Consider the following 287,698-nt stretch of genomic DNA (forward strand, 5'->3'; position numbering starts at 1 on the left):
CCCGTGGTCACGTTACGAAATGCTGCCCTTGGTCACGTTATGAAATGCTTCCCGTGGTCACGTTACGAAATGCTGCCCATGGTCACATTACGAAATGCTGCCCGTGGTCATGTTACAAAATGCTGCCCGTGGTCACATCACAAAATGCTCCCCGTGGCCATGTCATGAAATGCTTCCCGTGGTCACGTTACGAAATGCTATACGTGGTCACGTTACAAAATGCTGCCCGTGGCCATGTCAAGAAATGCATGCCTGTGGTCTCATCACAAAATGCTGCACGTGGTCACGTTACAAAATGCTGCCCTTGGTCATATCACGGAATGCATGCCTGTGGTCATGTCACGAAATGCTCCCCTTGGTCATGTCACGGAATGCATGCCTGTGGTCATGTCTCTGAATGCTGCTCGTGGTCATGTCATGGAATGCTGCCCGTGGCCATGTCACGAAATGCATTCCCGTTGCCAAGTTTAGAAATACTGCCCGTGGTCATGTTATGAAATGCTTCCCACGGTCATGTTACTAAATGCTGAACATGGTCATGTTACTAAATTCTGCCAATGGTCATGTTACAAAATGCTGCCCGTGGTCATGTTACAAAATGCTTCCCGTGGCCACGTTACGAAATTCTGCCCGTGGTCACATTACGAAATGCTAAACATTGTCACGTTACAAAACGCTGTTTGTGGCCATGTCAAGAAATGCATGCCTGTGGTCATGTCATGAAATGCATCCCTGTGGTCATGTCACGAAATGCATGCCCTTGGCCATGTCACGAAATGCTACCCGTGGTCAGTGACGAAATGCTGCCCGTGGTCATGTTACGAAAAGCTGCCCATGGTCATGTTACTAAATTCTGCCCATGGTCATGTTACAAAATGCTGCCCGTGGTCACATCACAAAATGCTCCCCGTGGCCATGTCATGAAATGCTTCCCGTGGTCATGTTACGAAATGCTATACGTGGTCACGTTACAAAATGCTGCCCGTGGCCATGTTAAGAAATGCATGCCCGTGTTCTCATCACGAAATGCTGCACGTGGTCACGTTACAAAATGCTCCCCTTGGTCATATCACGGAACGCATGCCTGTGGTCATGTCACGAAATGCTCCCCTTGGTCATGTCACAGAATGCATGCCTGTGGTCATCTCTCTGAATGCTGCTCGTGGTCATGTCATGGAATGCTGCCCTTGGCCATGTCACGAAATGCATTCCCGTTGCCAAGTTAAGAAATACTGCCCGTGGTCATTTTGTGAAATGCTTCCCACGGTCATGTTACTAAATGCTGAACATGGTCATGTTACTAAATTCTGCCAATGGTCATGTCACGAAATGCTGCCCGTGGCCATGTAACAAAATGCTGCCCGTGGTCACGTTATGAAATGCTGGCCCTGGTCATGTCACGAAATGCATGCCCATGCTCACATTACGAAATGCTGCCTGTGGTCATGTTACAAAATGCTGCCCATGGTCATGTTACGAAATGCTGCCTATGGTCACGTTACGAGATGCATGCACGTGGTCAAGTCATGAAATGCTGCCCGTGGTCAAGTTACAAAATGCTGCCCATGCTCACGTTACGAAATGCTGCCTGTGGTCATGTTACAAAATGCTACCCACGGTCATGTTACGAAATGCTCCCCATGGTCACGTCACGAGATGCATGCACATGGTCAAGTCATGAAATGCTGCCCTTGGTCACGTTACGAAATGCTGCCCGTGGTCAAGTTACGAAATGCTGACCGTGGTCACATTATGAAATGCTGCCCATGGTCATGTCATGTAATACATCCCTGTGGTCATGTCACGAAATGCATGCCCTTGGCCATGTCACGAAATGCTACCCGTGGTCAGTGACGAAATGCTGCCCGTGGTCATGTTACGATAAGCTGCACATGGTCATGTTACTAAATTCTGCCCATGGTCATGTTACAAAATGCTGCCCGTGGACACATCACAAAATGCTCCCCGTGGCCATGTCATGAAATGCTTCCCGTGGTCATGTTACGAAATGCTATACGTGGTCACGTTACAAAATGCTGCCCATGGCCATGTCAAGAAATGCATGCCTGTGGTCTCATCACAAAATGCTGCACGTGGTCACGTTACAAAATGCTCCCCTTGGTCATATCACGGAATGCATGCCTGTGGTCATGTCACGAAATGCTCCCCTTGGTCATGTCACGGAATGCATGCCTGTGGTCATGTCTCTGAATGCTGCTCGTGGTCATGTCATGGAATGCTGCCCGTGGCCATGTCACGAAATGCATTCCCGTTGCCAAGTTTAGAAATACTGCCCGTGGTCATGTTATGAAATGCTTCCCACGGTCATGTTACTAAATGCTGAACATGGTCATGTTACTAAATTCTGCCAATGGTCATGTCACGAAATGCTGCCCGTGGCCATGTAACAAAATGCTGCCCGTGGTCACGTTATGAAATGCTGGCCCTGGTCATGTCACGATATGCTGCCCGTGGTGAGTCACGAAATGCTGCTCATTGTCATGTTACGAAATGCTGCCTATGGTCATGTTACGAGATGCATGCACGTGGTCAAGTCATGAAATGCTGCCCGTGGTCACGTTACAAAATGCTGCCCATGCTCACGTTACGAAATGCTGCCTGTGGTCATGTTACAAAATGCTACCCACGGTCATGTTACGAAATGCTCCCCATGGTCACGTCACGAGATGCATGCACGTGGTCAAGTCATGAAATGCTGCCCTTGGTTACGTTATGAAATGCTGCCCGTGGTCAAGTTACGAAATGCTGCCCGTGGTCACATTATGAAATGCTGCCCATGGTCATGTCATGTAATACATCCCTGTGGTCATGTCACGAAATGCATGCCCTTGGCCATGTCACGAAATGCTGCCCATGGTCATGTTACGAAATGCTGCCCATGGTCACATCACAAAATTCATGCCCGTGGTCTCGTCACGAAATGCTGCCCATGGTCATGTTACGAAATGCATGCCTGTGTACATTTCACGAAATGCATGCCTGTGGTCATGTCACGAAATGCATGCCCGTGGCCATGTCACGAAATGCTGCCCGTGGTCATGTTACGAAATGCTGCCCGTGGTCATGTCACGGAATTCTACCCATGGTCATGTCACGAAATGCATGCCCGTGGTCATATCACGGAATGCATGCCCGTGGTCATGTATCTGAATGCTGCCCATGGTCATGTCACGTAATGGTGCACTTGGTCACGTTACGAAATGCTGCCCGTGGTCACGTTACAAAATGCTGCCCATGCTCACATTACGAAATGCTGCCCGTGGTCACGTTACAAAATGCTGCCCATGCTCACGTTACGAAATGCTGCCCGTGGTCACATTATGAAATGCTGCCCATGGTCATGTCATGTAATACATCCCTGTGGTCATGTCACGAAATGCATGCCCTTGGCCATGTCACGAAATGCTACCCGTGGTCAGTGACGAAATGCTGCCCGTGGTCATGTTACGAAAAGCTGCCCATGGTCATGTTACTAAATTCTGCCCATGGTCATGTTACAAAATGCTGCCCGTGGACACATCACAAAATGCTCCCCGTGGCCATGTCATGAAATGCTTCCCGTGGTCACGTTACGAAATGCTATACGTGGTCACGTTACAAAATGCTGCCCGTGGCCATGTCAAGAAATGCATGCCCGTGGTCTCATCACGAAATGCTGCACGTAGTCACGTTACAAAATGCTGCCCATGGCCATGTCACGAAATGCTGCCCGTGGTCATGTTACGAAATGCTGACTGTGGTCATGTCACGGAATTCTACCCATGGTCATGTCACGAAATGCATGCCCGTGGTCATGTCACGGAATGCATGCCCGTGGTCATGTCTCTGAATGCTGCCCGTGGTCATGTCACGTAATGGTGCACTTGGTCACGTTACGAAATGCTGCCTGTGGTCATGTTACAAAATGCTGCCCATGGTCATGTTACGAAATGCTGCCCATGGTCACGTTACGAAATGCTGCCTGTGGTCATGTTACAAAATGCTGCCCATGGTCATGTTATGAAATGCTGCCCATGGTCACTTCACGAGATGCATGCACGTGGTCAAGTCATGAAATGCTGCCCTTGGTCACGTTATGAAATGCTTCCCGTGGTCACGTTACGAAATGCTGCCCATGGTCACATTACGAAATGCTGCCCGTGGTCATGTTACGAAATGCATGCCCGTGGTCATGTTACGAAAAGCTGCCCATGGTAATGTTACTAAATTCTGCCCATGGTCATGTTACAAAATGCTGCCCGTGGTCACATCACAAAATGCTCCCCGTGGCCATGTCATGAAATGCTTCCCGTGGTCACGTTACGAAATGCTATACGTGGTCACGTTACAAAATGCTGCCCGTGGCCATGTCAAGAAATGCATGCCTGTGGTCTCATCACAAAATGCTGCACGTGGTCACGTTACAAAATGCTCCCCTTGGTCATATCACGGAATGCATGCCTGTGGTCATGTCACGAAATGCTCCCCTTGGTCATGTCACGGAATGCATGCCTGTGGTCATGTCTCTGAATGCTGCTCGTGGTCATGTCATGGAATGCTGCCCGTGGCCATGTCACGAAATGCATTCCCGTTGCCAAGTTTAGAAATACTGCCCGTGGTCATGTTATGAAATGCTTCCCACGGTCATGTTACTAAATGCTGAACATGGTCATGTTACTAAATTCTGCCAATGGTCATGTTACAAAATGCTGCCCGTGGTCATGTTACAAAATGCTTCCCGTGGCCACGTTACGAAATTCTGCCCGTGGTCACATTACGAAATGCTAAACATTGTCACGTTACAAAACGCTGTTTGTGGCCATGTCAAGAAATGCATGCCTGTGGTCATGTCATGAAATGCATCCCTGTGGTCATGTCACGAAATGCATGCCCTTGGCCATGTCACGAAATGCTACCCGTGGTCAGTGACGAAATGCTGCCCGTGGTCATGTTACGAAAAGCTGCCCATGGTCATGTTACTAAATTCTGCCCATGGTCATGTTACAAAATGCTGCCCGTGGTCACATCACAAAATGCTCCCCGTGGCCATGTCATGAAATGCTTCCCGTGGTCATGTTACGAAATGCTATACGTGGTCACGTTACAAAATGCTGCCCGTGGCCATGTTAAGAAATGCATGCCCGTGTTCTCATCACGAAATGCTGCACGTGGTCACGTTACAAAATGCTCCCCTTGGTCATATCACGGAACGCATGCCTGTGGTCATGTCACGAAATGCTCCCCTTGGTCATGTCACAGAATGCATGCCTGTGGTCATCTCTCTGAATGCTGCTCGTGGTCATGTCATGGAATGCTGCCCTTGGCCATGTCACGAAATGCATTCCCGTTGCCAAGTTAAGAAATACTGCCCGTGGTCATTTTGTGAAATGCTTCCCACGGTCATGTTACTAAATGCTGAACATGGTCATGTTACTAAATTCTGCCAATGGTCATGTCACGAAATGCTGCCCGTGGCCATGTAACAAAATGCTGCCCGTGGTCACGTTATGAAATGCTGGCCCTGGTCATGTCACGAAATGCATGCCCATGCTCACATTACGAAATGCTGCCTGTGGTCATGTTACAAAATGCTGCCCATGGTCATGTTACGAAATGCTGCCTATGGTCACGTTACGAGATGCATGCACGTGGTCAAGTCATGAAATGCTGCCCGTGGTCACGTTACAAAATGCTGCCCATGCTCACGTTACGAAATGCTGCCTGTGGTCATGTTACAAAATGCTACCCACGGTCATGTTACGAAATGCTCCCCATGGTCACGTCACGAGATGCATGCACATGGTCAAGTCATGAAATGCTGCCCTTGGTCACGTTACGAAATGCTGCCCGTGGTCAAGTTACGAAATGCTGACCGTGGTCACATTATGAAATGCTGCCCATGGTCATGTCATGTAATACATCCCTGTGGTCATGTCACGAAATGCATGCCCTTGGCCATGTCACGAAATGCTACCCGTGGTCAGTGACGAAATGCTGCCCGTGGTCATGTTACGATAAGCTGCCCATGGTCATGTTACTAAATTCTGCCCATGGTCATGTTACAAAATGCTGCCCGTGGACACATCACAAAATGCTCCCCGTGGCCATGTCATGAAATGCTTCCCGTGGTCATGTTACGAAATGCTATACGTGGTCACGTTACAAAATGCTGCCCGTGGCCATGTCAAGAAATGCATGCCTGTGGTCTCATCACAAAATGCTGCACGTGGTCACGTTACAAAATGCTCCCCTTGGTCATATCACGGAATGCATGCCTGTGGTCATGTCACGAAATGCTCCCCTTGGTCATGTCACGGAATGCATGCCTGTGGTCATGTCTCTGAATGCTGCTCGTGGTCATGTCATGGAATGCTGCCCGTGGCCATGTCACGAAATGCATTCCCGTTGCCAAGTTTAGAAATACTGCCCGTGGTCATGTTATGAAATGCTTCCCACGGTCATGTTACTAAATGCTGAACATGGTCATGTTACTAAATTCTGCCAATGGTCATGTCACGAAATGCTGCCCGTGGCCATGTAACAAAATGCTGCCCGTGGTCACGTTATGAAATGCTGGCCCTGGTCATGTCACGATATGCTGCCCGTGGTGAGTCACGAAATGCTGCTCATTGTCATGTTACGAAATGCTGCCCATGTTCATGTCACGAAATGCATGCCCGTGGTCATGTCACGGAATGCATGCCTATGGTCATTTCTCTGACTGCTGCCTGTAGTCATGACACAGAATGCTGCCCATGGCCATGTCACGAAATGCATGCTCGTGGCCAAGTTACGAAATGCTGCCCGTGGTCATGTTACGAAATGCTTCCCACAGTCATGTTACGAAATGCTGCCCACGGTCATGTTACGAAATGCAGCCCATGGTCAGTCACGAAATACTGCCGGTGGTCATGTTACAAAATACTGCCTGTGGCCACGTTACGAAATGCTGACGTGGTCACGTTACGAAATGCTAAACGTGGTCACGTTACAAAATGCTGCCCGTGGCCATGTCACGAAATACTGCCCGTGGACATTTCACGAAATGCATGCCCATGGTCATGTCTCAGAATGCTGCCAGTGGTCATGTCATGAAATACATCCCCGTGGTCATGTCACAAAATGCTACCCGTGGTCAGTGACGAAATGCTGCCCGTGGTCATGTTACGAAAAGCTGCCCATGGTCATGTTACTAAATTCTGCCCATGGTCATGTTACAAAATGCTGCCCGTGGTCACATCACAAAATGCTCCCCGTGGCCATGTCATGAAATGCTTCCCGTGGTCACGTTACGAAATGCTATACGTGGTCACGTTACAAAATGCTGCCCGTGGCCATGTCAAGAAATGCATGCCCGTGTTCTCATCACGAAATGCTGCACGTGGTCACGTTACAAAATGCTCCCCTTGGTCATATCAAGGAATGCATGCCTGTGGTCATGTCACGAAATGCTCCCCTTGGTCATGTCACGGAATGCATGCCTGTGGTCATGTCTCTGAATGCTGCTCGTGGTCATGTCATGGAATGCTGCCCTTGGCCATGTCACGAAATGCATTCCCGTTGCCAAGTTAAGAAATACTGCCCGTGGTCATTTTGTGAAATGCTTCCCACGGTCATGTTACTAAATGCTGAACATGGTCATGTTACTAAATTCTGCCAATGGTCATGTCACGAAATGCTGCCCGTGGCCATGTAACAAAATGCTGCCCGTGGTCACGTTATGAAATGCTGGCCCTGGTCATGTCACGAAATGCATGCCCATGGTCATGTCACGATATGCTGCCCGTGGTGAGTCACGAAATGCTGTTCGTTGTCATGTTAAGAAATGCTGCCCATGTTCATATCACGAAATGCATGCCCGTGGTCATGTCACGGAATGCATGCCCATGGTCATTTCTCTGACTGCTGCCTGTAGTCATGTCACGGAATGCTGCCCATGGCCATGTCACGAAATGCATGCTCGTGGCCAAGTTACGAAATGCTGCCCGTGGTCATGTTACGAAATGCTTCCCACAGTCATGTTACGAAATGCTGCCCACGGTCATGTTACGAAATGCAGCCCATGGTCAGTCACGAAATACTGCCGGTGGTCATGTTACAAAATACTGCCCGTGGCCACGTTACGAAACGCTGACCGTGGTCACGTTATGAAATGCTAAACGTGGTCATGTTACAAAATGCTGCCCGTGGCCATGTCACGAAATACATGCCCGTGGACATTTCACGAAATGCATGCCCGTGGTCATGTCTCAGAATGCTGCCAGTGGTCATGTCATGAAATACATCCCAGTGGTCATGTCACGAAATGCATGCCCTTGGCCATGTCACGAAATGCTGCCCGTGGTCAGTCACGAAATCCTGCCCGTGGTCATGTTACAAAATGCTGCCCGTGGTCATGTTACAAAATGCTTCCCGTGGCCACGTTACGAAATTCTGCCCGTGGTAACATTACGAAATGCTAAACATTGTCACGTTACAAAAAGCTGTTTGTGGCCATGTCAAGAAATGCATGCCTGTGGTAATGTCATGAAATGCACCCCTGTGGTAATGTCACGAAATGCATGCCCTTGGCCATGTCACGAAATGCTACCCGTGGTCAGTGACGAAATGCTGCCCGTGGTCATGTTACGAAAAGCTGCCCATGGTCATGTTACTAAATTCTGCCCATGGTCATGTTACAAAATGCTGCCCGTGGTCACATCACAAAATGCTCCCCGTGGCCATGTCATGAAATGCTTCCCGTGGTCACGTTACGAAATGCTATACGTGGTCACGTTACAAAATGCTGCCCGTGGCCATGTCAAGAAATGCATGCCCGTGTTCTCATCACGAAATGCTGCACGTGGTCACGTTACAAAATGCTCCCCTTGGTCATATCACGGAATGCATGCCTGTGGTCATGTCACGAAATGCTCCCCTTGGTCATGTCACGGAATGCATGCCTGTGGTCATCTCTCTGAATGCTGCTCGTGGTCATGTCATGGAATGCTGCCCTTGGCCATGTCACAAAATGCATTCCCGTTGCCAAGTTAAGAAATACTGCCCGTGGTCATTTTGTGAAATGCTTCCCACGGTCATGTTACTAAATGCTGAACATGGTCATGTTACTAAATTCTGCCAATGGTCATGTCACGAATTGCTGCCCGTGGCCATGTAACAAAATGCTGCCCGTGGTCACGTTATGAAATGCTGGCCCTGGTCATGTCACGAAATGCATGCCCATGCTCACATTACGAAATGCTGCCTGTGGTCATGTTACAAAATGCTGCCCATGGTCATGTTACGAAATGCTGCCTATGGTCACGTTACGAGATGCATGCACGTGGTCAAGTCATGAAATGCTGCCCGTGGTCACGTTACAAAATGCTGCCCATGCTCACGTTACGAAATGCTGCCTGTGGTCATCTTACAAAATGCTACCCACGGTCATGTTACGAAATGCTCCCCATGGTCACGTCACGAGATGCATGCACGTGGTCAAGTCATGAAATGCTGCCCTTGGTCACGTTACGAAATGCTGCCCGTGGTCAAGTTACGAAATGCTGGCCGTGGTCACATTATGAAATGCTGCCCATGGTCATGTCATGTAATACATCCCTGTGGTCATGTCACGAAATGCATGCCCTTGGCCATGTAACGAAATGCTACCCGTGGTCAGTGACGAAATGCTGCCCCTGGTCATGTTACGAAAAGCTGCCCATGGTCATGTTACTAAATTCTGCCCATGGTCATGTTACAAAATGCTGCCCGTGGACACATCACAAAATGCTCCCCGTGGCCATGTCATGAAATGCTTCCCGTGGTCACGTTACGAAATGCTATACGTGGTCACGTTACAAAATGCTGCCCGTGGCCATGTCAAGAAATGCATGCCCGTGGTCTCATCACGAAATGCTGCACGTGGTCACGTTACAAAATGCTGCCCATGGCCATGTCACGAAATGCTGCCCGTGGTCATGTTACGAAATGCTGACTGTGGTCATGTCACGGAATTCTACCCATGGTCATGTCACGAAATGCACGCCCGTGGTCATGTCACGGAATGCATGCCCGTGGTCATGTCTCTGAATGCTGCCCGTGGTCATGTCACGTAATGGTGCACTTGGTCACGTTACGAAATGCTGCCTGTGGTCATGTTACAAAATGCTGCCCATGGTCATGTTACGAAATGCTGCCCATGGTCACGTTACGAAATGCTGCCTGTGGTCATGTTACAAAATGCTGCCCATGGTCATGTTATGAAATGCTGCCCATGGTCACTTCACGAGATGCATGCACGTGGTCAAGTCATGAAATGCTGCCCTTGGTCACGTTACGAAATGCTTCCCGTGGTCACGTTACGAAATGCCGCCCATGGTCACATTACGAAATGCTGCCCGTGGTCATGTTACGAAATGCATGCCCGTGGTCATGTTACGAAATGCTGCCCATGGTCATGTTACTAAATTCTGCCCATGGTCATGTTACAAAATGCTGCCCGTGGACACATCACAAAATGCTCCCCGTGGCCATGTCATGAAATGCTTCCCGTGGTCACGTTACGAAATGCTATCCATGGTCACGTTACAAAATGCTGCCCGTGGCCATGTCAAGAAATGCATGCCTGTGGTCTCATCACAAAATGCTGCACGTGGTCACGTTACAAAATGCTCCCCTTGGTCATATCACGGAATGCATGCCTGTGGTCATGTCACGAAATGCTCCCCTTGGTCATGTCACAGAATGCATGCCTGTGGTCATGTCTCTGAATGCTGCTCGTGGTCATGTCATGGAATGCTGCCCGTGGCCATGTCACGGAATGCATTCCCGTTGCCAAGATTAGAAATACTACCCGTGGTCATGTTATGAAATGCTTCCCACGGTCATGTTACTAAATGCTGAACATGGTCATGTTACTAAATTCTTCCAATGGTCATGTCACGAAATGCTGCCCGTGGCCATGTAACAAAATGCTGCCCGTGGTCACGTTATGAAATGCTGGCCCTGGTCATGTCACGATATGCTGCCCGTGGTGAGTCACGAAATGCTGCTCATTGTCATGTTACGAAATGCTGCCCATGTTCATGTCACGAAATGCATGCCCGTGGTCATGTCACGGAATGCATGCCCATGGTCATTTCTCTGACTGCTGCCTGTAGTCATGTCACAGAATGCTGCCCATGGCCATGTCACGAAATGCATGCTCGTGGCCAAGTTACGAAATGCTGCCCGTGGTCATGTTACGAAATGCTTCCCACAGTCATGTTACGAAATGCTGCCCACGGTCATGTTACGAAATGCAGCCCATGGTCAGTCACGAAATACTGCCGGTGGTCATGTTACAAAATACTGCCTGTGACCACGTTACGAAATGCTGACCTGTGGTCACGTTACGAAATGCTAAACGTGGTCACGTTACAAAATGCTGCCCGTGGCCATGTCACGAAATACATGCCCGTGGACATTTCACGAAATGCATGCCCATGGTCATGTCTCAGAATCCTGCCAGTGGTCATGTCATGAAATACATCCCCGTGGTCATGTCACGAAATGCATGCCCTTGGCCATGTCACGAAATGCTGCCCGTGGTCAGTCACGAAATCCTGCCCGTGGTCATGTTACAAAATGCTGCCCGTGGTCATGTTACAAAATGCTTCCCGTGGCCACGTTACGAAATTCTGCCCGTGGTCACATTACGAAATGCTAAACATTGTCACGTTACAAAACGCTGTTTGTGGCCATGTCAAGAAATGCATGCCTGTGGTCATGTCATGAAATGCATCCCTGTGGTCATGTCACGAAATGCATGCCCTTGGCCATGTCACGAAATGCTACCCGTGGTCAGTGACGAAATGCTGCCCATGGTCATGTTACGAAAAGCTGCCCATGGTCATGTTACTAAATTCTGCCCATGGTCATGTTACAAAATGCTGCCCGTGGTCACATCACAAAATGCTCCCCGTGGCCATGTCATGAAATGCTTCCCGTGGTCACGTTACGAAATGCTATACGTGGTCACGTTACAAAATGCTGCCCGTGGCCATGTCAAGAAATGCATGCCCGTGTTCTCATCACGAAATGCTGCACGTGGTCACGTTACAAAATGCTCCCCTTGGTCATATCACGGAATGCATGCCTGTGGTCATGTCACGAAATGCTCCCCTTGGTCATGTCACGGAATGCATGCCTGTGGTCATCTCTCTGAATGCTGCTCGTGGTCATGTCATGGAATGCTGCCCTTGGCCATGTCACGAAATGCATTCCCGTTGCCAAGTTAAGAAATACTGCCCGTGGTCATTTTGTGAAATGCTTCCCACGGTCATGTTACTAAATGCTGAACATGGTCATGTTACTAAATTCTGCCAATGGTCATGTCACGAAATGCTGCCCGTGGCCATGTAACAAAATGCTGCCCGTGGTCACGTTATGAAATGCTGGCCCTGGTCATGTCACGATATGCTGCCCGTGGTCAGTGATGAAATGCTGCCCGTGGACATGTTACGAAAAGCTGCCCATGGTCATGTTACTAAATTCTGCCCATGGTCATGTTACAAAATGCTGCCCGTGGTCACATCACAAAATGCTCCTTGTGGCCATGTCATGAAATGCTTCCCGTGGTCACGTTACGAAATGCTATACGTGGTCACGTTACAAAATGCTGCCCATGGCCATGTCACGAAATGCTCCCCGTGGTCATGATACGAAATGCTGCCCGTGGTCAGGTTACGAAATGCTGCCCGTGGTCAGTCATGACATGCTGCCTGTGGTCATGTTACAAAATGCTTCCCGTGGCCACGTTACGAAATTCTGCCCGTGGTCACGTTACGAAATGCTAAACATTGTCACGTTACAAAACGCTGCTTGTGGCCATGTCAAGAAATGCATGCCCGTTGTCATGTCATGAAATGCATCCCTGTGGTCATGTCATGAAATGCATGCCCTTGGCCATGTCACGAAATGCTGCCAGTGGTCAATGACGAAATGCTGCCCGGGGTCACATCACAAAATGCTGCCCGTGGCCATGTCACGAAATGCTTCCCGTGGTCACGTTACGAAATGCTATACGTGGTCATGTTACAAAATGCTGCCCATGGCCATGTCAAGAAATGCATGCCCGTGGTCTCGTCACAAAATGCTGCACGTGGTCATGTCACAAAATGCATGCCCAAGGCAGTGTCACTAAATGCTGCCCATGGTCATGTTACAAAATGCTTCCCACGGTCATGTTACGAAATGCTGCCCATGGTCACATCACAAAATTCATGCCTGTGGTCTCTTCACAAAATGCTGCCCATGGTCATGTTATGAAATGCATGCCCGTAGACATTTCACGAAATGCATGCCTGTGGTCATGTCACGAAATGCATGCCCGTGGCCATGTCACGAAATGCTGCCCGTGGTCATGTTACGAAATGCTGCCCGTGGTCATGTCACGGAATTCTACCCATGGTCATGTCACGAAATACATGCCCGTGGTCATGTCACGGAATTCTACCCATGGTCATGTCACAAAATGCATGCCCGAGGCAGTGTCACGAAATGCTGCCCATGGTCATGTTACAAAATGCTGCCCATGGTCACATCACAAAATTCATGCCAGTGGTCTCGTCACGAAATGCTGCCCATGGTCATGTTACGAAATGCATGCCCGTGGACATTTCACGAAATGCATGCCTGTGGTCATGTCACGAAATGCATGCCCGTGGCCATGTCACGAAATGCTGCCCGTGGTCATGTTACGAAATGCTGCCCGTGGTCATGTCACGGAATTCTACCCATGATCATGTCACGAAATGCATGCCCGTGGTCATGTCACGGAATGCATGCCCATGGTCATGTCACGTAATGGTGCACTTGGTCACGTTACGAAATGCTGCCCGTGGTCACGTTACAAATTGCTGCCCATGCTCACGTTACGAAATGCTGCCTGTGGTCATGTTACAAAATGCTGCTCATGGTCATGTTACGAAATGCTGCCCATGGTCACGTTACGAAATGCTGCCTGTGGTCATGTTACAAAATGCTGCCCATGGTCATGTTACGAAATGCTGCCCATGGTCACTTCACAAGATGCATGCACGTGGTCAAGACATGAAATGCTGCCCTTGGTCACGTTACGAAATGCTGCCCATGGTCACGTTACGAAATGCTGCCCGTGGTCACATTACGAAATGCTGCCAGTGGTCATGTTACGAAATGCTGCCCGTGGTCATGTTACTAAATTCTGCCCATGGTCATGGTACGAAATGCATGCCCATGATCATGTCAAGAAATGTTGCCCGTGGTCATGTCACGAAATGCATGCCCATGGTTATGTCACGAAATGCTGCCCGTGGCTGTCACGAAAAACATGCCCGTGGCCATGTCACAAAATGCTGCCCGTGGTCATGTTACGAAATGCTCCCCATGGTCACGTCACGAGATGCATGCACGTGGTCAAGTCATGAAATGCTGCCCTTGGTCACGTTACGAAATGCTGCCCGTGGTCAAGTTACGAAATGCTGCCCGTGGTCACATTATGAAATGCTGCCCATGGTCATGTCATGTAATACATCCCTGTGGTCATGTCACGAAATGCATGCCCTTGGCCATGTCACAAAATGCTGCCCATGGTCATGTTACGAAATGCTGCCCATGGTCACATCACAAAATTCATGCCCGTGGTCTCGTCATGAAATGCTGCCCATGGTCATGTTACGAAATGCATGCCTGTGGACATTTCACGAAATGCATGCCTGTGGTCATGTCACGAAATGCATGCCCGTGGCCATGTCACGAAATGCTGCCCGTGGTCATGTTACGAAATGCTGCCCGTGGTCATGTCACGGAATTCTACCCATGGTCATGTCACGAAATGCATGCCCGTGGTCACATCACGGAATGCATGCCCGTGGTCATGTATCTGAATGCTGCCCATGGTCATGTCACGTAATGGTGCACTTGGTCATGTTACGAAATGCTGCCCGTGGTCACGTTACAAAATGCTGCCCATGCTCACGTTACGAAATGCTGCCTGTGGTCATGTTACAAAATGCTGCCCATGGTCATGTTACGAAATGCTGCCTATGGTCACGTTACGAGATGCATGCACGTGGTCAAGTCATGAAATGCTGCCCGTGGTCACGTTACAAAATGCTGCCCATGCTCACGTTACGAAATGCTGCCTGTGGTCATGTTACAAAATGCTACCCATGGTCACGTCACGAGATGCATGCACATGGTCAAGTCATGAAATGCTGCCCTTGGTCACGTTACGAAATGCTGCCCGTGGTCAAGTTACGAAATGCTGCCCGTGGTCACATTATGAAATGCTGCCCATGGTCATGTCATGTAATACATCCCTGTGGTCATGTCACGAAATGCATGCCCTTGGCCATGTCACGAAATGCTGCCCATGGTCATGTTACGAAATGCTGCCCATGGTCACATCACAAAATTCATGCCCGTGGTCTCGTCACGAAATGCTGCCCATGGTCATGTTATGAAATGCATGCCTGTGGACATTTCACGAAATGCATGCCTGTGGTCATGTCACGAAATGCATGCCCGTGGCCATGTCACGAAATGCTGCCCGTGGTCATGTTACGAAATGCTGCCCGTGGTCATGTCACGGAATTCTACCCATGGTCATGTCACGAAATGCATGCCCGTGGTCATATCAAGGAATGCATGCCCGTGGTCATGTATCTGAATGCTGCCCATGGTCATGTCACATAATGGTGCACTTGGTCACGTTACGAAATGCTGCCCGTGGTCACGTTACAAAATGCTGCCCATGCTCACATTACGAAATGCTGCCTGTGGTCATGTTACAAAATGCTGCCCATGGTCATGTTACGAAATGCTGCCTATGGTCACGTTACGAGATGCATGCACGTGGTCAAGTCATGAAATGCTGCCCGTGGTCACGTTACAAAATGCTGCCCATGCTCACGTTACGAAATGCTGCCTGTGGTCATGTTACAAAATGCTACCCACGGTCATGTTACGAAATGCTCCCCATGGTCACGTCACGAGATGCATGCACGTGGTCAAGTCATGAAATGCTGCCCTTGGTCACGTTACGAAATGCTGCCCGTGGTCAAGTTACGAAATGCTGCCCGTGGTCACATTATGAAATGCTGCCCATGGTCATGTCATGTAATACATCCCTGTGGTCATGTCACGAAATGCATGCCCTTGGCCATGTCACGAAATGCTACCCGTGGTCAGTGACGAAATGCTGCCCGTGGTCATGTTACGAAAAGCTGCCCATGGTCATGTTACTAAATTCTGCCCATGGTCATGTTACAAAATGCTGCCCGTGGACACATCACAAAATGCTCCCCGTGGCCATGTCATGAAATGCTTCCCGTGGTCACGTTACGAAATGCTATACGTGGTCACGTTACAAAATGCTGCCCGTGGCCATGTCAAGAAATGCATGCCCGTGGTCTCATCACGAAATGCTGCACGTGGTCACGTTACAAAATGCTGCCCATGGCCATGTCACGAAATGCTGCCCGTGGTCATGTTACGAAATGCTGACTGTGGTCATGTCACGGAATTCTACCCATGGTCATGTCACGAAATGCATGCCCGTGGTCATGTCACGGAATGCATGCCCGTGGTCATGTCTCTGAATGCTGCCCGTGGTCATGTCACGTAATGGTGCACTTGGTCACGTTACGAAATGCTGCCTGTGGTCATGTTACAAAATGCTGCCCATGGTCATGTTACGAAATGCTGCCCATGGTCACGTTACGAAATGCTGCCTGTGGTCATGTTACAAAATGCTGCCCATGGTCATGTTATGAAATGCTGCCCATGGTCACTTCACGAGATGCATGCACGTGGTCAAGTCATGAAATGCTGCCCTTGGTCACGTTACGAAATGCTTCCCGTGGTCACGTTACGAAATGCTGCCCATGGTCACATTACGAAATGCTGCCCGTGGTCATGTTACGAAATGCATGCCCGTGGTCATGTTACGAAAAGCTGCCCATGGTCATGTTACTAAATTCTGCCCATGGTCATGTTACAAAATGCTGCCCGTGGACACATCACAAAATGCTCCCCGTGGCCATGTCATGAAATGCTTCCCGTGGTCACGTTACGAAATGCTATCCATGGTCACGTTACAAAATGCTGCCCGTGGCCATGTCAAGAAATGCATGCCTGTGGTCTCATCACAAAATGCTGCACGTGGTCACGTTACAAAATGCTCCCCTTGGTCATATCACGGAATGCATGCCTGTGGTCATGTCACGAAATGCTCCCCTTGGTCATGTCACAGAATGCATGCCTGTGGTCATGTCTCTGAATGCTGCTCGTGGTCATGTCATGGAATGCTGCCCGTGGCCATGTCACGGAATGCATTCCCGTTGCCAAGATTAGAAATACTACCCGTGGTCATGTTATGAAATGCTTCCCACGGTCATGTTACTAAATGCTGAACATGGTCATGTTACTAAATTCTTCCAATGGTCATGTCACGAAATGCTGCCCGTGGCCATGTAACAAAATGCTGCCCGTGGTCACGTTATGAAATGCTGGCCCTGGTCATGTCACGATATGCTGCCCGTGGTGAGTCACGAAATGCTGCTCATTGTCATGTTACGAAATGCTGCCCATGTTCATGTCACGAAATGCATGCCCGTGGTCATGTCACGGAATGCATGCCCATGGTCATTTCTCTGACTGCTGCCTGTAGTCATGTCACAGAATGCTGCCCATGGCCATGTCACGAAATGCATGCTCGTGGCCAAGTTACGAAATGCTGCCCGTGGTCATGTTACGAAATGCTTCCCACAGTCATGTTACGAAATGCTGCCCACGGTCAGGTTACGAAATGCAGCCCATGGTCAGTCACGAAATACTGCCGGTGGTCATGTTACAAAATACTGCCTGTGACCACGTTACGAAATGCTGACCTGTGGTCACGTTACGAAATGCTAAACGTGGTCACGTTACAAAATGCTGCCCGTGGCCATGTCACGAAATACATGCCCGTGGACATTTCACGAAATGCATGCCCATGGTCATGTCTCAGAATCCTGCCAGTGGTCATGTCATGAAATACATCCCCGTGGTCATGTCACGAAATGCATGCCCTTGGCCATGTCACGAAATGCTGCCCGTGGTCAGTCACGAAATCCTGCCCGTGGTCATGTTACAAAATGCTGCCCGTGGTCATGTTACAAAATGCTTCCCGTGGCCACGTTACGAAATTCTGCCCGTGGTCACATTACGAAATGCTAAACATTGTCACGTTACAAAACGCTGTTTGTGGCCATGTCATGAAATGCATCCCTGTGGTCATGTCACGAAATGCATGCCCTTGGCCATGTCACGAAATGCTACCCGTGGTCAGTGACGAAATGCTGCCCATGGTCATGTTACGAAAAGCTGCCCATGGTCATGTTACTAAATTCTGCCCATGGTCATGTTACAAAATGCTGCCCGTGGTCACATCACAAAATGCTCCCCGTGGCCATGTCATGAAATGCTTCCCGTGGTCACGTTACGAAATGCTATACGTGGTCACGTTACAAAATGCTGCCCGTGGCCATGTCAAGAAATGCATGCCCGTGTTCTCATCACGAAATGCTGCACGTGGTCACGTTACAAAATGCTCCCCTTGGTCATATCACGGAATGCATGCCTGTGGTCATGTCACGAAATGCTCCCCTTGGTCATGTCACGGAATGCATGCCTGTGGTCATCTCTCTGAATGCTGCTCGTGGTCATGTCATGGAATGCTGCCCTTGGCCATGTCACGAAATGCAATCCCGTTGCCAAGTTAAGAAATACTGCCCGTGGTCATTTTGTGAAATGCTTCCCACGGTCATGTTACTAAATGCTGAACATGGTCATGTTACTAAATTCTGCCAATGGTCATGTCACGAAATGCTGCCCGTGGCCATGTAACAAAATGCTGCCCGTGGTCACGTTATGAAATGCTGGCCCTGGTCATGTCACGAAATGCATGCCCATGGTCATGTCACGATATGCTGCCCGTGGTGAGTCACGAAATGCTGTTCGTTGTCATGTTACGAAATGCTGCCCATGTTCATATCACGAAATGCATGCCCGTGGTCATGTCACGGAATGCATGCCCATGGTCATTTCTCTGACTGCTGCCTGTTGTCATGTCACGGAATGCTGCCCATGGCCATGTCACGAAATGCATGCTCGTGGCCAAGTTACGAAATGCTGCCCGTGGTCATGTTACGAAATGCTTCCCACAGTCATGTTACGAAATGCTGCCCACGGTCATGTTACGAAATGCAGCCCATGGTCAGTCACGAAATACTGCCGGTGGTCATGTTACAAAATACTGCCCGTGGCCACGTTACGAAACGCTGACCGTGGTCACGTTATGAAATGCTAAACGTGGTCATGTTACAAAATGCTGCCCGTGGCCATGTCACGAAATACATGCCCGTGGACATTTCACGAAATGCATGCCCGTGGTCATGTCTCAGAATGCTGCCAGTGGTCATGTCATGAAATACATCCCAGTGGTCATGTCACGAAATGCATGCCCTTGGCCATGTCACGAAATGCTGCCCGTGGTCAGTCACGAAATCCTGCCCGTGGTCATGTTACAAAATGCTGCCCGTGGTCATGTTACAAAATGCTTCCCGTGGCCACGTTACGAAATTCTGCCCGTGGTAACATTACGAAATGCTAAACATTGTCACGTTACAAAAAGCTGTTTGTGGCCATGTCAAGAAATGCATGCCTGTGGTAATGTCATGAAATGCACCCCTGTGGTAATGTCACGAAATGCATGCCCTTGGCCATGTCACGAAATGCTACCCGTGGTCAGTGACGAAATGCTGCCCGTGGTCATGTTACGAAAAGCTGCCCATGGTCATGTTACTAAATTCTGCCCATGGTCATGTTACAAAATGCTGCCCGTGGTCACATCACAAAATGCTCCCCGTGGCCATGTCATGAAATGCTTCCCGTGGTCACGTTACGAAATGCTATACGTGGTCACGTTACAAAATGCTGCCCGTGGCCATGTCAAGAAATGCATGCCCGTGTTCTCATCACGAAATGCTGCACGTGGTCACGTTACAAAATGCTCCCCTTGGTCATATCACGGAATGCATGCCTGTGGTCATGTCACGAAATGCTCCCCTTGGTCATGTCACGGAATGCATGCCTGTGGTCATCTCTCTGAATGCTGCTCGTGGTCATGTCATGGAATGCTGCCCTTGGCCATGTCACAAAATGCATTCCCGTTGCCAAGTTAAGAAATACTGCCCGTGGTCATTTTGTGAAATGCTTCCCACGGTCATGTTACTAAATGCTGAACATGGTCATGTTACTAAATTCTGCCAATGGTCATGTCACGAATTGCTGCCCGTGGCCATGTAACAAAATGCTGCCCGTGGTCACGTTATGAAATGCTGGCCCTGGTCATGTCACGAAATGCATGCCCATGCTCACATTACGAAATGCTGCCTGTGGTCATGTTACAAAATGCTGCCCATGGTCATGTTACGAAATGCTGCCAATGGTCACGTTACGAGATGCATGCACGTGGTCAAGTCATGAAATGCTGCCCGTGGTCACGTTACAAAATGCTGCCCATGCTCACGTTACGAAATGCTGCCTGTGGTCATCTTACAAAATGCTACCCACGGTCATGTTACGAAATGCTCCCCATGGTCACGTCACGAGATGCATGCACGTGGTCAAGTCATGAAATGCTGCCCTTGGTCACGTTACGAAATGCTGCCCGTGGTCAAGTTACGAAATGCTGGCCGTGGTCACATTATGAAATGCTGCCCATGGTCATGTCATGTAATACATCACTGTGGTCATGTCACGAAATGCATGCCCTTGGCCATGTAACGAAATGCTACCCGTGGTCAGTGACGAAATGCTGCCCCTGGTCATGTTACGAAAAGCTGCCCATGGTCATGTTACTAAATTCTGCCCATGGTCATGTTACAAAATGCTGCCCGTGGACACATCACAAAATGCTCCCCGTGGCCATGTCATGAAATGCTTCCCGTGGTCACGTTACGAAATGCTATACGTGGTCACGTTACAAAATGCTGCCCGTGGCCATGTCAAGAAATGCATGCCCGTGGTCTCATCACGAAATGCTGCACGTGGTCACGTTACAAAATGCTGCCCATGGCCATGTCACGAAATGCTGCCCGTGGTCATGTTACGAAATGCTGACTGTGGTCATGTCACGGAATTCTACCCATGGTCATGTCACGAAATGCACGCCCGTGGTCATGTCACGGAATGCATGCCCGTGGTCATGTCTCTGAATGCTGCCCGTGGTCATGTCACGTAATGGTGCACTTGGTCACGTTACGAAATGCTGCCTGTGGTCATGTTACAAAATGCTGCCCATGGTCATGTTACGAAATGCTGCCCATGGTCACGTTACGAAATGCTGCCTGTGGTCATGTTACAAAATGCTGCCCATGGTCATGTTATGAAATGCTGCCCATGGTCACTTCACGAGATGCATGCACGTGGTCAAGTCATGAAATGCTGCCCTTGGTCACGTTACGAAATGCTTCCCGTGGTCACGTTACGAAATGCTGCCCATGGTCACATTACGAAATGCTGCCCGTGGTCATGTTACGAAATGCATGCCCGTGGTCATGTTACGAAAAGCTGCCCATGGTCATGTTACTAAATTCTGCCCATGGTCATGTTACAAAATGCTGCCCGTGGACACATCACAAAATGCTCCCCGTGGCCATGTCATGAAATGCTTCCCGTGGTCACGTTACGAAATGCTATCCATGGTCACGTTACAAAATGCTGCCCGTGGCCATGTCAAGAAATGCATGCCTGTGGTCTCATCACAAAATGCTGCACGTGGTCACGTTACAAAATGCTCCCCTTGGTCATATCACGGAATGCATGCCTGTGGTCATGTCACGAAATGCTCCCCTTGGTCATGTCACAGAATGCATGCCTGTGGTCATGTCTCTGAATGCTGCTCGTGGTCATGTCATGGAATGCTGCCCGTGGCCATGTCACGGAATGCATTCCCGTTGCCAAGATTAGAAATACTACCCGTGGTCATGTTATGAAATGCTTCCCACGGTCATGTTACTAAATGCTGAACATGGTCATGTTACTAAATTCTTCCAATGGTCATGTCACGAAATGCTGCCCGTGGCCATGTAACAAAATGCTGCCCGTGGTCACGTTATGAAATGCTGGCCCTGGTCATGTCACGATATGCTGCCCGTGGTGAGTCACGAAATGCTGCTCATTGTCATGTTACGAAATGCTGCCCATGTTCATGTCACGAAATGCATGCCCGTGGTCATGTCACGGAATGCATGCCCATGGTCATTTCTCTGACTGCTGCCTGTAGTCATGTCACAGAATGCTGCCCATGGCCATGTCACGAAATGCATGCTCGTGGCCAAGTTACGAAATGCTGCCCGTGGTCATGTTACGAAATGCTTCCCACAGTCATGTTACGAAATGCTGCCCACGGTCATGTTACGAAATGCAGCCCATGGTCAGTCACGAAATACTGCCGGTGGTCATGTTACAAAATACTGCCTGTGACCACGTTACGAAATGCTGACCTGTGGTCACGTTACGAAATGCTAAACGTGGTCACGTTACAAAATGCTGCCCGTGGCCATGTCACGAAATACATGCCCGTGGACATTTCACGAAATGCATGCCCATGGTCATGTCTCAGAATCCTGCCAGTGGTCATGTCATGAAATACATCCCCGTGGTCATGTCACGAAATGCATGCCCTTGGCCATGTCACGAAATGCTGCCCGTGGTCAGTCACGAAATCCTGCCCGTGGTCATGTTACAAAATGCTGCCCGTGGTCATGTTACAAAATGCTTCCCGTGGCCACGTTACGAAATTCTGCCCGTGGTCACATTACGAAATGCTAAACATTGTCACGTTACAAAACGCTGTTTGTGGCCATGTCAAGAAATGCATGCCTGTGGTCATGTCATGAAATGCATCCCTGTGGTCATGTCACGAAATGCATGCCCTTGGCCATGTCACGAAATGCTACCCGTGGTCAGTGACGAAATGCTGCCCATGGTCATGTTACGAAAAGCTGCCCATGGTCATGTTACTAAATTCTGCCCATGGTCATGTTACAAAATGCTGCCCGTGGTCACATCACAAAATGCTCCCCGTGGCCATGTCATGAAATGCTTCCCGTGGTCACGTTACGAAATGCTATACGTGGTCACGTTACAAAATGCTGCCCGTGGCCATGTCAAGAAATGCATGCCCGTGTTCTCATCACGAAATGCTGCACGTGGTCACGTTACAAAATGCTCCCCTTGGTCATATCACGGAATGCATGCCTGTGGTCATGTCACGAAATGCTCCCCTTGGTCATGTCACGGAATGCATGCCTGTGGTCATCTCTCTGAATGCTGCTCGTGGTCATGTCATGGAATGCTGCCCTTGGCCATGTCACGAAATGCATTCCCGTTGCCAAGTTAAGAAATACTGCCCGTGGTCATTTTGTGAAATGCTTCCCACGGTCATGTTACTAAATGCTGAACATGGTCATGTTACTAAATTCTGCCAATGGTCATGTCACGAAATGCTGCCCGTGGCCATGTAACAAAATGCTGCCCGTGGTCACGTTATGAAATGCTGGCCCTGGTCATGTCACGATATGCTGCCCGTGGTCAGTGATGAAATGCTGCCCGTGGACATGTTACGAAAAGCTGCCCATGGTCATGTTACTAAATTCTGCCCATGGTCATGTTACAAAATGCTGCCCGTGGTCACATCACAAAATGCTCCTTGTGGCCATGTCATGAAATGCTTCCCGTGGTCACGTTACGAAATGCTATACGTGGTCACGTTACAAAATGCTGCCCATGGCCATGTCACGAAATGCTCCCCGTGGTCATGATACGAAATGCTGCCCGTGGTCAGGTTACGAAATGCTGCCCGTGGTCAGTCATGACATGCTGCCTGTGGTCATGTTACAAAATGCTTCCCGTGGCCACGTTACGAAATTCTGCCCGTGGTCACGTTACGAAATGCTAAACATTGTCACGTTACAAAACGCTGCTTGTGGCCATGTCAAGAAATGCATGCCCGTTGTCATGTCATGAAATGCATCCCTGTGGTCATGTCATGAAATGCATGCCCTTGGCCATGTCACGAAATGCTGCCAGTGGTCAATGACGAAATGCTGCCCGGGGTCACATCACAAAATGCTGCCCGTGGCCATGTCACGAAATGCTTCCCGTGGTCACGTTACGAAATGCTATACGTGGTCATGTTACAAAATGCTGCCCATGGCCATGTCAAGAAATGCATGCCCGTGGTCTCGTCACAAAATGCTGCACGTGGTCATGTCACAAAATGCATGCCCAAGGCAGTGTCACTAAATGCTGCCCATGGTCATGTTACAAAATGCTTCCCACGATCATGTTACGAAATGCTGCCCATGGTCACATCACAAAATTCATGCCTGTGGTCTCTTCACAAAATGCTGCCCATGGTCATGTTATGAAATGCATGCCCGTAGACATTTCACGAAATGCATGCCTGTGGTCATGTCACGAAATGCATGCCCGTGGCCATGTCACGAAATGCTGCCCGTGGTCATGTTACGAAATGCTGCCCGTGGTCATGTCACGGAATTCTACCCATGGTCATGTCACGAAATACATGCCCGTGGTCATGTCACGGAATTCTACCCATGGTCATGTCACAAAATGCATGCCCGAGGCAGTGTCACGAAATGCTGCCCATGGTCATGTTACAAAATGCTGCCCATGGTCACATCACAAAATTCATGCCAGTGGTCTCGTCACGAAATGCTGCCCATGGTCATGTTACGAAATGCATGCCCGTGGACATTTCACGAAATGCATGCCTGTGGTCATGTCACGAAATGCATGCCCGTGGCCATGTCACGAAATGCTGCCCGTGGTCATGTTACGAAATGCTGCCCGTGGTCATGTCACGGAATTCTACCCATGATCATGTCACGAAATGCATGCCCGTGGTCATGTCACGGAATGCATTCCCATGGTCATGTCACGTAATGGTGCACTTGGTCACGTTACGAAATGCTGCCCGTGGTCACGTTACAAATTGCTGCCCATGCTCACGTTACGAAATGCTGCCTGTGGTCATGTTACAAAATGCTGCTCATGGTCATGTTACGAAATGCTGCCCATGGTCACGTTACGAAATGCTGCCTGTGGTCATGTTACAAAATGCTGCCCATGGTCATGTTACGAAATGCTGCCCATGGTCACTTCACAAGATGCATGCACGTGGTCAAGACATGAAATGCTGCCCTTGGTCACGTTACGAAATGCTGCCCATGGTCAGGTTACGAAATGCTGCCCGTGGTCACATTACGAAATGCTGCCAGTGGTCATGTTACGAAATGCTGCCCGTGGTCATGTTACTAAATTCTGCCCATGGTCATGGTACGAAATGCATGCCCATGATCATGTCAAGAAATGTTGCCCGTGGTCATGTCACGAAATGCATGCCCATGGTTATGTCACGAAATGCTGCCCGTGGCTGTCACGAAAAACATGCCCGTGGCCATGTCACAAAATGCTGCCCGTGGTCATGTTACGAAATGCTCCCCATGGTCACGTCACGAGATGCATGCACGTGGTCAAGTCATGAAATGCTGCCCTTGGTCACGTTACGAAATGCTGCCCGTGGTCAAGTTACGAAATGCTGCCCGTGGTCACATTATGAAATGCTGCTCATGGTCATGTCATGTAATACATCCCTGTGGTCATGTCACGAAATGCATGCCCTTGGCCATGTCACAAAATGCTGCCCATGGTCATGTTACGAAATGCTGCCCATGGTCACATCACAAAATTCATGCCCGTGGTCTCGTCATGAAATGCTGCCCATGGTCATGTTACGAAATGCATGCCTGTGGACATTTCACGAAATGCATGCCTGTGGTCATGTCACGAAATGCATGCCCGTGGCCATGTCACGAAATGCTGCCCGTGGTCATGTTACGAAATGCTGCCCGTGGTCATGTCACGGAATTCTACCCATGGTCATGTCACGAAATGCATGCCCGTGGTCACATCACGGAATGCATGCCCGTGGTCATGTATCTGAATGCTGCCCATGGTCATGTCACGTAATGGTGCACTTGGTCATGTTACGAAATGCTGCCCGTGGTCACGTTACAAAATGCTGCCCATGCTCACGTTACGAAATGCTGCCTGTGGTCATGTTACAAAATGCTGCCCATGGTCATGTTACGAAATGCTGCCTATGGTCACGTTACGAGATGCATGCACGTGGTCAAGTCATGAAATGCTGCCCGTGGTCACGTTACAAAATGCTGCCCATGCTCACGTTACGAAATGCTGCCTGTGGTCATGTTACAAAATGCTACCCATGGTCACGTCACGAGATGCATGCACATGGTCAAGTCATGAAATGCTGCCCTTGGTCACGTTACGAAATGCTGCCCGTGGTCAAGTTATGAAATGCTGCCCGTGGTCACATTATGAAATGCTGCCCATGGTCATGTCATGTAATACATCCCTGTGGTCATGTCACGAAATGCATGCCCTTGGCCATGTCACGAAATGCTGCCCATGGTCATGTTACGAAATGCTGCCCATGGTCACATCACAAAATTCATGCCCGTGGTCTCGTCACGAAATGCTGCCCATGGTCATGTTATGAAATGCATGCCTGTGGACATTTCACGAAATGCATGCCTGTGGTCATGTCACGAAATGCATGCCCGTGGCCATGTCACGAAATGCTGCCCGTGGTCATGTTACGAAATGCTGCCCGTGGTCATGTCACGGAATTCTACCCATGGTCATGTCACGAAATGCATGCCCGTGGTCATATCAAGGAATGCATGCCCGTGGTCATGTATCTGAATGCTGCCCATGGTCATGTCACATAATGGTGCACTTGGTCACGTTACGAAATGCTGCCCGTGGTCACGTTACAAAATGCTGCCCATGGTCATGTTACGAAATGCTGCCTATGGTCACGTTACGAGATGCATGCACGTGGTCAAGTCATGAAATGCTGCCCGTGGTCACGTTACAAAATGCTGCCCATGCTCACGTTACGAAATGCTGCCTGTGGTCATGTTACAAAATGCTACCCACGGTCATGTTACGAAATGCTCCCCATGGTCACGTCACGAGATGCATGCACGTGGTCAAGTCATGAAATGCTGCCCTTGGTCACGTTACGAAATGCTGCCCGTGGTCAAGTTACGAAATGCTGCCCGTGGTCACATTATGAAATGCTGCCCATGGTCATGTCATGTAATACATCCCTGTGGTCATGTCACGAAATGCATGCCCTTGGCCATGTCACGAAATGCTACCCGTGGTCAGTGACGAAATGCTGCCCGTGGTCATGTTACGAAAAGCTGCCCATGGTCATGTTACTAAATTCTGCCCATGGTCATGTTACAAAATGCTGCCCGTGGACACATCACAAAATGCTCCCCGTGGCCATGTCATGAAATGCTTCCCGTGGTCACGTTACGAAATGCTATACGTGGTCACGTTACAAAATGCTGCCCGTGGCCATGTCAAGAAATGCATGCCCGTGGTCTCATCACGAAATGCTGCACGTGGTCACGTTACAAAATGCTGCCCATGGCCATGTCACGAAATGCTGCCCGTGGTCATGTTACGAAATGCTGACTGTGGTCATGTCACGGAATTCTACCCATGGTCATGTCACGAAATGCATGCCCGTGGTCATGTCACGGAATGCATGCCCGTGGTCATGTCTCTGAATGCTGCCCGTGGTCATGTCACGTAATGGTGCACTTGGTCACGTTACGAAATGCTGCCTGTGGTCATGTTACGAAATGCTGCCCATGGTCACGTTACGAAATGCTGCCTGTGGTCATGTTACAAAATGCTGCCCATGGTCATGTTATGAAATGCTGCCCATGGTCACTTCACGAGATGCATGCACGTGGTCAAGTCATGAAATGCTGCCCTTGGTCACGTTATGAAATGCTTCCCGTGGTCACGTTACGAAATGCTGCCCATGGTCACATTACGAAATGCTGCCCGTGGTCATGTTACGAAATGCATGCCCGTGGTCATATTACGAAAAGCTGCCCATGGTCATGTTACTAAATTCTGCCCATGGTCATGTTACAAAATGCTGCCCGTGGTCACATCACAAAATGCTCCCCGTGGCCATGTAATGAAATGCTTCCCGTGGTCACTTTACGAAATGCTATCCATGGTCACGTTACAAAATGCTGCCCGTGGCCATGTCAAGAAATGCATGCCTGTGGTCTCATCACAAAATGCTGCACGTGGTCACGTTACAAAATGCTCCCCTTGGTCATATCACGGAATGCATGCCTGTGGTCATGTCACGAAATGCTCCCCTTGGTCATGTCACGGAATGCATGCCTGTGGTCATGTCTCTGAATGCTGCTCGTGGTCATGTCATGGAATGCTGCCCGTGGCCATGTCACGAAATGCATTCCCTTTGCCAAGTTTAGAAATACTGCCCATGGTCATGTTATGAAATGCTTCCCACGGTCATGTTACTAAATGCTGAACATGGTCATGTTACTAAATTCTGCCAATGGTCATGTCACGAAATGCTGCCCGTGGCCATGTAACAAAATGCTGCCCGTGGTCACGTTATGAAATGCTGGCCCTGGTCATGTCACGATATGCTGCCCGTGGTGAGTCACGAAATGCTGCTCATTGTCATGTTACGAAATGCTGCCCATGTTCATGTCACGAAATGCATGCCCATGGTCATGTCACGGAATGCATGCCCATGGTCATTTCTCTGACTGCTGCCTGTAGTCATGTCACAGAATGCTGCCCATGGCCATGTCACGAAATGCATGCTCGTGGCCAAGTTACGAAATGCTGCCCGTGGTCATGTTACGAAATGCTTCCCACAGTCATGTTACGAAATGCTGCCCACGGTCATGTTACGAAATGCAGCCCATGGTCAGTCACGAAATACTGCCGGTGGTCATGTTACAAAATACTGCCTGTGGCCACGTTACGAAATGCTGACCGTGGTCACGTTACGAAATGCTAAACGTGGTCACGTTACAAAATGCTGCCCGTGGCCATGTCACGAAATACATGCCCGTGGACATTTCACGAAATGCATGCCCATGGTCATGTCTCAGAATGCTGCCAGTGGTCATGTCATGAAATATATCCCCGTGGTCATGTCACGAAATACATGCCCTTGGCCATGTCACGAAATGCTGCCCGTGGTCAGTCACGAAATCCTGCCCGTGGTCATGTTACAAAATGCTGCCCGTGGTCATGTTACAAAATGCTTCCCATGGCCACGTTACGAAATTCTGCCCGTGGTCACATTACGAAATGCTAAACATTGTCACGTTACAAAACGCTGTTTGTGGCCATGTCAAGAAATGCATGCCTGTGGTCATGTCATGAAATATATCCCCGTGGTCATGTCACGAAATACATGCCCTTGGCCATGTCACGAAATGCTGCCCGTGGTCAGTCACGAAATCCTGCCCGTGGTCATGTTACAAAATGCTGCCCGTGGTCATGTTACAAAATGCTTCCCGTGGCCACGTTACGAAATTCTGCCCGTGGTCACATTACGAAATGCTAAACATTGTCACGTTACAAAACGCTGTTTGTGGCCATGTCAAGAAATGCACCCCTGTGGTCATGTCACGAAATGCATGCCCTTGGCCATGTCACGAAATGCTACCCGTGGTCAGTGACGAAATGCTGCCCGTGGTCATGTTACGAAAAGCTGCCCATGGTCATGTTACTAAATTCTGCCCATGGTCATGTTACAAAATGCTGCCCGTGGTCACATCACAAAATGCTCCCCGTGGCCATGTCATGAAATGCTTCCCGTGGTCACGTTACGAAATGCTATACGTGGTCACGTTACAAAATGCTGCCCGTGGCCATGTCAAGAAATGCATGCCCGTGTTCTCATCACGAAATGCTGCACGTGGTCACGTTACAAAATGCTCCCCTTGGTCATATCACGGAATGCATGCCTGTGGTCATGTCACGAAATGCTCCCCTTGGTCATGTCACGGAATGCATGCCTGTGGTCATGTCTCTGAATGCTGCTCGTGGTCATGTCATGGAATGCTGCCCGTGGCCATGTCACGGAATGCATTCCCGTTGCCAAGTTTAGAAATACTGCCCGTGGTCATGTTGTGAAATGCTTCCCACGGTCATGTTACTAAATGCTGAACATGGTCATGTTACTAAATTCTGCCAATGGTCATGTCACGAATTGCTGCCCGTGGCCATGTAACAAAATGCTGCCCGTGGTCACGTTATGAAATGCTGGCCCTGGTCATGTCACGAAATGCATGCCCATGCTCACATTACGAAATGCTGCCTGTGGTCATGTTACAAAATGCTGCCCATGGTCATGTTACGAAATGCTGCCTATGGTCACGTTACGAGATGCATGCACGTGGTCAAGTCATGAAATGCTGCCCGTGGTCACGTTACAAAATGCTGCCCATGCTCACGTTACGAAATGCTGCCTGTGGTCATCTTACAAAATGCTACCCACGGTCATGTTACGAAATGCTCCCCATGGTCACGTCACGAGATGCATGCACGTGGTCAAGTCATGAAATGCTGCCCTTGGTCACGTTACGAAATGCTGCCCGTGGTCAAGTTACGAAATGCTGGCCGTGGTCACATTATGAAATGCTGCCCATGGTCATGTCATGTAATACATCCCTGTGGTCATGTCACGAAATGCATGCCCTTGGCCATGTCACGAAATGCTACCCGTGGTCAGTGACGAAATGCTGCCCATGGTCATGTTACGAAAAGCTGCCCATGGTCATGTTACTAAATTCTGCCCATGGTCATGTTACAAAATGCTGCCCGTGGACACATCACAAAATGCTCCCCGTGGCCATGTCATGAAATGCTTCCCGTGGTCACGTTACGAAATGCTATACGTGGTCACGTTACAAAATGCTGCCCGTGGCCATGTCAAGAAATGCATGCCCGTGGTCTCATCACGAAATGCTGCACGTGGTCACGTTACAAAATGCTCCCCTTGGTCATATCACGGAATGCATGCCTGTGGTCATGTCACGAAATGCTCCCCTTGGTCATGTCACGGAATGCATGCCTGTGGTCATGTCTCTGAATGCTGCTCGTGGTCATGTCATGGAATGCTGCCCGTGGCCATGTCACGGAATGCATTCCCGTTGCCAAGTTTAGAAATACTACCCGTGGTCATGTTATGAAATGCTTCCCACGGTCATGTTACTAAATGCTGAACATGGTCATGTTACTAAATTCTTCCAATGGTCATGTCACGAAATGCTGCCCGTGGCCATGTAACAAAATGCTGCCCGTGGTCACGTTATGAAATGCTGGCCCTGGTCATGTCACGATATGCTGCCCGTGGTGAGTCACGAAATGCTGCTCATTGTCATGTTACGAAATGCTGCCCATGTTCATGTCACGAAATGCATGCCCGTGGTCATGTCACGGAATGCATGCCCATGGTCATTTCTCTGACTGCTGCCTGTAGTCATGTCACAGAATGCTGCCCATGGCCATGTCACGAAATGCATGCTCGTGGCCAAGTTACGAAATGCTGCCCGTGGTCATGTTACGAAATGCTTCCCACAGTCATGTTACGAAATGCTGCCCACGGTCATGTTACGAAATGCAGCCCATGGTCAGTCACGAAATACTGCCGGTGGTCATGTTACAAAATACTGCCTGTGACCACGTTACGAAATGCTGACCTGTGGTCACGTTACGAAATGCTAAACGTGGTCACGTTACAAAATGCTGCCCGTGGCCATGTCACGAAATACATGCCCGTGGACATTTCACGAAATGCATGCCCATGGTCATGTCTCAGAATGCTGCCAGTGGTCATGTCATGAAATACATCCCCGTGGTCATGTCACGAAATGCATGCCCTTGGCCATGTCACGAAATGCTGCCCGTGGTCAGTCACGAAATCCTGCTTGTGGTCATGTTACAAAATGCTGCCCGTGGTCATGTTACAAAATGCTTCCCATGGCCACGTTACGAAATTCTGCCCGTGGTCACATTACGAAATGCTAAACATTGTCACGTTACAAAACGCTGTTTGTGGCCATGTCAAGAAATGCATGCCTGTGGTCATGTCATGAAATGCATCCCTGTGGTCATGTCACGAAATGCATGCCCTTGGCCATGTCACGAAATGCTACCCGTGGTCAGTGACGAAATGCTGCCCGTGGTCATGTTACGAAAAGCTGCCCATGGTCATGTTACTAAATTCTGCCCATGGTCATGTTACAAAATGCTGCCCGTGGTCACATCACAAAATGCTCCCCGTGGCCATGTCATGAAATGCTTCCCGTGGTCACGTTACGAAATGCTATACGTGGTCACGTTACAAAATGCTGCCCGTGGCCATGTCAAGAAATGCATGCCCGTGTTCTCATCACGAAATGCTGCACGTGGTCACGTTACAAAATGCTCCCCTTGGTCATATCACGGAATGCATGCCTGTGGTCATGTCACGAAATGCTCCCCTTGGTCATGTCACGGAATGCATGCCTGTGGTCATCTCTCTGAATGCTGCTCGTGGTCATGTCATGGAATGCTGCCATTGGCCATGTCACAAAATGCATTCCCGTTGCCAAGTTAAGAAATACTGCCCGTGGTCATTTTGTGAAATGCTTCCCACGGTCATGTTACTAAATGCTGAACATGGTCATGTTACTAAATTCTGCCAATGGTCATGTCACGAAATGCTGCCCGTGGCCATGTAACAAAATGCTGCCCGTGGTCACGTTATGAAATGCTGCCCGTGGTGAGTCACGAAATGCTGCTCGTTGTCATGTTACGAAATGCTGCCCATGTTCATATCACGAAATGCATGCCCGTGGTCATGTCACGGAATGCATGCCCATGGTCATTTCTCTGACTGCTGCCTGTAGTCATGTCACAGAATGCTGCCCATGGCCATGTCACGAAATGCATGCTCGTGGCCAAGTTACGAAATGCTGCCCGTGGTCATGTTACGAAATGCTTCCCACAGTCATGTTACGAAATGCTGCCCACGGTCATGTTACGAAATGCAGCCCATGGTCAGTCACGAAATACTGCCGGTGGTCATGTTACAAAATACTGCCCGTGGCCACGTTACGAAACGCTGACCGTGGTCACGTTACAAAATGCTAAACGTGGTCACGTTACAAAATGCTGCCCGTTGCCATGTCACGAAATATATGACCGTGGACATTTCACGAAATGCATGCCCGTGGTCATGTCTCAGAATGCTGCCAGTGGTCATGTCATGAAATACATCCCAGTGGTCATGTCACGAAATGCATGCCCTTGGCTATGTCACGAAATGCTGCCCGTGGTCAGTCACGAAATCCTGCCAGTGGTCATGTTACAAAATGCTGCCCGTGGTCACGTTACAAAATGCTTCCCGTGGCCACGTTACGAAATTCTGCCCGTGGTCACAATACAAAATGCTAAACATTGTCACGTTACAAAACGCTGTTTGTGGCCATGTGAAGAAATGCATGCCTGTGGTCATGTCATGTAATGCATCCCTGTGGTCATGTCACGAAATGCATGCCCTTGGCCATGTCACGAAATGCTACCCGTGGTCAGTGATGAAATGCTGCCCGTGGACATGTTACGAAAGGCTGCCCATGGTCATGTTACTAAATTCTGCCCATGGTCATGTTACAAAATGCTGCCAGTGGTCACATCACAAAATGCTCCCCGTGGCCATGTCATGAAATGCTTCCCGTGGTCACGTTACGAAATGCTATACGTGGTCAAGTTACAAAATGTTGCCCATGGCCATGTCACGAAATGCTCCCCGTGGTCATGATACGAAATGCTGCCCGTGGTCAAGTTACGAAATGCTGCCCGTGGTCAGTCACGAAATGCTGCCCGGGGTCACATCACAAAATGCTGCCCGTGGCCATGTCACGAAATGCTTCCCGTGGTCACGTTACGAAATGCTATACGTGGTCATGTTACAAAATGCATGCCCGTGGCCATGTCAAGAAATGCATGCCCGTGGTCTCATCACGAAATGCTGCACTTGGTCACGTTACAAAAAGCTCCCCTTGGTCATATCACGGAATGCATGCCTGTGGTCATGTCACGAAATGCCCCCCTTGGTCATGTCACGGAATGCATGCCTGTGGTCATTTCTCTGAATGCTGCTCATGGTCATGTCATGGAATGCTGCCCGTGGTCATGTCACGAAATGCATTCCCGTTGCCAAGTTTAGAAATACTGCCCGTGGTCATGTTATGAAATGCTTCCCACGGTCATGTTACTAAATGCTGAATATGGTCATGTTACTAAATTCTGCCAATGGTCATGTCACAAAATGCTGCCCATGGCCATGTAACAAAATGCTGCCCGTGGTCACGTTATGGAATGCTGCCAGTGGCAATGTCACGAAATGCATTCCCGTTGCCAAGTTTAGAAATACTGCACGTGGTCATGTTACGAAATGCTTCCCACGGTCATGTTACTAAATGCTGAACATGGTCATGTTACTAAATTCTGCCAATGGTCATGTAACAAAATGCTGCCCGTGGTCACGTTATGAAATGCTGGCCCTGGTCATGTCACGATATGCTGCCCGTGGTGAGTCACGAAATGCTGCTCATTGTCATGTTACGAAATGCTGCCCATGTTCATGTCACGAAATGCATGCCCGTGGTCATGTCACGGAATGCATGCCCATGGTCATTTCTCTGACTGCTGCCTGTAGTCATGTCACAGAATGCTGCCCATGGCCATGTCACGAAATGCATGCTCGTGGCCAAGTTACGAAATGCTGCCCGTGGTCATGTTATGAAATGCTTCAAACAGTCATGTTACGAAATGCTGCCCACGGTCATGTTACGAAATGCAGCCCATGGTCAGTCACGAAATACTGCCGGTGGTCATGTTACAAAATACTGCCCGTGGCCACGTTACGAAATGCTGACCTTGGTCACGTTATGAAATGCTAAACGTGGTCACGTTACAAAATGCTGCCCGTGGCCATGTCACGAAATACATGCCCGTGGACATTTCACGAAATGCATGCCCGTGGTCATGTCTCAGAATGCTGCCAGTGGTCATGTCATGAAATACATCCCCGTGGTCATGTCACAAAATGCATGCCTTGGCCATGTCACGAAATGCTGCCCGTGGTCAGTCACGAAATCCTGCCCGTGGTCATGTTACAAAATGCTGCCCGTGGTCATGTTACAAAATGCTTCCCGTGGCCACGTTACGAAATTCTGCCCGTGGTCACATTACGAAATGCTAAACATTGTCACGTTACAAAACGCTGTTTCTGGCCATGTCAAGAAATGCATCCCTGTGGTCATGTCACGAAATGCATGCCCTTGGCCATGTCACGAAATGCTACCCGTGGTCAGTGATGAAATGCTGCCCGTGGACATGTTACAAAAAGCTGCCCATGGTCATGTTACTAAATTCTGCCCATGGTCATGTTACAAAATGCTGCCCGTGGTCACATCACAAAATGCTCCCCGTGGCCATGTCATGAAATGCTTCCCGTGGTCACGTTACGAAATACTATACGTGGTCACGTTACAAAATGCTGCACATGGCCATGTCACGAAATGCTCCCCGTGGTCATGATACGAAATGCTGCCCGTGGTCAGGTTACGAAATGCTGCCCGTGGTCAGTCACGAAATGCTGCCTGTGGTCATGTTACGAAATGCTGCCCATGGTCATGTTACAAAATGCTTCCCGTGGCCACGTTACGAAATTCTGCCCGTGGTCACGTTACGAAATGCTAAACATTGTCACGTTACAAAACGCTGCTTGTGGCCATGTTAAGAAATGCATGCCCGTTGTCATGTCATGAAATGCATCCCTGTGGTCATGTCATGAAATGCATGCCCTTGGCCATGTCACGAAATGCTGCCAGTGGTCAATGACGAAATGCTGCCCGGGGTCACGTTACAAAATGCTGCCCATGCTCACATTACGAAATGCTGCCTGTGGTCATGTTACAAAATGCTGCCCATGGTCATGTTACGAAAAGCTGCCCATGGTCATGTTACTAAATTCTGCCCATGGTCATGTTACAAAATGCTGCCCGTGGACAATTCACAAAATGCTCCCCGTGGCCATGTCATGAAATGCTTCCCGTGGTCACGTTACGAAATGCTATACGTGGTCACGTTACAAAATGCTGCCCATGGCCATGTCACGAAATGCTCCCCGTGGTCATGATACGAAATGCTGCCCGTGGTCAGGTTACGAAATGCTGCCCGTGGTCAGTCACGAAATGCTGCCTGTGGTCATGTTACGAAATGCTGCCCATGGTCATGTTACAAAATGCTTCCCGTGGCCACGTTACGAAATTCTGCCCGTGGTCACGTTACGAAATGCTAAACATTGTCACGTTACAAAACGCTGCTTGTGGCCATGTCACGAAATGCATGCCCGTTGTCATGTCATGAAATGCATCCCTGTGGTCATGTCATGAAATGCATGCCCTTGGCCATGTCACGAAATGCTGCCAGTGGTCAATGACGAAATGCTGCCCGGGGTCACATCACAAAATGCTGCCCGTGGCCATGTCACGAAATGCTTCCCGTGGTCACGTTATGAAATGCTATACGTGGTCATGTTACAAAATGCTGCCCGTGGCCATGTCAAGAAATGCATGCCCGTGGTCTCATCACGAAATGCTGCACGTGATCACGTTACAAAATGCTCCCCTTGGTCATATCACGGAATGCATGCCTGTGGTCATGTCACGAAATGCTCCCCTTGGTCATGTCACGGAATGCATGCCTGTGGTCATGTCTCTGAATGCTGCTCGTGGTCATGTCATGGAATGCTGCCCTTGGCCATGTCACGAAATGCATTCCCGTTGCCAAGTTTAGAAATACTGCCCGTGGTCATGTTATGAAATGCTTCCCACGATCATGTTACTAAATGCTGAACATGGTCATGTTACTAAATTCTGCCAATGGTCATGTCACGAAATGCTGCCTGTGGCCATGTAACAAAATGCTGCCCGTGGTCACGTTATGAACTGCTGGCCCTGGTCATGTCACGATATGCTGCCCGTGTTGAGTCACGAAATGCTGCTCATTGTCATGTTACGAAATGCTGCCCATGTTCATGTCACGAAATGCATGCCCGTGGTCATGTCACGGAATGCATGCCCATGGTCATTTCTCTGACTGCTGCCTGTAGTCATGTCACAGAATGCTGCCCATGGCCATGTCACGAAATGCATGCTCGTGGCCAAGTTACGAAATGCTGCCCGTGGTCATGTTACGAAATGCTTCCCACAGTCATGTTATGAAATGCTGCCCACGGTCATGTTACGAAATGCAGCCCATGGTCAGTCACGAAATACTGCCGGTGGTCATGTTACAAAATACTGCCCGTGGCCACGTTACGAAATGCTGACCGTGGTCACGTTACGAAATGCTAAACGTGGTCACGTTACAAAATGCTGCCCGTGGCCATGTCACGAAATACATGCCCGTGGCCATTTCACGAAATGCATGCCCGTGGTCATGTCTCAGAATGCTGCCAGTGGTCATCTCATGAAATACATCCCCGTGGTCATGTCACAAAATGCATGCCTTGGCCATGTCACGAAATGCTGCCCGTGGTCAGTCACGAAATCCTGCCCGTGGTCATGTTACAAAATGCTAAACATTGTCACGTTAGAAAACGCTGTTTGTGGCCATGTCAAGAAATGCATGCCTGTGGTCATGTCATGAAATGCATCCCTGTGGTCATGTCACGAAATGCATGCCCTTGGCCATGTCATGAAATGCTACCCGTGGTCAGTGACGAAATGCTGCCCGTGGTCATGTTACGAAAAGCTGCCCATGGTCATGTTACTAAATTCTGCCCATGGTCATGTTACAAAATGCTGCCCGTGGTCACATCACAAAATGCTCCCCGTGGCCATGTCATGAAATGCTTCCCGTGGTCACGTTACGAAATGCTATACGTGGTCACGTTACAAAATGCTGCCCGTGGCCATGTCAAGAAATGCATGCCCGTGTTCTCATCACGAAATGCTGCACGTGGTCACGTTACAAAATGCTCCCCTTGGTCATATCACGGAATGCATGCCTGTGGTCATGTCACGAAATGCTCCCCTTGGTCATGTCACGGAATGCATGCCTGTGGTCATGTCTCTGAATGCTGCTCGTGGTCATGTCATGGAATGCTGCCCTTGGCCATGTCACGAAATGCATTCCCGTTGCCAAGTTAAGAAATACTGCCCGTGGTCATGTTGTGAAATGCTTCCCACGGTCATGTTACTAAATGCTGAACATGGTCATGTTACTAAATTCTGCCAATAGTCATGTCACGAAATGCTGCCCGTGGCCATGTAACAAAATGCTGCCAGTGGTCACGTTATGAAATGCTGGCCCTGGTCATGTCAGGAAATGCATGCCCATGGTCATGTCACGATATGCTGCCCGTGGTGAGTCACGAAATGCTGTTCGTTGTCATGTTACGAAATGCTGCCCATGTTCATATCGCGAAATGCATGCCCGTGGTCATGTCACGGAATGCATGCCCATGGTCATTTCTCTGACTGCTGCCTGTAGTCATGTCACAGAATGCTGCCCATGGCCATGTCACGAAATGCATGCTCGTGGCCAAGTTACGAAATGCTGCCCGTGGTCATGTTACGAAATGCTTCCCACAGTCATGTTACGAAATGCTGCCCACGGTCATGTTACGAAATGCAGCCCATGGTCAGTCACGAAATACTGCCGGTGGTCATGTTACAAAATACTGCCCGTGGCCACGTTACGAAACGCTGACCGTGGTCACGTTACAAAATGCTAAACGTGGTCACGTTACAAAATGCTGCCCGTGGCCATGTCACGAAATGCTACCCGTGGTCAGTGATGAAATGCTGCCCGTGGTCATGTTACGAAAAGCTGCCCATGGTCATGTTACTATATTCTGCCCATGGTCATGTTACAAAATGCTGCCCGTGGTCACATCACAAAATGCTCCCCGTGGCCATGTCATGAAATGCTTCCCGTGGTCACGTTACGAAATGCTATACGTGGTCACGTTACAAAATGCTGCCCATGGCCATGTCACGAAATGCTCCCCGTGGTCATGATACGAAATGCTGCCCGTGGTCAGGTTACGAAATGCTGCCCGTGGTCAGTCACGAAATGCTGCCTGTGGTCATGTTACAAAATGCTTCCCGTGGCCACGTTACGAAATTCTGCCCGTGGTCACGTTACGAAATGCTAAACATTGTCACGTTACAAAACGCTGCTTGTGGCCATGTCAAGAAATGCATGCCCGTTGTCATGTCATGAAATGCATCCCTGTGGTCATGTCATGAAATGCATGCCCTTGGCCATGTCACGAAATGCTGCCAGTGGTCAATGACGAAATGCTGCCCGGGGTCACATCACAAAATGTTGCCCGTGGCCATGTCACGAAATGCTTCCCGTGGTCACGTTACGAAATGCTATACGTGGTCATGTTACAAAATGCTGCCCATGGCCATGTCAAGAAATGCATACCCGTGGTCTCGTCACAAAATGCTGCACGTGGTCATGTCACAAAATGCATGCCCGAGGCAGTGACACTAAATGCTGCCCATGGTCATGTTACAAAATGCTTCCCACGGTCATGTTACAAAATGCTGCCCATGGTCACATCACAAAATTCATGCCTGTGGTCTCGTCACGAAATGCTGCCCATGGTCATGTTATGAAATGGATGCCCGTCGACATTTCACGAAATGCATGCCTGTGGTCATGTCACGAAATGCATGCCCGTGGCCATGTCACGAAATGCAGCCCGTGGTCATGTTACGAAATGCTGCCTGTGGTCATGTCACGGAATTCTACCCATGGTCATGTCACAAAATACATGCCCGTGGTCATGTCACGGAATTCTACCCATGGTCATGTCACAAAATGCATACCCGAGGCAGTGTCACGAAATGCTGCCCATGGTCATGTTACAAAATGCTGCCCATGGTCACATCACAAAATTCATGCCTGTGGTCTCGTCACGAAATGCTGCCCATGGTCATGTTATGAAATGCATGCCCGTGGACATTTCACGAAATGCATGCCTGTGGTCACGTCACAAAATGCATGCCCGTGGCCATGTCACGAAATGCTGCCCGTGGTCATGTTACGAAATGCTGCCCGTGGTCATGTCACGGAATTCTACCCATGGTCATGTCACGAAATGCATGCCCGTGGTCATGTCACGAAATGCATGCCCGTGGTCATGTCACGGAATGCATGCCCGTGTTCATGTCTCTGAATGCTGCCCGTGGTCATGTCACGTAATGGTTCACTTGGTCACGTTACGAAATGCTGCCCGTGGTCACGTTACAAATTGCTGCCCATGCTCACGTTACGAAATGCTGCCTGTGGTCATGTTACAAAATGCTGCCCATGGTCATGTTATGATATGCTGCCCATGGTCACGTTACGAAATGCTGCACGTGGTCATGTTACAAAATGCATGCCCGAGGCAGTGTCACGAAATGCTGCCCGTGGTCATGTTACAAAATGCTGCCCGTGGTCATGTTACGATATGCTGCCCATGGTCATGTTACGAAATGCTGCCCATGGTCACATCATAAAATTCATGCCTGTAGTCTCGTCACGAAATGCTGCCCATGGTCATGTTATGAAATGCATGCCCGTGGACATTTCACGAAATGCATGCATGTGGTCATGTCACGAAATGCATGCCCGTGGCCATGTCACGAAATGCTGCCCGTGGTCATGTTACGAAATGCTGCCCGTGGTCATGTCACGGAATTCTACCCATGGTCATGTCACGAAATGCATGCCCGTGGTCATGTCACGGAATTCTACCCATGGTCATGTCACAAAATGCATGCCCGAGGCAGTGTCACGAAATGCTGCCCATGGTCATGTTACGAAATGCTGCCCATGGTCACATCACAAAATTCATGCCCGTGGTCTCGTCACGAAATGCTGCCCATGGTCATGTTATGAAATGCATGCCCGTGGACATTTCACGAAATGCATGCCTGTGGTCATGTCACGAAATGCATGCCCGTGGCCATGTCACGAAATGCTGCCCGTGGTCATGTTACGAAATGCTGCCCGTGGTCATGTCACGGAATTCTACCCATGGTCATGTCACGAAATGCTGCCCGTGGTCATGTCACGGAATTCTACCCATGGTCATGTCACGAAATGCATGCCCGTGGTCATGTCACGGAATGCATGCCCGTGGTCATGTCTCTGAATGCTGCCCGTGGTCATGTCACGTAATGGTTCACTTGGTCACGTTACGAAATGCTGCCCGTGGTCACGTTACAAAATGCTGCCCGTGGCCATGTCAAGAAATGCATGCCCGTGGTCTCATCACGAAATCGTGCACGTGGTCACGTTACAAAATGCTACCAATGGCCATGTCACGAAATGCTGACCGTGGTCATGTTACGAAATGCTGCCCATGGTCATGTCACGGAATTCTACCCATGGTCATGTCACGAAATGCAGGCCCGTGGTCATGTTACGAAATGCTTCCCACAGTCATGTTACGAAATGCAGCCCATGGTCAGTCACGAAATACTGCCGGTGGTCATGTTACAAAATGCTGCCCATGCTCACGTTACGAAATGCTGACCGGGGTCACGTTACGAAATGCTAAACGTGGTCACGTTACAAAATGCTGCCCGTGGCCATGTCACGAAATACATGCCCGTGGACATTTCACGAAATGCATGCCCGTGGTCATGTCTCAGAATGCTGCCAGTGGTCATGTCATGAAATACATCCCCGTGGTCATGTCACGAAATGCATGCCCTTGGCCATGTCACGAAATGCTGCCCGTGGTCAGTCACGAAATCCTGCCCGTGGTCATGTTACAAAATGCTGCCCGTGGTCACGTTACAAAATGCATGCCCGAGGCCATGCCACGGAATACATGCCCATGGTCATGTCTCAGACTGCTGCCCTCGTTAATGTCACAAAATGCATGCCCGTGGTCGTGGTCATGTCACAAAATGCATGCCTGAGGCCATGTCACGAAATGCTGCCCGTGGTCATGTTACGAAATGCTCCCCTGGGTCATATCACGGAATGCATGCCTGTGGTCATGTCAAGAAATGCTCCCCTTGGTCATGTCACGGAATGCATGCCTGTGATCATGTCTCTGAATGCTGCTCGTGCTCATGTCATGGAATGCTGCCCGTGGCCATGTCACGAAATGCATTCCCGTTGCCAAGTTAAGAAATACTGCCCGTGGTCATGTTATGAAATGCTTCCCACGGTCATGTTACTAAATGCTGAACATGGTCATGTTACTAAATTCTGCCAATGGTCATGTCACGAAATGCTGCCCGTGGCCATGTAACAAAATGCTGCCCGTGGTCACGTTATGAAATGCTGCCCGTGGTGAGTCACGAAATGCTGCTCGTTGTCATGTTACGAAATGCTGCCCATGTTCATGTCACGAAATGCATGCCCGTGGTCATGTCACGGAATGCATGCCCATGGTCATTTCTCTGACTGCTGCCTGTAGTCATGTCACAGAATGCTGCCCATGGCCATGTCACGAAATGCATGCTCGTGGCCAAGTTACGAAATGCTGCCCGTGGTCATGTTACGAAATGCTTCCCACAGTCATGTTACGAAATGCTGCCCCCGGTCATGTTACGAAATGCAGCCCATGGTCAGTCACGAAATACTGCCGGTGGTCATGTTACAAAATACTGCCCGTGGCCACGTTACGAAATGCTGACCGTGGTCACGTTACGAAATGCTAAACGTGGTCACGTTACAAAATGCTGCCCGTGGCCATGTCACGAAATACATGCCCGTGGACATTTCACGAAATGCATGCCCGTGGTCATGTCTCAGAATGCTGCCAGTGGTCATGTCATGAAATACATCCCCGTGGTCATGTCACGAAATGCATGCCCTTGGCCATGTCACGAAATGCTGCCCGTGGTCATGTTACGAAATGCTCCCCTGGGTCATATCACGGAATGCATGCCTGTGGTCATGTCAAGAAATGCTCCCCTTGGTCATGTCACGGAATGCATGCCTGTGGTCATGTCTCTGAATGCTGCTCGTGGTCATGTCATGGAATGCTGCCCGTGGCCATGTCACGAAATGCATTCCCGTTGCCAAGTTAAGAAATACTGCCCGTGGTCATGTTATGAAATGCTTCCCACGGTCATGTTACTAAATGCTGAACATGGTCATGTTACTAAATTCTGCCAATGGTCATGTCACGAAATGCTGCCCGTGGCCATGTAACAAAATGCTGCCCGTGGTCACGTTATGAAATGCTGCCCGTGGTGAGTCACGAAATGCTGCTCGTTGTCATGTTACGAAATGCTGCCCATGTTCATGTCACGAAATGCATGCCCGTGGTCATGTCACGGAATGCATGCCCATGGTCATTTCTCTGACTGCTGCCTGTAGTCATGTCACAGAATGCTGCCCATGGCCATGTCACGAAATGCATGCTCGTGGCCAAGTTACGAAATGCTGCCCGTGGTCATGTTACGAAATGCTTCCCACAGTCATGTTACGAAATGCTGCCCCCGGTCATGTTACGAAATGCAGCCCATGGTCAGTCACGAAATACTGCCGGTGGTCATGTTACAAAATACTGCCCGTGGCCACGTTACGAAATGTTGACCGTGGTCACGTTACAAAATGCTGCCCGTGGCCATGTCACGAAATACATGCCCGTGGACATTTCACGAAATGCATGCCCGTGGTCATATCTCAGAATGCTGCCAGTGGTCATGTCATGAAATACATCCCCGTGGTCATGTCACGAAATGCATGCCCTTGGCCATGTCACTAAATGCTGCCCGTGGTCAGTCACGAAATCCTGCCCGTGGTCATGTTACAAAATGCTGCCCGTGGTCTCGTCACGAAATGATGCCCATGGTCATGTTATGAAATGCATGCCCGTGGACATTTCACGAAATGCATGCCTGTGGTCATGTCACGAAATGCATGCCCGTGGCCATGTCACGAAATGCTGCCCGTGGTCATGTTACGAAATGCTGCCCGTGGTCATGTCACGGAATTCTACCCATGGTCATGTCACGAAATGCATGCCCGTGGTCATGTCACGGAATTTTACCCATGGTCATGTCACAAAATGCATGCCCGAGGCAGTGTCACGAAATGCTGCCCATGGTCATGTTACAAAATGCTTCCCACGGTCATATTACGAAATGCTGCCCAAGGTCATGTTACGAAATGCTGCCCATGGTCACATCACAAAATTCATGCCCGTGGTCTCCTCACGAAATGCTGCCCATGGTCATGTTATGAAATGCATGCCCGTGGACATTTCACGAAATGCATGCCTGTGGTCATGTCACGAAATGCATGCCCGTGGCCATGTCACGAAATGCTGCCCGTGGTCATGTTACAAAATGCTGCCCGTGGTCATGTCACGGAATTCTACCCATGGTCAAGTCATGAAATGCATGCCCGTGGTCATGTCACGGAATTCTACCCATGGTCATGTCACGAAATGCATGCCCGTGGTCATGTCACGGAATGCATGCCCGTGGTCATGTCTCTGAATGCTGCCCGTGGTCATGTCACGTAATGGTGCACTTGGTCACGTTACGAAATGCTGCCCGTGGTCACGTTACAAATTTCTGCCATGCTCACGTTACGAAATGCTGCCTGTGGTCATGTTACAAAATGCTGCCCATGGTCATGTTACAATATGCTGCCCATGGTCAATCACGAAATCCTGCCCGTGGTCATGTTACAAAATGCTGCCCGTGGTCTCGTCACGAAATGCTGCCCATGGTCATGTTATGAAATGCATGCCCGTGGACATTTCACGAAATGCATGCCTGTGGTCATGTCACGAAATGCATGCCCGTGGTCATGTCACGAAATGCTGCCCGTGGTCATGTTACGAAATGCTGCCCGTGGTCATGTCACGGAATTCTACCCATGGTCATGTCAGGAAATGCATGCCCGTGGTCATGTCACGGAATTCTACCTATGGTCATGTCACAAAATGCATACCCGAGGCAGTGTCACAAAATGCTGCCCATGTTCATGTTACAAAATGCTTCCCACGGTCATGTTACGAAATGCTGCCCATGCTCATGTTACGAAATGCTGCCCGTGGTCACGTTACAAATTGCTGCCCATGGTCATGTTACGAAATGCTGCCTGTGGTCATGTTACAAAATGCTGCCCATGGTCATGTTACGAAATGCTGCCCATGGTCACTTCACAAGATGCATGCATGTTGTCAAGTCATGAAATGCTGCCCTTGGTCACGTTACGAAATGCTGCCCGTGGTCACGTTACGAAATGCTGCCCGTGGTCACATTATAAAATGCTGCCCGTGGTCATGTCATGTAATACATCCCTGTGGTCATGTCACGAAATGCATGCCCTTGGCCTTGTCACGAAATGCTACCCGTGGTTAGTGACGAAATGCTGCCCGTGGTCATGTTACGAAAAGCTGCCCATGGTCATGTTACTAAATTCTGCCCATGGTCTTGTTACAAAATGCTGCCCGTGGTCACATCACAAAATGCTCCCCGTGGCCATGTCATGAAATGCTTCCCGTGGTCACGTTACGAAATGCTATACGTGGTCACGTTACAAAATGCTGCCCGTGGCCATGTCAAGAAATGCATGCCCGTGGTCTCATCACGAAATGCTGCACGTGGTCACGTTACAAAATGCTACCCATGGCCATGTCACAAAATGCTGCCCGTGGTCATGTTACGAAATGCTGCCTGTGGTCATGTCACGGAATTCTACCCATGGTCATGTCACGAAATGCAGGCCCGTGGTCATGTCACGGAATGCATGCCCGTGGTCATGTCTCTGAATGCTGCCCGTGGTCATGTCACGTAATGGTGCACTTGGTCACGTTACGAAATGCTGCCCGTGGTCACGTTACAAAATGCTGCCCATGCTCACGTTACGAAATGCTGCCTGTGGTAATGTTACAAAATGCTGCCCATGGTCATGTTACGAAATGCTGCCCATGGTCACTTCACGAGATGCATGCACGTGGTCAAGACATGAAATGCTGCCCTTGGTCACGTTACGAAATGCTGCCCGTGGTCACGTTACGAAATGCTGCCCATGGTCACATTACGAAATGCTGCATGTGGTCATGTTACGAAATGCTGCCCGTGGTCATGTTACTAAATTCTGCCCATGGTCATGGTACGAAATGCATGCCCATGATCATGTCACGAAATGTTGCCCGTGGTCATGTCACGAAATGCATGCCCATGGTTATGTCACGAAATGCTGCCCGTGGCTGTCACGAAAAACATGCCCGTGGCCATTTCACAAAATGCTACCCGTGGTCATGTTACGAAATGCTGCCCGTGGTCACGTTACGAAATGCTGCCTGTGGTCACGTTACGAAATGCTGCCTGTGGTCACGTTACGAAATGCTGCCCATGGTCATTTTACGAAATGCTGCCCATGGTCATGTTACGAAATGCTGCCCATGGTCACATCACAAAATTCATGCCCGTGGTCTCGTCACGAAATGCTGCCCATGGTCATGTTACGAAATGCATGCCTGTGGACATTTCACGAAATGCATGCCTGTGGTCATGTCACGAAATGCATGCCCGTGGCCATGTCACGAAATGCTGCCCGTGGTCATGTTACGAAATGCTGCCCGTGGTCATGTCACGGAATTCTACCCATGGTCATGTCACGAAATGCATGCCCGTGGTCATGTCACGGAATGCATGCCCGTGGTCATGTCTCTGAATGCTGCCCGTGGTCATGTCACGTAATGGTGCACTTGGTCACGTTACGAAATGCTGCCCGTGGTCACGTTACAAAATGCTGCCCATGCTCACGTTACGAAATGCTGCCTGTGGTCATGTTACAAAATGCTGCCAATGGTCATGTTGCGAAATGCTGCCCATGGTCACGATACGAAATGCTGCCTATGGCCATGTCACGAAATGCTCCCCGTGGTCATGATACGAAATGCTGCCCGTGGTCATGTCACAAAATGCATGCCCGAGGCAGTGTCACGAAATGCTGCCCATGGTCATGTTACAAAATGCTTCCCACAGTCATGTTACGAAATGCTGCCCACGGTCATGTTACGAAATGCAGCCCATGGTCAGTCACTAAATACTGCCGGTGGTCATGTTACAAAATACTGCCCGTGGCCACGTTACGAAATGCTGACCGTGGTCACGTTACGAAATGCTAAACGTGGTCACGTTACAAAATGCTGCCCGTGGCCATGTCACGAAATGCATGCCCGTGGTCATGTCTCAGAATGCTGCCAGTGGTCATGTCATGAAATACATCCCCGTGGTCATGTCACGAAATGCATGCCCTTGGCCATGTCACGAAATGCTGCCCGTGGTCAGTCATGAAATCCTCCCCGTGGTCATGTTACAAAATGCTGCCCGTGGTCACGTTACAAAATGCATGCCCGAGGCCATGTCACGGAATGCATGTCCATGGTCATGTCTCAGACTGCTGCCCGCGTTAATGTCACAAAATGCATGCCCGTGGTCGTGGTCATGTCACAAAATGCATGCCTGAGGCCATGTCACGAAATGCTGCCCGTGGTCACGTTACGAAATGCTTCCCGTGGTCACATTATGAAATGCTGCCCGTGGTCATATCATGTAATACATCCCTGTGGTTATGTCACGAAATGCATGCCCTTGGCCATGTCACGAAATGCTACCCGTGGTCAGTGACGAAATGCTGCCGGTGGTCATGTTACGAAAAGCTGCCCATGGTCTTGTTACAAAATGCTGCCCGTGGTCACATCACAAAATGCTCCCCGTGGCCATGTCATGAAATGCTTCCCGTGGTCATGTTACGAAATGCTATACGTGGTCACGTTACAAAATGCTGCCCGTGGCCATGTCAAGAAATGCATGCCCGTGGTCTCATCACGAAATGCTGCACGTGGTCACGTTACAAAATGCTACCCATGGCCATGTCACGAAATGCTGCCCGTAGTCATGTTACGAAATGCTGCCCGTTGTCATGTCACGGAATTCTACCCATGGTCATGTCACGAAATGCAGGCCCGTGGTCATGTCACGGAATGCATGCCCGTGGTCATGTCTCTGAATGCTGCCCGTGGTCATGTCACGTAATGGTGCACTTGGTCACGTTACGAAATGCTGCCCGTGGTCACGTTACAAAATGCTGCCCATGCTCACGTTACGAAATGCTGCCTGTGGTCATGTTACAAAATGCTGCCCATGGTCATGTTACGAAATGCTGCCCATGGTCACTTCACGAGATGCATGCACGTGGTCAAGACATGAAATGCTGCCCTTGGTCACGTTACGAAATGCTGCCCGTGGTCACGTTACGAAATGCTGCCCATGGTCACATTACGAAATGCTGCCCGTGGTCATGTTACGAAATGCTGCCCGTGGTCATGTTACTAAATTCTGCCCATGGTCATGGTACGAAATGCATGCCCATGATCATGTCACGAAATGTTGCCCGTGGTCATGTCACGAAATGCAATGCCATGGTTATGTCACGAAATGCTGCCCGTGGCTGTCACGAAAAACATGCCCGTGGCCATGTCACAAAATGCTGCCCGTGGTCATGTTACGAAATGCTGCCCGTGGTCACGTTACGAAATGCTGCCTGTGGTCACGTTACGAAATGCTGCCTGTGGTCACGTTACGAAATGCTGCCCATGGTCATTTTACGAAATGCTGCCCATGGTCATGTTACGAAATGCTGCCCATGGTCACATCACAAAATTCATGCCCGTGGTCTCGTTACGAAATGCTGCCCATGGTCATGTTACGAAATGCATGCCTGTGGACATTTCACGAAATGCATGCCTGTGGTCATGTCACGAAATGCATGCCCGTGGCCATGTCACGAAATGCTGCCCGTGGTCATGTTACGAAATGCTGCCCGTGGTCATGTCACGGAATTCTACCCATGGTCATGTCACGAAATGCATGCCCGTGGTCATGTCACGGAATGCATGCCCGTGGTCATGTCTCTGAATGCTGCCCGTGGTCATGTCACGTAATGGTGCACTTGGTCACGTTACAAAATGCTGCCCTTGGTCACGTTACAAAATGCTGCCCATGCTCACGTTACGAAATGCTGCCTGTGGTCATGTTACAAAATGCTGCCAATGGTCATGTTACGAAATGCTGCCCATGGTCACGTTACGACATGCTGCCCATGGCCATGTCACGAAATGCTCCCCGTGGTCATGATACGAAATGCTGCCCGTGGTCATGTCACAAAATGCATGCCCGAGGCAGTGTCACGAAATGCTGCCCATGGTCATGTTACAAAATGCTTCCCACAGTCATGTTACGAAATGCTGCCCACGGTCATGTTACGAAATGCAGCCCATGGTCAGTCACTAAATACTGCCGGTGGTCATGTTACAAAATACTTCCTGTGGCCACGTTACGAAATGCTGACCGTGGTCACGTTACGAAATGCTAAACGTGGTCACGTTACAAAATGCTGCCCGTGGCCATGTCACGAAATGCATGCCCGTGGTCATGTCTCAGAATGCTGCCAGTGGTCATGTCATGAAATACATCCCCGTGGTCATGTCATGAAATGCATGCCCTTGGCCATGTCACGAAATGCTGCCCGTGGTCAGTCACGAAATCCTGCCCGTGGTCATGTTACAAAATGCTGCCCGTGGTCACGTTACAAAATGCATGCCCGAGGCCATGTCACGGAATGCATGCCCATGGTCATGTCTCAGACTGCTGCCCGCGTTAATGTCACAAAATGCATGCCCGTGGTCGTGGTCATGTCACAAAATGCATGCCTGAGGCCATGTCACGAAATGCTGCCCGTGGTCATGTTACGAAATGCTCCCCTGGGTCATATCACGGAATGCATGCCTGTGGTCATGTCACGAAATGCTCCCCTTGGTCATGTCACAGAATGCATGCCTGTGGTCATGTCTCTGAATGCTGCTCGTGGTCATGTCATGGAATGCTGCCCGTGGCCATGTCACGAAATGCATTCCCGTTGCCAAGTTAAGAAATACTGCCCGTGGTCATGTTATGAAATGCTTCCCACGGTCATGTTACTAAATGCTGAACATGGTCATGTTACTAAATTCTGCCAATGGTCATGTCACGAAATGCTGCCCGTGGCCATGTAACAAAATGCTGCCCGTGGTCACGTTATGAAATGCTGCCCGTGGTGAGTCACGAAATGCTGCTCGTTGTCATGTTACGAAATGCTGCCCATGTTCATGTCACGAAATGCATGCCCGTGGTCATGTCACGGAATGCATGCCAATGGTCATTTCTCTGACTGCTGCCTGTAGTCATGTCACAGAATGCTGCCCATGGCCATGTCACGAAATGCATGCTCGTGGCCAAGTTACGAAATGCTGCCCGTGGTCATGTTACGAAATGCTTCCCACAGTCATGTTACGAAATGCTGCCCCCGGTCATGTTACAAAATGCAGCCCATGGTCAGTCACGAAATACTGCCGGTGGTCATGTTACAAAATACTGCCCGTGGCCACGTTATGAAATGCTGACCGTGGTCACGTTACGAAATGCTGCCCATGCTCACGTTTCGAAATGCTGCCTGTGGTCATGTTACAAAATGCTGCCCATGGTCATGTTACGAAATGCTGCCCATGGTCACTTCACGAGATGCATGCACGTGGTCAAGACATGAAATGCTGCCCTTGGTCACGTTACGAAATGCTGCCCGTGGTCACGTTACGAAATGCTGCCCATGGTCACATTACGAAATGCTGCCCGTGGTCATGTTACGAAATGCTGCCCGTGGTCATGTTACTAAATTCTGCCCATGGTCATGGTACGAAATGCATGCCCATGATCATGTCACGAAATGTTGCCCGTGGTCATGTCACGAAATGCAATGCCATGGTTATGTCACGAAATGCTGCCCGTGGCTGTCACGAAAAACATGCCCGTGGCCATGTCACAAAATGCTGCCCGTGGTCATGTTACGAAATGCTGCCCGTGGTCACGTTACGAAATGCTGCCTGTGGTCACGTTACGAAATGCTGCCTGTGGTCACGTTACGAAATGCTGCCCATGGTCATTTTACGAAATGCTGCCCATGGTCATGTTACGAAATGCTGCCCATGGTCACATCACAAAATTCATGCCCGTGGTCTCGTTACGAAATGCTGCCCATGGTCATGTTACGAAATGCATGCCTGTGGACATTTCACGAAATGCATGCCTGTGGTCATGTCACGAAATGCATGCCCGTGGCCATGTCACGAAATGCTGCCCGTGGTCATGTTACCAAATGCTGCCCGTGGTCATGTCACGGAATTCTACCCATGGTCATGTCACGAAATGCATGCCCGTGGTCATGTCACGGAATGCATGCCCGTGGTCATGTCTCTGAATGCTGCCCGTGGTCATGTCACGTAATGGTGCACTTGGTCACGTTACAAAATGCTGCCCTTGGTCACGTTACAAAATGCTGCCCATGCTCACGTTACGAAATGCTGCCTGTGGTCATGTTACAAAATGCTGCCAATGGTCATGTTACGAAATGCTGCCCATGGTCACGTTACGACATGCTGCCCATGGCCATGTCACGAAATGCTCCCCGTGGTCATGATACGAAATGCTGCCCGTGGTCATGTCACAAAATGCATGCCCGAGGCAGTGTCACGAAATGCTGCCCATGGTCATGTTACAAAATGCTTCCCACAGTCATGTTACGAAATGCTGCCCACGGTCATGTTACGAAATGCAGCCCATGGTCAGTCACTAAATACTGCCGGTGGTCATGTTACAAAATACTTCCTGTGGCCACGTTACGAAATGCTGACCGTGGTCACGTTACGAAATGCTAAACGTGGTCACGTTACAAAATGCTGCCCGTGGCCATGTCACGAAATGCATGCCCGTGGTCATGTCTCAGAATGCTGCCAGTGGTCATGTCATGAAATACATCCCCGTGGTCATGTCATGAAATGCATGCCCTTGGCCATGTCACGAAATGCTGCCCGTGGTCAGTCACGAAATCCTGCCCGTGGTCATGTTACAAAATGCTGCCCGTGGTCACGTTACAAAATGCATGCCCGAGGCCATGTCACGGAATGCATGCCCATGGTCATGTCTCAGACTGCTGCCCGCGTTAATGTCACAAAATGCATGCCCGTGGTCGTGGTCATGTCACAAAATGCATGCCTGAGGCCATGTCACGAAATGCTGCCCGTGGTCATGTTACGAAATGCTCCCCTGGGTCATATCACGGAATGCATGCCTGTGGTCATGTCACGAAATGCTCCCCTTGGTCATGTCACAGAATGCATGCCTGTGGTCATGTCTCTGAATGCTGCTCGTGGTCATGTCATGGAATGCTGCCCGTTGCCATGTCACGAAATGCATTCCCGTTGCCAAGTTAAGAAATACTGCCCGTGGTCATGTTATGAAATGCTTCCCACGGTCATGTTACTAAATGCTGAACATGGTCATGTTACTAAATTCTGCCAATGGTCATGTCACGAAATGCTGCCCGTGGCCATGTAACAAAATGCTGCCCGTGGTCACGTTATGAAATGCTGCCCGTGGTGAGTCACGAAATGCTGCTCGTTGTCATGTTACGAAATGCTGCCCATGTTCATGTCACGAAATGCATGCCCGTGGTCATGTCACGGAATGCATGCCAATGGTCATTTCTCTGACTGCTGCCTGTAGTCATGTCACAGAATGCTGCCCATGGCCATGTCACGAAATGCATGCTCGTGGCCAAGTTACGAAATGCTGCCCGTGGTCATGTTACGAAATGCTTCCCACAGTCATGTTACGAAATGCTGCCCACGGTCATGTTACGAAATGCAGCCCATGGTCAGTCACTAAATACTGCCGGTGGTCATGTTACAAAATACTGCCCGTGGCCACGTTACGAAATGCTGACCGTGGTCACGTTACGAAATGCTAAACGTGGTCACGTTACTAAATGCTGCCCGTGGCCATGTCACGAAATGCATGCCCGTGGTCATGTCTCAGAATGCTGCCAGTGGTCATGTCATGAAATACATCCCCGTGGTCATGTCACGAAATGCATGCCCTTGGCCATGTCACGAAATGCTGCCCGTGGTCAGTCATGAAATCCTCCCCGTGGTCATGTTACAAAATGCTGCCCGTGGTCACGTTACAAAATGCATGCCCGAGGCCATGTCACGGAATGCATGCCCATGGTCATGTCTCAGACTGCTGCCCGCGTTAATGTCACAAAATGCATGCCCATGGTTATGTCACGAAATGCTGCCCGTGGCTGTCACGAAAAACATGCCCATGGCCATGTCCCAAAATGCTGCCCGTGGTCATGTTACGAAATGCTGCCCGTGGTCACGTTACGAAATGCTGCCTGTGGTCACGTTACGAAATGCTGCCTGTGGTCACGTTACGAAATGCTGCCCATGGTCATTTTACGAAATGCTGCCCATGGTCATGTTACGAAATGCTGCCCATGGTCACATCACAAAATTCATGCCCGTGGTCTCGTTACGAAATGCTGCCCATGGTCATGTTACGAAATGCATGCCTGTGGACATTTCACGAAATGCATGCCTGTGGTCATGTCACGAAATGCATGCCCGTGGCCATGTCACGAAATGCTGCCCGTGGTCATGTTACGAAATGCTGCCCGTGGTAATGTCATGGAATTCTACCCATGGTCATGTCACAAAATGCATGCCCGTGGTCATGTCACGGAATGCATGCCCGTGGTCATGTCTCTGAATGCTGCCCGTGGTCATGTCACGTAATGGTGCACTTGGTCACGTTACGAAATGCTGCCCGTGGTCACGTTACAAAATGCTGCCCATGCTCACGTTACGAAATGCTGCCTGTGGTCATGTTACAAAATGCTGCCAATGGTCATGTTACGAAATGCTGCCCATGGTCACGTTACGACATGCTGCCCATGGCCATGTCACGAAATGCTCCCCGTGGTCATGATACGAAATGCTGCCCGTGGTCATGTCACAAAATGCATGCCCGAGGCAGTGTCACGAAATGCTGCCCACGGTCATGTTACGAAATGCAGCCCATGGTCAGTCACTAAATACTGCCGGTGGTCATGTTACAAAATACTTCCTGTGGCCACGTTACGAAATGCTGACCGTGGTCATGTTACAAAATGCTGCCCGTGGCCATGTCACGAAATGCATGCCCGTGGTCATGTCTCAGAATGCTGCCAGTGGTCATGTCATGAAATACATCCCCGTGGTCATGTCATGAAATGCATGCCCTTGGCCATGTCACGAAATGCTGCCCGTGGTCAGTCACGAAATCCTCCCCGTGGTCATGTTACAAAATGCTGCCCGTGGTCACGTTACAAAATGCATGCCCGAGGCCATGTCACGGAATGCATGCCCATGGTCATGTCTCAGACTGCTGCCCGCGTTAATGTCACAAAATGCATGCCCATGGTTATGTCACGAAATGCTGCCCGTGGCTGTCACGAAAAACATGCCCATGGCCATGTCACAAAATGCTGCCCGTGGTCATGTTACGAAATGCTGCCCATGGTCACGTTACGAAATGCTGCCTGTGGTCATGTTACGAAATGCTGCCTGTGGTCACGTTACGAAATGCTGCCCATGGTCATTTTACAAAATGCTGCCCATGGTCATGTTACGAAATGCTGCCCATGGTCACATCACAAAATTCATGCCCGTGGTCTCGTTACGAAATGCTGCCCATGGTCATGTTACGAAATGCATGCCTGTGGACATTTCACGAAATGCATGCCTGTGGTCATGTCACGAAATGCATGCCCGTGGCCATGTCACGAAATGCTCCCCGTGGTCATGTTACGAAATGCTGCCCGTGGTCATGTCATGGAATTCTACCCATGGTCATGTCACGAAATGCATGCCCGTGGTCATGTCACGGAATGCATGCCCGTGGTCATGTCTCTGAATGCTGCCCGTGGTCATGTCACGTAATGGTGCACTTGGTCACGTTACGAAATGCTGCCCTTGGTCACGTTACAAAATGCTGCCCATGTTCACGTTACGAAATGCTGCCTGTGGTCATGTTACAAAATGCTGCCAATGGTCATGTTACGAAATGCTGCCCATGGTCACGTTACGACATGCTGCCCATGGCCATGTCACGAAATGCTCCCCGTGGTCATGATACGAAATGCTGCCCGTGGTCATGTCACAAAATGCATGCCCGAGGCAGTGTCACGAAATGCTGCCCATGGTCATGTTACAAAATGCTTCCCACAGTCATGTTACGAAATGCTGCCCACGGTCATGTTACGAAATGCAGCCCATGGTCAGTCACTAAATACTGCCGGTGGTCATGTTACAAAATACTTCCTGTGGCCACGTTACGAAATGCTGACCGTGGTCACGTTACGAAATGCTAAACGTGGTCACGTTACAAAATGCTGCCCGTGGCCATGTCACGAAATGCATGCCCGTGGTCATGTCTCAGAATGCTGCCAGTGGTCATGTCATGAAATACATCCCCGTGGTCATGTCATGAAATGCATGCCCTTGGCCATGTCACGAAATGCTGCCCGTGGTCAGTCACGAAATCCTGCCCGTGGTCATGTTACAAAATGCTGCCCGTGGTCACGTTACAAAATGCATGCCCGAGGCCATGTCACGGAATGCATGCCCATGGTCATGTCTCAGACTGCTGCCCGCGTTAATGTCACAAAATGCATGCCCGTGGTCGTGGTCATGTCACAAAATGCATGCCTGAGGCCATGTCACGAAATGCTGCCCGTGGTCATGTTACGAAATGCTCCCCTGGGTCATATCACGGAATGCATGCCTGTGGTCATGTCACGAAATGCTCCCCTTGGTCATGTCACAGAATGCATGCCTGTGGTCATGTCTCTGAATGCTGCTCGTGGTCATGTCATGGAATGCTGCCCGTGGCCATGTCACGAAATGCATTCCCGTTGCCAAGTTAAGAAATACTGCCCGTGGTCATGTTATGAAATGCTTCCCACGGTCATGTTACTAAATGCTGAACATGGTCATGTTACTAAATTCTGCCAATGGTCATGTCACGAAATGCTGCCCGTGGCCATGTAACAAAATGCTGCCCGTGGTCACGTTATGAAATGCTGCCCGTGGTGAGTCACGAAATGCTGCTCGTTGTCATGTTACGAAATGCTGCCCATGTTCATGTCACGAAATGCATGCCCGTGGTCATGTCACGGAATGCATGCCAATGGTCATTTCTCTGACTGCTGCCTGTAGTCATGTCACAGAATGCTGCCCATGGCCATGTCACGAAATGCATGCTCGTGGCCAAGTTATGAAATGCATCCCCGTGGTCATGTCATGAAATGCATGCCCTTGGCCATGTCACGAAATGCTGCCCGTGGTCAGTCATGAAATCCTCCCCGTGGTCATGTTACAAAATGCTGCCCGTGGTCACGTTACAAAATGCATGCCCGAGGCCATGTCACGGAATGCATGCCCATGGTCATGTCTCAGACTGCTGCCCGCGTTAATGTCACAAAATGCATGCCCATGGTTATGTCACGAAATGCTGCCCGTGGCTGTCACGAAAAACATGCCCATGGCCATGTCACAAAATGCTGCCCGTGGTCATGTTACGAAATGCTGCCCGTGGTCACGTTACGAAATGCTGCCTGTGGTCACGTTACGAAATGCTGCCTGTGGTCACGTTACGAAATGCTGCCCATGGTCATTTTACGAAATGCTGCCCATGGTCATGTTACGAAATGCTGCCCATGGTCACATCACAAAATTCATGCCCGTGGTCTCGTTACGAAATGCTGCCCATGGTCATGTTACGAAATGCATGCCTGTGGACATTTCACGAAATGCATGCCTGTGGTCATGTCACGAAATGCATGCCCGTGGCCATGTCACGAAATGCTGCCCGTGGTCATGTTACGAAATGCTGCCCGTGGTAATGTCATGGAATTCTACCCATGGTCATGTCACAAAATGCATGCCCGTGGTCATGTCACGGAATGCATGCCCGTGGTCATGTCTCTGAATGCTGCCCGTGGTCATGTCACGTAATGGTGCACTTGGTCACGTTACGAAATGCTGCCCTTGGTCACGTTACAAAATGCTGCCCATGCTCACGTTACGAAATGCTGCCTGTGGTCATGTTACAAAATGCTGCCAATGGTCATGTTACGAAATGCTGCCCATGGTCACGTTACGACATGCTGCCCATGGCCATGTCACGAAATGCTCCCCGTGGTCATGATACGAAATGCTGCCCGTGGTCATGTCACAAAATGCATGCCCGAGGCAGTGTCACGAAATGCTGCCCATGGTCATGTTACAAAATGCTTCCCACAGTCATGTTACGAAATGCTGCCCACGGTCATGTTACGAAATGCAGCCCATGGTCAGTCACTAAATACTGCCGGTGGTCATGTTACAAAATACTTCCTGTGGCCACGTTACGAAATGCTGACCGTGGTCACGTTACGAAATGCTAAACGTGGTCACGTTACAAAATGCTGCCCGTGGCCATGTCACGAAATGCATGCCCGTGGTCATGTCTCAGAATGCTGCCAGTGGTCATGTCATGAAATACATCCCCGTGGTCATGTCATGAAATGCATGCCCTTGGCCATGTCACGAAATGCTGCCCGTGGTCAGTCACGAAATCCTGCCCGTGGTCATGTTACAAAATGCTGCCCGTGGTCACGTTACAAAATGCATGCCCGAGGCCATGTCACGGAATGCATGCCCATGGTCATGTCTCAGACTGCTGCCCGCGTTAATGTCACAAAATGCATGCCCGTGGTCGTGGTCATGTCACAAAATGCATGCCTGAGGCCATGTCACGAAATGCTGCCCGTGGTCATGTTACGAAATGCTCCCCTGGGTCATATCACGGAATGCATGCCTGTGGTCATGTCACGAAATGCTCCCCTTGGTCATGTCACAGAATGCATGCCTGTGGTCATGTCTCTGAATGCTGCTCGTGGTCATGTCATGGAATGCTGCCCGTGGCCATGTCACGAAATGCATTCCCGTTGCCAAGTTAAGAAATACTGCCCGTGGTCATGTTATGAAATGCTTCCCACGGTCATGTTACTAAATGCTGAACATGGTCATGTTACTAAATTCTGCCAATGGTCATGTCACGAAATGCTGCCCGTGGCCATGTAACAAAATGCTGCCCGTGGTCACGTTATGAAATGCTGCCCGTGGTGAGTCACGAAATGCTGCTCGTTGTCATGTTACGAAATGCTGCCCATGTTCATGTCACGAAATGCATGCCCGTGATCATGTCACGGAATGCATGCCCATGGTCATTTCTCTGACTGCTGCCTGTAGTCATGTCACAGAATGCTGCCCATGGCCATGTCACGAAATGCATGCTCGTGGCCAAGTTACGAAATGCTGCCCGTGGTCATGTTACGAAATGCTTCCCACAGTCATGTTACAAAATGCTGCCCACGGTCATGTTACGAAATGCAGCCCATGGTCAGTCACTAAATACTGCCGGTGGTCATGTTACAAAATACTGCCCGTGGCCACGTTACGAAATGCTGACCGTGGTCACGTTACGAAATGCTAAACGTGGTCACGTTACAAAATGCTGCCCTTGGCCATGTCACGAAATGCATGCCCGTGGTCATGTCTCAGAATGCTGCCAGTGGTCATGTCATGAAATACATCCCCGTGGTCATGTCACGAAATGCATGCCCTTGGCCATGTCACGAAATGCTGCCCGTGGTCAGTCATGAAATCCTCCCCGTGGTCATGTTACAAAATGCTGCCCGTGGTCACGTTACAAAATGCATGCCCGAGGCCATGTCACGGAATGCATGCCCATGGTCATGTCTCAGACTGCTGCCCGCGTTAATGTCACAAAATGCATGCCCGTGGTCGTGGTCATGTCACAAAATGCATGCCTGAGGCCATGTCACGAAATGCTGCCCGTGGTCACGTTACGAAATGCTGCCCGTGGTCACATTATGAAATGCTGCCCGTGGTCATGTCATGTAATACATCCCTGTGGTCATGTCACGAAATGCATGCCCTTGGCCATGTCACGAAATGCTACCCGTGGTCAGTGACGAAATGCTGCCCGTGGTCATGTTACGAAAAGCTGCCCATGGTCTTGTTACAAAATGCTGCCCGTGGTCACATCACAAAATGCTCCCCGTGGCCATGTCATGAAATGCTTCCCGTGGTCACGTTACGAAATTCTATACGTGGTCACGTTACAAAATGCTGCCCGTGGCCATGTCAAGAAATGCATGCCCGTGGTCTCATCACGAAATGCTGCACGTGGTCACGTTACAAAATGCTACCCATGGCCATGTCACGAAATGCTGCCCGTGGTCATGTTACGAAATGCTGCCCGTGGTCATGTCACGGAATTCTACCCATGGTCATGTCACGAAATGCAGGCTCGTGGTCATGTCACGGAATGCATGCCCGTGGTCATGTCTCTGAATGCTGCCCGTGGTCATGTCACGTAATGGTGCACTTGGTCACGTTACGAAATGCTGCCCGTGGTCACGTTACAAAATGCTGCCCATGCTCACGTTACGAAATGCTGCCTGTGGTCATGTTACAAAATGCTGCCCATGGTCATGTTACGAAATGCTGCCCATGGTCACTTCACGAGATGCATGCACGTGGTCAAGACATGAAATGCTGCCCTTGGTCACGTTACGAATTGCTGCCCGTGGTCACGTTACGAAATGCTGCCCATGGTCACATTACGAAATGCTGCCCGTGGTCATGTTACGAAATGCTGCCCGTGGTCATGTTACTAAATTCTGCCCATGGTCATGGTACGAAATGCATGCCCATGATCATGTCACGAAATGTTGCCCGTGGTCATGTCACGAAATGCATGCCCATGGTTATGTCACGAAATGCTGCCCATGGCTGTCACGAAAAATATGCCCGTGGCCATGTCACAAAATGCTGCCCGTGGTCATGTTACGAAATGCTGCCCGTGGTCACGTTACGAAATGCTGCCTGTGGTCACGTTACGAAATGCTGCCCGTGGTCATTTTACGAAATGCTGCCCATGGTCATGTTACGAAATGCTGCCCATGGTCACATCACAAAATTCATGCCCGTGGTCTCGTCACGAAATGCTGCCCATGGTCATGTTACGAAATGCATGCCTGTGGACATTTCACGAAATGCATGCCTGTGGTCATGTCACGAAATGCATGCCCGTGGCCATGTCACGAAATGCTGCCCGTGGTCATGTTACGAAATGCTGCCCGTGGTCATGTCACGGAATTCTACCCATGGTCATGTCACGAAATGCATGCCCGTGGTCATGTCACGGAATACATGCCCGTGGTCATGTCTCTGAATGCTGCCCGTGGTCATGTCACGTAATGGTGCACTTAGTCACGTTACGAAATGCTGCCCTTGGTCACGTTACAAAATGCTGCCCATGCTCACGTTACGAAATGCTGCCTGTGGTCATGTTACAAAATGCTGCCAATGGTCATGTTACGAAATGCTGCCCATGGTCACGTTACGACATGCTGCCCATGGCCATGTCACGAAATGCTCCCCGTGGTCATGATACGAAATGCTGCCCGTGGTCATGTCACAAAATGCATGCCTGAGGCAGTGTCACGAAATGCTGCCCATGGTCATGTTACAAAATGCTTCCCACAGTCATGTTACGAAATGCTGCCCACGGTCATGTTACGAAATGCAGCCCATGGTCAGTCACTAAATACTGCCGGTGGTCATGTTACAAAATACTTCCTGTGGCCACGTTACGAAATGCTGACCGTGGTCACGTTACGAAATGCTAAACGTGGTCATGTTACAAAATGCTGCCCGTGGCCATGTCACGAAATGCATGCCCATGGTCATGTCTCAGAATGCTGCCAGTGGTCATGTCATGAAATACATCCCCGTGGTCATGTCATGAAATGCATGCCCTTGGCCATGTCACGAAATGCTGCCCGTGGTCAGTCACGAAATCCTGCCCGTGGTCATGTTACAAAATGCTGCCCGTGGTCACGTTACAAAATGCATGCCCGAGGCCATGTCACGGAATGCATGCCCATGGTCATGTCTCAGACTGCTGCCCGCGTTAATGTCACAAAATGCATGCCCGTGGTCGTGGTCATGTCACAAAATGCATGCCTGAGGCCATGTCACGAAATGCTGCCCGTGGTCATGTTACGAAATGCTCCCCTGGGTCATATCACGGAATGCATGCCTGTGGTCATGTCTCTGAATGCTGCACGTGGTCATGTCATGGAATGCTGCCCGTGGCCATGTCACGAATTGCATTCCCGTTGCCAAGTTAAGAAATACTGCCCGTGGTCATGTTATGAAATGCTTCCCACGGTCATGTTACTAAATGCTGAACATGGTCATGTTACTAAATTCTGCCAATGGTCATGTCACGAAATGCTGCCCGTGGCCATGTAACAAAATGCTGCTCGTTGTCATGTTACGAAATGCTGCCCATGTTCATGTCACGAAATGCATGCCCGTGGTCATGTCATGGAATGCTGCACGTGGCCATGTCACGAAATGCATTCCCGTTGCCAAGTTAAGAAATACTGCCCGTGGTCATGTTATGAAATGCTTCCCACGGTCATGTTACTAAATGCTGAACACGGTCATGTTACGAAATGCTGCCCATGGTCATGTTACGAAATGCTGCCCATGGTTATGTCACGAAATGCTGCCCGTGGCTGTCACGAAAAAAATGCCCGTGGCCATGTCACAAAATGCTGCCCGTGGTCATGTTACGAAATGCTGCCCGTGGTCACGTTACAAAATGCTGCCTGTGGTCACGTTACGAAATGCTGCCTGTGGTCACGTTACGAAATGCTGCCCATGGTCATTTTACGAAATGCTGCCCATGGTCATGTTATGAAATGCTGCCCATGGTCACATCACAAAATTCATCCCTGTGGTCTCATCACGAAATGCTGCCCATGGTCATGTTACGAAATGCATGCCTGTGGACATTTCACGAAATGCATGCCTGTGGTCATGTCACGAAATGCATGCCCGTGGCCATGTCACGAAATGCTGCCCGTGGTCATGTTACGAAATGCTGCCCGTGGTCATGTCATGGAATTCTACCCATGGTCATGTCACGAAATGCATGCCCGTGGTCATGTCACGGAATGCATGCCCGTGGTCATGTCTCTGAATGCTGCCCGTGGTCATGTCACGTAATGGTGCACTTGGTCACGTTACAAAATGCTGCCCGTGGTCACGTTACAAAATGATGAGCATGCTCACGTTACGAAATGCTGCCTGTGGTCATGTTACAAAATGTTGCCAATGGTCATGTTACGAAATGCTGCCCATGGTCACGTTACGAAATGCTGCCTATGGTCATGTTACAAAATGCTGCCCATGGTCGTGTTACGAAATGCTGCCCATGGTCACTTCACGAGATGCATGCACGTGGTCAAGTCATGAAATGCTGCCCTTGGTCACGTTACGAAATGCTGCCCGTGGTCAAGTTACGAAATGCTGCCCGTGGTCACATTATGAAATGCTGCCCATGGTCATGTCATGTAATACATCCCTGTGGTCATGTCACGAAATGCACGCCCATGGCCATGTCACGAAATGCTACCCGTGGTCAGTGACGATATGCTGCCCGTGGTCATGTTACGAAAAGCTGCCCATGGTCATGTTACTAAATTCTGCCCATGGTCATGTTACAAAATGCTGCCCGTGGTCACATCACAAAATGCTCCCCCTGGCCATGTCATGAAATGCTTCCCGTGGTCACGTTACAAAATGCTATACGTGGTCACGTTACAAAATGCTGCCCGTGGCCATGTCAAGAAATGCATGCCCGTGGTCTCATCACAAAATGCTGCACGTGGTCACGTTACAAAATGCTGCCCATGGCCATGTCACGAAATGCTGCCCGTGGTCATGTGGTCATGTCACGGAGTGCATGCCCGTGGTCATGTCTCTGAATGCTGCCCGTGGTCATGTCACGTAATGGTGCACTTGGTCACGTTACGAAATGCTGCCCGTGGTCACGTTACAAAATGCTGAGCATGCTCACGTTACGAAATGCTGCCTGTGGTCATGTTACAAAATGTTGCCAATGGTCATGTTACGAAATGCTGCCCATGGTCACGTTACGAAATGCTGCCTATGGTCATGTTACAAAATGCTGCCCATGGTCGTGTTACGAAATGCTGCCCATGGTCACTTCACGAGATGCATGCACGTGGTCAAGTCATGAAATGCTGCCCTTGGTCACGTTACGAAATGCTGCCCGTGGTCAAGTTACGAAATGCTGCCCGTGGTCACATTATGAAATGCTGCCCATGGTCATGTCATGTAATACATCCCTGTGGTCATGTCACGAAATGCACGCCCATGGCCATGTCACGAAATGCTACCCGTGGTCAGTGACGATATGCTGCCCGTGGTCATGTTACGAAAAGCTGCCCATGGTCATGTTACTAAATTCTGCCCATGGTCATGTTACAAAATGCTGCCCGTGGTCACATCACAAAATGCTCCCCCTGGCCATGTCATGAAATGCTTCCCGTGGTCACGTTACAAAATGCTATACGTGGTCACGTTACAAAATGCTGCCCGTGGCCATGTCAAGAAATGCATGCCCGTGGTCTCATCACAAAATGCTGCACGTGGTCACGTTACAAAATGCTGCCCATGGCCATGTCACGAAATGCTGCCCGTGGTCATGTGGTCATGTCACGGAGTGCATGCCCGTGGTCATGTCTCTGAATGCTGCCCGTGGTCATGTCACGTAATGGTGCACTTGGTCACGTTACGAAATGCTGCCCGTGGTCACGTTACAAAATGCTGCCCGTGGTCATGTCACAAAATGCATGCCCGAGGCAGTGTCACGAAATGCTGCCCACGGTCATGTTACAAAATGCTTCCCACAGTCATGTTACGATATGCTGCCCACGGTCATGTTACGAAATGCAGCCCATGGTCAGTCACTAAATACTGCCGGTGGTCATGTTACAAAATACTGCCCGTGGCCACGTTACGAAATGCTGACCGTGGTCACGTTACGAAATGCTAAACGTGGTCACGTTACAAAATGCTGCCCGTGGCCATGTCACGAAATGCATGCCCGTGGTCATGTCTCAAAATGCTGCCAGTGGTCATGTCATGAAATACATCCCCGTGGTCATGTCACGAAATGCATGCCCTTGGCCATGTCACGAAATGCTGCCCGTGGTCAGTCATGAAATACTCCCCGTGGTCATGTTACGAAATGCTGCCCGTGGTCATGTTACAAAATGCATGCCCGAGGCCATGTCACGGAATGCATGCCCATGGTCATGTCTCAGACTGCTGCCCGCGTTAATGTCACAAAATGCATGCCCGTGTCGTGGTCATGTCACAAAATGCATGCCTGAGGCCATGTCACGAAATACTGCCCGTGGTCACGTTACGAAATGCTGCCCGTGGTCACATTATGAAATGCTGCCCGTGGTCATGTCATGTAATACATCCCTGTGGTCATGTCACGAAATGTTGCCCGTGGTCAGTGACGAAATGCTGCCCGTGGTCATGTTACGAAAAGCTGCCCATGGTCTTGTTACAAAATGCTGTCCGTGGTCACATCACAAAATGCTCTCCGTGGCCATGTCATGAAATGCTTCCCGTGGTCACGTTACGAAATGCTATACGTGGTCACGTTACAAAATGCTGCCCGTGGCCATGTCAAGAAATGCATGCCCGTGGTCTCATCACGAAATGCTGCACGTGGTCACGTTACAAAATGCTACCCATGGCCATGTCACGAAATGCTGCCCGTGGTCATGTTACGAAATGCTGCCCGTGGTCATGTCACGGAATTCTACCCATGGTCATGTCACAAAATGCAGGCCCGTGGTCATGTCACGGAATGCATGCCCGTGGTCATGTCACAAAATGCATGCCTGAGGCCATGTCACGAAATGCTACCCGTGGTCAGTGACGAAATGCTGCCCGTGGTCATGTTACGAAAAGCTGCCCATGGTCATGTTACTAAATTCTGCCCATGGTCATGTTACAAAATGCTGCCCGTGGTCACATCACAAAATGCTCCCCCTGGCCATGTCATGAAATGCTTCCCGTGGTCACGTTACAAAATGCTATATGTGGACACGTTACAAAATGCTGCCCGTGGCCATGTCAAGAAATGCATGCCCGTGGTCTCATCACAAAATGCTTCACGTGGTCACGTTACAAAATGCTGCCCATGGCCATGTCACGAAATGCTGCCCGTGGTCATGTTACGAAATGCTGTCTGTGTTCATGTCACGGAATTCTACCCATGGTCATGTCACGAAATGCATGCCCATGGTCATGTCACGGAGTGCATGCCCGTGGTCATGTCTCTGAATGCTGCCCGTGGTCATGTCACGTAATGGTGCACTTGGTCACGTTACGAAATGCTGCCCGTGGTCACGTTACAAAATGCTGCCCATGCTCACGTTACGAAATGCTGCCTGTGGTCATGTTACAAAATGCTGCCCATGGTCATGTTACGAAATGCTGCCCATGGTCACGTTACGAAATGCTGCCCATGGTCACTTCACGAGATGCATGCACGTGGTCAAGTCATGAAATGCTGCCCTTGGTCACGTTACGAAATGCTGCCCGTGGTCACGTTACGAAATGCTGCCCGTAGTCACGTTACGAAATGCTGCCCGTGGCCATGTCATGAAATGCTTCCCGTGGTCACGTTACGAAATGCTATACATGGTCACGTTACAAAATGCTGCCCGTGGCCATGTCAAGAAATGCATGCCCGTGGTCTCATCACGAAATGCTGCACGTGGTCACGTTACAAAATGCTACCCATGGCCATGTCACGAAATGCTGCCCGTGGTCATGTTACGAAATGCTGCCCGTGGTCATGTCACGGAATTCTACCCATGGTCATGTCACGAAATGCAGGCCCGTGGTCATGTCACGGAATGCATGCCCGTGGTCATGTCTCTGAATGCTGCCCGTGGTCATGTCACGTAATGGTGCACTTGGTCACGTTACGAAATGCTGCCTGTGGTCATGTTACAAAATGCTGCCCATGGTCATGTTACGAAATGCTGCCCATGGTCACTTCACGAGATGCATGCACGTGGTCAAGACATGAAATGCTGCCCTTGGTCACGTTACGAAATGCTGCCCGTGGTCACGTTACGAAATGCTGCCCATGGTCACATTACGAAATGCTGCCCGTGGTCATGTTACGAAATGCTGCCCGTGGTCATGTTACTAAATTCTGCCCATGGTCATGGTACGAAATGCATGCCCATGATCATGTCACGAAATGTTGCCCGTGGTCATGTCACGAAATGCATGCCCATGGTTATGTCACGAAATGCTGCCCGTGGCTGTCACGAAAAACATGCCCGTGGCCATGTCACAAAATGCTGCCCGTGGTCATGTTACGAAATGCTGCCCGTGGTCACGTTACGAAATGCTGCCTGTGGTCACATTACGAAATGCTGCCTGTGGTCACGTTACGAAATGCTGCCCATGGTCATTTTACGAAATGCTGCCCATGGTCATGTTACGAAATGCTGCCCATGGTCACATCACAAAATTCATGCCCGTGGTCTCGTCACGAAATGCTGCCCATGGTCATGTTACGCAATGCATGCCTGAGGCCATGTCACGAAATACTGCCCGTGGTCACGTTACGAAATGCTGCCCGTGGTCACATTATGAAATGCTGCCCGTGGTCATGTCATGTAATACATCCCTGTGGTCATGTCACGAAATGTTGCCCGTGGTCAGTGACGAAATGCTGCCCGTGGTCATGTTACGAAAAGCTGCCCATGGTCTTGTTACAAAATGCTGCCCGTGGTCACATCACAAAATGCTCCCCGTGGCCATGTCATGAAATGCTTCCCGTGGTCACGTTACGAAATGCTATACGTGGTCACGTTACAAAATGCTGCCCGTGGCCATGTCAAGAAATGCATGCCCGTGGTCTCATCACGAAATGCTGCACGTGGTCACGTTACAAAATGCTACCCATGGCCATGTCACGAAATGCTGCCCGTGGTCATGTTACGAAATGCTGCCCGTGGTCATGTCACGGAATTCTACCCATGGTCATGTCACGAAATGCAGGCCCGTGGTCATGTCACGGAATGCATGCCCGTGGTCATGTCACAAAATGCATGCCTGAGGCCATGTCACGAAATGCTACCCGTGGTCAGTGACGAAATGCTGCCCGTGGTCATGTTACGAAAAGCTGCCCATGGTCATGTTACTAAATTCTGCCCATGGTCATGTTACAAAATGCTGCCCGTTGTCACATCACAAAATGCTCCCCCTGGCCATGTCATGAAATGCTTCCCGTGGTCACGTTACAAAATGCTATACGTGGACACGTTACAAAATGCTGCCCGTGGCCATGTCAAGAAATGCATGCCCGTGGTCTCATCACAAAATGCTGCACGTGGTCATGTTACAAATTGCTGCCCATGGCCATGTCACGAAATGCTGCCCGTGGTCATGTTACGAAATGCTGTCCGTGTTCATGTCACGGAATTCTACCCATGGTCATGTCACGAAATGCATGCCCATGGTCATGTCACGGAGTGCATGCCCGTGGTCATGTCTCTGAATGCTGCCCGTGGTCATGTCACGTAATGGTGCACTTGGTCACGTTACGAAATGCTGCCCGTGGTCACGTTACAAAATGCTGCCCATGCTCACGTTATGAAATGCTGCCTGTGGTCATGTTACAAAATGCTGCCCATGGTCATGTTACGAAATGCTGCCCATGGTCACGTTACAAAATGCTGCCTGTGGTCATGTTACAAAATGCTGCCCATGGTCATGTTATGAAATGCTGCCCATGGTCACTTCACGAGATGCATGCACGTGGTCAAGTCATGAAATGCTGCCCTTGGTCACGTTACGAAATGCTGCCCGTGGTCACGTTACGAAATGCTGCCCGTGGTCACGTTACGAAATGCTGCCCGTGGTCATGTTACGAAATGCTGCCCGTGGTCATGTTACTAAATTCTGCCCATGGTCATGGTACGAAATGCATGCCCATGATCATGTCACGAAATGTTGCCCGTGGTCAGTGACGAAATGCTGCCCGTGGTCATGTTACGAAAAGCTGCCCATGGTCTTGTTACAAAATGCTGCCCGTGGTCACATCACAAAATGCTCCCCGTGGCCATGTCATGAAATGCTTCCCGTGGTCACGTTACGAAATGCTATACGTGGTCATGTCACAAAATGCATGCCTGAGGCCATGTCACGAAATGCTACCCGTGGTCAGTGACGAAATGCTGCCCGTGGTCATGTTACGAAAAGCTGCCCATGGTCATGTTACTAAATTCTGCCCATGGTCATGTTACAAAATGCTGCCCGTGGTCACATCACAAAATGCTCCCCCTGGCAATGTCATGAAATGCTTCCCGTGGTCACGTTACAAAATGCTATATGTGGACACGTTACAAAATGCTGCCCGTGGCCATGTCAAGAAATGCATGCCCGTGGTCTTATCACAAAATGCTTCACGTGGTCACGTTACAAAATGCTGCCCATTGCCATGTCACGAAATGCTGCCCGTGGTCATGTTACGAAATGCTGTCTGTGTTCATGTCACGGAATTCTACCCATGGTCATGTCATGAAATGCATGCCCATGGTCATGTCACGGAGTGCATGCCCGTGGTCATGTCTCTGAATGCTGCCCGTGGTCATGTCACATAATGGTGCACTTGGTCACGTTACGAAATGCTGCCCGTGGTCACGTTACAAAATGCTGCCCATGCTCACGTTACGAAATGCTGCCTGTGGTCATGTTACAAAATGCTGCCCATGGTCATGTTACGAAATGCTGCCCATGGTCACGTTACGAAATGCTGCCTGTGGTCATGTTTCAAAATGCTGCCCATGGTCATGTTATGAAATGCTGCCCATGGTCACTTCACGAGATGCATGCATGTGGTCAAGTCATGAAATGCTGCCCTTGGTCACGTTACGAAATGCTGCCCGTGGTCACGTTACGAAATGCTGCCCGTAGTCACGTTACGAAATGCTTCCCGTGGTCATGTTACGAAATGCTGCCCGTGGTCATGTTACTAAATTCTGCCCATGGTCATGGTACGAAATGCATGCCCATGATCATGTCACGAAATGTTGCCCGTGGTCAGTGACGAAATGCTGCCCGTGGTCATGTTACGAAAAGCTGCCCATGGTCTTGTTACAAAATGCTGCCCGTGGTCACATCACAAAATGCTCCCCGTGGCCATGTCATGAAATGCTTCCCGTGGTCACGTTACGAAATGCTATACGTGGTCACGTTACAAAATGCTGCCCGTGGCCATGTCAAGAAATGCATGCCCGTGGTCTCATCACGAAATGCTGCACGTGGTCACGTTACAAAATGCTACCCATGGCCATGTCACGAAATGCTGCCCGTGGTCATGTTACGAAATGCTGCCCGTGGTCATGTCACGGAATTCTACCCATGGTCATGTCACGAAATGCAGGCCCGTGGTCATGTCACGGAATGCATGCCCGTGGTCATGTCACAAAATGCATGCCTGAGGCCATGTCACGAAATGCTACCCGTGGTCAGTGACGAAATGCTGCCCGTGGTCATGTTACGAAAAGCTGCCCATGGTCATGTTACTAAATTCTGCCCATGGTCATGTTACAAAATGCTGCCCGTTGTCACATCACAAAATGCTCCCCCTGGCCATGTCATGAAATGCTTCCCGTGGTCACGTTACAAAATGCTATACGTGGACACGTTACAAAATGCTGCCCGTGGCCATGTCAAGAAATGCATGCCCGTGGTCTCATCACAAAATGCTGCACGTGGTCACGTTACAAAATGCTACCCATGGCCATGTCACGAAATGCTGCCCGTGGTCATGTTACGAAATGCTGCCCGTGGTCATGTCACGGAATTCTACCCATGGTCATGTCACGAAATGCAGGCCCGTGGTCATGTCACGGAATGCATGCCCGTGGTCATGTCTCTGAATGCTGCCCATGGTCATGTCACGTAATGGTGCACTTGGTCACGTTACGAAATGCTGCCTGTGGTCATGTTACAAAATGCTGCCCATGGTCATGGTACGAAATGCATGCCCATGATCATGTCACGAAATGTTGCCCGTGGTCAGTGACGAAATGCTGCCCGTGGTCATGTTACGAAAAGCTGCCCATGGTCTTGTTACAAAATGCTGCCCGTGGTCACATCACAAAATGCTCCCCGTGGCCATGTCATGAAATGCTTCCCGTGGTCACGTTACGAAATGCTATACGTGGTCATGTCACAAAATGCATGCCTGAGGCCATGTCACGAAATGCTACCCGTGGTCAGTGACGAAATGCTGCCCGTGGTCATGTTACGAAAAGCTGCCCATGGTCATGTTACTAAATTCTGCCCATGGTCATGTTACAAAATGCTGCCCGTGGTCACATCACAAAATGCTCCCCCTGGCAATGTCATGAAATGCTTCCCGTGGTCACGTTACAAAATGCTATATGTGGACACGTTACAAAATGCTGCCCGTGGCCATGTCAAGAAATGCATGCCCGTGGTCTTATCACAAAATGCTTCACGTGGTCACGTTACAAAATGCTGCCCATTGCCATGTCACGAAATGCTGCCCGTGGTCATGTTACGAAATGCTGTCTGTGTTCATGTCACGGAATTCTACCCATGGTCATGTCATGAAATGCATGCCCATGGTCATGTCACGGAGTGCATGCCCGTGGTCATGTCTCTGAATGCTGCCCGTGGTCATGTCACATAATGGTGCACTTGGTCACGTTACGAAATGCTGCCCATGCTCACGTTACGAAATGCTGCCTGTGGTCATGTTACAAAATGCTGCCCATGGTCATGTTACGAAATGCTGCCCATGGTCACGTTACGAAATGCTGCCTGTGGTCATGTTTCAAAATGCTGCCCATGGTCATGTTATGAAATGCTGCCCATGGTCACTTCACGAGATGCATGCACGTGGTCAAGTCATGAAATGCTGCCCTTGGTCACGTTACGAAATGCTGCCCGTGGTCACGTTACGAAATGCTGCCCGTAGTCACGTTACGAAATGCTTCCCGTGGTCATGTTACGAAATGCTGCCCGTGGTCATGTTACTAAATTCTGCCCATGGTCATGGTACGAAATGCATGCCCATGATCATGTCACGAAATGTTGCCCGTGGTCAGTGACGAAATGCTGCCCGTGGTCATGTTACGAAAAGCTGCCCATGGTCTTGTTACAAAATGCTGCCCGTGGTCACATCACAAAATGCTCCCCGTGGCCATGTCATGAAATGCTTCCCGTGGTCACGTTACGAAATGCTAAACGTGGTCACGTTACAAAATGCTGCCCGTGGCCATGTCAAGAAATGCATGCCCGTGGTCTCATCACGAAATGCTGCACATGGTCACGTTACAAAATGCTACCCATGGCCATGTCACGAAATGCTGCCCGTGGTCATGTTACGAAATGCTGCCCGTGGTCATGTCACGGAATTCTACCCATGGTCATGTCACGAAATGCAGGCCCGTGGTCATGTCACGGAATGCATGCCCGTGGTCATGTCTCTGAATGCTGCCCATGGTCATGTCACGTAATGGTGCACTTGGTCACGTTACGAAATGCTGCCTGTGGTCATGTTACAAAATGCTGCCCATGGTCATGTTACGAAATGCTGCCCATGGTCACTTCACGAGATGCATGCACGTGGTCAAGACATGAAATGCTGCCCTTGGTCACGTTACAAAATGCTGCCCGTGGTCACGTTACGAAATGCTGCCCATGGTCACATTACGAAATGCTGCCCGTGGTCATGTTACGAAATGCTGCCCGTGGTCATGTTACTAAATTCTGCCCATGGTCATGGTACGAAATGCATGCCCATGATCATGTCACGAAATGTTGCCCGTGGTCATGTCACGAAATGCATGCCCATGGTTATGTCACGAAATGCTGCCCGTGGCTGTCACGAAAAACATGCCCGTGGCCATGTCACAAAATGCTGCCCGTGGTCATGTTACGAAATGCTGCCTGTGGTCACGTTACGAAATGCTGCCCATGGTCATTTTACGAAATGCTGCCCATGGTCATGTTACGAAATGCTGCCCATGGTCACATCACAAAATTCATGCCCGTGGTCTCGTCACGAAATGCTGCCCATGGTCATGTTACGAAATGCATGCCTGTGGACATTTCACGAAATGCATGCCTGTGGTCATGTCACGAAATGCATGCCCGTGGCCATGTCACGAAATGCTGCCCGTGGTCATGTTACGAAATGCTGCCCGTGGTCATGTCACGGAATTCTACCCATGGTCATGTCACGAAATGCATGCCCGTGGTCATGTCACGGAATGCATGCCCGTGGTCATGTCTCTGAATGCTGCCCGTGGTCATGTCACGTAATGGTGCACTTGGTCACGTTACGAAATGCTGCCCTTGGTCACGTTACAAAATGCTGCCCATGCTCACGTTACAAAATGCTGCCTGTGGTCATGTTACAAAATGCTGCCAATGGTCATGTTACGAAATGCTGCCCATGGTCACGTTACGACATGCTGCCCATGGCCATGGCACGAAATGCTCCCCGTGGTCATGATACGAAATGCTGCCCGTGGTCATGTCACAAAATGCATGCCCGAGGCAGTGTCACGAAATGCTGCCCATGGTCATGTTACAAAATGCTTCCCACAGTCATGTTACGAAATGCTGCCCACGGTCATGTTACGAAATGCAGCCCATGGTCAGTCACTATATACTGCCGGTGGTCATGTTACAAAATACTTCCTGTGGCCACGTTACGAAATGCTGACCGTGGTCATGTCACGAAATGCATGTCCGTGGTCATGTCTCAGAATGCTGCCCGTGGTCATGTCATGAAATACATCCCCATGGTCATGTCATGAAATGCATGCCCTTGTCCATGTCACGAAATGCTGCCCGTGGTCAGTCACGAAATGCTGCCCGTGGTCATGTTACAAAATGCTGCCCGTGGTCACGTTACAAAATGCATGCCCGAGGCCATGTCACGGAATGCATGCTCATGGTCATGTCTCAGACTGCTGCCCACGTTAATGTCACAAAATGCATGCCCGTGGTCGTGGTCATGTCACAAAATGCATGCCTGAGGCCATGTCACGAAATGCTACCCGTGGTCAGTGACGAAATGCTGCCCGTGGTCATGTTACGAAAAGCTGCCCATGGTCATGTTACTAAATTCTGCCCATGGTCATGTTACAAAATGCTGCCCGTGGTCACATCACAAAATGCTCCCCCTGGCCATGTCATGAAATGCTTCCCGTGGTCACGTTACAAAATGCTATACGTGGTCACGTTACAAAATGCTGCCCGTGGTCATGTTACGAAATGCTGTCTGTGTTCATGTCACGGAATTCTACCCATGGTCATGTCACGAAATGCATGCCCATGGTCATGTCACGGAGTGCATGCCCGTGGTCATGTCTCTGAATGCTGCCCGTGGTCATGTCACGTAATGGTGCACTTGGTCACGTTACGAAATGCTGCCCGTGGTCACGTTACAAAATGCTGCCCATGCTCACGTTACGAAATGCTGCCTGTGGTCATGTTACAAAATGCTGCCCATGGTCATGTTACGAAATGCTGCCCATGGTCACGTTACGAAATGCTGCCTGTGGTCATGTTACAAAATGCTGCCCATGGTCATGTTATGAAATGCTGCCCATGGTCACTTCACGAGATGCATGCACGTGGTCAAGTCATGAAATGCTGCCCTTGGTCACGTTACGAAATGCTGCCCGTGGTCACGTTACGAAATGCTGCCCATGGTCACGTTACGAAATGCTGCCCGTGGTCATGTTACGAAATGCTGCCCGTGGTAATGTTACTAAATTCTGCCCATGGTCATGGTACGAAATGCATGCCCATGATCATGTCACGAAATGTTGCCCGTGGTCATGTCACGAAATGCATACCCATGGTTATGTCACGAAATGCTGCCCGTGGCTGTCACGAAAAACATGCCCGTGGCCATATGTGGCAACGTGCCCCGCCCCTGTGTGCATTTGTGTGATCTGTGTTGTATGTTGGATGTTGCGTGTGTTAATGTCGGTGTATAGATTGGTACACAGGATATAAACGGGTCTGTGTTTCACGTGTATTTAGAAAGTGTAGATTTGTATTTAGGCACGAGGAGTGCACAAATCACTTCACGTGCTGGTTAAATGTAATATGTGAGCACGGGGTTGCACAGAATTAATTCACGTGCTGGGATTCAAGTGAATAATTAATTAGTAATTGAATCCCAGCACAATAGTATATATAGACGCACATTTCTTGCACTCAGGGTTGGGTGTTCGGAAGAGGAGAACGGGTGAGAGAGAGAGGAGAGTTAAAATCATTAGAATAATTATAAGTGTTTTGTACTCACCGTGTTTGTTTGTCTCCGTGCACCGTTTGTTAAGTGTTTAGTCGTTTTGTCTGTCTGTTTATTTTGGCGTCAAGTGCCGTGTCCTGTTTTGTATTCCATTGTTCAAACCTTTTATTTGTTATTAAACGCTGAGTGCAGCCATTGCACTCGGCTCATCATCACAACCACCATCTCTGTGTATTCCTTTTCTGGTCTGACGCCACCCACTCTGGCCGTCTTTGTGACACGTGGTGTCATCGTGGGATAGCCGCGCCTCCAAGCGTCAGACCAGGAGGGGTCTGGATTAAAAAAAAAAAAAAAGTCAATGGCAGAAGACGCCATCAAACTGCGGGGCTGGTTCCTAGAGAATGCTGGGCTGGAGGCCCAGTCTCTGCCCATAGTCGTCCGGGCCCTGTGGATGATGTACAGTGAGAGATGGGAGGCCTATCAGGAGGAACACACCCAAAACACCTTGGAGGAAGGTGTGGAGTTTGTCCTCAGCTACCTGGAGGCAACCATAAATGGAACAGCAGCCCAGGTAGCAGGACCACCAGCAGAGGGTGAGTACCTGCTGTCCCCATCTCCACCAGCAGAGGGTGAGTACCTGCTGTCCCCATCTCCACCAGCAGAGGGTGAATGCCTGCTGGTTTTGCCTCCACAGCCCAAATGGGAGGAGCCTGAGCATCCACAGCCCAAATGGGAGGAGCCCAAGCGGAAGGAGCCCGAATGTCCTACGCCTGAGTGGGAGGAGCCCGAATGTCCTACGCCTGAGTGGGAGGAGCCCGAATGTCCTACGCCTGAGTGGGAGGAGCCCGAACGTCCTACGCCTGAGTGGGAGGAGCCCGAACGTCCTACGCCTGAGTGGGAGGAGCCCGAACGTCCTACGCCTGAGTGGGGGGAGCCCGAACGTCCACAGCCCAACATGGAGGAGTCGGGGCGTCCACAGCCCAACAGGGAGGAGTCGGGGCGTCCACAGCCCAACAGGGAGGAGTCGGGGCGTCCACAGCCCAACAGGGAGGAGTCGGGGCGTCCACAGCCCAACAGGGAGGAGTCGGGGCGTCCACAGCCCAAAAGGGAGGAGTCGGTGCGTCCACAGCCCAAAGGGAGGCAAGTCGGGGCTTCCACAGCCCTGGGACCCAAAACACCAGCAGAGGGAAAATGCCTGCTGGTTCAGCCCCAAGAGCCAGAAGGGGAGGAGTTACAGGCTCAACCCCCTGAAAATTTTTGGGGGGGAGAAGGGCAGGATGCTGGTGTCCCCCAGCAGCCTCTCGCTATGCTGCTGAAGGCAGCACGGCGTGCACATGCCCAGCCGCCACAGCAGAGGGAGCCAGCACCGCCAGGAGCAGAGGAGCTGGAGCTGCCTCTACCTCCACCACCTCCAGGAGCAGAGGAGCAGGAGCTGCCTCTGCCTCCACCACCTCCAGGAGCAGAGGAGCAGGAGCTGCCTCTGCCTCCGCCACCACCACCGCAAGGAGCAGAGGAGCAGGAGCTGCCTCTGCCTCCGCCACCACCACCGCAAGGAGCAGAGGAGCAGGAGCTGCCTCTGCCTCCGCCACCACCACCGCAAGGAGCAGAGGAGCTGGAGCTGCCTCTGCCTCCACCACCGCCAGGAGCAGAGGAGCAGGAGCTGCCTCTGCCTCCGCCACCACCACCGCAAGGAGCAGAGGAGCAGGAGCTGCCTCTGCCTCCGCCACCACCACCGCAAGGAGCAGAGGAGCTGGAGCTGCCTCTGCCTCCACCACCGCCAGGAGCAGAGGAGCTGGAGCTGCCTCTGCCTCCACCACCGCCAGGAGCAGAGGAGCTGGAGCTGCCTCTGCTGCCCGTACCTCCGCAGGGAGTACGGTGGCCGGAGCCCCAGAAAGGGGAGCTGCCGGCCACGAAGAAGGGGGAGGAGGTCTGGAGACCACTTTCCCCAGCAGCAGTTTCGCTGCAGGAGTTCTTGTGGCCGGAGCCCCACAGGAGGGAGCTGCCGGCTACGAAGAAGGGGGAGGTCGGGGGACCACCTGCCCCCGCAGCTTTTTCGCTGCAGGACGGGACCAACAGGCTGTCAGCCGTGCCACTACCGGCAGGGGTGCTGACAGCATTGCCAGCCAAGGGCCCACTGAAGCCTCCCTTCCCAGCCCGAGACTTTGTTCTGGACTGCTGGGTTTTTAAGGGGGGAGGTGGCCGTTGAGGCCATGTGTGCTGCGCACAAGGGGGGGTATATGTGGCAAAGTGCCCCGCCCCTGTGTGCATTTGTGTGATCTGTGTTGTATGTTGGATGTTGCGTGTGTTAATGTTGGTGTATAGATTGGTACACGGGATATAAACGGGTCTGTGTTTCACGTGTATTTAGAAAGTGTAGATTTGTATTTAGGCACGAGGAGAGCACAAATCACTTCACGTGCTGGTTAAATGTAATATGTGAGCACGGGGTTGCACAGAATTAATTCACGTGCTGGGATTCAAGTGAATAATTAATTAGTAATTGAATCCCAGCACAATAGTATATATAGACGCACATTTCTTGCACTCAGGGTTGGGTGTTCGGAAGAGGAGAAAGGGTGAGAGAGAGAGGAGAGTTAAAATCATTAGAATAATTATAAGTGTTTTGTACTCACCGTGTTTGTTTGTCTCCGTGCACCGTTTGTTAAGTGTTTAGTCGTTTTGTCTGTCTGTTTATTTTGGCGTCAAGTGCCGTGTCCTGTTTTGTATTCCATTGTTCAAACCTTTTATTTGTTATTAAACGCTGAGTGCAGCCATTGCACTCGGCTCATCATCACAACCACCATCTCTGTGTATTCCTTTTCTGGTCTGACGCCACCCACTCTGGCCGTCTTTGTGACACCATGTCACAAAATGCTGCCCGTGGTCATGTTACGAAATGCTGCCCGTGGTCACGTTACGAAATGCTGCCTGTGGTCACGTTACGAAATGCTGCCTGTGGTCATGTTACGAAATGCTGCCCATGGTCATGTTACGAAATGTTGCCCGTGGTCACGTCACGAAATGCTGCCCGTGATCATGTCACAAAATGCTGCCCGTGGCCATATCACGAAATGCTGCACGTGGACACGTTACAAAATGCTGGCCCTGGTCACGTCATGAAATGCTGCCCGTGATCATGTCACGGAATGCATGCCCGTGGTCATGTCATGAAATGCATGCTCGTGGTCATGTCACGAATTGCATGCCCATGGTCAAGTCACGAAATGCTGCCTATGAACACGTTACGAAATGCTGCCCATGGTCACGTCACGAAATGCTGCCCGTGGGCATATTACAAAATGCTGCCCATGGCTACGTCATGAAATGCATGCCCGTGGTCGTTACGAAATGCATGCCCGTGGTCATGTCACAAAATACATGCCCATGGACATGTCACAAAATGCAGCTTGTGGCAATATTAATAATGACAGCATTCAAAACTGGGCAGACACATGGCAAATTACATTTAATGGTGAAAAGTACACAGGCAATACAAATGTGCATTATAAATATCATATGGCAGATATTGAAATTTGAAGAAGGAATCCATGAAAAAGAACTAGGAGTTTATGTTGACTCGGAAATGTCTTCATCTAGACAATGTGGGGAAGCTATAAAAAAGGCCAACAAGATGCTTGGATATATTGTGAAAAGTGTTGAATTTAAATCAAATATTGTGTTCAGTTCTGGTCACCTCGTTACAAAAAGGATATTGCTGCTCTAGAAAGAGTGCAAAGATGAGCAACCAGAATTCTTCTGGGTTTAAAAGGCATGTTGTATGCAGACAGGCTCAAAGAATTGAATCTGTTCAGTCTTGAACAAAGAATACTGTGTGGTGATCTGAAGCATTGTAAAGCACAGAGAGGTCTGGTAAAGCACAGGGAAGCATTGTAAAGCGCAGAGAGGTCTGGTAATGCACAGGGAAGCATTGTAAAGCACAGAGAGGTCTGGTAAAGCATAGGGAAGCATTGTAAAGCACAGATTTCCATTACACGAGAGTAGATGTTAAAACTTCATGCTGATTTGAACTCGGCTCTCGCCAAGATAAGCACCAACTAAGACGTAGCTTTACAGTAAACTAATGTGATCCATATGCGTCTCCATCCATTTACGTTTCCTTATGATGATGTAGATATCCTTCTGTCTGGTGTTAATGGCTGAAGTGTAATGCTGGCTCCAGGGATCAGCTTATTTTGCCTCCCTGGCGCATCAGCACACACAACGGCTGCGATGCTGGCTCCGGGGATCAACCAAAGTGCGGCCTCCCCAGCGCATCAGCATGACAACCGTCTGGATTGAGCTAAGTAGGGTACATCTCTGGGGTTTTCAAGTGGGCACCTTCCATCCTCAGTGTTTCGTCGACTAGCCCACGACACCTCAAGAGGGCTCGACGGTGATTCTGGCATCCCAGCATCACCCCCCTCCGTCCCCCACTCAACTCAGCCCAGCTTACTTACCTGTCCCCAGCCAGAATCTTTCTGTCTCAACCACAGCCAGTTGCTGCTCCTCTCTGCTGCTTCAGATAAGTTCTTCACTGTGCGACGCAACTCTTGGCCACTGAATCCGACGTCTCTGAGAAACCGGGTTGTAGAGTGTGCCACAAATCCTCGACAACCCACTTCCACTGGGTAAACCCGAACTCTCCATCCTCGCTGTTCCGCTTCAGTGGCTAGTTGAGCATACAGCAGTTTCTTCCTCTCATACGCCTCATCTACAGCGTCCTCCCATGGCACTGTTAACTCTACCAGGTGAACAAGGCGTGCTGATCCAGACCACAAGACAATATCTGGTCGAAGGTTAGTGGTGGCAATCTCAGGTGGAAAAATAAGCCGTTGACCAACATCTGCCAGCATATTCCAGTCTCTAGCAGCTTCCAGTTGCCCTGGGCGAGGATTGGTTTTAACACCTTTTCTTGGTGGTTGCTCTCCTGGGCGGAGGAATGTTGTCTTTTGTGTGTAATGTTTTGATGGAACAGGTGGCAACTTATTGGTCATGTTACGCTTGTCTTCCAATGCTAAGGCCAAACATCGCAGCACCTGGTCATGGCGCCAAGTAAACCGTCCTTGGCTAAGAGCCACCTTACATCCTGTCAAAATGTGCCTTAATGTTGCATGAGGGATCCTCTCCTACCCAGAGGTTTAGGTTCTGTGGTGATGGGAGAACATCATATGTTGACCTGATGAGGAAACTGATCCTGCTCTGTTCCATTGACCATAGGTCTTGCCAGCCAATCTTGCGTTGTTCCACACTCTCCCATCTCATCCATTCTCCCTGTTTGGCCTGGGAAATGGCCTTTATACACCTCATCCTCTCCTCCTGCTTTTGCACCTCGTTGACTACCAGCTTCCTTCTTTGAGCTGGGGCCGCCTTGTGCCATGTAGGAGGAGTTGAACTGAAACCAAGACCCCCTCTTCCATGCTGAACTTGCCCCATGATATCACCAATTCGAAGGGCAGCCTTTGCATCTTCCACAGCTTTCTTTGCCGCCCACTTTCTTCCAGTTTTCAACACAGGTGCTGCCTCCCTTACGCATTTATCGCGTGACTCTACTAATGTCATTTCCAGTCTGACCTTGGCGCACTTAAACTCCTCGGTTAGAGCAGAGACTGGTAGCTGCAGTATTCCTTTACCATAAAGTCCCACTCTGCTGAGGCAGCGTGGAACTCCCAACCATTTCCTGATGTATGAACTGATTAAAGCTTCCAGCTTCTCTACTGTTGTCAAAGAAACCTCGTACACAGTCAGTGGCCACAGCAACCTCGGCAGTAGACCAAACTGAAAGCACCAGAGTTTTCGTTTACCTGGTAGAGCGCAGCTGTCTATGCTCTTCAACCCTTCCACTGCTTGTTGTCTAACTTCTCCCACACGAACTGTGTCCTTTAGATCCCCGTCGTACCATCTCCCAAGACTCTTCACTGGCTTCTCAGACACTGTTGGTATTGCCTCATCATTAATGTAGAATGTTCTACTACTTTGCCTTTAATTATAGAGATGCTCCTTGATTTAGTGGGCTTGAATATATTCGTGCCCATTCAATGTTATTGGTTAATTTGCCCAATAATCGATTAGTGCAGGTTACTGTTGTAGTCATGGTTGTCATGTCATCCATGTATGCTCGAATTGGTGGTAGTCGCATTCCAGAAGCCAAGCGCTCTCCTCCTACTACCCATTTTGATGCCCTAATGATTACTTCCATTGCCATGGTAAAAGCCAGTGGAGAAATGGTGCATCCTGCCATTATTCCAACCTCTAGGCATTGCCATGTAGTGCTGAATTCTGAAGTTGAAAAACTGAATTGCAAATCTCCAAAATAGGCTTTCACTAAATTTGTTATTGTCATCGGTACACTGAAAAAATCAAATGCTGCCCAAAGTAGTTCATGTGGCACTGAACCATATGCATTAGCCAAATCCAGGAATGTCACATGGAGCTCCTTCCTCTCCTTTTTAGCTGATTGAATTTGTTGCCAGATCACATTGATGTGTTCTAAGCAACCTGGGAAACCTGGAATGCCCGCTTTTTGTATTGAAGTGTCAATGAAGCAGTTCTTTAATAGGTAAGCTGACAATCTCTGAGCAATAATGCTGAAGAAAATCTTGCCTTCTACGTTTAATAGGGAAATGGGACGAAACTGACTGATGCTTGTAGAATCTTTTTCTTTAGGTATAAAGACTCCACCTGCTCGGCGCCATGCTCTTGGTACAACCTGTTTTTCCCATGCCACTTTCATCAATTTCCACAGAATTCGTAGGACTCCTGAAGCACTCTTGTACACTCTGTACGGAACTCCATTAGGCCCTGGAGATGATGAAGCCCTTGCTTTTTTCACAGCTTGCTCTATTTCTTTCCACTTAGGTGCACAGTCCTCCATTTGGTATTCTGGTGGATTGATAGGTGGGATGTCTGACGGAATTGACATAGGCTCCTGCCTTTTTGAATCTGTATGTGTTTCCTCCAAATATCTCTCCAGCTCAACCTTAGATGCTTTTAGTGTGCCATTCTTCTCACTGGTGAATAACTTCTTTACAAATTTGAATGGGTCTTTATAAAAGTTAGCTCTCGCACGCTCCTTCTTTTTGTAGCGTTTCCGTAGGCGCTCAGCTCTGCGCAATGTTGCAAGCTTATCTTTTATGACCCTTTGTAAGAGATTGAGTCCCTCCTTCTGACTTTGTTCTGCTCTTCTCCATTGGTTCCTCAGCTGTCTCCTTTCTCTAACTAAGCGTTCAATCTCCTGCTGCCGTCTAGACTTTCCAGGAATAGTTTGTACTTTTTCCTTCCTTTTTTCAACTCCAAACCTCTCACTTCCATATGCGTAGATGATGTCCCCAAATTTATCCAACTTCTTTTCAACTGTTCCACTTAATCTTTCCAATGCAACGCAGAGATCTGTGTTTACTGTGTCCCATGCAGTTTTCTCACAAGCTCTTGGCCATTTAACTCCAGGCTTGTGCCCGTTGAGGTTCTTTTCTCTCTTATGCTGGTTTGTCTGACCGGGTTCACAAGGATCATTAGGTTCATCACTAACTGTGTCCATGCAAGTCCTCCTCACATCTATGACAGGGGTGCTGATATCCTGCGAACTGTGGTTTGCTTCCTGTCGCTGGATTTCATTCGACTGACTTGACTGACTTCGTAAGAAGTACTGATCAATGCGAGGCCCTTGTCCCTTCTCCCTCAAGCATTTCATTCTCCCTTGATGAATCTTCAAACCCCTGACCGTTGTCGCCTTGCTCCAGCCGCAGACACAAACCTGGAGTTCCATGTCTTTGTTAACTGCAGATCTTGAACTAGTCTTTTGTGAAGTACTCTCCATACTCATATCCGTTTCCGTTCCTAAGTCGTTAACCGTGTTGTCCAACGTTGAGTCATCTTCCGCCCCCGCTCTCGCAGACTCTAGGGGTATTTTTCTCTTTAATTTCTTAGAAGCCTTGGGCGGGTGTCTCCAGCATCCTGTAAACACAGAGCTGGATACTGCCGACAAGGGTAGCTAACCCTTACCAGCCCCAATGGGGTCTCTTTCCTCCTGTCAGCTGTCTCTCCAGGCTGTCACAAGGTCTTTCCCTTGTTGCCAGCTGCACTACAGCAGTCACTGGACGTATCCAGATCTTCATGATTTCCATTACACGAGAGTAGATGTTAAAACTTCATGCTGATTTGAACTCGGCTCTCGCCAAGATAAGCACCAACTAAGACGTAGCTTTACAGTAAACTAATGTGATCCATATGCGTCTCCATCCATTTACGTTTCCTTCCATATGATGATGTAGATATCCTTCTGTCTGGTGTTAATGGCTGAAGTGTAATGCTGGCTCCAGGGATCAGCTTATTTTGCCTCCCTGGCGCATCAGCACACACAACGGCTGCGATGCTGGCTCCGGGGATCAACCAAAGTGCGGCCTCCCCAGCGCATCAGCATGACAACCGTCTGGATTGAGCTAAGTAGGGTACATCTCAGAGAGGTCTGGTAAAGCACAGGGAAGCATTGTAAAGCTCAGAGAGGTCTGGTAAAGCATAGAGAAGCATTGTAAAGCACAGAGAGGTCTGGTAAAGCACAGGGAAACACTGTAAAGTACAGATAGGTCTGGTATAGCGGAGATAGGTACGGTAAAGCACACTAAAGCATTGTAAAGATCAGAGAGCTATTGTTAAGCACAGGAAAGCTTGTAAAGCATTGAGGTATGGTAAAACACAGGGAAGCATTTTAAAGCACAGGGAAGCATTGTAAAGCACAGAGGTATGGTAAAGCATATTAAACCACAGTGTATGATAGTGAGTGCGCACAGTAGAGAGGACAGTGCTGTTGATCAGGCTGCTCCAAGAGGCATCCAAGTGGATCAGCAACATCAAGGGAAGCCCAAAGAGAGGCAGCTCTGACTTAGTGACAGCCAGGGGGCAAAGACCAATAACTGAAAGAATGAATATCCTTGGAGACACCTTACAGAACCTTGTGGAGTGTGTGCCATGTCATCTGAGCCTAGTCTGCTGTTAGATACCGGTTCTGGAAGTTGCTCGGCAGTGTACAAAACAGATAAAAAAATATCATGGCTTATTTGTAATATAATGTGAGTGAAAATATTATCGCAAGAAAGAAGACATTTCCATGGATATCATAAAATCACAATCAAATTGCCCTCCTTGTAGCAATGCATTAATCGGGCAATTTAACTCTTTCAACTCATTTTTTTAAAGCACTGTTTAATCTCAATTAGTTAAACAAGGTTTTAAATTTAACCCCCACCACCACCCCCACCCCTTCCCCCAAATAACTAAAATGAGCACCACATGAGACTGGACCATTTCTGTATCAATTAATGCAAAAGAAATGTTGAATAATTTATTAGTTTTATTTTCAGCCATTGCGTGTTTGTGTACCTACTTCTAAATGAACTGTCAACAAGAAGTGCTTTCTGGAGATACAAACGTACATACAAACGTACATACAAATGCTTTTGGATATAATAAATAAACACACATTTTATGGACTTTACTGCCCTCTAGTGGGAGAAAAGGTAAGCAGTGTCGCATTTCTTGTTCTGAAATTTTACCCAGGTTACTAAAAAAAACTATTTTATTCTATACAGTATAATAATGATTCCCAACCCTGGTCCTGGGGACCCACTATCTCTGAATATCAACAGTGTCATCCGACAGTCCGAAACTCTTATCCTGAACGTTGTTTCCATCTGCAGTTATCCGACAGGTGGAATGGGTGTAATTTAAATAAGTGGCGGAATAACTATTCAGTATTTGAATGAGGAATGTTAATGATGCAAATTACAGTTTATACTTCATTTCACGATTTCAATCAATGGACAGGTTTCATTTACACTGTAACTATTGATGTATTTTTTTTATACAACTGTAAGTCACCCTGGATAAGAACATAATAAGAACATAAGAACGTTTACAAACGAGAGGAGGCCATTCAGCCCATCTTGCTCATTTGGTTGTTAATAGCTTATTGATCCCAGAATCTCATCAAGCAGCTTCTTGAATGATCCCAGGGTATCAGCGTCAACAACATCACTGGAAAGTTGGTTCCAGACTCTCACAATTCTTGGTGTAAAAAGTGCCTCCTATTTTCTATTCTGAATGCCCCTTTATATAATCTCCATTTGTGACCCATGGTCCTTGTTTGTTTCTTTTTTCTAGTCAAAAAAGTCACCAGGGTCAACATTGTCTATACCTTTTAGGATTCTGAAAGCTTGAATCAGATCACCACGTAGTCTTCTTTATTCAAGCTTGAATAGATTAAATTATTTTAGCCTGTCTGCATACGACATGCCTTTTAAACCCGGAATAATTCTGGTTGCTCTTCTTTGTACTCTTTCTAGAGCAGCAATATCCTTTTTTGTAACGAGGTGACCAGAACTGAACACAATATTCTAGGTGAGGTCTTAGTAATGCACTGTAAAGTTTTAACATTACTTCCCTTGATTTAAATTCAACACTTCTCACAATATATCCAAGCATCTTGTTGGCCTTTTTTATAACTTCCCCACATTGTCTAGATGAAGACATTTCTGAGTCAACATAAACTCCTAGGTCTTTTTCATAGTTCCCTTCTTCAATTTCATTATCTCCCATATGATATTTATAATGCACATTTTTTTATTTCCTGCATGCAATACTTTACACTTTTCTCTATTAAATTTAATTTGCCATGTGTCTGCCCAGTTCTGAATGCTGTCTAGATCATTTTGAATGACCTTTGCTGCGCAACAGTGTTTGCCACTCCTCCTATTTTTGTGTCATCTGCAAATTTAACAAGTTTGCTTACTATACCAGAATCTAAATCATTGATGTAGATTAGGAATAGCAGAGGACCTAATACTGATCCCTGTGGTACACCACTGGTTACCTCGCTCCATTTTGAGGTTTCTCCTCTAATCAGTACTTTCTGTTTTCTACATGTTAACCACGCCCTAATCCATGTGCATGCATTTCCTTGAATCCCTACTGCGTTCAGTTTAAGAATTAATCTTTTATGCGGGACTTTGTCAAAAGCTTTCTGGAAATCTAAATAAACCATATTGTATGCTTTGCAATTATCCATTGTTGATGTTGCATCCTCAAAAAAATCAAGCATGTTGGTTAGACATGATCTCCTTTTCCTAAAACCATGCTGACTGTCTCCCAGGATATTGTTACCATAAAGGTAATTTTCCATTTTAGATCTTATTATAGTTTCCATAATTTTACAAATAATAGAAGTCAGGCTTATTGATCCGTAGTTACCTGGGTCAGTTTTGTCTCCCTTTTTGTGGATCGGTATTACATTTGCAATTTTCCAGTCTGTCAGTACAACCTCTGTGTCAAGATACTATTGCATGATCTTGGTTAGCGATTTGTAAATAACTTCTCTCATTTCTTTGAGTACTATTGGGAGGATCTCATCCGGCCCAGGGGATTTGTTTATTTTAAGAGCTCCTAGTCCCTTTAACACTTCTGCCTCTGTTATGCTAAAGTTATTTAAAACTGGATAGGAACAGGTCGAAATGTGGGGCATGTTGTCCGTGTCCTCCTTTGTAAAAACCAGTGAAAAGTAATCATTTAATATATTTGTTGTTTTTTTTTTCTTCATCTATAATTTTCCCATTTGTGTCTTTTAGACATTTAACCTCCTCTTTGAATGTTCTCATGCTGTTATAATATTGGAAAAACATTTTGGAATTGGTTTTAGCCCCCTGAGCAATATTGATTTCTATCTCTCTCTTGGCCTTTCTAACTTCCTTTTTGACTTGTGTTTGCAGTTCCAAGTACTCTTTCTGTGTACTTTGTTTTTGGTCCCTGTAAACGCTCTGTAAAGTGCCTTTTATCGCTGAATATTTTTTTTTTAAATTGATCTATTAAACCATTTTGGCCATTTTGTTTTAGGTTTAGATTTGTCTACTTTTGGGATCGAATTGTTTTGCGCCTCTAGTACTACATTTTTGAAAAACAGCCATCCTTTTTCTGTGGATGTTTCTTTTCTCTATTTTACTCCAATCTAGTTTTGTTAGTCTCTGTTTCATACCTTCATAGTTTGCTTTTCTAAAATTGTAAACCTTAGCTTTAGTCATTACTTTGGGGGTTTTAGAAAACATTTCAAATGAGACCATGTTGTGGTCTGAGTTTGCCAATGGCTCTCTGACCTCTGTTTTAGTTATTCTGTCTTCATTATTTGAAAAGACTAAATGAAGGCATGCCTCCACTCTCGTCGGTGCCTTAAGGGCGTCTGCTAAGAAATAAATCATAATAATAATAATAATAAAGGCGGAGAAAAATAAAACAGACGCGTGTTTCAGGAGATGCAGAGAGGAGACATTTATTAGAACACAATAATAAATCAAGTACATCAGGACAAAGAGGATAAAAAGTAAATTTTTAGAGAGCTCCTATTTTACTGTAGCCTTTTTTAAAATGTATTTCTTAGATGCCCTTAGCCAGGGTGGCTTACAGTTGTTACAATATATCACATTACATATAAAAGCAGTTAATTACAATAAAGGTAGTAGTAACAGCAAAATCAAATAGAGAAGATAAACTGTAAATAATTACATTTGAGAGCGAATGTTAATTTTGGTACCCGCTTAATTTGCATAACATCCTTCATACTGTCTGAATCAGTGATTTTTGCTCAGAACAAGTCGGAAAGTTAAAATCCCGCCACAAAAGCGATCCCAGACGGTCAGAAAAGCTTTAATATTAACAATTGAACTGATAATTAGCTTAATTAGACCCTTTAATTTGTTTTTCAGCTCTAAACAGTTGCAGAGTTAAAGTTAGTGGACTGATAAAATGTTATAGCTAACTTGAAATCTCCTACTTTAAAGCTGAAAACAAGTATAAACTGGCAATTAAAAATGATCCGTGAAATGAAGGGTCTAGTTAAATTGTCTATTAAAAATGATCAGTGAAATGAAGGGTCTAGTTAACTGGGAGTTCAGCTGGAATGAAAGCCAGCAGACACAGGAGGTGTTCATAAGACACTATAACATTTTGGTATGTCATCTTTTTGATCATTATAAAAAATGAAATGAAACAAATGAGAATAAGAGGTGAGCCAAGAATCCAAAAAGGAAACTAAAAGTTCAAACTCATGTGGCCAGTTTGGCAGAAAATGGGTTAAGTTAGAGTTCCCTCTGGTGGACGCACCCTGGATTTTATTTGTATAAACTGAGAACACCTGTGGCATTGGGGAAGCTTTGTTTGGAAGGATACCTCAGGTAAGCCATGTGCTTTAACTGTTTGAAAAGGTTTTAAATCTTTTTAAAACTGTGTGCTATGAATTAGATTAAGGAATATGTTTGTTGCATGCTGCTTGTGCTTTCTTGTTACAATATAATTTGATAATGTGGCTGTGTTTCATTTGTGTTTGGTTTTGATAGTGTATATTTATACTGATTTTGTGTTTTGCTTGTTTTCCCCCAGTTTGGCCACTATTGCTATTTCTTTACCCCATTAAAAAAAATAAAAAAAAATAATGTAATTGTATGTAAAAATAATGTGATATCTTGTAACAATTGTAAGTCGCCCTGGATAAGGGTGTCTGCTAAGAAATAAATAAATAATAATTGTAGTTTTGCACAAGTTCAGGCAGTTGCCTAGGTAGTAACAACTTGTTAAAAAAAACTTCAATCTGAGACACTCTGTAAACTATCCCATATCTGAAATAAATGATTTAAATGCATCAGATTTTGCTATGTTGAATAAAATAGAGAACTTGACCTTTTTTTAAAAAAAAAAAAACTCTGTTTTGTTAATTACTCTACCAACCATATCACAAGTTAATATCCATGGTTATTTAGCTGCGGCCAGGGTTCCAACAGAACAAAAACACGTGAACATATCTCCCCTGTGCTAACAGACCTAAATGGGTTCCCGGTGTGGTCTACAAGTGGTTTCAAAGTCCTGCTGCTAACCTAAGAAGCTCTGAAGGACCCTTACGTTCCCAAGGGCTTTGAAGTAAAACACAGGTAGAGCATTCAGTTGTAGGGCCCTTGTACTGTGGAACGCTGTCCCTGGCTCTACTGAAAATTAATTTATGATCTATCGTTTCCATTCTTATGTGACTCTTACTATTCTGCTGCTTTTATGGCTCATGCAGTTTTATTGATATTTTTAACTTTATGTTAAGCTCCTCTGCCATCAAAAATGTTTTGATTTGAAATTTTCATTATTAAAATGGTGTGTTCAAAGCAAAAAAAGCCACGGTAGGAAAAGAACTGTCATTTTAAGTATTTCTTTCTGTAAATATCATAACATTTTTATGACATTCAGCTGAAATAGTGGAGGACACAGGGGAAATAAAACCGGTTTTCAGATAAGCAACTTTATCTTTTAATGGTTGCAACACGTCGATTTTAAAAGGTTACTTGAACACATGATTTTGCAGATAAGTACCAACTAAGACGTAGCTTTACAGTAAACTAATGTTATTCATCTGTGTCTCCATCCATTTGCGCTTCCTTCCATATGATGATGTAGATATCCTTCTGTCTGGTGTTGATGGCTGAAGTGTAATGCTGGCTCCAGGGATCGGCTTATTGCCTCCCTAGCGCATCAGCACACACAATGGCTGCAATGCTGGCTCCGAGGATCAACCGCAGTGCGGTCTCCCCAGCACATCAGCATGACGACAACCGTCTGGATTGAGCTAAGTAGGGTACATCTCTGGGGTCTTCAAGTGGGCATCTTCCATCCTCTGTGTTTCATCGACTAGCCCACGATACCTCAAGGTGTCGACGGTGATTCTGGTGTCCCAGCATCGCCCCACTCCGTCCCCCACTCAACTCAGCCCAGCTTACTTACCTGTACATCAGCGTTTCTTTCTTTTCTATTGTGCTTGAGATCCCCACCCAGAATCTATCCGTCTCAACCACAGCCAGTCAGATAACCTCAGATAAGTTCTTCACTGTGCGACGCAACTCTTGGCCAAGGAGCTGAACAGAGACCAAGACCCCCTCTTCCATGCTGAACTTGCCCCATGATATCACTAATTCGTAGGGCAGCCTTTACATCCTCCACAGCTTTCTTTGCTGTCCACTTTCTTCCAATTTTCAACACAGGTGCTGCCTCCCTTATGCATTTGTCACGTGACTCTACTAATGTCATTTCCAGTCTGACCTTGGCGCACTTAAACTCCTCGGTTAGAGCAGAGACTGGTAGCTGCAGTATTCTTTTACCATAAAGTCCCACTCTGCTGAGGCAGCGTGGAACTCCCAACCATTTCCTGATATATGAACTGATTAAAGCTTCCAGCTTCTCTACTGTTGTCAAAGAAACCTCGTACAGAGTCAGTGGCCACAGCAACCTCGGCAGTAGACCAAACTGAAAGCACCAGAGTTAGTTTGCCTGGTTAAGCACTGCTGTCTATGCTCCCAACCCTTCCACTGCTTGTTGTCTAACTTCTCCCACACAAACTGTGTCCTTTAGATCCCCATCGTACCATCTCCCAAGACTCTTCACTGGCTTCTCAGACATTGTTGGTATTGCCTCACCTTTACCCAATTTGATGCCCTAATGATTACTTCCATTGCCAGGGTAAAAGCCAGTGGAGAAATGGTGCATTAGCCAAATCCAGGAATGTCACATGGAGCTCCTTCCTCTCCTTTTTAGCCGATTGAATTTGTTGCCAGATCACATTAATGTGTTCTAAGCATCCTGGGAAACCTGGAATGCCCGCTTTTTGTATTGAAATGTCAATGAAGCAGTTCTTTTAAAGGTCAATTGTAATTCATTACAGTAAATTGATACAGCTAAATACAAATAGCCTAATTACTTCTCAGGCACGTTTACAGAATTATTCTCAAAAAGGAAAAGAATCATTTGATTCAAATTTCCTAGAAAGATATAGGGTGTGTTCATAAACTCAATCTGACACTGAAAGAGCGTCCGAGGAATCTCCTTAGGTGCTTCATTTTTTTTTTTCTTTTAGTTTTTCAACGACCTAAAATGGTTTGAAAATGGAAGTCATCAGTGAGAAACACAATGATTGAAAACACGTTTGGTAATATTTTACAAGATCTTCAGTCTGACAGTGAGGACGAAAGTGTAAGCTGCTCGTTCGTGGAAAATGATAGTACTCATTTATAACCGATTATTTTGTTTTCAACTCAAGTCTAATACTGGGGGGGGTAAAAGCCGGAACGGAACTTGAATGAATTCAATTGCTTTTAAAAACAGCATAAAAAGTTAGACATATGGGGAGAATATTAACAATCAGAACCGATTAATAATGCACTGTCATTAACCTGTTCTCAGCCAGAACCCTTTTTATCACCAAAAAGTTCCCGGGAACACTGGGTTCCGAAGGTGCAAAGACGACCAAAATTATACACACAATACAACTAAGTGGGAACAACATAACATTATTGAAAAAACCCACCAAACTGACCTTTAACTGCTCATTCCGTGCAATAAACAGCTGTATAGACAAAACCGTCCTGAGCACGGGGTTCCGAAGCTGCAAAGAGTATGACAATGATACACACAATACAACTAAGTGAGAACAACATAACACTATTGAAAGAACCCACCTTTAACTGCCCATTCCGGGTAATAAAACTATTTATTTTGTTTTTTATATTATCTATCTATTTAATATTATTTTAGCAGAACCATATTGATTAACATAGTTTTTATCTTTTTCTTTATAGTGGAATATAGTGAGGCCTTCTTTCTACTTTGCAGGGAAGGAGGTGATAAAGTAACAGTATTTGCACAAGTAGAACCGGTCCAGTGGTTAGGGAAAGGGGCTTGTTACCGGGAGGTTCCAGGTTCATTCCCAGCTCAGCCACTCTCATTGTGTATGACCGTGAACAAGTCATTTAACCTCCTTGTGCTCCATCCTTCGGATAATATGTAAAACCAAGGTTATAAGTGACTATTTAGCAGCAGTTGTGATGCATAATTCACCCCCTAGCGTCTTTAAGTAGCTCTGGATAAATGCGCCTGCTAAATGACTCAATAATAATAATAATAATACATCATGGGTCTCAGTGATATACAATATCTGGTGACAGGTGAAGAAAGGCCTGATTACTAGCCAAGAGATGATCATGTATTGTTCACAGTAAACCGCTGGTGCTGCTTTACAAAAAAAAGACATGACCAGTTTTAATAAATATTTATTAAAAAAAAATAAATTAAATAAAATTAAAAAAAAAAAAACTGTGTACAAAATCTTTGAATATTTCAAACAGCAATGTCAAAAAATGTCCTATATACAAAATAGTATGTACAACATGCAACACTGTAAATGTTATTAAATACAGTACATGCAAATATTAACATCCTTATCATTTAGAAACGTTTGTAATACTGCAGGTAGTGTCTCTGTTTCGGAACAATAATATTCTTTATAATGCAGACATGCCTCCTATCCGAAGTAAACTCTTGTCTTTTTACCCTAACCTCTACAGAAGCACTGTGTTTGACAGCTTGTTGAAAAGCACATTAATGAATAAGGAAATAGGGAGTCTGCAGGCAGAAGCATCTGCTCTTAAAACCCAAGGACTTTAGCATTCTAGTCCATTGCCACACACTACGCTAAAATTATCAAATGTGTGGGAAACGATGGCAAATAATTACTGTGTAATTTGTTTGATTACTTATATGGGGCGGCAGTGTGGAGTAGTGGTTAGGGCTCTGGACTTTTGACTGGATGGTCGTGGGTTCAATCCCAGGTGGAGGGACACTGCTGCTGTACCCTTGAGCAAGCTACTTTACCTAGATTGCACCAGTAAAAACCCAACTGTATATAAATGGGTAATTGTATGTAAAAATAATGTGATATCTTGTAACAATTGTAATTCGCCCTGGATAAGGGTGTCTGCTAAGAAATAAATAGTAATATGAATGCTTCCCTACTTATGGTACTTTTTAATATCAGGTGTAGAAAGACTACTAATTTGTCAGTCAAATAGTTAAGATAAACGTGGTCGAATAAGGTCGACTAGTCTCCACAAAAACAAACTATTTATTAATGTTCTAAAATGTAATGTATATGTTAAGATTGCAAACGCAAATACACTTCCGTCCATCTGAAACCACACACTTTGCAATTACTTCACAATCACGATGTGCGATTTAGTCGACTTCCAGTTTTTAAAGTCAACTGTCACCTTTCAATTAAACTATTTGACTAGTCGAATATTCAGTGCAACCCCAAGTTTATGTGCTTCCACCCACTAAGAGAAAGTTAATTATAACTGCGTGGAGGCTGGGTGTGAACCTGTGACTACCACAAGCAAACATCTTAACCACTATAAAAAAGAGCCAAGTTTGTCAGCATGTGGTTTTGTGTGATTTGGACTTTATTTATTTTGGATTTTATTTCTGTTTTATTATTTCTGTTTTGTATTATAAAAGCTTTGGCAATACCTGAGCACTCCCGTCATGCCAATAAAGCATTTTTGAATTTGAATGGACTGATTTCATATGTGATGAGAGTAGCTAACCCACACCTCCAACAGGAGAGGCTGCTAAATTAGACATAAGAACATAAGAAAGTTTACAAATGAGAGGAGGCCACTCGGCCCATCTTGCTTGTTTGTAGCTTACTTATCCCAGAATCTCATCAAGCAGCTTCTTGAAGGATCCCAAGGTGTCAGCTTTAACAACATTACTGGGGAGTTGGTTCCAGACCCTCACAATTCTCTGTGTAATAAAGTGCCTCCTATTTTCTGTTCTGAATACCCCTTTATCTAATCTCCATTTGTGACCCCTGGTCCTGGTTTCTTTTTTCAGGTCAAAGAAGTCCTCTGGGTCGACATTGTCTATACCTTTTTAGGATTTTGAATTCTTGAATCGGATCACCTCATAGTCTTCTTTGTTCAAGACTGAACAGATTCAATTCTTTGAGCCTGTCTGCATGTGACATGTCTTTTAAACCCGGGATTATTCTGGTCACTCTTCTTTGCACTCTTTCTAGAGCAGCAATATCCTTTTTATAACGTGGTGACCACAACTGAACACAATAGGTGGGGTCTTACTAATGCATTGTAAAGTTTTAATATTACTTCCCTTGATTTAAATTCAACACTTTAACATTAGAAGGCCCAGAGATATACTCATACCTAGAAGCCCCGCAGCAGTCTTTCTGACGGCTGTATTCAAAACACTGTAAAGAGTATAATGAATGGAGAAACAGTCTGATGTAATATGTAATAGTTTTTTATTTTTTATTTATTGAGTATGTTACATAAACATCTGAAAAACCGAAGCATATATATATATATATATATATATATATATATATATATATAATTACACACAGTACTGTGCAAAAGTTTTAGGCAGGTGTTCAAAAATGCTGTAAAGTAAGAATGCTTTCAAAAATAGACATGTTAATAGTTTATATTTATCAATTAACAAAATGCAAAGTGAGTGAACAGAAGAAAAATCTACATCAAATCAATATTTGGTGTGACCACCCTTTGCCTTCAAAACAGCATCAATTCTTCTAGGTACACTTGCACAAAGTCAGGGATTTTGTAGGCATATAGTCAGGTGTGTGTGTATATATATACATATTGTAATATAGCGGGTTGTGAGAGACGGCAGGGAGGGGGTTAAAACCTCCCTGCAAAGAAAAAGAAAAAAAAAAAAACATGTGAAAATGCACCTTTTTGTTTGATTTGTGTTGCTTTACTGTTTCATTTAATTTGCTAATTGATTTCGTAATTGTTTTATTGTTTAGTTTAATTTTCATTATTGATTATCATCCTCACCTGGGCGTTATTGGGGGAATTAGATCCAGGTGGGGGGGTTTAAAAGGGAAGCAGGCAGTCTGCTCGAGACGGCTGGATAGAGAGAGGCAGATGAAGGTGCTCTGCGTCTGAAAAGTCGTGGGAAGTAAGTGTTGGGTTTTCGTGTGTGCGACAGGTAAACGGCTTAGCCGTCCTGCGAGGTAGTCAGGGAGTACCTGTTTAGTAAGCGCTCCAAGACGGAGTTAGGTTTTTGTTTTGTTTTATTTTGTGTATATTAAAAAAATAGCGCGTCAGCGCTGGAAAAATCTACTTCTTGTGTGCTGGGTCGAGTTTTTAAAGGGGCAACGAACCCGAGTGGGTGAGTTTCTTTTACAATATATATATATATATATATACACATACACACATATATATATATATATATATATATATACATATATATACACATATACACACACATATATATATATATATACACATACACACACATATATATATATATATATATATATATATATATACACACACAAACATTTATTTTACAAATCAAAACAAGAAAATGTAAGTAAATAAACATCTGAACAGACATCGGTTCACAAAAGTAAGTGAACAACGTAGATAAACTTAGAAGAAAACGTTTTACAGAAGCGCACAGCACAAGTTATAAAACAAAGTCTAATTTATTTTTCATTTTTTCTTGTTTTGACAAAATGGTATCCCTTTACCTTGAGTAAGAGAATGCACTTCTCCACGCCGCCTTTCTGCCTTTCAGGGCACAGCTGTTCAAAGTTTTATCTTTATTGCACTTGCCAACCTGGCGTTGGCGTCTCTTAGCGCGGTTGCCAGCTTCAGCTGTGGGTACACGCTTGGCAGTTTCCCTCTGTTCCAAATGCTTCTTGCGAAGTTCCTGTGCTAACTGTAAAATATATTCTCTCCTTGGTAAATTCAGCTCTGTGCATTCTTTGTAAAGTACCCAATACATTGTAAAACACCTGAACAGGCCACCGTCGAGAGCCAGCTTTCACAGAATACTTCCGTGCCATCTGATCCAGACATCAGTTTCATATTTTGTTGCTTTGTAAAACTCCACGGTCTCTGGTATTTATTTTCACTAGTCCCGCTGCTAATTGACTGACCAAAGCAGTGCAGGTGGCAAGCAGGTGCCAGCCTTTCACAAGGCTGATTGAAAAACAATATAGACTGTCAGTCATTCACTCAGGCAGAGAGTAGAGACTAATCGAATTACAGCTAAACACATTGCAGACTGGTAAATAAAAATAATAAAGTAGAATACCGTTCTGTATAATAAATACAATTGTTTTATGTGTGGCCGTCAATGTGACTGCTCCTGCGGCTTTTAGGTATAATGTAATATATCTCCTTTATTTCTGCACTCCCGTTTTCATGCTTTGTGAGAATATTGAATACATACGGACAGAAAGGTACAGGAACGCACAGCCCCATATGTGTTACACCACCGAAGAAAATTATTTTTTAAAACCAAATTTCGTCAAAATGACCGTCGCGGGCTTCTAGTGTTAAATCAAGGGAAGTAATAGCTGCTTTGGGTTCCCCCAGGGTTAGGAAATTACAAAACGTTAATATACCAAGTATTTACAACATGCTTAATCCTCCAAAATTACAAAAACAATGTAGGGGTCTATTTTAATGATCTAAATACTGCCACCCTTTAACTCTATAATAATCCCCCCCTTATGAATCCACTTGTTACATTACTAGATACATCCAAAATACAGGGAAATAACATCCATGAAAAAACAGGTTTATAACAACAAAAAAATGTAAAGACTCTGCCAGCACTGTGCCTTACTGGAGCCAGAGAGGGCGTCCTTCACTATTTATTTAGGTGATCAACTGAGCTAATCCCTTATTGACAGTTGACTCAATAGGAAAACCACCGCTAGATATAGAAAACCATATGCACAAATTGGTGTATATGCCGTAGTAGTAATAATATTTCTATTAACCTGAAAATTGATTTAATAAAATATTAACATTTGACATTCTTTCCATTAAACCAAAAACAATTTAGCCCTTACTCAAAAAACACATTGAGTATAATTTATAAATTTCTGCTTTTAACATTTTAAAATTTAGGTTGCTTCTATTTGGGTATTATCCATTTTTATTTAGCAAAAAGTTGTCCTCACTCTACGTTCAGTAAAAACATCACTGAAGATAACGCCAGCTGCAGCTCAAAAACCATCCTTTTGACTTTTCATATCTTCCATCAGTGTCACAGATTAAACCACTGCTTCAACTTGACTTCAAGAATATCCAAGACGAGATCAACAGCAACAGCACTATCATCATCCTCATCATCACCTCATCATGCACTGGAATGTGAACAGTCAAGTATTGCAATCTTCTTTTTGAATTAAATATGTGGTCTAGTCTAGTGTTAGTCACAATTTCCATTCACACCAGTTCATCTAGAAGCACCCCAATGCCATGGTGTGGCTCTGTAGTTCCAGCTACAGGTTTGTTGCACATTGGACAGACACAGCGAACTTCTAGCCATTTCACCAAACACCTGCAACAACAAAGACAAGGCAAGTCAGTATACACATCAGCCCCCGCCAACAGAATAATTCACACTTAAGCATCAGTAAGTGGGGTCCATGTTCGCGATCTCAACAGTGGTGGATCTAAATAGACATCTTTATTTTAATCCATCTTGGGTCTTCCAACTGGGAGGATTTATTGACCCACCTAATAAGTGTCATTACCTGCTAGATAATTTACATTTCAGACGGTTAGATGTCCAGAGCCAAAGGCAGCGTAAGAGAAGGTATATATATTCTAAAAGGTAACGACAGAACAAATGTTGTTTTCTCCACAATTAAGAATGTCCAATTCCGTTCCGTCACTGCAAAAACTCCCCACAACAGCTCATGAAAACTGAAAGCCAGGGGGTGTCCTCTGATCCAATGACCAAGCCATTTGCCTCTTACATCCAGAGGCCAGCCATGCAGATGTCCACCTGAGCTCACAGTAGGTCCGCTGTCGAGCGATTCGGAGAAACAGCCCCTGACAGTTTAACCTCTCTAGCACCAGAGCCAATGCGACACTCCCTCTAGAATCCCCAGCGAAGACCACCGACTTTGTACAGCTAGGAATCTGCAGTCCCCTGACTGACTCCCTGGCACACCCCACAGTCATACTTTTACAGGAGAGACACCATTGTAAATGCGTTTTTGAGGTTACACCTTGAACTGGGTCGTTTAGGCAGTTTGAAATGTCTTGCCTTTAAGGACCAAACGTTTTCAGTGGGATGCTCCCACAGGACCAGGGTTTTTTTCTGGGGCTGTATTTGACTCACAGAAAATCTATTTTTCACAGTGGCATCTTGGAACTGGGAATTGGAACAGCTGTTGCATAGTCAACATTCTGAACCTCCTTCGACTCAGATACAGGTTGACCTGTCTGAGGTCGAGGATTGGTCTGAGGCCACCATCCCGCTTGGGCACCAGGAAGTACCTGGAATAGAACTCTTCCTTAAAGTGGAGAGGATCTATCATGCAAATAGCCTGATTATGCAGCAGAGCTGTCACCTCCTGAAACAATAACATGGGTCCATGACTAATACTGAAGTCAAGCCCCGAATGGGAGGGGGACTGTGCCTGTATTGCAGAGAATAGCTGGTCTGAACAGTAGTAAGCAACTATGGTGTCCGTGGTGCACTGACAGCAAACTGGGCCTGTGGCAGCAAACTCCTAGTGCTGCTGCTGGGCTTGTGGCTTAGCCTGGGGCTTTTGTTTTTGCACCTGGCAGGGGAACTTGTTAAAGCCCTGGTTATGAAAACAACCTCTGGCCACAGTTACAGCCGGCTGTTCCGGTCTATGAGGCCGCTGGGGCCTTGGGCACCAGTTTGCAGGTGATTTGCGCACAGGGGGTGGTCGCTTGGGAAGCATATGCACCAGCTCCTTTGTGGACTTCCATGTGTGGTGAGAGCTCTGCAGCATCTCATCCATGCAGGACCAAAGGTATGCCCCGGTGTGGTGGTGGTATCTACAGCAGTGCTTTATCCAAATCAGGCACGCGTGTCTGGGAAAGCCAAAGCTGCCTTCTTGCAGCTATCAAAGCAGCCAGGTTCCTGCCCACAGCCTACCCGTTCAATATGGAGACACAGAGCAAATTTTTGTTCACCAAACACAGCTCTTGTTGCTGTGGTGAGGGTCTGTGATTCTCCAAAAGCGATTTCAACAAACAGGCCTGGTAGGCTACTAGTATGCAGTTGTAATTACCTAGCCTTGTGCGAACGCACCGGCTCAGTAAGCACACTTCAGAATCCCTCTAATAATAATAATAATAATAATAATCAGTAGCAGAAGCTCTGGTGACAAGGAGAGCTTAACCGCAGGGTATGTGCTGTCTGCCTCCACCTCCTCAGAGGGGGATACCAGCTCCTGTTCGCCTACCTCCTGCTGTCAGACTGTGCTAGTAGCCCCTAGGTGCCGCAAGGAGACGGAGGGGGGGGGGTAGGCGGAGTCACGCGCTCACGCAATAGCTCTGCATTTCCCCGGGCACGTCGCCTGCTCTCCCCTGGCACAGAGCTAAGTGGAGAGGGCACAGCTACCTAATGGGTAATGGGGGAGCACACCATGTAATGGACACTGAGCGCGCTGCAGAGCTGCGAGACACACATTTCTCCAGCGTGCGCCTTGAGAAACTTGGACAAAACTCGCAGAAACTGCGGTTAATTAGTGCCTCTTTGGCATGCTCTGGCCCCAGGCAGCAAGTGCACCAACCATGCTTATCCTCAATTGGCAGACTGGCTTTGCATATGTCACAGAGATAAAACACAGGCATGATGCAAGGAGCAATGCAGTGTACAGTAATCTATAGCTGCTGCTTCAGTCTGCTCAAACAACCACGGGGTGGGTCAAGGCCCGAACCAAGTACTCTGGTACTGGACTAGGTATGGTACCACAATTGGGAACCGGTTTGGTGACTTTGAACCGAGTCGGTACAGTACCGGGATGGAATTGGGGTGGTACCAAAACGGTGCAGGGTCGGTTCAGTACTGGTTTGGTGCCTTGGCGTCGAGTCAGTACAGTACAGTACCCTCGGCATGGTATGATACCGTCGGCACAGTACCGAGTTCGGAACCGGAACGGTATAGGTCTGTTCAGTACCTTAGAGCCGGGTCGGTACAGTACGGTACCGAGTTTTGAAATGTAACAGTACCAGGATGGTAACTGGTTGGTTCAGTACCGGTTCGGCGACTTCCACCAGGTCGGTACGGTACGGTACCAGTGCGGTAACCTCGTTCCTTGTTTAGATGGTACGGGAACGGAGCAGGTCAGTGACCTCGGTACGGGTCTACTCTGTTCGCGTTACCATGGGAAGCAGTAAGCAGGGATGCTTCTGGCAAAATCACACTGTCAGTACGAGTATGAGACTGAGGGAAGCCTACTTGTTAGCACCCTAACAGCCTTCATAATAGTGCTGCAAGCAGTCACCAAGACAGCAACGAGATACTGTGGGAGAGACCGCAAGCAATCTCAGCCAAAGCACGTATCTCGGTCAACACAGAGCTGCTGAGCCCAGCAGCTGTGCTCATGTTTCTGTAAAAACACACTCCCGTCAGATTCAGTTCTCTGAAAGGAAGCATGATGCTGACGTCCGTGTATGCAGTTCTCTTATGCCCTCGGGGGCGGGCATGACCGCGTCACAAGCTCTGCGAGCAGCTTTGATAGATCTATTCAGGTAAACACCCATTCGGTAATGGTTACATTTCATACTTGAAAGGGAAGTAATCCCTCTTCTATCCAATAATACGTGTTTCCGACCTGTATGGCAAAATATGGTAGCCCAGTAAGTCAATAAAATGAAGTGCATTTTTCATTGTGTTTACCAGATCACGGTCCTCAAAGACACCTTCAGTAGGATCGTGTATACACCATCACGGTCCTCAAAGACACCTTCAGTAGGATCGTGTATACACCATCACGGTCCTCAAAGACACCTTCAGTAGGATCGTGTATACACCATCACGGTCCTCAAAGACAGTGTAATATAATAGAGCATTTTTTATTGACGCGTGAACAAGAGCTGGGCGTGACAGTTAAAAATACAAAACCCACAACATGTACATTAGATCCCATTCCTACTACACTTTTAAAAGAACTACAGTCAAACCTACGGTGGCCCGGAAGTGCAAAACACAAGCAAATAAAGACAAACAAAAAAATGTGTACCTGCAATTAAAAAAACGACTGTAAATACATACACAAACGCCAGCATCTTAAAATACCCGCCCACTTGTCTGTCATTTCCGTTATAGGATTTGATTTGTTTGGTGCTGTTTTTTTAAGATGTAAGCCTTTTTTTTGTGTTTGTACACAAATTTTAAGATGTAAGCGTTTTTTTGTGTTTGTACACACATTTTAAGATGCTGGCGTGTTTTGTTTTTTGTATTTGCAGTAGTTTTTTTAATTGCAGGTAAGTTTTTTTTTTTAATTGCAGGTACACATTTTTTTGTTTGTCTGTATTTTTTTATTTGCTTGTGTTTTGCACTTCAGGGCCACCGTACAAACCTGTATAAAGAGACCACTCAAGGGACAGTCTACTAGTGTTCTCTTAACACAGATGGTCTCTCAAAATAGGACCCATAACTTATTAATTTTATATTTCTCTGACATGCTTTCCTGTAATTATGTATGTCTTACATACACTAAAAGCCAGAAGATGTAATATGAACAAAAGGAAGTATGTAATTTAATAACATTCATTAAGATAATGCATTTACAAAAAAAATTATTTTGTGAAAGTAATGAATGCTTGCCTGTCTCGGTCACACAAAATGTTTTAAATCCTTTGCAAATTTCAATGTCTGTGTCTGCCTTTCAGGTACGTGTTGATTCATTACATCCTGAAACCATCGCCAGCATAAGCATAAGATCTTTTTCGATTACCGCACATTGTTTTAATACTCAAAGTATGGCTTGAATTTTTTGGAGTTTATTTTCCTTTTAAGGGTTTTCCTTCAAGTCTTAAGCTGCTACATCCTAATTATGAGAACATTCTGTTAAATTAGCAGGAAAGAACAACACGAAACTGACATATTGGAAGCTACCTAGTTCCCAGGCAAATGCAAGAATGAAATGCAAGTTAAAGTAACATCTGGGGAAAGTGATTAATGTCATTGCTTGCTCTTGTGTTCGAAAAATAAAGGGGAAACATAATCAGCAAGTCAGTAAGGACATCAAAGTTAAAAGAAGCGACTTTGTTTAGTAATTAACAGTTTAATTAAGATATTGAAATCGGCTCAAAACATGGTCACATGAACAAAAATAAAAACCTAAAACTTCAAGCCCTAGTTCTTTCAGTTTCAAAATGCTGTATCTGCGTCTTTCTAGTGCCGAATTGTTCCGCAGTTTTTCTGGCACTTACTGTCTTTACAAGTTTAATAACTTTAATTCCGTCATCTAGGGAGGACCTTTTGTTTCTCCATGTTTTCTCTCTTCCTTTACAAGACAGTGCTGTTTTATGATTACGGATAAAAGACCGCTAAAATGGTTACCGTATTCCTTTGAATTTAGGACGTACCATTTAAAACCATATTTTTCTTATAAAAATAGCCCTATATAATTGTGCGTAATACAGGTTTGAGTCTGTTGATGGGTAGGAGAATTGTGGTCGCTGGTCGCGTTAGACAGGTGGTCACTTAACCCTTTGCGGTCCATTTATTAATTGCGCGTCAGGCACGCCAGGTCTAATTAATTTTCACACGCGCAGTTAATTTTATACGCGCTGTTTAAAAGTATTTTTTTTTCACAGTCATACGGGTTTAAATGGCCCTGCATATCAACAAAGCACTCACTAGGCATCTCCAGCCCCGCCCCACCCTTTCATTCGCTATAGCTTTCACATATGCAAAGAAATAAATAATAATAATAATAGTCGTACATACCGATCGATCATCTCCGGATCACTCGTTTTATCACCAAACTCAATAATGCGATCCAAGTCATTATTTTATTACTATAACATCTCAAAAAAGCTCTGCAAATGTCTGTGTTTTCTGTGCGCTGATTCAGTCAGCCAACTTGTTTACTTACGACCTCCCTCGTTATCTGATACCTGATACCATGTATGACTATTCATGAGATACGCCTTTTTTTTTTTTTTTGTTTCGACTTGTCTCGGCTCCTGTCGCTCCCACTCGGCAAATGAATGGTTTTCTCGGCTTTTTCCGGAGAAAAAACGACTAAACACCTGTTTATTGCATTGCTATAATGATGTCGGACCCAGTCCGACAAAGGACCTGTGAGGAATAATTGCAATGTCGGACCCAGTCCGACAATGGACCGCAAAGGGTTAATACAGTTAAAGTGACCACCAAAATATATTGCTGCTCTAGAAAGAGTGCAAAGAGCAACCAGAATTATACTGGGTTTAAAAGGCATGTCGTATGCAGACAGGCTAAAATAATTGAATCTATTCAGTCTTGAACAAAGAAGACTACGCGGTGATCTGATTCAAGCATTCAAAATCCTAAAAGGTATATACAGTGTCGACCCAGGGGACTTTTTTGACCTGAAAAAAGAAACAAGGACCAGGGGTCACAAATGGAGATTAGATAAAGGGGCATTCAGAACAGAAAATAGGAGGCACTATTTTACACAGAGAATTGTGAGGGTATGGAACCAACTCCCCAGTAATGTTGTTGAAGCTGACACCCTGGGATCCTTCAAGAAGCTGCTTGATGAGATTCTGGGATCAATAGGCTACTAACAACCAAACGAGCAAGATGGGCTGAATGGCCTCCTCTCGTTTGTAAACTTTCTTATGTTCTTAAGTAACCTAACGATTTCTTACCGCACAGAACATTGCTGAGAAATTTCAGTCTGGTTTTAGGCCTTATCATAGCACTAAGACGGCACTAATTCGAGTGGTAAATTATGTGTTGTGGTCCTCTGACATGGGCTCACCTTCGGTTCTTGTTTTACTGGATTTAAGTGCAGCTTTTGACACTAGTTATCACTGTTTGAAATATGGTGGTCCTGTCCTTGGGTCCTATCTCTCTAACAGGTTTCAGTTTGTTAAAATTGAGGAGACATCTTTTTTTATCAATGGTTACACATGGGGTCCCACATGGTTCGACTCTTGGCCGAATTCTGTTTTCTCTTTATATGCTACCATTGGGTAATATTATTCATAGACATGGAGTTAATTTTAATTGTTACACAGATGATACTCAGCTTTACCGTCCCTCAAGCAGGGTGATGGATCTGCTGCTAATATTTTGAATACAACAAAAATGGGATGTTTAAAAACGTCCTAATGCTAAATTCAGACAAAACAGAATTGATGATATTGGGACCTCAGAAATAATACAAGTATATACACTTGTCTGATTTTGTACTTGACAGTCTTTGTACCGATTTTAGAACAGAAATACAAAACATAGGTGTAATTTGTGACCCAGACCTCTTATTTAATTATCAATTATTTATTTTCTTACTTTTATTCTCCTCTCCACTCATGAACACACAACCCCGAGGAAGTGCTTCGTGCCTCTATATATACAGCTTTGCCGAGATTCAATTAGTAATTAATCATAGCTGCTCCTAACTGAACAAGTGGTGCTAATTGGGAGCCGCCGCATCCTATAAATGGGGAGCACAGGGCTTCATTAAAGAGGGAGCTGGTTTAGATGTATAGTGATCAGTGGAGGCGAATGCCCAACCTGACATTAGTGTTTTTGTTTAACTGTTTACTTTGGCTCTTGTGCCTTTTTGTTTCTGTTTGGTTTGTGTTATTTTTGTGCAAACCTTTTATTTTTGCTTATTTGTAAATTAAAATTGCGCATCAGTGCCTCCATCACTAGAGAGAGACTACCTGCTGCTCCCGCATCCACCACCAGAGGGAGACGAGGAGCTCTTGCCATCACCTCCCGAGGGTCCACTGCTGCCGTCACCTCCCGTCGCCTACCGAGGGTCCACACTGGCCGTCGCCTACCAAGGGATCGCTCCTGCCCTGCCCTGAACCGCATATGGCTGCAAAGCCTGCACTGCCTAGGGCTGCCGAGCTTGCAATGCCTGGGGAGGCCTGTTCGCCATCGTCCAGGGATATCTGTTCGCTATTGCCCGGGGTCACCTGCGCGTCGCCACCCGGGACTACCTGTTCGCCTGCTTGCGGTCATCTGGGGATGCCAGTTCGCCGCATGGGGATGCCTGCACATCACTGCCCAGGGATGCCTGCACGTCACTGCCCGGGGATGTGTTGTTTCGACAAGCGGCAGTTTCTCTGTCTGAGATTCTGTGGCCGGAGCCCAGGAAGAGGGAGCGGCCATCTACAGAGAAAGGGAGGTGAGGAGACCACCTCCACCACAGCCCCGACCACCACCGCTGTGCCACAGCCCGGCGCCTTGGGGTTGGATTCCTCAACACCCTACCTTCATGTCTGGACCTATGGTTGCTGGGCCTGTCTCCCAGGTCATGGCCACACCAGACACAGTTGGTCACCTGGGCTCCTGCTCCGCTCCCCTTGGTAGCCCAGACGTCGCTACACGGTCACCTGGGCTTGCACCTCTGCCTGGGGCAGCAGCCGACTGGTCGCCTGCCTGCACTCGCAACACCCCATCCACTGCACCTGGGTTCCCTATCGCTGGGTCAGTCCCGTCATGAATGCTCCCCAACCCTCCGTCAAGGATGGGAGGACAGTAGGGGACTTGAGGGAGGGTTTTAGGGGAGGGGGCAGGTGGTTTTTTTTCTGTGTAAAGCGTTTTGTGGCGGCCCTCGTTAAAGGCGCTTACAAAAATAAAGATTGCTTGATTGATTGAAAGGGTTAAGGGAGTAAAAATTCCCAATTCCAAAAGGATTATATAGCGAAACGCTGGTCCCCCAGTGTCTCTCCCTGCACACCATATGGTCGTGCCTTTACAAGGAGTCACTCGGGGGCTTAAGGAATAGCACTGATCTGTCTTACAGCCTAAACACACTACCCTAGAGACAAGTTTACAAAGCCTTCATAAACCCATGAAAACTAGGCCGACTGTGCATTTTGATTGGCTACTCACTTCCTGTGGAAGGCATGCTGGCATGGCAACACTCCCAGCTCATCCTTCACTTTGAAATCTTCAAGGCAAACAGCACAGGTTTGCTGTGAGAGAGCAGAGAGAGCAGAGAGAGCAGAGAGAAAATATACCGGGACAAAATCATTATTACTGTGGCTGAAAAGATTTAAAACAGAACACAAAAATAAACCTAAACACAATAAACATTTTAATAAACATTAACCAAAAATTACCTGTTTTATGGGGATCTTCCCTTAATCTTCAAATGTTCTGAAAACTAGTATCTGGCATTGTAAATTCTTTAGTAGAATACTTATGTGAAAAACAATGTTCAATAACAATATAAAGATAACTTTAAAACTACATTAATGTCAACTATTTTATTGAAAATGTGTATGATGTTCAAAGCAAGCACTTTAATCTACATTTCAGTCTCCAATTCATACTTATTATTATGATTATAAAAAATATGTAAGTGTATATTATTGGAGAGAATTAATTATACAAGGGGAGCCTGATAATAAAATGTAATACAGGTGCCCTCCACTTATAACAGACTCCAAGGGGCAATGGAAATCAGTACTTTTTAACTGTAGTAGTATGCAACTGTGAACAGAAGTACCTTAAATATAAACAATACAAGAAAGCTTATGGGCCGTACAATGTAAGAAGTAGTACCATTTTATGAATTTATATTTTCGCTAAATGTAATTAAAATTGTATACGTTTGTGACAGGCTAGGTACAGGGATGATGTCAGGTCAGAAAGAATCACACACAGACAGGCAGTGCTTGCAGTGAAACTTAGATGCTATTGCGCTCAGTGAGTTTATTGTAAAATAAAAGGTTTAAACAGAAAACAGGATACGGCACTTGCAGCCAAAATAAACAGACAAACAAAACAAACAGACACTAACAAACACGTACCACGTAGCAATTGCTTTTTATTTCTCTCCTCACTCTCTCCCGTTCCTTCGCCCTGAACACACAACCCCAAGTGAATGAAACGTGCATCTATATATACAATTGTGCTGGGATTCAATTACTAATTAATTATTCACCTGAATCCCAGCATGTGAACTAATCTGTGAAAACCCCGTGCTCACATATCAAGTACTTTAAATGCAGTGAAGGGAAATGCAATCCCCGTGCCTAAATACAATTATACATTTTAAATAACTCGTGCTGCACACACCAATTTATATCCCGTGCAGCAATATCTATACACCAAAATTAACACACCACACGCAACATACAACACAGAAATGCACACAGGGGCGGGGCACATTGCCACAACGTTATACATTTAAACCGTACAACGACTGTGCCTACAAAAACATAGAAGAATAAAAGTAAACAGCAACTGTCACCGTGACTGTCATTTGTCGGATGTACCTTATTTGCGCAAAATATCTACCTGTGGAACAGGAAAACTGTACATATTAAAACAGTATATACGTTATAAACAAGTCTGTTTTAACCAGAGTAATTCCCCATTAAAGCCCATGTTTGGCAGGAGCATGCCTCCTCAATATGTTGTAAACGGAACTCTGTTATAAGTGGAGTGCACCTGTATTTAATATAAAAAAAAAAAAAAACACATTCATTAAAACAAACACCTAGTTTGGATTGTCAAGGTGTAAGTTGCAAACAAATCCTGACCCCATGAGTAGTGCCAGTAAGTATGACCATCTTGAACCCCTGACACTCCAAATCCTACTGTATTGTTCCGGGGCTGTATTCTTTAATGAACATTTAATGCAATCCAGTTTGCAGTTTAAACCTTTAGAAGTCCTGATATAAGTGTGAAATGCATATAATAAATTGTATTTACCCATGACTGAGATACAGATAAACTGTTCTTAGGAGAACTTTATAAAGTTTCATTACAATATGGCTGCATATCCCAATATTAAAAAGTCTCATTACATTAAGAAAAGTTACGAACGAAGAGTGGCCATCTGCCCCATCAATATGATGTAATTTAACCAGGTAAGACAAATTGAGAACCTTATTTAAAATGGTGAACTGGGGAACAGGGCAGAGGAACTAGAGTTGAAACCGAGAACTAGCCAGGCAGCGGTTTTATTTAGTAGTGACAGTGATCAAGGCCGATTGTTTCTTCACATGTTTAGAAGCACTTACCCCATGCAGATTTAACTTCTTTGCATCTCCTTTCAATACAACCTAGGGGGAAACAAAGACTGCCAAATTATATATTCTATTTCTATTTGAGATATTTACAGTATATTTCAAATAACACTTAGCAGCAGATATAGTTCTTAATTTCATATCAGTACATCAGAGAGCAAGTACTTTCACATTTTATTTTCTTGTTATTTTTAAAATGTCTTGTTACCTTTTTATGATGTTCACAGTCATTCTGAATTAATCAAATACTGTGCTTTCATAATAGGCTAGGCTTCATAATAGGCTATATTTTAGCTAAAGTGTTTTTATAGACGAGCCAGCGGCACCAAGTGATCTATCACTTTGGATTGAGTTTATTTTTGTTTTTCTGGCAATACACAGCAGATGGTGCTGACGTTTAAAAGATATATGTATATATAAATGAACACTTTTGGATGTACGTAACAGGTTTAAATTATTAACAAAGAAAATATTTCAAGACCTTTAGGACAAAAGCCCTTCACTGTGTAGAAAGAAAAGTAAACACAGCGCAGTAAACTTGTTATTTTTTCTGAAAATACAAACCAACCTGAAATATAAACTATTTTTAAAACCGCACCTTTACATGATTAAGACGACAGAGGTTACACAATACCTCTGTAATCTAGGGGGCAAGGCTTGTCAAATATAGGTTTGTGATAAATCACAAACTATTATTTTTATTTTATTTTTTAAACAGTGTTTGTGTGTGTGCGTACTGCACCTTTACATAATGTACAAAGGGAAGACAAAACTTACCAACCCTTTGCTCCAAAGGACTGTCTATCAAAAACCCCCTCATTGCAAAGGGAGAAGGTTCTTTTGAGAGGGAGCAGTTTCAAGACACACTACAATAAATTACATACCTCCTTGTATCCGAATCTCTCACATTGTGCCTGGTGTCTGAGTTTACTGAAACAGAAAGAGAGGGATATTTATTGCAGTCCACTTAGGCTGCACTGTGGCTTATTTGCAAAAATGATCTACGTATTGACTGCTGTAGTTCCTGTCTCTACCCTTAAGATAATATTGCCTTCCTATGGCAACGTGGTTTGTAGCACGCAGGTGTAGAGGTGATGCAGTGCTCAGGAATCACTTGAACCAACACAGTTCACGGTTAAACAGCTCTTTATTGGCTGATAAATAATAATAACTGGCTCGACACACCAATGTGTATCGCTCAGTTAAACCACGGGGTTCAGTCCCAAAATAATAAGACACTAAATAAGACACACAAAAATACAGACACAATCACATAATCCAGTAGTGAGTGCTCTTTGTGCAAGTGGTGAACAATGGTGCAGTGCAGCCTGGGTTTAATACTGGCTTTGTAGTGCCAGCTCCCGGATAGTTTAGCTGTCTAATAATGACAAACAAATATTAGTTAATACGACAAAACAACACAACACGAAACACCCATGGTTCTTTTTCGCTTCACTCTTTTACAGGTCCTTTCATAAACTTAACAAAGGAACAGATTGTATCGTCACCTCCCCTGAAATACCCTTAGTCACGCCCCCTCCGACAGCTGGTTCAATCACGTCTCCTCCAATCCATGACTGACACATCGCTTACCGTACTAGGGTGATGACTTCTGGTATTGGTGACTCCGCCCCCTTCCTGGATGGCCAGCTTCCGACCTAACCCTAGTATGAACTGCCAAACCATCCAGTATGAGGCCCACCGTTCCTGTTATACCGCGCCCTCACAGGTCGGGGGGGAGATTTGTTAACTAGGACTCATTCGCTCTCCGTCACATTCCATATTAAACTGTCTTGCACAAAACACCTCTCCGCTTAGTGTCATGATACTACTGTATACGAGCTAGAATATAATCAACTGCTCTTTTTTTCTTTGCAAAGCCAAATTAGTCCAAATACAAAAAATAAAAACATATTAAACTTGACAAGGGAAAGCATTCCCAGGCATAATCTAAGGCAATGCCTTATTAGACTGAAAAACAAGTAAAATGGATAGGTTAAAAAGTCAATTACAGTAAAATGGTAGTCAAATAATACATTTTTACTTGACAACATCTGTAATAGTGCTGCACATAGCACCGAGACAGCCCTTGTCAGAGTTGTGAATGATCTGCTGATAAACTCTGACCCAGGCTTTCCATCAGTATTAATTCTTCTAGATCTAAGTGCTGCCTTTAATACTGTAGACCATTCCATCCTACTGAATCGTCTGGAATGCACAGTGGGACTGTCTGGCCTGACCTGGTTCAAATGTTATCTTTTGATAGGTTTCAGTTTGTCTCTATTGGGGAGGGAAAATCAGCATTATCAGAGGATGTCTGTGGTGTTCCACAGGGCTCCATTCTAGGTCTCTTGTTGTTTTCATTATATATGCTATCGTTGGGTGACATTATCTGCAGACAAGGAGTGAACTTCCATTGTTATGCTATGCTATGCTGATTACCCAGCTATATTTGTCCCTAAAGCCATGAATTGCCTGCCTGGCATTGGATGTCACAAAATTTTCTAATGTTGAATTCAGATAAAACAGCGTTTATGCTAGTGGGATCACAGAACCAACTAAAAAGGAAAGGTGGGATTACATGAGCTTGACCCATCAAAACTTAAACTAGAATTTTTTGGGGGGGGTCATCTTTGATCCTGATCTCTCACTGAGACTCATATTAGGGAAGTTAATAAAGTATCTTTTTACCATTGAGAAATATAGCCAAACTTAGACCAAATTATTTCTGTATCTGATGCTGAGAAACTAATGCATGCCTTTGTTTCACGTTAAAAGCGATCACATTTAAAAACAGCTTTCACATACTAGTGATATTTAGGAAGGTTATTCATTTCCTCCTGGACTATAGCAGAGCTTGCAGATGTATACCTGTCTATACAAAGTCAAGAGGTTGCTTTAGGAGGGATGGATGTGTGTGTGTGTGTGTGTGTGTGTGTCTGCAGCTGAAACTACCTTTAGGGCACTGGATACAAGGTGTGTTCTTTTCCCCCACAGAAGCTTATTATTATTATTATTATTATTATTTAGCAGACGCCTTTATCTATGGCAACTTACAGAGACTAGCTTTACAATAGCTTGCCAAGTATGCATCAGATGCAGAGTCACTTACAAATACATCTCACCCGAAAGACGGAGCACAAGGAGGTTAAGTGACTTGCTCAGGGTCACACAATGAGTCAGTTGCTGAGGTGGGATTTGAACCGGGGACCTCCTGGTTCAAGCCCTTTTCTTTAACCACTGGACCACACAGCCTCCTTATAATGCAGTAAACAGACCGAACTGTAGCTGACACTGCAGCTTTACAATAGCTTGCCAACATGATAAAGGTAATTTAGCAAATTCAAATAAAGTGGTCACCTTAAATGTCTGAATGCAAAGTCAAGAAAATGCAGTTTTAAAACTCCAAATTTGAATGAGGCAACGATATTAAATGGAAGAACAGGGACAAGGAACAGAAAAACTATTTGAGAGCCCAAATCAGTTATGAATCACAACATGTTGACTCGTGTCAGAGTTACAGCTCAAAGTTTCAGAGAGTACCACTAGATCTTGCCTTAAATCACAGAATATTCATTTTCAATTCCATATTAAATATTTATACAGATGTCAGGCTGTACTGGTAACAATGAATTGTATATTTTATACGTTGCATTATGTCAGTCACATGTATATCTGCTAGCATGGATGTCAAAAGATTAACTCACTATGACTCACAGTATGTGTACAAGGGTGACTAAGATAAAGAATAGATTTACTGAGTAAGGTAGCCCATGATTAGTGTTAATTCAAAGTAATGACTAAAGCTAAGTTTTACCATTTTAGAAAAGCAAAATATGAAGGTATGAAACAGAGACTAACAGAAGTAGATTGGATTAAAATAGAGAAAACATCCACAGAAAAAGGATGGCTGTTTTTTTTAAAAATGTAGTACTAGAGGCGCAAAACAATTACATCCCAAAAGTAGACAAATCTAAATCTAAAACAAAATGGCCAAAATGGTTTAATAGATCAATTAAAAAAAATATTCAGCGAAAAAAGGCACTTTACAGTGTTTAAGAGACAAAAAACAAAGTACACAGAAAGAGTACTTGGAACTGCAAACACAAGTCAAAAAGGAAGTTAGAAAGGCCAAGAGAGATAGAAATCAATATTGCTAAGGGGGCCAAAACTAATTCCAAAATGTTTTTCCAATACTATAACAGCAAGAGAACATTCAAAGAGGAGGTTAAATGTCTAAGAGACACAAAGGGCAAAATCATAGATGAAGAAAAAAAAATAGCAAATATATTAAATGATTACTTTTCACAGGTTTTTACAAAGGAGGACACGGACAACATGCCCCACATGTCGACCTGTTCCTATCCAGTGTTAAATAACTTTAGCATAACAGAGGCAGAAGTATTAGAGAGACTAGGAGCTCTTAAAATAAACAAATCCCTTGGGCCGGATGAGATCCTCCCAATAGTACTCAAAGAAACGAAAGAAGTTATTTACAAACCGCTAACCAAGATCATGCAACAGTCTCTTAACACAAAAAGGGAGACAAAACCGAACCAGGTAACTACAGACCAATAAGCCTGACTTCTATTATATGTAAACTTATGGAAACTATAATAAAATCTAAAATGGAAAATTACCTATATGGTGACAATATCCTGGGAGACAGTCAGCATGGTTTTAGGAAAGGGAGATCGTGTCTAACTAACCTACTTGACTTTTTTGAGGATGCAACATTGACAATGGATAAGCATACGACATGGCTTATTTTGATTTCCAGAAAGCTTTTGACAAAGTCCTGCATAAAAGATTAATTCTCAAACTGAAAGCAGTAGGGATTCAAGGAAATGCATGCACATGGATTAGGGAGTGGTTAACATGCAGAAAACAGAAAGTACTGATTAGATAGAGGAGAAACCTCAAAATGGAGCGAGGTAACCAGTGGAGTACCACAGGGATCAGTATTAGGTCCTCTGCTATTCCTAAACTACATTCATGATTTAAATTCTGGTATAGTAAGCAAACTTGTTAAATTTGCAGACGACACAAAAATAGGAGGAGTGGCAAACACTGTTGCAGCAGCAAAGGTCATTAAAAATGATCTAGAAAGCATTCAGAACTGGGCAGACACATGGCAAATGACATTTAATAGAGAAAAGTGTAAAGTATTGCATGCAGGAAATAAAAATGTGCATTATAAATATCATATGGGAGATACTGAAATTGAAGAAGGGAACTATGAAAAAGACCTAGGAATTTATGTTGACTCAGAAATGTCTTCATCTAGACAATGTGGGGAAGCTATAAAAAAGGCCAACAAGATGCTCGGATATATTGTGAGAAGTGTTGAATTTAAAATCAAGGGAAGTAATGGTAAAACTTTACAATGCATTAGTAAGACCTCACCTAGAATATCGTGTTCGGTTTTGGTCACCTTGCAACAAAAAGGACATTGCTGCTCTACAAAGAGTGCAAAGAAGAGTGACCAGAATTATTCCGGGTTTAAAAGGCATGTCATATGCAGACAGGCTTAATTAATTGAATCTATTCAGTCTTGAACAAAGAAGACTACGCAGCAATCTGTTTCAAGCATTCAGAATCTTAAAACGTATTGACAATGTTGACCCAAGGGACTTTTTCGACCTCCAAAAAGAAACAAGGATCAGGGGTCACAAATGGAGATTAGATAAAGGGGCATTCAGAACAGAAAATAGGAGGCACTTTTTTACACAGAGAATTGTGAGGGTCTGGAACGAACTCCCCAGTAATGTTGTTGAAGCCGACACCCTGGGATCCTTCAAGAAGCTGCTTGATGAGATTCTGGGATCAATAAGCTACTAACAACCAAACGAGCAAGATGGGCCGAATGGCCTCCTCTCGTTTAAACTTTCTTATGTAATATACGTCAACACTTTAAATTTCAGAAAAAACACAGACACGGTTCTTACCTCAGGCTGGGATACTGGGATGACCTGGAAATTATTCAATTTTGGTGGTGTTTTGACTTCTTGCTGTCTTTTACAGAATTGATCCAGGTATTATGGTATTTTTAAGCTGATGTAAAATTCTCTGGTTGCTGACAGGTGGATGAGGCCAAATACTTATCTTGGTGAGAAACCCAGCGACTCTTTCAACAGTCTTCTTCCAACAAACTCTCTTGATTGGACATAGTCAATGTCCCCTGTATATCTAATACATACTAAGTTTCTTCTTTTCAGGGCAGAGGCCAGTCTAGCTGTGCCGGGTCCCCCATTACTGTGCTAGAAAATTCTCGGGGCGCTGCCATCGTTGCAGTGCCCGACCACCAAAACAAAACAAATGCTAAAAATTAACTTTTAACCCAAAAGGACCCCTCCTGCAAGGAAGAAACCTTTTATTTTAAACACTTGGACACTATACGCTGTGCTTACACGGCAGTCCACTGCCCCTATGAAAACAGGAGAAATGTGTGCAGTGATCGGGAAGTGAAGTCTGGTTTTATGGAGGAGGGACACGGATTTGGTGCCGAAAAGGACTATATCACAATGACCACTGGGTAAGAGATCTGTTTGTTTCTCCTGACCAGGTAAAATGGAGACTGGGAGTTCATTTTGTGTGTGGAGTTCATCATATGAGGTAAGAAAGACTTATTTCCTTTTCAATAGTATTTGTTATTTTTACATTACAATTGCTAAATATTAAAAAAGAAAGACTCCCACTCGGAGCCTACTGTAGAATACAGTATTTTTTATTTTTATGTTTTTTAATACACAGTTCCACAGTTAGTCAAAGCAGCAAGTCCAAAAATAACTTGAGGGATTGGGGGGGGGGCAGCAGCAGCAGTGATAAGATCTCCTCGCTTACACTCCCTATTGTTTGAGTTCGGAAGTAGTTAAGGTCGGAGGAAGTGCTGTATTTACAGAGGCTGTCAGAGAGCAGCGCTGCACATCTCTGACCTTGGAGGAAAGGATGTTAGCTTATACTCTCTCAGCAATCCCTGCCTGCCTGCTTCTATACTAGAGAGAGAAAGGAAGGCTAACACTATTATTATGATAATTACATAAGGAATTATGTACACCCAACTGTACATAATAAGGCTGTCACTGCATCAACGCTTATGAGAACATAAAAACCAAGAGAGCACTAGCCCCAAGATGAAATTACTGCACTCAAATGTTTTGGCGTATTTTATTTATTATTATTATTATTATTATTATTAAGCAGATGCCCTTACCCAGGGCGACTTACAGTTGTATACAAAAAATACATATAAAAAATTACAGTAAAATTATGAGCAAGATACAAAATACAATGACTTCAGTCCTAACAAGAGCCAATAATAAACATAGTATGGGATTTGTTATAAAACATGGTATAAAATTTAGAAATGCTCAAATAAACGTAATGAATTCAATGACAAATGTTTTGCGTACTCATTTTTAAATGTCTTCAATGTTTGAGACAGATGTTCAACAGTTTCTTTTAGTATTTCTAGAATACATGGAAACAATTTAATTAATAAAAATTAAGACGTATATGACCACAGAGGGTTTGTGACTTCATTCTTATCTATAAAAAACACTCAATGGTAGAATATGTGGTAATACTAAAATAAATATCTTTGACATATGTTTTGTGGGATATTTGGGGTGGTTTAATATATTTATGTAACTTATTTATTTGATTAGAGTTACCTATTGAGTCTGAGGCCTCATTTACAAAGGTGTTCTATTTCACGGATTGCTTTGAAGCGCATACTGATCACCTATCTAAAAGATTTTATTAAATTTGTGCACAGAACAAAGTACACAGAAACAGTACTTGGAACTGTAAACACAAGTCAAAAAGGAAGGTAGAAAGGCAAAGACAGAGATAGAAATGAACATTGCTAAGGGGGATAAAACCAATTCAAAATAGTTTTTCCAATATTATAACAGCAAGAGAATATTCAAAGACGAGGTCAAATGTCCAAGAGATACAAACGGCAAAATCATAGATGAAGAGAAAAAAATAGCAAATATATTAAATGATTACTTTTCACAAGTTTTGACCAAGGAGGACAACATGCCCCACATGTTGACCTGTTCCTATCCAGTTTTAAATAGCTTTAGCATAACAGAGGCAGAAGTGTTAAAGGGACTAGGAGCTCTTAAAATAAACAAATCCCCTTGGCCAGATGAGATCCTCCCAATAGTACTCAAAGAAATGAAAGAAGTTATTTACAAACCGCTAAACAAGTTCATGCAACAGTCTCTTGACACAGGGGTTGTACCGACAGACTGGAAAATAACAAACGTTATATCGATCTACAAAAAGGGAGACAAAACCGAACCAGGTAAACTACAGACCAATAAACCTAACTTCTATTATATGTAAACTTATGGAAACTATAATAAGACCCAAAATAGAAAATTACCTATATGGTAACAACATCCTGGGAGACAGACACAATCTCCCTTTCCTAAAAGCATGCTGACTAACTAACCTGCTTGACTTTTTTAAGGATGCAACACTGACAATGGATAATTGCAAAGCATACGACATGGTTTATTTAGATTTCCAGAAAGCTTTTGACAAAGTCCCGCATAAAAGATTAATTCTCAAACTGAACGCAGTAGGGATTCAAGGAAATGCATGCACATGGATTAGGGAGTGGTTAACATGTAGAAAACAGAAAGTACTGATTAGAGGAGAAACGTCAAAATGGAACAAGGTAACCAGTGGTGTACCACAGGGATCAGTATTAGGTCCTCTGCTATTCCTAATCTACATTAATGATTTAGATTCTGGTATAGTAAGCAAACTTGTTAAATTTGCAGACGACACAAAAATAGGAGGAGTGGCAAACACTGTTGCAGCAGCAAAGGTCATTCAAAATGATCTTGAAAGCATTCAGAACTGGGCAGACACATGGCAAATGACATTTAATAGAGAAAAGTGTAAGGTACTGCATGCAGGAAATACAAATATGCATTATAAATATCATATGGGAGATACTGAAATTGAAGAAGGAATCTATGAAAAATGTGTTGGTTTCATATAACATGAACAAAATTTACTTTTGTGAGCCATCTACATAACACATTATATATCTATACATATGGCAGTCAACACATTTGCCATAAATATATGAAAGAAATAATGACACAAAGGCAATTTTTGTTTGTGTGTTTTCTGTCTAATTCCTTCGGCTGTAAATACAAAATTAGAGCCATCAAAATTGATCACCATGACTACATCCACCACATGCACAGGTAAAGTCTTACTGGTAAACAATGTCCTTCCAGGTTTCATCATAGATAAGAAGTTCTAAATCTAGACGTAAAAAAATATAAAGTGTGACATATGGGTGGACAGAAAGATAGACTAACAGCTGCCCCATATATACTGATTCTGACTCTCAATACTGTTTCACCACAATCGGATCGACTGTTCTTTAGATAGACAGCTATGGCCAAATGTTTTGAATTTTAGGATTGACATAACATTATTCTCTCTCCTCTGTCCTAATTCTCCTCGACCTCTCTGCTGCCTTTGACACTGTTGATCACTCTATTCTACTATCATCTCTTGCTGACCTGGGGATCTCTGGCACTGCTCTGGCCTGGTTCTCCTCCTACCTCTCCAACCGCACTTACCAGGTAACCTGGCGTGGAGCAACCTCCACACCTCACCCTCTCTTAACTGGAGTCCCCCAAGGGTCAGTCTTGGGTCCTCTCCTACACCTCTACACCCGCTCCCTGGGCCCCCTCATCGCATCCTATGGTTTCTCATACCATTTCTATGCTAATGATGCTCAGATTTTCCTCTCCTTCCCCACCTCTGACTCCACCATCTCCTCCCGTATCTCTACCTGTCTGTCTGCTATTTCCTCCTGGATGCACTCGCATGTCCTCAAACTCAACCTCTCTAAATCTGACCTCCTTTTCTTTCCCTCCTCCTCCCCCCTCCTCTAATCTCTCTCTCTGTTCCTCTGGAATCTACCACACTCTCTCCCTCTTCCTCGGCTAAGAACCTTGGAGTCACCCTGGACCCCTGCCTCTCTTATTCCCAGCACATCTCCACTCTGGCACGCACTTGCCGATTCTTCCTGAGCAACATCCGAAGAATCCGACCCTTCCTCACCAACAATGCTACCCAGCTCCTGGTCCAGGCCCTGGTACTCTCCCGCGTAGACTACTGCAACTCCCTCCTGGCTGGCCTCCCTGCATCCGCCACCCGTCCGCTCCAGCTCATCCTGGTGTTCTCTCTGCCTCGCTTTGCCCATGCTACTCCACTACTCCGCTCACTCCACTGGCTCCCGATCACCGCTCGCATCCAGTTCAAGACTCTTGTACTAGCCTACAGATGCCTTGACCAGACTGCACCCAGCTACCTCCAGACCCTCATCTCTCCCTACACCCCCACTCGACCTCTCCGCTCCGCCTGCACTAGAAGACTAGCTCTACCTCCGCTACGCTCCCCTGCCTCCAGAGCCCGCTCCTTCTCCACCCTTGCTCCGCAGTGGTGGAATGACCTTTCTACAGATGTCAGGACTGCCCAGTCCCTGACCACATTCTGGCGCCTCCTTAAGACTCACCTCTTCAAAGAGCACCTGTAGAACTCCTCTGTTTGTATCCTGGGACACTATCACCCTTCATGTAAATGTGCTTTATTTTGCTCTCATCTGCCCCCTATTTTACTGCATTTAATCCTGTACTTCAGAATACTGTAATCTGCCAAGTGTTTAACCTGTAATACTTTGTATTTAAGCATATCCTGATGTAACTATCACTATTTAATCATATCCTGATGTCACTATCACTATTATCTGCTGTATTATTGAATTGTGGTTTGTCACACTTGTACTTTGCTTGAACAAAAGTTATTGTATTTCTTGCTCTTATTGTATCACTTGTATTGTAACACTTGAAATGTATTTGCTTACGATTGTAAGTCGCCCTGGATAAGGGCGTCTGCTAAGAAATAAATAATAATAATAAATATTCAACAGGTTTTATTCAACTTTATAAAGCACAATTAGTTAATTTTATAGGCTTATATATGACATATAGTTTGTGGTTTGAAAATACAGGGCTGGCTAAGAGTGCTAGGTACAGCCATACATGCTGTCACTCATGTAGCCGACAGAGTGATGAAAACATACTGGCTCGGAAAAAGCCATGGGGAACACTTGTTGAAATGGAAGGCGGCCATATTGAACATTTGTTATGACTGTCTTATCAGACATTTTCATGTATAATTTTGTATTCCATAGTTAACCAACTACATGCTTTTCACAAATAGGCTTTAACACTGCCCCCATTTCTTTTGTTTTTTTTGCAAAGTTGTGCCATATTCTGCACTCTGCATTTGCTAGACAGGGCTCAGCTTGGGTGAATATACCTCAACATCTTAATGCCAGCCCTGAAAGACTATTTGAGATCCACAAGTGTAATTTTTTTTATGTGGGTGATTAAAGTAGATTGGGGTTCTGTAGTCTGCATCTGGACCCTGACTGAGTGACACTTGAACAAAAACTTTGATGTAATTTCCTGCCTTCTAATTTCCTGTGCGAGTCAGGATGCTGTATGTGCTCAATGCTCAGTATGTTTGTCAGGCCTGCTTGGAGAGCTCATCAGGGAGTTCATTGTTCGGGGCCTCTCTCCTGGGGATTTGCAGAGGGCTCTCCCAATTACTGACCTACAGTGGTTGGGGGTGGGGGTGTGTCTATAACTTTATACCAGCTGCACGCTGCATGAGAACAAAACGTCTCTCTCCATTTCTTGCTTTTAAATCACTCACCCCTAAAATAGTGACTTGGGACAGGGAATGAGGGGTGTCAGGGGAATGAATTGGTGACAGGTTGTTACATAACCAAGGGGTGACCAAGTGCTTTTAAGAAACAAATTATGACTTATGCCTTATACATAGGAGTATGTAGTTTGACAGTCACATTTAGATCTTCATCATTTAGATCTTCATTCCTTATGCACTTGTAGGACTATTTTCTCATGAAATATTAAATTAGACATGAACCGTTTGATGTATTACAGTAAGGCTATCCGTGTATGGTAGTTTTTTGTTGGTGTACCACAATAAAACTACCTTCAGAAATACGAAGAAACTTAATAAATTCAATGATAAGTTTAATTCAAAATGCTCATCATTTAATTTAGTGTGTCACTGAATTTATTAAGTTTCAAATCGTCCCACTACTAATGTGTTATTCTCTGTTGTCTCTTAACCCTTTTGATCGGTAAGCATTCTTGGTTATGTAAAGCAATTTAGTATATTCTCCAGTAATGCTGCACTTTAAAATAATGGTAAATTATTTTAAAACAGAAACCAAGATACTGAAATGCTGCAACTCATAATATTTTATTTATTTATTGAATTATATAGCGCTTTTTATAGTATCGCAAAGCACTGTACAGTACATAGCAGAAAAAAAAGAACAAACCACAACACATTTGTACAGCATGTCACACACACAACTGCCACAATCAGACCATTTAAATAACATATTTAAATGTATACACAATTCAAAAGCAGCAATTTTTTTTAATTTTTTTTTTAAACTTAGTCGTTGCCAATTAGTTTTTATTATTTTCTCCCCAATTTGAAATGCCCAATTATTTTTTTAGGCTCAGCTCACCGCTACCACCCCTGCGCTGACTCGGGAGGGGCAAAGATGAACACACGCTGTCCTCTGAAGCGTGTGCCGTCAGCCGCCCGCTTCTTTACACTCTGCAGACTCACTGTGCAGCCGCCTCAGAGCTACAGCGTCGGAGGACAACGCAGCTCTGGGCAGCTTACAGGCAAGCCCGTCTGGCCGGGCGCCTGCTACAGGGGTCGCTGGTGCGCAGTGAGCCAAGGACACCCTGGCCGACCTAACCCTCCCTCCCCCCGGACGACGCTCAGCCAATTGAGCGCTGCCCCCGGGAGCTCCCATCCAAGGTCGGCTGTGGAATAGCCTGGACTCGAACCGGCGACGTCCAGGCTATAGAGCGCATCCTGCACTCTAGCGAGTGCTTTTACTGGATGCGCCACTCGGGAGCACACAAAAGCAGCAATTTTAAAGTTATATTAAAACCCAGTAAGATAAGAAGGCCATTTTATAAAAGTGCGTTTTTAGTCTCGACTTGAAAACTGTAACGGTCCCAGCTTCCCTGACAAATGAAGGCAGTGCTTTCCAGAATTTAGGTGCTCTACAAGAAAAAGCCCTACCTCCCGTGTTGCTTGTGTTGACCCTAGGAATAACCAGCAGCCCCGTGTCCTGTGATGTCTGAGTGCGGTTTGGAAGATACGGGGTCAGTAACTCCTGCAAATAACTAGGTGCTAATCGATTCAGGGTCTTGTAAGAGAACACCAAAAATCTTAAAATCACTTCTATACTGCACAGGGAGTAAAAAGGCCAAAACAGGGGTAATATGTTCACTTTTCCTGGTTTTAGTTAGAATTCTAGTGGCGGTATTCTGAACAAGCTGCAAGCAGGATACCACATGCTTTGAGACACCAGAAAAAATGCATTCCCATAATCAATTCTAGATGAAACAAAGGCATGCATTAGTCTCTCAGCATCAGATACAGAAATAATTGGTCTAAGTTTGGCTATAGTTCTCAAATGGTAAAAAGATACTTTAGTAACTTTAATATGAGTCTCAAATGAGAGATCAGAATCAAAGATGACTCCCAAACTCTTAATTTCTAGTTTGTTTTGATAAGAGACTGCAAGCGTCAAGCTCATTTAATCCCACATTTCTTTTTAGTTGGTTCTGTGAGCCCACTAGCATAACCTCTGTTTTATCTGAATTCAAATTCTGTGACATCCAATGCTTGATGTTTGTAAGGCAAGTTGCTAATAACACCCCGGCAGAAGAAATTCCTGGCTTTAGGGACAAATATAGCTGGGTATCATCAGCATATCAAGGTTCACTCCGTGTCTGCGGATGTCATCAGCTAACGGTAGCATATATAATGAAAACAACAAGGGACCTAGAATGGAGCCCTGTGGAACACCACAGACAACTTCCAATAACGACAATTTTACCTCCCCAATAGAGACAAACTGAAACCTATCAGAAAGATAAGATTTGAACCACGATAGGACAAGGCCAGACAGTCCCACTGTGCTTTCAAGACGTTTCAGTAGGATGGAATGGTCTACAGCAGGGGTGCACAACATACGGCCCGCTGCTTCCTTTAATCCGGCCCGTGATGTAAAATGATGTATTAAAACCGGCCTGTGATCATTTTAAAATGATGTATTAAAACCGGCCTGAGATCATTTTAAAATGATGTATTAAAACCGACCTGAGATCATTTTAAAATGATGTATTAAAACCGGCCTGAGATCATTTTAAAATGATGTATTAAAACCGGCCTGAGATCATTTTAAAATGATGTATTAAAACCGGCCTGTGATCATTTTAAAATGATGTATTAAAACCGGCCTGAGATCATTTTAAAATGATGTATTAAAACCGGCCTGAGATCATTTTAAAATGATGTATTAAAACCGGCCTGAGATCATTTTAAAATGATGTATTAAAACCGGCCTGAGATCATTTTAAAATGATGTATTAAAACCGGCCTGAGATCATTTTAAAATGATGTATTAAAACCGGCCTGTGATCATTTTAAAATGATGTATTAAAACCGGCCTGAGATCATTTTAAAATGATGTATTAAAACCGGCCCACCTGCAAGCATATATTATTGTTGTACACTTGTTGTGCAACTACTCAACGCAGACAGGTTATCTCTCATAATACAAAACATGATAGTGCCCTCTAGTGTTCAGAAAACTGCATAGATTCTAATAGCAAAACGTACGCCTCATGCGCATTGACATTCTTTGTGTGTGTCATAGTGAGTCTCAGAAGCAGGAACTGAATGCGAGGGGTTTAGCGGCGGTGATTTTCCAGACAAAAACAAAAAGCAAAAAAAAGAGAGCTAATTGAAAGAAGCAATGATTTGTTTTGCACAATATACTCAATGAGTGAATTTAAAAATATGTCTCTGTCAAAGCCAGATACTGGGGAAAAAGAGAGAGATTGATTGTGAACACTGGCAGATTTATGCAGAGTGGACAGACAAATACTTTTTTGTTGAATCAAGGCTGGGTGTCTACACTTGCTTTGTCTGCCTTGAATGTTTTGCCGTCCCGAAATAATTTAATTTATTCCGTCATTGAGACAAAACATTCAAAATGCAAAGACTTGCTGGAAGAATTGATCGCAAAAAAAAAAAATTATTGAAAATCTCAGAAAGCAGTTATTTGGCTGTCCAGCAAGGTGTTTTTGAACATAAACACAAGGAAACAATCTACTATGACAGCAAGTTTTAAAGTCGCTCATTACAAAATCTAAAAAGCGAATGTAATGATTTTGTGTACTTCTCAGCTCCTCGATGAAAGCACCGATGCCAGTGACGCGGGCCAACTTTTAATGTTCATTCGTGGAGTAACAAGAACATTTGAAGTCCGCCAGGAGCTGGCATCCCTTGCATCTCTGCACGACAGAACCACTGGCTCTGGTCTTTTCAATGCATTTAAAATTGCAATAGAAAAACTACGTTTGTCCTTGGATCTATCACTGACGATGCACCGGCTATGATAGGTCCAAGTATAGGGTTCATTAGATGTTTAAAGAAGCACCCTGGTGAAAGAGCTGAGCTGTTAAAGCAGTACCATTCCATAATAGACCAGGAGGCCTTACGTGCGAAATATTTGAAATTCAAAGAGGTCATGGACTTTGTTGTATCGATAGTTAACTTCATTCGTGCACGTTCTTTAAATCATTGTGAATTTCAGAAATTTTTTGAAAATATAAATGCCATTTACGGGGGAGTTGTTTATCACACAGAAGTTGGATGGCTTAGCCGTGGCAATGTTTTAACACTAGACCCGCCAGGTTTATGCTACTACCTAGAACCGCCAGCAGTAGTCATTTTGACGGGTACATTTTAAACAGCTTAGATATGAAAATGAAACACAAACACAAACTATCAGATACAACTCAAAAATGTTATTTATGAACATCATAGCTAACATGTGCATAGCAGAAACATTGTATTTAAATGAAAAAATAAATATAAAAAGGCTTTATTTTCTAAATAAGCGGATATAATGCATTACGTAAAAAAATGAAAAACTATAAAAAAATAAACATTTCAAAAGAAGATATTGAGTAAACAGGTGTAAACTGCTATGTACATACAAAATTGTAATAACAAAATAATTATTTACAAAAATAACATAGCACACATAGACTTAAAAAAATAAAAATGAGGAACTATAATAAAAAACATTTCAAAAGAAAATAGTGTAACCAGCTGTAAAGTGGTTATATGTAGGCCTACATACACAATTGTAAAATTAAAATAATTATTTATACAAAATAACAAAGAAAATAACTGAGTTCCCATTGTGTAACGGGAATGCGCATTCAGGGAAACATACTTCAAAGTAGCCCCCATATTAACATAATCCACACAGATGTAATGCTTATCAACTTGTCGTGTGCATTTACCACATACTGCTCTTTCAAACTGGGCACAGATATCAGAAGTTTTATTTTTATTGCATTTAGTTACCTGGCATTGTTTTCTGTTGCGTGTGTCTCTTGATGGCTGCGCACTGTATCCAGGTTGAGCTGAGTTTCCCTGCCGCTTTGCAGTTTTCTGATCGAAATGTTTCTGCCAAATCTCCATGGCTAGCATCATAAGAGATCTCTCCTACTGATATTTTTCCTGGTGCATGGTGCAAAACTAAGGAATTGATGGCTGCCATATCCAGTACATTGTAAAATACAGCAACTGGGCACTGGTGATTGCTTTCACGGAGTACTACGTTTTGCCCAGATGGTGGAAACGCTGTTCTGTTTACTGTTGCAACCAGGCTGTTTTTTTTCTTTCTTCAACTGTTTTACTAATTACAGTGAAATAAAAAAATATTGGTAACATTCATCTCTTTTCCTAAGCACGGTTACATCAGCCTAACACATTGTCACCCAGTCTCTGACCAGCTGGACGAGTTTCATCTTTGCACAGGTTGGGGTAGGGTCCGCTGCCAGCCAAAACTTGATCCCAAATTTGACAGGTTTGCTTGTCCAGTGACACCGTGTTTTTGTCAGAAACAGCTGCTTGTCCATGTAATGTTTTATGTTTAGCTTGAAACAGGCAATGCTGTTTTCAATGAAGTCGTTCCAAATTTATGATGCCAAGGCAAATATATCTGTAGTTGCTCTCAAATCAAAATGCAAAACTATCAAGATTTCTTGAAAAATTCTTGTAATAGTAATATTATATGACAGCAGACTATATAGGCTCACGTAGAGAGGCAAACGGCAGTTCTCCAAGGAATTGATAGGATTACAATAGATATTTGGATAACACATATCTAGACGTCAAGAGCAATATTCTATTCAATAACATACTGCTGTAAACTCAGCGGAGGTACAGAAACAAACTGGCTTGTATACATATAAAAAATAGCGTATTGTAGGTTATACTAACAATAAAAGCATGTACTGTAACAAGCTGTCAAAATGACTACTAGGTAGAAGTGCTTATAACTTTTTTATTTTTTGCGATTCTTACTTTCAAACGCCATCAGTATATTTAATACATGTATTTAGGAAAAGAAAAGAACAGACAACCGCGGATCTTTCACATACGCAGAGTAATTTAAATTTTAAAAGTGAAAACCGTCAAAATGACTACTGTGGCGGTTCTAGTGTTAAAGCGTTTTTTTTGCACTGAGAAATGAAATTAAATAAAAACATTTCTCCAAAAGAAGGGATGGGACACGTCTGTTACGGAAGACAGTGACTGGATTTCTGATCTTGCTTTGTTACGTGATATTATAGGTCATCTTAATGATTTAAACCTGAAGTTACAGGCAGACAGCATCTTATTTCTGATGTGTTTGAAGCTGTTTGTGCTTTTGAAATTAAGTTTCAAAAGCACAATTAAAACAGCTTGAGAAAGGGAAGCTGACACACTTTGAAACATGTCAAGAAGCCTTTCCAGAAGACACAACATACAAATGGAATCTGCTTGCAAGTGTACTGAAACAACTGCAGGAAGAAGTGTTTGGCAGAAGATTTGTTGCTGCAGCAGCAAAGGTCATTCAAAATGATCTAGACAGCATTCAGAACTGGGCAGACACATGGCAAATTACATTTAATAGAGAAAAGTGTAAGGTACTGCACGCAGGCAACACAAATGTGCATTATAAATATCATATGGGAGATACTGAAATTGAAGAAGGAATCTATGAAAAAGACCTAGGAGTTTTTTGATTCAGAAATGTCTTCATCTAGACAATGTGGGGAAGCTATAAAAAAGGCCAACAAGATGCTAAGATATATTGTGAGAAGTGTTGAATTTAAATCAAGGGAAGTAATGTTAAAACTTTACAATGCATTAGTAAGACCTCATCTAGAATATTGTGTTCAGTTCTGGTCACCTTGTTACAAAAAGGATATTGCCGCTCTAGAAAGAGTGCAAAGAAGAGCAACCAGAATTATCCCGGGTTTAAAAGGAATGTCGTATGCAGACAGGCTAAAAGAAGAATCTATTCAGCCTTGAACAAAGAAGACTATGCAGGGATCTGCTTCAAGCAATCAAAATCCTAAAAGGTATTGACAATGTCAACTCAGAGGACTTTTTTGACCTAAAAAAAGAAACAAGGACCAGGGGTCACAAATGGAGATTAGATAAAGGGACATTCAGAACAGAAGATAGGAGGCCCTTTTTTACTCAGAGAATTGTTAGTGTATGGAACTAACTCCCCAGTAACGTTGTTGAAGATGACACCCTGGGATCCCTTCAAGAAGCTATTTGATGAGATTCTGGGAACAATAAGCTACTAACAACCAAAACGAGCAAGATGGGCCGAATGGCCTTTCTTATGTTCTTATTATGTTCTTATATGTTGAACTAGCTCTGTCAGTTCCTGCAAGGTAATCAAAGAAAAAGCCCTCATATTAGCCTTAACCCTTTGCAGTCCTATGTTAGACCAGGTCCGACATTACAATTTTTCCTTTCCGGTTCGTAAAACACAGGTCTGTAGTAGTTTTTTCTCCGGAAAAAGACGAGAAAACGACGGCCGAGTGAGACCGTTAAGAGCCGAGAGAAGCCGAAAAAAAAAAAAAAAAGGGCCGGATATGAGCAATACACATAGCCATGGCACCACACAAATAACATGACATAAAACAAACAAGATAGCTGCTTCTGCATCCAGCACTATAAGAATATCACAGACATTTACATTGCTTTGTGAGATGTTATAGTAATAAAATAATGACTTGGTTCGCATTATTGAGGAGTTTGATGATAAAACGAGTGATCAGGAGATGATTTATCGGTATGCACGACTATGAAGAGGTACGTGAAAAATACAGTGAACAAGGGGTGGGGCGGGGCTGGAGATGCAGTGTCCTGTTGATATGCAGTGCATTTTAAACCTGTTTTACTGTGAAAAAAATACTTTTAAAGCAGCGCGTCTAAAATAAACTGTGCGTGTGAAAATAAATTGGATCTGACACGCCTGAGACATGCTGAATAAAATGGACCGCAAAGGGTTAAAAGTGCTTTGTGATGGTGGTCCACTATGAAAGGCACTAAAATAAAGATTGATTGACTGATAGGTGTAGTTGGTAAAATTGTGCTGGAGTCCTCCTTAATAGAAGGTGTCTGTGGAATCTCATTTCTAGTATTTTATTTTTAACGACATGTAAGAAGTCATTGCAGTTGTGAGAGGAGCCAATGTCAAGGGTAGGACTATTAGGGGAGGGACTAATTAATTTATCTAGGGTAGCAATAAGAAATCTAGGATTATTTTTATTTGTTAAAATAATGTGATCTAGCTAATGCCAGAGCCGTCCTATATTTAACCAGGTGGCCCTTCCATGCGATGTAATGAACATGCAGTTTAGATTCCTGCCATCTCCATTCTAGTTTATGACCCTCATATTTCATTTTACGAGTTGTATCATTAAAGATTCATTAAGATACCAGTCAAGGTGGTGTTGTAGGTATTAACCAGCTCATCTACTGATGAGGTCTCAGAGAGGATAATGAGCTCAATACATCAGAAAGCTTAAAAGCAGTTGATTAATTACCCGGGATTTAAATATACAGTCCACAGTCTTTGTAGTTACTGGCAGATTCACCTCAAAAAGAATGGCAAGATGATCAGAAATAGTAAGATCTAGGGTTATGACGTTCTTAACAGCTAAACCACAAGAAATTACCAGATCCAAAGTATGGCCATGATTATGCGTAGGACCTTCGACATGCAGGACATAATCTAAGGAATCCAGTAGCCTCAAAAATTCTAAGGAGGTAGAATCAGAATCAAATGTCAATATGAAGGTTAAAATCACCCAATACAAGAATCCTATCATATTTGATTGTCAATATAGATTGCAGATCCCCAAATTCACTCAGAAATAGCAGGTTTGACTTAGGTGGTCGATAAATAATTACAAAATGTACAGTTAATGGACTGTTTAATGTCAAGGTTAAAACTTCAAAAGATGAATAACCTTCAACAATTTCCTGTTTGCTTCTAAGTTCACTACGGAAAACAGTAGCAAGTCCATCATCTCCCCGCACAGCAGAGCGAGCTTTCTCGAAAACAGAATCGTTAGGTGGAGAAGCTCAATCAGGGGAACATTGTCATTCGGTCCAAGTTTAAGTTAAAGAGAGAATATCACAATGTTGCAATCCTGAATAAAATCACTGATTAACAGAACCTTATTAGACAGAGACCTGACATGAAATAAACCTAGGCGTAAATTGGTCCAATCAAGAGCATGTGATTGAGCAGGGGTATAGAAATTTGACAAAGCTTACTGTAGCACACACCTCTGTGTTTACTCAGCGGGTAGCAGGAATGGCAGGATAATAACCTGAATTTTACATGCCTCTTCAGATTCCTTCCCCTCCCCAGTTCCTAGTTTAAATACCTTGCTCGGTGATGTTCGAGGTTATCAGCTAGTCTGATTGCCCCCGACTTACTTAGATGCAGTCAATATTTCCTATAATATCTATTTCTTTTCCAAAAGCAATCCCAGTTGTTTATAAATCCCAGCTAATAAAAGGTATTTCTATTGGCCTGGGGTTTTAAGGAAATGCATTTTGATTGGAGAGTGTGACACAAATAGGATGATTCTTGGCGGTAAATCTCCCTCCTGACCTGTGAGGTTGCCAAGTAACGGGAACAGAGTACCCTGGACTGGTTGGGCTGACAATTCATTCCCAGGGTTAAAAAGAAGTCTGTCATCTAGAAAGGGGGCGGGGCTTCGGTGCACTAACTCATCGACCTGGAAGGGAAATGATGCGGCAGCCACGGATTGGAGGAGCGGCTGCAATAGTTTACCAAGGAGTCATGCGTGACAGTACAAACAAGGGACAAAGCGAAGTAATCTGTTCCTTCAGTTATGGATAAGGAATGACCTGGAAGGCCCTGTGTTGTGAAATGTATCGTGAGTGTTTTGTTTCTATGTCTCTAATTGTTACTTGTTTATTGTTATTAGTAGATGGCTAAACACATCCGGAGCTGTCGCCAGAGGCCAGCACTAACCCGGACAACACTGCACTTGTGTCACGATAAACTGTATGAGCACAAGCACTACAGCACTCACCCAGGACTGGTGACCGTGTTTGTATATTGTGGATGTAGTAACTGTGTTTATTATTTGGGATTGCAACCCGTTATTATTAAACAATGCAATACACATTGCTGTGTATTGTCTGGGATAATTGTTTGAGGTCACCAGACCTGGAATATAAATAAAGCACCCTTTCTAATTGGATCTTCCTTGCGCACTGCATCACTCCTACACCTGTACCCTGAGAACGACTTTGCCACAAGAGTCATCCATGATAAGAACATAAGAAAGTTTACAAACGAGGGGAGGCCATTCAGCCCATCTTGCTCATTTGGTTGTTAGTAGCTCATTGATCCCAGAATCTCATCAAGCAGCTTCTTGAGGGATCCCAGGGTGTCAGCTTCAACAACATTACTGGGGAGTTGGTTCCAGACTCTCACAATTCTCTGTGTAAAAAAAGTGCCTCCTATTTTCTTTTCCGAATGCCCCTTTATCTAATCGCCATTTGTGACCCCTGGTCCTGGTTTCTTTTTTTAGGTCAAAAAAGTCCCCTGGGTTGACACTGTCTATACCTTTTAGGATTTTGAATGTTTGAATCAGATCGCCGCGTAGTCTTCTTTGTTCAAGACTGAATAGATTCAATTCTTTTAGCCTGTCTGCATACGACACGCCTTTTAAACCCGGGATAATTCTGGTTGCTCTTCTTTGCACTCTTTCTTGAGCAGCAATATCCTTTTTGTAACGAGGTGACCAGAACTGGACACAATATTCTAGGTGAGGTCTTACTAATGCATTGTAAAGTTTTAACATTACTTCCCTTGATTTAAATTCAACACTTTACAATATATCCGAGCATCTTGTTGGCTTTTTTATAGCTTTCCCACATTGTCTAGATGAAGACATTTCTGAGTCAACATAAACTCCTAGGTCTTTTTCATAGTTCCCTTCTTCAATTTCAGTATCTCCCATATGATATTTATAATGCACATTTTTATTGCCTGCATGCAATACTTTACACTTTTCTCTATTAAATGTAATTTGCCATGTGTTTGCCCAGTTCTGAATGCTGTGTAGATCATTTTGAATGACCTATGAATCCTATGAATATTTCACTACAGTTAATATTTTGTAAATTGTATTTTTGGGTTTATAGACATTTTGGACGATTTAATGTAATTTTTTGGTAAGCTTGTATCTCCCGAATCCCAACAGGAAAAAAAAAAACTAAATCTAGTTTTCTGTCTATCTAACTTTACTTTTGTTTTTAAAGTATATAAAACCATCCCTGATTGGTTGTTGGAGCCTTTGGAGATGTCAGTCACTTAGTAAACAACAAGCAATGGTTGTTTAAAACATACAGCAATGAAACTTGGCAAGTAGGAATGGAAGATCATAGGTAAGGGGAAGGTATTGTATTATTATTATTATTATTATTATTATTATTATTATTATGATGATGATTAATATTTATTTCTTAGCAGACGCCCTTACCCAGGGCAACTTACAATTGTTACAAGATATCACATTATTTTTACGTACAATTACATTATTTTTTACATACAATTACCCATTTATACAGTTGGGTTTTTACTGGAGCAATCTAGGTAAAGTACCTTGCTACAGCAGCAGTGTCCCCCACCTGGGATTGAACCCACGCCCCTCCGGTCAAGAGTCCAGAGCCCTAACCACTACTCCACACTGCTGCCTATTATAGTTGGCATCGTGAGTTATAACGGAAAGAACACAATTTTCTTGTTGGAATTTTTAACACTAAGAATACTAGAAAAATGAAAAACTCTGATTAGCAATAACCTACCGTCAGTATGACGCACTTACCTATTTACATGTGCATACGGTAGATGTAGGTCAAGGTAATATTAGGCAGTGCTAATCCGGGTCTGTAAAACCAACTAATAGAGTGCTAAATAGATATCCAGACATTATATACATATCAAATAGTCATGTATAGTGTCCTGTATTGTTTGATATAATAAATTACTTCATAGTGGTGACTCCCGAGTCAGCGCGGGGGTGGCAGCGGTGAGCCAGGTTGAAATAAACAATAATAATTGGGTTTACCAAATTGGGGAGAAAATAAGAAAAATAATTGCTGATTCCAAATAAAAAAAAAAAAGAAGACAACTTATCATGAAATGTTTTCCTTTGAAAATCAGTGTTGTAGAACATGTACCAATGTCTCTGCGGGTAGCTGTCAACATCATACCAATGTCTCTGCGGGTAGCTGTCAACATCATACCAATGTCTCTGCGGGTAGCTGTCAACATCAGAACTGTTTACATTTTTGCCGTAAAAAGGTTCTTTAAAATTTTCCATTTAGCACCGAAGTCCAAAATGACTCATGCTCTTTCCAAATCAAAGTCTTAATAATTCTCAGGAGCTTCCATTGAAATTGCCATAAGTTTTAGATGATCCTATGTAAACGAGAGTGTTTGCTGGTCTGCACTCTGTTCTGACACCTAAACCCCGTTCTGCTGGTACACAAGATACAAGTATCGTAATTGCAATTGCTGCAAGTTTTGCGAAAACAGGAAAGATGTCAGAATAGTTCTCAATAAAAACCCTGTAGGCCTCATCCACAGTCTAAAACCATGATTTTCGAGCATGTGTTTTACTTGTACAAATTCTTGCCACAGAGTGTCAACAGGGAAGATGCTCGGATACAGATTACTGAGTCGCTCTACTACCAGGAATGTGAGCAGTGCTATATGGGATGCTGAGACCTCCACAGATTTTTTTTTTTAAAGATGATGCAGGGAGCAGTGGAATCATTTTTACATGTTGCGTTGCATAAAACTACTTCGTAACATAAACTAAATTATTGGATAGGGATGAGTTTTAGAAATGCACTGCTGTTATTGTTTTGCGTTTTATTAAAATATCCTGCGTATATAACTCAGAATTCAGTGTAAAGCGACCTCTGGAGATGGCACCCTACAAAACTTAAAACAAAATCTGCTGAATGGCATCCTCTCGTTTTGTTTCTTGTGTTCTTATTCATTTGAACTACCCCTGAATTAAAATTAAGAAAAACGATTTGAACAGAGAAGCGCAGAGACAGACTTGGAGAGGGCATCATGGCAGAGAAAGACACGACAGCCTGAAGAACTTGCAGAGATGGAGGAAGAGATCAGTGACTATGAAAGTAGTAGACAAGTCAAAAGAGGAAAATAAAGAAAGCGATCATTACGAGCCAGACGTGGAGGTGGGGTGGAGACACACACCTCTAAGCGCAGACAGCTTTGTGATAGATAGGTGTCTGCTTTGAAAAGCATCACACACTGGATACTTACAGATAAATCTGTGAATAGCATGTATACAGTTATAATTGTTGTATAATTGTTGGTTCAAGTTTGTGCACTTACTTTTGTATTTTGCAGTCCTCAAATAAATAGTTATAAAATTGTTTTTGGCTATTTTTTAAAAATAATTTAGTAATTTTTTTGGCATTTTTTTCTAACCCCACCTAATATAAGTAGTTATAAAACAGATGAAGAATTGTTTTTGGTTATTTTTTGTTCACTTGTTTTCTTTGTTAGGGTGTCTTATTGATTTACAATAAGATTGAACCTGAGTGATTGCTCTAAAGTCACTCTAACTCAGCAAAAACAATAATTGTGATTTTTTTGCAATGTTCCCCTCATATAAAGAGTAAAAAAAATGAATAAAAACTTGTTTTTTGAGAAGTTTCAGTCTGGTTTTCATGCTGCCAATAGCGCTGAGACGACCATTGTCAGTTTTGAACAATCTGCTGATCAGATCTGACTCTGGCTTTCTGTCAGTATTAACCCTTAGCGGTCCATTTATTCAGCGCGTCTCAGGCGTGTCAGGTCAAATTTATTTTCACACACGCAGTTTATTTTAGACGCACTGTTTAAAGGTATTTTTTTCACAGTAAAACAGGTTTAAAAAGCACTGCATACCAACAGGACACTCAGTACTGCATCTCCAGCCCCGCCCCGCCCCGCCCCACCCCACCCCTTGTTCGCTGTTTTTTTCACATACCATACCTCTTGATAGTAGTGCATACCGATAAATCATCTCCTGATCACTCGTTTTATCACCAAACTCCTCAATAATGCGATCCAAGTCATTTTATTACTATAACATCTAAAAAAAAAGCTCTGCAAATGTCTGTGATAATCTTTGAGCGCTGGATGCAGAAGCAGCTATCATGTTTGTTTAGCAGAGTGGAGTAGTGGTTAGGGCTCTGGGCTCTTGACCGGAGGGTCATGGGTTCAATCCCCGGTCAGGGACACTGCTGTTGTACCCTTGAGCAAGGTACTTTACCTAGATTGCTCCAGTAAAAACCCAACTGTATAAATGGGTAATTGTATGTAAAAATAATGTGATATCTTGTAACAATTTTAAGTCGCCCTGGATAAGGGCGTCTGCTAAGAAATAAATAATAATAATAAATGTCCGTGTTATCTATGTGGTGTCGGGGCTATCTGTATTCATGAGATACGCCCCCCTTTTTTTCGGCTTCTCTCGGCTCCTATCGGTCTCACCTCTGCCATTGAATGGTTTTCTCGGCTTTTTGATGATGTCGGACAGTGTCCGACATTGGACCGGAGAGGGTTAATTCTTGATCTGTGCTGCCTTTGATACAGTAGACCATTCCATCCTACTGAATCGGCTTGAAAGCACAGTAGGACTTGTCTGGCCTTGTCCTATCCAGGTTCAAATCTAATCTTTCCGATAAGTTTCAGTTCGTCTCTGTTGGGGAGGTAAAAATCAGCATTATCGGAAGTTCCACAGGGCCCCATTGTAGGTCACCTTACTGTTTTCATTATATACCGTTAGCTGACATTATCCACAGACACGGAGTGAACTTCCATTGCTATGCTGATGATACCCAGCTATATTTATACCTAAAACTCCCTAAAACTAGGAATTTCTTCTGCCTGGGTATTATTAGCTACTTGCCTTACAAAAAGGGAGACAAAACAGAACCAGGTAACTACAGACCAATGAGCCTGACTTCTATTATATGTAAACTTATGGAAACTATAATAAGATCCTGTGACAGAAATACAATGAGTTCTGGTGATAAATCTTCCTCCCGACCTGTGAGGGCGCTAAAGAACGGGAGGAGAAGTATCTGGAAGGGCTGGCCTGACAGTTCGTTTCCGGGACCGGAAAGTGGGTCAGCCTGGAAGGAAGCGAGACTCTGTTGTAAGACCGTATTGATTTGACAGGTAAACGAGGGGCAGCTGCAAGTAAAAGGCAGCTGCAACCGTTTACCTAGATATCATGCGGGATTACATATAGGGGCCGGGGTAACGCTGTTCTTTTCCTTCGTTTGGGTTAAACCAAGGACCGAGAAGGACCTAAAAATCTGTTCTGCTCTAAAAGAGCTGTGTGTGTGTGTTTGTGTGCTGGAGTGGCTGAAAACTAACTGTCTGTCTTGTTTCCGAATCACCAGACAGCTAGAACATATCCGGAGCTGTCGCACTGGGCGAACACAAGCCGGATCACCTCCTCACGTACTGTCACAACGTCCTGTGTATTCACTCACCACAATCACGACTGCACGCACCCGAGACGGGTGACCGTATTCTTGTTTCTTTTGTTCAGGACTGTATCCTGTGTTTTGTCAGCCCGAGCTTTACACATCGTTGTGTATTGCCGGGCTTATTATTTTGAGCACTAGACCAGTGCTGGCAAATAAAGCCTATTTTTCCACTGGACTACCGTTGTCTGCTCATTACTCCTGCACCGCATCACTGCTACACAGCTACCCCTCACCACCCACTTTGCCACACGTGGTGTCAGAAACGGGACCATGGACCCCGACGCGCTGGCGGAGCTGCTGCAGGCACTGGAGAGCAGACGGGACGCAGAGGAGAGAAGGAGGGAGGAGCGCTATACAGCGCTCATTGAACGGGTAGGACTGGCCGTGGCTGCGGTAACGACCCCGACTACAACACCGGTGATGTCGCCCCCAAAGGCACGGGCGATGAAGATGTCGGCGGAGGATGACCCGGAGGCGTACTTGGTGGCATTCGAGCGGCTGGCTACCGCGGCGGCTTGGCCGCGGGAGTTCTGGGCCAGCCAATTGGGACCCTGCCTGATTGGGGAGGCTCAGGCAGCTTACCAGGCCATGAGTGACCAGCACGCCACCGAGTATGACCTGGTCAAGCAGGCTATCCTCCGCCGACTCAACATTACTACCGAGACCCACCGGGCGCGGTTTCGGGAGTACCGGAGAGCCCCGGAGACACGCCCCAGGGTGGTTGCGGAGAGGTTGTGCGACCACATGGTGCATTGGCTGACCCCCGGGAAGAAGACCGTCCAGCAGATGGGGGAAGCCATTGTGCTAGAACAGTTCTGCCATGTGGTCGGCGCCGAAACCCAGGCGTGGATACGGCGCCACAACCCCGACACCCTGGAGGAGGCGGTCAAATTGGCCGAAGATTTTGAGGACTCCCTGACCTCTGCCCGGATCGGGATCCTGTCCGCCCCTGCCCTTCGGAGCAGCCGCGCTCTCTCTCCCTCTCCTCCAACATCATCGCCACCACCCCCCTCGTTCCAGGGACCCAGACCTCCCAGAGCACCGACCCCATTGGGCCCCCTTGCCTCCCCCCCATGGAGATCAAGGTTGGCCCCCAGCTGGGGTAGAGGTGCTGCCCCTGCCCCGTTGCCATACCAGCAGCGGGACAGATTTCTAACCCATGCCCCCTCTGTCCCTCCTATCTGTTTTAGGTGCCACCAGCCGGGACATCTGGCCAGGTCATGCCCCGCTGCCATGGAGTGTGACGTGGCCGCGTGCAATTGGGCACCTGAGACTGGTAAGCGTGGGGAAAATGGTCGGGAGGGGCCTTGTCTGATTAATGTGGTGTTAGGGAATGTGAAAACCCACGCATTAGTGGACACAGGGTGTGAGCAAACCTTGATTAGGACAGCTCTCCTGGGCGGTGTGTCGTGGCGGCCACGAGGTCAGGTGGCCATCTCCTGTATCCATGGAGACACGGCGGCATACCCCACATTAAAAGTATATTTATCGGTAGGACCGATAAAACGTCACCTGGTAGTTGGGGTGGCGGAAAGGTTGCCACACCCAGTTATTCTGGGCCGAGACTGGCCAAAATTCAAAGAATTGATGGAAAAAATGGCAGTCTCAGCCACACACGTAAACGTGGCAGAGAAAAAAAAAAGGAACGGATTGGTGATGTGTTTCCTTTTCACACTGAAATGTTTTCCCCTCTTTTCCGTCCTAGAAAAACGAATAAGGAGAGACGGACCGCAAAATGGGAGGGAGCGTTGTTGAGACAAGGCTGGGGTCTGGTGGGAGAGTGCTGCAATGGTAACAAACGCCAGTCGAAGGGAGTGGGAACGCAGTGTGACCGAGAGAGCGAGGTTACTGGACCGACTAGAGCAGATGTTATTCCAGCCCCTCTCGATATACCGGACCCGTGGTACTCAAGCGCGGACCTAGTGTGGGGCCAACATAACGACCCGTCACTGGTGCACGCTTGGGGACAGGTCCGGTCCATTGAAGGTAAGGATGTTGACGGCGCTGGGGCGCTAGTATATCCACACTTCAGTATCAAGGGGCAATTACTGTATAGGGTAAACCTAGCCACGGGCACAGGACAGCCTGTAACACAATTGTTGGTTCCCCCGTCTTGTCGGCTGGAGGTCATGAGGCTGGCGCATGATATCCCTTTTGCGGGGCACCTCGGAGCCGAGAAGACGAGGGAACGGATATTGGCTCGATTCTATTGGGTAGGTCTTCATACTGATGTGTCGAAATATGTAGCCACATGCCCAGACTGCCAGCGAGTAGCGCCGGGTCGAGTGCGCCCCGCCCCTTTGGTCCCACTGCCGATTATTTCCACTCCTTTCGAGCGCATTGCAATGGACATAGTCGGCCCTTTGCTACCTTCTGACTCCGGGTATACGCACATTTTAGTAGTGGTGGATTATGCAACGCGATACCCGGAGGCAGTTCCATTGAGGTCCACTAGTGCCGCTGCAATAGCCACCGAGTTAGCACAGATTATGGCCAGAGTAGGGATCCCCAAGGAGATTTTGACCGATCACGGAACTAATTTTTTGTCCAATACGTTACAGCAGGTGTACAAAATATTAAAAATACGTCCCATCAGGACGTCCGTTTATCATCCACAATCGGACGGTCTGGTGGAACGTTTTAATCAGACCTTAAAGTCGATGCTGAGGCGATTTGTAACACAAGAGCAGAAACATTGGGCATCACTTCTCCCCTACCTCCTTTTTGCAGTGAGAGAAGTGCCGCAGAGTTCAACGGGGTTCTCCCCCTTTGAGCTCCTGTACGGCCGGCAGCCTCGCGGCATTCTCGACCTGCTGAGAGAGGGGTGGGAGGAGCACAAAGGCTCGTCTAAAAATGTGGTGAAGTATGTGCTCCTACTCAGAGATCGCCTGGATTTGGTCGGTCGTTTGGCCCAAGACAACCTCAGATCGGCTCAGCACCGACAAGAGCAGCATTATAACAAAAATGCACGGATTCGAACCTTTCGACCAGGGGACAAGGTAATGCTGCTACTTCCCTCATCAGAGTCAAAACTGTGTGCTAAATGGCAGGGGCCGTATGAGGTGATTCGGGCTATAGGGAAAGTAAATTATGAAATTAGACAGCCCGATCGCCGGAATGAACGTGAAATTTACCACATTAATTTGTTGAAGCCCTGGCAGGCAAGAGAGGTCTTATTTATAGCCCCAGGCAATATGGAGGATGATTTAGGTCCCTGTCCAGAGACCCCGAGCACAAGAGCGATTTCAATGGGGGAACAATTAGTTCCGGATCAGCAAAGAGAGCTGCGTAAGCTTATTGAGGAGTTCAGTGATGTTTTTTCTGATGTGCCCGGCAGGACGAACTTAGTTGAATATGACATTATCTCTCCTCCAGGTGTCACAGTGCGAGAGAGACCGTACCGGATCCCGGAAAGTCGACGAAGTGGCGTTCGCAAAGAGGTATGGGATATGCTCGAGCTTGGAGTGATTGAACCTTCCAGGAGCGAGTGGTGCAGTCCTATTGTAATAGTGGCTAAGAAGGACGGCACCAACCGCTTCTGCGTAGATTTCAGAAAGGTGAATGCTATTGCCAAGTTCGATGCGTATCCCATGCCTCGGGTCGACGAACTTTTAGACAGACTGGGAAAAGCGAGGTTTATTTCCACTCTGGACCTGACGAAGGGATACTGGCAAATCCCTCTAACCCGCAGCTCCAGAGAGAAAACCGCATTTTCAACACCAGAGGGGCTGTTCCACTTTAAAACCATGCCATTTGGGCTACATGGTGCGCCCGCTGCCTTTCAGAGACTGATGGACCAGGTTTTACGCCCACATCATGAATATGCAGCAGCGTATATTGATGACGTGGTGATTTACAGCTCCACCTGGCGAGAGCATTTGGCTAGGGTTGCAGCCGTTCTTCAGTCTCTAAGGGCAGCCCGGCTGACAGCTAACTTGAGGAAATGTGCGTTTGCCAAGACAGAGACTCAATATTTGGGATTTTTAATGGGGAATGGAAGGGTGAGACCTGTGGTCACCAAAATCCAGGCTTTGGTTGATGCGGCGATCCCCAAAACCAAGACTCAGGTGAGGTCACTACTGGGCTTAGCCGGTTATTACCGCCGCTTCATCCCCGAGTACGCCACAGTGGTTAACCCGTTAGTCGACCTCACCAAAAAGAGTGCGCCAAATTTAATTAAATGGTCAGCTGAGTGTCAGGGGGCGTTTGATACGATTAAGCGTAAACTTTGCCAGGCCCCCACTCTTATTACCCCAGATTTCACCAAGAGATTCATCCTCCACACCGACGCCTCGGATGTAGGGTTGGGTGCAGTCTTGTCCCAAAAAGTAGCTGGAGTAGAACACCCGATATTGTACATAAGCAAAAAAATGTTACCTCGGGAACGCAACTACTCCGTAGTCGAAAAAGAGTGTTTAGCCATTAAATGGGCTACTCACTCTTTACGATACTACCTGCTGGGACACTCATTTGATCTTGTCACAGACCACGCCCCACTCAAGTGGTTAAGCACAATGAAGGACAGCAATGCCCGGATAACTCGGTGGTATCTGGCATTGCAGCCCTTCATGTACCATATGGTACACCGTGCGGGGAAAGACCACCAAAATGCGGATTATTTTTCCCGGGAGGGGGGAGCAATGGGAAAGGTAGATTTAGCCGAGTGTTCCTTCGGCTCCACTCTGAGCGGTGGGATATGTGACAGAAATACAATGAGTTCTGGTGATAAATCTTCCTCCCGACCTGTGAGGGCGCTAAAGAACGGGAGGAGAAGTATCTGGAAGGGCTGGCCTGACAGTTCGTTTCCGGGACCGGAAAGTGGGTCAGCCTGGAAGGAAGCGAGACTCTGTTGTAAGACCGTATTGATTTGACAGGTAAACGAGGGGCAGCTGCAAGTAAAAGGCAGCTGCAACCGTTTACCTAGATATCATGCGGGATTACATATAGGGGCCGGGGTAACACTGTTCTTTTCCTTTGTTTGGGTTAAACCAAGGACCGAGAAGGACCTAAAAATCTGTTCTGCTCTAAAAGAGCTGTGTGTGTGTGTTTGTGTGCTGGAGTGGCTGAAAACTAACTGTCTGTCTTGTTTCCGAATCACCAGACAGCTAGAACATATCCGGAGCTGTCGCACTGGGCGAACACAAGCCGGATCACCTCCTCACGTACTGTCACAACGTCCTGTGTATTCACTCACCACAATCACGACTGCACGCACCCGAGACGGGTGACCGTATTCTTGTTTCTTTTGTTCAGGACTGTATCCTGTGTTTTGTCAGCCCGAGCTTTACACATCGTTGTGTATTGCCGGGCTTATTATTTTGAGCACTAGACCAGTGCTGGCAAATAAAGCCTATTTTTCCACTGGACTACCGTTGTCTGCTCATTACTCCTGCACCGCATCACTGCTACACAGCTACCCCTCACCACCCACTTTGCCACAGATCCAAAATGGAAAATTACCTATATGGGAACAATATCCTGGGATAGCATAGTTTTAGGAAAGGGAGATCGTGTCTAACTAACCTGCTTGATTTTTTTTGAGGATGCAACATCGACAATGGATAATTGCAAAGCATATGACATGGCTTATTTAGATTTCCAGAAAGCTTTTGACAAAGTGAGTGGTTAACATGTAGAAAACAGAAAGTGTTGATTAGAGGAGAAACCTCAAAATGGAGCGAGGTAACCAGTGGTGTACCACAGGGATCAGTATTAGGTCCTCTGCTATTCCTACTCTACATTAATGATTTAGATTCTGGTATAGTAAGCAAACTTGTTAAATTTGCAAACGACAAAAATAGGAGAAGTGGCAAACACTGTTGCAGCAGCAAAGGTTGTTCAAAATGATCTAGACAGCATTCAGAACTGAGCAGACACATGGCAAATGACATTTAATAGAGAAAAGTGTAAAGTATTGCATGCAGGCAATACAAATGTGCATTATAAATATCATATTGCAGATACTGAAATTGAAGAAGGAATCTATGAAAAAGTTTATGTTTGACTCAGAAATGTCTTCATCTGGACAATGTGGGGAAGCTATAAAAAAAGGCCAACAAAATGCTCGGATGTATTGTGAAAAGTGTTGAATTTAAATCAAGGGAAGTAATGTTAAAACTTTACAATGCATTTGTAAGACCTCACCTAGAATATTGTGTTCAGTTCTGGTCACCTCGTTACAAAAAGGATATTGCTGCTCAATTGTGTTGACACTGAAGGGCATAAGTGCAACAGTGTTCTTGTTATGGGTTGCAAAAGTTTTTTTAGTTATCAATATGGCCGCCAAACCATGTGACCAAAATGTATCATTTTCATATCACCAGTACTTTACGTGAGTCTCTATGGTGATATAAAGTTTCATGACTGTAGTGTATTGCACCTTGGATTTATGCACGAATGTATGAAAATAGAGCCATCGTGAAACGGTTATTTGCACGCCGCGGCCATGTTTTTTAGCGAAAAAGTGTGGATTTTACAAACGGTAGAAAGGACCTGGTCATGAACATGCGTGCCAATTTAGGTGTCGATTGACGTTGCGGTTTAAGACAAGAAAATTGTTGAATATTTGGCGCCAATCCAGCGTAGCGGGCAAAGTAAATGTTCAATCGACCTCGATTGAACATATGTTTTTTATAGGCCATTGCTGCACTATCTGCTGCCATTGTCACAGTTCCACCTTAAGTTGTTTTTAAAGGCAAGAGTTTTGAAAAATTCTCAATTTCCACGAAATCCAATATGGCGGTCGAACCATGTGACTTTTTCATTCGGGGACGCCAGTCTGGTAGTCCAGCCATAGGCATTTACTTACGTATGCGTTTACATAACTCTGCGATGATGTTTGGGAAGAATAATAATAATAATAATCATCACAGCAATAACAATAGGCTTCCCCAGCCTTTGGCTTGGAAGCCAAATTATCCCAGGCTTAAAAGGCATGTCGTTGAATCCATTCAGTCTTGAACAAAGAAGACTACACGTGGATCTGATTCAAGCATTCAAAATCCTAAAAGGTATAGATAATGTTGATCCAGGGGACTTTTTTGTCCTGAAAAAAGAAACCAGGACCAGGGGTCACAAATGGAGATAGATAAAGGGGCATTCAGAACAGAAAATAGGAGGCACTTTTTTTACACAGAGAATTGTGAGGGTATGGAACCAACTCTCCAGTAATGTTGTTGAAGCGGACACCCTGTGATCCTTCAAGAAGCTGCATGATGAGACTCTGGGATCAATAAGCTACTAACAACCAAACGAGCAAGATGGGCTGAATGGCCTCCTCTCGTTTGTAAATTTTATGTTCTTATGTTATGTTCTTATATCAAGCATTGGATGTCACAGAATTTTCTAAGGTTGAATTCAGATAAAACAGCGGTTGTGCTAGTGGGATCACAGAACCAACTAAAAGGAAAGCTGGGACCCTCGACCCTTGCAGTCTCTCATCAAAACTTAAACTAGAAATTAAGAGTTTGGGGGTCATCTTTTGATCCTGATCTCTCATTTGAGACTCATATTAGGGAAGTTACTAAAGTATCTTTTTACCATTTGAGAAATATAGCCAAACTTAGACCAATTATTTCTGTATCTGATGCTGAGAGACTAATGCATGCCTTTGTTTCATCTAGAATTGATTATGGGAATGCATTTTTTCTGGTGTCCCAAAGCATGTGGTATCCCGCTTGCATCTTGTTCAGAATACCGCCACTAGAATTCTAACTAAAACCAGGAAAAGTGAACATATTACCCCTGTTTTGGCCTCTACGCTGGCTCCTTGTGCCGTATAGAATTGATTAAGATTTTGCTGTTAACTTACAGGGTCAGTAACTCCTGCTGTATCTGGTTATTCCTAGGGTCAACAAAAAGCAACACGGGAGGTAGGGCTTTTTCTTGTAGAGCTTGTAAGAAATCATGGAATGCTCTGCCTTCATTTGTCAGGGAAGCTGGGACCATTACAGTCAAGACTAAAAACGCACTTTTATAAAATGGCTTTCTTATCTTAGTGGGTTTAAATGTAACTTGAAATTGCTGCTTTTGTATTGTGTGTATACTGTTATTTAAATGGTCTGACTGTGGCAGTTTGTATGTGTGAAATGCTATACAAATGCATTGTGGTTTGTTCTTTTTTCTGCTATGTACTGTACAGTGCTTTGTGATACTTTTGTATAAAAAGCAGTAAATAAATGCAATAAATAAATAAAATAAATAAATATGTATTTGGTGGGATATACTGGAACTGGAGTATTCCAGCACCTGACTTTATGAGAACAGGGCGGAAGGCTATCCAGAGACATAGCTCCTCTGGTACCAAATAGCAGACAGTTTCTCGCAGGCTTGGACAGACAGGAGTATTGATTACCTTGTTAGAAACGTGCCCCCTATCCACCCCTCTCTCCCTGTGGCCCTAGGGCAGTAGCTTGTGCTAACTGACCCTGCACAGTCGAGAGCCGAGACTGTTTGGTGGATGTTTTCCAAGCCCACGGCTTCCAGTCGATCAAGCTCCGTTTAATGTCTAGTTCAGCAACAAAGACGCTTTGTTTATTTGGTAAGTCATGCAGTCTTTGACACATTTGTGTCTGTCTTTTCTCCATTATATGTGTTTTTTTTTAGAGATTAATGGATTAAATAGATTGCCGAGTGCCTTGGCTTTTATTTCGATTTGATTAAATCGTCCTGTTTGGAGACACCTATTGTTTTACTAGCACATACATGTTTTCCGTTCTATTCGTTTTTTGCTTCTTGCTTTTGAATATGAAAGTGTCCTCAATGCATAAATTATTGTTGATTTATTACTTTTCCGAAATAAGATTAAGAAATCAATTACATGTAACAACAAACAGAGGAAACACACCCCAGGACTGCCTCTAGAATGACCCCTTTGCAAATCTGTAAAGTGTGACATGCGTAAAGGAGCTACCACTATATCTATTAAATAAACAGAAAGGTATTACTGATGTAGACACACAGGGCAGATGGTCATGTACCTGATGAAGAAGCAGCAGAAGATCAAACTGAGTACTAAGATGAAGATCCCTGTTCCGAAGATGACCATGTAAATGTTCGACGGGATGTCCAGGAAGGTGATTGGAGGCATCGTGCACGATTTATTTGAGTAAATCAGCCCCAAACCACAGAAACATCCTAAAAAGAACAGGGGTAGACAGCATTATTTCATGTATTTATCATGTACTGATTAACTGTGATATCAACCTGATGGACCATCTCGTGATACACAACCATTAGCACTACATAGCTGTTTGTGGTGCACCGAATGGTTTGTGAATGAAGAAGTGTCCTTCATTTAATGCTAATTTTAGCTTACCACACAAAATAAAAGTAGCCCACCATGATCATCTCATGTATAGTTCTATATCCACTTTGTTTCAATTTTATTTTTAGAATTGTTTATGTGAACTCTATGCCCCTGTCCACACTATGCATTTAAACCGTATTAGTTGCTTTTAAACCGGCTTAAAAGTGCTAAATACGGTTTGCGTCCACACTACGCAGGGTTTAATATACTCGAAAACTGGACTCAAGACCACCTCAGGGGTAGTCTCGAGTCTGGTTCTAAATTAGATTGCATCAGGTAGTACGGTTTATCAGAAGTGTGGACGCTGAAATACCGAACTACATTTTTTGTCTACCCTCCAATATCCCAAAATGCTTTCTGATATGTTTGGCGAAATACTCAGAACAGGTGCCTGAATTATTTGCTATCAATGTACACTCCGCACTGGGTATTCATTTGTATGTTTAAAAAAAATAAAAAATCTGTCAGGACATCTCTCTTAAACTAGTGGGGAAAACAACAAAAGCACAACATTAAAATTAGGCAACTGCAAAAATGAAAAAAGTAGGATCTGTGATGAAAAATTCACGTAATTTGGCAGCTCTGTTTGTTTGTTTGAAATAAAATTGGCTCAGGCAAGATATGAAGGTAAAAACAAAGATTGTTTTGTAATTAACAGTTTTAATTATGAAACAGAATCTGCTCAATTTGTTAAAAATAAAAACTGAAAACTTCAAGCCCTGCTTTTGTGTGTTCGTATTAACTTTTTCCAAAATACTTGTTTTATTTCTTTTTAGCAATATGGACCTCTATTATCAGAAGTGATGATACTGGAACCTCAGAAAAAATACAAAAACACACATTTGGTTGATATTTTATTTGATGGACTCTGTACAGATTTTAGGGCAGAAGTTAAAACCGTAGGTGTTATATTTGATAGAGACCTCTCTTTCGAAGCACACATTAAAAATGTTACAAAAATTTCCTTTTTGCATATAAGAAATATTGCAAGACGGAGAGGTATTCTCTCCAAGCAGGATGTAGAGAGATTAATGCATGCTTTTATATCCTATAGGATTGATTATTGATGGTATTTTTATTGGGACAAGCCACAACATTATTTCTCGCCTCCAACCTGTACAAAATACTCGGGTCAAGAGGCGAAAGCATATCACCCTCGTGCTGGCATCCTCGCATTGGCTCCCTGTTAGTTGCAGAATAGATTTTAAGGTGTTGCTGTTAACTTAAGGCTTTAAATGGTCTTGCTCCTCTATACCTTAAAGATCTTTTGGAACCCTATGTCTCTAATCGCCTGCTCCGATCACTGGATGCTGGGTTACTGTCTGTACCTATTATCCAGAAAAAATCTCATGTGGTAGATCTTTTAGTTATATGGTACCTAAATTATGGAACAACTTGCCTATCGCAATTAGAGAAGCCCCTTCAGCTGATGCCTTCAAAACCATAATAAAACCAATTTTTATAGCCTGGCATTCTCCTCTAGATGAGCTGATAGTATCTTGTCTCCATATTCCCACTCTTTTTAAAACAAGATTAAAAAGATGTTTTTATAATATAGCTAGTGTTCCACGTTTTCGGTTTTTATCTTTGAAAATAAAATCTGGGAATGTTTTTTTGTTTATTTTACATATATTAAAAGTAGGGCTAAAAATCAGTAAAAAATTGTTTTTAATAGAAACATCGGTAAAAAATCAGGGGGGAAAAAATCTCAGTATACACACTTTACATGTGAAACATGATGAGTAGCAGTTCTGGTTTCTAATCAATAATGTCCCTGGCATTTATGATGAGCAGAATCTGTGCAAGTCAAAGTCACGGATTCTCAAGTTAGCTGGTACTTTGCAAACGTTTGGGCAATCGCTGTGCTGACTTAAATAGTATCCTCAGAAGGTATGAACATGACATCAGCACAAAACAGGCCAGGTTTATTTGCCTTAAAATCATAAAAAGAAAAGAAAATTGACAGAACTGGGTGCTGCACGCCATCGGGAGAATCGTCAAAAATCACACTGGACATTCCTATCATTTACCAACTAAAGCATCACCAAATATTTAGCTGATGGACAGACAGTACTGTCGCACAAAGTCACCAATACATACCTCTCTGCAATAAACAGTGGCTGTCCAGCAAAGCACAGCACTCTGACAAACTCATTAACACAGTCATTCTGTGCTTTCTTTTTATTAAAGTTAAAAATTGTAATTATTCGGTTAAATTTGGAATAAACCGCAAACGTGGAACACTAAATATAGCTTATATATTTACCCCCCTTTTTTCTTTTTTTTTACATGTTTTGTTTTTATTCTGTTCTTTTTTACTGCTTTGTGACAGGATGACAGAGGTTGAGACTCAGAGACAGTTTGAAAGTTCAAAATAAACCTTTTTAATAAACAAAAAATACAAAATAAACAGGCACAAGGGCCAAACAAAAAGGTTTCAAACAGAAAATACACACAAAACAAAACTTACAAATAAAGCTTCCAGGCTGGGCGTTGCCTTCACTGGTTTCAAAAACAAAAACACAGCACACACAAAAACACTCTTCCTCTCCTTCTAGAACTCTCTCTCTAATGGGAGGCTGAGGCCTCCTTTTATGCCAGGTGACTGGGTCCTTAATAGAATAATTAACTGATTGGTCCCCCCTGACGCAATCAACCTGGGCAGGGAGGAGAATTTAACTCCATCCCTACCAGTATTGCCAAGGGCAGAGCCCTGCTCTGCCACATGCTTATTGTTGTTTTTGTAATACATACTGTTTTTATCCTTGGAAAATGCTTTGTGGCGACCTGTCGTGGAAGGTGCCGTCCTTCAGGGTTTTGTTATTGTTTTGTTTCTAAAATATTTTTAATATTTTATTTATTTTTGTTATTTCAGAATAAAACGGCGCACGCACCATTGCACCGTACCTGCAGTGTTTCTTTGTTTTTTTCCTGCATTCTGGCCTGCCGTCACCACATCGGCTGCCCCATCACACGTGGAGTCCTGCGCGGGATTGCAGCGCCTCCAGGACCCAGGCCAGAAAAATGTAACCCCATATCATATGGGAGATACTGAAATTGAAGAAGGGAACTATGAAAAAGACCTAGGAGTTTATGTTGACTCAGAAATGTCTTCATCTAGACAATGTGGGGAAGCTATAAAAAAAAAGGCCAACAAGATGCTTGGATATATTGTGAGAAGTTTTGAATTTAAATAAAGGGAAGTAAAACTTTACAATGCATTAGTAAGACCTCACCTAGAATACTGTGTTAAGTTCTGGTCACCTCGTTACAAAAAGGATATTGCTGCTCTAGAAAGAGTGCAAAGAAGAGCAACCAGAATTATCCCGGGTTTAACAGGCATGTCGTATGCAGACAGGCTAAAAGAATTGAATTTATTCAGTCTTGAACAAAGAAGACTACGCGGCGATCTGATTCAAACATTCAAAATCCTAAAAGGTATAGACAATGTCGACCCAGGGGACTTCTTTGACTTGAAAAAAGAAACAAGGACTAGGGGTCACAAATGGAGATTAGATAAAGGGGCATTCAGAACAGAAAATAGGAGGCACTTTTTTACACAGAGAATTGTGAGGGTTCAATTGGCCATTCTAAATTTATAAAAAAAAAAATCCTCAACAGCCAATCAGCATGCAGAATCCAAACATTCTGTTTTATAAATTAAGATTATAGCTGGAGATTTGTAGCTTCGATTGTGGTGGGACCTCAACATCAGGGATGTGCTGTAGAATCACAGATTATTAAGTCACATAAACCAATTTAAAAATAAAAGTCTGTTTTTTTTTCCTCTCTGCAAATTTAAACTAGAAACGTTCATTAAAACTCCAATTTTAAAATAACTTTGCTCACAGAAACAGGCCCATCCATCACATTAAAACAAAGAAAGGGAAGTCTACGGTTATTCTTAGTATTATAGTGATTTTTTATGTGCTTATTTTTCAGTCAGCTATACTGTTTATTGTGTGGTCCGCTGAAATAAACAAAGAATTCAGGTGATATGCAAACAAAAAAGTATGAGATCCACTGCTCTAGAAGCTGCATGTAACATCAGACAGACAGCAGCCACAAACCGCCGGCGCAGCAAGCTCTGAGATATGAGAACGTAGCAAGGTGACATTTGCGTAGAACTTTCTGAAGGGACCCCTAAACCGGTTACTAAGCAACCCAGTTCAAAACTTTTAGTATGTCAGTTAATATGCCACAATAAACTGTCAGCAAAATATAGTATTAAGAACAAAGAATTAATTTAAAAAATTTAACAGGAAAACACACACGTTATTGAAATAATATTTTATAAACAGTCAGGGAATATCCATCATTAATTAATTTATTAAAAAACCTAGTATTATACCTTTTGACGTAGCGCCGTAGCACTGCCTCCAAAATAGTAGCTGCTACGGCCAAATCGTACACATTGGCATCTCTGTAGGGTATGACAGTAAGGACCCCAATGGTGTTCTTCACAGTGCCATTTAACGCTCCAGCCATGCTGTTCTTAAATTAACCATCTTGAGAATACATTAACCATACTGTTAATTAACCAGTGAATTATTTCCTGAATGGCACCTCATACTAACTTAATGTGCTTCACGTTATTTTATTTATTTGCTTATTTATTTTTTAATAAAAGGTTACTTATGTTATCTTTTGGGTAAGAAACTGTATCTGCACAATAACTGTAGATAAAGCATTCCATACTGGAAACCACATGTTCATTATTAATGATTCTGAGTTATCACTGACATAAGCCAACAGGATGTTGTTCAGGGCTCTACGCTAAACTGTTTTTTTAGGCGCATATGTGCACCCAAGTTAAATATAGGTGCACACTGAAAGATTTAGGGGCATAAAAAAAATAAAATACAATTTTGCTCAAATTTATTGTTGAATATCTACAAATCTTTTTTCCTCCTTTCTTACATAACACTTAGCACTAATACTTTTGCATCAACAAAATATAATTGTTTTTAACTGCCTGGTAGCATCTTCCTCAGAACGTGCTACTTGCCTGTTTTATGGCAGGCTGCATGGTAGTGGGATGGTCTGGCTGACGTTTCTGGATGTATGCATCTATGCACATTACATGCCGTTTTGACCACAGTGTTTTAATATATTTCGCTTCTGAACTTCTGGCTCCCTATTAAGAATGCATGCCATCAGTTCCTCTGCATTCTGACAAAACATGTAAAACATGGCTTTTTTAACACTGTCAAACTTAAGCCAGTGAAAATCTTTTAGCCACTGTTGGTTGAACTTGTATGTTCTTTTGCTACTCGTCGTCAACTGTGAACACACTGTATCTAAGTAACCAAGCCCTTTTCGAAGTTCCCTGTTCGCTTAATTCTTCTGACATACTTTCATTGTTCATTTCTTGTAAAGACGCCGACATATCTATCACATCAAAATAATTTGCTATTTTCCTCATCTTGGTTTGACAAGTTTTCAAACTGTCTGGAAACGAGTAGCTGTCGCACTGATAAATCAGTTAAATTGGCAGGGTATGGGATTTGTAGTTTTTAATGTGTGATTAAGTAAGAAATAACCCATGACAGGGTGTGTGGTAAAACAATTCTTACTGCATGGCCTGCGGCCTTGTGTCTTCAGCCACCCAGGAAGTGCGATAAGAATCGTCTTACTGCACACCCTGAAGTGGGTTATTTCGCTTATAAAATGGCTATTTTTTTTGGAAAATAATTACATAAACTAGCTTTTTTTAAAGGAAAAAAATTAAATGTATTATGTATCCTTCCACTGAAAAAAGAAAATAGTCCATGAATTCATATATTTTGTACTTTCTTTATTTGCCATGCACATTGCATTGAACATTCCCATTTATAGTATAATTTCAGACAAAATGGTATTTGGGAATTGAAAGCAGACTGATTTCCCACATCTGAGGGAGGATTCACTGAACAGCCACACACTGCACTGGCACGTGATATCGAGGGAGGAGCTTCCGAGGTTTTTTTTTTTGTGCGTGTAGGAAATGATCCTACTCAGGTTTTGCGGTCTTCAAGAGAAGCTGACCAACAATTTCAGAGGCTGTTTTCATACCGATGGCCGGTAACCGACATAATTTCCCTAGATTGTAAACCAGCATTAGATGGTATGTGGACTAAACGACTTCCATGTCAATTTGTGCAGTCCTTCTCGTCCGCGGCGAGCACAACAGAATTCTATGCCAAACCCGACCTTGTTTAAAAGCACAACGGTTATGTCAGAAGAGACCAGGAGAGATTTTATTTTTGTTTTAAATATGTTTCTGAAATCGGAGGGTAGTGGTGAGATGTATCTGTCTCATTTAAACATTGCATACTCACTAGTCAGTTTTATAAGGCAATATTTAGTTTATATATATATATATATATATATATATATATATATATATATATATATATATATATATATATATAGTATATTCAATAAATATATAACATTTAAATAAATAAACAAAATTCATTCAAAAGTTGTGCATGCTGGGGAGGCCAAATCTAGACTGATCCTCAGAGCCAGCATTGCATGATAATATAAATATAAGTTTATATAATATACTGTTAATTAGAATTAATACAGATTCAAAGATAGAAGTAAAAAATATGTCACAATATATAAAACACCATTACATCATGTAAGAATAAATCATGGATTTGAATATAAACAATAACAAGTAGTTGTCATGCCGTCAAAAACCTATAAATACCTCCAATGTTTTGATTTAAACACAGGCTCCCTTGAGAAGGATATGTACAACATATCGAAACGTCGGGCAGCTGGCTCTTTGAGTTAATAGATAGATAGACAGACAGACAGACAGTATTGCTTTGCAAGCAAGCTGGTATAATTTAGAATGCTTCTCCCTACGCCCCGTCAAAACAATGAACTGACGCAGTTAACACAATATACATTAGAACAAATAAATGCATTTTAACCCCAAAACTATTATAGAACAAACCGTAAAAGAAAGAAATCTACTTACCGTTACACCACTGGAATGGGTGCATCAATAAACCAGGGGCAGTTCTTAACGGGAGAATATTTGTTTGAAGACCCCCTGCACGTCGTGACAACAACAAAACCACAGCTCTCTTAGTTATTGTTCCTACACCCACAGCCGTGCCGCAATATCTGACAGTCCACTCTATCTTTTCTCTTTGGTAGATTTCAGCAAAATATATCTACGGTAGATCTATATATATTCCAGTACCAGTACTGTAGTCCTCTGTACGGAATTTTATTTTGTGTGTGTGTGTAAAGACGCAATCCTTGTTAAACGCTAAATTATGACGAAGAAATGGTGTGCTTTATGTTTTGCAATAATCCATCGCCTTATAAATCGACTTTTGGGTAATATTAGCAATATAGCTCTATATAGCAATATAGCTCAATATTAGCAATATAGCTCAATTTTTAATGTCTCGTAAATGTTTTTTCGCCCACGAAATCTGCTATTCGTTAATCACACAACATATATTCCATTCGCTTCTTCCAATGTGTGGCTTGCTGAAATTCTCTCATAACTGCACACGCCAACTGCAAGATGAATGACGCGCCCCTGTCATGCAAATTTTGCCCCCCTGCCAAATTTGTCCCCCCCTGAGTCATGTGACATGTCAGCGTTCTGTTGCTATGCGCGTCACTGCTTTTGCTCCACAGATCTTGACACTGACAGTTGGAGTTCGTTGGTGCCGTCGTACAATTGTAATCAAATAATTTCTCTTTTTACAGGACAAATTTGTAATACTGTGTTTTTTCCCCCTCAGAAAACTACATTTATCAATCGATATGGATCACTTGAGAGCGGTATATCGCTACCTCAGCACAGGTGAGTATCCTGAACAAGCCACCAAAGAGGAGAAGAGGGGTATCAGAAAGAAAGCCAGTACATTCGTTTTGAAAGGTAAAAAGAAATATATATATATATATATCGAAAATTAATATTAATACATTATAAGTTATTGAAGCCGTCCTGTATTTTTGAAGATGTACATAGACATTTAAATAAATGATAAACGTGTGTGTGTAATATATATATATAATATGAAAGAAAATGTTTAAAAGATTAAAACATCTCTCTATATATAACTAATAGCAGAAATGTGAGTACAAGAAAACAGAATTTGTATTAAAGAATATATATATTATGTAACTTAAGAGTCTAAGAAATGACCATTATAAAGGGCAGAGACAGTTTTCCACATGTCAGTATTGTCAGTGGTTCTGATTCTTTTTAATAGGTTTTAGCTCATTCTTTTTAAAAACATTCATTTAAAAACCTCCACTCATTGAAGTATTTACTGTAGTATTATCTTTACTTTTGTTTTATCTGTCAGGTAAGTACCTGTATGTCCCTGAGAAGAATGGAGAGTGTCTCTGTAGGGTTGTGACCGATGAAGAGGAGAAGACTGCCATTCTCAATGAAGTTCACGCAGGACACTTTGGGATCAAGAGAATGATGGGGAAAATCATTCAACGATTTTACTGGAAAGGGATTGTAAAGGACGTGGAGCAATGGGTACTTTTTTATTTTTTAAAAACCTAATTTTTTTGCTTCTTGTCGCTTTTCCATTCATGATTTAAGTATTACTTGTTTCATCATTACTGTTTCCCTTAAGATCCTGAATTGTGAAGCATGCCAGAGATTTGAGAGGGTGAAGACTGTTGCCCCAGAACTGAAGCCAATCAAAGTTGTTTCTCCATGGTACATGATTGGTGAGTATTACATCATTAAACTTTTATAGTGAGGTCAGACAAAGAATGGAAGAACATACGTAATTTAAATGTAGTCTGTAATATGTAGAAAACTAAGAGCTTAGTCTGGTAACAAACTTTCTTGATAGCCAGTTAAACAGATTGTAAGCATGTGCTCACAAAACATCATTTGACAACAGGTTGCAGTTTACAGACTAATTAGAGCAAGTGTCACATGACATCCATCTGTAATGTGATTAATGTGTCATCCACAGGGGGTGGAAATCTGCTATGTTTTGTACAGATAGGTGCATCAGGACAATTTCTAGTACAAAAAGATGCAACACCCATTGACAACAATGACTGCCCCCCCCCCCCCCCCCCCAAAAAAAAAGGGTGCCCCATTTAAATGTGTTTGACTCTTTGGGAATTAATAATAACCATGATTTCCGTTCCCAGGTCGTATCACTGCTGCAGTACAGTGGAAAGACAGTTTGGATCGGGTGGCCACATGTACAGCAGCAGCAGGGATGTAGTGACTGTGGACTGTTTACCATCGCAAACAGCCTCACACTCTGCATGGGTGAAGATCCAGGTAAGTTATGATCAAAAGCAAGTGCGTGATCATCTTTTTTCTTGTTTTGTAGCTGGATCTCTTACTCCTTTCCCGAGCTGTGAGAGAACTCCCCTCCCAGAGGTACATTTCTGTGATGTGGAGGTCTACTGCACATGCAGGAGACCATACAGGATTGCACTGGAGCTGATGGTGGAATGCGGGAGGTGTGGCGAATGGTTCCATGGCCAGTGTGAAGATCTACAGCCAGATGACCTCATAAGTATGGAGGAGTATATGTGCTCCATTTGCAGAGTTACACACATGGGTAAGCATGTAAGTAAAGGTGAAACAGATTTATTATTTTGTTTTTTACTATGTTTTTTTGAACATTTTATACTAAGCATTCCAGCTTAGTATATTATACTAACACTAAAATTTGGTAATGCCTGTCAAACAACTTTACCATAATTTATAGCTATTTACATATATACAGTAGGGCATTGTTAATAAGGCTCATTGTCTTCAGTGTTTATTTTTCATGAGCACACAACTACTTATTTTGAAGACTTTTTTTTTTCAGGAGACCTTGATTCTGTATTGAGACGTTTTTATTTGGAGAAATATTGCAGATGCTTTTGCACTTTCATTTTTAATTGGTATGGTAGTCTTAGTTTCTGAGCTACTGAATTATTGCCTGACTTGAGTATTTCCAGGGCAGAGATATCCAAAGTAAACTGGATGTCAGTTCTAACACCCATCTTGTTTAATGTAGTTATTGTGAACCAGCTGGGGGAGGGGTTGATTCACTGTATTGAAGTGAAATTGTGCCAAATAAGGTGGGTGTAACATGATATAAAAGTACAGTAAATGTAATTCTGAAGTAATAAACAACTTCACATTTTACATGTACATGTTTCAGACAGTACATGTAATGCTTCAATTTCAAATTCGATTTCCATTCCTATTAAATGATATTAGACAATTACATACTATACAAGTTAACAGTATGAAATGTCATTTTTAGACAGACAGCCTCTTTAAAGTCCTTCTTTTTTTGTGGGTTATGTGAGAAGGCATTTTAAAGTTCTGTTAAACCTGCTCCTAACACCCCACTCCATAGGTCAGGACCTTGACGTGGTGAGTGGGCTTTTTACCAAAGCTGACCTACAGTATAGCTGCTTTTTTTTTTTTTTTTTTTTCACCACTGCTTACGCATTAAGTCCTGGATAGCACTTTAGAATGGAAATATGCAATCTGATCATGTACTGATCATGTTTTATTGTGAAGAATACAGAAAATAAAGTTTGTTACATTTTTCAACATGTTGTGCCTTTTTTGTGAATGTCTTTCTGGTTCTGACTACTACAACTGATACACAACTCACTAAATGATTGAGTTCAGATTTCTGCTCGCCATGCAGTGCTCTGTTAAGGGTTCACCAGCACTAAGACTGGACAACTCGGATCTAGATTGACTTCTACTCTAGCATTTACACAAATCTGACATCCTCTATGCTTCATTAGTTAAGAGCCTGAATTATAGACACTAAAGTCAGGGACAATATGTAGTGGTTAACAATCACATTGCTCCTAGTTCCAAATTTGTACTTTTGAGTGTTCGAAGTTATGGAAGAAACATTCATATTTTATAGCATATGATATAATTTGGCTTCATACATATTTAACAAATGCATATACAGTATTACTGATAACAAAGGAACAACAACCAATCTGCAGACCTGCTTTGAGAAATGACAGGCTCCATTCCAGGATGATGCCAATGATCTGACAAACACTGTAGGAAGTGGCAACACATACAATGAGGGTGTATTACTTCATTTTTTTATGACAAGTTATATGGTTAAACTAAGAGAAATTTGTTTGCAGATTTAGTGCAAGAACATGCATGAATAATGCTAAAGATTAAACCTTTTGACCTGTTAATTCCTTTAATTTTTAACATTCCCTAAATATTTCTCACAATATACACTGAAGCTACTGTATAACCTATATTAATCATACTGCCTTATTGGAGTAAATAACAATATTTGTTGATCACAAACTTATTGGCACATTTTCAATTAAAGTCTGTAAGTTAAGGTTAGTCTTAATTGAGTTAGTCACTATTAATCAATTAGAAACCGCTACTTATCAATTTAGCAATATTATTAAAAAAAAAAACATTAGCTGTAAAACATGCACAGAAACTGAAGCAAAATAGTTTGTGCACTTAGCACAGCATGGTCAAAACAAAGGAGTTGGATCTAGATGTGAGAAAACCACTTGTTACAGTAACTACTACAGCAGAAGGGGAATCGATAAAGAGCGTTGTTGATAAAAAAAATCGTAATACAAAAATCCACAATAATCAAGAAGTATTTGAAGACTAATTCAACTGAAACGATGGAAAGAAGTGGACGTCCCAGGAAAATTACGACTATAGCATAAAGAATTGTTCGAGCAGCTCGCAAAAATCCACCATTAACAGCCAAGAATTTAAAGAAACATCTGGTATTGCAGTGTATGAAATAACTATACAAAGTCATCTAAACACAAAAGGCTTATACGCGACCTTAATGGTAACCAGATTTGACAACAATTCAAATAAAAAAAATAAAAAAATAAAAAGCGTCTTGAATGATCTTTAATTAAGGGTGTCAAAAATTGTGTCTGCAACTGTATGTAATCATGACAACTCCCTGATTGTGATCCATAAATATAGCAAGACTAAACATCAACATGACTACCCACAAATGTGTAGAAATTATTACCAGACTATACTTCTAACTTATTGTTTGTTATAAACATTTTGTTTATTTGAAAAGTTACAATTTTAATATAACGTTTGCGTTACAGTTGTGATCATTTAAGCTGTTCTACTTTATTATTATTATTTATTAGCATATATATGTAATTAAACAATATTTAATGTATTTTATATTTACTGTAAAAGCTATTATGTAATCACGTGAAGAGCAATCAAATGCAATACAACCATTTATGATACAAAAAACATTGTTAAATATTAAAAAATAAATCTAATAATAATACGAATAAATGTAAAAAAACACGCAAACGTAATTTTCAGTAAGTAAAACAAAAGCAATCAAATTAAATACAACCATTTATGATACAAAAAACATTGATAAATATAAAAAAATAAATAGAATACGAATAAATGCCAATAAAAAAGCAAACGTAACTTTCAGTAAGTAAAATGCCGAGATATTTTACCCTATCCTCTCTTCGCATCGCGAAACTTAATCGTCACGTGACTCGTACGCCTAATATGTCACATGACTCAGGGGGGGACAAATTTGGCAGGGGGGCGAAATTTGCCATGACACCCCCAGCCAATCTCGGTCAGCCGCCTCCTCAGTTGATCCTAATCAAATTAGTCATTCTTTTAATATACAGCAATTAACAACAGGATAAGACTACGTCGAGTTCCAATGAAAACAATTGTGCTAGTAGTACAGCACTTCAAGCCTATAGTTCTCTTGTCCAACACTGCCGATATTGACAACAGAACTGGCAGAAGGCACGTGTGTGTGGGGTGTCGTGTTAAAAAAAAAAAGTTACTATTTTAACATGTCTTTTTTTCCAGATTTAACTTAAATTTTGTATTTTTTCCCCAGATTTATAAATGTTGTGAAAATAAATAAAGATTGTTTTAAATGTGTACATTCAGATATAATTTAAAAATCGAGTTACAAGATTTAACATTTAGCTAAATATTTAACTAAATATTAAATCTCTAACAAGATTAACATGTAGCTAAATATTTAACTGCCCAGCTAAATCAGGGGTTGTACCAACAGTCTGGAAAATTGCAAACGTAATACCGATCCACAAAAAGGGAGACAAAGCCGAACCAGGTAACTACAGACCAATAAGCCTGACTTCTATTATATGTAAACTTATGGAAACTATAATAAGATCCAAAATGGAAAATTACCTATATGGGAACAATATCCTGGGAGACACCCAGCATGGTTTTAGGAAAGGGAGATCGTGTCTAACTAACCTGCTTGATTTTTCTGAGGCTGCAACATTGACAATGGATAATTGCAAAGCATACAACATGGTTTATTTAGATTTCCAGAAAGCTTTTGACAAAGTCCCACATAAAAGATTAATTCTCAAACTGAACGCAGTAGGGATTCAAGGAAATGCATGCACATGGATTAGGGAGTGATTAACATGTAGAAAACAGAAAGTACTGATTAGAGGAGAAACCTCAAAATGGAGCGAGGTAACCAGTGGTGTGCCACAGGGATCAGTATTAGGTCCTCTGCTATTCCTAATCTACATTAATGATTTAGATTCTGGTATAGTAAGCAAACTTGTTAAATTTGCAGACTACACAAAAATAGGAGGAGTGGCAAACACTCTTGCAGCAGCAAACGTCATTCAAAATTATCTAGACAGCATTCAGAACTGGGCAGACACATGGCAAATGACATTTAATAGGGAAAAGTGTAAGGTACTGCACGCAGGCAATACAAATGTGCATTATAAATATCATGTGGGAGATACTGAAATTGAAGAAGGAATCTATGAAAAAGACCTAGGAGGTTATGTTGACTCAGAAGAATGTCTTCATCTAGACAATGTGGGGAAGCTATAAAAAAAGGCCAACAAGATGCTCGGATATATTGTGAGAAGTGTTGAATTTAAATCAAGGGATGTAATGTTGAAACTTTACAGTGCATTAGTAAGACATCACCTAGAATACTGTGTTCAGTTCTGGTCACCTCGTTACAAAAAGGATATTGCTGCTCTAGAAAGAGTGCAAAGAAGAGCAACCAGAATTATCCCAGGTTTAAAAGGCATGTCGTATGCAGACAGGCTAAAAGAATTGAATCTATTCAGTCTTGAACAAAGAAGTCTACGCTGTGATCTGATTGAAACATTCAAAATCCTAAAAGGTATAGACAATTTGACCCAGGGGACATTTTTGACCTGAAAAATGAAACAAGGACCAGGGATCACAAATGGAGATTAGATAAAGGGGCATTCAGAACAAAAAATAGGAGGCACTTTTTACACACAGAATTGTGAGGGTCTGGAACCAACTCCCCAGTAATGCTGTTGAAGCTGACACCCTGGGATCCTTCAAAAGGCTGCTTCATGAGATTCTAGGATCAATACGCTACTAACAACCAAATAAGCAAGATGGGCTGAATGGCCTCCTCTTGTTTGTAAACTTTCTTATGTTCTTAAATGAGCTCCGCCCGCTTTGTGCTTTCACGCAATTTTATTGGCTCTTGTAGCACAAAGCAAGCAGAGCTGATTTGCATATAAACTCCAGATTTAGCTGGCTACTTAAATATTTAGCTAAATGTTAAATCTTGTAACTAGATTTATAAATTATATCTGAATGTACACATTTTAAAAAAATATGTATTTATTTATAGGGAAAAATACAACATTTAAGTTAAATCTGGGAAAAAATACAAGATTGAAGTTAAATCTGAAAAAAACTTTTTTTACACATGGCATCCCTTGTTGGCCTTTTTTATAGCTTTCCCACATTGTCTAGATGAAGACATTTCTGAGTCAACATAAACTCCTAGGTCTTTTTCATAGTTCCCTTCTTCAATTTCAGTATCTCCCATATGATATTTATAATGCACATTTTTTTTGCCTGCATGCAATACCACTTTTCTCTATTAAATGTCATACATTGGTCAACACATACATTGGACTATGGAACAATGGTCAAAGGTGCTTTGGACTGTTGATTTGATGGACAACGACACCTGTACCTTCTGCCAGTTCTGTTGTCAATTTAATGCTTGTCTTCTTAATTCCTTAAGGATATTATCTTCAGGTATTGCTCATCCTTGTTAGACAGCTTTTTCAGTCTTCCAGTCCTGGGTTTGTCAATTGCAGATGATGTTTCTCTGTACTTGCTGATTATGCTTCGGATACCACACCTTGAAAATCCAGCCATGCAAGCTATTTTACTCGATGTTTTTCCCTGTTTATGCAAGTCAAGGCCGTTATAATAGTAGAACACACTAGTGGAGGCTTTGAGTAAATTGTTGATGCTCAAAATGCATCACAGTAGAAAATGTCTAAGACTTTTGCACAGCAGTATATATATATATATATATATAAGCCCGACTGGGGTGGGGGTGTGTGTGCGTGTAGCCGTAAAACAAAAGAAAAAGGTAGTGTAAGCCTTTTTGGTGTGTGTGGTTTTGTTTATTTTGATAAAAGTAAACAGCTTAGCGGTCCTGTCTTTTAGATTAGGTTCCTGCTTTGTTTAGTTAGTGCTCATAAAAGAGCTAGGTGTTTGTTTTGTTTATTTTGTTTTTGTGTGTTCATTAAAAATAGCGCCACCGTGCTTTAAAAATCCATTTCTGTGCCTGGGTCAGTGTTTTTAAAGGGGCCACGAATGTGAGTGGTGCAGTTTTATCAATATATATATATATATATATATATATATATATATATATATATATATATATATATATATATGATGTTACGATCAGCAGTCAATGTATAAAATAACTGAGGAGATGGTAGTTATAATGCTACAGCATTTAAGGTGAATTTCAAAATAAAGTAACATAAAAAATCATATTTCTGTAATATCTTTTAGGTACGGTACTCTACATGGATAAATTAACTTCACTGCATCCCTTCTTGCATTATTATTATTAGTAGTAGTAACTAATAATAATAATAATAATAATAATAATAATAATAATAATAATAATAATAATAATAAATGTATTTAGCCGAGACCGTGTATTAATGTTTTGTTCTCTATACAGACATGATTAGAGACAAATTTCTAGTTTTATGTTTAACTATTTTTTCCCACTTGTCTCGCTTTATGTCAAAAAAAAAAGCACTTTCCCGGTTTTATTTTAAAATTGACTGTAGGGCAAACATTAGATATGGAAATAATTACATCTCTTCAGCAAAACTCATATGGGAGGTGAAAGTAACAAATTAAATAATGAATGACAACTCATTAAATGTTAAAGTTAAGCAAGTATCGCATATTGAATTTTAGCATCAAATAATAAATACTAGCATGAATATTAACTTCATGTATGGGCAGCAGTGTGGAGTAGTGGTTATAGCTCTGGACTCTTGACCAGAGGGTCGTGGGTTTAATCCCAGGTGGGGGACACTGCTGCTGTACCCTTGAGCAAGGTACTTTACCTGGATTGCTCCAGTAAAAACCCAACTGTATAAATGGGTAACTGTATGTAAAAAAATAATAATAATGTGATATCTGTATAATGTGAAATAATGTGATATCTTGTAACAATTGTAAGTCGCCCTGGATAAGAGCATCTGCTAAGAAATACACTGAACAAAAATATAAACGCAACATGTAAAGTGTTGGTCCCATGTTTCATGAGCTGAAATAAAAGATCCCAGAAATTTTCCATACGCACAAAAAGGTTATTTCTCTCAAATTTTGTGCACAAATTTGTTTACATCCCTGTTAGTGAGCATTTCTCTTTTGCCAAGATAATCCATCCACCTGACAGGTGTGGCATATCAAGAAGCTCATTAAATAGCATGATCGTTACACAGGTGCACCTTGTGCTGGGGACAATAAAAGGCCACTAAACAATGTGCAGTTTTGTCACACAACACAATGCCACAGATGTCTCAAGTTTTGAGGGAGCGTGCAATTGGCATGCTGACTGCAGGAATGTCCACCAGAGCTGTTGCCAGGGAATTGAATGTTCATTTCTCTACCATAAGCCACCTCCAACATTGTTTTAGAGAATTTGGCAGTACGTCAAACCGGCCTCACAACCGCAGACCACGTGTAACCACGCCAGCCCAGGACCTCCACATCCGGCTTCTTCACCTGCGGGATCATCTGAGACCAGCCACTCGGACAGCTGATGAAACTGTGGGTTTGCATACCGAAGAATTTCTGCACAAACTGTCAGAAACCGTCTCAGGGAAGCTCATCTGCGTGCTCGTCGTCCTCACCAGGGTCTTGACTTGACTGCAGTTTGGCGTCGTAACCGACTTCAGTGGGCAAATACCTTCGATGGCCACTGGCACGTTGGAGAAGTGTGCTCTTCATGGATGAATCCCGGTTTCAGCTGTACCGGGCAGATGGCAGACAGCGTGTATGGCGTTCTGTGGGCGAGCGGTTTGCTGATGTCAACGTTGTGAACAGAGTGCCCCATGGTGGCAGTGGGGTTATGGTATGGGCAGGCATAAGTTATGGACAACAAACACAATTGCATTTTATCGATGGCAATTTGAATGCACACAGATACCACGACGAGATCCTGAGGCCCATTGTCGTGCCATTCATCCGCCGCCATCACCTCATGTTTCACGTAATGCACGGCCCCATGTCGCAAGGATCTGTACACAATTCCTGGAAGCTGAAAATGTCCCAGTTCTTCCACGGCCTGCATACTCACCAGACATGTCACCCATTGAGCATGTTTGGGATGCTCTGGATCGACGTGTACAACGGTGTGTTCCAGTTCCCGCCAATATCCAGCAACTTCGCACAGCCATTGAAGAGGAGTGGGACAACATTCCACAGGCCACAATCAACAACCTGATCAACTCTATGCAAAGGAGATGTGTCGCGCTGCATGAGGCAAATGGTGGTCACACCAGATACTGACTGGTTTTCTGATCCACGCTCCTACCTTTTTGTTTAAGGTATCTGTAACCAGCAGATGCATATCTGTATTCCCTGGCATGTGAAATCCATAGATTAGGGCTTAATGAATGTATTTCAGTTGACTGATTTCCTTATATGAACTGTAACTCGGTGGGCAGCAGTGTGGAGTAGTGGTTAGGGCTCTGGACTCTTGACCGGAGGGTCGTGGGTTCAATCCCCAGTGGGGAACACTGCTGCTGTACCCTTGAGCAAGGTACTTTACCTAGATTGCTCCAGTAAAAACCCAACTGTATAAATGGGTAATGGTATGTAAAAATAACGTGATATCTTGTAACAATTGTAAGTCGCCCTGGATAAGGGCGTCTGCTAAGAAATAAATAATAATAATAATAATAAAATCTTTGAAATTGTTGCATGTTGCGTTTATATTTTTGATCAGTATAAATAATATACAATAATATCAAATGTTACATTTTAACATCAAATAATAAATTCAACATTGAATATTAAATGCAAGTATTGAATGTTAAATAATACCATAGAATGTTAAATGCAACAGTCGAATGTTAAAAACTAGCATCAAACATTAAGCTTTATAGATTCAATGTGCCTTTTATCCATTCGGTGTGCACTTTGTCCTTCGATGTGGTTTTTATCCATTCGATGCATGCACTTGCAAACTGTCAATCAATCCCATCTGCCCCGCTCATTCCCACCCCTTCCACATCGGGGAGAACTGTGTTCCTCCTTGTCACCTGTTAACCTGTTCAGCCAAAGAGAGGTGCTGTCTGTAGAAATTAAACAGGGTCTTGTTGTTTTGCGTGTAAAAAGTTGCATATTAAATAACGTTATTAAGCCTTGCGGTTGTTTTTACAACAGATTTTATTTTATTTTATTAGGTTCACATGGCTGAAGCTGCTAGGCCCGATGTAGCGACCCAGCTACAGAACTACGCTCGACAAAAAATGATTCTAACGAGAAATATGCTAGAAACTAATACCAGTGATGATACCGTTTTGTACATTTTAGAGCGGCTTCAAAGTATTTTGATTAATTCAGAGGCAAGCGGAATTTATGCGAACGGCCCGTTGGTGCAAGTTTTATCTGAAGTCATTTCTGAGTTACATCGTGAGTTAACAGGAGTTGTAACCAATTCAGTACCGCCTCAGATACCTGTATCCCCTGGCGGAATGCCATTTTTGAATAGAGCATATATGGGTTCCTATATGTGTTCCATAGTAACTATTACCCTATCTGCACTCAGTAAGGAGTTACAAGCTAGTTCTGCATTTGACCTTAAGGCGAGGTCAAAGGTCAAGGCAATTTTTCAATTGAGCATTGTGGCAAAGTGCCCCGCCCCTGTGTGCATTTGTGTGTTCTATGATGTATGTATGCGTGCGTATGTTAATGTTGGTGTATAGATTGGTACACGGGATATAAACGGGTCTGTGTTTCACGTATATTTAAAAAGTGTAGATTTGTATTTAGGCACGAGGAGAGCACAAATCACTTCACGTGCTGGTTAAATGTAATATGTGAGCACAGAATTAATTCACGTGCTGGGATTCAAGTGAATAATTAATTAGTAATTGAATCCCAGCACAACAGTATATATAGAGACACGTAGCATGCAGTCGGGGTTAGGTGTTCGGTGAGTGGAGAACGGGATTGGAGACGGAGGTGAAATAATAATAATAATAGTAAAAGTAAAAGTAGTAGTTAACGTGTTTTCACTCACCGTGTTTGTTTGTCTCCGTGCACCGTTTGTCTGTGTAGTCCGTTTTGTTTGTCTATTTATTTTGGCGTGTAGTGCCGTGTCCTGTTTTGTGTGCTGTTTACAACCCTTTTATTTGTTAAATAAACGCTGAGTGCAGCCATTGCACTCAGCTCATCATCGCCACCGTCTCTGTCTGTGTATTCCTGTCTGGTCTGACGCCACCCACTCTGGCCGTCTTTGTGACACGTGGTGTCATCGTGGGATAGCCGCGCCTCCAAGCGTCAGACCAGGAGGGGTTTTGGTTAAAAAAAAAATAAAAAAATATATATATATATATATATATATATATATATATAATGGCAGAAGACGCCACAAAATGGCGGGACTGGTTCCTAGAGAATGCTGGGCTGGAGGCCCAGTCTCTGCCCATAGTCGTCCGGGCCCTGTGGATGATGGACAGTGAGAGATGGGAGGCATATCAGGAGGAACACACCCCAAACACCTTGGAGGAAGGTGTGGAGTTTGTCCTCAGCTACCTGGAGGCAACCATAAACGGAACAGCAGCCCAGGTAGCAGGACCACCAGCAGAGGAGTACCTGCTGTCCCCATCTCCACCAGCAGAGGGTGAGTACCTGCTGTCCCCATCTCCACCAGCAGAGGGTGAATGCCTGCTGGTTTTGCCTTCACAGCCCAAGCGGGAGGCAGAGACGGATAAAGAGGTGAAGGACAGGGAGGAGGAGTGCCGCCTAAGGGCCAGGCATCCACGGCGATGTAACAAGCCATCGCCGGGGTGCCTCCTCTGCGACCAGGATCACCTGTTCGCCCACTGTCCCTTCCGCAGTTATGGGGAGGAGCCTGAGCGTCCACAGCCCAAGCGGGAGGAGCCTGAGCATCCACAGCCCAAATGGGAGGAGCCTGAGCGTCCACAGCCCAAGCGGAAGGAGCCCGAATGTCCTACGCCTGAGTGGGAGGAGCCCGAATGTCCTACGCCTGAGTGGGAGGAGCCCGAACGTCCACAGCCCAAGAGGGGGGAGTCGGTGCGTCCACAGCCCAAAAGGGAGGAGTCGGTGCGTCCACAGCCCAAAAGGGAGGAGTCGGTGCGTCCACAGCCCAAAGGGAGGCAAGTCGGGGCTTCCACAGCCCTGGGACCCAAGCCACCAGCAGAGGGAAAATGCCTGCTGGTTCAGCCCCAAGAGCCGGAAGGGGAGGGGTTACAGGCTCAACCCCCTGAAAATTTTTGGGGGGGAGAAGGGCAGGATGCTGGTGTCCCCCAGCAGCCTCTAGCTATGCTGCTGAAGGCAGCACGGCGCGCACATGCCCAGCCGCCACAGCGGAGGGAGCCAGCGCCGCCAGGAGCAGAGGAGCTGGAGCTGCCTCTGCCTCCACCACCGCCAGGAGCAGAGGAGCTGGAGCTGCCTCTGCCTCCGCCACCGCCCGGAGCAGAGGAGCTGGAGCTGCCTCTGCCTCCACCACCGCCAGGAGCAGAGGAGCTGGAGCTACCTCTGCCTCCGCCACCGCCCGGAGCAGAGGAGCTGGAGCTGCCTCTGCCTCCACCACCGCCAGGAGCAGAGGAGCTGGAGCTGCCTCTGCCTCCGCCACCGCCAGGAGCAGAGGAGCTGGAGCTACCTCTGCCTCCGCCACCGCCCGGAGCAGAGGAGCAGGAGCTGCCTCTGCTGCCCGTACCTCCGCAGGGAGTACGGTGGCCGGAGCCCCAGAAAGGGGAGCTGCCGGCCACGAAGAAGGGGGAGGAGGTCTGGAGACCACTTTCCCCAGCAGCAGTTTCGCTGCAGGAGTTCTTGTGGCCGGAGCCCCACAGGAGGGAGCTGCCGGCTACGAAGAAGGGGGAGGTCGGGGGACCACCTGCCCCCGCAGCTTTTTCGCTGCAGGACGGGACCAGCATGCTGTCAGCCGTGCCACTACCGGCAGGGGAGCTGACAGCATTGCCAGCCATGGGCCTACTGAAGCCTCCCTTCCCAGCCCGAGACTTTGTCCTGGACTGCTGGATTTTTAAGGGGGGAGGTGGCCGTTGAGGCCATGTGTGCTGCGCACAAGGGGGGGTATATGTGGCAAAGTGTCCCGCCCCTGTGTGCATTTGTGTGTTCTATGATGTATGTATGCGTGCGTATGTTAATGTTGGTGTATAGATTGGTACACGGGATATAAACGGGTCTGTGTTTCACGTATATTTAAAAAGTGTAGATTTGTATTTAGGCACGAGGAGAGCACAAATCACTTCACGTGCTGGTTAAATGTAATATGTGAGCACGGGGTTGCACAGAATTAATTCACGTGCTGGGATTCAAGTGAATAATTAATTAGTAATTGAATCCCAGCACAACAGTATATATAGAGACACGTAGCATGCAGTCGGGGTTAGGTGTTCGGTGAGTGGAGAACGGGATTGGAGACGGAGGTGAAATAATAATAATAATAGTAAAAGTAAAAGTAGTAGTTAACGTGTTTTCACTCACCGTGTTTGTTTGTCTCCGTGCACCGTTTGTCTGTGTAGTCCGTTTTGTTTGTCTATTTATTTTGACGTGTAGTGCCGTGTCCTGTTTTGTGTGCTGTTTACAACCCTTTTATTTGTTAAATAAACGCTGAGTGCAGCCATTGCACTCAGCTCATCATCGCCACCGTCTCTGTCTGTGTATTCCTGTCTGGTCTGACGCCACCCACTCTGGCCGTCTTTGTGACAAGCATATATTGGTTTCTATATGTGTTCCATAGTAACCATTACCCTATCTGCACTCAGTAAGGAGTTACAAGCTAGTTTTGCATTTGATCTTAAGGAGAGGTCAAAGGTCACAGTCAAGGCAGTTTTTGAATAGAGCATATATAGGTTCCTATTTGTGTTCCACAGTAACTGTTACCCTATCTACACTGTGTAAGGAGCTATTAGCTAGTTTTGCATTTGACGTTAAGGAGAGGTCAAAGGTCACAGTCAAGGCAATTTTTGAATAGAGCATATATAGGTTCCTATTTGTGTTCCACAGTAACTGTTACCCTATCTACACTGTGTAAGGAGCTATTAGCTAGTTTTGCATTTGACCTTAAGGAGAGGTCAAAAGTCACGGTCAAGGCAATTTTGGAATAGAGCACATACTGGTTCATTTGTATGGAGCGCCTTTTGTGCCAAAAGTATCCAGCCATTCATTTGTCAATTTGTTTGTCAGTTCTTGAATTGGTCAATTTGTCCAGCAATTTGTTCATAAATTTGTCAATTCATAGTAATTCATAAACGTATGTGTTAATTAATCTAATAATTCACTAATAATTTGTCAATTCATTAATACGAAAGGCTGTACGGACTTTAGTTTAAAGCGTTTGCTCGGCGCTTGACCTGCAAATTTCCAATCAACCAGACAAACTTTCCTGGAAACTTCCCAACAAACAGACAAACTTCCAACTGTCAATCTCGCACTGTGCTTAAAACACTGCAACCTTTCTAGCCAATGGGAGCACACACTAATATTTTAACCAATGAAAATCCAGCCTCACTCAAAACTGCTTCAGCCAATAATATTGCAGTTTATTAGAAGGGCGTTTCAAAAGACATTCTACTTAACAAGATATTCGACTCCACTGATTTTCAATGGAGACTTCCGTCTCACTGCACGCAAAGCATTGTGGTATATACAGAGAGTTTGGCAAAAGAAATTCTATGAAGAGTCAATGGAGGCGTAAGAAATGTTGCTGGTTTTTGCCTTTTGAAGAAAACGGCTACATTAGCAAATTATGACAATACATGATTACCGTATTACATTGAATTAACACCACCCTCGAATTAACACCTCACTCAGATATCAGCTTTTTAATAGACGTCGCCCTCGAATAAACGCCGCTCTCAATATAGAAACGTAAAGGTGTTTTTTTTTCTACCCCTGCTCAAAGAAGGAAACGTGCAACTCTGCCTCTGAACATGACACCCCCGAAGAGACTGCAGCCTCAATCCAGCATATAATACAAACTAATGTACACCCATTTTAGTAAGCAAATGTTATTTTATGGTACAGTCCCGGCAGACAACCCAAGATGAACTACTTACAGCACAGTAGTCCTTCACGTCACTTTTTTTTCCCAGCAGAGTTCAGTGCCAACACAGCAGGGGATAAAACAAGGGCTGTCTGTTTACCTCGTCGTCAGCTTGGATGGTGAAAACTTAAACTCACAGGAACTGAGAGCTTTGCCGGTCACTCTAAGTGCTATCCGAAAGCTGGCTGAAGATACTGTATCTTCTTGTAGGGGGTTTAGTTGTTTTGTTTTTTATTCAATTGGAATTTTACTCAGTCCTGTACAATTATATAAAAACAAAAACTTGCTTGAGAAGATTTAGTTTTGGTTTCTCTTACAGAGAAATTACAAACAAACAAGGTAATATTTTTCATTCAGAAAAACAACTGCATCACACTCAACTACCGTTTTCTCTCCTCTTCTTGTCCTGCCCCATATAGCAACCAATACACACTCCTGATTCGCTGGTACAGTACTCCCCTAACTTCCCAACTCCCAGATTGACAAATTCCAAATGAAAATTAACTATTTGGAAGACAGATCACAACGAAACAATATTAGGTTGGTAAATTTACCATCGGGCCTTGAGGGTGACGACCCTGTTCGTTATCTGCAGAAGATGCTGCCTTGCTGGATCCCGGACCTCGCTTCGGCTGCTCCTGGTCTTATTGAGATCGACAGAGCTCACCGGGTTTACTCAAACCACTCAAGCAACTCCGACAAGCCTCGTACGCTGTTGTTCAGAGTTCCACGTTACGCCGATCGCCAGGCTATTCTACAGGGTGCTCACAAAGCGCAACCGTCCCTTACAGGAGGCCGACAGCTGGGCTTCTACGCTGACTACAGCCCGGCAACAACCCAGGAAAGCCTTTACGGGGGTTAGAGCTAAACTTCGGCAGAAGGGCGAGGATTCCTTTTTAATCTACCCGGCAGTCTTGAAGGTCGTAAACTATCTTTTGATTCACCAGGAGAAGTGGAGGATTTTTTGGCTGGCTTGGATTCCTTGGCTTCGGTGGCTGTAATCGCTCGAAAATCCTTGCAGTTCCAACATGATATTACTGAGGAGGTACCTATGCAAGGCTCGTAAGGAGGGAAGAACAGGATAAGAATTGTTCTATCCTGAACTGCAAAGTGGACCGGTACTGTATGGCACTGTATTTCGTGTTTACCCTTTTTTTTTTTTTACCTGCAATACCTGTTTTCAGCACCTCTATTTTTGTCCTGAAAACAAGTGAGACGGCTTTAGAGTTCCCTGTGCTTTTTTTTCTCTCTCTCTCAAGGAGGATAGGCACCTTGGTTGTGTTTTTACTACAATATTATGAGACAATCTTAAATATTATTAGATAATTGATGTAATGCTGATTGTGTTTTACAAAGTTAAAAGGTGGCAATCTAAAACACCTTTTTTTCAATTGTTTATTTTTTTTTTTTATCTTTTTATTATAATATTACGAGACACATACTACATAATACTCTTGAATAATTAATGCAATGTCGATTATGTTGCTTTTCTCTTTTTTTTTTACTAAACTCTTACTACAATATTACGAGCCTCTTATACTGTATAATAATTTTGAATAACTAATGCAATGTAGATTGTGTTTTATATAACTATAAGGTGGTAGTTTTTTTTTGTTTTTTTTTCTCTTTGCCGTTATACACGTGCTGTTTCAGAAGTGTTGGGTCCTGTGCTTATATAGTTCTATACCCTTCTTAAAAATAGCACAATTGTTTTCCTCTTTACAAATGTTTTATTGCTTTATACTGGAATCAAAAGGGATGGTTCGAAAATCCTTTTATTACTATTATTATTGTATCGCTAATGTGTAGCTCTCTTTCTGATCTTGTGTAAGATACAAATTTATTTTTCTCTCTCTTGAATCCACTACTATTGTACATGGTGCTCAGATACATCAGAAACTGTTGCATTGTTCAGGAGACAGATTTCATTCCTATTAACAGTAATAATTAGCTTCTAGTTTTGTCGCCCTTTCTAATGTACCACTCTCAATTCAAAAGGATGGTTATTGCAGTTTGCAATATTAGTTTTAAGGGGGTACAGGTGTTTGATGTTTGATGCTCGACATCACATCGTGTTCGTCACAGGTGTTTGCTACAGAGGGGATTTGGGGGAGGAAGGGTGGAGATGGGAGGAAGGGTGGAGATGGGTGGGGGGTGGGTTACATGGGTTTTCCACTTCATCTGTTTCTTTACCATAAATGTTCTTGTGATCTTTCATACTTAGAAAATTTAAACTCATGCTGTGCCCAGTCTCGAATGTTTCAGATTCTCTCATGGTGCTTGGAATACTTTGATAATGGCTAATATTACAGTTTTACCCCTCAATGTTAGAGGGTTAACCTCGCCATTTAAGCGTACACTGGTCCTGGATCTCTTACGAAGGAAAAATGTTGATGTAGCTCTTCTACAGGAGACACATTTAAAGCCAAAGGATACACTTCGACTCCAGAATAGTAGATATAACCTAATAGTTGCTTCTGGGGACAGCTCTCGAACAAAAGGTGTGTTAATACTGATGAAATGAAGCATAAATTTAACAATTGAGAGTCAGCTCTGATCACACTGGCAGATTAGCTTTCTGCTGTGCCTCCATTGAAGGTAAGAAAGTGGCGTTTGTCAGCATTTATGCACCCACCATTTTTGACCCTTTATTCTTTCCATGGCTTATCAAAGAACTATTACCACTGACAGGGTATTCACTGATTATGGGGTCTGATATGAACACCTTTTTCGATTCCAAACTAGACAAATCCAATATTTCTATCTCTAATGCACAAGCATCGGCCTCTAAGGCACTTTAAATTGAATCGACATATGGCGCACACAAAATCCAATGGCCAGGGATTATACATACTTCTCACTTTACCATAAAACGTTTTCAAGGATCGATTATATTCTTTCCTCCCCCGAACTAAACCCTTTAGCTGGGAACGTAGAGTTTCTCCCTCGTAGTCTTTCAGATCATAATGCAATTTTAACCACATTCAATTTAGCATCGATCCAAAGTAAACCGTCCAGGTGGAGATTTAATACTACACCTCTCCAAATTGACGAATTTCTCTCGCAACTTAAACCAAAACTGATTGAATTTATTAACATTAACAAAGATTCGGTTTCTGATCCAGCACTGGTCTGGGCAGCTATGAAAGGTTTTGTACGCAACAATGCGATTTGGTTTTCCTCTCATCTTAAAAAATCTAAATTACAATTAATTTCCCAATTAGAGCTAAGTTGTAGTAAACTGGAAAATGCTCTGAAATCTAATTACACCAGGGATACTGAACTTAAATTAAAAGTGGAAAAGGCAGAACTAAATAGGCAGCGAGTTGAATTTCTTATGCATATCACCAAACATAAGTATTACTCTGAGCGAAGTCGACTGAGCTGCCTCCTTGCCCTAACTCTTAAGCGTCAAGAAGGCAGATTTAATATTCAAATCAATTAACTGCCCGGCGAAGGGCTCTACTTCAAACCCAAAAGATACAGTACTGTGCAAAAGTTTTAGGCAGGTGTGAAAAAATGCTGTAAAGTAAGAATGCTTTCAAAAATAGACATGTTAATAGTTTATATTTATCAATTAACAAAATGCAAAGTGAGTGAACTGAAGAAAAATCTACATCAAATCAATATTTGGTGTGACCACCCTTTGCCTTCAAAACAGCATCAATTCTTCTAGGTACACTTGCACACAGTTTTTGAAGGAACTCGGCAGGTAGGTTGGCCCAAACATCTTGGAGAACTAACCACAGTTCTCCTGTGGATTTAGGCAGCCTCAGTTGCTTCTCTGTCTTCATGTAATCCCAGACAAACTTGATGATGTTGAGATCAGGGCTCTGTGGGGGCCATACCATCACTTCCAGGACTCCTTGTTCTTCTTTACGCTGAAGATAGTTCTTAATGACTTTTGCTGTATGTTTGGGGTCGTTGTCATGCTGCAGAATAAATTTGGGGCCAATCAGATGTCTCCCTGATGGTAATGCATAATGGATAAGTATCTGCCTGTACTTCTCAGCATTGAGGAGACCATTATGGTCTCCAAAATGATCTAGACAGCATTCAAAATTGGGCAGACACATGGCAAATGAAATTTAATAGAGAAAAGTGTAAAGTATTGCATGCGGGCAGTAAAAATGTGCATTATAAATATCATATGGGAGATACTGAAATTGAAGAAGGGAACTATGAAAAAGACCTAGGAGTTTATGTTGACTCAGAAATGTCTTCATCTAGACAATGTGGGGAAGCTATAAAAAAAGGCTAACAAGATGCTTGGATATATTGTGAGAAGTGTTGAATTTAAATCAAGGGAAGTAATGTTAAAACTCTACAATGCATTAGTAAGACCTCACCTAGAATATTGTGTTCAGTTCTGGTCACCTCGTTACAAAAAGGATATTGCTGCTCTAGAAAGAGTGCAAAGAAGAGCAACCAGAATTATCCCGGGTTTAAAAGGCATGTCGTATGCAGACAGGCTAAAAGAATTGAATCTATTCAGTCTTGAACAAAGAAGACTACGCGGCGATCTGATTCAAACATTCAAAATCCTAAAAGGTATAGACAATGTCAACCCGGGGGACTTCTTTGACTTGAAAAAAGAAAAAAGGACCAGGGGTCATAAATGGAGATTAGATAAAGGGGCATTCAGAACAGAAAATAGGAGGCACTTTTTTACACAGAGAATTGTGAGGGTCTGGAACCAACTCCCCAGTAATGTTGTTGAAGCTGACACCCTGGGATCCTTCAAGAAGCTGCTTGATGAGATTCTGGGATCAATAAGCTACTAACAACCAAACGAGCAAGATGGGCTGAATGGCCTCCTCTCGTTTGTAAACTTTCTTATGTTCTTATGTTCTTATTAATTTTGACCAAATCCCCAACTCCATTTGCAGAAATGCAGCCCCAAACTTGCAAGGAACCTCCACCATGCTTCACTGTTGCCTGCAGACACTCATTCGTGTACCGCTCTCCAGCCCTTCGGCAAACAAACTGCCTTCTGCTACAGCCAAATATTTCAAATTTTGACTCATCAGTCCAGAGCATCTGCTGCCATTTTTCTGCACCCCAGTTCCTGTGTTTTCGTGCATAGTTGAGTCGCTTGGCCTTGTTTCCACGTCGGAGGTATGGCTTTTTGGCCGCAAGTCTTCCATGAAGGCCACTTCTGACCAGACTTCTCCGGACAGTAGATGGGTGTACCAGGGTCCCACTGTTTTCTGCTAATTCTGATCTGATGGCACTGCTGGACATCTTCTGATTGTGAAGGGAAGTAAGCATGATGTGTCTTTCATCTGCTGCAGTAAGTTTCCTTGGCCGACCACTGCGTCTACGGTCCTCAACGTTGCCCGTTTCATTGTGCTTCTTCAAAAGAGCTTGGACAGCACATCTGGAAACCACTGTCTGCCTTGAAATTTCTGCCTGGGAGAGACCTTGCTGATGCAGTATAACTACCTTGTGTCTTGTTGCTGTGCTCAGTCTTGCCATGGTGTATGACTTTTGACAGTAAACTGTCTTCAGCAACCTCACCTTGTTAGCTGAGTTTGGCTGTTCCTCACCCAGTTTTATTCCTCCTACACAGCTGTTTCTGTTTCAGTTAATGATTGTGTTTCAACCTACATATTGAATTGATGATCATTAGCACCTGTTTGGTATAATTGTTTAATCATACACCTGACTATATGCCTACAAAATCCCTGACTTTGTGCAAGTGTACCTAGAAGAATTGATGCTGTTTTGAAAGCAAAGGGTGGTCACACCAAATATGGATTTGATTTAGATTTTTCTTCTGTTCACTCACCATTTAGTTAATTTATAAACATAATGTATTAACATGTCTATTTTTGAAAGCATTCTTTACAGCATTTTTTCACACATGCCTAAAACTTTTGCACAGTACTGTATTAACAAAACATTTAAATCCTTTTTTGCAAAATTATACTCCTCTGACAAACAGCGCTACCCTGACCACTGCCAAGCCTTTCTACAGGATTTGAATATTCCTAATATCTCCTCAGAGGAGGCAGAGCAGCTAGATTTTCCAATCTCAATAGACGAATTACATCAAGCTGTAAAAACCACTAAAAAAGGCAGCTCCCCTGGGATCGATGGTTTGCGGGCTGAACTATATCTAGCTTTGTGGGATACTCTGGGCCCAATCTGGTTATCCACCATAAATTCTGCAATCGCAAAGGGTTGTTTTCACTAAGACTGTAATACTGCACTAATTACCCTGCTCCCTAAACCAGGCAAGAATCCCCAGGAATGCGCAAGTTACAGGCCTATTTCCTTAATCAATGCAGGCATTAAAATGTACGCTGGGGTTATTGCTCTCCATTTGGAGAAAGTTATCAATGGTTTGATTAATCCTGACCAAACCAGCTTTATTAAGGGTCGATTAGCATCCGACCAATATCCGTCGCTTATTACATGTTATTGCTGAAGCTGAAAAATTGAATTCACCGAATGGGCTTTTATTTCTCGATGTTGAAAAAGCTTTCGACCGTTTGGAATGGCAGTATTTATGGTGTGTTTTAAAGAAATTTACTTTCGGTCCAAATTTTATTAGAATGATACAAGTTCTGTACTCTAACCCTTCCGCAAGAGTTTCCACGGGTGGAATCTTTTTTGACTTATTTAGTATCTTTCGTGGATCCAGACAAGGGTGTCTTCTCTCCCCTCTACTTTCTGACTTGTCACTAGAACCCTTAGCCCAATTTATCTGCCAAAGCTCCTTAGTTTCACCAGTAAAAATTGGATCGTCCTGCCACTCAATTTCACTATACGCTGATGACACACTTTTATATGTGTCCGATTTAGAGCGTTCTCTTCCAAATATACTTCATATTTTTAAAGATTTAAAATTAACTGGTCGAAATCAGTGTTAATGCTACTCAACGCGGAGGCAGGCAGAGTTAATATCCCCCCCACCATTCCAGTTTTACATCAAGTAACTTATTTCGGCATTGAGATACATCCATCCATATCAACAACTGCTAAAAATAATTACACAAAAGCGATACAAAAAATTGAGGGGGATTTGAACAGATGGACGCTACTACCAGCATCAGTTCCTGTCCGTATTGCCTCGATTTAAAATGAATATTCTCCCCCGTATTCATTTTATTAGTTCAATGCTCCCATTGCATCCACCGGTGGACTGGTCAAAACTCGATTCCTTGTTGAGAATGTGTCTGGCATGGTAAACACACTCGGATTAAATGGTCTTTATTACAACGCAATAAAGCACAAGGCGGTTGGGCCTGTCCAAATTTTACATTTTATCACTGATCTTTTTTACTACATACACTAAACCACTGGATGAACCCAACCATGCAGGCATCTTGGAAGGAGATAGAACAGGAAATATCGCCAATTAGAATACAAGATATAATGTTCTCTGGTCTTACTTACAAAAGGTGTTCCCTGGACTATGGCCCCATAATCGCATACACTGTGCAAACTTTTCGGGAAGTGGAAAGAACTTTGGGTCTTAAAATTAAGTGGCACAGACATTCGCCCATTTGGAAGACACCTTTATCCAAGGCAACTTACAGAGACTAGGGTATGTGAACTGTGCATCAGCTGCAGAGACAATTACGTCTCACCTGAAAGACGGAGCACATGGAGGTTAAGTGACTTGCTCAGGGTCACACAATGAGTCAGTGGCTGAGGTGGGATTTGAACCAGGGACCTCCTGGTTACAAGCCCTTTTCTTTAACCACTGGACCACACAGCCTCCTGGACCCGGAGGGGTATAAACGTGTTGAACGATGTAGCCGGTCAGGAGTCTATCCTAGAGTTCCAGGACCTAGTTTCTCACTATAGTATCCCTAGCACCTCTTTGTTTGTTTTTTTTTTATTTCAGACTGAGATCTCCTTTAAAAACATGGGGTTCCCTGGGGCTCCAACTTAATCCGTCACCCAGTAGTGGATTGGGTCCTGGGGGCAGCACCTAAGAGCTTAGTCTTCCATATATATAAGCATCTCACTGCACACTCCCTTGCTCCTCTCTCTTGTTCAAAGCTATGAGAGAAGGATATGGCCAGTGGGGAGGGACTATAGATTGAGAAGCGGTGTGGGGTAGTGTTTTTGGAGTGTGTGGGAGGGTGCGGGTATTCACTGACATGGGAGACAGAAATGGTATTTGACAACACCACACAGGTGCTCGGTTTTATTATTTTCTTTTGTATTCTGGTGAGGTGCACTGATTTCTTTGAGCCCGTAGAGGGCGCTTGTGGATACCAGCTATGGTATCCAGAACCAACGGGGAATACCACGGCAGGGTACTCAGGTACAGTCCGGCACTCGCAGGTGCTCACAAATTATAAAAAACGAAAAAGGCAAAAAGAAACAGGGAAAATAAAACACAGTAAGGAAAAACTACAAAATAAATGTGCTGCACTTCGCAGCGTGAATCTCCCCAGTCGCCGCTACCTGTACAACCCGGGACTCCGTCCTACCCTCTCTAACTCACTGCACAACAATACTGGGGCTGCCCAACGATCCCCCACTTTTCCCTTTCTTTCTTTAAAATTATTTTCTTTGATTTTTCTTTCCTCGGTAGTCAAAACGAGACCGCTTTGCTCGCTGTTCCAGTCTAAAGGGGCAGATCTGAGGAAACAACAGAGTGTTACTTTATAGGTTAACAATCCCATTAAAGTCCGCCTCCCAGCCACTCAGAGAGGGGAAAAGCACACACACCCTCTTCCCCACCTCTCCGTGTCACCGCCATGACTGGCAGGCAGACCCCACGGGACTGCCGCCCCCTTCCTGCAGCATTGTGCATGCGTCAGACGGCCAGTCCAGGTCTCTCCCTGTTACAGAGTGTCTAAGAATCTAAATCACCAATTTATTCACTTTAAAATATGCCACAGAACTTATTTGACCCCTCATAAAAGACATCTTATGGGGCTAGCCCCTCATTCTCATTGTACTTTGTGCAACCTAGGAGTACCAGGCACGCTGATGCATATACTATGGAACTGCCCAGATGTTCAACTCTTTTGGGGGCAGGTAGTCGATTCCATTTCTGCCATTATTGGGAGGCGCTTCCCACTGGACCCTGCCCTTTTTCTCCTGGGTGATGTTTCTAAATGTCCTCTCTCTGAGAAGGAGCGTAGAATGTGGCTGGCAAGTATGACTGCTGCAAAGAAAATGATTGTGCAGCGCTGGCTCCCTCCTCACCAACTGGCTACAGGTGTTTTAGACATTATATTTTTGGAGATAAGAACATAAGAACATAAGAAAGTTTACAAAGTAGAGGAGGCCATTCAGCCCATCTTGCTCGTTTGGTTGTTAGTAGCTTATTGATCCCAGAATCTCATCAAGCAGCTTCTTGAAGGATCCCAGGGTGTCAGCTTCAACAACATTACTGGGGAGTTGGTTCCAGACCCTCACAATTCTTTGTGTAAAAAAGTGCCTCCTATTTTCTGTTCTGAATGCCCCTTTATCTAATCTCCATTTGTGACCCCTGGTCCATGCTTCTTTTTTCAGGTCAAAGAAGTCCCCTGGGTCGACATTGTCTATACCTTTTAGGATTTTGAATGTTTGAATAAGATCACCGCGTAGTCTTCCTTGTTTTAAGACTGAATAGATTCAATTCTTTTAGCCTGTCTGCATATCACATGCCTTTTAAACCTGGGATAATTCTGGTTGTTCTTCTTTGCACTCTTTCTAGAGCAGCAATATCCTTTTTGTAATGAGGTGACCAGAATTGAACACAATATTCTAGGTGAGGTATTACTAATGCATTGTAAAGTTTTAACATTACTTCCCTTGATTTAAATTCAACACACCTCACAATATATCCGAGCATCTTGTTAGCCTTTTTTATAGCTTCCCCACATTGTCTAGATGAAGACATTTCTGAGTCAACATAAACTCTAGGTCTTTTTCATAGTTCCCTTCTTCAATTTCATTATCTCCCATATGATATTTATAATGCACATTTTTTTATTTCCTGCATGCAATACTTTACACTTTTCTCTATTAAATTTAATTTGCCATGTGTCTGCCCAGTTCTGAATGCTGTCTAGATCATTTTGAATGACCTTTGCTGCTGCAACAGTGTTTGCCACTCCTCCTATTTTTGTCATCTGCAAATTTAACAGTTTTGCTTACTATACCAAAATCTAAATCTTTAATGTAGATTAGGAATAGCACAGGATCTAATACTGATCCCTGTGGTACACCACTGGTTACCTCGCTCCATTTTGACGTTTCTCCTCTAATCAGTACTTTCTGTTTTCTACATGTTAACTACTCCCTAATCCATGTGCATGCATTTCCTTGAATCCCTACTGCGTTCAGTTTAAGAATTATGCGGGACTTTGTCAAAAGCTTTCTGGAAATCTAAGTAAACCATGTCGTATGCTTTGCAATTATCTATTTTCAATGTTGCATCCTCAAAAAAGTCAAGTAGGTTATTTAGACACAATCTCCCTTTCCTAAAACCATGCTGACTGTCTCCCAGGATATTGTTACCATATAAGCAATTTTCCATTTTGGATCTTATTATAGTTTCCAGAAGTTTACATATAATAGAAGTCAGGCTTATTGGTCTGTAGTTTCAGTTTTGTCTCCCTTTTTGTGGTCGGTACAACCTCTGTGTCAAGAGACTGTTGCATGATCTTGGTTAGCGGTTTGTAAATAACTTCTTTCATTTCTTTGAGTACTATTGGGAGGATCTCATCCGGCCCAGGGGATTTGTTCATTTTAACAGCTCCTAGTCCCTTTAACACTTCTGCCTCTGTTATGCTAAAGTTATTTAAAGTTGGATAGGAACAGGTCGACATGTGGGGCATGTTGTCTGTGTCCTCCTTTGTAAAGACTTGTGAAAAGTAATCATTTAATATATTTACAATTTTTTTTTCTTCATCTATGATTTTGCCGTTTGTGTCTCTTAGACATTTAACCTCCTCTTTGAATGTTCTCTTGCTGTTATAATATTGGAAAAACATTTTGGAATTGGTTTTAACCCCCTTGGCAATGTTAATTTCTATCTCTGCCTTGGCCTTTCTGACTACCTTTTTTTATGTTTGCAGTTTGCAAGTACTCTTTCTGTGTACTTTGTTCTTGGTCCCTTTTAAACGTTCTGTAAAGTGCTTTTCTTCTCTGGATATATTTTTTAATCTATTAAACCATTCTGGCCATTTTGTTTTAGATTTGGATTTGTCTACTTTTGGGATGTAATTGTTTTGCGCCTCTAGTATGAAACGAAAATAAACACTCAACAGTTCTTGTTCAATTGTATATTAATTGAAGATTTTTGTCATGCTTTCATATATTTTTACTTTCATATGAAAAATATATATTGCAACGACCTGGACAATTGCTTTGTTGCAGGACTTGTCTTTTCAGTTTGTCTCGTCTGTCTTTTATATGTTACATGTATTGTAAGTGGAACGGGTCACACTGTTACTTAGCATGGGAAGGGGGAGTGAGTGAATGAGTAGGGAGAATGTGTTGCTGTTCTTGGGGGTTGCAGAGCATGGATGTGACTGGTTGATGCGCAGGAAACGACGGGAGGTTATATCATGGGTGCATGAGCCTGGGGACTGAAGACAGTCCAGCGCTGAACTTGAATGAGAAACTGTGGGTGCAACTGAGCAAGCGTGTGAGCTGTGACCAGAGAGAATATGCAGTGAAAGTGTCAAGACGAAAACGTAGGGTTATTATTTTGCTGCTTTGAGTTCTGGCCAGAAATTCTCTGTAGTTTCAAATAAAATAACCATTTTAGTTTAAACTGTTTTTTATTTATTTATTTATTTATTTTAACTCCACCGCAAGGGAAGGGAATAAGAAAGGAGATCAATACAATTGAAACAAGTGAAACAAACACAAAAAGAAAATAATAAAAATACAAATAGTCAATAATAATTAAATAGAGAAAAAATATACAACTCGCAGAAAAACAACAAAAGGGTAAAAAGCTAATACAAAACTAAAATAGCTGTGCCACCTGCTCCACAGAGACGTCCCATGCTGCCATCATGCCAGCAGAGGCTGAGTGCAATCAAGCCGTGGATCTTTCTAAAATAATATCATAAACGTAATCTAGCCAGACAGAAGAAAAAGAAATAGACTGCTCCATCCATCCCTTCAGAATAGTTTTTTTGGCTGCCATCATCCCTACCAGGAAAAGCTTCCTGGAGTGTGATGTCAGCATCAACAGGGAATCATCAGCCAGTAGGAGTACCTCAGGAGAGAGGGGCACCGCCACACCCAATAGAGAGCCCATAGCAGTCACAACAAACTGCCAAAAGGTAACAATTTTTGGGCACTCCCAGAACATATGTAAGTAAGTGCCCATCACTCCCGAAGCACAAGCCTGGAACATAGGATCTGCAGAAATTTTCATCTGAAACCTCCTAAGTGGAGTAGCATAGAATCTATGAGACAATTTAAAATTAATAATCTGATGGGCCAGATTTTTGGATGATATAGAAATATTTTCCCAGACAGTTTCCCAGTCAGGGGTGACAGCAACCTTGCTTAACTCTCTATCCCAAATGAGCGTAATTGGAAGGGTCTTGACATTGTAAGCTACAAGTTTATTATACATACAGTATATGATACAAGTCCTCAGCTAGGAGTGCTGCAGAAAATATCTACCAAAGGATGAGGACACAAAGGAGCATCCCAGGGAACCCCATAAGCAGGGAGAGATGAACGAAGCCTGAGATATAAGAAGAAAGAGAAACCTGGAAGAGAGTATTCTTCTTGTAAATCCTGAAAGGAGCGGAGGCCAGTGTCATTAAAGATATCACCCAATATATGTACATTGCGTGTAGACCAAGAGGAGTAAACAAAGGGGTGTGAGCCTGTTAATAGGTGAACATTACGCGAAATAGGAGACTGCATACAGTCCAGCAAGCGTATGAAAAAATAAATTAACCTTATTCCAAATTTGTAAAGTATTGGTAATGATGGTACCCATGCGAATCGAAACAAGTTTGTGCTTTAACCCAGAAAAAGGGAGATCCTAACTAAATTATCTTATCTTCAATGGGACGCCAAGAAGCTGGAGTTTCTGGATGCAACCACATCTTCATAGCCCTGAGCTGGAAAGCCCAATAATAAAATTGAAAAGTCGGTAAGGTGAAGCCCCCAGCGGATTTGGGGCGCTGCAAAGTGGTTAAGCAGATTCTGGATTTTTTATTGTTCCAGATAAATTTGGAGCACAGCGAATTAACCTCTGCAATGAATTTGGGGGAAGTGACAGAGGAAGCATAAAGAATAAAAAAGTAATACGCGGCAGCACATTCATTTTAATTACAGATATTATTATTATTTATTACTTAGCAGACGCCCTTATCCAGGGCGACTTACAGTCATAAACAAAAATACGTTTCAAGAATCACAGTACAAGTATTAATACATTTAAGAGCAAGATCAAATACAATGACTTTGGTTCTAGCAAGTACAAGTATATGACAAAATACGATTCAATAACGGAGCAAATAACAGTGTCAGTGATAGTTACATCAGGATATAATTAAATACAAAATACTACAGATCAAATAACACTTGTGAAGGATTACAGTACTCCAAAGTACAGGATTAAATGCAGTAAAATAGGGAGCAGATAAGAGCAAGTAAAGCGCATTAAGAAAGAGTGATAAAGTGTCCAGAGGGACAGGTGCTGTCTGAAGAGGTGAGTCTTGAGGAGGCGCCAGAAGGGACTGGGCAGTCCTAACATGGGGCGAGGATGGTGAAGGAGCGGGCTCTGGAGGCAGGGGAGCGTACAGGAGGGTACAGCCAGTCTTCTAGTGCAGGAGGAGAGGTCAGAGTCTGAGAGGGGAGAGAAGGTGGAGAAGGAGGGTGAGTTAGTAGGGGATGCAGTGGGTGTAGGGGTTGAAGCGGGAGGGGGTGGGGGAGAGGGAGAGGTGTTAAAGAGTTTGCGGATATCTGAGATATTAGAAGTCATCAGAGGAGATAGTGGAGGGAGGAGGGGGGAGGGTTTAGGAGGGAGGAGAAGGTAGAGAATAGTTTACGTGGGTTGTTAGTGGAGGCTTAGATTATAGACTGGAAATAAAAACATTTAGCAAAGGAGAGAGTAGAGGAGAAGGAGGAGAGGAGAGCAGTAGTGGTCTAGAGCAGAAGGGAGTTTGGTTCTCTTCCATTTCTTTTCAGCAGATCGCAGTGTGGTTCTTGCTGAGCTGAGCACAGAGGAGAGCCAGGGTTGGGGAGGGGAGGGGAGGGACGAGCAGGTCGGGAGGTGAGGGGACAGAGGGAGTAGAGGGAGGAGAAGAGGGTGGAGGTAGCAGAGTCTACAGAGTTGGGAGAAGGAGTCGATAGGAGGGAGGTGAGAGAGAGCGGTGGAGGCAAGGACAGAGGGGGAGAAGAGCGGAGGTTACAACGAGAGGCGACAGTGAGGGTAGGAGGAGCAGGGACAGAGGGGAGAGACGAAAGAGATGAAATAGTGATCAGAGAGGTCCAGGGGGGTAACGGAGAGGGTGGAGGGGCAGCAGTCCCTGGAGAAGGTGAGGTCCAGTTGACGGCCAGCTTTGTGGGTAGGGGGGGTGGAGAAAGACAGAAGTCAAAGGAGTTAAGGAGAGGGAGGAATCCGGCAGAGTGGCTGGGGTTGGAGAGATGGATATTGAAGTCACCTAACAGGACAGTTGGGGTAGACAGAGAGGGGTGGGAGGAAAGTAGATAGTCAAGTTTATCGAGAAAGTGAGCGAGAGGTCCAGGGGGACGGTACAGTACAATTAGCAGGAGTTGACAGGGAGAGGTTAGTTGGACTGTATGAAATTCAAAGCTGTTTCAATTTCATCATTTCTAACAAACACTACCAGCTTGGACAGATTGGAAATGCTGATCAGACCCCCGTATTTTGAAACATGCCAAGCAATGCCACAGTTCAATGCTGGGTTGTGGGTTACATGTTGTCTGAGTGGTGTTGTGTGTACGACAGAGACACCATCTTAAGTATTATACAGTGTGCAGCACAATAAACAAGCTCTGTGGTTAATCTACAGCAACACTGTTTTGTGTCAGTTTTTTATTATTATTATTTGTTTATTTAGCAGACGCCTTTATCCAAGGCGACTTACAGAGACTAGGGTGTGTGAACTATGCATCAGCTGCAGAGTCACAATTACATCTCACCCGAAAGACGGAGCACAAGGAGGTTAAGCGACTTGCTCAGGGTCACACAGTGAGTCAGTGGCTGAGGTGGGATTTGAACCGGGGACCTTCTGGTTATAAGCCGGTTTCTTTAACCACTGGACCACACAGCCTCCTATTTGTATGATACAACAGCGTAATTGAGGTTGTATCTTTGTAAATGCATATTTATTTTATGTTTCATTTTTTCCTCAAATTGAGGGTGGTAAATTTGTGCTGCGTCTTAAATTTGAGGGCGTCTTAAATTTGAAGGAAAACGGTATATATTATATATATATATATATATATATATATATATATATATATATATATATATATAGCCAAGGATGGTTTACTTGGCGCCATGACCAGGTGCTGCGATGTTTGGCCTTAGCATTGGAAGACAAGCGTAACATGACCAATACGTTGCCACCTGTTCCATCAAAACATTACACACAAAAGACAACATTCCTCCGTCCAGGAAAGCAACCACCAAGAAAAGGTGTTAAAACCAATCCTCGTCCAGGACAACTGGAAGCTGCTAGAAGCTGGCAGATGTTGGTCAACGGCTTATTTTTCCACCTGAGATTGCCACCACTAACCTTTGACCAGATATTGTCTTGTGGTCTGGATCAGCACGCCTTGTTCACCTGGTAGAGTTAACAGTGCCATGGGAGGATGCTGTAGATGAGGCGTATGAGAGGAAGAAACTGCGGTATGTTCAACTAGCCACTGAAGCGGAACAGCAAGGATGGAGAATCCAGGTTTACCCAGTGGAGGTGGGTTGTCGAGGATTTGTGGCACACTCTACAACCTGGTTTCTCAAAGACGTCGGATTCAGTGGCCAAGAGTTGCGTCACACAGTGAAGAACTTATCTGAAGCAGCAGAGAGGAGCAGCAACTGGCTGTGGTTGAGGCGGAAAGATTCTGGCTGGGGTTGTCAAGCACAATAGAAAGAAAGAAACGCTGATGTACAGGTAAGTAAGCTGGGCTGAGTTGAGTGAGGGATGAGGGGGGTGATTCTGGGACGCCAGAATCACCGTCAAGCCTCTTGAGGTGTCGTGGGCTAGTCGACGAAACACAGAGGATGGAAGGTGCCCACTTGAAGACCCCAGAGATGTACCCTACTTAGCTCAATCCTGACGGTTGTCATGGTGATGCACTGGGGAGACCGCACTGTGGTTGATCCCCAGAGCCAGCATCGCAGCCGTTGTGTGTGCTGATGCGCTAGGGAGGCAAAAAAAGCTGATCCCTGGAGCCAGCATTACACTTCAGCAATCAACACCTGACAGAAGGATATCTACATCATCATATGGAAGGAAGCGCAAATGGAAGCATGAAGTTTTAACATCTACTCTTGTGTAATAGAAATCATTATATATATATATATATATATATATATATATATATATATATACATATACATATACATATACATATATATATATATATATATATATATATATATATATATATATATATATATATATATATTGTGAAGATAGGGGTAGCGGCGCCTTTAAGGAATGGCGTCGCAGCGATAAAAACTACATGGCCCAGAGGGCCGAGGTTAAATTAGAAGGGGGGGTTAGAGGCCTTTAAAAAGAGTCCAGACAGAACAATCAGTGTGATCATGGGGAGCACCAGTTGAATTGTCCTGTTCGACCTTAGTGGATGCCGTTCATATTTTCAGCTGTGAGTTTAGTAAGTACGTGACGTTGTTTGATTCAGTTTTGAAACTCGCTTGGAGTAGTAACCTGCTTTCAGGGCGATTCGTTTATTTTGTTGATAGAGTGTCGGGTGATCTGCTGTTCTCTGGATGAGACGTTTTGTTTTTATTTCTCTTCGTTTGGATTTGTTATTTTTTTCCCCCGTACGTGCTTCCTGAACTTTTAATGTGACTACGGGTGTATGTTTGTAACAATACTATGTGAGCGCCGACAACAGCGCAAGAGAAAGATAATTTAAACGGTGTGCTAAACGGAATGTGAAACAAAGGCGGATGCACGACTGACAGGGATTGGATGCACACCTGAACTGCAACATAGTGTAGGGCTTTTGGGACTAACAAAGGACACTGACACAGAACGCTGGATTTATAAAAAGTTTATGGGATTTATTCTGTTCAAACCTTGCTGTCGCAGGGTTTGGATATTGTGCTGCTTGGCAAAGGAGAGAGCTTCACTTTGCAGTCGTTCCTGGAATCTGCCAGGGGTGACAGTCCTTCCCTCACCATTTGTTCTCCTTATTATACTAGGACTAATCCAACAAGGGAGCTGTGGTTTCTTGTGTGTGTTCCAGTTTTCCACAGCAGAGGGAACTCTTCAACTTACCTGCAGTTCCAGTTCTCCACAGCAGAGGGAACTCTTCAACTTACCTGCAGTTCCAGTGTACTCCAGCGGAGGGAGTTTAAACGTGAAAGAAATTGTATAGTGAGGGATGAAGAAGTGAGATAGCTAATGGCCCGTACAGGGCATAAAAGTATTTACTGAAAATATATTGGTGATTATTGTAAATAAAGAGTATGCACCTGACTACAGAGTCTGTCCATTCACTGTGATTGAGAGGGAAACGCCAAAGACCGCAAGCACTACACTACCACTCGTTCACAATTATATATATATATATATATATATATATATATATATATATATATATAGTAACAGGACTGACCTTATTTCAGGTTCGTGCCCCTCCCTATAAAAACATGACCCAGAGACTGAGACTTGATTTTCAGAGCTTTATGCGCACTTTTATTATATAAAACAAAAATAAACAAACACAAACCTAGCTCTTACCTGCACTTACTAAACATAAGCAGCTCCCTGACTAACCTGTAGGACAACTAAGCTGTTTACCTGACATACACAACATCTAAACACTTTTACACAAACATATATAAACCAAACGTAGGTTTAAATATTGGCAGTTGACTCTAATTTACAATAACGAGCCACTGCCAAAACAATAAAACAATTAACAAATAATACAATTAAACAATACAATTAAATTAAACAAAAACAATTAGCTTGGCAGGGAGGCTTTTAACCCACCTCATTGATCTGTTACAATATATATAAATTCAATTTTTCAAGAAAGCTGTGGGCTAAATAAATGCTTTATTTAATCTCATCCTTTCACATCCGGTGTATAATTTAAAAAAAGTGTTTTTAATACCACAGAAACCTGCACAGTGCACACAAGGCAGGAACAGTAAGTACTGGGCTTGTCATATTAAAGACACATTATGCAACACTTTCAGCGCAAAGGCTCATTTTCATTAGTTTAATTCTGGGTCACCTGAGAAAGCCTGTTGGAGTTGGAGAGTAATTGTGTGTGTCACTGCTTCCAGGAACCCTAGAAGAAGTAGATCTGCATGTAACTGGAGATATTTCCTACGTACAGCGGAGAGTAGTTGTATATCAGAGCAGCGTCTTCTTCTTTAGCACTTGAGAAGTGGTGGGAACTCCTCCGAGCTGCAAGAAAGGACATCTGTGTGAAACAAACACTGAAAATGAGAAATTTCCCTAGTTTGTAAAGCAAGTCAATTCACGTGCCATGCTATCTACAAGATCTGTTTTAGAAAAACTGTGAGAGAGTTGTATGTAACTATTCAGAAACACTCAGGTTTCTTTATAGCAGTGATTTTCAAACTGGGGTACACAAGCTCTCGTCAAGGGGTACGCCAGAAAAATCCTGTAATGGTGGACAACGCATTTTTACCACATTGCAGTACTTTGTGACTTAGAAATCAAATCAGCAATGTTGAATCTCCTTTAACATAAAACCACAGCCATACTGGTGTACATTTCCTTTCTGTTAAGTTTAAATGTCCAGTGTTAGTAGTTTAATCAGTTCAGTGTTTTATCTATCTTTAAGTTTTTAAATAACCGTATTATTGAGTTGAGCAGGCAGCTGGGCTGCCCTACTTAGACAGTGAAATCACTCACGTGTTCTGCACTGGAGCTGGAGTGACACGACTGTTATCTTTACTTGCAATGCTTGTATGTGTTTTTTCATTATTAATTAATTCGTTGAAGAACTCCTTTGTCGTGTGAGTGCATTACCCTACGCCTCCACACCGGTAATTAATACAAAAAGCAAAAGCCTGATATTATTATTATTACTACAAAAATGGAATGCTGGGATTAAAAAAAAAAAATGAATCCCTAACTCCTGGGATTGGGAAGTGTCTGGAATTGAATTCCATACTCCAGACCTGTTGAGTGTGTTCATATCATACAGGGAGTGCACATCAACAAGTAATTGTCTTACACCTGATTAACACCATCTGACTACTGCACTTTTTTTGTTGTTGCTAAAAGTCATTTTTGACTGCCTGATATAAATATCTCCTTTCTACTTTTAACAAACTAGCTTTTGGAAATACTCACTTCAAAATAATGTGCTTATTCTGTCTGGATTCGATACCACACAAGACACAGATAGCATTTTACATTGTCCCTGCTTGTGTTCAACGACACAATTTGAGTTCAATAAAAAAAAAATCTGTTTAATCTCTACACGTCTGCATTTGTTTGAAGAAATGCATGACTTTTGTTGACAATTGCTTTTTTTATTTTGTTTGGAACCTTAGTTTTGTTTCTCAGAAGCATAACCTTTAATTTGGACTCGTTTCGGCATACTTATTGGATACTTATTGGAATAATTTTACATAGCATTTTTAGTTGGTGCATTTGCACCGTTGTTAACTAATAACATTTTATTTAATTAAGTTTAACAGCAGTTTTCCATTTACAGTACTTAATCTAGAAATTAGAAAATACCATTATTTTGTAGGTATATTATGACTATGGGTCTACTTAAATCGCTGAGAATAAATGGAATAAAATTAGGATTTCGCTGACCTGTTTAAACATTAAATAAACCGAAGTGGATAATATTTCAGATCACTATAAAAGCCTAAAACGGAGTGCTGTCATTTGTTAACGACAAGCATGCAACATCCCCCAGCTGTTGCTGCTGACATTCTCTGTCTCTGTGGTGTGAAGACTTGCCTATACATTGTATTTAGCAGACACCTTTATCCAAGGCGACTTACAGAGACTAGGGTGTGTGAACTATGCATCAGCTGCAGAGTCACTTACAACTACGTCTCACCCGAAAGACGGAGCACAAGGAGGTTAAGTGACTTGCTCAGGGTCACACAATGAGTCAGTGGGATTTGAACTGGGGACCTCCTGGTTACAAGCCCTTTTCTTTAACCACTGGACCACACAGCCTCCTAAAAGAAAAAAAAAGTGTCTACAATTCTAACTGCATGATTTAACTTGGCTACAACCAACAGGAATACTTTGTCTGCTCTGACGTTCCAGTTTGTTTTCTGAAAGCTGTTTTTTTTTATTTTTTACGTTCTGTTTAGCAGGTAGTAGCCTTTCATTTGATGTGTGATTCTGAAGCTAAATAGTGATAGACCGTATTTTCTTCAGACACATTACATGATGTAAAACAATTTACCTCCATCTGCATGTAAAGTTTCTTTGGGAAATGTCTTGACACGACCCTTAGCCGAAATATACTTTTCTTTTCTTTTGCTTTGTTGTCCATTTTTGGTATTTTACCTTCAATGCTGAAAACTAGATTTTAGCAACCTAAATCAAAATAGCAATGCAACACTGACTTTGTCCCACCTCCTACTGTACAGTACAGGTAACAGAAAAGCCAGTACAGACGCACTGATAGATAGGCTGTTTAAAACATTGTTGTCAGTAAACAAGAAAGTTAACTGCTTTGGAGTATTCTTTTAAATGTTATTTGTCTAAGGACGGTTTGGTCCCCCCCCCCCCCCCCCGTGCACACAGGACGGTGTAAATATAAAACCCTAGCTACAGAATTAAGATACGTAGTTTGTGTCGCTTGCGGTTTGCAGTAGTTCATTTAAATTAGATTTCTTTTATTTTTCTCTCCGTACTAGTCCGGTATGCATTGGCCCCTAAAAGACGTGAATTTCGCGGTGACCACTCAATTTCCTGATTTCCGCGAAATCACGAATTAGGTAGACCCCTAATTACTACCCTAAATCAGATGGGGGTAAGCGGTAGACTAGATTATTTGGAAGGGGGTACGGGGCCTAATAAGTTTGAAAACTACTGCTTTATAGGGATGTTAGTTCTTATCTAATTTTCTAATTATTTACAGCTGGTTTCACAGACCCCTATTAGCACTAGCCTTGTACTTTCTTACCTAAACAATAGGGAGTCCAAGATGCTAATCAGTCATTTAACTACCATATTAAACATGTTTTAATTTACAGAGATGAAAAATCTCTGCTAATTGGCGTTTTTCCGCTTTTACTCAGTCCCCCGGGTCTATTGATATGATCAATGCAAATCAAATTCCTGATGGTTTTTTTTTTTTTTTTTTTTTTTAAAGCTATTAACACATTTATGACAGTTGGTGTAAAGGGTTTTTCCAGCGTAACACCGCTAAATTATTATATAAATCGATCTCGGCAAAGTAACAGAAACAAATCCTGAAAAAATAAGGCAGTTGTTTTTACATTCCGTACACCATTGCATTGGTGCTTGCAGACGGCTGTCTTGGCAAGTTGTTATTTCATTGGTCCACAAACAAGTACAGTTACAGTGCAGTACTACAGTTCACATTGCAGAAAATGGCGAAAATAATAGAATGGAAGGAAGGTGCTGGTGAAAAATTAAGATACTGTAGCGTGCACAGGGGCAGGCAGCAGCAGGGCTGGTAGGTGATGTAATCACACACAATGACACAAGTCCGATATACGCTCCTTGCAAAAGATACAACAGTATCGGTGCTATGCTTTAGTGCGAGAGGTCTTGGGCTCGCGCCCGCCCTCCACCTGTGTGTGGATTGCCTCGCCCTGTGTGTTGCACCTGCCTGCATTAACCTATTTCTCTACATTGGTGTCAGAAGTGGACGCAGGTATCCAGTCACACACTCGTCGGACTGTGGCCTGGTGAGCAAGTCCGGGGCGGACTTGAGGCTAGCAGGGGAGAGTGTAGCGTGCACGGGGGTAGGCAGCAGCAGGGCTGGTAGGTGACGTAATCAAACATAGGGGCATACGCCTGATATACACTCCTTGCAAAGGAGCCGGCTCTTTTGTACAGCAATATCGGCGCTATGCTTTAGTGCGAGAGGTCCCGGGTTCGCGCCCGCCCTCCGCCTGTGTGTGGATTGCCTCACTCTGTGTGATGCGCCTGCCAGCATTAACAGAGATCACTACAATACATATATATTTATTTTCTGTTTCACTTGTGGAGCAGGTGGGCAGGGTTGATCATGTTGACAAACCCTGTAAACTCCCACTCTTCTGCAATAATTCATAAATTAGGCATGTATAGCTCACCTTCAAACCGTGAGCACCGTCTCTGCCTTTATTATAAATGCTTTTCTATTAAAAATATGACGCTAGGCTTGCGTCTTATACAACAATAACCAAGTCTGCATTTTTTTTATTGGTCCACATGCATACCTGCCACGTACCAGTTATGTGAACCCGATTATGAGGATACAAGGTGTTGGAAAGCCATATTCTCTGCAGAAAACATGTAGACATAATAAATACTCGTCGCAGTAACTACAGCTTTTTCTTTGTGACTTGATGTTAATGGAGACAAACCTGGTGATCCAGCGAATTATAAAATACACCCCATGTTTAAACAAGCAACTTTTGAAAAAAAGAAGTTGCCAGACATTTGATTCCCATAGAAGCCAGAGTGAAAAATCATTTTAAACTTTTTTTTATTAACAGAATGTTAAGATTTGTTTTAAGCTGTACACGGACCATTTAAGTTTAAACCTTTTTTTTTATTATTATTAAACTTACACGACGTAAGCAATTAGTGTTTGTTTTTAGAGCACTATTTTTTCTTCCATTTTTATTTCCATGTTAACATAAAATGAATCAGAAAATTTCAACTTTGTGCTTAAAATAAACATGTACATTATTAAATGCTTAGTGTTGCAAATAGGCCCAAACCAGTGGATGAAACAGTTCAAGAGCTCCTGCCTTGTGTGTGCCTGCACTGAAAGTATTTTGTGTGGCTTCTTTTGTAGGTTCAATGTTTTAGGCTTATTATTATTATTATTATTATTATTATTATTATTATTATTATTATTATTAAAGCTCAAACAGGGGAAAGGATGGTGCCACAAAAATAGAAATTAACAAGAACAATTGAAAGTGTGTGTGGCTATTTTCTGACAAGTAAAAGGGAGTGACTTTCTGATGTAAACAAGTTGCATTTGAGATCCAGAGGAACATTTATTTTTTAAGAAAATACAGCATTTATTTAAGAAAACTAAATATTTTATCTTAACTTTATTTGACTGAATACATGTATCAAGTTTCACAGACCCTATTTTACTATCCTGAATTTTGCTTGGCAAGTGCTGTTTTGTTCACTCTCAAATATTGGCATCTCTGGGCTTGTGAAACCAGCAGTTAAAGCTCACTTATTATTTGGTATGTCAAGAGCTCCTGAATTCTGGAATCAGTTACTGCTTGACATTCAAAATGTAGTTTTACTGGGCACATTTAAATAGTTGATTCATAATTACTTTCTTGTTCAAAGTATATGTAGTTATTGACTAACGAGAAATGTGTGTGAGAAACGATGATTTTAAATGTATAGTTGTCTACATTTTTGTATCCTGGGTTCTTCTTAAAAAAACAAGCTGGCTATGCCAATTAAGAGGGTTTCCTGGTGTGTGCAATTTAAAAAACAAAAATGAAATAAAAATCGGCCACAATGTACATTTACTTCTATGTGATGCACATGTACTACTATTTATTTATTTATTTTAAAACTTTTTTTTTTTACAACTGTACCCCTTCTGTCTGGAGGTTTCAGCTCAAGTAGGGGCAGAGCAGTGTGGAGTAGTGGTTAGGGCTCTGGACTCTTGACCGGAGGGTCGTGGGTTCATTCCCAGGTGGGGGACACACTGCTACTGTACCCTTGAGCAAGGTACATTACCTAGATTGCTCCAGTAAAAAGACAACTGTATAAATGGGTAATTGTATGTAAAAAAAATAATCTGTAAGAATAATGTGATATCGTGTAACAATTGTAAGTCACCCTGGATAAGGGCATCTGCTAAGAAATACAAAAAAAAAACATAAAAAAAAAGTACCCCTTTACAATTTTCGCTCTACTGAATGGTAACACAGTTGCAAGAATAACAAATCATTTTTTTCCACATTTATTTAATATATAATGTGTGTCATTATGTGCTTGAAATAAATGTATACTCCTGATTGAAATCAGTTATGAAAATGTCTAATACCCCTGTGGCAGGGTAGAAAAGCCCTGCACATAGAGAGGCCTGAGTGTAAATAGATGTACTGTTTGTTGTTTATTGGTGACAGGAGAATGTATTATTTAAAATAATGTGTTGTTTGGGAACGGGTGAATTTGTGTGTGAAATTAAAAAATGTATGGTGTTGTGTATTTAAAACGAGTATGTTTTGATATGATTTGAATGCATTTTGTATTTATTTAAAATACAATCTTTTTGTTTGGCAGCATGGATGGGGAAAGCCCCATTCCACAAAACGTGTGCAAAATGTGATTATCTCCAAAACTGATTAATTGAGTGTTAATTCGGAGAAGGTCACAAGTATATAAGCCTGCAGCTTTTCTATGTTTCTTGGTAGTTGTTCAGAGGAGAGAACGAGAGCAAGCGGAGAAGATCTAAAACGAAAGTAAAAAGAAAACAAATGGGAAACAATTGCTACTTCCCAGCACAGTACTTGTTTTGTGTCTGAGATCCGTTTTGTTTAAACATGTTTTTTTGTTAAATTGTTTAATAAAAGAGCGCTCTCCCTGTCACAAACCCAAATATGAATGATTCATAAGCATGAATCACATGACGTGTCAAATTCCATATACATTTAAATTCATATCTGATATTCTATAATAAGATAATACTCACATATGAGTGTTCTGTAATGGTGGGCAGTGATTTACTCAAACGGAGCATGGTGAATTGTGGTTTAAAATATCTTTGGCAGTAGCTAATGCTTTAAAATCTTTTTTATTACCAGTCTATACATTCGTTTTCCTGAAGTTATTCTTTTTTTGATTTGCCAACCTGGTACAGACCCCATTTTCTATTATTAGCACATTGTAGTAAAGTGATTGTAACTAGCAAAATAGTTCCATGCCCATCTATTCACTACATATACCTCAGATGTGTAGTTTTGAAAGAAACTCATCCAAATAATTTCGGTAAACAAAGACCTAACAATGGGAACTATGTTCTGCTGATAAGAAAACAGGGTTTTAAAGCATCGGTCACTGCTCCTTTTGTATATCCTGTGTCATTAAGAAAAAAAAACAGTACCTTCATTAACAAAAAAATCTGCAGTGAGGTAGGACACTCGCACCGCGTTCACCGAGTGAGGGAACTCCTGGTCTGGATGCCACTGAAACCGACTCACCTCTGGGTGCCACTGGACTCCATAGAAGGGATATTTTTTTCCTACAGATGAAAAAAGCAATAATGAGTTCCAAGTATCATTTAGAACCAAGTAATACTATGGTTTTCTAAAAAGAATGAGTATGTTAGTAACATATGTATCCATGCTTACAATTCCGATTACTATGCTTACAATGCTGGCACAGTGCCAGCAGTAAAACTCAGCTTAAATCGTTATCAAATGGGGCCTGTGATTCTACATCTTTGAGGCGAATCACTCTTTGAATTGGTTTTAACACTTAAATAAGATGGATCAGCTGCTTGGAACTGGACAAGCACTAATAAGCCAAATGGCCTCTTGTTTGAAAATTGTTCTTATTCTCTTGTAAAAAAGTACATTGTTTGACTGAAATAAATTTATATACGATAAACGTTGGTAAAACCACTCGCTATTTTTTTTATTTTCTTACCAAAAACAATCACTTAGAAATCCTCGCTAGTTTGTGTAGTTTTTATACTTGCTGTCTGTCCCGTCTCCTTTCACTGTCACGGTCACTGTCAGTCATCTCGGTGGTCTGATGGTAGGCTACTGCAGTTTCACCCTGTTCTGACAGATCTCATTGACTGAAGCAGTGCTAGAATGCTCTTATTTGCCAGCTACAGCGCCTGTCATTCAAAGCGCCTACTTTGAAATTAGCGTGTTAAGGTGTACGTAAGCTTTTGCTTTAGGTATACGGTCATAGTTACTAGTTTGACTTGAAAATGGGGCACAAGAGAAAAACACTTAATGAATATTGTGCACAATACCATGGACAACGGCTGAAGTCTCCGCGGCAGGACGAAGTGGGCCCGTCTGCCTTACCTTCCAGTGACTCTGAGTCCGGCTGTGCTGAAGCAGGAGAGTGGGAGCTCAGACTCCGATTAATAAGTGCAAGTTAGTTCTGTTCAACTATCTAATATTTTGTTCTGTGCATATTGTTTTTACTTGTAAATGTACGCTATAAATGTCTGTGCAATACACTTCTATATGCTGCGTTTACTACGGTTTGAGACATTTTTTTAAATGTATAGCTCAGCTGCGACCAAACATTATTTCAATTAAAATGTTGGTAACCATGGTTTTGTTGCATGTTGAATATGATAAAGGAGTTTCATAAAGGTCAATTTCACCCATTCTTTGCTTGAATTGAAAAAATAAAGATCAAAAAACATTCTTTCTAAAATAAGCGTCGATATTAATCGTCGATTTGGCAAAATTAAAATCGAATAGTAGCAAGCCCAATCTTAACTAATGGGCTCTTGTTTAGATTCAATTTGTATAACACGTTCTGTTTCAGTAGTCGCTGCCTGTGGCTTTCGAGCCACCTAGTTTCCAACTATATCCTCTGGTCCTGGTCTCTCTGCTGCGTTTGAAGTATTGGCTAGGCTTTAACTCCTTTTAAGATTTTAAACACTTCCATGAAGTATGCCCAAACCTTTCTTTATTCTAGGCTACATAGATTCAGTTACCTAACTTCTACTTCATAACTCATACTTTTTAGCCCTGGGATTAATCTGGTTGCTGTTTGCGGGACTCTCTCCAGGACAATAATGTCCTTTTTGTAATGCAGGGACCAGAACTGAACGCAGTAAGTGCAGTTTCAGGATTGCATTATACAACCCCATTATAACCTCATTTGATTTGTACTCTACACTTCTAACACAAAGTTATTTCTTACTTAATTTGATAATATTAAATGCCTTTTTTGTCTGACAAAAATAGGTTCAAGCTGTGCATTGCAAGCTTAAACAAAGTCTTGTCCTTTGTCTTGTCAACAAGTCACCTTCTATTGTTGAAACAAACTCCACTCCTTCCTTAGCCTTGTTCGTAGACAGGATGGAAAAGAAACTTTCCAGTCTCTCATTTCCTTCAAATGTCTGCAGGAGAATATAAAACATGGCAAAACAGTCAGCTTTTTCTTTAATAAATTATCAAAACATGACTCCCTGTCAAGGCACAAAGCCACAAAGGGGGCCCAATATCTATAAAATTACTTAATAAATAAATCATATCCAATCCTGTAAGATATGATACTGTCTATTATCTGAAAGACCTCTGGCATGCATCATTTACACATGCTGCTACCAACTGAACGGTACAGGAATCTAATCAATGCACACTTTATCATGGGTCTAAAACAGTAAATTCAACTCTTAGCAGGACAGAATGTTATTTAAATCTATATTTTGTACTATATTTAGTTGTTGGTGTGCTCACCCACCTGAGTGTGGGAATTCAGTTTCACTGTTTACATGCTTTTACTTCACGTAAAACAAACTGCCCAGTTTAACAATGTTCAATAGAAAGCAAGATATTAACATAATGTCTGTACCATTAAAAAGCTGAAACAGAATCATCAGAAGCGGTTCTGGATTCTGTTGCTCCCATATTGAGTTAGCTTTGAGCTTCCTCATTCCATTCAAATCATGTGGCATTATGACTTTCAACTCTCCCAGCCCCACCTACTCTGCATATATAGACAGAGTAGGAGGAACTGAAAAGTTAGTGTCATTTGAATGTCACTTAGGAATCTCCAGTCAAGCTCAAAGCAAGTTCAACAAAATACCACAGCAAACACAGATTGATAGCAAACATCACAAACCAGTTAGGAAAAAAAAATCTCTTACTTAATACAAAACAATTCTGTTAAATCAAATTATGTAATTACCATCACTTTGAGAATTAATCTTTTATGCGGGACTTTGTCAAAAGCTTTCTGGAAATCTAAATAAACCATGTCGTATGCTTTGCAGTTATCCATTTTCAATGTTGCATCCTCAAAAAAGTCAAGTACGTTAGTTAGACATGATCTCCCTTTCCTAAAACCATGTTGGCTGTCTCCCAGGATATTGTTACCATATAGGTAATTTTCCATTTTGGCTCTTATTATAGTTTCCATAAGTTTACATATAATAGAAGTCAGGCTTATTGGTAGTTACCTGGTTCGGTTTTGTCTCCCTTTTTGTGGATCGGTATTACGTTTGCTATTTTCCAGTCTGTCGGTACAACCCGTGTCAAGAGACTGTTGCATGAACTTGGTTAGCGGTTTGTAAATAACTTTTTCATTTCTTTGAGTACTATTGGGAGGATCTCATCTGGCCCAGGGTATTTGTTTATTTTAAGAGCTCCTGTGTTTAGAAATGGTAGAAGTATCATGTGTACAAAAAACGACAGCACTCACCAATTCCCATTACTGCTTTTCTTATGCTTCTTTGGCTACTGATGTCCTTTCACACACCCATATATATTAGTCTTAGCCAAATGCGTAAATGTGCTAAACAAAAGTAGTATGCGTTCAATAATCACAAATATGCGTTAATGTGGAACAAATATATTAAAAACAACTCATGATGTGTTGGTTTCAAACACAGGTACTTTGTTGAAATGTTACAATTAATTATGCTGAAAATGTGGAAACATACAAACGCTGTTAATATAATAAATACATAATTTGTGTGTAATTGCTAATTAGTTATAAGGGTATATAAAATCATAGGCCTACTTACAACGTAGTTGCGACAAAAATGGATGGATGGAGAAGATGCAAACAAACACTGGCTAGATTAAGTCTTGCATGGGAAGAACTCCTTCAGTCCCATGCAATGGGTTTACAGGAAAGGAATCGTATTGTGCGCAGAAATTTGGCGTGCAACGCAACAACCTCTTGGTGATGTTGATCAGCGTGGTCCAGCCTTTCTAAAAGGTGGCTGTATTGCCGATCCTGCCTGGCAGCGGTGCCTGCAATCAGACGGTACGTCCTTCTGTATTCCAGGCGCATCAGACGATGCTCCTGGATCAGCAGCTACAGCAGCTACAGCGTTCAAACCAACTTTAATTTAAAGAAGACCAGTTGTGAATGGCTTCACTGCTTTTGTTTTACATGTGAATCCTAAGAATAATTTGTGAAAAACAAAACACACTGCATATATGCGCACACACTTAGTCTGACATGCGTAAAATGGCTTGATATTCCCAATTATTTGTTTTTTCACAAATTATTCTTAGGCTTCACATGTAAAACACAGACTGTGAAACAATTCACATTTGGCATCCTTTAAATTAACATTGGTTTGAGCGCTGTAGCTGCTGTGGTTGAGGAGATAAAGCCATTTACACGTGTCAGGTAGGCTGTGTGCGTATATGCGGTATGTTGTTGTTTTTCACAATTTATTTGTTTGATTCACATGTAAAGGAGAGCTTGTGAAACAATTCACAATTGGTCTTCACATTAAAGTTGGTTTGGACGCTGTAGCTACTGTGGTTGGGGAGATAAAGCCCTTTAACGCGTGGCTGAGGCTAAGTGTGCGTATGTGCGGTATGTTATTATTTTCCAGAAATTATTCTTAGGATTCACATGTAAAACAGAGACTGTGAAACAATTCACAATTGGTCAACCTGGTGTTGCGTGCTGTCAGAAGGGGTGGAAGCTTGAAACATCCTGCGGGAAAAATGCTACGTAATTCATAGTATTATTATTATGATAATAATGCTGGTCATAACGATCTAGTATTTCTCATTCATCATTCATAATACACTGAAATAATAAATAATGGTATAAATCAACATCTCTATATGCAATTGTGACAGGCTGGACGAGTGGTCTGACGTCACGGCAGAAGCGGGAAGGGAAAAATACGGACACCAGTACTGCAGATTAAGGTGGCGTTTGCCATTTTATTTGCAAAACAACAAAAATAAATAAAATATTTAAACAAAAAGACTTTGCTCACAAAGCGAAAATAAAAGGTTTAAATAAACAAGTCTCGAACACAAAATAACACGGTCAGGCTGGGCAATAGCCTTCACTGATCCTTTGTCTTTTTTAAATAGTTTCTCTCTGCTCGCTCTCTCCTCTCTCACACCCACCCAGAGCTGGAGAGCTGCAGGCTTTTTATATTCAGGTGACCATCTCCTGATTAGCAACAATATTAATCACTTAATTCGGGAGATGGCCACCTTCTGCACGAGTTGAATTATTACTTCTGTGGATGGGACTACCCATCCACGCTACAAAACAAATCGGCTACGCCGTCAAAATACAAAACAATAACAAAATACGCGGTGCTTCGCCGTCATATAAATTACAATACAAAATTATAATAAACAAATACAAAATAACACAGGGGCGGAGGGGTACCCCGTTCTAAAAATGAACAAACAAAACAATGTACAGGGCACCTCGCCCTGTTACAGCAATTTATATATAATTTAGCCGCGACCCTCATCAGGAGAAGCGGATTGATAATAATGGATGGATGGATATTTAACTGATTTGTATTAGTAAGACTGGGATAAGGAAAATCTTACTTACGCTACAGAGGACAGAAAGACTGTATCCCAGAGAAGAGCGTTCTTTTACATAGGGGAAGTGGAGGAGGTATCGTGTTATTTCATGAAAGTCTATCGTTAAGTATTTTGCAAGACACTGGAGTTTGTTGCTATGGGACTAATTAGGCTAATTAGAGCGCACTGTCACCAAAGTGTAATGACATTAAAGTCACACATTTCTTTTGCCGTGCACTTCTGGAATGAGCACAATCATGCGTCATTTGCGTGTGACACGTCATGAATGCACTATAGTAGCGCCATTTAAAACTTGCATGTAAACACCGCCACTGTTTCAATGTGTTTGGGTATATGCACTCCACTGGGACACTTGCCTGTGTTGCGATGCCATAGTGATGAAAATTTCCAGTCAGTGGCTCCTGGGACAAAGACTTCATCAACTCAGGAGGAAAATTCCGGAACATTCGGCTGGATTCTGCACCTTAAACAACAACAAAAAAGTCATTATAATAAGGTAACACCTTATGTGTAGGGCTTCTTATTATCTGCGTTTTACCCCGACTTTCCTACTCTCCTTTAACCCTTTCCGGTCCTTTGTCGGACTGGGTCCGACATCATTATAGCAACGCAAAACACAGGTTTCTAGTCGTTTTTTCTCCGGAAAAAGCAGAGAAAACCATTCACTGCCGAGTGGGAGCGACAAGAGCCGAGACAAGTAGAATAAATAAATAAATAAAGGCATATCTCATGAATAGTCATACATGGTATCTGGTATCAGATAACGGGGGCGGTCGTAAGTAAACAAGTTGGCTGACTGAATCAGTGCACAGAAAACACAGACATTTGCAGAGCTTTTTTGAGATGTTATAGTAATAAAATAATGACTTGGATCGCATTATTGAGGAGTTTGGTGATAAAACAAGTGATCCGGAGATGATCGATCGGTATGTACGACTATTATTATTATTTATTTCTTACATAGGTGAACGCTATAGCAAACGAAAGGGTGGGGCGGGGCTGGAGATGCCTAGTGAGTGCTTTGTTGATATGCAGGGCCATTTAAACCCGTTTGACTGTGGGGAAAAAAATACTTTTAAACAGCGCGTCTAAAATTAACTGCGCGTGTGAAAATTAATTGGACCTGAAGTGCCTGACGCGCGATTAATAAATGGACCGCAAAGGGTTAAGAATTAAACTGTTTTTTTTGTTTTTTTTTTCTTTTAAAAAAAAAAAAAATTTAGTCGTTGCCAATATTTTACCCCGGTTTTCTCTCCAATTTGGTATGCCCAATTATTATCTGTATCCTTCACTCACCGCTCACAACCCCTCCGCCGACTCGGGAAACGGCAGCTGGAACACGCGTCCTCCGAAACGTGCTCCTGCCAAGCCGTCATTTTTCGCACTGCAGATCCACAGCAATGCCACCAGCCCTATAGTGCCGGAGGACAACACAGATCTGACGGCTCCACTGCAGAACCACAGGCGCCCTATCGGCCACAGGGGTCGCTGATGCGCGGTGAGCCGTGGATTCCCCTGCCGACCTAAGCCCTCCCTACCCGGGCAGCGCTCAGCTAATTGTGCGCCGCCCCCTAGGAACTCCCGGTCACGGTCGGCTGTGACATAGCCTGGATTCGAACAAGAATTAAACTGTTAAGTAATCTGTGTATCTCAATCACAACCGAGAAAAGTGTTAATTGTAAAATGTATTTAATGTGTGTGTTTTTTTTTTTTTGTGAAACAACTAAATTGGCTTTTAAATTGGCCAAGCCTTAATTTGTCATTTACAAGTGGAGGGGGGGGGGGGCAGTTTCTGTAGCTGGGGCATGGATGAAGATTATTCTATCTGAGATACTAACATATGTCACAAAGAAGTATAACTAAACATTGCATCCCTTCTATGTCTGTTAATGAGCGACTAATCTTTATTAAAGCTATAATGAAAAATAAAGTATTTTATGCTGGTCACACTATTACAATTGTTATATGGAACTGTATTTACATTAGCAAAGAAGATTCATTTCAGCTTTTAAATAAAAAAGACTTATGATTTAAAAGCCCATTTAGTTGTTTCACAGAAACAAAAAAAAAACATAAAAGAAATCATACCACTATTAACGCTTTTCACAGTTGCGATTTAAATACACAAATGGCTTAACAGGTATAAACTGCATTTTTAAAGGAGAGTAAAAGTTGGGGTAAAACACCAGAAATCAGAAGCCCTACTTATGTGTCGAGTGTCTCTTATGTAAGAGATGTCATTTTGTGCAGTTTAGGCGAGAGGGCCCCCAAAAGCAAAGTTCTGGCTGCTCAAACTGTGCAAAATGAAGTCTCTTATAACAAAGACTCCCTTCACATGACATATACAGGAACTACTAAAGTAACTTTTGAAACAGTTTCTAATTTAATGGGATAAACGGAAGCCAAGATTATGCTACAAACAGCTGAGAGAGAGCACAGAAATGCTAAGAGCAGGGGCAGAACCCTCGGGTACCCCTGAGCTCACTGCTCCTCAACTTGATGAAAAACTTTCCATAAGTCTATGCTAAGGTGCTTTCAGCTGAATTCAGGAGCTTCTCTTCAGTTTTAATTGCCTGCTATAGATATCTATAGGATAGATCAGTGCTGCCCAAACCCGGTCCTGGAGAGCCCCTATCCAGCAGGTTTTATAGGTAACCTTTAATCATCAACTTCTTAACACCTGGAAGAATTTCACTGTGATCAATTAAGCAGGTAATTTATTAAATGAAGTCACTTAGAAATCATTTGGTACAAAAAATGAACTACACTTTTCAGCCCTCAATGGCCTGGATTACATGCTGGGAAAATGTCACTACTTATCTGTCTACTGTCATGACTTGTTTAAGGTGGTACGGCTGAATTATAATTTTAGATAATTTTGGTTTGTTTAATTTAACAATTCCTGCTTTGAAACTTCATGTTGTATTTGATTTTTGTATAATGAATTACATTTGTATTCAAACATAAACTAAACATAAACCAAAGCTAACTAAAATTGTAATCCAGACTGTACCACCTTAAATAAGTCATGACTGTAAACAAGTCATGACATTTTCCCAGCATATAAACTGGCCCAATGACCAGAGTTCCCTTAATTGAACAAGTTATTTGCTTAATTGATCAATAACTTCCATGTGTTTCCAGTCTTTTTAGAAATTAGCGATTTAGGGTGACCTACAAAACTTACTAGATAGGGGCTCTCCTGGACCGTGTTTGGGCAGCACTGGGCTAGTTCATCCAAAGTGTCTAATAAGTAAGAGCCATCACCATCCAACAGGATGCAGCTTTCTTTTGTTTTGCTGCAATACACTGTTGTGCACTAGAGGGTGCTGGCGCTTACTAATACAAATGTATTGTGGTTTGTTCTTTTTCTCTGTGCAGTGCTTTGCGATACTTTTGTATAAAAAGCGCTACATAAATGCAATAAATATATAAATAAAGTAATACAGTAATCCGTCGTATGTTGCTACTAACAACCAAACGAGCAAGATGGGCCAAATGGCCTCCTCTCGTTTGTAAACGCGGTGGGACCAGAGTAAGGGTGAATTTGTAAAAAGTTGGATGAATGAATCCTGTTTTAAATACCATTATACACAGCTGTAGCAATGATTATATTCACACAATTATTGTTTTGAGATTCAGCTTTTATTAGGGAGCTTCCCTAAATCCCTTGTTTAGAAAGACATAGGGTATTAATCCTTGTGACAGGGTAGCCGTCTGCCATGTGGGTGCGTGCAATTGCTGCTGAGCGATAGGCAGGAGATCGAGAAGCTCACGTGACACTACCAGCAATGGCAGCGCACGGAACACATACGACATAGTGTACGAAAACTTTGGTACAATCTACAATATCTGAACTAATCTTCTCTATTCAATAATAAACTAACGTTGCTGAAGAGGTTAATCATGGTGGATGTGACGGGCGGATACACGACAGATAACTGTATACAGATACTTGGTCTGATCTAGCCAGCATTGCAGATATCTATGGCAGGCAACTAGTACTGAAGAGCAGCTCCTGAATTCATAGTCAAAGAACACATACATGTCATAACAAATAAAAACCCCAGTACTTGAGTAATGAATGCAAAACTAAGAAATGTCATCTGACTGCAAGGAAATTAAAGGCAGGCATATGCTATATTACAGATGAGGTGGAACAGTAAAGTTCTTGTAGAATAGAACTTCAAATTGTTGAATTGAATGAGAGTTCTGATGCTCCCTTTGTGAAAACCATTTGACTTAATTGTGGCATAATGCAGCCTTTCCTTTCCACTTCTAAATGTAGGCATTGCTTCTCTTCTCTCTCTGTAAAATGCCACTGAGATATACCATACTGTTCTGCTGGCACAAAGGAATGTAGGCATAATAAAGTTTGTCTAGCACTGTCTACAAAACCCTATCTGTTTGTCTTGCAATTGAAGCTGTAGCTTCACCACCTGAAATTACAAAGAGGAATACACTAATTTTAACTGGAAAGAAAACACTAATGAATTAAAGTGCTCTTGTTTACATCACTGTTGCTTTGTAATGCTGTGAATAAAGTTGTTTGGGGTCTCCAGCAAAGCTAGAAATTTGAGCTTTCATGAACAAAAACAAAGCAAGCCCTGTAGCATAGCATCTAAGGGTTGTGAAAATCTTAATTTCTACTGGATACCACCTGTGAATGCTGCAGTGTGCTGTGAAATTCTTTATATTACTTTAGGAAACCTCTTAACATATATAATTCAACCCCTTTATATTGCCATATAAACTATAAGCAGGGATGGAAATAAGGCTCCCATTACAAAGCAGTTTGATAAATTCCTTGTTTTACTGGGAGTTTAATAAGACACGCCTGAGCTTGCTACCTATACACTGTGGCTAAATCAAAACCTGCATTGGGTGAAACTGCTATGCAATAGGTATCTTATTTCCATCCCTGATAAGTTATCAAATAAAAATACTTTAGTCTTAGTTTCATACTGGCCCCTGCCTACCAGCTGTGAGTTTGAGCGGCAACGCCTTGTTTTCTACAGTGGCGTTGGTCAGCAGGTCGTCCCCGGCAACCAGCGCAGTGAGCAGCTGAAAACCCAGACAAGTCCCCCACAAAGGGAAATAGTCTCCCGAGACGTAGGCCTGATGGAGGGGAGGAAACGGTCAGTTAATAAAGACAAACCCCAAAGGAGGTCACCTATTCCTCCCTTTACTTTTATAGCAGTTTATTTAGCAGACGCCTTTATCCAAGGCGACTTACAGAGACTAGGGGTGTGTGAGCTATGCATTAGCTGCAGAGTCACTTACAATTACGTCTCACCCGAAAGACGGAGCACAAGGAGGTTAAGTGACTTGCTCAGGGTCACACAATGAGTCAGTGGTTGAGGTGGGATTTGAACCAGGGACCTCCTGGTTAACAAGCCTGTTTCTTTAACCACTGGACCACACAGTGGAGTAGTGGTTAGGGCTCTGAACTCTTGACCGGAGGGTCGTGGGTTCAATCCCCGGTTGGGACACTGCTGCTGTATCCTTGAGCAAGGTACTTTACCTAGATTGCTCCAGTAAAAACCCAACTGTATAAATGGGTAATTGTATGTAAAAATAATGTGATATCTTGTAACAATTGTAAGTCGCCCTGGATAAGGATGTCAGCTAAGAAATAAATAAATATACTCAGTCTCCCTTCAAGTTTATTGAATCCTGCAGTATTTACCATGACACACATGCCAGAAGAAAATAGGCACAAAGAACACAGACGGGTGAAATGTACATGTATGTTTTCCCTGAGGAACAAAGGCAAGACCGCTGGTATCAGTTAAGATGCTTGGAGTTTACAAACCGCTGGTGATTTTGCTTCTTTGCGAACCTCACCTTCAGTGCAAGCTTGTAGAAAACTGCTGCTGCTTTGGCAAAGTCTGAGGTCAGTAAATTAACTGCACCGCCAATGAACATCATCCTAACCGGGAGAGAAAAAGCCTTGATCATCAAAATCATTCCCATACAAAAATATACATTACAATTTCTGTGGCATTGCATTATACAGTACAGAACAGTGTAGAATTTACGATTCCTAGTAGAACATAAGAACAACAATGCTTGTTCCAAGTCTGTAACTGATCCCAAAATGTTGTCAAATTGGAACTTAAAGGATCCCAATGACTCAGCATCAACAACGTGGCTTGGGAACCCATTTCATACACTCATCGCTGTGGCTTGGATTAACTTTGAAAAAGTTTGTAAAAAAACAACACATACAGTATATAAAGAGCTAATATTGGCTGATGTTGGTGGTCCCTCCCGTTGTTCGGATAAGAAAGCACACTGGTACAATCTAAACTAGCGATAAACTTGTGTGTTTAATTACATCAATGACTGCTAAATCAGAATTGTTTTTAGATACCTACCCATTTATTGAATTAAAAATCTTCTCATATTCAGGCAATGTCAGATTCAACCTGCAAGTTTAGAAAATAAACAATATAAAAACAGAAACTGTGGATTTCAAAAAATAAAGGACACACACATTATATATATATATATATATATATATATATATATATATATACACACACACACACACAGTGCCTATAGAAAGTCTACACCCCCTTGAACTTTTTCCACATTTTGTTGTGTTAGTGCCTCAGAGTTTCGTGCATTTAAATGAGGATTTTTTTCCCCACTTATCTCCACACCATACTACACACTGTTAAGGGGAAAAACGTTTTTATTGAGAGAAATTATATATTAAAAATACAAAATTGAAAGATCATAATTGGATAAGTCTCCACCCCCGAGTCTGTTGGGATAGGTATCTACCAACTTTGCACACCTAGATTTGGCAATATTTCAAGTTCCTTGGGTAGCGTTGATGGACAGCAATCTTCAAGTCATGCCACAAATTTTCAATTGTATTTAAGTCGGGGCTCTGACTAGGCCACTCAAGGACATTTACCTTTTTTCTTCCTTAGGCACTCCAGTGTAGCTTTGGCTGTGTGCTTTGGGTCGTTGTCATGCTGAAAGCTTTCTTGCAGAGCGCAGCAGGTTTTCCTCAAGGACTTTTCTGTACTTTGCTCCATTCATTTTCCATTCTATCCTGACAACTGCCCCAGTCCCTGCCGATTAGAAACATCCCCATAACATGATGCTGCCACCACCATGCTTCACAGTAGGGATGGTGTTCTTTGGGTGATGCGCGGTGTTTGGTTTGCACCAAACATAATGCTTTGCATTTAGGCCAAAAAGTTCCATTTTAGTTTCGTCAGACCACAAAATTTTTTGCCACATGGCTACAGAATCTCCCGAGTGTTTTTTTGCATACTTCAAACGGGATTCAAGGTGGGCTTTCTTGAGTAATGGCTTCCTTCTTGTAACCCTACCATACAGGCCAGATTTGTGGAGTGCTTGGGATATTGTTGTCACATGCAAACTTTGACCAGTCTTGGCCATAAAAGCCTGTAGCTCTTGCAAGTTGCCATTGGCCTCTTGGTAGCCTCTCTGATCAGTCTCCTTCTTGCTCGGTCATCCAGTTTGGAGGGACGGCTTGATCTAGGCAAGGTCTTGGTGGTGCCATACACCTTCCACTTCTTAATAATCGTCTTGACCGTGCTCCAAGGGATATTCAAAGCCTTCGATATTTTTTTATACCCATCCACTGATCTGTGCCTTTCAACAACTTTGTCCCGGAGTTCTTTTGAAAGCGCCTTGGTGCTCATGGTTGAGTCTTTGCTTTGAAATGCACTACCCAGCAGAAGGAACCTACAGGAACTGCTGAATTTATCCTGAAATCATGTGAATCACTACAACTTAACACAAGTGGAGGCCACTTAACTTGGTGTGTGATTTTGAAGGCGATTGGTTACACCTGAGCTAATTTAGGATTGCTATTACAAGGGAGGTGGACACTTATCCAACCAAGCTATTTCAGTTTTTATTTTTAATTAATTTTCTACAAATTTCTAGAATCTTTTTTTCACTTGGAATTTGTGGGGTAGGATGTGTAGATAAATGAAAAAAAAACTATTTTAATGCATTTTGATTCCAGGGGTGTAGTGCTGGGGGGTCGCGGGGGAGCGCCGCTCCCGCACTTCTCTTGGGCAGGGAGAGCACCGCTTCCGTACGTCACGTGTAGAATATTGAACTGTTTTGTGAATAATGTAGAGGTGAAGTGAACCTGTATTAACGCTGTGCTAAGTGTCAGCGTTTTACAATTACATGTAATAATTGGAACAGTTCTTATTTTTAGACCCATATATAAGACATTACGTAGATAATATAAGCTAAACATTTATTTAAAAGATACAACTCAATCGCAACAAACAAATAAAGGGTATCTGTGGCCGTACACATCTTTTTTTGCAAACAGATGCACTTCTGTTTCAAAAGCCCAGTCTCATTCGCTGTTAAGCGGCTACATTAGGACAGTGAGACGAGCTGATTCTGGACCAAACTACTCAATATAGGAGAAGAGGGAGTGGGGGAGTGTTACGCATAGGATTAATAATAATAATGATGGCGTTTTAATCATGTGTGTATTAGTGTATGAAACTGGTTGTGAAAATGTGTAATTTTTTTGTTTATTTATTTATCTTTAATATGAATAGCTGTACGTCTAGTTGCTTTACAGCAATACCCCAATAACCGATTGTCTGAATTTGTAATCAATTGGTACACTTGTTAGCCCTTTCAAATACCGTAACTACTAGTGATAAACTGTGGTTGTGGTGAGTGTATGTGAAAACAGGGACTGCAGGCTGCGTGGTACTTATTTGATACTATACTATACAGTGTTACTATAAAGGGAAGGGCTTGTACTTACTTGACTGGTGTTACCCTGCAGCCAGCAGACTCTAGGTATTTAACATATGACGATGGGATATACGTTTTCCCATATGGTTTTAGGTTGTCATCTTCTGTTTCCTGAGTAAGTATTCCTAAAGGAACAGAATGCTTGCACTGAGATTTTTAAAACCATTTCAGCTGCTTCAGTGCGTTGGTTCAGCAGAAATACTGAGCTAAATATTTCTATTAAAGAGACAACACTGATATTGAGAGGGGGAAAAAAGACAGAAAAAAAGGATTTTAAAACCAGCAATTTTAAGGAAATGGAAATGTTGTTTAAGGACTGTTTTGTTAAGGACCGTTTTGATGAATTAATAAAATTCTGCAGTTCAGGAAACACTTTTTCATTCTGTTTTAGAGAGGGTTAGAATTGAAATCTGCAGTTCAGGAAACACTTTTTCATTAATTAGAGAGGGTTAGAATTGAAATCTGCAGTTCAAGATACACTTTCATTCATTTAGAGAGGGTTACAATTTAAATCTGCAGTTCAGGAAATGCTTTTTCATCCTGTTTTAGAAAGGGTTAGAATTGAAATCTGCAGTTCAGGAAACACTTTTTCATTAATTAGAGAGGGTTAGAATTGAAATCTGCAGTTCAAGATACACTTTCATTCATTTAGAGAGGGTTACAATTTAAATCTGCAGTTCAGGAAATGCTTTTTCATTCTGTTTTAGAAAGGGTTAGAATTGAAATCTGCAGTTCAGGAAACACTTTCATTAATTAGAGAGGGTTAGAATTGAAATCTGCAGTTCAAGATACACTTTCATTCATTTAGAGAGGGTTACAATTTAAATCTGCAGTTCAGGAAATGCTTTTTCATTCTGTTTTAGAGAGGGTTAGAATTGAAATCTGCAGTTCAGGAAACACTTTTTCATTAATTAGAGAGGGTTAGAATTGAAATCTGCAGTTCAAGATACACTTTCATTCATTTAGAGAGGGTTACAATTTAAATCTGCAGTTCAGGAAATGCTTTTTCATTCTGTTTTAGAAAGGGTTAGAAAGTTTTCAAAGAACAGCAGCTGAGTGGCAGAACTGTATTAAATACAGTAAATATTTAGAATGTTATCCTTACTTGGAAATGTGATTAAACTGAATAAATGTATGTAGATATAAACCATTACAGGCCTTTCCTCTCTTTCCAAGCACATTTTACTTCGAGGTGACTTCATTGTTAGTCAGTACTGGTCAAATTCAATGTAACTTCCCATTTCTTTGCTTTTTACCAGTTTCAAAGGTTAACAGAAAGTCAGTGGTGTACAGTTGCAGACAAAAGTATTGGCACCCTATGATTATTGTACCATAATTCAAGGTAACATATTAGGGACAAGCATGTAGTAAACTTCAACCACTTTAAATAATCTATCAAAAAATAAACACATTTATTTCATTTGTATTTGTTCATGACAAAAGTATTGGCATCCCTGCTTTAGTATTTTGTGTGTCCTCCTTTTGCTTTTATTACGGCTTTCAGACATTTATGACCATCCATAACCACTATGTTACATCTTTTTGGTGAAATCTGGGCCCTTCTGTCTTGCATATTTCCTTCAGTTCAGACAGATTGGATGCACGATGCTTGGCTACAGCTTTTTTCAGATTAGTCCAGAGCATTTCTATTGGATTGAGATCTGGTGATTGCGAAGGCCATACCAGAACTGTTATCTTTGTTTCTTCAAGAATTCCAGAGTTGACTAAGCAGTATGCTCTGGGTCGTTGTCATGTTGGAAGATAAACTCTCTGCCAATCAGCCTACAAGCAGATGGTATCATTGTACTTTGCAGAATATTTTGATGCATGGCTGCATTCATTCGATCTTCAATCACATGAATGTCTCAGTTCTCTTGGACCTGAGCATTTTTTTTTTAATTTAGTAGTCGCCAATTGTTTCTCATTTTCTCCCAACTTAGGTTAGCCAATTATTATTTTTTTTAGGCTCAACACACCGCTACCACCTCCACTGATGAGCAAAAGTTGCAAGTTGCAGTCTTTTTTTTCTCTATTCCAAAATATTGTGAAATATTGGGTATACCTTCCAGTCGCATTTTTGCAAAGGTTTTTAGAAGTATCAAAGATACTTTTGATAATATCTTTGGAAGTACACTCTTTTAGATGTCTTTTGATAATATCTTTGGAAGTACACTCTTTCAGATGTCTTTTGATAGTATCTTTGGAAGTACACTCTTTCAGATGTCTTTTTCATTTTGATACAGCACTCACGTAGACAAGCTTAATCAATTAATTATTTTTGATAGACCAAAGCCCATGCTTTTGAATATGTTTAATCATGAATCGATTATAAGACCCTAGTTTTCTTCAATTATTTTACATTAAGGAAGTGCCGAGTGCCAATACTTTTGCCTGCAACGTAGCTCTCTGTCCAATATACATTGAAGTGCTATAAAAATATAAAGTGCAAACTACCATCTGTAATGCGCTTCTGGAAAAAAAGCTAAACTTGTTACTAGGTATAGATTTGCCTAAATGTTTGTATTGCAGCATAGTAACTGCAGGCATACGTTATTATTATGATGATGATGATGATGATGATGTATTTCTTAGCAGACGCCCTTATCCAGGGTGATTTACAGTCGTAAACACGTGCCACATTAACAGCAAGAATCCAATGAAAATATCGTCAACAGTGTGAGAGGGAATAAAGTAGATGTGCACAACATTGACTTACCAATAATCGGCCTATCGTTTATTTGCTGTTTAAGAATTCCCGGGAAGGCGCCACAGGACCAGCTGATCAGGGTTAAAAGTAAGACACATAAAGTAAACATTTTCTTAATCCTCGTTCAGACTGTTGGTTTAATTATTATTTGATAAGACCTATGTCACTGCTACTGTAGTTGGAGCTTCATTAAATTTATGCAGAATTTTACAAAAAGAAAAAAAATAGTTTAAAGATTAATAAGCAACCACTTGTTTTAAAGCTCTCTACGCGGAACTGAACTAACGATAAACTCCAGTGTGCATGAAGTATGACGTACATGAACGATAAAGGAATATCCGGGATTTTTTTTTAGGGAACTGGCTTTACGCATGCGCACTGTGCCAGGGGATACAGGATTTTTAGAGGCTAGAATTTCTTACAACAGGGGTTCCCAAACTTTCCCAACTCACGACCCACCTGAATAGCCACGTAATTTTCTGGGACCCATGCCGTGAGATAGTGGGGAAAAAGCATATATATATATATATATATATATATATATATATATATATATATATATATATATATATATATATATATATAGTACCAACCAAAAAAGTGCAGCAATATAAAGTAAGAATAAAGGTTTAAAAATCACTTATTTCCACAAAATGATAGATAGAAAATAATTATTATAATAGTAACTATAGCAACTTGCTGTATTTTATCAAGTAAAACAGAAAAGCTGTCGGCACAAATACAAAACGCCTGTCCCTAAACACACTACATCTGCATACATACACTCATAAGGGCGTCTGTCAAGCAAATACAAAAAAAATAAACACAACAGGCTGCCCTTTATGAGGGGCCGTTCAATTCAAAATTTCAACTTTTTGGCTATAACATATATCAGAACGGGTGTAACATATGTTAGAATGGGTATAGCATATATCAGAACGGGTATAGCATATATCAGAATGGATATAGCATATGTTAGAATGTGTATTACATATATCAGAATGGATATAGCATATATCAGAATGGGTATAACATATATCAGAATGGATATAGCACATATCAGAATGGATATAACATATATCAGAATGGATATAGCACATATCAGAATGGGTATAACATATATCAGAATGGATATAGCATATATCAGAATGGGTATAACATATATCAGAATGGATATAGCACATATCAGAATGGGTATAACATATATCAGAATGGATATAGCATATATCAGAATGGATATAACATATATCAGAATGGATATAGCATATATCAAACTTGTGTGGATATACAGCAAACTGGATACATCAAACTTGTGTGGATATACAGCAAACTGAATACATCAAACTTGTGTGGATATACAGCAAACTGAATACATCAAACTTTTTTTTTAAGAATTGACACGTGACACAGCAACAAATGCACGTGCTTCTGTGACCGTCATTTCATAATTATCTTCAGTAATGGCAGAGTCCGCGAAATCTGTAATTGATTTAGTCGACAAACTGGCAGGTGATAGGAGCCTGTTAACAACTTTAGCAAATGTTTTAGAAAACGGGGGTCGCAGGATGCACGAAGTCGTAAATGAAAATAATGTGGAAAAATAATTAAAAACTATTTTTTTGAGACCAGCTTCATCAGTTGCCGCCGGGCCTACACATTCCGAAATCAGTAACACGTCAAGTCTTGCATCATCTTATTTCACGAGGTCAACGATACGACCACCACAAAGATTAACCCAACCAACCAAAAAGTAAGCATTACCTAGTTATATTTATTATTTTCAAGTGTGTTTTAAATTTTAATAACACGCATTTTGTGTGTAGGCCACACGGTAGTGTCCTATACACCTAGGCACGATAAACCAAATACGTGCATGCACGCCAAAAGAAGTGGTAATTCATAAATTCGTAACAGGCTTTTGTAACGGGAAAAAAAGTTAAGTTTAGTTTATGTGTGAGCTACGTTGTTATATTATTGTTATTATTTTAAGTAATTTATATTTGTATACATTAATGGATGCTTGAAACAGCCATACTGAAATGTAACTTGAACGAGTACTACATTTTCACAAAAGTAAGCCTATATACATGAATGAATAAATGCACATGTTATGAAAATAATGTGATATATTTCTTTGTTTAAGAAGGCGACCAACTTTCAAAGGTCCTGCTACTTTTACAAAGGAGGTAGTATTGCTGGGCGGACCTCACAACAATGTAGTTGTAAAACACGGAACCAAGCAATTACTCTATGAAAGTGGGCATGTGATGAATGCCTTTGAATTCCACAAGGAGTGGTCGGCTGAAGAACTTCTAGAGAATATTAGATCAGCTTTCAGCAGTCATCTTCCTCCAGGAGCTAAGTATGCATGTTTATTATTACTAATGCTACAGGGCAGATATACGTTAAGATGTACTATAGATGTTCTGCAGTTTAGTGCTATATAGGTAAAGTGTTGTGCTGTGGATTTTTACAATAGTTATACTATTAATATTAAAATCCACTGTGTATTTTGTTACACTTGTATTATGTGTGAAAAATAAATACAAAAAGTGCCACACTGCTTGCACTTTACAAGTGTTTTAAAACATGTTTTGCTTTAATTATTTATTGGTGGTTGTTGAAAAACGTTTTGCAAGATCGCTATCCAAATATCTTAGATTTAATGCAAGAAAAACCTTATTTAATTACAGTTTGGAAATACTCATGGCTTGCCACAATAAACTGATAGCTCCTTCTCTAATGAGGAACCAAACACTCAATGGTTGGATGATGAACAAAATATTTAAGCAACGCTCTGTCTATATTCGCCCCTCTGTTGAAATCTTGGATCTGCAAAGGCTGGACCAACAACCTGTAAGTTTTATTTTTCTTGTTTTGTGAAATATTTGCCTCATGTCTATTTTAGGATTAAGTTACTAGGGTTTAGAAGTTTTGCTGTGTTACTTCTAGGTAGATGACATGCAAATCATATATTATACTTTTCTATAATTTGTCAGGGACAGTAATAAGTTATCTGTTCATCTGAAATTGTGTATTTGAGGAATTGTCAGAGAAACAGTATCCATCTTTATTAATAAATTAAGCATTCTTTGGCATCATCTGTCATCGTAATGCAGTTACACAATTCTGTTTCAGGAATAATTTTTATCCTGTTTAAAGAAAATAATACCACAGATTTTTTACTTTTAAAAATAAGTATGCTTTTGATGTAATGTATAATAAAACAAATAGATTTTCTATTTTGAATATTCATACATTATTAAGTTTTTATTCATTTATTTCATTACTTTGCCATTTTAGGAAGACTGGGATAAAACTAATGTGCCAGATAATTCTCAGGATCCTAACTGTATTCGTGAAGAGACACTAGTTGCAGATGAAATACTTGGATGTTCCTCTGAACCTGTGACATCCAATCCAGATGGTCTGCATAATGCTGGAATCGCATTTCCAAACTATCTAGGCTTGGACAGTAATGATCTTCATGCAGTACAGGATGTTTGTGTTTCTGCAGACTCTGTACTAACACAGACACCAGTGTCATTTGGTGTAGAGGCATCTAAAATACACACTACACTGTTTCAGTCTACATCTGCCATGACTTTGGAAACTAATGTTCTGGAGAAAAAAGGATCAGATTGTTACAAGTAAGATATTGCTTCATTTTTCTCAGTTTGTCACCATAAATGTAACACCAGTGTAACACCAGCTTTGTTACCATTGAATTTAGGAGGAACGTGTATGTAAGCAGAAGAGTTTCAATAAAATATCTTTTTATTTATTTTTATTTTAGGCAGTATACATCGCTTATCTATGATTGTATTGAGCTTAATTCTTCAAGTGATGAAGAAGGAGTACAGTTTGCTGAGAATTCATCTGTCCGCTTACATGATGGGTATTTTTTTCAAAATATTTATAATGTGTCAAAATGATTGCATTTCTCCCACTAATATTTTTGCAATGCTCAAGTGAACCCTATCGTATACAGACAAAAAATATAGTGTTTTATATTTTTAGCAAAAGTTGTGTTCACAGCACAATGTATTAACTACCTAAATGTTCTTTTCTTTTAGAGATCAAGTAACTCTTCATGATGTTATCACAAATCTTGCCCTACAAATAGATGAAGATGCAGTTTCAAAGTTCAATATTGATAGAATAAATATATGGGATGGTGCACTTCGTGGATTTAAGCGCAAAACATACAAGCCAGAAAATAGAATGTCTGTAATGTTTACTGACTCAGATGGCAACTCGGAAGGAGCTGTGGACAGAGGTGGTCCTACAAGGGAATTTCTAACTTTATTAATGCAGACACTACAGAACAGTAAAATATTTGAAGGTTCAGAAGACTGGAAAAATTTGACCTGCGATTCCCAAGGTAATTGTAGTTTTAGGTATTTAATTTGTTTTTTAATCTTAATTTTCTTGCAATACACCCATCTATAATTTTTTCACATGCTTCATTCTTTTATGTATTTCAATAGCATTACGTGATGATGATTACTTTATGGCTGGAAGAATTATAGCCATATCTTTGGTGCATGGCGGACCATCCCCCAACTTTTTTTCTCGGACATTATATGACAGTCTAGCCTATGACCCTCAGCAGGTCACACCTTCTGTGAAAGACATCTGTGATTGTGATATTGCAGAGATAATTTTGGAGGTGCGTTCAAAGTTTTAACTTGAATACATTTAATGAGAATCTGTGTACCACTATTAATAATAATACTAATGTATTATTGGAAAATATTCCTCTTTACATAGATTTGTTGTGTGTTAGCAGTTTGTGACTATTGCCATGCTTCATGTTATTCTCATACACTCCCCCCACACACTAGTTTTTATAAAGGTTTGGCTGGTATGATGTTGTCATACCAATTCTGAGTTAAGTTTTATACTTATGTTTTGACTTTTTCAGATGGAGAATGTGTCAACACTAGAGGGGCTTAAAGATGTTGCAGCCAAGCACTGCAACCTTCTGCATGTGGCAGGATGTTACCGCTATTTACAAAATCTGCAAGACAGAGATGTACTTGTACAAGACTTCATGAAGTGGTATGTTTGTGGCCGAACAAGAAATTCCCTGGAAAGGTACATTTATTTTGTCATGCATTTCAGTAGATTACTATATTTATACTTGTCAGTTGAAAACATGAGTATATTAAATATGGAGTGAGAGTGTAGCAAATACCTGTTCAACCATTTAATTAATGCTTACATTAGCAATATTCACATTGAACTGTGAGTAATAGTTTGTTTAGATTTATAAAACATGTTAAGTACACTGTCACAGTAAATGTAGAAAATATTCTGTGTAGTTTTGTAAGAAATATCTGAACTGATGTCCAACTTTATTTATTAGTACGGTATGTGTTGACTGGTCACTAACATGAAGAAAGAAGCAGGCATTCTGTTTTTCATGTACTTTATATATGTTTCCTAGGTTAAAAGAGGGATTGAAGACGCTTGGTGTGCTTGACGCCATTGTTGCACATCCTGTTCTTTTTGCCAATTCATTTTGCTGGAGGGAGGAAGTGCTCACATCTGAACAGTTTTCAGAATTGTTCAAAATATCATTCAGCACTGCTGGAAGTAATAAAAGACGTGAGGAACAAAGAATTGTGGGCTATTGGAGAGATTACCTACAGGATGTGGAAGGTAAAGATAATGTACTTGCAGCAATGTGGAAGGGCTGCTGGGTCATTGCAGCTGACAAAGTGGATATGGTTTAAATGTAATATGTACTTTTTCTGCAAGAAAGTGTAAGGTTACCTTCACCCAAAATCCCTGTATACAGCTAGGTTGAGTCACTTGTCACCTGAAGCTGTCCTAGGAACCAAATTTTCATACCAAAATCGTAATCCCCAAAACTGTAATAAGCCAAACACAATAAAATGCTTGCAGTCAAACATGCAGCCCAATAATATACACCTGCTAATAAGCAAGTAATTACTTTCATATTGAAGGGATCAAGTTTGTTGCACCTAAGGTGACTAGCCATGGCCATCAATTGCAGACTTGCCATTCTGAGATATATACTTTGGCTCAGACCTATATGAAAGACATTTACTATATTATGGTATTCATAAAGGTGACAGTTGCGGGGCTGGGACAAGACCTAAAGCATCGTCAATTTTCACTACATTAATTGTTTTCTGTACCACAGCCACCAGCAAGCTTTGGGGGGAAAACATGTAGGAATATTTAACGTTTAAAAAAATAAATACACATTTTTCATATTTAGATAAAGTGTTGGAATATAAAAATACCACAAATGCCTTAATATCCCTTTTTACAGTGTGGTAATTGTTTGAATGTAAAATGATTTTAAAGAATATGATGTAATCCATGTGTATAATTTTGCAAAAGAAAGTTTAACTTTGATGCACAACACTTGTTTATGCATTTATATAATTATTTACTTTTATTTTTCACTATTTTTATTTTCAGATGCGGATTCCAGCGTGTCATTAAGACAGATTCTAGCATTCATTACAGGAGCAGACAAAGAGCCACCTCTTGGTTTTCAACCACAACCGTCTGTTGAGTTCCTGCATGAGAATAATGAAGGATATATCTCCAACTTTCCACAAGCTAACACATGCTGCAATATTTTAAAGCTACCAATTTTGAAGTCCTTTGATGAATTTAAGAAGCAGATGGATTTTGCTATTCTCAACTCTCCAGGCTTTGGTCACCCCTGAGGCAGTCCTTCATACTCTTACCAACTCCATGTTCAGTTGGACAGTTTGGGACAGTTCAGGCTTTTTAACTCGCATCTCAATGCATTTAGGTATGTTTTACTCGGGTACCTCATTACTTGTTTAAGAGAAGTAGTACTGCACTTAACAGAATGCAATGAAGTGTGAGTTAAAAAGCCTGAACTGTCCCACTGAACATGGAGTCATATGGTCACCTTAAGTATAAAACAGTTCAGTGCAAATGTTTGGGACAACCACACTATTGTACAATTATTTTTGTTTTGGTTAATTTAACAAGATGTGGTTGTAAACCAGTTTTTGAACACATGGTTGTTTAGTCTAAATGCAAGTTAATAAGCGTCTTCATTGATTTTATAAGGCACCTGCAGCCAGAAAGCAGTTGCATATTTATAGAAAGGGTTGCCATTGTTCTCATGTCCTCAGTGAGCCACCATAGAAATGTTTGTGTAGTAGCAGCTATTTGTTTGCAAAATGTAATTGTGTCAACAATGTAATTCACACATTTTTAGTTAATGAAAGATACGTTTTCATAATTATAGATGTGGGTATGCAAACTTTTCTTAACAAAAAGGAATGTAATGTGACTGTTTGCCAAATTTGCTTATAGACAAATGGTCTCAAAAGACAAATTAATTTTATTACAATTTCTTCATAGATAGTCAATATCAATCATATTATTTACCTTTTCTGCAAATGGATTTCAAATGTTTGCCCGCGATTGCAGTTTAACAAAAACAGGAAGTGCACAGAAATGTATTGTTTTATTTTAAAATAATTGTTTCACACTGAATTTAGTTACCTAAACAATTTGCTCATACTCCAGAAGTTTACATGTGTATACATGGTGTCCTGCTATAATAATTTGGCCATCCCGATAAATTGTTAGTTAATGTTAGTTTGGTTCTGAAATTGACTAATAAAAACAAAAGCGATATACTTTATTGTAGCGCTTGGTTGAGCCACCTTTTGCAGTGCAAAGAGCCTCTAACCTGCATTGAATCTACCAGGTGTTGCGTCATTCTTTGGTCCAGGTTTCTCCAGATCGGTGCGAGTCTCCTTTAGTTCCAACATATTGGTGTGTGGGATGTGGATGGGTTTATCTCCGCTGACGAGCCAGGCACTTACACAGGTGCTCAATTGGATTTGTGTCTGGGCTGTGGGGCACCCATGGAAGTTCAATGCCTTCATTCCTTTTCAGACTGTGGCCACACAAGACACACTACTAGATGTTTATTGAAGGATATCTCAATTCTGCACGGTGCATTAACATTTGAAAGAAAAATCTATTGCTGTGCCAAGATTTGATGCCCATACTCTTCAGAAGGATAGCGCTACATACCACTCCTTACATGTGACCAGTCCGGAAGAGAAATCAAATCAAAGCATTCCACTTTTTTCCCCTCGGTGCTCCAAAGCCCAGACATCAGTCCGATTGAGCACCTGTGGCAGTATCTGGATTGTGAGCAGCGAGCTACCAATCCCAAGCCCCCCCCCCCCCCAATCTATTGCAACTAAAGGAAACTCAAACATGGATATGGAGAAACCTGAAGCACAGCATGGAACACTAGGTACTGTAGATTATAAAAACAGTAGAAATAACTGGTAAAATGTTGTGTTTTAACTTGTCAACACAGTTATAGTTATTATAAAGAGGTTACTTGATTATTACAAAAACTGGAAAGTATAACAATTGTAGATGTTGAATGAGAATTAAAAGCAACAATTTTGATCACATACTTTGACAGGTTCTTTTGTTAAGTGCATGAATATTTGAAAATTAATAATTTGAAATAAAATGACAAGTTGATTTATTATATTTTTAAAGTAAATGTTTTTGCATTACAATATTTGTTTTCTATCATTTTATTTAGCAATTCACTTTGTAGGTATTACTGAGCCCATTGGCATCTTATAAGTAAGATGTGAATGTTATTACATTTAAAAATAATGCATGTCTGTTTCTGAAGAAAATGTGTAATATTTAAAATTAAATGGTTACAGTGGAAATAAACACGCAAACTGAAGATAAAAAGCAAGGTATAGAGGATTACATGGAAATTTTTAACATGGCACAAAAATAAAACCAAGGCATATTTTATTCTATGATATAGATGACTTAGAAAAGAAAAAAGCATGTTTTCAAAAAATAATTTTATTTCTCTTCCATACTTACATTGTCTCTGGCTAGATTTGCACCTTTAAACTTTTACAATTACTTTCAGAAAATCTGGAGAAGCTTTTGCTGTGGAGCAAAAAGCTTTAAAAATCACCCTGAAAATCTCCCATCTATCTGAGGTGCATTCTGTGTGACCATATACAGTTCAATTTGATGAACAGTCTTACACTCAGGAATCCTGAGTGTGTGACTGTTGGGCCACTCTTTAAATGTAATATTTGATGAGCAGTAGAAAGATTTTTTTGTACTTCTATGTGACTTCAAACATCACGCTTCATAACCAAAAACGCTCTGTAAAATATGACACGTGAACATATAATGATCTATTCCATAATTTAAATCATCAGTGCTCGGATCTACCATTGACTGGAGGTAGTTTATTTGCTCTTCAGACAGCAGTGTATTTTCATGCAATATATGGTCATTGGTATCATAGTCTGGATTTTGAGCACCATCGATATCATATTCTGATACAGGCACATCATGAAGAACAGTACTGTTCTGCAACATTCCTTCAGTCCACAACTGGTAAGGAGAACGATGTCCTTCAGTACTCAAGGTGTGGTTATTCCACTGGTGCATGAATTCTGTGACAGATCTATTGATCTTGCCCAAATAAACATAATGAAGAGCATAAATGTGGTACCCTCTTATAGATTCTAATATTCCCTGATTTTCCATCCAGTGAAACAAGTCACTGTAGTAGTGTATGACCACTCTGTTGAGCTCTGCCCACAGCCGCTCAATTCGTTGGTTATGAACACTCCTTCCCGCTATGAAGCTACCTCTATTTACACCCCTCATAGTAATCATAAAGCGGGCAACTCGAATATTCTCTCCCCCTAGATCCCCCCTAACTCGGTATGGTAGTCCAAATTTAGATACTCCATCTTCAAACAGTGTTAAAACTGTTTGGGACAAATTATTTGTGCAACATTTTAAGTAGATGAGAAGTCGACTGAAGCCATCCACACATCCATGGAAAATAAATCTCCATGACACTAGCTTGTGGTTACCATCAATGTGCCTGTGGAAACAATAGAAACTCAATTTAATTACAAATACAAGCTTCAACGTGGATATTTATAATTATGCATGCATGCTGCTGAGATCGGTATTTTCCATCTCTTGTGGCTCCAATAATACAAATGTCCTCCTTGGGTTGTGCTATATTGTAAAATAATAAAATGCCAACTTGAATTATAACTGACAACTGAAAGGAAAACAATTATGAAGTTATTTTTCGTAAGGATAAGGTAGTCAGTAACAAACTTCTTACATGTAAACTACTGTACGTCTATGCAGATATTTGTGGCATTTTTAACCTGTCCTTGACCATTAGGTGGTCTTTTATCACATACAAGCTTGCAGAGGTGGGCCAAAATAAATAATCTACATAAAAAGATATTAATTTAAATAACTATGCAGCATAGGTTGTGTTACATATCTTGTTTGGTAATATTTGATTAAACTACTGCGAGCAGCAAGCTTTCTATGTGACATATTAGGGCGAGACAATGTCAGGAAATGGTTTAAAAAGAATATGCATACCATAAGTGATTTGGCCCGGGCACATTGTAAACTCTGCGTCTAATTGCTCTTCGTTTTCTTACAGCTCTTCCAACTGGATCTAAAATAGAAAGCCGCTCCCGAACCCTCCACCTTTGCACTCTCACTCCTCTCTGCACAAGACTGCCCCTGACATAGCTTTCTCCAGCATTGGGAGTAAGAGACAAAACGTGTTGTATTTCATCATCAAGACTGTGATTACTCATGTCAGAAAATCTGTTGTGATGGGAGGTATCCATTCCCATTTCTTTTCTTCTGCGATACACAGTAGAAACGGAGACTCCCAGGCATTTTGCAATTGCTTTCCATGAAAATCCCATTTTCCGAAGAAAATCGATCTGGTTACTTCTGATTGAAAATCTAAACACACAATAGGAATTCAATATTGTTAGCGGGTCGCTGTACTAATGTTAGTGTGGCAGTATAACACATGGCCATTAAGATCAAAGTGTATGGATAATTTGTATGTAGCCTGTATAGGCAGGTCTACTTAGGCATATACAGGAAAGATAACAAACATACTTATCTTAATACATACGTCCTTATTACACCTACGTAATGTATTACAAGAAAACCTGTAGCCTATAAGAGTATTTTTATGTTTTACAGAAATAAGTAGTGTTCAGATTAGAGTGATATGTCTACAAAAGATAGATTTGTGAGGAAATACATTCGGATTAAAAAAAATGCAATATTGAGACAATACAATACAAATCGGGGCAGGGACAAAACCTACCACACGCTGGTCTATATAGTAAAGTAAAGTGTAAGGGTAAGGGCAAGTGCACATTGGCCCTAATCTTAAAAATGATGCCGATGGATATATTTATATTTTCCCATCCCAATTCGTATTTATATAATGGCGTGTACTATTCAAAAAGTGTATGTGAATTCTGAACACGATAGAATTATAAAGAGTTAAAAAAAACAACTTTTTGAAATGTCCCGATAACCCTAAACACGAATACCGGGCATTGTCAACATGTAACTCCACAGCACTTCATTGTTTAAATAAGTACATTCATATATGTGTGCATTTCCTTGTAAAGAAAGCTGTACTTTTTACCTTGGTATTCCCACGTGTCCTTGTCTCGCTGCCACGGTTCTGTAGGTAGAGTCGCAAGTATTTACTTGCATAGAGTCAATATTAATGCGTAAAGATTCAACTGCACATTTCAGATCTGTGTGAATTTGTTCAAATATGGAAATCAAACTTGGATGTTGAATATCAGCGTAGAAAAAATAAATAAGAATTGCTGCTATAATTTCGAGATGACTCTCTAGTTTAAGAAACAAAACTTCCATCAGTATTATGTCTCTACGAAGTTCCGCTTGCTCTAGGCGTCTCAAACACGACTTCAAAGAAAGTAAAAACTCCTCAATATCGATTATTGATGCTACACATGTGTTAATCGGCAAACAGAAAAGAAAACAGCAAAACATAAAATTAATAAACGCCATGATAGGATTACCTTCGCCGCTGCACTTCACTTTTCCGACCCCTTTAATTGTATGTGTGTATATATATATATATATATATATATATATATATATATATATATATATATATATTTTAAATATCTATGGTATGTTTATACATCATGTATTAATCATTACATGGCTCCTATCACCTGCCAGTTTGTCGACTAAATCAATTACAGATTTCGCGGTCACAGAAGCACATGCATTTGTTGCTGTGTCACGTGTCAATTCTTAAAAAAAAGTTTGATGTATTCAGTTTGCTGTATATCCACACAAGTTTGATGTTTGATGTATTCAGTTTGCTGTATATCCACACAAGTTTGATATATGTTATACCCATTCTGATATATGCTATATCCATTCTGATATATGTTATATCCATTCTGATATATGCTATATCCATTCTGATATATGTTATATCCATTCTGATATATGCTATATCCATTCTGATATGTTATACCCATTCTGATATGTGCTATATCCATTCTGATATATGTTATACCCATTCTGATATATGCTATATCCATTCTGATATATGCTATATCCATTCTGATATATGCTATACCCATTCTGATATATGCTATACCCATTCTGATATATGTTATATCCATTCTGATATATGCTATATCCATTCTGATATATGTTATAGCCAAAAAGTTGAAATTTTGAATTGAACGGCCCCTCATAGCCCTTCTGCTCCTGCTGCCTTCAACAAACCAAAACTAAAAGCTGCTTATACTGTGCTGAGAATACATCGTTTCCAGCTAAACATGGCTGCTCGTTTTCACTGCATTCTCAGGTACAGCTAACCAAAATTCTATTTATTTCTATTCTGTTAAGCTAACCTTGGAAGTACCGTATTTGCAATACGTCAAATGTCAAACGGCATTCACACATTGAAACTTGAGTCGTTATTGAAACAATCTTTAAAAATATATCAATGTTCTGTAAATGTGTTGGCTGCAAAAAAAAACGTAACAAGCAGACAAAATATATTTTTTAAAACAACCTTGAGTGACAAACTCAGCGACACTATTGAAAAGGAACATGCAATTTCCATATTTTGCTGCCAAATTTAAATCAATAAATACACGGGAGAAACGAAAACGTCAAACCTTAAATGACAAAATCCAATTTTCTGTATTTCTTTATAGTTCTAATATTACATGGAAATAATTATCACGTCGTACGTTTTAAAACCACAGATACCTTCAAATTATTATTAAATTGTAACATCATATATGCCACTGACGCGCTAGGTCAATGTACAGACTAAGTATAACTCGAACACGGTATTTGTTTGACCCCGTTGCCATGGTAACCAAACGCACAGCGCTGATAAAAGTATGATTCCGTTTCAATTCGAAGGCGACCACCAAACATTATGTATGGGATATACATAATGAGAGAGTGATCTGCTTTCCACAACCTTGTTGTTAAAGTATAATGTGGTATTACGCTGTACTGATATAACAAACTATGGGTGATTACTTTATATGAATTATCATGTTATGCACAAATGTAAGAATTGGCTTTCTGTGGTGGTGTACTTTTTTCTTTCAAGTAGCATATATCTATAATCGTTTTTGCGATATATTTTAATATAAAATGTATACACTATTGCAGTTTTATTAGAGGATACATTAGTTTATCTCTAATGTAATCACAGTTTTACATATAGACTGCCCCTGTTTTCATTTACGTCGCAAATTCTGGGTCGATTTGGTTTGCAGATAATGTCCCAAATTCTGGGCCGCTTTGGTTTTTAGATAACGTCCCAAATTCTGGGCCGCTTTGGTTTGCAGATAACGTCCCAAATTCTGGGCCGCCTTGGTTTTTAGATAACACACATTTTTGGGAAGGAACATGGTATTCCGAAAAAAGGATATCTCATTTTCTTATGTAACGTCCATCAATATATTGCAGTGTTTCAGGTTCTTTTTGGACAGAAATGAGACTGCAAATGTGAGTAGATGAAGGCCGTTTATTTTGACAATAATTAAATAATCACAAAATAAAATCATAAAGTGAGGGAAAGGAGACTGGGAGTCGACAGTGAAAATAAATTATTGTAGTAATTTTTCTTTTACCCTACCCCCCTTCCCAGTCTTTTCCCCTCCCCTCTTTTGCGCAAAACCTGAACGCCAATTCCCCTTCACACACGTGTACCACCATGCAACCCCGGCACGCACACACCACCATGCAATCCCTGCAGGCATACACCCACCATGCAACCCCTGCATGCACACACCAATATGCAACCCCTGCATGCACACACCAATATGCAACTCCTGCATGCACACCACCATGCAACCCCTGCACGCACACACCACCATGCAACCCCTACATGCACACACCACCATGCAACCCCTACACACACCACCATGCAACCCCTGCACGCACGCACACACCACCATAAGACCCCTGCACGCATACACCCACCGTAGCAATTCTTTGCAAAATATATTTTCGGGTATTCAGCCCCATTCATGTCTATGGTCTATTTTCATTTACGTCGCAAATTCTGGGCCGCTTTGCTTTTCAGATAATGTCCCAAATTCTGGGCCGATTTGGTTTGCAGATAACGTCCCAAATTCTGGGCCGCTTTGGTTTTTAGATAACGTCCCAAATTCTGGGCCGCTTTGGTTTGCAGATAACGTCCTAAATTCTGGGCTGCTTTGGTTTTTAGATAACGTCCCGAATTCTGCATTTTCGAATTTAGGCCAGTTTTTGAGATATTCTGCTCAGCTGACAGCCGAGTTTCTAAGTCATGCATGCACAGTTTACCATGAACTGGACCGTTAATTCATTTAAGAGTAGCCCTTAGTACATGAATCAAAGTTAATGTATTTTTACTCTCCCCAGAAAACATTTAGGAACATGGTATACCAAAAAAAAAAAAAAAGACATCTCATTTGCTTATGTAATGTCCATCAATATATAGTGAGGCGTAGGGGTTTATCAGAACTTCTGGGTTTAAGAGACCAGTGCCCTTCAACAATTTCAAATAAATCCTATCGTATTGTATTAGTCAGCATTTCCCTTATCTATTCCTGATAGTTTATACTGTAGGTCAGGGGTTTTCAACCTTTTTTTGAAACTGTACCCCTTCTATCTGGAGGTTTCAGCTCGAGTACCCCTTTACAATTTTTGCTCAACTGAATGGTACCTCAGTTACAATAAAATGGAGAATAATCTGATGGACCCCCCCCCCTGTTTATTTAATAAATTTGGGTGACAAACTGCTGGTTTAGGACAGAACAACAAACAGTAGGCTTAATTCTTAAAACTTTTAACTACAAGTATTTGGATGCACAGAATTAAAAAGACAAGTATTGGGTTAGGAGCACACCTATTTTTTTGTAACTTTGACGGCCTTTTTTAAATTCTGACAGCCTTTTGTAAAAGTGAAGGCCTTTTGATACCCAGCATACACTGCAATACCCAGCAGAGTTATACACTGATATTCTGATAGCACAGCAATTCAAATGAAGTTTGTAATTGGTTGTGTTCCTCAAATACACAATAAAATTGATATTTATAGGGTATACAGTTATACAGCGATACAGTGGTTTCGGACATCTAAGAACAGGTACTGCGTGCATCTGGATTCATACCCAGAGGTTCTCTGTAGACTCCTAGGACATTCACAGCTTGTTTGACACCCTCTTGTGGTTGCCCGTTTCTGCATATAAAGCAAAATGCTGTTTGTTAATCTCTCTTTTTTCTTATAAATCAGTCTTTGCAGGAATCATTCCAAAAACACTTGAATCAGTTAGGGACTACCAGTCTGACACTACAGGCCTTTAAATTGCAGTACCAATTTGCAAGTTGCTAAGTGGTTGTGTTCCTCAAATTTGCACTGCAAAGTGATATTTTAAAGAATAGGGTATATAGTGCTTTTTTTCGCCTTTTGGTGCAAAACTATGCTCCTATACACTCAAGCTGATACTGTGATCACAAAACACTTGGAATGGCCTTAAATTGGTGCTTCTGTTGCATAAATACACTACAAAATGTGCACATTTCAGGTCTTGTATATAATGGACATTTTTTGTATGTATTTTGCTATAGGAAATCGCATTCGGGGGGGGGGGGGGTCCTCCTGTCGTACTCCATGAGTCCACAAATCCTGGGCCAACAAACTCGCTAGTACTCTCTTTAGATGCACAACAGTCTTAGCTAAAGAAAATGGGTTCCTTCGAGTTCGTACGACCCACGACCGCCATTGGTCGAGCCTTACCCCGATGGTGTTTTTATAATGGGATTTGCCAAAGGGAAGGGGGTGGTCTCTTATTGTACCTGTATCGCCACGACCCCTGGGCCAACAAACTCAGAAGGGCACTCTTTGCGTGCACAAGAGTCTTAGCTAAAGAAAGACATCAGCCACAGGTTCGTACGCCACCCGTGTTGCCCCAAAGGGGTTTTATAATGGGATTTCCTATAGACATTTTTCAGGGTGCTATATCTCGGGTTCCGGGGGTCCCCGAGACTTGAAAATCGGTACCGAGGTCCACCTCGGGGGCCCCTGTCGATCCCTCCAAGCGACGTGTCCCCAGCTAGAAAGGACACCAGTTTAGACTTTTTTTGCCAACCTGGAGCTCAAAAGCTATTGGAAATGCAACCTTGATATGCCATCATGCTGAAAATGTGTAAATTTGTTAAAAATGTACCATTTGAAAACGGGTGGCTCCCTGTGAAAGAGGGCCCCCATACATGACCCTAGGAAGTTCAACCCGGTTTCTAGGCCCCAGGGTCATGGAGATATGACCCCGAAAAGGTAGTTTTTGGACATTTGACAGGGCGTATCTCTGGTTCTGTGGGGGTTAGGAACTTGATTTTTTTTTTGCGGTGGGGCCCCACACAAGGAGTCACCATTTTCATGGTTCAGATGCCAGGACGGCTTTGCAAAGTAAATTTTTTCGTCATGACGTGAGTTTTTGGGTGAACCACCACACCGTTTTAGGGGGTGGTTTGGGGTGCTCTCCTGAGTCTATATCACTTTGAATGGTGGTTCTACGTGCTCGGGTTAAGAGATATGCCTGAAATGTGTTTTTCAACCCTGCTATAGACATGAATGAGGCTGAACACCCTGAACGCCCTGAAAATATTTTTTGCAAAGAATTGCTACGAAACTGGGCATATTACATTCAGGCTGGTCTAGAACCCTTCGAACGGTGGTTATAGGTGCTCTGGTTCGAGAGATATGACTGAACATGTGTTTTTTAACACTGCCATAGACATGAATGGGGCTGAATACCCGAAAATATATTTTGCAAAGAATTGCTACGGTGGGTGTGTGCGTGCAGGGGTTGCATGGTGGTGTGTGCGTGCAGGGGTTGCATGGTGGTGTGTGCGTGCAGGGGTTGCATGGTGGTGTGTGCGTGCAGGGGTTGCATGGTGGTGTGCGTGCAGGGGTTGCATATTGGTGTGTGCATGTAGGGGTTGCATGGTGGTGTGTGCATGTAGGGGTTGCATGGTGGTGTGGGCGTGCAGGGGTTGAATGGTGGTGTGCATGCAGGAGTTGCATATTGGTGTGTGCATGTAGGGGTTGCATGGTGGGTGTATGTCTGCAGGGATTGCATGGTGGTACACGTGTGTGAAGGGGAATTGGAGTTCAGGTTTTGCGCAAAAGAGGGGCAGGGAAAAGACTGGGAAGGGTAGGGTAAAAGAGAAATTACTACAATAATTTATTTTCACTGTCGACTCCCAGTCTCCTTTCCCTCAGTGAGTACCCGTCTCTTCCCCTGGCTCACTCGGTGCACCTCAGAGGATTACAACAGCATCAAGACCTTGCTGGATGCCTTGAAGTATGATGAGTACGACTGGGACCCCCGGAAGGTGCTGATGCCACCACTGCACATCAAATTGGGCGTTATGAAACAATTTGTCAGAGCTCTAGATAAGGAGTCGGCAGCCTTCAAGTACCTTCAAGACTTCTTCCCTAAGCTGTCTGAGGCAAAGGTCAAAGCCGGTGTCTTCGTCGGACCACAGATAGAGAAGATCCTGGAGTGCAATGAATTCCCCAAGAAGCTCACTAGTAAGGAGAAAGCGGCTTGGAACAGCTTTGTCGCAGTGGTTCGGGGTTCCTGGGCAATCACAAGGCCAAAAACTATGTGGAGCTGGTTGAGACTCTGGTGAAGAACTACGGCACAATGGGCTATAGGATGTCCCTCAAAGTCCATATCCTTGATGCTCATCTTGATAAGTTCAAGGAGAACATGGGAGCGTACTCGGAGGAGCAAGGCGAGCGCTTCCACCAGGATATACTGGACTTTGAACGCCGCTACCAAGGACAGTATAACGAGAACATGATGGGAGACTACATTTGGGGGCTGATTCGTGAAAGTGATTTACAGTATAATCGTAAATCTCGAAAAACTACTCACTTCTAAATCTTTTGTAGTCATTTTTGTATTACTTTAGTATAAATACATGTTAATTTGGATTCATATGTTTTTTTCTGACTATGTGAACGAAAAGACACACATTCTCCCGTTTTCTCATTGGAAATAGGTAAATTTCAAAATATCACTGTCCTGGTCACAAAAGCAAAGTTTGTGGGGAATAATAGCCATTTTCTATACTTTTGAGCCATAAGCAATTAGGAAATAACACTTACTACCCAGGAACCAAAAAAAAAAAAAATTGTTACACAGTGTAATTCATATAAAGTAATTACCCATAGTTTGTTATATCAGTACAGCGTAATACCACATTATATTTTAATGATAAGGTTGTGGAAAGCAGATCACTCTCTAATTACAATGTTAAAAATTCCTGCAAGCTTTTCCACTCGTGTGACGACATATTCATGTGACAGACATGGACCAATCAAAACACGAGACTGTTATGCGGTTCCATCCCAAAAACCGGGCCTGTGTCATACCTCGGTGCTGCGGTACTGCGGCGCACGCATATCCTGTGATTCTCTCTCGGTGCACAAGTGCGCAACGCAGGCTGCGTATTTTCCAACGCCAGCGTAGGGCACAATAGCGTAACATGGTACGTGGTGTACGTAGTACCTGAGTACGCAGTGTACGCAGTGCTCAGTATTCACAGCACACATAGTGCGCAGATGCTAGTAACTACATTCTAGTACAGTTACGCACAGTGTGCACGGTATGCAGTTCACGCAGTGTACGGTACCCACTGCGCAAGGCGTTTGGAACGCTCAAGGCAAGCAGTGCGGTGTACGTTGCGCTCGTTGCGTAAGTACTGCTCTACTAGCGCATAGCTCGTGGTGCTGCACGGTAATACCAGTGCGCATGGAGCTCAAGCACTGCACGTGGTGTACATAATACACAGTGAAGGAGTAGTCTGTTGCGCACTAGTCCCCATATCAGGGAAAGCAGTACATAGTGCTATGCAGAAGACCAGGCCCATGTCGGGGTTCCACCCCTGTACAACCTGTAACGACAACATCCCACAAGAGGATAATCATACCCTCTGTGTGCGGTGGTTGGGCGTCCCGCATGCCACCATGGCCCTCGAGAGGGACATAGCATGCATTATCTGCAAGGCCTTTCAACCTAAGCTGAAAGAGGATCGTCTGGAGAGAGCCAGGAGTGAGAGCTCCACGTCCTCTTTGCCGGGCCGTCAGCGGCCCTAGGTGCCCCAGACGCCCTGTCCCAGGACTCCCTGCCTAGCATCTCGAATGCGCAGCGCAGCCGCTCCCTGTCTCCGGTCGCGAAACGGGTGAATCGAATGAAGCAGGCGAGGTACATTATGGACCTGAAGGCCCAGATGGCCCAGGTCCTAGAGCTACTGACCAGGCAGGCTACAGCAGCCCCGGCCCCCGTCGAGGCCGCGCTGCAGCCTCAGGTACCTTACCCCCCCCCCCCCCCACTTCCTGCAGGAAGCGCAAGGGGGGTGGGAAAGGTCGCCACAGCTGGCACAGGAGGACACGCTATCCATAGTGGCCTCCGGTGATGCAGCATTGTTTTCCGCCGACATGCAGGAGGGGGTTACCCTTGCGGGGGAGGAACCCAGCTCTGAGAGTGTGTCAGAAGCCAATACCACCCCATTGCCAAGCTCAGTTTTGGCTCTCATGGAATGTGCTTCAGTGTTCCTGCAGGTTCCCGGGACACCTGCGGCAGAGCCGCACCGGTCCGTGTTCCGGACGCAGGCGCCTTGGTTTTTAGATAACGTCCCAAATTCTGGGCCGCTTTGGTTTTTAGATAACGTCCCAAATTCTGGGCCGCCTTGGTTTTTAGATAACGTCCCAAATTCTGGGCCGCTTTGCATTTTCGAGTTTTGCCGGTGGCCTCAGAGCTGAGTCTCCTGTCCGATACACTGCTGCAGATCTCCGGTCTGCAGGGGTAAGCCCTGGGCTGGAGACTGGCTGGCTTAATTGTGGCGCGTAGACAGCTATGGCTGTCACAGGCCAGGGTCCCTGACGCAGATAAGGTTGCGCTGCTGGATGCGCCCATATCCCCGGGACATACGTTTGGGCCAGCTGTGGAGGAGATTCTGCAGAAATCTCTCCAGGAGCGCGAAGCGTCCCATCAGGTGGCTGCGCTGCTCCCTCCCCGTGCTCCGGTGTGGGGTAGGTTGAGCCATTGGCGGGTTCCCCAGACTCGAACTGTCACCAGAACAGTTCCAGTTCCCACAGCTCCGCAGGGTAACCTAAGGCATCGCCTTCAGGGTAACCAAGCCCAACCGGCATGCAGAGGGAACGCAGGTTGTGGTTGAACTGCGCAGCCTCAGCCTCATCAGCCCCAGCAGGGCTCCTGAAGGCTGGCGATCTCAGAACCCCTTTTCAGCACAACAGCTGCAGTATTGGCGCGCTTGCACCTCAGATGCCTGGGTACTCGCAACCGTGCAAACCTGCTATGAGCTTCAGTTTCGCTCGGGACCTCCTCCCTTTCAAGGTGTCAAAAGCACCTTCGTGACAGACCCCTTGCAAGCCTTGGTACTTCAGGAAGAAGTGGCTGCCTTGCTGTGCAAGCAAGCCATTTGTCGTGTACTACTCGAGATACCCAAAAGAGACAGTGGGGTTCACCCGTCTTAGATCTGAGGCTCCTGAACGGGTTTCTAAAAGAAAGGAGGTTCCGAATGCTGACGCACCGTCACATCCTCCAGTCTGTCTGGCCGGGTGACTGGTTCACAACTGTGGACTTACGGGACGCATACTTTCATATTCCCATTCGTCCAGAGCACAGGAAGTATCTACGCTTTTCCTTTCTAGGAAGCGTGTACGAGTTTGCTGTGCTGCCGTTCGGTCTCTCCCTAGTTCCGCGTACGTTTTCAAAGTGCATAGACGCTATCCTGGCTCCCCTGTGGCTGCAGGGGATCTATCTCAACGACTGGTTGATCTCTTCTCAGTCATGAGAGGGAGCACTAGCGATGCAAAAGGTCGGCTTGCACCGGTGTAATGCACCACGTATCTGGACTCCAATACAATGCACGTATACCTGTCGGATGACAGGGTAGCAGCTATTCAGGATATCGTCTCCAGGTTTTGACAGGGATCAGAGGTAACCCTCAGGGTGTGCCAGAAACTACTGGGTCTGATGGCCGCAGCTACAGCAGCGATCCAACTGGGGCTGCTTCGCATGCGCCCGCTGCAAGCGTGGCTCAATGCGTTTCATCTCAATGCCAAACACGACAGACACCACAGGTTGACTGTGTCTCATACATGCTCAGCAGCCCTACGCTGGTGGAGGGTTCCCTCTCACCTGTGCATAGGGGTGCAAATGGGAGTAGTATTAAACCGGCAAGTAGTGACAACAGACGCTTCCAACTAGGGTTGGGGAGCGGTCTGGGGGGCAGGGGAGCCTGCGGATCCTGGCCAGGCCGCTGGACAGCTGCACATAAACATGCTAGAGCTGCAGGCGCTGTTCCTTGCTCTCCAGCATTTTCTCCCAGTGCTGAGCGGCACACATGTGTTGATCCGGACGGACAGCACAACAGTAGTAGCGTATATCAACCACCAGGGAGGCCTTCGGTCCCCGGGGTTGCATCGCATAGCTTTCAGACTATTAATATGGGCTCAGACCAACCTGCTGTCCCTGCGGGCGATGCACATTCCAGGAGTGGTGAACTGGGCAGCAGATCTCCTCTCCAGGAGAGGTCCGCATCCGTCAGAGTGGCGTCTCCACCCTCAGACGGTGGAGCGCATTTGGGAACGGTTCGGGAAGGCGCAGGTCGATCTGTTCACTTCGGCGGAGACGACGCATTGCCCCCTATGGTACTCCCTTCATCGCTTAGGCGGTCCACTCGGCATAGACGCCCTAGTGCATGTATGGCCCAAAGCATTTTTGTAAGCTTTTCCTCCTGCACCGTTGCTCCTGGCTTCTCTGGAGAAAGTCTGGTCAGAGAAAGCATCAGTTCTCCTAGTGGCCCCCAGGTGGCCCAGGAGGATATGGTTTGCAACCCTGTGCCAGCTGCTGCACCACAAGTCCTGGGAGATTCCACTTCATCAGGATCTCCTAACTCAGGCACAGGGCTCCCTTTGGCACCTGGAACCAGGCAGGTTCCGGTTGTGGGTCTGGCCCCTGAAAGAGACCGCTGGTTAGCCCTAGGGCTATCGGATGCGGTTGTGAATACCATGCAGAATGCTAGGGCAAACTCCACTAGGTCTTTGTATACCTACAAGTGGAAGTGTTTTCAAGCCTGGTGTCTGACTAGGAGCCATGACCCCATTACTTGCCAGTTATATTGCAGTGCAGGAGCTGCTTGACGCTGGAAGGTCCCCTTCCACCTTGAAAGTCTATTTAGCTGCTATATCTGCTTGCCATGCCCCGTAGATTCTATGTCTCCAGGTGCACATTTTTTGGCTATGCGTTTTCTTAAAGGCGTACAGCGATTATGTCCTCCTAGGAGGACTGTTCTCCCCGAGTGGAGCCTTAACATTGTACTGGAGGCTCTTACAAAGGCCCCGTTTGAGTCCTTGAACTCTGTAGAGCTGAAGTACCTGTCTATGAAGACAGGCTTCCTTTTAGCTATCACCTCCGCTTAGCGGATCAGTGAGCTGCAGGTGCTGTCTGTGCACAGCTCCTGCATACGCCTGTGGGAGGATCCCCAAGGTGATTACAGCTTTTCACATTAACCAATCTGTGGAACTGAAGTCTTTTCATCCGCCTCCATTTGCTTCATCGGAGGATAAAGTGCGGGCATTGAGATATTATGTACTTAAGACAAAAGCTTTGCGTAAATCGGGCCAGCTTTTTGTTTGTTACTGAACACGGACTATAGGACAGCCCCTCTCTAAGCAGCGTCTGTCACACTGGATTGCGGATACAGTGTCGACCGCATATAATGGTGCTGGCTTGCCCCCACCTGGTAGGGTAGCCGCACACTCCACTAGAGGGTTGGCTACATCTTGGGCCCTTTTCAAGGGTGCTTCGATGTCTGATATTTGTACTGCGGCTAGCTGGGCTACACCACATACTTTCTCTTGGTTCTACTGCATTAAAGTGGTAAATCCTGCTTTGCCATCTGTAGGCACAAAGGTACTTGAGGGTGTAAGTTCACACTGCTAACCTTTGGGTTAGGCAGTGCTTGTGCGTCCCTCATAGGCTGCCGTTCCTTCTCCCTCGCGACGGCTCTGGTATACATTATCCCATACATAATGTTTGGTGGTCATCTTCGAATTGAAAGGGAATGTTAGGTTACTCACCGTAACCCTAGTTCCCTGAAAGAGAAGATGACCACCAACCATGAGGTCGCTTCAGTCGCCCTCACGTGTTTGATGGAAAATGAGGGAGATCTTTCGATGAGTGACGGTTTTATACCCTCGGTGGGTGGGACCGAGTGCATTATCACAGGAAGGGGCCTTCGGCAGTTCTGGTATAGAGAGCTTAGTATTACCTAACTCAAGGGCAGAAATATCCCATACATAATGTTTGGTGGTCGTCTTCTCTTTCAGGGAACCAGGCTTACGGTATGTAACCTAATGTTTTACAGTGTAAAATGCTGCAAGAAAAATAAAATGCATATTTTTTTTTACTTTGTACAGTACTTACTTTGTACAGTAATATTTACTTTGTACAGTAGTATTTGACAGTGGCACACATTTGATCTTTTGACTTAGTGTGGCTTCCTTACCTAGCATTTCCTCAACGATGTCCAGCTCCTCCCTGATACTCAACGCAGGCGGCGTATAGTCCAGCGCCACAGTGGTAGTGCACGATAGCGTCGCACGGTACGTGGTGTACGTAGTACCCCAGTATGCAGTGTGTGCAGTGCTCGGTACACACAGTGCACATGGTGCACAAGTGCTAGTACCTCTAACGCTCTAGTGCAGTTACGCACAGTGCGCACGGTACGCACGGTACGCAGTTCACGTAGTGTAAGGTACCCAGTGCGCACGGCGCTTGGAATGCACAGTGCACGTTGCACTCGTTGCGTAAGCACTGCTTACTACATAACAAGCAGTGATCGTTACATGTACACGGCGCTTGGTTCCTAGCGCCTCCATGGTTGTGCACAATAGCGTCGCACGGTACGCGGTATGCACAGTGCATGTGGTGCCTAAGTGCTAGTACCTCTACCACTCTTGTTTACGCACAGTGCTGCACGGTACGCAGTATACGTAGTGTACGGTACGCAGTGCGCACGGCGCTTGGAACGCACGGGTAAAGCAGTGCATGCGGTGCAGGTTGCGCTCGTTGGGTAAGCACTGCTCAACCTAGCGCATAGCTCACGGTGCTGCACGGTACCTGTGAAAACAGGATACTCGGTGCGCACAGGGCTCAGCATACACATTGCGCGCGGTGTACATAGTGCACGGTGCATACGTAAACTGGTTCTACACTAGTGCTCATACGCTGCACAGTACGCGGTGCACAGTGCGCAGTGTTAATACCTTGCTGTAATGCTAGTGAGTGTACACGCTACATTAACGCTTACCTTTGTTCAACGTAGTGCAAGCAATACCTCAGTGCTAATGCACAAAGTCAGGCCCATATCGGGGTCCCATACCTGTAAGGCCCACAATGCCATCATCCTACAGGAGGACAAGCATACCATCTGTGTGAGATGCTTGGTACAAAGCTAGTGCAAGAGCGCACGGTGCTGCACAGTGCATGGTCCACGTAGTGCTTATGGTACTCGGTAGGCAGGTGTCTAGTACATCAGTGCACATAGCGCCCTCGGGTGCTCGGTGCACGAGGTGCCTCGTTGCCCCCTGCCTGTAGACGGTGCTCCACTCCGCGGTAGGCTAAGCGCTGCCCCGGTCGTGTGCCTGCACATAGTCCAGGCTAGACACCCCTGTCCAGTTACTACGCTATGTTAACTACTTAAAAGATTCTTCAAGCTACGTCAAGAAATAGAACTATTCATGCACAATAAAGGGAGATACACAATGGCTGTGTGATTTTGGATTTCTATGCGATATAACTGAACAGCTCGACACTTTCAATGTTAAAATGCAAGGCTGTAAACAAGTCATCACAGAAATGTATGACAGCGTAAAGACGTTTCAGCTAAAGTTACATCTTTGGGAAAAACAGATGCAAGAAGTAAATCTTTCTCATTTCCCAACATGCCAAGCTGTTTCTGCGGGTGTGACTTTTCCTGGAGATGCATTTGCTGCAAAACTGAACCTGCTGCACATGGAATTTGAGTGCCACTTTTCCAATTTTAGAAAGCAGCAATTCCAGTTCCAGCTTTTCTCAAATCCATTTATCGTGGACGTGGAAGCTGCACCAGAACACATGCAAATGGAACTGATTGAACTACAGTGCAGTAGCGCACTGAAAGCGAAGTTTGATTCTGCCGGGGCTGAGCAATTGTACCGTCTCCTTCCAGTCAAATTCCTACAGCTCCACCTTCAGGCCGCAAGAGTCCTGTCAATGTTTGGAAGTACATACTTGTACGAGCAGCTGTTTTCATTAATGAAGATCAATAAATCACCTCAAAGATCCCGGGTGAATGATGAACATTTACATTCCATCCTTAAGATAGCTTCAGCACAAGACATGACTCCTGACATCGATAAACTGGTCTCACTAAAACAGTGTCAGGTTTCTTCAACAAATGAGCACTCTCAGTACAGCAAATAGATAAGATAACATTTGTTTTAAATTAATAATTTATACAAAAAACGAATGTGTTTGTATACAAATTCTTATATATATATATATATATATATATATATATATATATATATATATATATATATATATATATATATATATATTATACACAGTGCCTTGCAAAAGTAGTCAGACCCCTGACCAATTCTCTCATATTACTGAATTACAAATGGTACATTGAAATTTCGTTCTGTTTGATATTTTATTTTAAAACACTGAAACTTAAAATCAGTTATTGTAAGGTGACTTTGGTTTTATGTTGGGAAATATTTTTAAGAAAAATAAAAAACTGAAATATCTTGCTTGCATAAGTATTCAACCACCACACATTAATATTTGGTAGAGCCACCTTTTGCTGCAATAACATGTGTAAGTCTTTTGGGGTAAGTATGTACCAGCTTTGCACACAGTGTCAGAGTGATTTTGGCCCATTCTTCTTGGCAGATTTGCTCCAGGTTGTTCAGGTTGGTTGGACTACGCCTGTGGACTGCAATTTTCAAATAGTGCCACAGATTCTCAATGGGATTGAGATCAGGACTTTGACTGGGCCACTGTAGGACATTCACCTTTTTGTTCTTGAGCCACTCCAGTGTTGCTTTGGCCTTGTGCTTGGGATCATTGTCCTGCTGAAAGGTGAATTTCCTCCCAAGCTTCAGTTTTTTAGCAGACTGAAGCAGGTTCTCTTGCAGTATTTCCCTGTATTTTGATCCATCCATTCTTCCTTCAATTTTAACAAGATGCCCAGTCCCTGCTGATGAGAAGCATCCCCACAGCATGATGCTGCCACCACCATACTTCACTGTAGGGATGGTGTGTCTTGAGGTATGGGCAGTGTTAGGTTTGCGCCACACATAGCACTTTGAGTTTTGGCCAAAAAGCTCTATCTTGGTATCATCTGACCACAAAACCTTTTCCCACATCGCAGCTGGGTCACTCTCATGCTTTCTGGCAAACTCCAGACGTGCTTTCAGATGGTACTTTTTGCGTAACGGCTTCTTTCTTGCCACCCTCCCATACAGGCCAGTGTTATACAGAGCTCTTGATATGGTTGAGTGGTGCACCATTATTCCACTCCCAGCCACTGAACTCTGTAGCTCCTTCAAAGTGATTGTTGGCCTCTCTGTGGCTTCTCTCACAAGTCTCCTTCTTGTTTGAGCGCTGAGTTTTGAGGGACAGCCTTTTCTTGGCAGTGCCTGGGTGGTGTGATGCAGCTTCCAGTTCCTGATTAGTGATCCAACTGTGCTCACTGGGACACCTAATCTATGCTTTGTATTACTTTATCTCTAACTTCTGTAGAATGCTCTTTGGTCTTCATTTTCCTTCAGATTCACAGCCTGACCAACTTTAATGGTTCACAGGTGGATGCCAATGGTAAGGTAATTGTGTCCTCGTTAGGGCAAGATATTTCAGTTTTTTATTTTTCTTAAAAATATTTCCCAACATAAAACCAAAGTCACCTTACAATAATTGATTTTGAGTTTCAGTGTTTTAAAATAAAATATCAAACAGAACGAAATTTCAATGTACCATTTGTAATTCAGTAATATGAGAGAATTGGTCAGGGATCTGAATACTTTTGCAAGGCACTGTATATATATATATATATATATATATATATATATATATATATATATATATATATATATATATATAGTATCCATTAAAATGCATGTTTATATGTAAAAATTATGCATATATTTTGTGGCCCGGGAAGCAAACATGAAATTGAGATGTGGCCCTTGGTAAAATTGAGTTTGACACCCCTGGTTTAAAGAATTCTACTCAAATCTTTATAAATGTGAAATTAATCCCACTATGACTGATATGGATACATTTTTTTTTTTTAAAAACTCCTTGAATTATCAGAAAATGACAGAGAATCACTTGAAGCGGAAATCTCTTATATGGAAGTGGTTAGGGCAATCCGTGCACTAGCAAGCGGTAAGGCACCTGGGGAGGACGGACTCACAGCTAATTTCTATAAAACTTTCACAGAGTCATTGGCGGAAAAATTATTAAAAGTATACACTGAGGCACAGTGTATAACTATACTGCTAAAGCCAAATAAGGATCCTCTAGATTGTGGAAGTTCTAGACCAATTTCATTATTAAATCTCAATCTTAAGATATATGCTAAGATATTGGCAGGAAGATTAGACATTACTTCCAAAATTAATACACAGGGATCAAATTGGTTTTGTAAAACACAGACAAATAGCAGATATGAGAAAATGGATGCATGTGTGGAGTAGTGGTTAGGGCTCTGGACTCTTGACCGGAGGGTCGTGGGTTCAATCCCAGATGGGGGACACTGCTGCTGTATCCTTGAGCAAGGTACTTTACCTAGATTGCTCCAGTAAAAACCCAACTGTATAAATGTAAAAAAAAAAAAAAAAAAAAAAAGTGAAATCTTGTAACAATTGTAAGTTGCCCTGGTTAAGGGTGTCTGCTAAGAAATAAATAATAATAATAATGTTTTGCATTATGCTGGGGGGGTGGGGGGCCACTCCCTGTGGTTGCAATTTCTCTGGATGCTGAGAGGGCGTTTGACCGCATTGAATAGACATATCTCTTTAAAACATTAGAGGAGTACGTACTAGGCCCCAATTTTATACACCTTATAAAATTATTATATAGATCATCAAAGGCCGGGATTTGTACAAATGGTAAATGGGGAACCCGCCAGGGTTGTCCGCTTTCTCCATTACTTTTTGTATTATCCCTAGAACCATTGGCATGTTTGATAAGGTCAAACCCGGATATTATATGAATACAGGCTCCCAAATCAGCTATTAAAATAAGTTTATATGCAGACAACATACTATTAACAGTACAAGAGCCACAAACATCTTTAAAATATGCATTAGAATTAATTGATTATTTTAGCCGCTTTTCAGGATACAAAATGAATTGGGGGAAATCAGAAGCAATGCCGTTAAATGTTCATTGTCATAAAAGCAGCCTCACTACTTTTAAATGGGCCCTTCATGGAATTAAATATCTTAGTGTAACTTTAAAACCACAGATAGAGGAAATAGCTTCATATAATATGTCCAATATGCTTAAGAAAATCTCAGAGGACTTAAACAATTGGAAGGCTCTACCTGTGACACTGGGGTAGAGTAGATACAATTAAAATGAATATCTTGCCAAGAATACATTTTCTAATGGGTGCTATCCCACTACCTCTTCATGGAAAATGGTTTTAAAAAATGAATGCTTTATTCAGTAAATTTTTGTGGAAAGGAAAGGAAAACACTGCAGCTAACGTCTAACAGCTGCGTGTCTTTTTCTGATAACAAGCTGAAACTCGGAACAGCTGATTGAAATTTGCTGCCGTTCTGAGACACGGGGGAGGGGCGGAGCCAGCAGCAAACAGCAAACAAACAAAAGGCAACCAGTGTTCACAGCGACAGCGTGGGGGAAGTACGAGTGGACAAGTACATCACAGTTAGAAGCAGTTGAAAGCAGGTTGCCAGCTGCAGAAGCTAAACTAAACTTCCAAAAAAAAACAAAAAAACAAACATGGTCTTCAAGCTAGTAATCTGTGACAACTGCATGATGTGGGAAATCCGAGAAAACCCAAAAGAGCTCAACCAAGTGTGGAAGTCTGCACCCCTAGCAGACTGAAAGCCACCAGGGAGAGGGAAGAGAGTCGAAATAGCTGGGTTCAGATAGGCAGAAGCAGGGAAAAAAAGAAACTTTGTCAAACACAACCACCACAAATCCAAACATCCAACAAATTTGAGCCACTTCAAAATTTAGATGACCAAAACCAACATCAAGATAATGAAAGGAACAACATCCAGGACCCTATAAACAGTGCTGGCCAGGCAGCAAAAAGAAGGGAGGTCATGATTGTTGGGGACTCCATATTGAGAAACACAGCAAGTTCAGTTCGCAGTTTGGACCCCCTTACTACAACAGTGTGCTGCCTTCCAGGAGCCTCTGTCAAGCACATCACTGAGAACGTGGACAGGCTCCTAGAACGAACAGGAGACGACCCTGTAGTAGTCGTCCCCATCGGGTATAAACAACATTGGAAGAGACAGGCCAAGATCCCTGCAAAACAAATTCAGAGAGCTACGAAGGAAATTAAAAGACAAGACCAAAACTGTGGTATTTTCAGGGATACTGCCGGCACTTTGCAAAGGACCATATGGACAGCTGGAAATACAAAATCAGAGTGCATGGCTGAAATCGTGGTGCACACAGGAAGGCTTCACCTTTCTTGAACACTGGAGCACATTCTACAACAAGGACTATCTATATAGGTGGGACGGACTGCACTTAAACAAAAAGGGAACCAATCTACTCGAACAAAGGATCCTTGAGTAGGTCCAGAAGCATTTAAACTAGAAAGGAAGGGGGAAGAATACAAAAAAACAGAAGGGAGACCACATCAAAACAAAGGCAACAACTCAGGTAAGACAGCCATTAAATGTATTTATCTTACTGCTAGGAGTCTCAGAAAAATGTGCATTATAAATATCATATGGGAGATAGTGAAATTGAAGAAGGGAACTATGAAAAAGGCCTAGGAGTTTATGTTGACTCAGAAATGTCTTCATCTAGACAATGTGGGGAAGCTATAAAAAAGGCTAACAAGATGCTCGGATATATTGTGAGAAGTGTTGGATTTAAATCAAGGGAAGTTATGTTAAAACTCTACAATGCATTAGTAAGACCTCACCTAGAATATTGTGTTCAGTTCTGGTCACCTCGTTACAAAAAGGATATTGCTGCTCTAGAAAGAGTGCAAAGAAGAGCAACCAGAATTATCCCGGGTTTAAAAGGCATGTCGTATGCAGACAGGAAAAGAATTGAATCTATTCAGTCTTGAACAAAGAAGACTACGCGGCGATCTGATTCAAACATTCAAAATCCTAAAAGGTATAGACAATATTGACCCGGGGGACTTCTTTGACTTGAAAAAAGGACCAGGGGTCACAAATGGAGATTAGATAAAGGGGCATTCAGAACAGAAAATAGGAGGCACTTTTTTACACAGAGAATTGTGAGGGTCTGGAACCAACTCCCCAGTAATGTTGTTGAAGCTGACACCCTGGGATCCTTCAAGAAGCTGCTTGATGAGATTCTGGGATCAATAAGCTACTAACAACCAAACGAGCAAGATGGGCTGACTGGCCTCCTCTTGTTTGTAAACTTTCTTATGTTCTTATGTTCTTAAACAAAATGTTAGAACTTGAAGCTACTGCACTAACAAGTAACTACGATGTGATAGGTGTTACAGAAACGTGGTTGTCTGAGAGTGATGGAGACAAATACAATATTAGTGAGTACACACTGTATAGGAAAGACAGGCAGGACAGAAGAGGTGGAGGGGTAGCGCTATACATAAGAAATAGTCTTGAAGCCCAGGTATTATATCTGTACAAAGAAAACAACGCCGAATCACTATGGGTCACTATCTATTATACAATGACATTAGAAATGTGTGTAGCAAAGGAGAAGCCATACTAATGGGGGATTTCAACTTCCCCCATATAAAATGGGAAAACCCGGTGGGGAGCACGACGGACGAAATTGAAATGGTGGAAATGACAAATGACTGCTTCCTAACGCAATTTGTCAAGGCACCGAATAGAGGGGAGGCATGCCTTGATTTAGTCTTTTCAAATAACGAAGACAGAATAAGAACATAACAACATAAGAAAGTTTACAAACGAGAGGAGGCCATTCAGCCCATCTTGCTTGTTTGGTTGTTAGTAGCTTATTGATTCCAGAATCTCATCAAGCAGCTTCTTGAAGGATCCCAGGGTGTCAGCTGGGGAGTTGGTTCCAGACCCTCACAAATCTCTGTGTAAAAAGTGCCTCCTATTTTCTGTTCTGAATGCCCCTTTTTCTAATCTCCATTTGTGACCCCTGGTCCTTGTTTCTTTTTTCAGGTCAAAAAAGTCCCCTGGGTCAACACTGTCTATACCTTTTAGGATTTTGAATGTTTGAATCAGATCGCCGCATAGTCTTCTTTGTTTAAGACTGAATAGATTCAATTCTTTTAGCCTGTCTGCATACGACATGCCTTTTAAATCCAGGAAAATTCTGGTCGCTCTTCTTTGCACTCTTTCTAGAGAAGCAATATCCTTTTTGTAACAAGGTGACCAGAACTGAACACAATATTCTAGGTGAGGTCTTACTAATGCATTGTAGAGTTTTAACATTACTTCCATTGATTTAAATTCAACACTTCTCACAATATATCCAAGCATCTTGTTGGCTTTTTTATAGCTTCCCCACATTGTCTAGATGAAGACATTTCTGAGTCAACATAAACTCTGAGGTCTTGTTCATAGATTCCTTCTTCAATTTCAGTATCTCCCATGTGATATTTATAATGCACATTGTTATTGCCTGCGTGCAGTACCTTACACTTTTCTCTATTAAATGTCATTTGCCATGTGTCTGCCCAGTTCTGAATGCTGTCTACATCATTTTGAATGACCTTTGCTGCTGCAACAGTGTTTGCCACTCCTCCTATTTTTGTGTCGTCTACAAATTTAACAAGTTTGCTTACTATTCCAGAATCTAAATTAATGTAGATTAGGAATAGTAGAGGACCTAATACTGATCCGTGTGGTACACCACTGGTTAGCTCGCTCCATTTTGAGGTTTCTCCTCTAATCAATAATCTCTGTTTTCTACATGTTAACCACTCCTTAATCCATGTGCATGCATTTCCTTGAATCCCTACTGCGTTCAGTTTGAGAATTAATCTTTTATGCGGGACTTTGTCAAAAGCTTTCTGGAAATCTAAATAAACCATGTCGTATGCTTTGTAATTATCCATTGTCAATGTTGCATCCTCAAAAAAGTCAAGCAGGTTAGTTAGACACGATCTCCCTTTCCTAAAACCATGCTGACTGACTCCCAGGATTTTGTTACCATATAGGTAATTTTCCATTTTAGATCTTATTATAGTTTCCATAAGTTTACATATAATAGAAGTCAGGCTTAATGGTCTGTAGTTACCTGGTTTGGTTTTGTCGCCCTTTTTGTGGATCGGTATTACATTTGCAATTTTCCAGTCTGTTGGTACTGTTGCATGATCTTGGTTAGCGGTTTGTAAATAACTTCTTTTCATTTCAGAAGGCACGGACATGATGCGGTAGTGATATTGGATTCCTGAAATGTAAGATATGGATGCTGGGGATAGATGGAGAGATTCCTTAGCATGGACAATGAAGGCCAGGATCCAGTCTTGATTGAAGGGAATAGGGTGGATATGATTATGAGCCCAGAAGGTTAAGAATGCTGACTAGGCTGTAGAATAAGAAGCTCTTGAAGAAGGGGCGAGGGCTGCAGACATGTAGTGTGGAGCAGATTGAAGGAGGTTGTGGAGGTTAGGGTTCAGTCTAAAAGCAGCTGATGAAACTGTGGGGTCTGGAGGGGGTTTGGGGAAGCCGACAGGACCAGCTGACAGAACTTGGATACCACGGGGAAACTAGAAGCAGAAGAAACTGAATTCTGAGCTTCTGAGGAGAGCGAAGAAGGCTGGGATGCAGATGATCATAGGTAGATCCTTTTAGGGGGAGAAGTGGCCTTTCCGAAGAGTAGAATGAGCAAATAGAGAATGTCCATTGATATAGACAGACGGGAAGGTGAGGCAGAGGGAAAGCTCTTAAGAATCCGTATCTGACAGCACATGTTGATGAAATGATAACTTTGAAAGTTGATTAATGTGTCTTGATGAAGTTGGTCGGTTTGGAGAAGCTGAGCCAGATGAGGAAGCACGAATCTGAGAACAGGAAGATGTCACAGGAATGGATGCCTGATGCAGGGAAGCTGGAAGTGAATGTGACGGTATATTCGGAGCATCTCACAGAAAACCGATAAGTGCGTGGCTTCATGACCAGGTCCTTGAAGGGCCGGGGGGGTAGAGTTGAAATTGAAGAATGTCAGTTGATATGGGTAGTGTGGAAGGGTGAGGGTATTCACTGACACAGGAGACAGAAGATTTTATTTGGAAACACCGCCCAGGTGCCCAGATTTATTTATTTTTCCTGTTACTTGTTTTATTTACTTTAGCCCGCAGAGGGCGCTGTTGTCCGTGGTCTGGATACTGCCGACAGTAAACCAGGACCACGGGGTTACCAACACCTTCAAGTGCTTCAAAATAATAATGAAAACAGAAGGCGAAAGAAAAAGGGAAAATAAAACACAGTAATAAAACTACAAACAAAAGTGCTGCTTATGCAGTGCCCCCACTGCCGCTAAGCCGGTCAGCACGGGTCTCCGTCCTACACTCCGCTGTGCTTATACACTGGGGTTGGCCAGGGTTCCCCGTATATCTATACACGTCCCCGCGGGTACGTAATTATTTCTTTTATTTATTTCTTTTTAAATTATTTTTACAGACGGCTGTCCCCTCAGTCGGGCTCGCCTGCTCCTTATTTCACGCTGACCTCTTCCGCCAGCGACACTGTACTTTCCCCAACCCGGCCACCCGAGTGCATAACCAAGCCAGTTCTTATGGGCCGAGCAGTCTCCCAAGGCCCGCCCCTCAGCCACTCAGAGAGAGGGAAAGCACACACACACTCTTCCCCACCTCTCCGTGTCATCGCCATGGCCGACAGGCGGATCCCACGAGACTGCTGCCCTCTACCTGCAGTAATACGGATGTGCCAGACAGTCAGTCCAGATCTCCCCTGTTACAGGTAGACAAAAGGCTTAGGCAGGAGGGGAACTCCCGAGAATCCATCAGAGTGACAACAAACTGCAGGAATGGATAGAAAACCTGTAGTGTCCGAGCTTTGCAGCGATAGCAAACCGGCTTAAAATATATATATAGAACTTGTGGTATTATACTGCCATTTAGGGGTTATGATTGGAATTAAACCATGGCTTGAGTGAAGCAGGGTAGAATATAGGTTATTACAATTAAAATCCTTGTCTATGTAGAACAACATTTGTTTATTCCTTTAGATTTGAATAGTAAATATTCAAGACATGTTTTAGGACAGTTAGTCATGTATATGAATAAGAGTATTTAGATGAAAGCGCAGCAACAGGAAGCAGTGCCTGATGAAGCTGCCTGGTCACCATGGCAACTTACCACTCCCCGCAGTCACTCAAATGAGGGCGTTGCCGTGGTAACCATGGTCTGTGAGGCGATGGAAAAAGGTGGAAAAGTTGCAGTACAGCACTGTTGTTGGAGCATGTTGTGACCAGTCAAATCACGAGCCACCACTGGTTGAAATGGAGTTTGTAATGAGCTGGATACGTCTTTAAAACATTGAACATAGCTGATGGAGGTCCAGGGCAGGATCTTCTGATGGAACGGTAATTGTGCTGGCTCTGTGGGAGCGGGGGAGGGGCGTATGATTCCAGGCAAGGAGTAAAGAGAGATTCTGCAGACAAAACTTCGTGGTGGATTTAATAGAGCTAAAGGAGGACCAGTCTTTCTGATAAAGTTGCAGACAAGTTGAGTAATGAAGCTGCGCTTTGGATGGCGCTGTTTCTGAGATGGAGACTGGATGGAGCAGGAAAGACTAACTTTGGAGCTCTTGAAGCCGAAAAGAGAAGCTGAATGAAAAGAAAGATCACCTGAGCAGGTAGGAAAAAATAATTGATAATATCTTGGCAGCATTGTGCAGAGAAATGATCTGCAGTGAGCGAGATAACGAAGTTTAGAAATTAGCGGTGGAGCATGAAATTACAACGTCTGAGCATTGCTACAAAACGAAACACTAGACAGCAAAGGTGCAAGTGATCAGGGCTTAAATAGCAAATAGATACGAATTAACGGGAAATTAGAAAATTAGAAGCCCCCAGCTCCACGCCCCCTGAACCACGCAAACTAACATGAACTGGTATCCTTGGGTATGGGAAATCATCACCATCATTCAGAACATCTCAAACCTTGCAGAAATGAAAGGCACATATAATACCTGTTGTTTACAGTAGCCAGACTCAAATTATTTTGTAATGGAGCACTGTACCTTTAAGATGTAGACGGTTTTGAATGTAAGGCGGAGGATAAAGAGAAAACAAAAAAAATGGAAGGTGTGATAACAGTGAACTGCTACATATAGAAAAAACTAAAGAAAATACAACTAAAAATGCTAAATCTGTGAATAGAAAAAAACCTGAGTTGTCTGTACGAAAGAAGTGATAAGCCTTGCTTTAATAAAAACTGAATTGTACCGTGGCTTAAAGTTGCAAGTAGAAGAAGAAAGCCAACTGCTGCGTGTTTCTTAAGGTTGCAACATATATGTTACAATTTATTAATAATTTGAAGGTATCTGTGGTTTTAAAAATTCATAATTATGGGCTTCCGAGTGGCGCATCCAGTAAAGGAGCTCTCTACGTGGAGTGCAGGATGCGCTCTATAGCCTGGACGTCGTCGGTTTGAGTCCAGGCTATTCCACAGCCGACCGTGGAAGGGAGCTCCCAGGGAGCGGCCCACAATTGGTCGAGCGTCGCCCTGGGGGAGGGAGGGTTAGGTCGGCCAGGGTTTCCTCGGCTCACCACATACCAGCAACCCCTGTAGTCTGGCCGGGCGCCTGCGGGCTTGCCTGTAAGCTGCCCGAGAGCTGCGTTGTCCTCCGACGCTGTAGCTCTTGGGTGGCTGCATGGTGTCCGCAGTGTAAAAAAAAAAGCGGTCGGCTGATGGCACACGCTTCGGAGGACAGCGTGTGGTCATCTTTGCCCTCCCGAGTCAGCGCAGGGGTGGTAGCGGTGAGCTGAGCCTAAAAATAATTGGCCATTTCAAATTGGGGACTAAATTATTAAAATAAATAAATACATTTATAATTATTTCTACATAGTATTAGAAATGTAAAAAACTTGGGTTTTGTCATAAAGGTTTACCATTCACTTTTCTCCCGTGTATAAGATTTATTTTAAAGGCATCAAAATATGGAAATTGCACATTCGTTTTCATTAGCGTGTCAGCATAATTTTAAAAGGTTTAGAGAACTTGGCTGTTTTAAAAATCTGTTTTTGTCTGCCTGTTACGTTTTTTGCAGCCAGTGCAATGTCTTTGTTTAGCTGTACCTGAGAAAATGCAGTGAAAACGAAAGCAGCAATATTTAGCTGGAAACAAGGTATTCTCAGCACAGCTAAGATTTTAGTTTGGCAGCAGGAGCTTAGTCTGATTTTTAATTTTTGCTTGACAGACGCCCTTATGCAGGGTGACTTACAGAGGTAACAAGTTATTACAATACAGCTAAGAGATTACAATACAGCTAAGAGATTACAATACAGCTAAGAGATTACAATACAGCTAGGAAAAAATGGAATACAGCTTTTTTGTTTGGGGATTTTTTTAGTTTCTTTTTGCACTTTTTTTGTCAAACAGTTTTTGCAGTTATTGTGCACAGTGTGTTTGTTTCTGTAGGTTGTATGCATATGCGCTTTGTATTTGTAGGGTATACGTGCAACTACTGTTATAAACTGCAAAAAATGTTCGCCTTGCTTCACTCGGTACCCTACATTTTCAGTCTTGGCTACATTGCGCTGCTCAAACCCTGGGAAGATATTTGGTTATATTCACAGTTTTAATTGATTTAAATCATGGTTGTAAACTATTTCCTGTGACGTCAGACCTTTGGTACTTGCCCGTCCACTCGAAGTTGGGGCCCACCCAAATTTCCATTCCTAGGTACGCCCCTGCACAAAATGGAATGTACATCATATCCACAGATATTGATGCTTGTTATTGTTACAATGTTTAGCAACAGTGATGTAAACACTAAAGATGGTGTATTATATAGCTTAGTATTTTGCTTAAAAATATTGTTAATACTTTAAAACTATTCAAAATATATCCAAATGTAATACCCGCACAAATGCCCAAAACTAGCACAAAAATTAGGCACCCGCCCAAAGTAATTTTTTCTCTCACAGTACAAAAAATACAAGCTCAAATGGGGCGTGAACCCGCCCAATCTGGCAACATTGTCCACAAATCTGAGTGGGTTTGAGTAATGGAGGCTGTAGGGATACATGCATCGTAATTTGCATACATTTCCGTGCATTAACATTATTTAAATGACTCGAACACAGTCCTTTTCCACATGCTTTTTTCCCACATGCTAGGTTTCCTGCCACTGGTTAGTGAATACAGCGCTGTACAAAGCATGCAGTAAAGGGGCTTACTGAGTGCAAAACACGGTACAGTATTTCAGTTTTTTTGTCAGCTTTTTGGGTCAGCTGGAAATGCAGGCCACGGCCATATTGGAACCTTTCTGGCGCCGCTGTTCCGTCATATCACTGACAGCCCCCCACACCAGTGAACGCCGGCAGGGTGAATTATGTCGGAAAGCAAAGCGTTCGGGTGCAAAAATAACAAAAGGAAAAACAGAAACAAAAAGTATTTTTGTGTGACCAACAGAGGGCGGCCATAACAAAACAATGGCTACATCGTATAGAATGGGACATACGCTTAATAGAATACTATGTGTGACTATAGAGCGAGTCAACGACAGGACGTCACACGAAGCACCACGGAAGAGAGCTCCAATACATTCAATGTTAATTTGTTTTAATGGTTTTTATACAATATACTGCTCAAGGAGAGGATGAAAATGTGTCAAAAGCTTTAGTTAACATGTTTTCTATTGAAATGGTTTTATATTAATTTGCATTACAGTTTCCCTTTAACTGGATGAGCCACACGGGGACCCAGGCAGGAGTTTATGATATTTTGTTATTACACCATTCTGTCATAGAAGTTGCAGTACTGCTTCCTTTCACTAGGACACAGACCTTTAGGACAAGGCTGCTCATGGTTTTGCTGTGGTGAGTGTACCTACCTACTGCATATGGATCTTGTTTATAACCATATGACAATGACACAATGTTATAGCAATGAGGAGACAGAATACTGTTGAATCTACATGTTTATTAGATACATATTTAATAGTACATGACTTAAATGTATAAAAAGCATAAAAAACAATAATAAATAAATGTGCTGTGGGTAACAAATGGTCCAGTTTCAATAGAAGTGGAGCTGTATGGGTTCATTTAAGACCATTTGGACTAATATTAAAATATATAAATATATGGGTTGTGGTTAAGGCATTTGATATCCAAAGGATGTTGCTGTTATCAAGTTCTGCGATATAAAAAGGATACTATGATCGGTATAAATAATTCCAGTATAGCCTCTACAAAGGTTATTATTATAATGGGAAAATAAAATGTAGAAATAGGTTCTTGAAACAGAAAATGTTATCCTGATGCGGCACAAAACATCTTTATTAATAACCATAAAATGTAACACGTCTACTTTTGCTGCATACAGTGGAGCTTGTAAGTATTTGCACACACACTACTACCTAAAGGGGATTGACTTATTGAAATTATTGCAGAAATCTTACCTCTTGCGCAAGTCCATTTGCTATCTAGTTGTGTGTGCAGTTTTATGGCAAATATGTATTGTTGAGTTTGTTTGAATCAGAGCACAGCATAGTCTTCTTTGTTCAAGACTGAATAGATTCAATTCTTTTAGCCTGTCTGCATACGACATGCCTTTTAAACCCAGAATAATTTTGGTTGCTCTTCTTTGCACTCTTGCAAACTGGGAGATTGATTTACTCTACTTAACAGATATATTTTTAAAATAGATGTTCATGCAAAACCATAAAGGATGTATCTCTATGCTTCCATTATTTTAATTTAGAAGTGTGTGGACTTTGAGAGCTTCCGTACACAGCCAATACCTATGAGCACCACTGTATATCTGTAATACACTGTACGTCATTCACAAAATATCCTATTTACTTCAAAGTACATTCTAATTGTTATAAACCCCATATACTATCAAGGTTTTGTAACAAAGTACCCAGCAAAAGTAAGATCTAAAATACCAGGATCTGAATTCTTACTCTGAGCCACTCAGTTACTTAACGCACCCAATGTGACTGATGCAATAAAGCACCATAGGAATTGTAGTTTTTCTGTTCAATATTTCTCTGCTCTTGCTCTCAGGGCTTTCCATTCTAGAATCAAGAGTTTCAATAAAGAGTTTGAAGGAGAAGTGCAAGACTGGCAGTAAAAAATGTAGAAAAGAAACAGAATTATTTCAGAAAAAAACATTCCTGAAGAAAAATATCTGCTGATTATCATTGATTCTGATTTGAATTACACTACTCAGGCCTATGCCTCTCAGGAGCAATACTTTTTAGAACTGTGTTTTGGTTTATGATGGATCCCTTTTGTAATGCAGAAGTGATCAAGCTTATATCAGATGTATTAGTAAACAGCTTTGATAAATATAATATGGGCTCTGGACAGTAGAAAAGAACATAGAAAAGGTATACTCAATAAAGGGTTGAATAAGTGGAACAAGGTAACATCTATGCAAATAGCATAGGTAATGGCAGTAACCAGATGCTTATTATAGATCTTATTATCCATTGGGATCTGTGAGCTTTGGTTCCCATTCTGATTCAATTCCTATAGGTTTTTATTGGTGCTTTCCTAAAGGTGCAATCACCGGTCTTGGTAAGATATCAGTAGTGAAGAGGGTGTAAACAGGTAGGTAAACAAGTGTCACAAGGGTGCAGTAATGTGCAGCTTTTGTGTTTAGGATATATAAAAATGGAAGTGAAATTTTTTTCTTAAAAAACAGATCCTCTAAATCTGAATTGGATTTTAGACTCTGGACTTGTATGATACTACATTTTCACCCCTTATTTTTGTCTGCATTTACAACTGAAAGTAAACTGCTAAAACGGTACAGGTATGAAATATCAGTTATCTTAACAAATGCATTCCTCTTGTTTAGAATCGCTTTTTATATCATTTTCTGTTTCGGTCATCACATCTTGGTGACTGTTTAAAGCTTGAAGGACTCTCAAACAAGTCTTCTCTAAGTTCAGCTGATACACCATCGTGTAGCCATTAATCTGTCTCCCTGCAACACTAAAAAAACATCAGTAAGAAATACCACATAATGTACATTTAGTTGGTGCAAAGTGCTGCATGGTTGTTATACTCTGGTGTTAGTACCAAGATATGACGACTAAAACTGGAAGAAATAGAGTACATTAGTTACAATAACTGTCCACACCTGTACCAAGTTACTCTAATGTCCAGATGCAGATTGATACCAATGCCTGTAGCCCCAATTAGATTTGTGAGCACGATGAAATGTGGTTTTACAGTGTCCTGGTCCAGATAGAAACATTAGTGAAAATGGAGAACAGACACCAAGTGAACTGGAGCCATGGTAGCCAAAGCGAAATGCTGAAAATGGAAAAGGGGCTTTTCGTGGCTCACACTCCGACAGTCTGCTTGAATGCTGCCCAGTTCCTTCCAGTATTATCCATAGTCAGCAGATGCCTGGATTAAACTTTGAAACTGTTCACAGCTGTAGGGATAATAATGCTGTTATACTTCTCTAACTACAAATATGATCACTGGATACTATTCAGCTCCTAAAGCTGAACTACAATTGCTACATTTGCTAGAGATGCCTTTTCATGTTTTACTGCCTTTGACAGGAACCCACAACAAAAATATTATCTTGATATCTTCTTTATTGATTTGAGATCTGTCCTTCACCAGATTGAAACACAATTTAAAATAAGTCCCTTTTGAGTACAAAAGTTACAAAAACAACATGTCCAATGGTACATGAGTCTCTTAGTACAGTGTATTTTTGTCTTTAAAATGATCAAAGATAATCTTATTTTAATGATTTATGAACTGAATTGCCTTAACTCAAATCAGCATTCTGCCACACAAAAATAAAATGTTATATAAGGTATAAGAAACTAACCTTGAATTACATTTGAATTTTAGCAGCTTTTAAAAACCATATACCACAACAAATAACAACTGTGAAAAAGATACAGTTTCAGCATTCAAAAAACTGCTTACAATTATCACAGTTTGGAACTTTTAAAACTATAAGAAGCGCATAATTAAAATATGAGTCATGTTTCTTTTTCAAGATCATTGTGTTTTTTTTGCATATCAAGATAATGTTTTTTGCAGTGTGTTCGTACTCTGGCTCCTCAAGTCTTGCGACTCGCTCTCAGGACCCCATCGAGCCCTGATAGCTGCCGCAGGAAGCCCCGGTTGGGGATGATGCCGCGGTGTTCCTTCACTGTCTTGATGGCCTCCACCAGCGTCATGGTGTGGCGGATCATAAGGTAAGCCAGGACCAGGGTGGCAGATCTGCTCACCCCAACAGCACAGTGAACCAGAATACGTCCTGTTGAGCACATAAAAACAATATCACTGATACAGACAAAGCTCAGTTAGAGGTGCAGCAATCAACAACTACTTTCCTAATAAAATACCAACAGCAATGCACACTGAAGAAGACACCAGACAAAATGTTTGTCTACATTGAAAAGATGTCCAATTGAAATGTTTGTCATTGAATTTATGTAGTTTCTTTGAGTATTTCTCATGTTTTACTGTAGAATTCTGATTGGCCATTTTGAAGTTATGGATGACTAATCAATCATCATACTATTTAAATTATTTGATTATTATTATTATTATTATTATTATTTGTTTATTTAGCAGATGCCTTTAAACAAAGGCGACTTACAGAGACTAGGGTGTGTGAACTATGCATCAGCTACAGAATCACTTACAATAACTTCTGACCCAAAAGATGGAGCACAAGGACATAGTCTTCGATTTTTTGACTTTGGCCTACTATCAGTACTTAGAACTAAGCAGGGTTCTTTTGGTGACCAAGCATTTTCCTGTATAGAACCTAGGCTGTGGAATGACCTTCCGAAGGGACAGTGATACTGTTAGTATTTTTAAATCCAAACTAAAGCCCCACTTTTATACTTTGGCTTTTATTGTCTGACCGGTTATGTGTTGTATGTATTTATTGTTGTTCTTGTTTTATTGGACATTGTTTAAATTGCTTTTTTTATCATTGTGAAGCACTTTGAGATGTGCACATGAAAGGTGCTATATAAAATAAAGATTATTATTAAGCTCAGGGTCACACAATGAGTCAGTGAGTGAGCCGAGATTTGAACCAGGGACCTTAAATAACAGTATAATACATGTAAGGTATAAACCACGACGGGCCGTGCGGTTCCCATGATATATACCACACCTGGGGTGGTGATAAGGCATCAGCCGAGGGCCTTTAACCACGCCAGAAGTGGTATATATCATCGGAACCACACGGCCAAAGTGGTTTATAACGCTTATAACACAGCTATCTGTCATTTGGGGGATGAAAAATAATTAAACCACAATTTAAATAATGCACTGCTCATTTATTTCTCGTCAACCCATGTAACGAGGTGGTGGGGTGGGGGAAATTTTTCAAATGTCTTTCTGTTCACTCTGTATATAATATTTCAATAAAAACTTAATTATAAAAAAAACACAATTTAAAAAAGACAAATCCAGAAACTTTTATTGTGTATACATCTGCAGTGTAATATAGTCCCAAATTTAATTTAATTACATTTATTGATCTCTTATATCTCTAAATTGCACATGTCCGTTTATTGTGAATTTCTGCATCGAATGTGGCATCTCACTAGAAACTACTAGAGTACTGAACGCTGCTGATGGGTGGAGTTTCAAATGACACCGAGGAAGTAAGGGGAGCAGCTGCCATGGATGCTGAAGCTGGATCTGTATCAGGTGAGTTTGTGTACGCGTTATATGCGAGGCACACATATTCAAGTCCATTTTCATCCTTTTGGATCTCAAAAGATGTTTTTGTTAGTTGTCGGACACCCTTGTGTCCAAGTCGTGCCAGATTAAGTTGAAGATAAAACCAGACTTTCTGCACCAATCCGACCGCGGTGTTGGGACAGTGGGCTCTAGTCATCAAAGTGTTCGTGTTTAGAACTTTAAGAAATCTTTTCCGACAATTCCTTGTTTACACCTTTTCCTGAAATCATGAGCGATTCATCATACTTGAAGTTCGAAAATCCGACAGTCGTAAAGCTTTTTCTGTCGGACCGCCTACGAGACAGGACAATCCGAAGAAAAAGGAAGCAAAGTCGATTCACGAATTGTGGATTAAGGCGAAAAAGACGCACTAAACCAATAGTGAAGCATGAACCGATTGCAAGGGACATCAATACTGGTAAAGTTTGCTGTAAGAATCTGCAAGGTTAAATTACGATGCTGATGGTCACCGAACTGCAAATATTACAGATTCACTATTTTACTATATCAGCGTGTGTCTTTGAAGACTGTTTAAATGTTTAATTTGAGTCAGGGTAGATGTTATTACTGCACCTGTTTCGATTTTTCAGGAGAAAAGAAAACACATCAGAATTACTAACGTGTTTTCCCGTCGGAAACTCTTGTGTATGTGTGTGTGTATATACAGTAGTTGTCTTAAGTATTCATACACTATTTTCCAAAAGTCATTTGTAAGTTGTTCTCTGTTAAACTATACTTACACGACAATAACATGTCTTTTAAGTTATTATTATTTATTTAGCAGACGCCCTTATCCAGGGCGACTTACAATTGTTACAAGATATCACATTATTTTTAAGTGTGTTGAACACCAATTGTTCTACCATTGTTGCAAATAGAGGGTGTGCATACTTCCAACTACAACTCTATACATATCACTTATTATTCTCATTATCTTTTCAGCCCACCACAGCTGAACAGCAGTCAGCATGGCAAAGTGCAGCTTTTCCTGCAGGTTTGGAAAGTGAGGGGTCTTCTTCAGTCCTTCAGGAAGGCAACTCCAGTACCTCACATGGAGGGAAAAGAAAAAGAAAATTCAATCATGAAAGCATAGACCTATTGGTGAATGGGGTCCTAAAAAAGAAAACAGACCTGTTTGGCGCACACAAGAATCATGTGTCATATAGAAATAACATATGGGACAACATAACCAACAAAATAAATTCCCAAGGGCCATGTACAAGAAGAACACGACGTGACATCCAGAAAAAAAGTTAACATAAAATTCACAAACCTGAAGCAGGGGTTCCAGGGTACAGGGGGTGGAACCCAACCCTGCTCTCCGCTGAGCAATATTGAGGAGAGAATCCTATCCACCTGGGATGTGCATGCGCTAGAGGTCATGATATTGGAGTGGAGGGTAGGCGTTTTATAAAATATATTCCATTCAATTAAGAAATGACACTGCTTTTGTCAATAGTTACCCTTCTCATAAAGGTATATTTGAAATGCTTTACTGATAAAGCACATTGGAACGCTGTGGCGGAGTGTCCCGCCTCTATGTATTATTATTTGTATTTTTGTTTGCGGCGCGGGTAAAAGCGCCGCGTCTTTTATTATTATATTTAAAAACCCCGTGAGGATGCATGGCTGATCAGCTACTGATTATTTAACTAGCTGACAGTCATGCATCCTTACCAAACGCGTGCAGACTCTGGCCGAGGGATAATAAGATAATTAACTACTAGTTAATCCCTCGGCCAGAGTATATAAACCTGCAGCTCTCTGCACTCTGGGTTGGGTGTACAGAGGAGAGTACGGGGAGCGGAGAGAGCGAGCAACATTTAAAAACAATTGCTAAAACGTGCTGGATTATCCAGCACAACACTTACTTGTTTGTTTGTTTATTTGTTTGGCCCTCGTGCCCTTTTGTTTTGTGTTTGGTTAAAATCATTTGTTTGTTTATTAAATACGCTGAACGCAATTGCGTTCAGCTTCACCCGCCCATCCACTGTTTTGGTGTCAGTTACTTCCTGGTCCGTGACGTCATCACACTCACCACTGCCAGCCAGACTGCCACATATGGTGTCCTGCGTGGGACAAACAACGCCTCCAACAGCCGGACCAGGAAAGGAAAGGACGTTTTTTTTTGTTCTTTTTCAAATAGTGTTTTTTTGTGTTTAAAAAAAAAAAAAAAAAAAAAAAAAAATGGATAAAGTGGATGCCTACATGAAGAGGTGGCATGCGCATCAGAGGGAGTTAAAGGAAGGAGGGGCTACATAGTGCCTCGTCTGCCTGGAGTATGGGCACCTCCCTGAGGTGTGCCCATATGAAGACCCCCTCTTTGTGCAGGCCTTTGATCGAGGTGAGGTGGAGACTGCAGAGGAGTGGATCCACCTGAAGGCCATACCATCGCCGCAGGTGGATCAGGAAACCTGCCTCACCTGCCTCAAAGAGGAGGAGGAACCAGCCCAAATGAGGAAGGTGAGGAGAAGGAGGCAGAGAGGGGGAAAAGTGAGGAGGAAGCAGAGGGAGCCAAGGTGGTGCACCATGTGCATTGCCTATGGGCATGAGGACGAGGACTGCCCAGAGCAGGAGCCAGGGGATGAGGAGCCCGCACGTCCTGCGCCTGAGTGGGAGGAGCCCGAACGTCCTGCGCCTGAGTGGGAGGAGCCCGAACGTCCTGCGCCTGAGTGGGAGGAGCCCGAACGTCCTGCGCCTGAGTGGGAGGAGCCCGAACGTCCTGCGCCTGAGTGGGAGGAGCCCGAACGTCCTGCGCCTGAGTGGGAGGAGCCCGAACGTCCTGCGCCCAAGAGGGGGGAGTCGGTGCGTCCACAGCCCAAAAGGGAGGAGTCGGTGCGTCCACGGCCCGAAGAGAGGGAAGTCGGGGCTTCCACAGCCCTAGGACCCAAGCTGCAGTTCCAAGAGCCAGAAGGGGAGGAGTTACAGGCTCAACCCCCTGAATTTTTCTGGGGGGGAGAAGGGCAGGATGCTGGTGTTCCCCAGCAGCCTCTATTTATGCTGCTGAAGGGAGCACGGCACACACCAGCCCAGCCGCCACAGCCTCCCTCTGAGTGGCCAGCATCCGCCCCATCGCCTCTGTCTCCACCACCACCAGGAGCAGAGCAGCAGGAGCTGCCTCTGTCTCCACCACCACCAGGAGCAGAGCAGCAGGAGCTGCCTCTGTCTCCACCACCACCAGGAGCAGAGCAGCAGGAGCTGCCTCTGTCTCCACCACCGTCAGGAGCAGAGCAGCAGGAGCTGCCTCTGTCTCCACCACCGTCAGGAGCAGAGCAGCAGGAGCTGCCTCTGTCTCCACCACCGTCAGGAGCAGAGCAGCAGGAGCTGCTTCTGTCTCCACCATCAACAGGAGCAGAGCAGCAAGAGCTGCCTCTGCCTCCGCCACCTCCACCAGCAGAGGGTGAATGCCTGCTGGTTCTGCCTCAACCGCCGTGGGAGGACTGCTTGCCCCTCCCACCTCCACCAGCAGAGGGTGAATGCCTGCTGGTTCTGCCTCAACCGCCGTGGGAGGACTGCTTGCCCCTCCCACCTCCACCAGCAGAGGGTGAATACCTGCTGGTTCCGCCTCAGCCGCCGTGGGAGGACTGCTTGCCACTCCCAGCTCCACCAGCAGAGGGTGAATACCTGCTGGTTCCGTCTCAGCCGCTGTGGGAGGACTGCTTTCCCCTCCCACCTCCACCAGCAGAGGGTGAATACCTGCTGGTTCCACATCCACCGTCATGGGAAGGACTGCTCCTGCTGGGGCTGCCTGTTGCTCCGCATCACCTGGGGCTGCCTGTTGCTCCACATCGCCTGGAGAGCCACCAGCTACAGGGAACGAGGGAGAAGTGGAGCTCCCGCTGCCGCCTCCATGGCCAGGGGCTCCCCTCCCGAGTTCACCTCCCGAGGGTCCGCTGCTGCTGCTGCCGTCGCCTCCCGAGGGTCCGCTGCTGCTGCTGCCGTCGCCTCCCGAGGGTCCGCTGCCGTCGCCTCCCGAGGGTCCGCTGCCGTCGCCTCCCGAGGGTCCGCTGCTGCTGCCGTCGCCTCCCGAGGGTCCGCTGCTGCTGCCGTCGCCTCCCGAGGGTCCGCTGCCGTCGCCTGGGGTCGCCAGGGATCCTGCTTCGCCTGGGGTCACCAGGGATCCTGCTTCGCCTGGGGTCACTACACTATGGCCGGAGCCCTACGGAGGGGAACGGACGGCCATGAAGAAAGGGGGAGAGGTCCGGAGACCAGCTCCCCCAGCTGCACTTTCGCGGCCGGAGATCATGTGGTCGGAGCCCCACGGAGGGGAGCTGCCGGCCATGAAGAAAGGGGGGGAGGTCAGGAGACCAGCTCCCCCAGCCGCACTTTCGCGGCCGGAGATCATGTGGTCGGAGCCCCACGGAGGGGAACTGCTGGCCGTGAAGAGGAGGGGGAAGGTCAGGAGACCAGCTCCCCCAGCCCAAATCGCGGCAGGATAGAGTGTGGAGGGAGCCCTGGAAGAGGGAGCTGCCGGCCACGAAGAATTGGGGGGTGCCAGAAATTCCACCATGGCCACCCCCCAGAAGCAACTTGCTTCCCCCTCTTCCAGGACATTGAGACTGAGGGGGGAGGTGGCCGAAAAGGCCATGTGTGCTGCGCACAAGGGGGGGCATGTGTGGCGGAGTGTCCCGCCTCTATGTATTATTATTTGTATTTTTGTTTGCGGCGCGGGTAAAAGCGCCGCGTCTTTTATTATTATATTTAAAAACCCCGTGAGGATGCATGGCTGATCATCTACTGATTATTTAACTAGCTGACAGTCATGCATCCTTACCAAACGCGTGCAGACTCTGGCCGAGGGATAATAAGATAATTAACTACTAGTTAATCCCTCGGCCAGAGTATATAAACCTGCAGCTCTCTGCACTCTGGGTTGGGTGTACAGAGGAGAGTACGGGGAGCGGAGAGAGCGAGCAACATTTAAAAACAATTGCTAAAACGTGCTGGATTATCCAGCACACCACTTACTTGTTTGTTTGTTTATTCGTTTGGCCCTCGTGCCCTTTTGTTTTGTGTTTGGTTAAAATCATTTGTTTGTTTATTAAATACGCTGAACGCAATTGCGTTCAGCTTCACCCGCCCATCCACTGTTTTGGTGTCAGTTACTTCCTGGTCCGTGACGTCATCACACTCACCACTGCCAGCCAGACTGCCACAAACACATTGCAGTGTTTAAAGTAACTAACAGATTTTGTCATTTTTTGGATATAGAACCGACATTGGCTGTACAGAACACAGATCCTGAGGAGGTATTATCAGGGCAGCAAACCCCACAAGCCCCAGCCACAGACCCTTATCTAAATTCCCCTGTAAATACGCCACCCTTTCCAGCTCCGAGTCCTGCTACCCCCCTGTCCCAGAGCACTGCGTTCCTCCTGTTAGTTCCCTTACCCCAACAAGGATCCCTTCCAACACACATTCTACTTTAGTTGAGTTATTGTCTGCCTTTCAAAATGTACAGCAGGTGTCCAATCAGCAGCTGCTCTCCCACCTAGAAAGGCAAGAGGTGCACATGACAGCTGTAGTGAGTAACCTGGACAGAACTGCCAGGTGTCTGGAGGCTCTGGTGGAAAGATTGCCTTTGTGTCCACATTTATATCCCCCTATTCCCTCTCCTATCCCTGCAATGAGCTGTACTCCTTGTACATTGCCAATTGTGTCTGCTCCTGTGTCTGCAGTGACTCCCTTCCTTCTCTGCTAGGACACAAGATTCTCTTTCTTCTTCCTCCTCCTCTATGTCCTTGAAAGGAACCCTTAAACTGTGGCTACTAGGAGGACATCAAGATCAACCAGGCACAAGAAATTGTTTAATGATTTTAAAATGAAAACAGAAGTTAAAGGGTTTTTTCTTTTTCAATGTGACGTGTGTTATTATTTCATATCAATTAGTAGGTTATAATGTATTAGTTTATTAGCTGGATCAGCTGTTTTTGTTATTTAAATATATTGTTGATCATTGAGTAAGCAAAATAAAATATAAACAAATGTCAAGTGCTTTTATACAAGGAAGTACAAAATGATACATATGTTCAAAATTTGTAAATTATATAGTTACTTTACACACATTGTCAATTTAATATAAACACAATGTTAATGACAATTAAATTACAGTATTTACACATAAAAGAAATCCTGGACTATCCTGTTACGGACAACCTGCCATCGGGCAGTGCAGGATGATCTGCTACCTGTGGTTCCTGAGGTTGCTGTCCACAGGGCTCCTCCTCAAAATCCTCCAGCATTTGTTTTTGCACAGCAATGTTGTGCAAGACGCAGCATGCCACAGTGATGTCACACACTCTCTTAGGTGCATACTGTAATGCACCTCCAGATGTGTGCAGACATTGAAAGCGCATCTGCAGCAGACCAAATGTTCTTTCTATTACACTTCTTGTTACTTCCTGTGCTCGGTTTCGTGTGACTGCATAACTGTCCATAACCTGCATCACCTTAAGAAAATAATAAAAAATATATATATAGAGAGAGAGAGAGAGAGAGAGTGTAGTCCTGGGGGTGAAAAGGACTACGTCTCTCAGAAGGTCACAGGCTTTGTTTGTTTAATTGTTTAATTTCATTTTGTAAATTGTTTGATTAGTAATGATCCCCTGCACCTGGCTACCATTGTAAATTAGAGCCAGGTGCAGGGTATTTAAAGAAAGCAGCCAGTCTGTTTGGGGCTGCTGTGTGCACAAGCTTGTGAAAAGAAAAAGGTAGTGTAAACCTGTGTGGTTTTGTTTTGTTTGAATATTTTTTTTATTGGTAGGTAAACAGCTTAGCTGTCCTGAAATAGTTAGGTTCCTGTTCTGTGGTTTAGTTAATGCTCAAGAAAGAGCTAGGTGTTTGTTTTGTTTATTTTGTTTTTGTGATTATTAAAAAAAATAGCGCAAAGCGCTTTAAGAAACCTCCATTACTGTGTGTTGGGTCTGATTTTTCAAGAACCCGAGTGGTGTAAGCTCGGTTACATACGGTGGCAGCAAGAGTGGGCGCCCCTACGACCCAGAGAAAATGGACAGAGTTAAAAGCGTTGATCGAGCAGATCAACAAGAACACAGCTGCTCAGAAGGAGCAGAACAGGAGATGGAGACAGGAGAGGGGGCTACCAGATCCGGAGCCAACCGAGCTGGAACTGCTGCTCCAAAAGTGGGAGCAGGAAAGAGAGGCACCGCTGGCTGCAGCCCCAGAGGGAGAAGCCCCACTGTCTCAGGAGCAGGAGGAGGAGGAGCCGTTGCCGTCCCCGGAGCCACCGGCTGCAGTCAAGGGGGAGGAGGTGCCTCAACCACCAACCCTGCAAGCCAGTCCGGCACTGCCGATGGAGGTTCCCTGTCCTGACATCGTGGACACCTGGCCGGAATGCCCAGACCTCCCTACACTGGACCTTGCTCCCAGGTCACAGCACTGCCAGGCACAGTTGCTTGCCTGGTCCCTTGCTCCGCTCCCCCTGAACCCACAGACGTCACATAATGGGAGTCCGTCATCGCATGCGCTCCCCCTTTCCTCCCACTGTGTTCCCACTGAGGCTGCAGACGTCGCTCCGTCGATCCACAGCCACACACCTCTGCCTGCCAGTTCTTGCTCCCGGTCACCGGCCTGGGCTACAGTCGCCCAGGGCAAGCCGGCCGGGTCCCTCCTCGTCGGTTCTCGGTCCATCCCAGGAAGCGCCGGAGGGACTGACCCACCCTTAAGCCTGCCCATGGAAGAGGGCGAAGATTAAAAAGATGGGACTTGAGGGTGGGTGGTCTTTTAAGGGTGGAGGGAAGTGACCTTGGAATGGCCAGGTATGTTTCACGCAAGGGAGAGGATGTGTGAGAAAGTGTAGTCCTGGGGAGAAAGGACCAAGTCTCCCAGAAGGTCACAGGCTTCATTTGTTTAATTGTTTAATTTCATTTTGTAAATTGCTTGATTAGTAATGATCCCCTGCTCCTGGCTATCATTCTAAATTAGAGCAGGTGCAGGGTATTTCAAGAAAGCATCCAGTCTGTTGGGGATGCTGTGTGGAGAGCCTGCTTGACAGTGTGCACAAGCTTCTAAAAAGAAAAAGGTAGTGTATAACTGTGGTTTTGTTTTGTTTTGTTTGAATATTTTGTTTAATTGGCAGGTAAACGGCTTAGCTGTCCTGCAAGATAGTTTAGGTTCATGTTCTGTGGTTTAGCTAATGGTCAAGAAAGAGCTAGGTGTTTGTTTTGTGTTTGTGATTATTAAAAAAGAAAAAAAACGCGCAAAGCGCTTTAAGAAACCTCCATTCCTGTGTGTTGGGTCTGATTTTTAAAGGGGCAACGAACCTGAGTGGATGCATAACAAGTAAAGTATTTAAGGAAAAAAAAAATTAATTCACAATTACATATTTCTATATGTAGGCCATGACTACTGTCACAGATACTATTTTATTTATGAGCAGACAGTTGTAACAAAATACATAGTCTACATTTGTTTACAAGAATTACAGTACATTAAGAGCAAGTTCATATAAACAATAACCTAAGAACTAATAAGAGCAAGTTTAACTAAGAGCAAATACAAGACAGCCTACTGATTCAATTAAGTACTTCTTAATGGTATATCATTTTTTAAACAGTTCTACATCATATGAACCATGTAATATGTATCCATACAAGTAAAACGGGTTTCATGAGAATATTTGTTTGTTTTTTGTTTCATTATTGACTAGATTGGAAACCCTAAGGAAATAATTCTACCTACCCAGTTAAACACCATCAGGAGGTCTGTCTCCCTCAAAAAGTCTATAGATGCTGGACTGGCTCAGGATATAAGAATCGTGGCACGATCCTGGGAAATTGGCACAAACATTGATGATACTGCACGTGGCATCGCAAACTACCTGCACGTTAATTGATGAGACTCCCTTGTGATTGATATAAACTGCGGTGCCCTCAGTCGGTTTATGTAAAGGCACATGTGTGCAGTCTATTGCCCCCAATACTGAAGGGAATGATCCAATGGTAAAAAAAAGTTTCCTTGTTTTGTAGCTGCCGTTGCTGTGTTCTCAGGAAAGAAATGCAATTGCCTGCCCGTCTCACCAAAGCTTCTGTCACTTGAAGCACGCGTGGCATTGTTGGCTGGCTCACTCCATACAGATCCCCTCCTGTTCTCTGGAATGATCCAGTAGTGTAAAATCCCAGTGCCATTTGGACTTCAATGTGCACTGGTATGGTACGATCTCCCTTCAGTTCCTCACACAGGTCAAATATTGCAGCTCTATGCAGCCTGAATCTTTTTTAACCTCATCATTGGGCATGTTAAGGAAAGAAATTCTTTGCTTAATTCTTGGATGGATTTGTTTTTGATGACCCTAGTTATCCTGTTGTATAGCAGCCTTGTGTTCTATAAGGTCATATGCTGCGAGGGTTACAAATATAAATGCATTTGCACTGACATTTTCTGCCAACACCGCAGCCCCGTCCATGTTTGGTCTGTGTTAAGAACAGCTGCAACGTGGTGTTAACTCGGACAGAAAAAACAGTCCTTTGAACAAAAATGAATCGCTTCCCTTTTCCCGCTTGCATGGCAATGATATGCAAATTAGGAAACTGTCGTTGTTTTAGGATTTGTCAGATTGTGGAAAACAGTCGCTATTTGACGTGCCATGACGTCACTCCGTTGTCAGAAGAGACGAAATCCACACGTGATGAATCACAAACAGTTCTTAAACCGTTCTTAATCTGTTCATAATAACGATTTTTGAAACGGACACTTTGATGAATAGAGCCCAGTGTTTGGCCTTGTCTTTACCTGCTTTTTAAAAGTTTTCATGACTGACAGGAATAAGTTCTTGTTGGTTTTAAATTTGGTTAGCAGAGATGTTAAAAGTTCTACTGTTAAAGTATCTATTTATCTATAGGAGGCTGTGTGGTCCAGTGGTTAAAGGGCTTGTAACCAGGAGGTCCCCAGTTCAAATCCCACCTCAGCCACTGACTCATTGTGTGACCCTGAGCAAGTCACTTGACCTCCTTGTGCTCTGTCTTTCGGGTGGGACGTAATTGTAAGTGACTCTGCAGCTGATGCATAGTTCACACAACCTAGTCTCTGTAAGTCGTCTTGTGTAAAGGCATCTGCTAAATAAACAAATAATAATAATAACATTTAGTCCAGCTCAGCGTTATATAACTGGAGACTGAATACTGGTCCCCAGCTGAATTTCCTTAAAATGAATGTCCATATTTTTTTTTTCTTAAACCAGTCTTTAAGTACATTAACAGCCCATGCTGTAGTTTTTTGGGGTTTTTTTTAACTCTTTTTTCAGTCTTTGTTTTCTTCGATTTCATTTAGCTGTTCCTCATCTACTGTTATGTGTCTACTCTTGACGGTTGCTGGTGCACTTTGTATTTGTATTTTTTTTTTTTCAGATGGACTGCTGTCTTCATTCAGAAAGTTGGTGTTGTACCAGTTATCTGGAGTTTCATCCCCAAATATATTAAAGGAAATAGGTGGAATGTCACTCATTTTTGGCTGTGGTTTTGTAACTAATAACAAATAAAATGGCAGTTTGTCATGGAATTTAGAATGCAGTGGTGCAGAGTGATTTATTCAGTGTGAAGTGGCTCATTAGTATGCAAGCCATGCTATACACTATAGCTATGCACGGTCATGTGATGCTGTTTAACCAAGCAGAGGTTGTTATTTTTCCAAGCTGTGTTAAAAATGCAGCAATATAAAAGTTACATTAATACCCACTAAGACAAGAAAGCCATTTTATAAAAGTAAGTTTTCAGTCTTGACTTAAAAATTGTAACAGTCCCAGCATTCCATAATTTAGGAGCTCTACAAAGCCCTAGCTCCTGTGTTGCTTTTGTTGACCCTAGGAATTACCAGCAGCCCCGCATCAGTGCAATTAAGAAGATACGGGGTCAGTAACTCCTGCAAATAACTAGGTGCCAATCCATTCAGGGCCTTATAAACTAACACCAAAATCTTAAAATCAATTCTATACTCCACAGGGAATCAGTGCAATGAGGCCAAAACAGGGTAATAACGGACAAAAAGTGGTGCATTAATAACGCTCTATTATTCACAAGCAAGCAGCAAAAAAATGCAGACTCTTCACAAAACCTTCAAATGGTAAAAATATGTATGTGCTAGTAATGCAATGTTGAGTCTCGCAAAACAAATGGCATCCATTTGCTAACTTCTGTCTAAGCTGATCAACTTGCCCCCTTTGTTACTGAACCTTATTGAGTTGGAAAGTTATGTCACATCATGTACACACTTGTGATTTAGATACTGCTGACCCCTGCTGGTGAAATGAGGTATTACGAAATACAACGGCTTGGACAAGAATGTGATGTGTAGCACACATTTCTATGGGCTGTCTCTCCTACATCGGATTAACGTGTTATGCAAATCTCTGACATGCACTCTATAATAAGCAACATTATTCTGTTGCAAGTAAGCTTCAGTCACCAACACAGTAGGTCAGAGGGCTCATAGGTGGCGCTCAGTTGGCGGGTGTTTTCTCTTTGAAGACCACACACAATACTGGTATTTCATGAGTTTCAGAAAGATTTCTAGTTATGGCCATTCTATAAAACAAATTCCACTGCATACTTTCCTGAAGGAATTCTGTAAGGCAGTAAATCACTGAAGAATGTTCATGTATCCCCTCCAGAACAATTGAAATACTGTGCATACTCATCACATTAAACCAGTGCCTTTTTTGGATGTCCGTGGTGATTGTTCACTCAATTGACAGTGTTTTGGCAGGTGTCATTTTTTTTTCAACCCCTGTAAGCTCTATAACCACATGTTTATCTGAATGTTACAGAAACTACATTTTTAATAGGTTCTGTAAATATGTTATGGTAATTGAGAAACCTGCATGAAAATCCTAGTCCAATTCCATTCTATTTAAGTAAACCAGTGTTTGGTGAATTTTCATTGATTAATTACCTGAGCAGGTAACTCTTACCTCTACTGGACAGTGCTTTATGAATGAATTCCGAAGCCGGGTAGAAATTGACACTCATGTCAAACGTGGGTGAATCGTGTGCTTCAATCCCATGGTAGGTTATGTTCATGCCATCATAATACTCTGCCCCACCTCTCCACTTACTGTGGGCACAGTTCAGTGAGTAATCCTCAGCTTTGTTAGCTCACAACGGTCCGCAGCGATATCCCTGGAATATTATCAAACAGAGACTATTGAAACTTGTATGCTATAAAATAGTTTGTACAAAACCGCTACACAACTCAAGCAGTATTTTAGTTTAGGACATTAGGCCTTCTAGGATGTGTTATATTTGTAAGACACAAGTATTATTAAAGAAATACTTTTTTTTTTTTTTTAATTTAGTCGTTGCAAATTATTTTTTATTATTTTCTCCCCAATTTGGAATTGCCAGTTATTTTTAGGCCTCCGAAGCGTGTGCCGTCAGCCGCCCGCTTTTTTCACACTGCAGCCACCCAAGAGCTACAGCGTTGGAGGACAACGCAGCTCTCGGGCAGCTTGCAGGCAAGCCCGCAGGTGCCCGGCCAGACTACAGGGGTCGCTGGAGCACAATGAGCCGAGGACATCCTGGTTAACCATGGGCAGCACTGGGCTAAGGCGTTCCGGTCAGTGAAAAAGAATCAGTCACCTTACAGGGTTCAGGTAACACCATATCCGAAAACCTGTTTCTCCAAGCTTAGTTCTGTTCAGTTATTAATCCCATTATTAAGATTCTGTTCAGTTGTATACTAATCCGCTGTTCCATTAGCACATTCAATGTTTTGTGTGTAGAACAAGTGTAAGTAAACACATTTTAAAAACAAGAATCAAACGCCCCTCTTTCTGTTATTCCTGTACAGTTTATTTGGAGTTAATGTAACGTAAATGATCTCCTTTCTGATCAAGTATCGTGTAACTCAAGCATATTTTTTGTTAACTCGTGTTAAACGTTTTTGTAATTTTGATCAGTTGTGCTTAATGAAGACTCTTAGTACACTCAGTGTGTCATATACATTTTTTTTAATACAAATTGGGCATTGCATCCCACAAGACACATTCCCTTTAGTATCCATGCATAATCTCAAGCTTCTACATCTTACTTATCTATTGATTAGGACTGATTGGAAATGCTCAATTGGCTTCCAGACAGTATAACTGAAATGTAATCAAATTTGTGACTAATGAAGAATATGTACATTCACACAGAAATGAAAGTTGAGATTTCTCTTCTGAAATGTTTTTTATAATTATATATATATATATATATATATATATATATATATATATATATATATATACACACACACGTACAGAATTTGGAGTTTTAACATCTAAAAAGGGCAATGTGCACTGGGTTATTTCTTAAATCAGAACCGCAAAACGGAACGCAACAGTGCAACGCCATAACTTCTCTCCACTACAGTTAGAGACATCAGTGACCGGAACCTAGCAGCTGCACTCCAAGCCTCGTGTTGAGTCTGGAGTGAATAAGGTGTTTTGCGCTGTCCAGACTATAGGGCACATCCTGCACTCCACACGGAGCGCCTTCACTGGATGCGCCACTTGGGAGCCTTCTCGTTTTATCTTTTTATGACCCCACATGTGTTCTTAATCTGATCTCATAAACACCTTACAAATTCAATAAAAAAGAAATTCAATAAAATAAAGAAGTATTAACACTTTGGGGGTCTCCCAGTAATGTCTTCCCCCCTGTCAGAGCAAGAACTCTTATTACAATCACATCCTGTTTTTTCTGGTTGAATTAAAGACCCCCATGTTACACACATAGAGGTTTCCTTCCTTTTGCCTCTCTGGAAGGTGACATTCATTCTATAACTGGACTACTTAGTGTATTTTGATAGCTTCAAGAATGATGTATCCTATTGTGTAGCGTAGGTAGCATTAACAGAAATGAACACAGCAACACGTTTCTTTTTTCATATATATTTTAGAAAACGTGTACATGTCAAGGCAAACGTGTAGGCAAACATTTTCTTCTTGGGGGTGGCATTTGCGGGTAGACTATTCCTGTCTGTGATGTAATAAGTAGCAATGTATTCTCTGGTACTTACTGGTCACCAATATACAAGCTGGGCCACACTTCGTCGGCATGGTTACAAGCGGTTTTCCCGGTGTACAGTAACCTCTCGAGCTCAAACACAGTCAGGACTGGCGAGTTGTGGTCACAATCCTTTCTGTTCGGAGACCTTGAGCTGCTCCCAGAGAATCTGGACATGAACGCCATGTGAAGCACCAAGTCATGCAACCATCACTTTCTAAGAGAAATTTAAATATATTTGAGCAATAGAACCTGTGTACTGTCAGAAAGTGTTACATCATTAGACTGTGGTACATGTACCAAAACGTGACCTGTGCAATGTCAGAAAACTGCACACTGTCAGGTTTTGGTACATTTGCTATCAACTGTGATCTGATGGATGTTCCGTTAAAGTTAAAAGGGGGTAAGTTTATATTTAAATCACTTTTAATATGTGTACCACTTTCTAACAAGTGTTCTGAAGCTATCCTTTTCTTAACAGTTTTACAGTAGCTGACATTTGTTTCAGTTGTCTGATTTCGCGCCCTCCTCCATACGAAGCTATAGTCATGAGGTTTGTAGAAAAACTTAAAATAAATGCCAGTTAATTATACTTTTTTTTTTTGCAAACTTAAACTGAAAACAGACAGCCAATTCACGACGAGCAAGAAAAAAAAGGTCACCGCAAAGTTGCACAAGTTAAAATAATTACAAGATCTAATGTATTGCATGTGACAAATATTCGTATACTGTGGAAAAATGACAAATTACATTGAAAGCGACGTAAAAGACCAGACGTACCAGACTGAGTTTCCTTGCTTTTAGCAGAATTTGTTTAAGCATGCGCAAACAAGCAGTGCGCTGCGTACCACATTTTAATGCGTTACAAAAAATAACAGTACACAGGCAATGTAATTAATATGGGTCATCTTTCAACCTCCTGACCGATTACTGTAGCTGACAGAGAACACATATGTTAAAAGGTTAACTAAAAAATATAATATTTCATTACATTAACTTTTTGACTGTTATTAATAGTATTAAGACCATCAGTTTTAAAACTTTTGAAACTAAAATACATATAATGAATAACTCCTTGTATTGCATATCCTCTCCATGTACTGACATTCTGTGAGGCACGGTAACTCTGCTTGCAGCAATAGGAAGTCAGAAATGACATGTGCGTCTGTGATCTGATTACATTGTATACGAGATGATCTGAAATGACATTTTCAACCCGAAGTTATTAACCTACTTTATATGAAACAAATATAAAGTAGGTTAATAACAGTTCGCGTCTAAAACATAAAGCTAATGCGGTTCCAGTTTATTCGGCAGCAGCAACAAGTGACGATTCAGCTGTAGCTAAAAAATAGTTTTCTTCTTTAAGAAGTTGTTACAAAATTAAAACATATTTAGACATATATTTTTTTGCGTTTAGTATGCTGCCAACACGCCACTGTTGTCCATGTTGCAGATTCAAATAACGGTAACTAAAAATATATATATATATGGATAATGGCCAGCAATAACTGTTGTTGACACCTGTCATGCTACTCTGAAACGTGGGTCGGCATACTATTTGCGTGTAAATACCCGCTCAAGAAATGAACAACCTTTGCAAAGATTTTGAAATCATTCCTGCAAATCTCACATAAATATTCCCTTAAAGTGTGTGACTCGAGTCCTTTCAGAAACGTATTTTACATACTTCTAGTTGAAAAGATGATACACCTGCCAATCTCAAGTCCATGGCCATGCCAAGGCAGTTAGCCAAACAGATTTTTTTTTAAATCTATATTTTAATGATTTTATTAACAATAGTTTATTATGCAATTGTATGACCATTTAAACCTGTAAACGGACACGCGCTTTCGTGCGTTGCACGCGTTTTACACAAAGCAACAATTGGCACCACTCCGTTTATTCTGAAAAACTGAAACAGTATGCAGTTGTGTTTTATATGATTTCATTTTTGGTGTTTAATTTCCCGAAAGTATAACGAAAAATATTATGCAATCCAGTCTCCACCTACCTTATCTCCGTTACTTCCAGCAAGAGAACAGCTCTCAGAATGAATATTCCAGTAGACCAGTGCAAGAAGCCATGTTTTTTGTTTTTTTTTTAGCGAACGAGCTATTTTAAGCACCGTCGATAGATGAAAGACATGTTTGTTTATTTATATCCAAGGTCTACGTGTTTTTCAAAATTTCCTTTTCTGTAGAAGGCAGACATGACCTCAGCTGCAGGCATTATAGATAAATGTACTGGGGGGAAAAAAAACAAGACTGAATACATTTAAAGTTATATAGTTGCTTTGTGTATTAGTGAGGAATACAAATATGAATGCTATAAAATATGGACATTCAGCGTTTTTCTAACGGGGAACTATATTCAGGTTTGTCCCTTGGTAAGACATCTGGTCTGACGCTAAATTAATGTATAGTATGCTAGTTTTTATATGACTGCCAGATTGCATGTATGGATAGCTAAGGGTTTAATCTATAGAACATCACAAATATAAATTATAACTCGCATGTTGAACTATGTCAGAATTCAATAATTATGTTATGCCTCTGCAGATCGTTCATTAAAAATAATCATTAGCAGTCAGAATTCTAATTTTATAAAAACTAGGGTACTATATTTTGTATCAGTTGTTGATAATATTAAATAAAATGGAGTAATGTGGTACAGTTAGTTAAAGTCCAGATGACTGCAAGGCGATTGTTGGTAGAATTGTGAGGTTTGATCAAATATTTCATGTGTACCATCTTTGATCCAGTAATCATGCATGCCGGCAGTTTTGCTCTTTTCAGACTACTTGCAACAGGGAGATGCACCCTTTACATATTGCATAACAGTGCCAATACAGAGGCAGTGATTTACACGTAAAAAAGTGTTTGTTACATACAGCAGGTGTTCAAATTATTTTACCCAGGTACTGTAATTGTACATCTATTTAAAACTAATACAACCAACTAAATGAACTAAATGACACGCATTTTGAGAAGTCTTTTTCAATGTCTGCAACCCTTCAACAGTTTTCCAGAAAAGAACATGTATTCTCAAGCTCAGAGAATGTCTGGATCCTTGTTGAAGGGATTGACCTTCATGAGTCAGCCCTCTTCAGAATATATCATCACTTCAGTTTATACAGCACCCTCCTCATCACCTGCAGTACAAAAAAGTGCTGGCAACTAAGATTTCAGTCAGTGAATAAAAGCTAGTGTCCCACTATCAATTTTGCACTAAAATCAAATTCCCTGATGCCTGTTTACTACGATTTTCCGAATTACAAAACTACCTAATATACAAATACAAGGCAGACATGTCAGCTTTTTCCATTGTAGGCAAGTGTATCTGAAAACACACACACACACACACACACACACACTACATACAAGTAATAAGACCTTACACAGAGAGCATTGCCTGGCAAATATGATATAAACAACATTATTTTGTACTGCTCCTATGTCTATACATTGAAATTCACACCCCTTTCATCAAGGCACAATCTTTATCTTTTATATTAAACTGCTGCATATGTGTCTTTACAGTGCATGAGTGAAACAGTGTTCTACCCTTTTTTTGCCACCTGCCACCTTTTGCTTCCTTCTTTTGCTACCTTTGCACACTGCACATGCTCAACACATTTACTGTGCCAGAAATAGCTAACCAACCCAACCAAGAGACACAAAGGATTTAGAAGGAGAGATACTTTAATACCTGTGACTGTTTCTATTAATAATATTATTACTTTTTAGATTGGGTGCTGGGCAGTATTGTTCTAAATTAGTCTTATTTTTAAAGTTTATTTGGGGGTTGTTTTCTTTCATAACAGTCTAAATAGTGATTTTACTCTGCTTCGTAGTACGCTGTGGATATGAAGTATTGGTTCTAGAGTGTTTTAGTACCTTAAAGACTATAATCTTTATTTTTTTAAATTAGGAAAGCTGCCATTTTTGTCTTCACCTCTTCACAAACATTTGTAATTTTCTGGTGGGACTCACTTACATGACACTTAGATATAGTAAAGAAAGCACTCCGCAAAACCTTTAAGTTTACTTTTTGTATTTTTCAGGTGCAGTGTTTCAGGTGTGCACGATGGGCCCATTCATAAGTGCCAAGGACCTCAAAAAAGTTGATGTGGAGTTTATAAGTGCCAAGTGTGAAATGTAGCCTCAATACTGATGGAAATATTTTGTTTTATTATCCTAGAACATAAGAAAGTTTACAAACGAGAGGAGGCCATTCGGCCCATCTTTCTTGTTTGGTTCCAGACCCTCACAATTCTCTGTGTAAAAAAGTGCCTCCTATTTTCTCTTCTGAATGCCCCTTTATCAAATCTCCATTTGTGATCCCTGGTCCTTGTTTCTTTTTTCAGGTCGAAAAAGTCCCCTGGGTCGACATTGTCAACAACTTTTAGAATTTTGAATGCTTGAATCAGATTACCACGTAGTCTTCTTTGTTCAAGACTGAATAGATTCAATTATTTTAGCCTACGAAGACATTTCTGAGTCAACATAAACTCTTGGTCTTTTTCAGAGATTCCTTCTTCAATTTCAGTATCTCCCATATGGTATTTATAATGCACATTTGTTTTGCCTACGTGCAGTACTTTACACTTCTCTATTAAATGTCATTTGCCATGTGTCTGCCCAGTTCTGAATGCTGTCTACATCATTTTAAATGACCTATGCTGCTGCAAGTGTTTGCCACTCGTGCTATTTTTGTGTCGTCTGCAAATTTAACAAGTTTGCTTACTATACCAGAATCTAAATCATTAATGTAGATTAGGAATAGCAGAGGACCTAATACTGATCCCTGAGTACCCACATGGATCAGTATTAGGTCCTCTGTTATCCTATTCTACATTAGTGATTTAGATGGTTACCTCGCTCCATTTTGAGGTTTCTCCTCTAATCAGTACTTTCTGTTTTCTACATGTTAACCACTCCCTAATCCATGTGCATGCATTTCCTTGAATCCCTACTGCGTTCAGTTTGAGAATTAATCTTTTATGCGGGACTTTGTCAAAAGCTTTCTGGAAATCTAAATAAACCCTGTCATATGCTTTGCAATTATCAATTATTGATGTTGCAACCTTGTGGCAATGTGCCCCGCCCCTGTGTGCATTTCTGTGTTGTATGTTGCGTGTGTTAATGTTGGTGTATAGGCATTAGTACACGGGATATAAACGGGTCTGTGTTTCACGTATGATTTAAAATGTATAATTGTATTTAGGCACGGGATTGCACATCACTTCACGTGCATTTAAAGTATATGTGAGCACGAGGTTACATATAATTAATTCACGTGCTGGGATTCAAGTGAATAATTAATTAGTAACTGAATCCCGGCACAACAGTATATATAGGTGCACGTTTCACTCACTCGGGGTTGTGTGTTCGGTGAGTGGAGAAGGAGGTAAAATTAACGAAAATAAACTAAAATAATAATTGATAGTTGTCTGACTCACTGGGTTTCGTTTGTCTGTCCGTCCACTGTTTTGTTTAGTGTTAATCCGTTTTGTTTGTCTCTTTATTTTGGCCTCAAGTGCCGTGTCCTGTGTTTTGTTAAAACCTTTTTATTTGAAATAAACCGGCGCAAACAAGCGTCTTCATCATTTCATCTCATCTGTTCTGTCCTGTGTTATTCGTTTCCCGGATCTGACGGCACCACTCAGCCAGCCGTGTGACAATCCTCAAAAAATCAAGCAGGTTCGTTAGGCACGATCTCCCTTTCCTAAAACCATGCTGACTGACTCCCAGGATAATGTTACCATATAGGTAAATTTACATTTTGGATCTTATTAGAGTTTTCATAAGTTTACATATAATAGAAGTCAGGCTTATTGGTCTGTAGTTACTTTTCCTCGTTAATTTCTGGACACATTTCGACCTGATCAAAAAAAGTGTCACCTCAGTTGTCAAAAAATAAATAAAATAAATACAATTCTAAACTTGTAGACACGGGACAGAAGAAAAAAAAAAAAAAAAAACTACTTCACCTTGTAGATGGAATAAAAATGTAACCTGTAACCCCAGTTTTCATAAAAAATGAAACTTGCAGACGTGGGAACCGTGTTGCATAAATAATTGCTCAGATGTGGACCCGGCTTACGAGAGTTGGGATGCTCGAGAAACTATCACAAATTAATCTTGTGCAGAATAATGGTTAAGGGATCAAAGTGTTCACAGCTTCACACGGTCGATTGGCTTTTTTGCAAGTTTTAGCCTAAATAACAATAATAATTATGTTTTTCATTGTATAAATAGAATAGAATCATGTACGGTAATTTCGTAATTATAGGAGGAGAGGAGAATGCAACAAATTTTTTTTTGTAAAAAAATGTAATGTGGCTTAAGTTGTTTTGCTTGTAACAAAATTTCTTTTTATGTTAGTCATACCGGAGGAATTTTTTCAAACATTTTATGTTTGCCTAAGTTCAATACATCGAAGACTGTAAAAAAAAATTGTTGAGGTGGAAAATATAAAAATGTGTACAATGTTTAATATTGTATTAACATAATATATTTATATTCTCAATTTACATAGTTAATTACTTTTAATTTTAGAAACTTTAAAAGAAATTGAAGACATGGTAAGGAATGGAAAAAGAATAAGTCCCAAAATTTCTGGACTTAAGTCTTGAGAACACACAAATTCATTAGGTTAGAATACAGTACTGGTACACAGCCAGCGAGGTCTACTCTACAGCGGGATGAAGCAACAGAGCCCGGTGGAGGAATACACGGCTGGATGGCTGAGTAACAACCGCTCTGCAGCTATCCACAGCACGACCTTGAACAGGGCCGTGCAGTCTGACAAGAGACAGGGGACGTGCAGCGGCAGCCAACAACAGGCCCACTCCAGCTGCCAGACGGCGGCTTAGGGAATCACTTGATAGCGGGGATGCGGCAAGGCCTAGCCCTGTGGAGGAACTGTATTCTCCCAAGAAAGAAATAGACACTAAATCACGGGGTGTCAGTCATCACGGCAGTCAGTTTCTCATGACAGACAGTAAAAAGCAGAACAGCCTACAACTCAAGCAAGGAGGCTGCTGAAAGACAGAAAGGAGAGACATGAAATAGATTCGGTGATTCCAGCAAAGCGGCAAGCCGGCTTTCAGCACGAATGTAAGGGAAATACAACACGACTCAAAGCTCTTTTCTATCAACACACTCAGCTAGACAGTGGTCTTATCGTACAATCTTGAGAAGGAAAAAGGACTGGCTTCCTCAGAATGATGGTTTTAATCCCTCAGTGGGCGGGACTGACTGCATTTCCAGCAGGGCCAGTAGAGTGACACGGGAATGAAATGTCAGTCCTGTCTCATCCTATCCAATACTCCTGCCCATCCCATGAAAGAATCATCATTTCCAATTCTGTCCAAATTTTTCCTGTCCCATTCCATCCCATAACTTTTTTTTTTATGTAAGTCCTGTCCCATCCAGTCAAGGTACGGATATTTTTGTATTCATGTATAAAATTAGGGTTTATAGTGTATAATAAAATTCTTACACACACATTTTTTTAGCCTAATGAGATGCAAACAAGATGACAAAGACAGAATAACTAAAACAGAGGTCAGAGAACCATTGACAAACTGAGACCACAATATGGTCTCATTTGAAGTGATTTTTAAAACCCAAAAAGTAATGACTAAAGCCAAGGTTTACAATTTTAGAAAAGCAAACTATGAAGGTATGAAACAGAGACTAACAGAAGTAGATTGGAGTAAAATAGAGAAAACATCTACAGAAAAGGGATGGCTGTTTTTTAAAAATGTAGTACTAGAGGCGCAAAACAATTACATCCCAAAAGTAGACACATCCAGGACTTGCTTAAACTAGTAAGTGGGCTAGAAATGGAGCTGCAGGAAATGAGACAGCAACAGGAGCTTGAGGAGCTGACACACCCACAATTCATGGAAGTCTGCACCCCTAGCGGACTGAAAGCAACCAGGGAGATGGAAGAGGGTCAAAACAGCTGGGTTCAGGTAGGCAGAAGCAGGAAAAAAAGAAACTTCGTCAAAAACAACCACCAGAAATCCAAACATGTGGACAAGCTCCTAGAATGAACAGGAGACGACCCGGTAGTAGTCGTCCACATCAGTACAAACAACATTGGAAGAGACAGACAAAGATCCCTGCAAAACAAATTCAGAGACCTAGGAAGGAAATTAAAAGACAAGACCAAAACTGTGGTATTTTCAGGGATACTGCCGGCACCTTGCAAAGGACCATATGGACAGCTGGAAATACAAAATCAAAATGCATGGCTGAAATCGTGGTGCACTGTGACCAAGCAGTTGCTGTGATGACGTCACAGACCAGGAAGGAGTAACAGTAAAACAAAAGGCAATGGATGGAATGGTGGAACTGAGCGCTATGGTGCTCAGCGTTTTATTAAATAAACAAAACAAACAAATGATTTAAACAAACAACAAAACAAACAAAAAGGCACGCTGGCCAAACAAATAAGTATCGTGCTGGTGTAAACCAGCATGCTTAGCAGTTATTTTTAAGTTTAGTTTTCGCTCTCTCCTTGCTCTCTTATATACTCCTCTGTACACACCAGAGGGTAGAGAGCTGCAGGTTTATATACAGTGACCATCTCCCAATTAGCAACAATTAATCAATGAATTAACTCGGGAGATGGTCACCGTCTGCACGAGTTTAATAAGGATGCGTGACTATCAGCCAGCTAAATAAATCACTAGCTGCTCAGTGACGCATCCTCATGAGATTTTTAAAATACAAAAACAATAACAAATATGTGGCGCTTTTATCCGCGGCGCAAACAATAATACAAATAATAAAACACAGTGCACATATAAATATTGGGGCAGGACACTCTGCCACACATGCCTCACCTTGTGCGCAGCACACATGGCCTTTTTGGCCACCTCCCCCTTAGTCCCCAAAGTCTCAGCTAGCAGTCCCAGCCCAGGAACAGGGGCAGCAACGGGCTAAAGGTGGCGACCACGTGGGATGAACCGCGCACAGGCCGGCTCCTCCGGCCAAGGAAATTTTGGGGGTGGTCTCCAGACCTCCCCCCCCTTCTTCATGGCAGGCAGCTCCCCTCTGTGGGGCTCCGGCCACCCGTTCATCTGCCGTGAAATTGCTGCAGGGGGAGCTGGTCTCCTGACCTCCCCCCTTCTTCATGGCCGGCAGTTCCCCTCTGTGGGGCTCTGGCCAGTTTCTCCTGCCGTGAAAGTGCAGCTGGGGGAGCTGGTCTCTTGACCTCCCCCCCCCTTCTTTGTCGCCGACAGCTCACCTCTGTGGGGCTCCGACCACAGTTTCTCCTGCCATGAAAGTGCGGCTGGGGGAGCTGGTCTCCTGACCTCCCCCCCCTTCTTCGTGGTCGGCAGTTCCCCTTCGTGGGGCTCCAGCCACAGTATTTCCTGCCGCATGGCAGGACCGGTAGAGACCCCAGGCGAAGCAGGACCCTCGGAAGGTGACGGCGGCAACAGCAGCGGACCCTTGGGAGGCGACGGCGGCAGTGACAGCGGACCCTCCGGAGGCAATGGCAGCAGCAGCAGCGGACCCTCCGGAGGCAATGGCAGCAGCAGCAGCGGACCCTCCGGAGGCGACAGCGGTAGCAGCGGACCCTCCGGAGGTGAACTCAGGAGGGGAGCCCCTGGCCATGGAGGTGGCAGCGGGAGCTCCACTTCTCCCTCGTACCCTGTGACTGGTGGCTCTCCAGGCAAAGCAGAGCAGCAGGCAGCCCCAGGCGATGCGGAGCAGCAGGCAGCCCCAGGCAATGCGAGACAGGCATCCTTTGGCGGTGCGAGGCAGGGCAGGAGCAGTCCTTTCCATGGCGGTGGAGGTGGAACCAGCAGGTATTCACCCTCTGCTGGTGGAGGTGCAAAGCAGTCCTCCCACAGTGGTGGAAACAGAACCAGCAGGCATTCACCCTCTGCTGGTGGAGGTGGGAGCGGTAAGCTGTCCTCCCACGGCGCTTGAAGTGGAACCAGCAGGCATTCACCCTCTGCTGATGGAGGTGGGAGGGGCAAGCAGTCCTCCCACGGTGGTGGAGATGGAACCAGCAGATATTCACCCTCTGCTGGTGGAGGTGGCGGAGGCAGAGACAGCTCCTGCTCCTCTGCTCCTGGTGGTGGAAGCGGTGGAGGTGGCGGAGGCAGAGGCAGCAGGTATTCTTCCTCTGCTGCTGGAACCTAGGTTCTGGACCTATGGGCTCCCCCCTTCTGGGCGCTGGATGCACGGGCTCCCCCCTTCGGGGCACTGGATGCACGGGCTTCCCCCCTCTGGATACTGGATGCTCGCGCTCCCCCCTTCTGGGCGCTGGATGCACGCGCTACCCCCTTCTGGGCGGTATTTCTTCCTCTTCATAATAACGGAATGGACAGTTGGCAAACCGATGTTTTTGGTCGCAGAGGGGGCACACCTGTGATGGCTGGCTACATCGCCTTGGATGTCAAGCCATTAGGCAACACTCCTCCTCCCTGTCCTTCCTCTCCTGAGCCAGTTCTTCCTGCAGTTCCCTGCAGCCGTCTCTCCAGCTCCAGTCTTCCATTTTTATGTATTCTTTTTTTTCCCCAAAACACAAAAAACACTTTTTGAAAAAAACTTCCTTTTCTTCTGGTCCGGCTCCTGGAGGCGTTGTTTGTCCCACGCAGGACACCATATGTGACCGAGCTGTTGCTGTGATGACGTCACAGACCAGGAAGGAGTAACAGTAAAACAAAAAGCAATGGATGGAATGGTGGAACTGAGCGCTACGGCACTCAGCGTTTTATTAAATAAACGAAACAAACAAAAGATTTAAACAAACAACAAAACAACAAACAAAAAGGCGCGTAGGCCAAACAAATAAACAAATAAATATCGTGCTGGTGTAAACCAGCATGCTTAGCAGTTATTTTTAAGTTTAGTTTTTGCTCTCTCCTCGCTCTCTCGTACACGCCTCTGTACACGCCCAGAGGGTAGAGAGCTGCAGGTTTATATACAGTGACCATCTCCCGATTAGCAACAATTAATCAATGAATTAACTTGGGAGATGGTCACTGTCTGCACAAGTTAAATAAGGATGCGTGACTGTCAGCCAGCTAAATAAATCACTAAACTGTATCACTTAAAATGTATTTGCTTACGGTTGTAAGTCGCCCTGGATAAGGGCGTCTGCTAAGAAATAAAAAAAAAAAAAAATAATAATAATAATAATAATAATAATAATAATAATAATAATAATAATAATAATAACTAGCTGAACAGTCACGCATCCTCATGAGATTTGTAAAACACAAAAACGATAACAAATACGCTTTTATCCGCGCTGCAAACAATAATACAAATAATAAAACATAGCGCACAAATAAATATAAAATTCAGACGCCGAGCAAAATAATCTGTTATACAATGACATTAGAAATAGGTGTAGAAAAGGAGAAGCCATGCTAATGGGGGATTTCAACTTCCCCTGTATAAAATGGGAGAACCCAGAGGTCAGAGAGCCATTGCCAGACTGAGACCACAACAACAACATGGTCTCATTTGAAGTGATTTATAAAACACAAAAAGTAATGACTAAAGCTAAGGTTTACAATTTTAGAAAAGCAAACTATGAAGGTATGAAACAGAGACTAACAGAAGTAGATTGGAGTAAAATAGAGAAAACATCCACAGAAAAAGAATGGCTGTTTTTTAAAAAAATGTAGTACTAGAGGCGCAAAACAATTACATCCCAAAAGTAGATAAATCTAAATCTAAAACAAAATGGCCAAAATGGTTTAATAGATCAATTAAAAAAAATATTCAGCGAAAAAAGACACTTTACAGAGCGTTTAAAAGGGACCAAAAACAAAGTACACAGAAAGAGTACTTGGAACTGCAAACAGAAAGGCCAAGAGAGAGATAGAAATCAATATTGCTAAGGGGGCTAAAACCAATTCCAAAATGTTTTTCCAATATTATAACAGCAAGAGAACATTCAAAGAGGAGGTTAAATGTCTAAGAGACACAAATGGCAAAATCATAGATGAAGAAAAAAAATAGCAAATATATTAAATGATTACTTTTCACAGGTTTTTACAAAGGAGGACACGGACAACATGCCCGGTTCCTATCCAATTTTAAATAACTTTAACATAATAGAGGCAGAAGTGTTAAAGGGACTAGGAGCTCTTAAAATAAACAAATCCCCTGGGCCAGATGAGATCCTCCCAATAGTACTCAAAGAAATTAAAGAAGTTATTTACAAACCGCTAACCAAGATCATGCAACGGTCTCTCGACACAGGGGTTGTACCTACAAACTGGAAAACTGCAAACGTAATACCAATCCACAAAAAGGGAGACAAAACTGAACCAGGTAACTACAGACCAATAAGCCTCAACTTCTATTATATGTAAACTTATGGAAACTATAATAAGATCCAAAATGGAAAATTACCTATATGGTAACAATATCCTGGGAGACAGTCAGCATGGTTTTAGGAAAAGGAGATCGTGTCTAACTAACCTGCTTGATTTTTTTGAGGATGCAACATTGACAATGGATAATTGCAAAGCATACGACATGGTTTATTTTGATTTCCAGAAAGCTTTTGACAAAGTCCCGCATAAAAGATTAATTCTCAAACTGAACGCAGTAGGGATTCAAGGAAATGCATGCACATGGATTAGGGACTGGTTAACATGTACAAAACAGAAAGTACTGATTAGAGGAGAAACCTCAAAATGGAGCGAGGTAGCCAGTGGTGCACCACAGGGATCAGTATTAGGCCATGCTATTCCTGATCTACATTAATGATTTAGATTCTGGTATAGTGAGCAAGCTTGTTAAGAACATAAGAAAGTTTACAAACGAGTGGAGGAAATTCAGCCCATCTTACTTGTTTGGTTGTTAGTAGCTTATTGATCCCAGAATCTCATCAAGCAGCTTCTTCAAGGATCCCAGGGTGTCAGCTTCAACAACATTACTGGGGAGTTGGTTCCAGACCCTCACAATTCTCTGTGTAAAAAAGTGCCTCCTATTTTCTGTTCTGAATGCCCCTTTATCTAATCTCCATTTGTGACCCCTGGTCCTTGTTTCTTTTTTCAGGTCAAAGAAGACCCCTGGGTCGACATTGTCTTTGTCTTTTAGGATTTTGAATGTTTGAATCAGATCGCCGCGTAGTCTTCTTTGTTCTAGACTGAATAGATTCAATTCTTCTGGCCTGTCTGCATACAACATGCCTTTTAAACCCGGGATCATTCTGGTTGCTCTTCTTTGCACTCTTTCTAGAGCAGCAATATCCTTTTTGTAACGAGGTGACCAGAACTGAACACAATATTCTAGGTGAGGTCTTACTAATGCATTGTAAAGTTTTAACATTACTCCCCTTGATTTAAATTCAACACTTCTCACAATATATCCGAGCTTCTTGTTGACCTTTTTTATAGCTTCCCCACATTGTCTAGATGAAGACATTTCTGAGTCAACATAAACTCAGAGGTCTTTTTCATAGTTCCCTTCTTCAATTTCACTATCTCCCATATGATATTTATAATGCACATTTGTATTGCCTGCATGCAATACTTTACACGTTTCTCTATTAAATGTCATTTGCCATGTGTCTGCCCAGTTCTGAATGCTGTCCAGATCATTTTGAATGACCTTTGCTGCTGCAACAGTATTTGCCACTCCTCCTATTTAGTATTTAACAATGTTTTGTATCATACATGGTTGTATTTTATTTGATTGCTCTTCACGTGATTACATAAGAGCTTTTACAGTAAAATAAATATATATAAATATATATATATGCTAAGAAATAAATAATAATAATAAAGTAGAACAGCTTAAATTATCACAACTGTAATGCAAACTTTATATTAAAATTGTAACTTTTCAAATAAAAAAATGTTTATAACGAACAATAAGTTAGAAGTATAGTCTGGTAATAATTTCTACACATATTTGTGGGTAGTCATGTTGATGTTTATAGTCTTGCTATACTTATAGGGCATCAAAATGGGTAGTAGGAGGAGAGCGCTTGGCTTCTGGAATGCGACTACCACCAATTCGAGCATACATGGATGACATGACAACCATGACTACAGCAGTAGCCTGCACTAATCGGTTATTGGGCAAATTAACCAATAACATTGAATGGGCACGAATGCAATTCAAGCCCACTAAATCAAGGAGCATCTCTAAAGGACACAGTTCGTGTGGGAGAAGTTAGACAACAAGCAGTGGAAGGGTTGAAGAGCATAGACAGCTGCGCTCTACCAGGTAAACTAAAACTCTGGTGCTTTCAGTTTGGTCTACTGCTGAGGTTGCTGTGGCCACTGACTGTGTATGAGGTTTCTTTGACAACAGTAGAGAAGCTGGAAGCTTTAATCAGTTCATACATCAGGAAATGGTTGGGAGTTCCACGCTGCCTCAACAGAGTGGGACTTATGGTAAAGGAATACTGCAGCTACCAGTCTCTGCTCTAACCGAGGAGATTAAGTGCACCAAGGTCAGACTGGAAATGACATTAGTAGAGTCATGCGATAAATGCGTAAGGGAGGCAGCACATGTGTTGAAAACTGGAAGAAAGTGGGCGGCAAAGAAAGCTGTGGAAGATGCAAAGGCTGCCCTTCGAAATGGTGATATCATGGGGCAAGTTCAGTATGGAAGAGGGGGTCTTGGTCTCAGTTCAGCTCCTCCTACATGGCACAAGGCCGCCCCAGCTCAAAGGAGGAAGTTGGTAGTCAACCTGGTGCAAAAGCAGGAGGAGAGGATGAGGTGTATAAAGGCCATTTCCCAGGGCAAGCAGGGAGAGTTGGGAGAGTGTGGAACAACGCAAGATTAGCTGGCAAGACCTATGGTCAATGGAACAGAGCAGGATCAGTTTCCTCATCAGGTCAACATATGATGTTCTCCCATCACCACAGAACCTAAACCTCTGGGTAGGAGAGGATCCCTCATGTCCTTTGTGTTCATCACCTGCAACATTAAGGCTCATTTTGACAGGATGTAAGGTGGCTCTTAGCCAAGGACGGTTTACTTGGCGCAATGACCAGGTGCTGCGATGTTTGGCCTTAGCACTGGAAGACAAGCGTAACATGACCAATTAGTTGCCACCTGTTCCATCAAAACATTACACACAAAAGACAACATTCCTCCGCCCAGGAGAGCAACTACCAAGAAAAGGTGTTAAAACCAATCCTCGTCCAGGACAACTGGAAGTTGCTAGAGATTGGAAAATGCTGGCAGATGTTGGTCAACGGCTTATTTTTCCACCTGAGATTGCCACCACTAACCTTCGACCAGATATTGTGGTCTGGATCAGCACGCCTTGTTCACCTGGTAGAGCTAACAGTGCCATGGGAGGATGCTGTAGAAGAGGCGTATGAGAGGAAGAAACTGCGGTATGCTCAACAAGCCACTGAAGTGGAACAACGAGGATGGAGAGTCCGGGTTTACTCAGTGGAAGTGGGTTGTTGAGGATTTGTGGCACACTCTACAACCCGGTTTCTCAGAGACGTTGGATTCAGTGGCCAAGAGTTGCGTCGCACACTGAAGAACTTATCTGAAGCAGCAGAGAGGAGCAGCAACTGGCTGTGGTTGAGACGGAAAGATTCTGGCTGGGGATCTCAAGCACAATAGAAAGAAAGAAACGCTGATGTACAGGTAAGTAAGCTGGGCTGAGTTGAGTGGGGGACGGAGGGGGGTGATGCTGGGACGCCAGAATCACCGTCGAGCCCTCTTGAGGTGTCATGGGCTAGTCGACGAAACACTGAGGATGGAAGGTGCCCATTTGAAGACCCCAGAGATGTACCCTACTTAGCTCAATCCAGACGGTTGTCATGCTGATGCGCTGGGGAGGCAAAATAAGCTGATCCCTGGAGCCAGCATTACACTTCAGCCATCAACACCAGACAGAAGGATATCTACATCATCATATGGAAGGAAACGTAAATGGAAGGAGACACATATGGATCACATTAGTTTACTTTAAAGCTACGTCTTAGTTGGTGCTTATCTTGGCGAGAGCCGAGTTCAAATCAGCATGAAGTTTTAACATCTACTCTCATGTAATGGAAATCATGGATCACAATCAGGTTGTCATGATTACACATACAGTTGCAGACACAATTCTTGACACCCTTAACTAAAGATCATTCAAGACGCATTTCCATTTTTTTATTTTATTTTAATTGTTGTCAAATGTGGTTACCATTAACGCCCAGAGCAGTGGCATAGCCTGGGTGGGCCGCTTATTTATATGAATGCCAAGTTTAAGTACATTTATATAAACAAAATAAAAAAAATAACGTTAACTGTGCGCCCTGAAGGCGGGTGTCTAAGTTTAGGTCAAATAAGCTATTTTTTTAAAATGCCGCAGGCTTTAGCCGATCAAGCAAAATAGTCACTGTGATACAAAATTTAGGTGGGATCTTCCTCTCACCCAACCAATTATGTGCAAGTCACGTTTGATTGACAGCTTGCGAGGTAGTTGGTGCGAATCTGTTTATTTTAAGGTGTATTTTAAAGTAAGTTATAAGTAGTGCGGCGCTCAACATGGCAAAACAATTATGCACACACTTTTAAGAGTTTAGTAGAAAGGCTGGAGTGAACAGGATTCAGACAGCTGGCCGAATGCTGACAAATAGTTTAAATTGGTGTCGTTTGAAGAGATTTGTACGATTTTCTGGAGTGTCATGATATAACTGCAAGCCCCGACGCTTGCCTTTATCCTGTGTATGGAGCGGAGACGAGAGGATACTGACTAGGCAATGGTAGGTAATTGACTGACTTTCTTGTATTTAATAATTGCTTAAAGTGTAATACTGTGTTCTCGCTGGTTTGGTGACGCTTCCTGTTTGACTTTTTAAAGTGCATTCACTGTGAATATATTTAAGTACATGTATTTGTTGTCTACTTCAAACATTTTAAATGGTTTATATGGGAGATATAGTGGTTGGGAGTGTAGCCATGGCGGCGGGCATTGACAAATCGAGAGCAGATTTCGTAAGGAAAAAATATAATTTGCTTTCAGCTTCTTTCAATTTACCGTGAAAAAATAGGCTTTATTTTCCTTAGAGTATTTCACACTGTGAATTCATACTTTTATCAACGCCCTGCATTTGTTTACTATGGCAACGGTGTCAAACAAATACCGACTTCATGATTTTTTTGTCACACTACAATGACCTAGCGAATCAGTGGCATGTATGATGTTTTAATGTATTAATATTTTGGTATCTGGTATCTGTGGTTTAAAACTTCACGAATTAGAAATGTAAAGAAATACAAAAACTTTTTCTTTTCTTTTTCATTTAAGGTTTGCCGTTCACTTTTCTCCCGTGTATAAGATTTTAAAGGCAGCAAAATATGGAAATTGCACGTTAATTTGCATTAGCGTGTCGACATAATTTTAAAGATTCACAGAACTTAAAAATGTTGCTTAATTTGTCACTTAAGGTTGTTTTAAAAAGTCTGTTTTGTCTGCTTGTTACGTTTTTTCTGCTTGTTGTCTTTGTTTAGCTGTACCTGAGAAAATGCAGTGAAAACGAAAGCAGCCATATGATTAGCTGGAAACGAGGTATTCTCAGCACAGCTCAGAAACTATTAATAAGCGCAAAGAAACCAAGCAAACCGTTTTAGTAATTGCAAACCTACAGAATTACTTACTTAGCACGCATTATTTACAAATACATGCGAGTAGTACCAAATGGCACAACCAGTACCGATGGCATCTCTGCACAACGCTACACCTAGGTGAGGAACAGCCAAACTCAGCTAACAAGGTGAGGTTCCTGAAGACAGTTTACTGTCAAAAGTCATACACCATGGCAAGACTGAGCACAGCAACAAGACACAAAGTAGTTATACTGCATCAGCAAGGTCTCTCCCAGGCAGAAATTTCAATATATATATATATAAAAAAAAGTACTGTATATATATATATATATATATATATATATATATATATATATATATATATATATTTCCAAGCCATAGGCTGGGGAAGCCTATTGTTTTTGTTAGGATTATTATTATTATTATTATTATTATTATTATTATTATTATTATTATTCCCAAACCACATCGCAGAGTTATGAAAACGCATACGTAAGTAGATGCCTATGGCTGGACAACCAGACTCCAGCCCTGACATGAAAAAGTCACATGGTTTGACCGCCATCTTGGATCTCGTGGAAATTTTGGGAATTTTTCAAAACTCATGCCGTTAAAAACAACTTAAGGTGGAACTATGACGATGGCTGCAGATAGTGCAGCAATGGTGTATAAAAAACACATACGTTCAATCGAGGTCGATTGAACAATTACTTTGCCCGCTACGCTGGATTGGCGCCAAATATTCAACAATCTTCTTGTCTTAAACAGCAACGCCAATCGACACCTAAATTGGCACGCATGTTCATGACCAGGTCCATTCTACTGTTTGTAAAATCCACGCTTTTTCATTAGAAAACATGGCCGCGGCGCACAAATAACCGTTTCACGACGGCTCTATTTTCGTACATTCGTGCATAAATCCAAGGTGCAATACACTACAGTCATGAAACTTTACATGACCATAGAGACTCACGTGAAGTACTAGTGATATGAAAATGACACATTTTGGTCACATGGTTTGGCGGCCATATTGATAAACGGAAAAAAGCTTTTGCAACCCATAACAAGAACACCATTGCACTTATGCTCTTCAATGTCAACACAATTGTACAGACCATTGGAAAGTAATAACTGCTGAAGTTTGAAAGAGATTGCTCACACGGTGCGGCGGCCATATTGGAATTTACATTGAAATTTAACTCCTAGGGCGTGCCGAAAGGGTCATACTTATAATGGAACATGTACAGAAGTTGTTGGAAAACATGGAACAAGTATTGAATAGCAGTTTGCTACGCATGAGGAATGACGGCTGTATTCATGTTTTTTTCTGAAAAGTGATTTAACATTGGATAGAAAAAACTGTTAGTTCCAAAAATGCAAGCACTGCTGTAATAGATGAAGGCTGGCTATATACTCTGGGTATATAGATACTTGCACTGCATTGACTCCGAGCAAGCAAGAAATAATAGCAGCTTCATTGAGCAATGGATGGTAGCAGAGAGCTGAGAAAAACACCAAGTTAACGTATATTTAACTATACTTAAACAACTGCACATTAGAAGTAAATTGAAGGCAATATGGTAGAGAAGTTACCCTGAAGTTATGACAACTGAAAAGGATTCTTTTGTGTCAAAGCAAATGGCTGGCCAGCAGCACACGGCTGTACAAACAAGTCCTTTGACCTCCAGCCCTGACATGAAAGAAGCTTGCCCTTCGGGGAGTCCACTGGGGTATAAAACTAATTAAACAGGTTTTTGCTTAGAATATACAGCTGGTTTATGAGGGGGTCATAAAGCTAGTCTTCAGGGGGACCAGAAGGGGCCAGGCTCTAAGACTTCAGAGAGATCCAAAGAGATAATGCCACTGGGATCAAAGGGTCTCAGGCAAAACGGAGAGATAGGAACAAGGAAGATGACAAAAACCAGATGTATGGACCTTTCTGGCACCAGGGGTCTGAAGAATGCACTGAGTTCAGAGGTCGTCACACTAGACTACACACACAGACACACACACACACACTCACACTAAATTAACAGGATAATGTGTTGTACCTTTTCTATTGGTTAAGTGTTAGAGAAAGAGGAGGTGGACCATCTATACAGAAGGGTATTTAATGTCATGCAACAATTGTAAGAACGAGTATTCTGTTTGTCCTGTACCTGGGACCAGACTCCCTGCATATTTCAATAAACCTAACAACTGAGTGAAGAAAAGGACTCTGTGCATTTTCTTGAATCTACTTACTCACCATCCTTTTTTTAAGTTACATCTGAAGTCATATGTGCTCTATGAAAAAATGTCTTCACCCGCGACCTCTGACCTCTCCTAAAGGTCAAACGTGATGCATGACATCATCAACATACGCAACTGGCTATAAAACTGCCTATAACTTCTTATCGGCTGCACCAAAATGCACAGAATTTGACACGGATGTAGAGGGCTATGGGATGTTGTGCCAGTGTTTGCGCTAGGCCACGCCATTGCGCCAATGCCCCCCTGAAATAAAAAAATGTCCCGCTGAATTTCTCTTAACACGCCCCGTGTGTCCCCCTTCCCAGACCAGACGCAATACCAGTACGTAGTAAATTAATGCATTTTGTATTACCATGACTTGTCTGACGACAGGCTAATCTTTGTTACTTGTTTGTTTACACTTGCATTTTCATAATTAAACTCCCGTGCTTTTATTCTCCAGTCCCGTGGAATGCGCTCACACCCTCCCTGGTTACAGTAAAGCCTGGACGACAAAGTCATCAGGCTTGTTAACAACGTGGCCCGGCGCAAATAGAATCCCTGTTAAACCCCACCATTACTTCAGGAAGAATAAGTAATCAGCTTTGGCAGTGACTGTTGAAATGTACGCTATTATATTTGTGCTTAAAAATACTGTGAAATTCATCTG

The 287,698-nt window shown here is 43.2% G+C and overlaps 4 protein-coding genes and 1 long non-coding RNA gene across 8 annotated transcripts; 2 read left to right on the forward strand and 3 right to left on the reverse strand.

The window, feature by feature from the left end:
• Positions 1 to 93,787: 93,787 nt before the first annotated feature.
• LOC117397703 (RING finger protein 122) lies at positions 93,788 to 151,166 on the reverse strand. The gene is made up of 6 exons (XM_059013631.1): positions 150,592 to 151,166; positions 143,287 to 143,443; positions 108,073 to 108,118; positions 107,183 to 107,224; positions 105,042 to 105,124; positions 93,788 to 96,545 (listed from the first exon to the last, which is right to left on the reverse strand). The coding sequence occupies exons 1-6, from the start codon at positions 150,614 to 150,616 to the stop codon at positions 96,431 to 96,433; spliced, it is 468 nt and encodes a 155-aa protein (XP_058869614.1). The 5' UTR covers positions 150,617 to 151,166; the 3' UTR covers positions 93,788 to 96,430.
• Positions 151,167 to 183,962: 32,796 nt separating this feature from the next.
• LOC131720981 (uncharacterized) lies at positions 183,963 to 184,878 on the forward strand. Its single transcript, XR_009319794.1, has 2 exons — positions 183,963 to 184,048; positions 184,602 to 184,878. It is a non-coding gene; the product is annotated as an uncharacterized LOC131720981 (long non-coding RNA).
• A 192-nt stretch (positions 184,879 to 185,070) lies between these two features.
• On the reverse strand, positions 185,071 to 209,902 carry LOC117397909 (gamma-glutamyl hydrolase). 3 transcript variants are annotated; one of them, XM_059013639.1, is made up of 9 exons: positions 209,605 to 209,902; positions 206,899 to 207,013; positions 204,488 to 204,538; positions 203,955 to 204,039; positions 203,087 to 203,225; positions 198,464 to 198,564; positions 194,587 to 194,680; positions 192,689 to 192,826; positions 185,071 to 185,820 (listed from the first exon to the last, which is right to left on the reverse strand). In XM_059013639.1, exons 1-9 carry the CDS (start codon positions 209,702 to 209,704, stop codon positions 185,702 to 185,704), a joined length of 942 nt encoding a protein of 313 aa, XP_058869622.1. In that variant the 5' UTR covers positions 209,705 to 209,902; the 3' UTR covers positions 185,071 to 185,701. The 3 variants fall into 3 exon arrangements, with proteins under 3 accessions (XP_058869622.1, XP_058869623.1, XP_058869621.1); XM_059013640.1 differs by having other exon boundaries at positions 192,786 to 192,826; positions 198,464 to 198,570; XM_059013638.1 differs by having other exon boundaries at positions 198,464 to 198,570; positions 209,605 to 209,901.
• A 1,034-nt stretch (positions 209,903 to 210,936) lies between these two features.
• On the forward strand, positions 210,937 to 218,056 carry LOC117417175 (G2/M phase-specific E3 ubiquitin-protein ligase-like). Of its 2 annotated transcripts, XM_059013770.1 has the most exons (10): positions 210,937 to 211,345; positions 211,739 to 211,957; positions 212,289 to 212,451; positions 212,899 to 213,245; positions 213,392 to 213,493; positions 213,672 to 213,979; positions 214,086 to 214,267; positions 214,523 to 214,695; positions 215,048 to 215,262; positions 216,055 to 218,056. In XM_059013770.1, the coding sequence occupies exons 2-10, from the start codon at positions 211,863 to 211,865 to the stop codon at positions 216,306 to 216,308; spliced, it is 1,839 nt and encodes a 612-aa protein (XP_058869753.1). In that variant the 5' UTR covers positions 210,937 to 211,345; positions 211,739 to 211,862; the 3' UTR covers positions 216,309 to 218,056. The 2 variants fall into 2 exon arrangements, with proteins under 2 accessions (XP_058869753.1, XP_058869754.1); XM_059013771.1 differs by having other exon boundaries at positions 210,937 to 211,957.
• Positions 218,057 to 250,912: 32,856 nt separating this feature from the next.
• On the reverse strand, positions 250,913 to 269,318 carry LOC117397966 (dual specificity protein phosphatase 26). Its single transcript, XM_033996953.3, is given in 5 exon segments — positions 250,913 to 251,784; positions 265,153 to 265,311; positions 265,314 to 265,360; positions 267,243 to 267,446; positions 269,244 to 269,318. Coding segments are annotated over 4 exon segments (579 nt in total). The 5' UTR covers positions 267,416 to 267,446; positions 269,244 to 269,318; the 3' UTR covers positions 250,913 to 251,584.
• Positions 269,319 to 287,698: the final 18,380 nt, after the last annotated feature.

This window comes from Acipenser ruthenus, chromosome 46, assembly GCF_902713425.1.
Source record: "Acipenser ruthenus chromosome 46, fAciRut3.2 maternal haplotype, whole genome shotgun sequence".
Lineage (NCBI taxonomy): Eukaryota > Metazoa > Chordata > Actinopteri > Acipenseriformes > Acipenseridae > Acipenser > Acipenser ruthenus.

What these genes read in the sequence shown, in the direction of transcription:
- LOC117397909 (XM_059013638.1), bottom strand. Translation starts at nt 209,704, where the DNA reads ATGTTTACTTTATGTGTCTTACTTTTAACCCTGATCAGCTGGTCCTGT. An exon ending in ATTTTTAATTCAATAAATGG is followed by an intron (nt 204,040 to 204,487) that starts GTAGGTATCTAA and finishes TCTCCCGGTTAG; the next exon opens with GATGATGTTCATTGGCGGTG. An exon ending in TCTACAAGCTTGCACTGAAG is followed by an intron (nt 203,226 to 203,954) that starts GTGAGGTTCGCA and finishes CCCCTCCATCAG; the next exon opens with GCCTACGTCTCGGGAGACTA.
- LOC117397703 (XM_059013631.1), bottom strand. Translation starts at nt 150,616, where the DNA reads ATGCACCCATTCCAGTGGTGTAACG. An exon ending in AGAGATTCGGATACAAGGAG is followed by an intron (nt 107,225 to 108,072) that starts GTATGTAATTTA and finishes GTTTCCCCCTAG; the next exon opens with GTTGTATTGAAAGGAGATGC. An exon ending in AGAAGTTAAATCTGCATGGG is followed by an intron (nt 105,125 to 107,182) that starts GTAAGTGCTTCT and finishes GCTCTCTCACAG; the next exon opens with CAAACCTGTGCTGTTTGCCT.
- LOC117417175 (XM_059013771.1), top strand. Translation starts at nt 211,863, where the DNA reads ATGAATGCCTTTGAATTCCACAAGGAGTGGTCGGCTGAAGAACTTCTA. An exon ending in AAAGGCTGGACCAACAACCT is followed by an intron (nt 212,452 to 212,898) that starts GTAAGTTTTATT and finishes TTGCCATTTTAG; the next exon opens with GAAGACTGGGATAAAACTAA. An exon ending in TTTGACCTGCGATTCCCAAG is followed by an intron (nt 213,980 to 214,085) that starts GTAATTGTAGTT and finishes GTATTTCAATAG; the next exon opens with CATTACGTGATGATGATTAC.